The 288,358-nt window shown below is 41.0% G+C and overlaps 4 protein-coding genes across 7 annotated transcripts; 1 reads left to right on the top strand and 3 right to left on the bottom strand.

Moving 5' to 3' along the window:
* Positions 1-14,493: 14,493 nt before the first annotated feature.
* On the bottom strand, positions 14,494-40,104 carry PGAP4 (post-GPI attachment to proteins GalNAc transferase 4). Of its 4 annotated transcripts, XM_058694730.1 has the most exons (3): positions 35,888-36,105; positions 25,627-25,773; positions 14,494-18,060 (listed from the first exon to the last, which is right to left on the bottom strand). In XM_058694730.1, exon 3 carries the CDS (start codon positions 17,981-17,983, stop codon positions 16,772-16,774), a length of 1,212 nt encoding a protein of 403 aa, XP_058550713.1. In that variant the 5' UTR covers positions 17,984-18,060; positions 25,627-25,773; positions 35,888-36,105; the 3' UTR covers positions 14,494-16,771. The 4 variants fall into 4 exon arrangements, with proteins under 4 accessions (XP_058550713.1, XP_058550715.1, XP_058550714.1 ...); XM_058694732.1 differs by lacking the exons at positions 25,627-25,773; positions 35,888-36,105 and adding an exon at positions 40,082-40,104; XM_058694731.1 differs by lacking the exons at positions 25,627-25,773; positions 35,888-36,105 and adding an exon at positions 39,809-39,991.
* Positions 40,105-59,743: 19,639 nt separating this feature from the next.
* Positions 59,744-86,122, top strand: RNF20 (ring finger protein 20). The gene is made up of 19 exons (XM_058694727.1): positions 59,744-59,902; positions 64,953-65,120; positions 65,240-65,387; positions 65,538-65,720; positions 69,595-69,713; positions 73,150-73,296; positions 73,695-73,772; positions 73,966-74,085; positions 75,193-75,372; positions 76,294-76,429; positions 76,753-76,874; positions 76,993-77,363; positions 78,574-78,691; positions 79,259-79,408; positions 82,275-82,487; positions 83,339-83,464; positions 83,621-83,761; positions 84,428-84,529; positions 85,008-86,122. Exons 1-19 carry the CDS (start codon positions 59,774-59,776, stop codon positions 85,182-85,184), a joined length of 2,928 nt encoding a protein of 975 aa, XP_058550710.1. The 5' UTR covers positions 59,744-59,773; the 3' UTR covers positions 85,185-86,122.
* A 4,211-nt stretch (positions 86,123-90,333) lies between these two features.
* GRIN3A (glutamate ionotropic receptor NMDA type subunit 3A) lies at positions 90,334-262,266 on the bottom strand. Its single transcript, XM_058694726.1, has 9 exons — positions 261,137-262,266; positions 207,445-208,049; positions 189,546-190,593; positions 148,436-148,581; positions 142,786-142,901; positions 134,650-134,801; positions 100,928-101,092; positions 99,139-99,215; positions 90,334-94,460 (listed from the first exon to the last, which is right to left on the bottom strand). Exons 1-9 carry the CDS (start codon positions 261,833-261,835, stop codon positions 94,121-94,123), a joined length of 3,348 nt encoding a protein of 1,115 aa, XP_058550709.1. The 5' UTR covers positions 261,836-262,266; the 3' UTR covers positions 90,334-94,120.
* Positions 117,692-118,783, bottom strand: PPP3R2 (protein phosphatase 3 regulatory subunit B, beta). The gene is made up of 2 exons (XM_058694728.1): positions 118,134-118,783; positions 117,692-118,102 (listed from the first exon to the last, which is right to left on the bottom strand). Exon 1 carries the CDS (start codon positions 118,690-118,692, stop codon positions 118,180-118,182), a length of 513 nt encoding a protein of 170 aa, XP_058550711.1. The 5' UTR covers positions 118,693-118,783; the 3' UTR covers positions 117,692-118,102; positions 118,134-118,179.
* Positions 262,267-288,358: the final 26,092 nt, after the last annotated feature.

Genomic DNA, 288,358 nt, shown 5'->3' with positions numbered 1-288,358 from the left:
TGGACTGAAAGTTCCTTGGCTGTGCTCTATTGTCCTCTAATATTATGCTGGAATATATATATATATATATATATATATATATATATATATATACACACACACACACACACACACATACATGTCGCTATTATACGTCATTGTCAGTGAGTAAACTTACCTCCTTGCATGTATTTATCTTATGATTCTGGTTGAAATGTCTCAGAGAGACAAATCTATTCTGAGTCTGTAAACAAAATCCAGTTTCTGATCCTATAGGGGTATCGTCCAAACATACGCTGTGAGAAATTAACACTGTGAGGTCGATAGTTTTATTCCCTTGATCCCTGCAATAAACCCAGACATCACCTATGTACCTGAAAAGATGCAACTAAAATTGTATTGTATGTAAAGTTTTGCATTCTGCTTTTCTCATGTATCATTACATCCTGAGCATTTTCCTATACCATTGAATATTCTTTGAGAACACAATTGTTAATGGGTCTATAATTTTCCAGAATATAGATAAGCCTTTATTTATTTAACCAATTTCTGTTTTGGAAATCTGGGTTCTTTCTAATTTCTTTGCCATAATTACAAAAGGAGATGTCCTTAAAACTTTATACATTTCTGATTATTTCCTTAAGATAAATTCCCACAACCGGAAATATTAGGTCAAATTAATGAATAGTGTGACTAACTGCAAGTTGTTTCCCAATATCCGTTTCTCCTTCTTATATTTGTTTTAATTTTTTATTTTTTTTTATAATTTTTACTTTTGGGGGGAAAGTTCCTTTATTTTTTCTGAGAGAGAACGAGTTAGGGGCAGGGAGAGAGAGAAAGGAGAGAGAGAGAAGTAGGGCTCACCCAAAGCAGGGCTAGTGCTCACCTAAAGTGGGGCTCAAGCTCCACTTTAGATCATACTGAACAGAGACATGACCCCAGCAGATATGACTCCAAATCCCTGGTGCTTAGCCACTTCTTTTTATTCAAGCTTGATCTATGATGGCAAGATAATTCCCAAAACAATGGCCAGTTGGAGTGATTGGCAAAAGAAATCTTTTCCTTTACATTTTGCAGCAAATCAATGTCTACGATAAATCCAGAATTTTTGTATCCTATCAGATCACTCAGTCCCTTTGATTCCTGCCATTGCCAACAAACACCCTGAAAACTGGTGTCTTCAGCCAGATAGATTTTGCTCAGAGAAGCTGTGGTCTTTTATCCCCTGGTGACCTCTTGTTGGTTTGTGGACTGCCTGCTGGGGATTCCACGTCGGAGTATCCCTGGCTTGCTGCCTCCTGAGTGCTCATCCTTGGGCTACAGAGGAAAGGCCCTAGGGGAACTGCCTGTCTCTGGAACCTTCAGCTACTCACCTCATCAGTATGAATGTCAGTTTTCTCCTCTAGTAAAGGCAGGCACTGATATATGCCCCCAACAGAACTGTGAGAATGAAGTGAAATGAAATGAAATGAAATGAAATATTGCACAGGCAAGGGCTGTATAAAGTGCAGGTATAATATGTGACAGAAGAAAAAGAACAGAAAAGAAAGAGAAATAACTGAACATTGCAAGGTAGGAATGTGATCAAAGGGCTTTCGTTTTTTACGGGCGCTTCCATTCCTCCAACAAACACCATTGCCGAGGGCCAGCTGTGTTCCAGGAACTGCTGCAAAGGATGAAGGACACCTCAGCACAGGTGCTTCCCTCAAGGGGCTGCAGGGGAGGTGAACCTTGACCTCTCTGCTCATAGGATCTCCAGCTGGGACTGAGAATTGAATCAACATAAAACAGATTAACAGCAGAAAGGCATACAGACTTTTACTTGGTTATTTTTTTGTTATTTTTTTTAAGCATTCAGACTTTTACATGTCCATGAAAATGAAGACCCAAGGAAACAGAGCCAAATGTTCATACACTAAAGTGAACAAAAGTAGTAAATTGTAGAAACGTGGAAAGACAAAGGGTTAGGGAAGTTAATGGTGGAGAAGTGACTGAGATGTAAGGGTGAGTTTAACAAGGTTGGTTTATCAAGATTTCTCTCAGCCTAGTCTCCTGTCTCAGGTGGTAAGGATTTTCCTTTCCTCCTGTTGCAGGGAAGGTGTCTTTCACACAAAACTTTCATTTCCTGCTTTGAGGAATAAAAAGTAAGGTCAGAGTGTCCTTTTTCATCTGCTGTTTTTTAGGTGCCTTTGACTTGAAATAATCTTTGTGTTGGATGTGACATAGTCTGGTTTCCTTCAGGGCTCACACCTGAGGGGGAGAGATGGGCTTGTAACAGCCCACATAGTGCTATGTGGTAAGTACCGTACCGTAAGAGAGGTATGTTCAAATCAATAAGGGAGTCTCCAAAGCCTTTTCTTGAGAAGGGAAGTAAAATCCTGGGTAAGCCTGTGGGGAGAACGGAATGGGGAAGTGCGGTCTTCGTGCTCTATCCTCTAGGGGGAGCTCCTGCACTTTCTCTGAGGTCTGAGAAGACCGTATTTCTAGTAAAGATAGAGCTCCCTTCAGTAGAGCTGGGTTAAGATAAATGCTTCGGTGCCTCTTGGTCTTCTCAGATGTTTCCTATTGAATTGCTTCCCTCTTTGCTCCTCCTCGGAGCTGGTACTGTAGGAGGACTCGGAGTCCTCTTCCAACTCGAAAAATTGGCTTCCTTCCTTGGTAGACCAAACAAGAACCTGAGTGGAGTCTCCCGGGCAGGAGGGTGACTCATCTAGGCACAAGTCATACTTCCTAGCCCAACAGCTCACAAGGATAGAGGACATCAAGATTTGGGGATGATGTTCCCATAATTGTCACTTGTGCACATACTCTAGGGGGTGGCCTTTGTCAAGGTATTGAAAGGAGGTGGCAAGACAGGGTTCTGAAATTTGGGACCCAGACATACTTATCACTCACCACAACTAACAGATAAATTTAGATATTTCCATTTTATTTTTTAATTAATTTTTTCATTATCATTTCATGACTACAGGAATTTTTGATTTAAGATTCTCTTGGGAATTTTGCAAAAACTTGATTCATAAATTTGCTATAATTTATTTATTGCAGCAACTATATTTAATAGGAAGATACTTCTCTAATTCCTAGATTGAGTCCCTTCTTTTCATCATGTATATTTTTAAAATCCATCAATGTTTTCATTTGCATACTCTTACATAAGGAAGCCAAAAATAGTCTCTGATTGTCTCACATGGGAAGTTAAGATAGAGTGTCTCCAAGTTTGTATAACAGCCAAATGAAGGGAAATATGGACAAATTATTTTTCACCTAATTTAACTTTTATTTTTTGACATAGAAAAGTTGCTTATTTAATGTATATCGCTCGATGAGTTTAGAGATAAGTATACATTCATGAAATCGTCACAATACATACCACATTCATCACCTCCTAAAGTTTCCTCCCACCCTCTTTTATTATTATTTTTGTGCGTGATAACATTTAACATAAGATCTTAGCAAAGGCTTAACAGAAGATTTAACATAAGAGCTTATCAAATTGTAAAGTATATAATTGGTATAGGCTCAGTGCTAACTGAAACTTTACCATTTGATTAATACCTTTCAGTTTCCCTCTCCCCCAACCCTCAGACACTGGAAACCACCATTCTACTCCCTGTTCGAGGAGTTTGACTATTTTAGATTCCTCATATAAATGGTTTCATCTAATATTTGTTTAATGTATTTCACATCCTCTGGGTTCATCCATGCTGTCAAAACTGGCAAGACTTCCTCCTTTTCTGAGGCTAAATAATATTCCATTGTATGTGTACAACACATTATCTTTATCCATTCATCTCTCAATGGACATTTAGATTGCTTCCATGTCTTGGCTATTGTAAATAATGCTGCAATGACTATGGGAATGCAGATATTTCTTTTAGATTCTGATTCCAAATCTTTTGGATGTATACCCACATGTGAAATTGCTGCATCCTATGGCAGTTCTATTTTGAATTTTTTGAGGGACCTCCATACTGTTTTTCCACAGTGGCTGTACCAATTTACATTCCCGCCAAGAGTGCACAAGGGTTCCCTTTTCTCTACATCCTTGCCAATATTTATGATCTCTTATTTTTTTGATAATAGCCATTCAATAGGTGTGAGGTGATATCTTATTGTGGTTTTGATCTTCATTTCCCTGATGATTCCTGATCCAATTTACATAAGTGTAACCAAATTTACAATTTTAAAAGATAAGATGGATTCTGGATATAACCCTAGCATCAGGGCTTCTACAGATTCTGGGCAATGAGGAAACTTGTGCTAAGTGTGAAATTTGGGGTTTTGGTATGTTGCTTCTTCTTTAGAGACTGTGCCTGAGACTAGCCACAGTGCTACAGGCCACAACATGAGCACCTTGAACTTATAGAGGCAGGCCCTTGGCATCCCTTTTGGCAGCCTTGGGATTACTTGCTACAGGGACTATTCTCAGTCATACTTTCTAATATTTTTGAAACTGGAGTGAATCTTATAATAAGTGTACTTTTACTGCTTTTTTAAAAGCTAGAGATAGAGTGTATCTTTTATAATTGAGGGCATCTTCAAGTCAAAGGGACAGTATACATAACTGATTTATAGAACTTTAGATTCACAAACTGTTATAGCTAGTAGGCATTAAAGATGAGATGATCCAGCAAATTTTAAAGACTTTTTCCATTTTTTCCTAAATCTGGCCTTTTTTGAAATAAGTCTTTACCGAAACTCTAAAGAAACCGATAGATAAAAGCACAGTGAGGTAATAGGTAACCCAGCACACTCACCCTCCTCTCCACTGACCTACACTCTTGAAAAGAGCTTTTTGGGGTGCCAAGGTGACTCAGTTGGCTAAGCGTCCAACTTCAGCTCAGGTCATGATCTCACGGTTCGTGGGTTCGAGCCCTGCATCTGACAGACAGCTCAGAGCCTGGAGCCTGCTTCAAATTCTGTGTCTCCCTCTCTTTCTCTGCCCCTCCCCTGCTCTCTCATGCTCTCTCTCTCTCTCTCTCTCAAAAATAAACATTAAACATTTTTTTTAATTAAAAAAAAAGACAAGCGCTTTTCAAGAGCAGTTTGAAGCAATGAAAAGACGCAAGCCAGTTCTTTCATTTTTGGTACAAAAACCACTATGTGAATCTTTTTCAAATAACAGTTTTATCAAGATATAATTGACATAATAAACTGCACATTTGTAAAGTGTTGATGTTTTGACATATGTATACACCCATGAAACCATCACTGTAATCAAGATACTGAACATAACCACCCCCCCTAAAACTTTCTTCATGTACCTTCCTTTCTACCCTTCCTTTCTACCTCACTCACATCTTCAAACAACGCTGATTATGCTCTTTGTCCCTATAGGGACTCATTTTTATCTTCTAGAATTTTACATAAATGGCATCATACAATACATACTTCTGTTTGTTTGCTCTGACTTCTTTCACTCAGCATAATTATTTTGAGATTCATCCACATTCAAGTTCTGTTGCTGACTAGTATTCCACGAGATGGATGTCCCTCTGTGTTTACTCACTTGCTGCTGATGGACATTTGTGTGGTTTTCAGCTTTTAACTATTATAAAGCTCTATAGATATCCATGTACAAGTCTTCATGTGGACATTTGTTTTCATTTTTCTTGGGATAAATATCTAGGAGTGGAATGATCAGGGCTGATCAAACAGTAGGTGTATGTTTAACTTTTCAGGAAACTGCCCACTTGTATTTTGAAGTGGCTGTACCATTTTATGTTCAAAACAGCAGTTTTGAGCATCTATTTGCTCCACATCCTCACCAACACTCAGATGGTCATTGAAAATTTTTTGTGGCCATTTTAATGGGGGCGTAGGGTATCTCATTGTGGTTTTACTTTGCATTTGCCTAACGACTAATAATGTTGAGCATCTTTCCACATGCTTATTGGCCATCTTCTGTGGTGGAGTGTCTGTACATTACTTAGAAGTCTCTTAACTGCTTCCATTTTCTGTTTTTTTTTTTTCTTGTAAAGTTTCTGCAGTTATGAGAATGCTTTGAGGTGTTTTGCTATTTTTTTATTCTAAAATTTCGTTGACAGAGCTATTAGATAAACAGCACAATTCGTTGGAAACAAGGAAGATGATGTCAACTAACAGCTACCTAAATAGGTACTACCTAAATAGATACTTATGACATAGACAGAGACTCTCCACACTAATTCAGGCTGGCAGAAATGAAGGTGAATGGGGGAAATAATGGCATAAAATTGGGAGACTGGGAGAGGTTGAGAGACTGGAGCTGGCAGGGAAATACTGACTGCCCCATCCAAAGTCTCTTCTTTCACATTGCCCACATCATGGTCAAACTTCCAGTCTTTTTTCCCCCAATTGCTGTTTTTAATTATGATTACGAACTTGTTGTTATTTTACAGCAGACACGTTAAGGCAATGGGGACCCTAGCTGAGCAGCAGAAGCTAACTGCAGGCTATTTCTTATGTAAGTTTCCCAAGAACTTAGAATAGTGCACCACTTGCTCAGAAATCCATATACAGGCAAAAGAAAGTGTGTCCATATGCCAGTATTAACATGTAGTGAGTTTTGTATTTTTTTCTTAAAGGACTTTGGGCCTCCTGGGTGGCTGAGTCGGTTAAGAGTCCAACTCTTGGTTTTGGCCCAGGTCATGATCTCACGGTTTGTAAGTTTGAGCCCTACATCAGGTTCTGCACTGATGGTGTGGAGCCTGCTTGGGATTCTGTCTCCTTCTCTCTCTGCCTCTCCCTCTCTCTCTCAAAAATAATAAATATTTTTTAAGTTGCTTTCAAAAATAATAAAAAAAATAAAAAAGGACTTTGTACAAAAATGCATCAATAAGCCTACAGTTTGAACTGGTCTCTCTAACAAACTTGTTTAGTAGAGTGAGGACACTGGCCTAGATTGGTTTTCTGGAGACAGTCTGTCATGGAGTGGAATAGGTGTGACCCCATGTAAAGGACTGAAGGGTTTGGGCAAAGAGGAAAGTGAAGGTAGCATTTAAGATGAGGAAGGGTAAAGAGCTAATTATGGAAGAGGGGAAGATGAGATGGAGAATTTCCAGCCAGCTCTCCTTCCTTTTAGATATTGGGTCTATAGAGGAGGGGGCATTTTCACTGCTCTCACACCCTCAGTCCACCTTTCTTACCAGCTTCTTTCAGAGGGAGGGGGAGTTGTTCAAGCACTCAAAGCACAGGGCTAATACCAATTATATTCTACTAGGCAGTAGAGTCTCTAAGCCGATGTTCCCTCGTTTGTACACAGTCCCCTTACTGCAGTGCGCTGGGTCAGGGCCTGGCCATTCTCTCTCTTTTACCTAAGAGCTTCTGCATCAATTGCATCTGGTCTGTTCCAGACCTTTCCATCACTCTCGAGTGATAGAAGTATGCAAGCCTTCCTTAGATTCCAGGCCTAAACAGCATAATCTCATGTGGCTTAACAAAGATGTCTACACTGGCAGATAATAGGGTACTTACTGACCAGTTAATAAAAAGGTATTTTATTTTCCATTTGGTTATTGTTTTCATGTGCACATTCCTTAATTAGGAATCACTGAAGTTGAGTGGTAGAATTTCAGCCACTAAACTGAAACTCTCACTCTCCCATAGTTAATCTTAAACAGGGTCCCAATCCAAAGGGAGCCCCCCAAAAGAGCCAAAAGTGGTGTCCAAGACAGAAGGACTGAAGCTAGGGTCAAAGTGCCAGAAGTTCAGAGGGTAAATAGAAAATAGTAACAGGCTTCCCTTGAGTTCCTCTCTGGGTAGAGAGAAAACCATCATTCATCAATCCATCCACTCTTCCATCCACCCATCCATCCATCCATCCACCCATCCATCCACCCATCCATCCATCCATCGACTCATTAACACATTTCTGAGTTCCAGACACTGGGCTGTGACTTTATCCTATTGCAGTGAACAAGTCAGACACCTAGTGAAGGAGTTAGAAAAAAAAGGGGTGTATGTGGATTTGTCATGAAAAAGGAAAAAAGAGAGGGAATGAGAGAGATGATACGGCATTGTCCCCCCATTCTTGGGCTATGTTGAAGCTCCTAACAAAGAGAAATTACGACTAAACAATGGACCCTACTCATGAGAAAGTTTTGGGGATTCTGGGTATAAGCAGTACTGATTTGAGGATCAGGTGACAAAACAGAGCAAAGAACTGGAGAGGTCTTTGTTTCCATTTTTTTTTCCAGAACCCAGCACTGACCTGTAAAGTAGGTCTTACTACTATGCATCAAATACTGTTCCACTATTGTTCTTCTCCTCTTTCATATCTGTGGAAGACTTCTCTGTGCTTTTCAGCCCTCTTGCAGTTGAGTGGGGCCATAGTTCTGACCATTTGCAGTCTGATATAGAGAAGAGCTGGTGAGTAACCAGTAAGCCCTTTGTTTATCTGGCATCTCTTTAAGCCTGCTTGGTTGACCAGGGAGGTTTCCTGCTCATGATAGGACAGCTACAGGACTGTGAAACCATTCTCAGCCTAAATTGTTGACTTTCTATATGGAAAATAGTTGCCCTAAAGGGTTGTCCAGATCTTTATGTATTAGGTTTTATGACAGTGAGAAATAAACCTTTGTTATGGTAAGCCCCTGAGACAGTAGTATTTGTTCTTGGTGTGGCCAAGTCTCACCTAGCTTCCGGGACTGACAGTTGGGTTAGCATTACAGATAGAAAGCCTGGCACAGGCTAGCATAGCAGGGGAAAGAGAAAGGCCCTTTAGAGTTACTTTGCAGGCAGTATGGGGCACTGTGCAGGCAGGAGAGGAAACACAAGATGGATGCTGTGTGATAATTGTGGCTGGCAAATTGCTATGTGACACATATGTGCAAGGTACCTTTTTGGAGATTCTCAAGAAATATCTGAGTGAGACTTTTATGGGGTGGGGAAGGGTCTGTCAACAAAGGAAACTGTGCATTATTTACTATTAACATGACTTCATTTGTACTCACAGGCTGGTGAGACTAGGTGTCTTTAGGTATTTATCGATGGAGTTTTGGGTTATCTTTTGTTGAGGAGAGTTGCAATTCTAGAACTGATTGTAATTCTTCACCTTTATTCCTTTCTTAAAGAGTACACTGCCAAGCATTGCTCAAATTGCTAGAAATGTCAGGACCTCCCTAGAGTTCATGTCTAACCTCTAAAGTTCATGAGACTTACCTCTAAACTTCTAGGAATGCCATGTTTTCTTGGTGAACGTAATTTGATTTCAACTTCATAGTTGTCTCTTGAAACTGAATACAGACAGGAAAATACTTTCTAATGGAGCCATATTACGATTTGCCAGTTTTAGAAATTCACTGCACAGTTCATCCTATGTATCAAAATTCATGTGACCACTTTCCAAAATTATGAACTTGTAAAAAATTAAAAGCTCTTTGTGTGCCCCAAATCAATAATTCAGAACAGTTCAACAATAGGTAGAAAGCATGATCTTCAGTTGCCAAACGGTCAATCTCCCTTGTCCAATTTGAGTTTGACTACCTGTATTTCCTTGAAGCTGGCAACAATGATCTTATTGTTTACGTGGTGCTTCATGGTCAACCACTCAGATGTCCTGACATCATGTTGGAAAGAAAATGCAGTCTTATGGGCCTATAGGAATCTGACAAGCTAAGCCTCTCAAAGCTTTTGACACTCCAAGACAATTAGTCTTGTAGCAGCATCTTTTTTGAAAGGCTCCTATGACATAACTCTGTAACTATACAGTTAAATAAATCTTAATAAAATAAATCTCCATGTTGCTTCAACTTCTAAATATTATATAAAGGGGCAAAAGTAGGAAGAATATTAAAAGTCTTGGCCACTTCCTCCAGAAACAGGACAGTCACTGTTTACATTTTGCCTCTGAGTTATCCATATATGTCTTTCTGGGTAACAAAAGCCCTATTTTGTTTGAGTGATGGGCAGAGAGCACTTGAGGTCAAGAAAGATAAGCCACCACCCAAGCTGTGAGGGAGTGAACTGGGATTGGGCTTGTCCCATCTCCCTTTGCCTGGGATTGGTCTAAGAGCAAGCCTGGCCGGTATCTGGCCAATGCAACAAAAGGAGAGGTCTCAGGGAGACTTCCTGAAATTTTTCTTCCTGGAAAAGAAACAGAACTCCAAAGAAGGAAGTTTTTTTACCCCAGTCCTTTCCACCTTTGAATGTAGCCTCGTGAGGACTTAATATCTGAAGCTGCAGTAGCCATGAGGTGGCAAAAGATGGAGGACCAGAAGGACAGACAAGAATCTGGGTCCCCAATGAGACTATTGCACTGCTAAGCCTGCCTTCCCCAGGCTTCTTTTTAGGTGAGAAAATTAAACATCATTGCGTGAGGCCCTGGGAGACTGGATTCTGTTATTTGCAGCTAAATGCGTCCTTATGCCACAACTGTCTATGCACTGAAACCAACCTGCAAGATTTACAACACGCCTTCATGATGTATGAGATGTAATTCTGAATTTTAATGTGTGTCTGCCTTAGTGTGAGGATTCATGTGTAAGTGTGACAGTAGCAGTTAATTTAGCTGAAACGATTTTCTTCCTCTGGCGTTAACTGGTAAAATGAAAGATAATGAGATTTTAATCTCTTCAAAGCTTTTTCTGTTTCAAATATGGGAGTGTGTTTCTACAGCGTGGGGCACTTCAGCTAATACTTCATCGAGATTGAAAAAAGAAATCATCACAAAGAAAAATGTTTTTTCTTTTCTTCTTTCTTTTCTTTTTATTGTGCCTATATGACAAGATGGATGTTAGCTGAACCTAATGTGGTTATCATTTCACAATATATGTAAATCAAACCAGCATGCTGTATGCCTTAAACTTATACAGTGATTATATCAATTATTCTCAGTAAAGCTGGAAAAAAATTTTAAAGTAAGAAAACAGCTTGAGTCATTTGAATGAATATTGCTAATGTGATTTAGGCATTTATTAAGATGGAGATAAAATGCTATACTTAGATTTACATATGATTACTTTGATGTAGTTCCTTGCAGAATAACACAGGAACTATGATCTTGAATGTGACAGACACACACAATTCCTTTTTTTTTTTTTTAATAACTTTAAAACTTAGATGCTTTTTCACCTCTTCTAGTTCAAATGAGGGGGAAGCACTCCAAATGTACATTCCGGGAATCCTGCCTCCTTTGTCATAAACTTTGTTGCAGGGAGAGCTAAATGGAAGCCAACCTTCATTTGATGAACCCCAGATGGCTACGGATTCTGGATGTATTAGTGTTGGCAAGGGTATGGTTGAGAAGGACAAAAGGAATTGCCCAAACATGGTGTTAGAAAAAAATCTACACAGATTCGTTGACTTGTGTTTCAAAAGTTTGGGCTCCTGACTGTACAAGCAACCACGGTCTCAAGTCCTCAGGTCACAGCAGTGCCAGAGCTTACATCTTTTTCTGGATAAAAACAAACTGGGGTGGTGTACATTCTTTGTCTAAAATGTTGCCAGTGTATGAGTTTTGCAGAGGACTCAACTTTTACAAAGAACTCACATTTAAACAAAGCTGCACCGATACAATAAAAATACCCCAAAAGTCATGTACCAGAAAAATGATTCCTAAGTAGTCTCTTGTTCCAGACATCTAGTCTCTGGGAAGATTTACCTCTCTATTCTTGGTTTGTGTTAAATCGTGTAATGTTTTGCCAAAAGCCACTCCTATCATCCATAGCCGCTCACCCACAGAACTTGGGTTCATTGGTACAGTGAGGTGATGGTTGTGTCACTCTCTTTCCAGCCTGTTGGCCTAAAAGTCCTAGAAGAGGCTGTGGACCCACGATGGGTGGTTTTCATGTCTAGATGATTCCCAGTGGCAACACCAGGAAGATTCAGCAGTTGCAGCTTGAAGGAAAAATCCCAACCTTTGCCTAAGAGTAACACACAGGACCCCACACCACACTAGAAATAAAACCGTAACAACCAAAAAAAAGCAGCTATGTGTTAAAAAGTTCCTGTTCACACTTGCCATTCCCTCTGCTAGAATGCATGCAAAAAAGATTCTTTTCACAGGGGTCAGAATTGTACATCCTAACCAACCCTCACTACCTGGACCCCTCTTTGTTTCTCTCCTAAATTGTCTTCCCTAGTTCCTTTTCTCTTCAGCCAGTATTCCTCTTTTCCGTGGGCAGTTCCACTGTGGATCCCTCTACTCTTTCTCCCTTTCTTTTTCTTTTCTTCCCTTTCTTCCTGCCTGCCTTTCTTCTCCTCTCTCTCTCTCATTCATTCATTTCCTACTATATGTTAGGTATTGTTCTAGGATCTGGGCCTACAGCAGTAAATGAAGAAGACGACTCCTGATATTGTGAAGTTTATATCCTATGGGGGGAGGTGGGGGGGAATATCCTAAAATAAAAGGGGAATTTTGGGTCACAAGAGCTTTGAAGAGAATTAAACTGGGTAAGTGATAGATGGGCCTGGGGGCTGGAAAGCAGGGAGACTGCTTTAGATAGGATGGAGAGCCTGCTGGGAGGGATTAAAATTAGGTTGAGACCTGAATTATAGGAAAGAATTAGCCAAAGGAAAAGTGTTCCAGACAGAGGATGGCCATGCAAAGGCCTTACAATAAGAACAGTGTAGCAAGTCCAAGCAAGTGAAAGCAAGCTGGTGTGGTTAGAACCTGGAGAACAAGGATGGGAGTGGCACTAAGACATGAAGTCAGACGGTTCCATCTGGCCTGGAAATTAACATAGAAGGTTTGAATTTTATTCTAAATGCAGTAAGAAGTCAGGCCCTAGCAAAGTAATGCATTATATATCCAGAACATTGACCATTCACTGTTTAGTTCCTATGCATTCTCCACAGGCTGTTCCTATGACGATTTCATGATGGTGATGCACGCATGAAGAATTTATTACAGGGGCGCCTGGCTCAGTTGGTGCAGCAAGCAACTCTTGATCTCAGGGTTGTGAGTTCGAGCCCCATGTTGGGTGTAGAGATTACTTAAAATCTTAAAGGGGTGCCTGGGTGGCTCAGTCAGTTAAGCATCTGACTTCAGCTCAGGTCATGATCTCACAGTTCATGAATTCAAGCTCTACACACAGTATGGAGCCTGCTTGGGACTCTCTCTCTCTCTCCCTCCCTCTCTCTCTGCCCCTCCCCCACTCATTCTCTCTCTCTCTCTCTCTCTCTCTCAAAATAAATAAACTTGAACAGGTGACAAATGGGAGATCCTCTGCTCTACTCTACATCTTTGTCTTCTCCCATCTCTTGAACATCTTAAAGCTACCCCATTCCTACATACTTACACAATCTGATCCTTGTTTCTTTTTGAGAAATTCATCATTTGGCTTTGGATTTTCATCTGTTTTTACCCCAAACTATTAACAGAGATGCCTTTTTTTTTTTCTTTAAATCAGTTCACTAATCCACATTTCTGTGTAGATCATATGGGAAAAGATCAAGAAAATCTGTTAAATTCTAAGCCAAAAAATCCCCATTCATTACAGAGTGATGACTCATAACAATCCTGCAACCCAAGGACTGGAGGGACCTGGAAGCCACAGCACATTTCCACTGCAGTTCTAATACATTAAGTACTTTTTAATCACATTTCCAATCATCTTTGACATGGCCCCCAAAGGTTTTCAATATAAAATTCACCCTAAAAAGAAAAGGGCCAGTTAATGAGCATTTCTCAGCAAATTCACTGTAGTTGAGATAAAAATATCCAAATGGTTCATGTGACTTAAAACTAGCCAGTTTCATATCATGTGTTACTGTAACTCACAATGCATCATGGAGTATATAAAAATCCCACAGTAATCAACTCCAATTATAATGCCTCTCTACCGAAATTAAGTTGCCAATTAAATAAATTCTACCAAATGAGGGGTGTATCCACGGTAAATTAGATTAATCCTACCATCTTATTAATTCAGTTTGTGTTCTCCAGTAGTACTGTAGTATTTTTTATCCTTCTTTCCTTAAACAACAATAAAAAAGAATGCACAGTTCAAATGTTTCCACTCAAGAAATACAACAAAATCAGTTATCAATTTTTAAGCAAACGGCCCATAATTGTGAATGGTTACCTTGGGACTCCAAAATGGCGTGTGTGTGTGTGTGTGTGTGTGTGTGTATGTGTGTGTGTGTGTGTGTATTTTCTCTATTATTCACCACATTAGAAAATCCATCCACAGAAATGAGAGGGAATGACAAAAGTCTTCTCAGGATGCCTCAGTGGAACAGCTGCTTTTATTGGAACTGATATGTCTATGCAAATACACTCAGTCGCAATAGGGAGCTTCTTAGGCCTGATCATAATTTAAACCCTGAAAGGTGAGCAGGTTCTGTTAGAGACCTTCATCCTCCCGATGACTTATGTCCTTTGTTATGGGAAGGGGACTTTAGTTCTCCTCTAGCCCCCTTGCTTAGGATTAAATGAGACTTCAGCTTCGGTGTAAAGCTGTCAACTGTCCTAATGAAGGACAACATACAAAAAATGGACTCTAGGTATGAGGGAGAGCTAGATGTGGGTGGGGACAAAATGGCAGAACGGAGCCTGCAGACTATAGACTCTAGTTAAGATCTATGGGGGAAGGTGTCTTTGTGTAGGCAGAGAAATGAGACAAGGCAAAAATGGCTTTAGCCATCCAGGAGTCAAGGGAGGGGATGTCTGCATGCGGTAGACAACTGAATTAGAAAGAGCAGAAATATAAACCAGCAATGATTCCCTATCTTCTGCCTGGCTAGCTTAGATTGGACTCTCCTGTCGTTGGGCACAAAACATTCATGAGGAGATCCATTTGTTAATGGAACAAATGCTAATGAACTGTAGGTTGAAGGCAGTTCTGTTCCTGAACACGGGGATAAACCAGTCACTGAGAGAAGATGAATTTAGCAGTGGAGTCTGAACATCTTGATAAGTCATCTAGTAGCTCTGCTCACTTTGGACGTTCCTGAGGGACATGTAACATCTCACAATAACAACACAACACATACTTATGCCTGTTTGTTCCCCAAGACCAACGGGACAATGAGGGTCTACCATGTTAGCTTACAGAGACATTTTTTCAGTCCAGGTTACAATCAGATTCTACAAAAGAGAATTTGACTACATAGATATTTATAAAGTGAATGTGGTTAAGAAAAAAGTGCAGGAACTCAGAGGAGCTACGTTCCCATCCTGGCTCTGCTGCTGTCCAGCCGTGTGAACCCAGAGAAGTTGTTTCGTATCCCTTGGTCTCGGTTTGTCCACCTGCAAAATGTGGTGTGGAACCCCCATGTACTGCCTCTCAGTGCTCTTGAGGGGTTCTCCAAATGGAAGCTTACCGGAAATTTAAAAAGCAAAAGAAGGCCTGGCACCGAAACAAATGATCCACACAACACACTTGAAATCCAATGCAGACACACATCCTCACAAAGGGACTTGTTGGCCACTGGCTTGATAAATATCGTCCGAGGACATCTATGTGGAACTTTGGAGAAAAGTAATTTTCAGATGCTAGTCTTGGAATAAACTCAAGAGGAGTCTCAGACCATTTCCCATTTCCCATTTAAATGAACAATTATTTTTGGCTTGGTTGGAAGAGGCGCCAGATGAAAGCTGAGCTACACCTTCTTCACAAGTCACAATGCCAAGTCAGCTTTTATTCTAGTAGTTTGGTCCAGAATGACTGCTCCCCAGGTGGAAGCCCTACGCCCTACTGCACACTTTAAACACTATCACTAATATCTTTATCCAAAATACACTGGAATTTCATATGCTTATTCTAGGAAAAGAACTAGTGTTCGTCAAGTGCCTTCTATGGGATAAGCACTTGCTAGGTGTTTTACATACATTCTGTCATTTAATCCCCAAGGCAACTTTAAAAGGTAGGTATCACCATCCCCGTTTTACAGGTGAAAAAACTAAGACTCAGAGTGGTCATAACTTGCCCAGGTTCACGTCACTAGGGCATGGCAGAGATCTGAAATAAAAATTCAGGCCTTCTGACTTCACAGTCTATATTTTTTCTTTCTCTAACACCATGATATCCAGAAGAAGAAAAAAGTGAGGGTGAATGGTTAGCCAGAAAAATAAGGGAAAAGGATACGCTATTAGTGAGCTCACCCATTTTATATCATTCGGCAATGTCCAATTTTCAAAGAATCAGAATATGACAGAAATATTCAATACTGAATCACTACTGAACATAAGAAATCTGGTTTTGATGATCCAGAAGGTGCCTGTAGATCTTGCTGTGACTTAAAGTTCTCACTAGCGGTATTGACTAGCAGTACACTACAGATGTGTGGGGAAAAAAACACCAGGAAACAGAAACGTGATCACCTGTCTCCAAGTCGCCAGGCCCTGCAATGGATTTTACTGGCTTTTATTACACCAGGTCAAAGAAACAAATGGAACCTAGCAACATGGTCCTGCCTCTTTGGACACACGTCCATTCTCATGCCTGGAAAGAAAGAAATCAATTCAAAAGGATCTCACCTTTCACCAAATTCTACCCTTAAAATCCTAAAACAGTCCTATCTTTATGCACACTATTTTTGGCAGTCACCAGCTCTATCACAAATCATTGCTGAAAACAGTTGGAGAATAGAACTGGTATGTAAATGCCCCCTCGGTGGGTGGGTCAGACTGCATGAGGCAGTATGGCTGTGTGGAGGGAGAGGGGTCCCGACTCAGGGCCAACATCTGATCCTGCTGGAGTTACCAAAGCCAAGGTTCTTGATGTGTATGTTCTCAGCTGCCTCAGTGCCTAGATCCCTAACAACCTTAAACAATGAAATGACTGCAAGCAACCACGTCCAAAGAAAGAGCTCGATATCGGAATCGCCAAGAATGGCCAATTTCAGAAAGGCATTTCTTGGAACACTAGAGCAGACTGGGATGAAAGTTGTACCGGAGGCTGGAGAAGAGCCCAATGTGCTTCACGAGGTTGGGCTCCACCACGTAGGCCCGCTCCCCCTTGGCCCTCAACAGTGAGTAGAGTGCCATATCCTTGCCAAAGCCCTTGTGGCAGTACACCTGAGACAGGTAGGTGAGGGTCCGGCGGGCCGCAGGGGCAGGGAAAAGCATGGCTGGGGTGCAACACTGAGAGGCAGGGACCACGCTATACAGGGAAGGACTCAGCCGTCGCAGTTCCAGGAAATAGTGCCGGCCCACCAGCTCCACGAGACCCATGCTGTATAGGGAGAAGAAGAGCATGACAGGCCAGCTGAACCCCGGACGGCTGGCAAACCGCATGTATATCCAGGTTAGCAGGGGCCCCAGCAACATGCCCACACCGACCCACTCCAGGATCCGCATGGGCTCAGGGTTGATGTAGTGCTGGAGCCTCTCGGGGTGATAGAGCTTCAGATAGAGGGCATCTCTGAGGTGGGACTCGGAGAAGCGAGCCCGCAGAAGGTGCTCCAGGACTGGGAAGATCTGCTCTTCTGGAACAGCATCATCTTCTACCATCAGGACGTAGTCTGGGTTGTAGGTCTGCAGGGAGGACTCCAGGCAATAGACATAGTCCTGCTTCTCCTTCTCAAATGAGTTGGTTGAAGGGTCATCACCATAATCATCCTCGGTGCCCTCATAGCGGTTGGCCACGGGGACGTACTTAGACAGCAGCTTGGCATCGAAATGGCTTACACTACGCTCCACGTTGCACAGGAAGAGTTGGTGGCCCTCGCACTGGGGGCCACACTGTTGAAGAAGCCGGTGGAACTGGGACACCACCTGCAAGACGTAGTGGAAGCCAGGTTGCCTGTCGACGGTGATGATGGTGATGACTAGCCAGGGGCGGGGGGTGGCCTGCCAGACGATGGGCACTGAGCCATTGGCAGAGGGCAGCTCCTCAAAATAGTGGAGGGCAGCTTCACCCTCTTTCAAACTTTGCTGCAGGAACTCTTGACTCATTTGGTTCAGATGCCAATGGCGCAGATAGAAATAAGAGTGCAGAAGGCGGTGACAGGCCAGGGGGGCCAGCAAGCCGAACGTCACCACTGTTAAGATCAAGAGCTGGACAGCAGTGCTGCCCCAGGAGAGCCGCCTCAGCCTCCGGAGGAGCATGGCAGCTGGAGGGGCTGACGTGCTCATGAGGTCAACTTCTGGTCAGGTCTGGTCCCAAGAACAAACCATCCTGGAATGCAGGCCCACCTCAGCACAGATGACACCTAAAGAAAGAGGAAGGACAGAATGGTGAAAGAGGCCTTAAAAAGCCCAGGGACAGAACTCAGCACAAATCAAACCAGAAATTCTAATCCTAGGTTGTAGCTACTAGAGACTTAGAAGGATCTTCTCCGGGACAGTATTCTTTGGTTGTACTGGTTCCTGGTCTCTGGGATTTTTTCATTATTTCTATGAGTAAGGAAACCTTGGTGTATCTAACCAAATTGCCATGCCTACAGATGCTTAGTTAGGCTTACAGTGCACCAGAAAATCACCAGGTAGGCTAGTAAGATCATTATTTCAATTCAGCAGCTACAGAGATGTGCGTTCTTAAGACAGACAAAAAATCCAGACTTGACAAGAGAAGCAAGAAGAAATACATATTTAAAGCAAATTCTAAAGTAAGTGTGTAGTGAGTACTGGTTGACTGGGCATTGCAATTTTCTGAAAACAGTCTTTTCTGCATATCCCAAATAAGAAAAGGACTGTTTGGGATTCTCTGAAGTGTCTTTGTCAAGATCTTCCATTCTTATTTCTCTAATCTCATGCAACTATACTTAAAATTGCCTATCAATTTAGTCCTGATAGTCCTCTCATTTTATTTTTTAGAGCACTACCACAGGAACCAGTACCAGTATCTTCCAGATGCAAGCGAACTCGAGGGCCCCAGCCTTTGGGAGGGAAGGAGGTGTCTGAAGGAAGGTCTATGAGCAGCTTTTCAATGAGGGCGAGAGGGGATAGGTGGTGATGCAGATGCAAGTGGCAGGTGCCCCCAGCCTGGTGTGGAAAGGATGTTGTGTGATGTGATGGCTCAGAGCGTAGGCCTGAGGTCAGGCACACGTGTGACTCCCGACTCAGCCACTCAGCCGGTGGAAACTCACATCACCTCTCCACAGCTCGGATTCCTAACCTCTAAAATGGAGATGATAATAATACCTTATCGAGTTACTATGGAAATTAAATGTGTTACAGAGCAAAATAGTGCAGAATATAAATGCCATTAAAATGTATGCATATGTGGGGTGCCCGGCTGGCTGGGTTGGAAGAGACTGTGACTCTTGGTCTCAGACTCATGAGTTTGAACCCCATGTTGGGTGTAGAGATTCCTTAAATAAATAAAACTTTTAAAAATGTATACATACGTAGAAAGTCGAGTAATACCTTGGGAATAAGTAGGCCTAATGATCTGAGGGAAAACAGACTCATACCAAGAAACAAAATTAAAAGGATAAAGCCAATATTACAGCATCAAGGGCAATGCAAAACTAAGCAGTGCCTAAAGACTAGATGGTAAACCTAAGCCCCTTATGTCAGAAGCATAATAAAGCGTGCACACATTTCGAAGAAACTCCCCAGCTTGTGAGTTATCTTGTGTGGTACCTGACCAGGTACCACATGAGGCTGTGTTGCAGGGCTCAGTGCTGCCATATCCGTGTTCCTCCCTTCCTGGGCACACAGAAAGACCACATTCCCTAGTCCATCATCTTCCAGGTGAGGTCATGTTGACTAGGACTTGCCAGGAAAATGTGAGCCGATGATAGGTGTGGCTTCTGGGCCAAGGTAGTTGAGAGTGGATGTGCCTTCTCGACTTTCTCATTCTCCATTTGCCAACCTACTGGACGGGTTTGGTGGATCTGGAGGAGGTGGAGCCACCAGACGGCAGGAGCCTGAGCTCCTGAATGACTGCATAGAACAGAGGTCCCTCCCACTGCTCATCTCGGAGCAGCCTCCCAGTCTAAAGGGGGCTATGTGGGAGGTAAGACGTAAACCACTGTGTCTAGTCACTAATAATTTTTGGACTCGTTTATTACAGCAGTTACCTTCCAGCCCACTAGAGTTGTGTAGAATACCACACCTCTCTCTATAGGACCATGACATAGTAATTCAAGGAAGTCCCATGTCAGCATCAGAAGCAGATTATACTGTGGGATCCCAGAGGTGAGACAGACTACCCCAGTACTAGGAAGAGATCCGGATAGTACCTAAAGAGGGAAATGGCAGGGAGAGGTTTGCATTCTATGCAACCCTGCTGGTGTGTGAATGTTCCAAGTACACAAGACTGGTTGCTTCCCCCTGGAACTGCTCAGGCCAATGGAGTTAATAAATGATGTAGGTGCACGTCCATATGGCCTCACCAGTTTCATATCACTCCTAGTAGAAGCCAAGAACTGAAGTTGGATTGGGCTTACACTCCTGCTAGGGAATGGAGTCATTCCAGTGGCTTCCTGCTCACCTTGTCCTCCCTACTCTTGCTATTACCCAAGAGAGCTGTACCCACTTAGAAGAAGGAACAAAATACAAGATAAGGCATGCAGCTTGGAGAATGCCAGGCACATCATGAGTGCAAAGATGAAAATGTGATTATGATGACTGTGCAAGCTCTGTGTTTGGTGTGAAATCACTATCCATACTCCTTCAACACTCTCTTCCAGTGACAGTTTCTGGTAAAGCAAGAATGTGACACTCTAGTCCAGATAAGTCCCAGGGGAGGGATGTTTAAAGATTGTGTGTGTGTGTGTGTACATGCACACAGTTATATAAATCCGGGGGTGCCTGGGTGACTCAGCTGGTTAAGCATCCGACTTCGGCTCCGGTCATGATCTCGTGATTGTGAGTTTGAGCCCCGCATTGGGCTCCGTGCTGACAGCACTGGGCCTGCTTCTGACCCTCTGCCCGCCCCTGCCCCTCCCCTGCTCTCTCTCTCTCTCTCTCTCAAAAATAAAATAAACATTAAAATATAAATCTGATCATATCACTCTCCTGCTTAGAACCCTTCTGTAGCTTTCCATTGCTCTGTTAATAAAATCCAAATGTCTTATCATAGTCCACAAGACCCTGTATGACCTGGACTGTGCCCTACTCTGTCTTCTCTGTCATCTCGTTCTACCATCCCTTTCTCAAGTTGCTCAAAACTAGAGGTTGGCAATATTTTTCTGTAAAGGGCTAGACAGTAAATATTGCAGATATTGCGGGCCACATACTATCTCTGTTGCACAGTCTTCTTAGGCTTTTTCGTTTTGAAAACGCTTTAAAAATATAAAAACTATTTTTAGTGCTCCAGCCACATAAAAACAAGCTGTAAGCCAAATCTGGCCAGCAGCTCGTAGTTTACCAATTCCTATTCTAGACTAGCATAGTCCAATAGAAATATAATTCGAGTCACACATGTATTTAAAAATCTTCCTTGGGGCGTCTGGGTGGCTCAGTCGGTTAAGCGTCTGACTTTGACTCAGGTCATGATCGTGGGTTTGTGGGTTCAGGATCAGGTTTGTGGGTTTGAGCCCCACATTGGGCTCTGTGCTGACAGCTCAGAGCCTGGAGTCTGTTTCGGATTCTGTGTCTCCTTCTCTCTCTGCCCCTCCCCCGCTCATGCTCTGTCTCTCTCTGTTTCTCAAAAATGAATAAATGTTAAAAAAAAATTAAAAAGTACAATAAAATCTTCCAGCAGCCAGAGTAAAAAATTATAAAGAAACAGATGAAATTAATTTTAATAGTATATTTTAAACACAATACATGAAGCCAATATGAACAAATTATTAATGAGGTGTTTTATGTTATTTTTTTTTTTTTGTACTAAGTCTTTGAAATCCAGTGTATCTTTTACATTTACAGCAGATTTCAATTCAGACTGGTCACATTTCAAGTAATCAATAGCCACATGTCACCATTTAGCAGGAAAGCTCTAGATACACTGATCTTTCAGAACATTGACTATGCTATGTTTTTACCCAACTCCTGGCCTTTGCTCCCACAGCTCCCTCACCCTGGAACATTTTAGTCCACCCCCTTCCCTGCTTCCTCATACAGATTGCTTTTTCTCATCCTTTAGTACAATCTCCTTAGGGGAGCTGTCCCTGGCCCATGCAAAGGACGACCTACCAAATTGGCACTCATATATTTTGCTAATGGGAGTATAAATCAGCACGACCTCTATAGAATTAATCTGGGACTATCTAAGAAAACCACGAATGACTTAGCAATTCCATTTCTGTGTAAGTGCCGTGCACTAACCAATTGTGGTACTGGGGCACCTTCAGCAATTCCATTTCTAATGTTCCTTCCTAGGTATATATTCTCATATGTGAGAAATGACTTGCAGCATCATCTGTAATAGCAAAATAGTGCATCGGTTGAGAGTGAGTCAAATACATTATGGTACATCCAAAGAATGGAATACAAAGTACCCATTAAAAGTAAGCAAACTTGGAAGAGACCGAGATGGCAACATAGAAGGCTCCTGCACTTCTCTCCTTCCATGGATGCATTAAATGTACAGCTACACCGTGAGAAATTCCCTGTGAGAGAAATCCAGAAACTAGCTGAGCAACTCTACACATAGGGAAAGTGAGATAATACCCACGTTGAATCAGGTAGGAAAGGCTGAAACACACACCAGCGATAATGGGTAAAGGATAATCTCTTTAATAAATGGTGCTGGGGGACAATTGGGGGTTCAGTCGGTTGAGCATCTGACTCATGTTTTCAGCTCAGGTCATGATCTCACGGTTTATGAGATCAAGCCCCGTGTCTGGTTCTTCACTGCTTGGGATTCTCTCTCCCTCGCTCTCTGCCCTTCCCCTGCGAGCGTGCACACACACTCTCTCTCAGAATAAATAATAATAAATAAACATTAAATAAATAAATAAATAAATAAATAAATGGTGCTGGGAAAAGTGGATAGCCATATGCAAAAAGCTGGACCCCTATCTTAGACCACTCACAAAAATCAATTCAAAATATATTAAAGACTTGAACAGAACGCCTGAAACTGTAAACTCCTATAAGAAAACATAGGAAATAAGCTTCTTTTTTAAAATGTTTGTTTATTTTTGAGAGAGAGAGAGAGAGAGACAGAGCGCATGCATGCAAGGAAGGAAGAGAGAGGGGGACAGAGGATCTGAAGCAATCTCTTTGACAGAAGAGAGCCTGATGCAGAGCTTGAACTCACAAACTGTAAGATCATTACCTGAGCCGAAGTTGGACACTTAACCGACTGAGCCAGGCACCCCAGGAATAAGCTTCTTGACACTGGTCTTGGCAATGATTTTGGATTTATCACCAAAAGCACAGGCAACAAAAGCAAAAATAAACAAGTGAGGCTACATCAAGCTAAAAAGCCTTCACACAGCAAAGGAAACCATCGATAAAATGAAAAGGCAACTTATAAAATGGAAGAAAATATTTGTAAGCCACATATTAGACAAGGAGTTAATATTCAAAATATATAAAAATTCATACAACTCAATAGCAACAGTAATAATAATAATAACAACTCACTTATTTAAAATTGAGCAAAGGAGGACCTGAATAGACATTTTTCCAAGGAAGACATAAAAACAGTCAACAGGGTGCTCGGAAAGGTGCTCAACATCACCAATCATCATAGAAACAAATCAAAACCACAATAATATATCACCTCACACTTACTGAGATGTCTACCATCAACAAGGCAAGAGATAACAAATGCTAGCATGGATGTAAAGAAAGGGAACCCTTGTATACTGCTGGCTGGAACATTAACTGGTATGGCCACTATGTAAAACAATATGGAGGTTCCTCAAGAAATTAAAAATAAACTACCAAATGATCCAGCAATTCCATATCTGGGTATATATCCAGAGGAAAGAAAATCATTATCTTGAAGAGGTATCTGGCATTGCAGTGTTATTCACAATAGCCAAGATATGGAAACAACCCAAATGTCCACTGATGGATTAATGGATAAAGAATATGTGGTATATCTATGAAATGGAATATTATTCAGCCTTTAAAGAAAAAAAGGAAATCCTACCATTTGTGACAACATGGATGAATATGGAGGGCATTATGCTAAGTGAAATAAGACAGAGAAAGACAAGTATTGCATGGTATCATCTAATGTGGAACCTAACACAGAATAGAAAGGTGGTTATCATGGGGTGCCTGGGTGGCTCAGTCGGTTAAGCATCTGACTTCAGCTCAGGTCATGATCTCACAGTTCGTGAGTTTGAGCCCCACATCAGTCTCTTTGCTGACAGCTCAGAGCCTGGAGCCTGCTTCAGATTTGGTGTCTCCCTCTCTCTCTGCCCCTCCCCTGCTTGAGCTCTGTCTCTCCCCCTCTCTCTCTCTCTCTCAAAAATAAATAAACATTAAAAAAAAAAGAAAGAAAGATGGTTATCAGGTGCTAAGGGGTGCGGTGTGGGGATAGGGAGAAGTTGGTCAAAGGGTATAAACTTTTCCTTACAAGGTCTTTTTTTTTAAGTTTATTTATTTTGGGGGAGGGGCAGAGAGAGAGAGAGAGAATCTCGAGGAGTTCGATGTGGGGTCTGAACTCACGAACAGTGAGATCATGACCTGAGCCAAAATCAAGAGTCATATGCTCAAAAAAAAAAAAAAAAGAGTCATATGCTCAACCAACTGGGCCACCCAGCGACCCCTAAGGTGAATAAGGTCTTTAAAAAAAGTACGATAAACAAGGTCTGAGGATCTAATGCATAACTTGGTAACTACAGTTGATAATACAGTATTGTATAATTGAAATTTGCTAAAAGAGAAGAACTAAAGTGTTCTCATCAAAAAAAAAAAAGTTACAAAAAGCAAACTCTTTATGCACAGATATGGAAAAACTGTAAGATATTTTTTCAGTTACAGAAGACACAGAAAGTATGTATAGCACACTACCATTTGTGTAGAAAAGGGGGGAAATATACATAAGTGTACTTGCTTGTATATAAGTCCACAAGTATTTACTTAGTGAACAAACTGATTGACAGCACACTCTTAAATCCAAGTCCTTCCAGGCCCGTGGTTTCCTGCTTTATTTTCTAGGATCTTGCTGAGGGTCCTGGTGTGGTTGTGTGGCTGCCTTCAACACTTCTGTACAAAAGAGGCTTGTATGTGGCAGGTGGATAGAAGGGGAGAAGCCTTTCTTGAAGCTATCAAGCAAGCATGATGATTTCCCTTAGATTTTGTTATTAAAGTGGGGCCAGCGAAATTAAGGAGATGTCTGTTCTATCCAAGCCACCCTGTGCTGCTGCTCTCAGGCCGTATCCTTCCCTTGCCACCCTAGGCTCCTGATTTTCTCTCTCTCTCTTCCTTCTGGCAGTTGGGTCAGGAACTGAGGCACCTGGTGCTGACATAAAGACGACCTTTAAACCCAGGCAATTTCCCCTCTAGGGTCAATAAAATCATTAACATCTCAGAAATACCTTGCTTTAAAAATATGGTAGTGAGGAGCACCTGGGTATCTCAGTTGGTTAAGCATCCAACTTTGGCTCAGGTCATGATCCCGTGGGCCGTGAGCTCGAGCCCTATGTCGGGCTCTTTGCTGACAGCTCAGAGCCTGGAGCCTGCTTCAGATTCAGTGTCTCCCTCTCTCTCTGCCCCTCCCCACTCATGCTCTCTCTCTGTCTCTCAAAAATAAATAAACATTAAAAATTAAAAAAAATAAATTAAAAAAGTATGGTAGCGAGACTGCTCTTCTCCTGACCTTCAGGGAAGGAATAGGACTCATTTCCGAGGACACATGGTCCCCACATACATTGATAAGCTCTTAGCTGGGGTGAGGAACAGCCCAGACCTTTAGAACTTACAATAAGGACATGCATTTCTTGCTCGCGGATCTGTGCACAGCTGTGGTTCAGCTGGGTTCAGCTCTAGACTGCAGGTCGGAATCAGGTCGTTTCATGTAATTCTTGTTCCAGGTCCAGTGTCAGAAGAAACAGCCATCTGGGCATGCTCTTTTGGTGGATGGCAGATACACAAGAACCAAAACACGAAGGTTCATTTACAGCCTCACTTAAGCATGCCACACGTTAAGTCCACTCACCATGCACTAGCTGAAGCAATGGGGCAGGGAAATGTACTCCACCCACAGAGCAGAGGAAGGGAAAATGAAGGTTCAATAGAAAGCAAAAGCAGCAGGCCAATTTCTAAGCCCTCATGAAGAAAGAAAGGTTCTAGCAATTTGTTCAGAGTAGGCGACATTTCTAAAATGCTCATAAGGCATCTGGCTGCCATATCATTATACTCAGTATGAGTCAAAAGAGACTACAGTAATGACCCCTAAATCTCCGGGTTTTATAAGAAAGAGGCTTAATTCTTGCTCATGTTACTTGTCCATTACGGATCAGTTGAGACTCTGCTCCCTGTCATTTGCACTCCAGGCCCCAGGTAGATGGAACTGCCTCTTTTCTGGACATTGGTGGTTTTGTGGCAGAGGAGAAAGAAACAGTGAACCACAAGCTGGCTCTCAAAGCTACGGCTCAAAAATGACACACATCATGTCCACCTACATTTCACTGACCAGAGCAAGTTACATAACAACTCTTAAGTTCAACACAACAGTTATGTAATTTTCCTGCAAGAAGGGGTACCGAAAGACATATGGCCAAGCCTGAAACCAATGATTAGGGAAAGATATGTCTCTCCAGTAAGGGGCAGAAAATACCTTGAACAGGGTGCCTGGGTGGCTCAGTTGGTTGAGCATCGGACTCTTGATATCCTAGGGTCGTGGGATCAAGCCCCACATCAGACTCCATCCTGAGTGTACAGCTTGTTTAGAATTCTCTCTCTCTCCCTCTGTCCCTCCCTCACTTGCGCACATGCACTCTCTCCAAAAAAAAGAAAAGAAAAGAAAAGAGGAAAATATCTTGAACAATAATACATCTAGTCCACCCATCTTGGACCATGGGAGGTGGGAACAGATCCTTTAACGATCAGATGACTGGTCTGCCTAAAATCCAACCACATGGAGGTAGGCATTCAAGACTACGTTCTGTTTGCTTTTTAAAGCATCTTCTTAAAGGATTTAACCAATTGCTGCACAGTGGGATCGGGTGTCCAAGGCCACCTATAATTTATTTCACTTTACTGATTTGGTTTTAAGATAACTTACCTTAAAACAAAGGATTTTGAATTGGTAGTTCAAGGGAAGGAGCTCTCTACTCCCACCCCAATCGTGGGGGTGGGGCAGAAGGAGGACCATGTCTACATTATCACCCCGATTGTCTTCTTCCAGAATTCCATAGTCACCCACAGCATCACCGACTCAGGACCATGCTCCAGTGATGTTGTGGACTGACCTGCATCTGTGAGGTGGCCTGGAAACAATGACACCATTACAGCCCAGATACTATGGCGTAATGATTCCTGAATTCTTATCTAGGCCTTACTAGTGCACTCTGAAACACAACCATTTTGTAAATTGGACTATGCCTGTTACCATGTCTGGGATGGAGGGCTCAGAAAAGATAGTAAAAGACAAAGACACCAAGAAATGAACGTGAAATAGGGCTAGAATGAATAAATGGAGTAACAATGACAAGTTACATTTTATGGCAGCTTCTGAAAATTAAGTTGAAGGGGTCACAGGGGTATGTGAGGCAGTACACCAGGCTTAGCCTGAAGAGATAAGCAGTCAAGAGGACTGTTTCCCAAGTCAGCCTTCATGCATGAATGGCACCACCATACCCCCAGGCACCTTGGATCCAAAAGACCAGTATGTTCTGACTTCTCGCTCCTAGCCAGTCAGTTCCAAATCCCAGCAATGCTACCCATATGGCCTCTTGTACACCTCTTTTCTCTCCTCCCCTCCCATAGCCATGCCTTTCTACATTGCCTCACCCTCGCTACTCATCATCACCTCCAGGCTGGCTACCAGCAACAGCCTCCTAACTAGGCCTATGACTTCCAGAAAGACCAACAGATTCAAAGCCATAAGATCTGGGTACAGGTCTGGTCCCAACACTCGCTAATTAGGTCCATTTGTAAAGAAATCATTTGATCTCTCTGAGACTATTTTGCTGCTGTCAAATAGGAAAATTAAAAATATCTCATGTATGGAGGCACTGTGAAGACAAAATGAGACAATGGCTATGAAAGCCATTTGTCAGAAAGATAGCAGAAATGATGGTAATGTGTTACATCATCAGCATCCATCTGATGCTCTGAAGCATGGGTCTGAACATGGCACTCTTTTCTGTAGAACTGTTCTAGGATTCCCCAATGACTATAGAATGAAGTCCAAATTCTTCACCATGATTCTTCAAAATCCAGCTTCAGCTATCTCTCCAGACTCTATTCTTCTCCTCGCACAGTCTACTCAACCATCAAGAATCAGCTCAGAGGCAGCTCTTGATTTTGGCTCAGGTCATGATCTCACAGTTGTGAGATCGAGCCCCAAGTTGGGCTCCACGTTGGGTGTGGAGCCTGCTTAAGATTCTCTCACTTTCTCTCTCTCTCTGCCGCTCCCTGCTCATGCACATGTACAGACTCTCTCTGTCTCTCTCTCTCTCTCTCAAGAAAAAAAAAAAAAAAAAAGAATCAGCTCCAAAGGAACCTCTTCTGGGCTGCCTGGGTGGCTCAGTCAGTTATGGGTCCAACTCTTGATCTTGGCTCAGGTCATGATCTCACGATTCATGAGTTCAAGCTCCACATTGGGCTCTGTGCTGATGGCATGGAGCCTGCTTGGGATTCTGTCTCTCCTTCTTTCCGCCCCTCCTTGGCTTGTGCTCTTTCTCTCTCTCAAAATAAATAAACTTAACAAAAAAAGGGGGGGGGGACCTCTTCTGAAAGCCAACCCTCATCTCCCCCAACCAGAAATAATCTCTTGTTTCTCAACTGCTTGGGCCTTTTACATAAACGTTCCCCCCAGAACCTTCATTTGTCACTTTCTACTTTAGACTGTATCTATTTATAGCTACCATTTATTAAGCTCCTGCTATATATCCAAGTCCGGTAGTAGACTCTTACATCTATTTCATTTAACCAAAATAGCAACTCTCAAATAGCAGTGGAACTAATTCCATTTACATGAAAAAAAAAATGCTACCAAGTCGAAAGCAAGAAATTAAAACAGAAGAAAAATTCCAAAGCCCATATTTTGTCCCCAATGCCTGCTGCCTTCCATGGCTTTATTTATGGCCCCTGACTTATGCGTCAATTAGACTTATAAATCCTTTGTTAGTGGATTCAGTCTGATTTATCTTTGGTATCCGAACTGTATGCATGGAAGAAGCTCAATGTTTTTGAGCTAATAAATGCCCATAGTCAAGTCATTTGACCTCTGTGGGACTCAATTCCTCAGCTATAAAATTGGGAGTATCAAAAAGCCTGGCCACATAATGTGCAGAGATCAACTTATTTGTACGTGTTTGCTGAGCACTTATTACGTGCCAGACACTGTTCTAAGCATCTCAGTGATCCTCATAAGAAGCTTATGAGAGGGGTGCCTGGGTGGCTCAGTGGGTTAAACATTAGACTTCAGCTCAGGTTATGATCTCACGGTCTGTGAGTTTGAGGCCTACATCGGGCTTTGTGCTGACAGCTCAGAGCCTGGAACCTGCTTTGGATTCTGTGTCTCACTCTGTCTCTGCCCCTCCCCCTCTCACACTCTGTCTCTCAAAAATGAATGTTAAAAAAAAATTTTTTTTAAAGAAGCTTAGGAGAAGTACTATTATTCACCCTGTTTTATACCTCAAAAAACTAAGGCAGAATTAACTTGTACCCACAGTTAACAAAGCTCTTCAGTGGGTGGCAAAACTCAAATAGTCGAACACAGGCAGTCAGGTTCCAGAACCCACATCTTCAACCAATATGCACTACTGTTTCTGCACAGATTGGAAACCCAAGAAAATCAGCTGACAAATAATTAGAAATGGTAAAAGAGTTTCAAAATGCGGTTGATAACAGAATTAATATGTAAAAATATTACACACACACACACACACACACACACACACACTGCTTTCACCTAATCAGATAATAACCAAATTAATCAATGGGATAAAAGATCCCTGTCAAAATGAGGTTAAAAACCCTAAAATACCCAGGACGAAATTTTTTTAAATATGTGGAATATACACACACACTATAAAATTCTACTGAAAGATACTTAGAAAGTCTTTAGTAAGTGGAGAAAAAAATAACGTTTTCTTAGCTGGAAAGCCTCACTAATGAAAGAGGTGATAGAGTTCTCTTTTTCCGGAACTAGTCTCTACATTTAACATAAGGTCAATTCAATTTACTTCAAGAGGGAGAGGCCTAGTTCAACAAACGGGCACTTGCAAATACATTTGTGCAACCTTTGGAAGGAAAGTTGAGCCGGGTATCTATAAAAATATTATGTATGCATCCCCCTTGACCTAGAAGTTCTACTTCTAGGAATCTATCCTGCAGAAATCCCAACACATGCTATCAAAAATAGAAAAGGAAGGTTCATGCCAGTTTTGTTTGTAATAGTATGAAAGAGAAAGATAAAGAGGGGGGAAGAAGTGGGAGAGGGGAGGGTAGGAGAAAGCAGGAAAGGAAGAAGGAGGAACTGCAGGGAAAAAAAAGGCCCAGCAACAGGGAACATATTTCTAGATAATTATACAAAGGGATGATAAGGAGCCATTAAAAAGGAAGAGAAAGTTTTAAACATACTAACATTAAAAAAGTCTTGGCGAGGTCTCTGCTATGGACTGAATGTGTTCTCCCAAAATTCCTGTATTAAAACCCTAATCCTCAACGTGATGGTATTTGGATATGGGGTCTCTGGGAGGTAATTAGGTCTTTGTGGTGGAACTCTCATGCTGGGATTAGTGCCCTTATAAAAAGAGATGGGGAAGGGTGCCTGGGTGGCTCAGTCATTAAGCCTCTGACTCTTGATTTCAGCTCATTGCATGGTTTGTCAGTTTGAACCCGGAGCTGGGCTCTGAGCTGACAGTGTGGAGCCTGCGGGGATTCTCTCCCTCTCTCTCTGCCCCTCTCCCCTTTGCGTTCTTTCTCTCTCAAGAAATAAATAAACATTATAAAAATTAAAGAAAAAAAAAAAGAAATGGAGTGTGCTTGCTTCCTCTCTCTGCTCTCTGCCAGTGAGAACAGCGAGAAAGTGGCATCCATACACCAGGAAGAGGGCCCTGAGCAGCACCCAGCTATGCTGGCACCCTGATCTCAGGTTTTTAGGCTCAGAAAGAAATGTTTCTGCTGTTTACACCACCCAGTCTATGATAACTTGTTATACCAAACTGAGCAGATTTTAAGTCTCTAAAGGGAAAAGAATGCAAATTATGTCCATGCAAATTGTAAAAAAAAAAAAAAAATGTACATAGTATGGTCATTCTATTTTTAATATGGAATATAATTTGGTAGGAGATGAATGTATGGAAGACTCCTATTTTGCTTTCAACACTTCTGTAAGAGCACGTGCTACTTTTTTTTTTTTTTTTTTTTTTTTGCGTCTGTGAGTTCTTGTATGTATTCATGTCTGCAGGCACAGCGCTGAGCCTTTTTTTTAATTTTTTTTTTTCAACGTTTTTTATTTATTTTTGGGACAGAGAGAGACAGAGCATGAACGGGGGAGGGGCAGAGAGAGAGGGAGACACAGAATCGGAAACAGGCTCCAGGCTCCGAGCCATCAGCCCAGAGCCTGACGCGGGGCTCGAACTCACGGACCGCGAGATCGTGACCTGGCTGAAGTCGGACGCTCAACCGACTGCGCCACCCAGGCGCCCCAGAGCACGTGCTACTTTTATGGCAATTATTAAACGTTCATTCAACAAATACTGAGTCTGGTGCACTGACTGGGATGGTGAACATGTCTGCCAGGGCCCTTATACCCTGAGGGCCGCTGTTATCAAAAATCCAATAGAAATCCAAATAAAATTTTGTTTGCTTCTTTTGGTGTAGCAGGGAAAGGTTAGTTAACTTGATGAAAGTATTCTAAAGATTTTCTGGAATTCGTACTAATAAAAACGGCCAGGAAATGCTTACTTTGCTGGCATATATACAGAAATTGGGGGGATATATCAAAGATTAGCCCTGTGCAGTGATGACATCAATGTCATGTGATGCTTCATAATTTTTATCGTGATGGTGGTTACATTTGACAAAATTCTTCAAAATACACATTTAAATGCTGTGTTTTATTGCATGTAAACTATGCTTCAATAAAATTGATTTTTCTAAGAGCCAGGAAAATAATACAGAGTAATAAGAGAGAATCTGTCTAACCAGACCTTAAAGCCTACTATAAAACTTCAGTCATTAAAATAACATGGCACTGGCACCAAAATGTACTGATAAATAAATAGACAGATGCAGAAATCCACACAGATACAAACATGTAATAATTTAATCTGCCATACTTGAAGCAATTTAAATCAGGGGTGAAAAATGGATTTACTAGCTTTGCAGCAACTGGCTAACTATGCAGGAAAAGTAAACTAGTGCTCCACTTTATAACTTAAACTAGAATAAATTTCATATTAATACTGTCAAACAAAAGCTTAAAAGTACCTGAAGAAAAATACAGAAGTATATTTATATAAACTTGGTTTAGGAAAGGACCTTAACAGCAAAGTCCATAAGCAGAACGATTGAAAAAATATATGACTAAGTAAAAAGTTAAACTTGTATATGGTCAAAGATGAAAAGCTGACATTAGGCAGATTAGGAAACACTATGCAACATAAATGACAGAATTATTACTTTAATGTGTAATGTGCAAAGAGTGCTTAAAAGTCAGGAACAGAAAGACACTCCAATTGAAAAGCAAAAGACTGAAAACTATAGAAAGCTTATGAAAGAAACTGAACAAGACTCAAAAAGTGGAAAAACATTTCATGCTCATGGATTGGAAGAAAAAACATTGTTAAAATGTCAACACTACCGAAAGCAATCTACATATTCAATGCAATCTCTATCAAAATAACACCAGCATTCTTCACAGAGCTAGAACAAACAATCCTAAAATTTGCATGGAACCAGAAAAGACCCCGAATAGCCAAAGTAATCCTGAAAAAGAAAACCAAAGCTGGAGGCATCACAATTCCGGACTTCAAGCTGTATTACAAAGCTGTAATCTGATCAAGACAGTATGGTACTGGCACAAAAACAGACACATAGATCAATGGAACAGAACAGAGAACCCAGAAATGGACCAACTAATCTTTGACAAAGCAGGAAAGAATATCCAATGGAATAAAGACAGTCTCTTCAGCAAGTAGTGCTGGGAAAACTGGACAGTGACATGCAGAAGAATGAACCTGGACCACTTTTTTATACCATACACAAAAATAAACCCCAAATGGATGAAAGACCCAAATAAGACAGGAAGCCATCAAAATCCTCAAGGAGAAAACAGGCAAAAACCTCTTTGACATCAGCCGCAGCAACTTCTTACTTGACATGTCTCCGGAGGCAAGGGAGACAATAGCAAAAATGAACTACTGGGACCTCATCAAGATAAAAATCTTCCGCACAGTAAAGGAAGCAATCAGCAAAACTAAAAGACAACCGACAAAATGGGAGAAGATATTTGCAAATAACATATCAGATAAAGGATTAGCATCCAAAATCTATAAAGAACTTATCAAAATCAACACCCAAACAACAAATAATCCAGTGAAGAAATGGGCAAAAGACGTGAATAGACACTTCTCCCAGGAAGACATCCAGATGGCCAACTGACACATGAAAAAATGTTCAACATCACTCATCATCAGGGAAATACAAATCAAAACCACAATGAGATACCAACTCACACATGTCAGAAAGGGTAAAATTAACAACTCAGGCAACAAAAGATGTTGGTGAGGATGCAGAAAAAGAGGAACTCTTTTGCACTGCTGGTGGGAATGCAAACTGGTGCAGCCAGTCTGGAAAACAGGATGGAGGTTCCTCAAAAAATTAAAAATAGAACTACCCTACGACCCAGCAATTGCACTACTAGGTATTTATCCAAAGGATACAGGAGTGCTGATGCGAAGGGGCACATGCACCCCAATGCTGATAGCAGTACTATCGACAATAACAAAGTATGGAAAGAGCCTAAATGTCTATCGACTGATGAATGGATAAAGAAGATGTGGGTGTGTATGTATATATATATATATATATATATATATATATATATACACAATGGAATATTACTTGGCGATCAGAAAGGATGAAATCTGGACATTTGCAACATGGATGGTACTAGAGTGTATTATTCTAAGCAAAATAAGTCAAAGACAAATACAATATGATTTCACTCATATGTGGAATTTAAGATACAAAACAGATGAACATAAGGGAAAGGAAACAAAAATAAGATAAAAACAGAGAGGGAGACAACCCATAAGTGACTCTTAAATACAGGAAATAAACTGAGGGTTGCTGGCAGGGTGTTGGGTGGGGGGATGGGGGTGATGTGCATTAAGGAGGACACTTGTTGGGATGAGCACTGGGTGTTATGTGTAAATGATGAATCACTAAATTTTACTCCTGAAATCATTATTACGTTATACATTAACTAACTTAGATTTAATTTTTTTAAAAAATTAAAAAGAAAAGAAAAAGAAAGCAAAAGAGGTGTCTAGCTGGCTCAGTCAGTGGAGCCTGTGACTCCTGATCTCAGGGTTGTGAGTTCAAGCCCCACCTTGTGTGTAGAGATTACTTAAAAAAAAAGTTGGAAGGGGGCAAAAGAATTAAGACAGTTCACCTACACAGATGCAAAAGGCCAGTACACAGAGGAAAAAGGTATTTACTGCCCCGGTGGGGGGGGGGGAGGGGAGGGGGGATTCAGACATGCAAATTAAAACAAGATATTATTTTTGTCCATCTTATTGGTTTAGATGTGTGCATGCAGAGAAACCTTTAAGAAGACATCCAGAAAATCTCAACAATCTAGATGAAGTTTTGTCATCTTTATTTTCTCCTTCACATTTTTCTGTTTCCTGAATGCAATACACTTACCCTTTTTTAAAAGATTCAATATTGGTGTTAGACACACATAGTTTTCTCTTGTCGCCTCCTAAAGTACCTGGTACAGTGCACTCTAGAATGCACCCCTAAAAAAGCTATCCCCTTACCAGGTTCAGTTCTCCTGGCGAAATAAATACACGTGCACGCACACGCACACACTGAACCTGCAGGTTTTGATAATGGTCTGCATAGTGAGATCATCACTGGAGTCGCTCTGCGGTTCCCCCGGGGACAGCAAGGGACCAACAGGGGATGCCAGGGTCACACCCACCCTGCAGAAGCTCTCGCCCCTGACTACCAAGGGCGCAGTGCGGAACCGGCAACGCCCGCGCCCAGAGGCCAGGAGGATGATGCGACTACCGGGGGGTGGTCCTCTCTATTCCTCGCCGAAAGAGAATGGGAGCTGGAGACCACAGTCCCGGATCTAGTTCCTGCCGCCGACCTTGGGCAGTCCCCGCCACGTTTGGGCCTCAGTTTCCCTACTCGTCGGTCGAGGCTAACGGTTCCGATCGCGGAGGTGGCTCCCTTCAGCCGGTCTTTCCGGGAGCTGGGAGCGACGCCTTCCTCTGCCGGGTCGCCCTTCCTCGGTCCCCCACTGCGCAGAAACCCCACGCCGCAGCAGCGCGTAATCCGCGAGCCCGATTAGCCCGAGGGGCTGACGCGGGAGGAACCCTCGCCTCAAGCGCGCGGCCATTAGGCGATGCGCTCGCTCTTCGGCTGTGCGGCCCGACTAGGCTCCCAGGACCCGGGTCTTAACCTGGGTTGACACGCGCCCGGCTCGCGCCTTCCTGTCGGCCTCGCGGCGCAGCCGAGGCAGGCGAAGGGTGGAAAGATGCCCTCGCCGCGACACTCATTCATCCCTGCCCTGACACCGGCCCCGCCCGCGCGGAGGAAGCCCTTCTGGGGTCCCCGCAGTCCCCCGGCAGGAAGCGGCCGGAGCTCCGGGCCGGGCCGCGGCGAAGCTCGCCTGCTCAAAGCGCACGGCCGGGGGCGCAGGCCCTCCCGAGCTGCGCAAGCCCCCGCCGCTGCTCTCCCCGCGCCAGCGGCGGCCCCGGTAATCCTCATCCCCGCGCTCCGGCCGCGATGCCAGAGGGGCTGGGCATATCTAACGCAGTGCAAACCTACCCGGTGGAGGCGGTCAGCTCCGTCCTCCGCGTACGCCGAGGGCCGCCTCCAGTGTCGCCTAGGCTGGCTGGCTCATCGCCACTGAGGAGCCGTCGCCCGACCCTGAGGCCCGAGCGGAGCGGGTGCCGCGCGGTTCGGGTGCGCGCCGGAGCCTCGCCTCCTCCCGCCGCGCAGCTCCCGCGCCGGGTCCCCGCGCTCCGGCAGGCCATGTGACCTGCGAGCTGCGGAGCGACCAGCTTGGGGGGGAAAAAGGACGGCAAAAGGCGCCAACTGATGGGCAGAAAGGGAAAAGCAGGCTCATGGCAAAGGAAACTGAAATTCTGGAAGGATTAGGTCTCTGCGCTGTTCGCAGCCCCAGCGGGCTTGCAAGCATTTTCTCCGCTGGAGGGAACTGGTTTCACCCATAATGAAAATAAGAGCGGACACCCCACTTCCGCCCCGAATCCCCACTGCACCCAGGCGTCTTAGTGAACGTTCCTCTAGATCTCACTTCACCCTGGACGTTACAGATTATCATCCCCAATTTGCAAATGACGAAAGATTTGAGAAGAATTGCCAAGTACAACCTTTCCTAATTCCAAAAGCCAGACTGTAAACATTTATTCAAAATCAGAAAGGTTTGGCTAAACTAGATCACCTATCCAGGCATGGGATTTAGGTCTGTGGCTCTTTCCACTTAACCTGTCAGTCTTCCGGGAGTGACTTCGATGGTTCAGTACCCATCCCCAACCTTTAATTTTGGCTGATATTTATTGAAGAGCTCTTCTGACACCGTGCCAACACCGTAGATGAGAAGGAGGTAAGCCTACTTCCAGAACTTCTTTTACATGAGAAGGTTAAAAATTTTGCACAGAACATAAAAGAGAGCTGAGCAAAGGGAGAAGAGCATTATGAAAGAGATGTCTGAAAAGTGGCTATCATTACTAATGAAGGGCTTTCATGCATTAAGAGAGGTCATTTGTGAGCTTCATCTCTCAGAAATCACTTAGTTAACAGGCCACAGAGGTTTAATTAATAAAAGATCCAAAAATAACTAGGTGAGAGCTGAAGGTGATAACTTAGGGTTTACTGTGGAAGAGCCAAGTATTCACTAAGTATATAATAAATGCCCATTTAAGTGGTATTTGAAAATGTAATCTGTCATACATTGTAACTTTTATTTTATTCACCTATCATGAATGAAACTACCTAAAGTCTAAGCACTTCTTAAAAACAGCAGTGAGGCCTCAAGCCAACTCAGTCTCCAAACGAGAACTGCAGAATATTCTTTCCCCTCAGATAAGTCATCACTACTTGTTCAAGCAGAGGTATGTAAATCTGTTCCTGCCCTCAGGGCTACCCGAAGTCTCGCAAACAGGAAGCATGTTTCTTTTGGGAGAGGAATAGAAGCCAACATAATATTCCATCACGTGGGCACACAGATTTATTCACATTAAGGAAATGATGTCTCTCAGTGCTCGAAAGCCCTTCATTAGAAAGCTATTACTTTGGGTCTCAAATGTTTTTCAGTCTCCCAGTAACCTATTTTAAGCAAAACCATTCTGAATGATGTAACGCTTGTGGTATGAGAAAATGTGCACGTTGGTTGAAGACCAATTCTGAGGAAGAGGACCCGAGGAAAGGCAAGTGGAATGATCCTGGGGAAGAAAAAGGAAAGCCAAAGAAAAGTGAAAGCCAGCTCCCAGGGTTTTCACCTCATTGTTTTATTACCTTTCTTAGTGCTTCTAATTCTGGGTCAGTTTGCCTTTGTAGGCTGAGGGTTAGCAAACTACAACTCACTGCCTGTTTTTGTGCAGTCCACAAACCAAGAATGGTTTTTTATAATACTGAATGGTTAAAAAATAAACAGAAGGACATTTTGAGACATGTGAAAATTATATGAAATCCAAATTTCAGTGTTACTGGCACGTGGTCATTCATTTACATGGGTCTATGGCTGCTATCATGAGTTGAATAGTTGTGGCAGAGACCTTACGATGCAAAAGCCTGAAATACTTAGTCTGGTTTGCAGACACCTACTCTGAAACGTCTATTCAGTGGTCACAAGGTAAGGCAGTAAAGCCAATGAATGCTCATGTGATTTCTTCTTATGTCAGCAGAGTTGGTACTAGATATTAAGTTCCCATGGAATCTTGTATCCATCTATCTGAACGCCCATCTGTCCCCCTGAGCATCCAGTCAGCCTCCATTTTACAAGCAGTATTTACTGAAGTACTGTTCTGACAGTGCCAACACCATGGATGAGAATGAGATAAGAATGAGGTGTATGTCACTCTCTCATGGAGTCTGTCATTAGGAATGCCCAGGGGGTGCCTGGGTGGCTCAGTCGATTAAGTATCCAGACTTTTGGTCTCGGCTCAGGTCTCGATCTCAGGATCGTGAGTTCAAGCCCCAACTTAGGCTCCTCGCTCAGAGTGCAGGCTGACAGTTGCACCTGTCACAGACAGGAGATTGGGAAGCTATTCCCATTTACTGGACCAGTCGCAGACCTCCTACTTCCAGACTTCTTTTACATGAGAGGTTAACACATTTTTGTTGTTGTTATTTTGGTTTTTAAAAATTATATGTGATTAAACTTCATCCAATATGAAGAGAAACACACAATTGTTTGAAGTTGTTTCATACTCAATTTGTTAAAATCATATAGAAAGACTCTAATTTGCATGTTGAATGGTAGTTTAAAGGGTGTTTATTTTTATTTTATGTGATTATCATTAGGCATAGATAATAATAACTACATACAAGAGTAACAGGGAGCCATTTTTTCAGATTAAAACCCAAAGCGGAACAGCCATGAAGGTATTTTATGAAAGGTAATAAATCAAGAGATTCTAGGGAGAGGCAGGAAGAGTGGTAATCTAGGAAAGACTGGGTTTCTCTTTTCTCTTTAATTTTCTCTTTCATTTTCTTCTTGTTTTTATAAAATTTGGACTTGGGGGTCACAGAGAGAGATTAATCATAGTTCTCATTACGTGTCTATATAAGGACTTCTATCTATTAGCAACAATAATAAGAAATGCCCTTGAAATCACCACCCAACATGGAAACCAGAACCCTGACAACAGCTTCCATCTCTCACAATAGAAGATCCTTCTAAGAGATCCTTTTAAGGTTCACAGCTATGATTCTTACTCATCCATCCCTTTGGGTGTGTTAAAGAAAAAATTATTCAATGGCACTTATTGAAGATGGTAAGGCGTCAAGGGGAGCCATGATGATAGGTACAGGGACCCCCTGACATGGAGTTTTACAGAAGGGAATTAAGCTCAACTCTGAACATAGCATGGACAAATGGGAATTTATAGCCAAGAAACAGGATAGGGAATGGTGGATAGCAAATCACTAAGAGGAAGCATCATGTGCAAAGAGTGACTCTGGCTAAAGGTACTTGACAGGATCCATGCTAAAAATAGGCCACGATGATCAGATGATCAAGGGTGGGGTTTCTTGCCAAACTAATTTAGCAAGATTCTTGCTAACACTGGATTTTACAAGGAAGTGTACAGAAGGGTTTAGGAGAAGATTGAGGAGGCTGACTTAAGTTTGGTCAAGCAAAGAATCTTTGAAAAAAAAAAAAAAGCAAAGAATCTTTGTGAGCTGTGGGGTGCCTGGGTAGCTCAGTCGGTTGGGCTTCTGACTGGCTCAGGTCATGATCTCACAGTTCCTGCGTTTGAGCCCTACATCGGGCTCTCTGCTGTCAGCCCAGAGCCTGCTTTGGATCCTCTGCCCTCCTCTCTCTCTGCCCCTCCCCTCCTCTCGTGCTCTCTCTCTCTCTCAAAAAAAAAAAAAAAGCATTTAAAAAAAGAATCTTTGTGAGTTGTGAGGAAAAACCTTATTGAAACTGTTACTTTACCAAAACACCATAAACATTTCATTAAAGACTCACTGCAGACCATGTCCCAAGAAGTGCCTACAACTTACCTGAACGCTTTTGGCGTCCTTCTTCATCTGCAGCGAGAAGGATCTCCAGTTGCTCACCACCCTCGACACTGGAAATTCTGTCATGGTAACCTCTAACCATCACCTAATCTTGGATTCTTCCCATTTCACAAAAGAGAAAAAGCCCAAAAAGCAGAGACCATCCAGGGTTAAGTCCCAAAGTAGACATTCTAATCTATGTTTATTACAGCTAAACTTTGATTATCCAGAACTAACATTTGGAATCTGAATAGTCAGACCCCTTACTCTGCTCACCTGATTTTGACAGCGGAGCATAGATAAAAGTCAGCATCTCTCACCTGGTAATAGTCTCCTATTCAATTTTAGGCTTTGTAATCTTTGGACTCTAAACAAACCTCCAGAGGGCTAACCCAGTGAATTTTCTAAAAACATTGACCAGATCAGGTTTCTCTCCAGTTTAACACACTCCACCACACTGAAAGTTCAAGCTCATTTTCATGACAGTTAAAGCCATTTATGACCTAGCCTCTGACAATAGCTCCTGCCCTGGGGAGGATTACCTGTCTGGAAAATGAGTTCCCTGTGGACCTAGAGCAGTCTTGTCATACACCAGTTACTTATAATGGGTGTTTTTGGAATGAATGAATGAGGAAATGAAGGAACCGATTGTAAGTAGGTTTGGATACTACCTGTGTGTATTATCCTTTGAGGTAGCCTTGATCAGGTGGGGACTATAGTTGATCCTTGGTATCTACAAGCAATAGTTGATTAAAGAACTACAGTATGGTATTTTTGCCATGAGTCTGATTTTAAACTGTGCTTATTTTTACTGTCTGATGTCCAGTTTATTTTAGACCCAGAGTTCGTGAGTGATAATTTATTCAAATTTCTAGAGGGATGTCAGGGCGCCTGAGTGGCTCAGTTGGTTGAGTGTCCAGCCCTTGATTTCAGATCAGGTCATGATCTCGGATTCGTGAGTTCGAGCCCCACATCAGACTCTGTGCTGACTGTGTGAAGCCTGCATGGAATTCTCTCTCTCTCCCTCTTTCAGCCCCTACCCTGCTCACTTGTGTGTGTGCTCTCTCTTTCTCAAAATAAACTAAAAAAAAAAAAAAATTCTAGAGGGATGTCAAACTAAGTTTTTATGTGATTGGCATACATTTTTTAAAATTTCCGATTTAAATATAATATACATGACACCACTTTTTTGAAACCTGAGATTTCATTTTCTTCTATTGTTGCTATAAGAATTTAGTTATGATAATGAGAGTTTGTGTTTTTTTAATGTTGTGGGGGGGCTTTTCTGCCTATTAAGGAATACCTGCAGTTACATGGATTGAAAATAAGGTGAATATATTAATGTGGAAATTCTTAAAACCTATCTTTTTTTAACTCTGTAAATTTAATTTATAAATCTGTTCTGTTTATAAATCTGATAGTTTTATATGTAAATAAGCAATTTTTCTTTTTAATTAGTTGATTTTAAATTACATTTGTACATTTAAATATGTTTGATTTTCTTACATGTTTTAGTTACCTGACAGTAAACACAACACTTTCATAAGCAAAAAGCTTACAAAGTATTTAAACAACTTTTGAACATCTAATACCTTCCTGTATAGAATGCCTCTAAAGTCTTGTAACATTCAATGCAGTTTCTACATTGAATCAAATTCTTCTATGTCTTTCAACTTACAATGATGACTGACTGCCAGATTCTCTTAAACATTGTAGACACACACAGATTCTCCTGAGTTAAATGAAAGTATTAATACTATGTGTTTAATTTAATTCATTTTCTCTGTAGTTAATTATAAATCTTCCCAGGACTAAAAAGCCACTCATCTAACTGAGGAGGGTTGTTTTAGCTTCTCAGGGAAGCGGAAGATACTGGGTCAAAAATTCGGGACTAGGAATCAGATGCATATCAGGGTTTGAGGACTCGGAGGTGCTTCCATGAGGATCCACGTCACTTATGTATACGCTAAGCAGTCTGTTACAGTCATGATGCCACTCTGTGTACTGGGGATTTGCTGGTCCATGCCTCTTAGAAACAATTTTCGTTGCCTAATTTGCATTACTAACTAACTTCCATCACCTGATTGTATTAAGACTCTGCTGCAGTGCTGACAATTTATATTCCTCTCATATTTTTGTCAAACTCTTGGCTTGGTAGCAACCCCACCATGGTTCTAAAAATAGCTTGTACCTAATTGATATGTTTTCTGTTATAAAGTTGACTTATTTTATTTTATTTTATTTTATTTGTTTTTTAAATGTTTATTTATTTTTGAGAGGGAGCGTGAGCCGGGGAGGGGCAGAGAGAGAGGGAGACACAGAATCCGAAGCAGGCTCCAGGCTCTGAGCTGTCAGCACAGAGCCTGATGTGAGCTCAAACTCACGAACCATGAGATCATGACCTGAGCCAAAGTCTGACACTTAATCAACTGAGCCACCCACGCACCCCAAAGTTTACTTATTTTACAAATAATTTATGCTCATTGTGAAAAATTTACAAGTACAGTCAAGTAAAAAGAAAATCAAAATTTACTGAAAGTAAAAAGTCTAAGCCAAATTAGACAGTTATGAATATCTTTATGTGTTCCCATCTCTTTCTCTCTCAATCTGTGGGGAGTGTGTGTGTGTGTGTGTGTGTGTGTGTGTGTGTAACAGGACGTTTGACTGTTTGAGGCCAGCAGTGACCTCACTGCAATTTCCCACCATCGTGTATTTGCATCATTGCGATGCTGAGGCTTTTATTTTGGAACTAGAGGAGAACATTTGGGTCGGAGGCAGGGTGAACAAAGACAAGGGAAAACAAAAGGGAACAGGATGACATGTGTCTCATCCTACCCACTAACCTGGGAAGAGACACTCTGATCAGAGTCAGAAATAGAACAGACTGTTTGTAGTGAAGTCAGGTCTCCATCATTTTCCTCATCGCTTTTCACTAATGGGGGCATAGGAACAACCGTAGTTGGGAACTCATTCCCCAAAATAACCAGAGAACACTCAGAATGGGACTGTTTCTGCGTTGGGGAGGGGTGGCTCAGAGATACTGTATTTGGACATACATATAAAGCAATGATATTTTAATGTTTATTTATTTTTGAGACAGAGAGAGACAGAGCATGAGCAGAGGAGGGCAGAGAGAGAGAGGGAGACAGAATCTGAAGCAGGCTCCAGGCTCTGAGCTGTCAGCACAGAGCCCGATGTAGGGCTCGAACTCACAAGCTGTGAGATCATGACCTGAGCTGAAGTCGGACACTCAACCGACTGAGCCACCCAGGTACCCCTAAAGCAATGATATTTTAAATTCATTCAACCCTCCGACCCATTCTTTCTGCACTATGTTAGTTTCCTATTGCTATTGTAACACATTACCACAAATCTGAAACAAACACAAATGTAATCTCTTACAATTCTGAAGGTCAGAAGTCTGTCTTATGGACCAAAATCAAGATGTCAGCAGAGCTGGTTCTTTCTGGAGGCTTCAGGGAAGAATCTGCTTCCTGATCTTTTCCAGATTCTAGAGGCTGCCCACATTCTTGGCTCATGGCCATGCATCACATCGCCTTTTCTTCTTCCATCAGCGCATCATTTTCTTCCTCCTTTAATCTTCCTGCCTCCCTCTTGTTAAGAGCCCTTGTGATTACATTCAGAGCTCACCAGGGTATTCCAGGATACTCTCCCTGTTTTAGTCCATTGGGGCTGCTGTAACAAACTGTCATAGACTGGTGGTTTATGAATAACAAACACATTCCTTACTGTTCTGGAGTCTGGGAAGTCCAAGATCATAGTGTTGGCAAATTTGGTGTCTCGTGAGGACCAGCTTCCTCATTGATAGCCATCTTCTTACTGTAACTTCAGATGGCAGAAGGGCAAGCCAGCTCTCTGGAGTCTCTTTTGTAAGGACACTAATCCCTCTGCCCTCATGACCTAATCACCTCCCAAAGGCCTCACCTCCTAATACCATGACTTTGGGGGATTAGGGTTTCAACGTATGAATTTTGGGGGCACAGAAACATTCTTATCTCCTCATCTCAAGGTCCTTAAGTTAATTACATCTGCAAAGTCTCTTTGCCATATAAAGTAACATAGTTACAGGTTCCAGGTATTAGAATGTGGATATCTTTGGGGGCCATTATTCAGCTTACTACAAATATCTACGATTTGTCAGGCACTACCATAAGTTCCAGAGAGATAGCAGTAATTAAAATAGAAAGGTCTGGGGCCCCTTGGGTGGCTCAGTCAGTTAAAAGTCTGACTCTTGATTTTGGCTCAAGTCATGATCCCAGGAGAGGTAAATAACTGACAGCAAGGAGCCTGCTTGGGATTCTCTCTCTTCCTCTCCCTCTGCCTCTCCCCTACTTGTGTTTTCTCTCTCTCTCTCAAAATAAATAAGTAAACTTAAAAAATAAAATAAAATAGAAAGCTCTGAGCCTGGATAGAGTCGGAGCTTAATGAGTATGTGGGGAGAGTAAGCAGGCCATGCAAATCTTATAAGCCATAACCACATGATTCGATTTTATTCCAAGTGCAATGGGAAGCCAGGAGATAGCATTATTCAATTTGTGCTTTTAGGGGGAGGGTGGGTGATGCGTATGGAGGAGGGCACCTGTTGGGATGAGCACTGGGTGTTGTATGGAAACCAATTTGACAATACATTTCATATTTTAAAAAATGTGCTTTTAAAAGATCACTCTAATCACTATAAATTGAATGAAAATTACTGGCAGGCTCCCCTTCACTATCTACCTTCTATGGCCAGCTGAGTGCTCAGGGCCATCTGACAGCCGTTAGGTGGTAGTATAGAAGCAATCAAATGAGCCTGAGAAGAAGAGTCTGTGAGGCAGGAAGAAAAGTTGGATGCTGTGATGGCATCATTGAAACCAAGAGAAGGTTCTTCAAGGAGGGATTAATTAATTGTGTCAACGTGTTAAAGATGAGGACACAACATGGATTAGCAAAAAGGCTGGAGTCTACTATGATGCTGAATACAGCAGTCTCTCAGTAGAGTGTTGGGGGTAGAAGCCAGACTGGAGAAAGTTAAAGAGCAAATAGAATAAAGGCAAAGTCGGTATAAGGGATGAGTGGGTGAGGAGGTAAGAGCAACTGAATGTTGGAGAATGGAAAGCAGCTGGAGGCAGGGGACAGTGGAGATGGGCTGGCTGTAGGTTCTGCTGTGGTTCCTCACAAGACACTGAACTAGCCCCACAGCTGGCCTGTACCTCTCCCTGTGGGGACTCGGGGCTCTGGCCCAGATGTCAAGATTACACAGTGGGGCCAGAGTCTTCTGTGTGTGAGGAGGAAATAGATGGGATTGACTCCCTCTGAGCAATTACTTTCCCACCCTTCCCCTTCTAAACTCCAGGACCAGTGAGCAACAGTTTTGAAAGTATCTCTCCCAAGTGCTTTTCACCCTGGGAGGAAAAGTTGGAGCTTTGACCTGAGAAATTATTTTGAAAAGTGAATGTGATTAGCTCAGACGTATTTGGTGCCAGGGCTCTCCACTCATTTCACTGTAACCAGGAGCTGACATGAGGACTGTCCTTCTCCCTGGTATGTTGCCTGATACATACACAGGGGAAAATAAGCCCACAGGCCAAAATAACATGAGATTGGAGAAGAATAACTATTTCAATTTTTTAAATGTTTTATTTATTTTTAAGACAGAGAGAGATAGAGCATGAGTGGGGATGGGGCAGAGAGAGAGGGAGACACAGAATCCGAGCCCTGATGCGGGGTTGAACCCATGAACTGTGAGATCATGACCTGAGCTGAAGTCGGAAGCTCAGCCAACTGAGCCACCCAGGCGCCCCAGAAGAATAACTATTTCAAAAGAAAGACACGGGCTTCTGGGTGGCTCAGTTGGTTAAGTTTCTGACTTCAGCTCAGGTCATGATCTCACGGTTTGTGAGTTCAAGCCCCACATGGGGCTCTCTGCTGTCAGCGCAGATCCTCTGATCGTCTCTGTCTATTCCTCTTCTACTTGCTCACTCTCTCTAAAAAATAAACATCAAAAAAAAAAAAAACAACCAAAAGAAACCACAAGGAATATGCTGGATTATAAATTCTATCACAAGGTAACAGAGCAAATAGACCAGCAATTTTAAAGTAGTAAGCATACTACTTTTAGTAAACATACTAAAAGAGATAAGAGAAGATGTTAATATCAAACAAGAAGAAAATATAAACAAAAATGGAATTAAGGAGAAATATTAGGTATGAAAAATAGGTGAAATAGAATGGATAAAGCTGAGGAACAGCAGATTGAAGTTTCTCCAGAAAGAAATAAGAAAGGACAATACAAAAGAGAGGTATGCTAATAAACTTTTGCCTGCTGCTCATTTTGTGTCCACTACTTCATTCTTCGAAGTGGGAGCAATGAATCCTGGGTATGGTGGTAAAAAATCCTGCAACAACATTGGCTTGGGGATCACATGAGTTCTGGGGGGACACAATTCAGTCAATAGCGCTGGGTTGTTAAAAAGTGTTGGTAATAAAAATAAATAAGTAAATAAAAGGGGAGCCTGAGTGGCTCAGTCCGTTGAGCGTCTGAATCTTGATTTCAGTTCAGGTCATGATCTCACGGTTCGTGGGATTGAGCTTCTTGTCGGGCTCTGCGCTGCCTAGAATCCTGTTTGGGATTCTCTCTCTCCCTCTCTCTCTCTCTGCACCTTCCCTGCTCGTGCTCTCTTTCTCATGCTCTCAAAATAAATTAAAAAGAAAAAAAAAAAGAAAGTATTGGGTAGTGGACACTTCTTCCATCCTCCCCTCTGCAAGGGTAAAAACAGCCCATAACTTTGGAGTAAAATACAATAATCTCTTAACGAATCACCATCTGAGGGATCAAGGGAGTGCCTGTGTGCTGGGAATAGGACCACCTTTCAGCAAGACTCCACATCCATTTGCAAGAGGCAGGTGGGAGCCCAGACCTCTGTGTCTCTTAGCAAGACTCCAAAGTGACATTCTTTGAAGTCATAGTTTTGGACCTCCAGCACTGCTTATCCCTATCCTTTGGTCATCCAGTGGATGCTGTGGTGTGCTGTCGACATAATAGAGATCAAAATTATAAAAATATTAGTAATGTAAACATAGAATGTCACATGACATAGAAACGTAGAAGACCAATTATGTGGCTGTAACAGACACAACGTAGCTTTTTAGGAGAGTATAAAGTGAAGGGTGGCTTCTCTGAAAATTTGTGACTATATCAGCTCTCAAGTTTGCTGGCTCCCTGGACTAAAGCCACAAGCATGATCTGCAGAAATCGTAGAAAGAGGGCATAACATAGTAGGCTTGGTGATCTGGGGAGAAGACAGAAGTGTGGGGAAGAAGAAAGACGTGGCAATGCTGAATGTCTATGAGGGAGGGGAAAGCTGAGGACAAGAGGAGGGAACTCTTTTCTGCAGAACACTCTCAGTCAGGCAGGGCTGGATAGCCTCACTCGGGGCAGTGTTCTCAAATGTGTCCCTAAGGGGGGCATAGTTAACAAAAGTAAGAACTTGCATTTCCAAAGAATTTTCCTCTGGAGATTCTGATTCACTAAGTCTAGAGCAGGGGCCATGGAACCTATATGCTTATAGTTGACAAGTGATGTCACACTAGATAAAATACTTGACTAAAAGTAAGGATAAGTAAAGGAATTATGTTTAGCACACAAATAGCCCAATCTAGAGTTCATGAAATATTTGAATGCATAGAGATAAAATAATAATCTTCTAGCAGAGCATTTGCAGGGAGCACAGACAAATGGTAACTAAAAAATCCTAAGCATCTTAATTTTGTCCTTTAGGAGAGCATTAAGCTCACCGTAAGTAGTTGGCCAGGTTTCTGAGAGTGAAATTGAAGATGTGACCAAAGAGTAATACAGTAGGGTACTCAGCAGTGAAGCTTTAGGAAACTGGGGATGAAAACATGTCAGCTGCTGCCACCTCGTGGCAGAATTGTGTAGTTAACAAAGACAGGCCATAGGACAGAATAGCAAATGCTGGTCTACTGTTCATGAGGGCCAAACTTATTCTAGGACTATTCTTTTCCCTCTCGGTTAAGATGTTGACCAGGAGGTTGCTGGTTATAAATAGGGAATATGTTCTTTGAGAGAGGTGTCTGCCATCCTCCACTTTATCTATTGCGTATCCCCAATTCTTTATGGTGAGGCTACCTGTTTGAATCAGGACACCTACTTCAGATGTAAAGTAAAAAGTCTTATTCTCAAGGTGTCATATGGCTGACTGGGACTTTCAGAAAAAATAGAGTTTACCAGTAGCTGGAGGATATGGTTATCTACATGATTAGAACTGAAAGGTTCTACAAAGATGTGCCCTCTTCTCAGTTTTTCTCCGAAGTGTGCGTTGAAGTGAGGAGTGTCCTCACCATTTCCCTGAGATTCTCTTAGATCTTCCCACCTCTGTGTTGGGTTCATTATTAAGCTTGTTGGCAAGAAGGCTCCAGCAGTTTCAGTTCTCACACAAAAAAATTCAGAAATAAACTGCTTTGGTTGTAGTAGTGTAAGCAATTAACCCTGATTAAACTGTCCACTGTTAAGACTAGGACTTTGTTGGGGCGCCTGGGTGGCTGAATTGGTGAAGTGTCCAACTTCGGCTCAGGTCATGATCTCGTGGTTCACGAGTTCGAGCCCCGCATCGGGCTCTGTGCTGACAGCTCAGAGCCTGGAGCCTGCTTCTGATTCTGTGTCTCCCTCTCTCTCTGACCCTCCCCCCATTCATGCTCTGTCTCTCTCTGTCTCAAAAATAAATAAACATTAAAAAAATTAAAAATAATTTAAAAAAAAGACCAGGACTTTGCATGGGGAATGAGACTGTTTATATTAAGACAATCTTTGGAGATGAAAGTGAAGTTAGCTTTCTCTAAAACATAGGGAATGAAGGGGGCTAAATGGTTACTTGAATAAAATCCTGCTTGTGTTCTATTAAGAAAGTGGGGGGGGGGGATGGATTCTGGGTAGGCAACCAACAATGTTCATTTACAATCAGCGATTGATTTGTCGTAGTACGACACACAGGTGACGACACCCAAACGAAACTCAATTAGTGTGAGGGAACTGGTATTAGTGGGGATTACAGTAAACAGAAATAAAAGAGGAAGCACAACTCAGCCCTAGTCAACGTGACTACAGAGTATAAGAATATGAAGATGTTAGACTTTCAACATTTTCAAGAGAAGTTGATAATCTGCATTTTTATGTCAAATATCCTATTTTAAATGTTGGATTTTGGGGGCGCCTGGGTGGCTCAGTCGGTTAAGCGGCCGACTTCTGCCTACGTCACGATCTCGCGGTCCATGAGTTCAAGCCCTGCGTCGGGCTCTGTGCTGACAGCTCAGAGCCTGGAGCCTGCTTCCGATTCTGTGTCTCCCTCTCTCTGACCCTCCCCCCGTTCATGCTCTGTCTCTCTCTGTCTCAAAAATAAATAAACGTTAAAAAAATTTTTAAAAAAATGTTGGATTTTGTTTTTAACCACAAAGGACAGCCAATACTGCCCAAAACAAACAAAGCTTATCTGTTGACTAAATACAGCCAGTGAAACTCTAGTTTACAAGCTTTAGGCTAGAAGAACCACTGCTTGTCATTTAGTGGTTCTCTGAATGCAAGGCTTGCCAATAGAAGAGCAGCCCAAGGAGGGAGATGGGAGAATCAGTGTCATTATCTCACACAATACATTTCAGCAGGTGGGTCTGATGCCAGTAGGACCCCAGAGGGGTCCCTCAGGACCAGCCAAGAGGATCCTTGGCTTCTCGAAGGATGGAAATCAAACTCTGAGCTAGCAGGGGGTGAGAGCAGAGTTTATGAGGATATAAAGAGAGCAGAAACAGATGGAGTATCTGCATAGGAGATACCAGCAAACTCAGAAAGGAAAGGAGTATGAATCTTGTCTTTGTTTGGGGTCTGGGGGTTTTACTGGGGATTATTTATGATCTGGTGTATGTGTCCTCTTGTGGTAGAGCCCCTCCCTAAGGGATGTGGTGGAGGCCTCCTCAGAACAAAGTAAGGCAACGTGGCCCGATCAACTCCTATACACATGTACATAGCTGTGACATGACTCTGTAACTTGGACTGTGTCCTATCAGACTATATGTCACCCCATATTGGAGACAAGTAGAAATTGCATAAAAGGCTATACCCCGCTGCGCTTGGGGCTCAGTTTTTCAGGTAAGAACCCACTGAGCTCATGCTGGCATGACAAAGTTGCTTCCCGGACAGAAAAGCCTGTGTCCTGTCTCTCTGTGCGAGAATCTTGCTAAACTCTCAGGCATCCAGGAACTGGTTAGAATAAGACAAGGTCCCAGGTGTTATTCCTTGGAGCTAGGGGATCTTGGTGTTCAGATGTTTAGCTCTGGTGGTCTGGAATATGTATATCATAGCCTCTCCCAGTCATTCTCACTTGGTCCTTCCTTAGTAGTTATCTATACTAGAGAAATCCTTAACTCCTAGTCCCTTACAAGGAGTACATATGCTATTTGCATTACAAAGCATATGTAAAATGGGATGGGATGCAGGTCCTAACAAGAATAGAAGCAGAAAATAAGCAAAAAGCAGATTTTTATGGAGTCCTTCAGTTTCCTTATCTCAGGCCCCCAAACACAGTCCTTAGGCTTCTGCTTCACCTAGTAAAATCTGAATTCTATTGGAGCCAGTTACTCCTTTCCTGACCAGGCAAACTATTCTAATAACCCGAACCGCAAACTCTTGTTTACTTTCTCACTTCGTGCACAGGTAAGACCCAGTGGGTACAGGGACCAAAGTCTTCATACTACTAGAAACCCAGCATGGACTAGGTTTGACCCTTTTTTCAAAGCTGCCTAAATTCCACTGGGTCTTTTTCCCTTCCTTCCTTCCTCCCTTATTTTTTTAAAGATACTGTAAGGATAGGGCTAACCTGTAGCCTTAAGAGATAACATCTTTGTTTTAACACTATAGGTTAAGAGATAACAGCCTTATCCTATCAATCAAGGGATGGATTAGCACTTGATTGGATTGGGGCAAGGGCCTGTTTGAACTGTTTCCACCTGGGAACTATTTCTTTGTTCTGTTCCCAGGTGATAATAATACAATGTGGTCGCCTATAAAAAACGCTGTACCACCCCCCCCCCCCCCACCCCCGGCTGTTCGAGACTGCACTCTGGTCAAGAGTGTCGCTCCTGATCGATTGGTTTGCCTTGCCTCTCATTGCAATAAACTTTGTTGTGACTGTCACTGGTGCCCGTAGCATTCTGTTTCAGGAGTCGTGTGGATACAACATTTGGTGCATTGGCCAGGAAAGTTAAAGGTCTGAAAGAGGGCCCTTTCCTCAGATTGCTCCACTGACCCCTGGAAGGAGGCTCGGGATTGGGAGAGGTAAGGATTGGGGCGTGCCATTTGAATGACTCAAGAAGGGTCTGCTGGACACGGCTATAGATCCAGAGTCAGGGTTCCTACAGGGACGCCGGTGGATCCCATTTGGCTTGGTTTTTGTTAGAAAAAATCCTATTTTTATGTGGCTGCCGCGGCCCACTGGCCTCGAGATCTCGAACATGTGTTCTGTTCATGTCTTAATTATTTTCTTTCTGTTGGTTGTGCATCCTACTTAGTTTTGCCTAATTGTTTTCTTTCTGTTGATTGTCTGGGCATCCTTCTTGGTTCTGCCTATCTTTGTCATGGGTCAAAATCAGAGTACCCCCACCTCTCAGAGTCTCATACTAGCCCATTTCCAGGACTATGGAAAGCTGCCTCAATTCTCGGCTTCCATGTCAAGAAGCCAGTCCTTCGAACTCTCTGCGAGGTGGAATGGACCAGCTTTCAGGTTGAATGGCCTCCTCAGGGGTCCTTTGACCTTACTCTGCTACATAAGGTTCATGCTATTGTCTATTCTAGGCACGAAGATCAAATCCCATACATTGAGGAATGGAGAACCCTCACCGAAAACCCTCCAGAGTGGCTAAAACCTTTCCTTCCCCCTCACCTCCCTAAAGCACAGGTTTTGCCGCTTAAAGGCCGTCCACCTGATAAGAATATTGACGGGACTAAGCCGCCGCCCCCTTTACCATCTGCACCGGAGGAAGAAGAAGAAACTTGTAAATGACCCTATAGTTCTTGCCCAGAGAATACGAGGCAAGCCTGAGTCGGGACACTCCCCTGAGCCCGTCTCACACCCAGTCAGGAACCTCCTTGCATCCCCCTCCCGCTGCCTTACTCCTTCGGCCAGGGCCACCCCTGCAGGGTGATGTCTGACCCTTTATGATTTATGTATCCTTTTCCACTAGCGGCCTTTATAACTGGAAGCTTCAAAACCCCCCCGTTCTCAGAAAAACCCCAAGCATTAATTTCTCTCCTTGAAACTATATTTGTGACCCATCGGCCAACCTGGGATGACTGCCAGCTCTTGCAGGCTCTCTTCACTACCGAGGAATGGGATAAGATCTGTCGTGAGGCCTGGAAATTGGTGATGGGGCCAAACGGGCATCCCACCGAGGATCCCGCCTTACTCAAGGAAGTCTTTCTTTCCTCGCACCCTGAAGATTGGGATCCAAACACTCCTCACGGTAGGCGATCATTGACCCTATTTCGCCAGACTCTACTGGGAGGTCTCCGAGCGGCCGCCCGCCGGCCCACAAACAAGTCTAAGGTAACTGAAGTAGTTCAAGGGACCGAGGAGAGCCTCTCAGCCTTCTTAGAAAGGCTCATGGAAGTGTACCGTCCCTTTACCCCTACTGACCCTGAGGCACCTGAAAATAGAAGGGCATTAAACCTGGCCTTTGTCTCACAGGCAGCCCCAGACATTTGGAAGAAATTGCAAAGATTAGATGGGTTTGAAGGGAAAAATTTATCTGAGTTAGTTGAAATAGCCCAAAAAGTTTTTAACAATAGGGATTCTCAGGAAGAGAGACCGACAAAAAAATTGACTAGGGTGGTAGCGGCCGTCCTGGATGCCCGCGAGGGAAGGGGACCCCAAACACCCAAAGAATTCTGGTCTGGGAAAAAGAAAAAAGACACAGGGTTAGAGTGCCACTAGGAAAAAAACTGATGTGCATATTGCAAGCAAGAGGGACACTGGAAAAAGGATTGCCCCAATAGCCCAGCGTAAAACTCGGCCACCCCAGGTGTCTGTAATGGAAGCTGATTCCGACTGGGGCCGTGGCTCGGTGGCCCCTTCTGAGCTGTTGGTTATTGTTAATATAGGGGACCAGCCTAAGACCTTCTTGGTGGACACAGGGGCAAACTTTTCCCTTCTAAAACAAGATCCTGGCCCCACCAGGCGAGGAGCAATCCTAGTGCAAGGAGCGACTGGGTACCAAACTTGTAAATGGACCACTGAAGGACAAGTAGATTTAGGCCGTAAAACTGTTACACATTCTTTCCTAATCATGCCTGAATGCCCCTACCCTGGATTACTGGGTAGAGACCTATTATATAAACTAACTGCTTCTTTGAGATTCACTGAAGGGGGTATGCATGTTAAAGTTGGCCAGGATGGCCCAACAATAGTAATGGTGACTGTGCCACTTGGGGAAGAGGGCCTATTTACCCCGGTGCCCAATGAAAATGTTCACACAGTCGATCCCCTGCTTAAAAGTCTCCAGGCAGACTTTCCCCAGCTATGGGCCGAGATCAATCCACCTGGACTAGCGATTCATCAAGCCCCGATAATTGTGGAACTTAAGGCGAACGCACTTCCGGTAAGACTGAAACAATATCCTACCTCCCGGGAGGCTAGGTGGGGAATCGCTGTTCACATCAAGCGTTTGCACGACTCGGGCATTCTGACCCCATGCAAGTCGCCATGGAATACTTCACTTCTCCCTGTCTAACTCATCCGATTTTCGGCCAGTCCATGACCTGAGAGCAGTAAACTCCAGAGTAGTGGATATTCATCCCACTGTACCCAACCCGTATACTCTTAGTCTGCTTCCCCCCTTCTCAGGTGTATTCTTGTCAGGTGTATTCTTGTCAGGTGTATTCTTGTCAGGTGTATTCTTGTCAGGTGTATTCTTGTCAGGTGTATTCTTGTCAGGTGTATTCTTGTCAGGTGTATTCTTGTCAGGTGTATTCTTCTCAGGTGTATTCTTCTCAGGTGTATTCTTCTCAGGTGTATTATATAGTTCTGGACTTAAAAGACTCCTTCTTTGCCATCCTGCTGGCCCCACAGAGCCAGCCACTGTTTGCATTTGAATGGACCAATCCTGAAGAGGGAAAAGCCGGACAGCTCACCTGGAGGCGACTTCCCCAGGGATTCAAAAACTCCCCTACTCTTAAGCCCTGCAGCAGGATTTAGAACCATTTCGAATCTCCAAACTGCAGGTAACTGTTGCAGTATGTTGATATCTTGCTGGTGGCTCCCTCTAATTCAGAATGCCTGAGTGCCACCAAGGAACTCTTGAGTCTTCTGCAAGAACTGGGATACCTTGTATCAGCCAAAATGCAGATCTGTCACACTGCAGTCACTCCTTTAGGTTACAACATTAAAAAGGTAAGTGCTATCTTGGTGACTCTATTTCTCATACTAAAACTTGTAAACAATTTCGCGAGTTCCTGGGGGCAGCAGGCTACTGCAGACTATGGATACCTGGCTTTGCTGAACTGGCAGCCCCTTTGTATGCCACTCTCAAGGGGTCTCTGGAGCCCCTCACATGGGGGGAGACTCAAACTAAAGCCTTCCAAGCTTTACAAGAGGCTCTCATGACCCCACCGGCCTTGGCCTTGCCAGATCCCACTAAGCCATTCCATTTGTTTGTAGCCAAGAAAGGGCGGGTAGCCAAGGGAGTTCTGACTCAGTGCCTGGGACCTTGGCGCTGACCAGTGGCCTATTTATCCAAAAAGCTAGACCCAGTTGCCTCTGGGTGGCCCACGTGCGTTCGACAGATTGCTGCCACCGTGCTACTAGTCAAAGACGCAGATAAACTAACCCTGGGACAGACGTTGTCTGTTACGGGGCCCCATGAAGTGGAGGCCTTACTGCAGGCTCCCCCAGAACGGTGGCTATCAAATGCTCGGATTACCCAGTATCAGGCATTACTGCTTGACCAGCCCTGGATACATTTTTGTGCCCCCGCAGCCTTAAACCCAGCTACTTTGCTGCCCGAAGGACTAGGTCCCCCTCTACATTCTTGCCCAGAGACCTTAGTGACAGTTTCATCCCTCTGCTCCGATCTCACGGACGTTCCCCTACAGGATCCTGATATCAACATGTTTTCAGACGGCAGTAGTTTTGGGTTTCAAGGGCAAAGGCATGCCGGTGCTGCAGTTACCACGACCGCGAGGTTCTATGGCAACAGACCCTTCCCCTGGGAACCTCAGCCCAGCTCGCAGGGCTCATCGTGCTAACTAAAGCCCTGAAACTTGGGTAAAAACAAGTCACTTAATGACTTTGCAACTGTGCATGTACACGGTCCATCTATCAAGAGCGCGGCCTCCTCACAGCGGAGGGCAAGGACATCAAAAATAAAGCCGAAATTGTACACCTTCTAACAGCCATCTGGGAACCTGCGAGACTCCTGATCATTCAGGAAGTATGATACCGGGACGAAAGTGGGTTCAGGATCCTGAAGGTAAGATACTCTTACCTGTTGTACTTGGGCGACGCATGGTGTGTCTGCTCCACCAAGAGACTCATCTGGGAAAAACAAAGATGGCAGAATTGGTGCAGAAAAAGTTCAGGGTGCAAGGGCTGTGAAAAGAGATTGAGAAGACGATTGAAAGATGTGTAAGTTGCGCCCAAGTAAATCAGGGTGCAAATAAGGTTTCAGAAGCTAAAAGAGATACAGGAACTGAGCCAGGCTGGTTTTGGGAAGTAGATTTTACTGAAATTAAACCAGCGAAATATAGAGACAAATATCTGCTCATTTTTGTGGACACCTTTTCTGGGTGGGTTGAGGCGTTCTCCACTAAATCAGAGACGGCTCAGGTGACAGTTAAAAAATTATTAAATGAACTAATTCCTAGATTGAGGCTGCCTCTGAGCATAGGATTGGACAATGGCCCAGCCTTCAGGGCACAGGTATCACAGGGTCTAGCCAGAGCATTGGGAATAAGTTGGAAATTACATTGTGCGTTATAGACCCCAGAGCTCGGGTGAAGTCGAAAGGATGAATCAGACTCTAAAGGAGACCTTAACCAAATTGTCCCTTGAGACTGGTGAAAATTGGCAAAATGTTCTGCCTTTTGCGAGCGCGTTGTACTCCATTTCTCAAGGGATTGTCCCCTTACGAAATCTTATTTGGCAGACCTCCACCTATCTTGCTGAGGCTAGGGGACGACATAAAGGAACAGCTAGAACAGGACCACTTGTTGGCTTCACTCCTGGCCCTGCATCTTGTACAAAAGGAAATACCCAAGGAATTGAAAGAAGCCTTTGCCCATCCTCCTGTACTTCCCCACCTTTTCAACCAGGAGACTTAGTTTGGGTCAAGAGGCACGAACCTAAAACCCTGGAGCCGCGCTGGAAAGGACCGCACACAGTGATCCTGACTACACCAATGGCTGTGAAGATAGACGGTGTCCGAACCTGGATTCATCACTTTCAGGTTAAGAAAAACTGCAAGGAGGTGGAAACACCCAGGACTGATACGGGACCAGAGAACGAACAGTGATGGAAGGTCAAAAAGCACCCAGAGGATCCTTTAAAGATAAGGCTGATGCAGGAATAATTGTCTGGGTTTGTATAATAAGCTTGGGAGACTGTGCAGAACTGCACCCCTTGTCTTATTGGCCATACCTGTGACACTGTCACAGGGAAGGTGGTAACATCTAAAGCCTCACGTACTATGCTTTGTTTCTTGTTCGACCTGTGTGACCTGGTAGAAGAAGAATGGGGGTGCAAACCTGGGCAAGAGCTCTCAGGAACATTGGGGAGAACAAATGTGGATGAGGAAATAGGGCACTAGAGCGAAATTGGGCTAAGATACAGATAGAAAAAATGTGAACAAGAGGGTCAATACCACGGTGCCAAATGGGGTTGTGAGATGCTAGCCCCCTGGTTAACAGGACGGGACCTTGACACCCCAATTACTCTCCTTAGAACCCCGAACCCCCAATGTGCGGCCCAAGGAAAATGTAACCCAACACCAGCTCATCTATTTTCTCATCATTCTGAGATACTGGGCACACTTGGGGCCTCCGAACGTATGATGTCATTGTACCCTTGGGGTTCACGACCAATTTTAACCCTAGGGGGACCTCCAAGGGCAGGGTTGGTGCATAGTGTCTCATGCCAACAATTCCGGAGCAATTCGAGACACTGAGTTTAGTAAGGAACAATCTTAGAGCCAGGGAACATGCCAGGGAAGCCAGCAATAATTAGTATCACTCTTGGTCTGCCTGGCTCACATCGCTGCTCACCACCATAGCTGGGTCACTGCTATTGTTACTTCTCAGGTTAACTATCAGCCCATGCACTATCAATTGGTTAGTACGGTATGTCAAGAGGTGAGTTGGTGAAATAAAAATTATGATTAGGTCCAACTATGTTGGCTTAGTTCCTAATGATGAATCAAGGGATTGATTCACGGACAAGAAAAGGGAAATGTAAGGGTAGGGCTAACCTGTAGCCTTAAGAGATAACATCTTTGTTTTAACACTGTAGGTTAAGAAATAACAGCCTTATCCTATCAAGGGATGGATTAGCACTTGATTGGATTGGGGCAAAGGCCTGTTTGAACTGTTTCCACCTGGGAATTATTCCTTTGTTCTGTTCCCAGGTGATAATAATACGATGTGGTTGGCTATAAAAACAATGTACCCTGGCTGTTGGAGACTGCACTCTGGCCAAGAGTGTTGGTTCTGATCGATCGGTTTGCCTTGCCTCTCCTTGCAATAAACTGAATGTCGCTGGTGCCTGTAGCATTCTGTTTCAGGAGTCGTGTGGATGCAACAGATACAGTATTCGTTCTTGATCTCTGGACCCCTATCTGATGTCATTGGGTAGTTCATAGTTGTGTGAGGCATACAGCTTTTTATTGACAAGTTAGATTGATTACTTTTCCATCATTAAAAAGATAGGCATTTAGTTTAATTGAACGCAAAATAGTTTGTTATTGAATTAAAAAAATCCATGTCTAATTAGCTTAAACTAGACTAATGTTGAGATCAGAAACTACTTACTGATTTTGTGTTTATCTTTTCTCTGGTCAATGTCTTGTTCCAAAGAAGCAAAAAAGCAGTAGCTGTCAACCCTGTTGCACCTCAGAATCACGGAGGTGGAAGAGGGATAGAGGAACGCTTTAAAAATTGCCCAATGCAGGCCCTAACCTAGAGGGACCAAAGTCCCAAGTAATTCTAATGTGTAGGGAGGGCTGTCTATAATGCCCTGTAAGAAAAACTACATTCCCGAAACCCATCAAATAGTTTGGATTTTCTACAGAACGGTTTACTTCTGCATTGATAGGCGCCGAGTAACATTTTCCTGAAGTGCCTGACGCTAACGCTTTCGCGGGGAGATTGACGGGACCGTCAGCCAATCGGCAGTCTGAACGAGTCTCGACGGTGCCAGTAAGAGGCAACAGAGCAACGCACTTTTTTTTTTTTTCAGTAGAAACACTAGATCGTAGTAATAGAGGCCAACAAGCCGAAAAAGTCAGGGACACTCTCGCCAGCGACAGCGCGGAGGGCCGGGGACTGGGGAGAGTGGTGTACACCCGGAGGTCCCAGCCTCTTCGTGTTGCTACAGACGCTATTCTTACTTCCGGGCGCTCGGCGCCCTCGCGGTGCGTCACTTCCGCCCGGCCGGGTCGAAGCGACATCCTCTTTTCTTTCCCTTCTTCCTTTACCTGGCCCCGCCCCCCGGAAGCTTGTATGGGTCCTCGCCTGCGGGTCAGGGGTGAGAAGCGGTGCTGCAGAACGGATCCTGGTGAATAACTTCCCTGAGTTCCACTCCCCGGTGGCGCGAGTTGGAAGAACCTAGGTGAGATCTCGGCTAACGGCGCTGCGGGACTGTGCAGGTCTTCGGGAATCTCCGCCGTCTCTGGCTCTGGGGTTTCCCTTTCCTGGGCCTGCAATTGGGTGCGCGGGAGGCTGGGGTCCTCGTCTTGCTCCTTAGTCTCCTCTCTCTCTAGGTGAGGTCCGACTCAGGTTACTGCCACCGATACCCTTTCTCCTGGAGTGTGAATTGGAAGCAGAGTAGTGTGTACTCTTGGTGATGGCAGGGCTGCTTTCTAAAGTAGCGAAGTGTCTTAGCGTTCCTTTCTCCTCCGTTGAGCTCTGAAACCCTTGGAAGCAGTTTAGGTAGACAGAATATTTGTTCGCCTCCACTGTACATATGAGGAAACTGAAGCTCTTGGAGAATTCCTTGAGGGCAACGCAAGGCTCCCTAAGAGGTAGAATTGTGATTCACATTCAGATACAGGTTCTGTAGGGTTGCCCAAGATCACGAGGAGAACATTTGGGAATAGGGGAGAAACTAAATATAAAAAAGAGAGCTAGTATTTGAGTGAGTTCTTCGTGTCAGACATTATGGTAAGTTCTTTCTAGACTTAATGCCTTGTAAGAGGCACGGTAATTCCTGGTTTAGGAAATTGGGTCTCAGAGATGATACATGACTTATTCAATATTAATGATTTAGCAGATATTTCCCAAGTGTCTTTCAGCTCTGTGATTTTTTTTTTTCCAGCACAATAGAATTAGTTCCTGTCCTGATCAAACTATTTTTCTGATTCTGGCATTTCAGGAAGTGAAATTTCTGGCATTTTCCCCAGTCTCTTCATCCTTTGCCCATTGTCTTATTTGTTAGTATTCTGTTTAGAAATAGGTAGTTGTGTAAATTCAGCCCTGACTCTTACTCTACAATTTACTTTTTTCTTTCCAAGAGGAGTTTGGGGATTGTATTGCTTGGTATGAAATGAATGGATTTAGGTTTAAAAAGGCTGGCTGGAAAATTGCTAGGTTTTACATTATAGATAGTCTCTTTATTGTTATTCTTTTTGTATATCTTACCTAAGTTTCTGTTGGTTTGTTTGTTTTCCCCCTCTCCAGGAAAACTGTCATCTGGTGTCAAGATGTCCGGAATTGGAAATAAAAGAGCAGCTGGAGAGCCTGGCACATCCATGCCTCCGGAGAAGAAGACAGCTGTTGAAGATTCAGGGACCACAGTGGAGACAATTAAGCTCGGGGGTGTCTCTTCAACGGTATGTGGAAACAGGGCTTTGAGAGTGTGCTTCTTTTTTCTGAGTTGCAACCTGAAAGTAAGAATTTATGGAAGCCTTCTGAAAGGCTTTTTATGGAAGAGAAAACTTATGGAAGATAGATTTATGGAAGAGAAATTTATTGGAAAAGAGGGAAATAAAAGAGCCAGAAGTAGGTGACGTGATGTGGTGGTCAGTTCTGAAAAGAGATATATTAACATTTGATGTTTATTTTCAGAGGTGTGCTTCTAATCTCTGGAGAGTGTGGTGCTTGATACAAATTGATTATATGCATTTATCAGTGGGAAAACTGTACATTCATTCTTCATTCACTGAAAAGTTCAGTGCTAGTTACTAAGAGGCAGTGTAGCAAAATCACTGAAGGGTGGTGAAGGATAGGAGTCTGAGGCCAGACTACCTGGAATTGACTCAGCTTCACCACTTCCTAGCTGCATGGCCTTTTGTTATCCTCCCTGTGCCTCTTCTCCATGTCTGTAAATGTAATTCTAGTGCGCACCTATTGGGTTGTTGATAGGATAAAATGAAAGAGTCTTTGTTAAGAGTTAAAACGTTACCTCTACTTTAGTAAGTACTCTATATATGAGCTATTAATAATTATTGAGCTAGATATTATGAACATAACGGTGAATAAAGTAAGACACTGTCCTTGCTCTTAGGGAGTTGACCGTTTCATTAGATTGTTATACATCAGAAGCTTATAGTAATGTTATATGTCCATTAGACATCAGAAGCTCACTATAATAGGTTTGGATCTAGATCAGGAGTCTATTCCGGAACTCAGCGATGGGGGTATGGTGTTAAAATGCTTTGCATTTGCATAGCTTATAAAACACATCTCTTACTTTTTTGAATTCAGGCTCAGGATAGAGAGAATAATGGGAATGTTCAGAGTAAATTGTTGATGAAGTGTCATTTCTGAGTCTCTCAGCGATTCAGGTACTCCATACTGCTGCCAAGAGGTGATTTTGTCTAAGCACTGTCTCACATCATGCATCCCAAGGACATTTGTTAATTCAATAAATATAAGTATTTGTTGTGCATCTGTGATTTGCCAGACACTATGCGTTACCCTGAGGACAGCTGTCGGACTTCAGTTTGTAAAGTGGCACAGACAAGAGAACAGTGTTCTAGTATTAGTGGGATATGTGCTGTTCATAGGGATAAATAGCCACCTGCTCTAAGGGAAGCAGAGAGGATACATCCTAGTTTGGACTTTATCCACAAGGCATTGAGGAGTCATTGGAAGGTCTTAAGTGGGAGAGTAACATGCTCTGACTTAGCTTGGAGGACAGATTGTAGAGGAGCAAGGGCTAGAAGTTCAGTTAGCAGAATTGTTCCCTTGTTGCTTCTCCCTTTTCTTCCCATTTCATCTCTCTAAGTGTGGGGAACTGGGGCTTGTCTCCACTGATTCCTGCCCCAGTTGGTTGAAGGTTGCCCTTAAAGGCAATAACTCTTCCTCTGCACTTCAAGGTTGCTGTAGTGAGCCAGCTGAGATTGTGTGGAACAAAAAATGAAGACTCTAGGTGTGCTTTAAGTTGGAACACTGGTGGTGCTGATGGAGCTGTCCACCAAGGCTGTGCTGAAGTCTGGCAGGCTGACAGGACATGACATGAGACACAAAAGTGTCCACTATAGAAGGCTGTTGCAGTCATTTTGCTGAGGGATCATGGTGCCTTGGGTCACTGTAGTGTAGAGGTAGTGTTGACAGGATTTACTGATGGATTGGATGAAGTATATGAGATCCCAGAATTTTGGAAGTACAGACTGTTCACATACTGAGCTAGGAAGTAGTATGAGAGGAGCATAGTTTTTGGGAGGCTGCGGAGGATGAATTAGGAGTTTGATTTTGGACATGCAAGTTTGGGATACTTCATAGACCTCTGAGTGGGTAGGTGGTTGGATACAGTCATCTGTAGTCTAGGGAGAGGTCTGGGCTAAAGCATTTGGGAGTCATCATTTTGTAGGAGGTATGTATGTATGTATTTATTTTCATGTTTATGTATTTTTGAGAGAGAGAGACAACATAAGTGGGGAAGGGGCAGAGAGAGAGAGAGGGAGACACAGAATCCAAAGCAGGCCCCAGACTCCGAGCTGTCAGTACAGAGCCTGATGCGGGGCTCAAACTCACAAGCCATGAGATCATGACCTGAGCCAAAATCAGATGCTTAACTGACTGAGCCACCCAGGCACCCCATGTAGGAGGTATTTAAATCCGTGAGACTAGAGGCTCTAGGCTCTGAAAGCAGAGCCCTGGAACACTGATATTTTCATGTCAGGGAGATGAGAAGAGACTAACCAAAGAGACAGAAAATGAAGTAGGAGGAGAACAAGAGAGAGTGAGGGCCCAGAAGCCAAATGAAGAAAAGTATTTCAGGAAGGAGTTACTCAGGTGCTGCTGATGGCTTGAGTAAGGGGAGCACTGGGTAAAGGGAGGACTGAGTCATTAGGTTTAGCAGTAGAAGGTTCTCAGGAGCCTCAGTGAGAATCTTGTTTGTGGAGTGATGGTGCTAGAAGCCTGAATGCAGTGAGCTTAAGAGAATAGGAGAGGAAGGAGAGGAATTAAGGAAAAGGGGACAGAGCCAATGATTTGCAGGAGTATTGATGTAAAGCAAGACAAAGAAATGGGGCATTAGCTAGAAGGAAATGTGGGATTGAGGGAAGCTTGTTTTGATTTTAAAATAGGAGCTATTAGAGCATGTTGATTGAAATGATTTGGTAGAGCGGATTAAGCTGATGGGGTAGCAGAGGAGACTGTTGCTGGTGCGATTTCCACCAATAGGGGAAAGAGCATGTGATATAATGCACAACAGGAGGGCTGGCCTTAACTAGGAGCAGGGGCAGTTGATCCATAGCAACAAAGAGGAAGGCAGAGAGTTCAGATATAGGTAGGTTGGTAGCTGCAGTTGTGGGAGATAGATGTGGACATTCTCTTCTGATTGCTTCTATTTTTTTTTCAGTGAAATCAGAAGCGCCTCATCTGAGAGTGAGGATGGGGGAGGAAGTGTTGAAGGTTTGAAGAGACAGGAGAAGGTATGAAGTAGTCATCTTGAAGAGGGAACGGACTAGAAAGCTAGAGTATTGTTGCTGGGCAGCACTGAGGACTTACTTGACTCTGTGATCATGAGTTTAAAGTCAGCCCAGGCAGCATGGTGCTTTATGTCTTCTATTCATGTTCAGCTGCATGGATGTAGGCCTGGAGTAGTGGAGAGTTGGATGTTACCAGGGGTGGGGTTTTTCCTAGGCAAGGATGAAGAAGGAGAAGGTTATGGGAGACATGATATTGACTGATTGTGGAATTTAATGCCAATAAAGAAGGGAGTGAGGAAGTGAGAGGAGTGAAGGACAGGAAAGTTATGGGGCAATGGATTGTAGATCCTGGGGGAGGTGAAGAATTGTGGGAGTCAGGAAACTAGAGAGCATGAGCTGGAAAAGTAGGTGGTAATTGTGGAGAAATTGAGCTTACAGAGAGCATACACATACACATCAGGCTAAGAATAAGAATAACTGGGAGTTTGGTGGCCAAGGGAGGTAGAAGACAAGATCATTGGAGGAGAGGAGGTCAGTGACTTGATTTGAGATACAGGAAGGATCATCTATATGGGAATTGGAAATCAGTGAGGACTATGACAGGAGTAACATTGGAGAGTGATAATAAGCTAGGTGCTAAATCTTCAGGAAACGTGGGGAAGTGACCTGGGCATTTCTAGACAAGTGCAGCAAGGCAGGGTGGCAGGTGGGGCAGACCAGTGGCACGAGCTGCAGAGCTAGGAGGTTTTAGGGAGGAAGGTGGGATAATGGGCTGAAAGTGGCAGTGGAGAGCAAAGGGGTACCTACCTGCCTCTAGGCCCAGAGTGGTACTGGAGAAACTGCAGGGAAACAGTATTCTCATCCCGCTATCAGAGCAAGAAAGGGAAAGGAGTGCTCAGTGAAGAGATCGAGGATTTCATTTATTAATAGTATTAATGAACTGGTATAGTTGGGAAACTGTTGACTCTTTGGGCGTGTCAAGAATATTTTAATCAAAATACAAGAGAAAATAAAAGCAAAACAAGAAATTGGTGTTCTCATAAACAGTTCTTACTTTTTGAAATATTCATTAATTCCTAGGTAAGATAAAAATGTAATCCTCTCCAATCCTGTTTCTTTGCCTGGGGTCCTCCCCCACCCTCCACCACCCCCACCTCCAGACCCCAACTTGTCCTAGGGAAGGAGCTAGGGAGAGAAATTAAAGATCCTGAGAGGGGTGTGGAATTATTGACGGAGTTCTATTTTTGCGGAAACAGAAGAGAATGGGATCCTGAGCGCAAGTTGAGGTCAGGGTGTGGAAGATAGTGGAGATAAGGGACCAACGAGGAAAACGGAGAGAATTTAAAATTCTGGGAGATCCAGATGAAAACTGGTATATGGGTATAAGGATAGGAGGTACCTGGAAAGATAGGGTTTTATTTGAGGAATTTAAGATTTCAGTTGTGGCACAGTTCCGGATAATGACAGAAGTCCAAGATGCGGCTTTTGAAATGGGTGGCTAAAGCACAGGGAGTGAGATAATCACCAGAGTTAAGGGATTCAGAATGCAGCCTGGATGCTGGAGGATTAGATGGTTGGTCCACATGTTTACATGTCCGTGTGTGTATTGTCACTGGACATAGTGGCAGGGACTGGGACAGAGAACGACCCAGGTGCCAAGGTCTTGGATGAGTGAGGGGGCAGTGCTGAGGAGATAGATGGCAGTGTTGATCCGGGCAGAAGGTGATCTAGCTGGACAGTGGAGCCTCACAGTACTTTGTCGATATCCATGTGAAGAGAACAATGAGGTGGGTGAGGTCCAAGTTCTAGCATATTAGTGTCATTCTTCCTTCCCATCGTCATCATAGACTCTTTATTTCTTCTGTTCCTACTTCTTATCCAATTACTTGTTGTAAGATTTAAGAAATGAATAGCTTTGGTCAGAGCAAATATGACCTGGTAGAGTTTAACAGCTGGTTTGCCTAATTTCTTTGTGGAGACTAATAAGATTGGTTTCGTGGGGCAGGAGGAGCTAGACATTCGAACACTGCAAACCAAAAATCGCAAGCTGGCAGAGATGCTGGATCAACGGCAGGCCATTGAAGATGAACTCCGTGAGCACATTGAAAAACTGGAACGAAGACAGGCCACTGATGATGCCTCACTGCTGATTGTCAACCGGTACTGGAGTCAGGTAGCTACTTGTTTGTTTACTCAGATTTTCTTTTGAGCATTTTAGTTCTCCTTTGCATTCTCTTTACTTCCAAAGTTGTGCTCTTCTGTTTTCTCATGACTGTACCTCCCCTTCTTCAGTTTGATGAAAACATCCGTATCATCCTTAAACGTTACGATCTGGAGCAAGGTTTGGGAGATCTCCTCACAGAAAGAAAAGCCCTTGTCGTGCCGGAACCAGAACCAGACTCCGATAGCAATCAGGAACGGAAAGATGACCGAGAGAGAGGCGAGTGTTTGTGGTGGATTCTACCACTGCATGCTCTGGGGTTTTAAAGTAGATCTTGACTTTCAGGCTTTCCATTTGAGGAAAAAAGGATTTTGATACTTGTACTTTTATAATGCTGACAGCTGCTTTTTTTCCCCCCTGTATCCTCAGGGGAAGGGCAAGAGCCAGCTTTCTCTTTCCTCGCTACCTTGGCCAGCAGTTCCAGTGAAGAAATGGAATCTCAGCTGCAGGAGCGTGTGGAGTCCTCCCGCCGAGCCGTGTCCCAGATTGTGACTGTCTATGATAAATTACAGGAAAAAGTAGAGCTCCTGTCGCGGAAGCTAAACAGCGGAGGTGAGGCAAGAATCACGAGACTGGGAACAGGGTGGGAGGAATAAGAGCTCAACTTTGCATGCTCCTTTGTAGTTTGCAAACTTATGTATTTAATTTTAATTAAATTCCTTGGACTCTAATCTCCAGTTTTACCAGTAATACCAGTAATGCCATTGCTGCAGCAAGTTAGTATTTTACAAGTGTTTCATATTTTGAGCCGTGTGATAGTCCTGTAAGAAGCTGAGGAAAGCTTCATTCTGATACTTTCTAATAATAAAATACTTAAAAGTAGTAGAATTAATTTGATTTTTTAAGGAGTAGCTCTGTTTCTGGCTATTGATTTATAACTGATAGTAATTTAGTTTAAATATTGGTAATTTAAAAAATTTTTGTTTTAGATATTGAATTAAAACATTTTTTTTAATGTTTATTTATTTTTGAGAGAGGGAGAGAGTCAGAGTGCAAATGGGGGAGAGGCAGAGAGAGAGGGAGACACAGAATCTGAAGCAGGCTCCAGGTTCCGAGCTGTCAGCACAGAGTCTGATGTGGAGCTCGAACGCATGAACTGTGAGATCATGACCTGAGCTGAAGTCGGATGCTTAACCAACTGAGTTACCCAGGCGCCCCTAGATAGTGAACTTTCACTTCAAAGAGTCAGTTTTAATACATTCTTTTTGTTGTTTTTTTTCTGTTATCTCTAATATTTTCAAAAAGAGTTGGCTTAGGTTTTAGAGTTGTTGGATGATCTCTGTGTTTAAAAAGAAAAAAGAGAATATTATATGGTTGGAAAAGGGTCCATTTGAAATAATTATGTTACTAGTCAGTGTTAATGCAGAGACTTGTACAGTATAGTAAAGTATTTGTGTAGCTAGGTTGCATCTTAAGTGCCCTGATTTTACATTTTCAGTAATAATCTTGGTCTAGTTGTAATACCTTAATTTATCTGATTATTATTTTGCTTTATTTTATTTCCTTTTTTTAATGTTTATTTTTGAGAGAGAGAGAGCATGCAAGTGGGGGAGGGGAAGAGAGAGAGTGAGAGGGAGAATCCCAAGCATATCCCACACTGCCAGTGTGGAGCCCATCATGGGGCTCAAACCCATGAACCGTGAGATCATGACCTGAGCTGAAATTAAGAGCCCGATGCTTAACTGACTGAGACACCCAGGCACTTCTAATTCTCTATTATTAAGGTGTTTATTGTTTCATTTCTGAAAGTAATGTGTTGAATGTAGTGGATGCTGAGCGACTGGGCTGGCAAATAAGAATTTTATTACTTTGTAATTTTTAAGGACACTTGGGCTAAGTTATCAACAGAATTAAAAGAGGAGGCATGTAAAAGACTTGTGAAAATTTGGGAAAGGGTTTCTTTTACTTTACCATAAGTCTGTATGTACTATGTATTTTATTATTTGGGTAACAGTTTTAGAATACACAAATCAGAGGGGCGCCTGGGTGGCTCAGTCGGTTGGGCAGCCGACTTCGGCTCAGGTCATGATCTCGCGGTCCGTGAGTTCAAGCCCCGCGTCGGGCTCTGTGCTGACAGCTCAGAGCCTGGAGCCTGTTTTGGATTCTGTATCTCCCTCTCTCTGACCCTCCCCTGTTCATGCTTTGTCTCTCTCTGTCTCAAAAATAAAATAAACGTTAAAAAAAAAAAAAATTAGAATACACAAATCAGAAATTATAGAAGTCCTCCTATCTCCCTTCTCAAAGGTAACCATTGTAAACAATGTGGTTCATGTCCTCCCAGACTTTTGTATTCATATATTCCATCTACTTTTGGGTTCCCAGCTAGACTTTGTCTCTTGGTGCAGTGCTTTGGCTTACTCTTCTTTGTTTCTCCAGTGTCTGTCTGGCACTGTATCTGGTAATAGTTACATACCTAATGTAAACTGAGCTGGGTGCTACTTTTTTCTCCCTTGGTTGTGGTTGAGTAGTTGGATGGTACGATTGAATCCTAATAATAGGCCACACCGGTAAACCATATATATATGCATGATGGTGCATACCATATGCGTGTTACATGCAGATAATATGCCATATGGAGAGCTTATGCCAGTGTTAAACTTGACTTTGTGAATGAATGTCAAGTAAAATAATTGCTGTATTTAAAAAGGAACTAAAATGAGTAGTATATTAAGCAGTACTTTAAAATTATTTTTGTTGGCATGCATTTTAAGGTAGAGGTTAAGTTAAAAAATAAAAACATTAATTGTAAGTGGGCTGCCTGGGTGGCTCAGTTGGTTAAGCATCCAACTCCTGGTTTTGGCTCAGGTCATGATCTCGCAGTTCTTGAGTTCGAGTCTTGCATCAGGCTTCACACTGGTGGTAGAGAGCCTGCTTAGGATTCTCTCTCCCTCTCTCTCTGCCCCTCCCTTGCTCATGCTCTGTCTCTCTCAAAATAAATTTTTAAAAAACATTATAAATTACAAATTACTGAGCTATTTATAGTATAAAAAGTAATTGCCATTGATAAGCTGAACTTTCTAAGGATAAAGAGCCATAAAGTATGAATTGTAGCATGAACTGTACCTTTTTGTCAGTTCATTTCTCCCCATGTTTATTTTATCCTTGATTCAAAGGAATTGCAATTGTCAGCTTGTTAATTCATTAAGTGTTTATCTAGCTCTTACTGTATTCTAGGCCTTGTTCTAAGTATCTTAGGATATTAAGAGGAGTAAATTTTAGCCTCTAGTTCTTAACTTCGGTTATGAATCAGTTCACTTTGAGAGCTTTTGGAGCATACTTTTTTTTTTTTTTTTTTTTTTTTTGGCCCTGCCCATGGGTATTCTTATTTACTCTGTGTGAGATGGATGGGCCCTAGTGAAGTGTCTAATCTTTAAAGTTCCCAAAATCATTATGGGGTGCCTGGGTGGCTCAGTCGGGTAAGCGTCCAACTTCGGCTCAGGTCACGATCTCGCGGTCCGTGAGTTCGAGTCCCGTGTCGGGCTCTGGGCTGATGGCTCAGAGCCTGGAGCCTGCTTCCGATTCTGTGTCTCCCGCTCTCTCTGCCCCTCCCCCGTTTATGCTCTGTCTCTCTCTGTCTCAAAAATAAACGTTAAAAAACAAACAAAAAAAATTAAAGTTCCACAGGTGATTCTACAGGCAGTCTTGGTTGAAAACCACAAAAACCACCACATGACCAGCCTGTTCTGTATGGTGTTTCTGAGTGATGCCAAGGGGTAGGGAGTAGGAGAAAGCACAATTTTTCCTCCTGTTAACTGTCTCCAAACATGTTAATTGGTATAATAAGTTCTATAAATTTATCTACTTTCTTTGTAAATTGTAGTGTACTTTTGGCTTTTGAGCTTTAGGAGTGCCCCTAGCATAGTATTCTAGAACATGGTAAGTAATTCTAGGCTCTTCTCTTTATTCTTCATGATTCTATAGGTACCCATTTGAACAAGGAAATTGCTACTTTCTGTCCCCCTTCTTCCTCCCAACAGAGATGCTTCATGTTGGTGTTCACTAATAGGAATTTGTGATAGCCTTATGAGATAGAATTTTATGGCTGTTAAGTCTGACACTGATTACAGATCCCTCTATCTTTTGTACAATTCTAAAATGCAGTTTTTTAGTGATTGTGTCTTATCTGAATAGAGTTACAGAATCCCTCCATTTCTTCTCTCAATACGTTTGCCTTTACAGAAAGGATGGGAGTTAGGTGATCTTGGCTCTTTGTCATCCTCTACTGAAGCACAGCTTTGGCTCATTTCCTTAAGCAAGTCATCTAACCTCTGGGTTGTTAGTCATGTAAAGATAATAAAAACCAGCCTACTTCTTAAAGGTTTTCGGGAAAATAAAGTGAGGGAGCATGTTCATATTTTGGTGGGATGCACAGTTTTAAAATTGGACACTATAGATGCTAAACTAAAGGGCAGTTCTTTTCCCTCAGATAATCTGATAGTGGAGGAAGCGGTGCAGGAGCTGAATTCCTTCCTTGCTCAAGAGAATATGAGGCTACAGGAATTGACAGACCTCCTTCAGGAGAAGCATCGCACCATGTCTCAGGAGGTACTTGACCAGAAAGGACAGATGGTAGTTTCTAGTGGCCTGTGGCACACATTGACTCGGAATTTTGAATGCTTCAAAGGTTCATCTGACTCTAGAAAGCCTATTTTTATATTGAAGAGCATGAAGGGCAGGCCAAAGCAACCAGTTCTGAGAAATCAAGAGGAAAGATTAAGGGGAGAAAACAATTGAATACTTCTCGATTGTGCCTCTGTTAAACAGATACTACAGTGTTCGTTTTCTTTTTCTTTTTTTTCTTTTTTTTTTTTTTAATATATGAAATTTATTGTCAAATTGGTTTCCATACAACACCCAGTGCTCATCCCCAAAGGTGCCCTCCTCAATACCCATCACCCACCCTCCCCTCCCTCCCACCCCCCATCAACCCTCAGTTTGTTCTCAGTTTTTAACAGTCTCTTATGCTTTGGCTCTCTCCCACTCTAACCTTTTTTTTTTTTTTTTTTTTTCCTTCCCCTCCCCCATGGGCTTCTGTTACGTTTCTCAGGATCCACATAAGAGTGAAACCATATGGTATCTGTCTTTCTCTGTATGGCTTATTTCACTTAGCATCACACTCTCCAGTTCCATCCACGTTGCTACAAAAGGCCATATTTCATTCTTTCTCATTGCCACGTAGTATTCCATTGTGTATATAAACCACAATTTCTTTATCCATTCATCAGTTGATGGACGTTTAGGCTCTTTCCATAATTTGGCTATTGTTGAGAGTGCTGCTATAAACATTGGGGTACAAGTGCCCCTATGCATCAGTACTCCTCTATCCCTTGGATAAATTCCTAGCAGTGTACAGTGTTCGTTTTTAAGAAGAAATACCATCATATGAGGTTTTGTGAAACAATGCACCAAATTCCCAAATAACGAATTACCCCAAATAAAAAAGATCATGTGCAATGTTACTGAGGAATGGGTTGGTAGAAATTCATCTGAGAATGGACAGTACGAACTACTATATTGATGGTATCCTGGGAGCTTGAGAAATGTGGATTTTCCAGCCAAACTTGGGTACGCGTAGCGCCATGACCAAACTGTGTCAAGATTTGGGTATTTACTTATTTGTGTGTGCGTACACACACACACACACACACAGTGATTGAGGTAAAGTGCTAATAGGCCTTAAAAGATTTTTCTGCCAGTCCTGATTATCATTTTGGTTTAGTTCAAAGGATATTCTGCTGAAATTTGACCTACTTTAGTTTGACCACCCAATTCTTTCGCTTATTGGTAGGTTAGTAGTTAACATCTCCTTAGTGACTAGCACTTAAGCACTTGATGAGTATTATCTCTGATGGTCAGACAACTCCTATCTTGCTCTTAAGGAACAAATTCAAGGAGGTTGGTAACTGTTCTGAGCACACAGACAAAGTAATTGAACTGTGATTCGGATGTAGGTCTGTTTTACTTCAGAGCCCGTGTTCTTTATTATGCCCTTGTTTTGTAAACTCCATTGCCAGGGTCCATGCTGGCTGCTTGTATGAGAATCGTCTGGGAAGTTTATCGATACGTGTAGATCCTCATCAGCCTTCAAAAGGGTTAGAGTATAGCAGTGCTTATAAATTAGATTGGAGTGTAGTGGAGAAATAGAATAACTTTCTGTCATGTTTAAGGTATAAACTAGGTACAACCAAAACGAGAAGGTCCACCTCTTCTGGCCCTTTACCAATCTCGTTTAGCATTACTAAGCTGGAGAGAGACAGTGCTTTGCTCAACTGAGCTGATGTCCACAGTGGCTCTTGTGGCTGGCTGCTATTACCTGCCAGCTGGGTGGGAGCCCACCTTAGGCTCTTCACTGGAACATCTGCATGTTGCCTCTCCCACGTGGCAGTTTCAGGGTGGTGGGTCTTCTTACATGCCAGCTGTCGTCTTCCAGAGAATGAATGTCCCAAGAGCATAAAGCAGAACCTGCATGGCCTTTCAGATGTAGCCTCTGCATCATTTTCATTGGGTCACTAAAGTTGACCCAGACTCAGGGGGAGGAGACAGTGCCACCACCTCTTGATGGGAGGAATATCAAAGATTTGGGGGGACATATTTTTCAACCAGTACAAAGGTTATGTGTAGATTAACGCGAGCATGTGATCGCATTGTAATTAAAGTATTAAATAGTGTTAGCTGTGGGAATGCAAGCTGGTGCAGCCACTCTGGAAAACAGTATGAAGATTCCTCAAAAAACTAAAAATAGACCTACCCTATGACCCAGCAATTGCACTGCTAGGTATTTATCCAGGGGATACAGGTGTGCTCTTTAGAAGGGACACATGCACCCCTAATGTTTATAGCAGCACTATCAACAATAGCCAAAGTATGGAAAGAGCCCAAATGTCCATCGATGGGTGAATGGATAAAGATGTGGTGTGTGTGTGTGTATATATATATATATATATATATATACACACACACACACACACACACACACACACACACACACAATGCAGTATTGCTCAGCAATCAAAAAGAATGAAATCTTGCCATTTGCAACTACGTGGATGGAACTGGAGGGTATTATGCTAAGTGAAATTAGTGAGAGAAAGACAAATATCATATGACTTCACTCATATGAGAACTTAAAGAGACAAAACAGATGAACATAAGGGAAGGGAAACAAAAATAATATAAAAACAGGGACAGGGACAAAGCATAAGAGACTCATAAATATGGAGAACAAACAGGGTTATTGGAGGGGTTGGGGAGGGGGGATGGGCTAAATGGGTAGGGGCATTAAGGAATCTACTCCTGAAATCATTGTTGCACTATACGCTAATTTGGATGTAAATTAAAAAAATAAAATTAATAAAAAAAAAAAAATAGCATTAGCTGGTGCAAAGTGCCCAAATAAAGAAAAACAGGTTTTTGTATCTTTAGAGTGTCTGGTTTAAGATTCCCTGAGGTCAGCTTAAAAAAGAGAATGGACATTTTCCTTTCATTCCCTTTGGTTTATCATTTGTGGGAATGTGGAAAGGGAAAGTTGGGAGCAAAGATAGCTGTCTTCTGAATATGTATTTGAATTTTTATCTCTGAAAATATTTGGTAAAATCAAAGAAGTTACTATTTGCTTCTTTAAAGATAACACATTTTCTGATGGTTTGTGGTCTATAGAAGGAACTGGTGCTTCTCAGAAGTAGAAAAATTGTTGCATCCCAAGTGGTCTTTCCCTTATGAGAGTGAGAGTTCTTAGAGACCTTTACAGTTTTCATGATTGTAACTGACCCGGAACGGTTAAAGGAATCTGTGATTTCATTTTTATACTCATGCATTGGAAAGAGGGTAAAGCATCCTTCTATTTCAGTTTTGTCTATAATGATACATAAGCAGGGGTTAATTTTGTGAGATTTGGGATGTACAGTAGTGATGTAAGGCATTCCTTTCCTAACTTGGTCTTTTTTTGGCTTTATTTTTCTGAATGCCTGTCTTTGGGATGTAGTTCTCCAAGTTGCAGAGTAAAGTGGAGACAGCTGAGTCACGAGTTTCTGTCCTGGAGTCCATGATCGATGACCTGCAGTGGGATATTGACAAAATCCGAAAGAGGGAACAGCGACTCAACCGACACTTAGCAGAAGTCCTAGAACGGGCAAGTGCTCTTTCAGTCATAGTTTAGAGACTAGAATCATTTTTAAGGAGTCTACTGAGAAAGGACTGACTTCGGGGTACCTGGGTGGCTCAGTTGGCTAAGTGTCCGACTTCAGCTCAGGTCATGATCTCACATCTTGTGGGTCCGAGCCCCGCGCCGGGCTTTGTGCTGACAGCTCAGGTGCTGGAGCCTGCTTTGGCTTCTGTATCTCTGTCTCCCTCTGCCCCTCCCCTGCTTGTACTCTGTCTCTCTCAAAAATGAATGTTAAAAAAAAAAAAAAGGGGTTGATGGACTTGGGTAGTAATACCTGGGGACACAATGGACTCTTTTGAAAGTGCTTTGGTTATCAGACTAAAATCTTAGGGTCTCTCACTAAAGAATCTTTGTCCTTCCTATAGGTGAATTCGAAAGGTTATAAGGTCTATGGAGCGGGGAGCAGTCTCTATGGTGGCACAATCACTATCAATGCCCGGAAGGTAAAATCAGTGACTCACTCAGGTCACATTTCCTACCTAGTGTCAGGTGTTGTGCGAGGTACTTAGGGGTTTACAAGAGGCAATGGGGTTTTGCTAGAAGAATGGATCAGTGAAGGTGGAAGCTTAGGAATGGGAATGATTTAAAAATTCTTTCTTTTTTATGCTTATTTTGTGATTTTCCTCTTTTCTCCAGTTTGAGGAAATGAATGCAGAGCTTGAGGAGAACAAAGAGTTGGCTCAGAACCGTCACTGTGAGCTGGAGAAACTTCGGCAAGACTTCGAGGAGGTCACTACACAAAATGAAAAGCTGAAGGTAGGAGACGTGTCTCTGAAAGGCAGTACCATGAAACGTTTTGCTGATCAACTCACATATGTACTGGTGAGCTCTCATAATTTATGAGGGAAGAGGAAGATGTAAGTTTTGCTGCTGGGTCTGCTTATTTACTTACTATTTGGACCCCCCCCCCCCCCTTTGCTCTGCAAAGGATTTCAGGCAACTTCCAAAGATATATAGACTGAATCAAAGTGCTCTAACTTAGGAATTGTTGAGAAAAATGAGGAGTAGGGTAAACTAAGGTGATGATCCAAAATGGAGTTTACAAAATGGGGCTTGTATACAAGATATATGCAAGGAGCATGTACATACTGTAGTAGGGTAGGCTGCTCATGTGTTAGGAATTGCCAAATGTGGGTCACACGGTTTGCCTGTGCAATTTCTAGCCGCCAGAGCAAAGAAACGATCAGTGACCGATTCTGTTGGTTTTTGAACATGCCTGTTAAAATTTTCTCTTCCCGGGTTCTTGGGGAAAGAAAGTGAATTCTAAGAGTCTTCCCTACCCCTCTTTCAGTCAAAGCCACGTGTCTTTTACAATTTGATTTGTTTCTAGGTAAATATATGAATAAAGATGTTTGAAGTGAAAAAACAGAAAAAAAAAACAACCTGACTTAAATTAATTGAAATGTTTGGGTAATTCAAGCAAACCATTGCTTAAGAGAAGCCTAACTATTTTTGATACAATGTCAAAATATATCTCTCAGAGACTGTTAATAAAGAGAACAAGTTAATGACAGAAATCCTCAATTATGTGTTAAAAACAAACATCCTGGGTTTTCCGTGTCTCTACATCTGACAGATTTCAGAGAGCTCTTCTAGTGTCCTTGGGTGTAGGCTGACACACAGTGTAAAACACATATCAATTAAAACAATTCTTGGGTGGAGACTAGAGGTCCCTGGTGTTAACCTCCTGGACAGTTTAATTTGATGCAGATTTTACAGAACTAGAAGAGTGGAGATATAATCCAGAATCTTCATAAAGCTTGTCTCAGTCGCACAGGACATCACTATAAGGTTTTGTTTCCTGTCTAGTGTGTGGGGCACAGACGCTAGATTGTGCTTCTGACTTGTCTTCGGGCCCCTCAGGTGGAATTGCGGAGTGCGGTGGAAGAGGCGGTTAAGGAGACTCCGGAATACCGCTGTATGCAGTCACAGTTCTCCGTCCTGTACAACGAGAGCCTACAGTTGAAAGCGCACTTGGACGAGGCCCGGACTCTGCTGCATGGCACCAGGGGGACCCACCAGCGCCAAGTTGAGCTCATCGAGGTAGCAGCCCAGCTTTGTCTTTTGCGCATCAGCTTTCCTACCTCATAAATTTTATAATTTTTCCCCCTTGTAAGCAATTACTGCTCCTCCAGCAAACATGTATAGACGGGCCATAGGTCTTTACTCTGCTAGATGGTGGGCATCCTGCCGTGAGAGATCATACAGTCTGGTGGGGAGAGTATAGTCCATTAGAATGCAGGTACAACAGAGGCATGGCCAGGAGAGGCAGTGATTAAGGAGACAGAGCATCTCATTTGACTGTGGAGACTTCATGATTCCACTTGCCAAAGTGAAGTGTGAATCTTAAGTTTGCTGATAGAAAAAAATAGGAGAAGGGCATTTCCAGCAGTGAAAAGAGCAGATTTAAAAATAGTGTAGAATGGCTAGAGCCTTATGTGAATGGGAGAGAGAAGTGGGTGGAAGCTGCCTCACTTTACAAGCCCTTCTAGCATGCGAGGGCCAACGTACAAGCCGTTACGACATGCAAGGGCAAATGTGAATGCTTTTTTTTAAGGCAGCTTATTCACGTGTTCGCTTCTGTATCTTCCACAGTCGTTAAGGTAAGGTTTGTAGTAGTTGGTCTTTTACTCTATGTCTGCCAAAAGAATCGAATTTAATATGTCTTGCCTTACATGTGTTTATGTACTGTTTTATTGTTTAGTACTCCAAGTAAATGGCTACGTTCTCAGAGTGAGGAGGCATGTCCTTTATTTCTTTAATATCCTGCCAGTCTGCAAATCAGTCTTTGTAGCTGCCTGGTGCTCGTTAAATATCGACTGAATTGGAACTTTTCAGAGTAATCCCTTCTAGTAGATCCTTTTCTTCTTCTTAGATCGGTCAAAATTAAGAAACCTAGTAACAGGATATGATGTCTTCACATTTTGATAAGAATTTTTGATTGGGTCCTTTTTCTGGGTGTAGCGAGATGAGGTTAGTCTTCATAAGAAGCTGAGGACCGAAGTGATCCAGCTGGAAGATACTCTGGCCCAGGTCCGCAAGGAGTATGAAATGCTGAGGATAGAGTTTGAGCAGACCCTTGCTGCCAACGAACAAGCAGGTATAATTATTCTCGCTCCATCCTGCGGTTTGCTGCAAGCGCTTTCCTTGAAAAACACAATGTGGTTCCCTGGATTTGTTGGTATGAATGGAGCTCAGGTGTCCCAAAGAACCTTAAATCAAATCACTGTAATTCATTTTGGCTCACAGCCTGGGTGTTTGTTTTTTAAGATTGGCCAGTTTTGTTTTCCTCTTCTGAGAAGGAATCTTGCTTTTGGTAATTTTCCCAGTTTCTCAGAGGTCCCTGATGGGTACTGCGCTTTCTATCCTTGTGCCTTTTTCCTTATCAGAGTTCTTCCTAACATTGCTGTTGCTGTATCTAAGGCCCCATAAACCGGGAGATGCGCCACCTCATCAGTAGCCTCCAGAATCACAATCACCAGCTGAAAGGGGAGGTCCTAAGGTATAAGCGGAAGTTGAGAGAAGCCCAGTCTGACCTGAACAAGGTAACCAAGAAGTGCAGAATGAGTGTGATTTGCTGTTGAGTTTGGAGAGCTGGTTTTGAGTGAGGAGAGGAGTGTGGCTGCCACCGGTGATGTGCTGCTTTCTGCCCCTGTCCCCCAGACGCGCCTGCGCAGCGGCAGTGCCCTCCTGCAGTCTCAGTCTAGTACTGAGGACCCGAAGGACGAGCCCACGGAACTGAAGCAAGATCCTGAGGACTTATCTGCCCAGTCCTCTGCATCGAAGGCATCTCAGGAGGAAGTCAACGAAATTAAGTCCAAACGGGATGAGGAAGAGCGAGAACGAGAAAGGAGGGAGAAAGAGAGGGAGCGAGAAAGAGAGCGGGAGAAGGAAAAGGAGAGAGAACGAGAGAAGCAGAAACTGAAGGAGTCAGAAAAAGAAAGAGACTCTGCTAAGGACAAAGAGAAAGGGAAACATGATGATGGAAGGAAAAAGGAAGCAGAAGTTATCAAACAATTGAAGATTGAACTCAAGTAAGAACAGAATTTAAAGTATCTGTTTCTGACTCAGAAGCTAGGGTTAGGACATCATGCATGAAATGTTGGGTTGATGGCCTGGCTTACAGATCATTGTAATATTTTGGGTGTAACTAAATGCACAGTTAATTATGATCTCAGTTCTCGATCAAGTGTACAGCCCAGATGGCTTGCATGGGCTACCATGTAGTCTGGTTCAGTGGTTGGGTCTCCGTAAACGCTGCAGCTGTAGCCTCATTCTTCATGATTCCAAATTAAGGGGCAGTGTGTCATGACTTAAGTAATACTCATGAGAATTATTGAAACTAATTACTGGCAGCTTGCCGGCATGAATTTTAATTTAAATTATACTGGGTTGAGTTTGTATCACTGTAACTTGAGCAATATTGATCTGTTTGCCTGGCAGTTAGCTGGTTTGTGTATGTATCAGATCATTAAAGAGATTTCTTAGGAGGTTTACTCCTGCAGGCATTGAAATGGTAAGACGAACCTTGTGGTTAATGAAACACCCAACGTAATGTCACATACTGCCCCTTCTCTTCCTGCATAACCAATACTTTCTCTGGTAGATCTGGTTATTCCTTGCCTCCCAATGGTTGTGGTTGTGCCTTTACTGATACTTGGATTTGAAGGACAACTGTGCTCAAAACATTTGAACTTCTTCTTTGGTATATAAAAGTATAGGTAAGAGGCCTGATAATTTAGTAAGAGATGGAAGTTTCAGCCTTCAGCTGATGGCTAATCACTCCACTATCAGATCTAGTTTTCTCCCCTTTTATTTCTTCCTTCCTCTTAATTGCTTTAAGGCAAATATTTTTTTTTTAAGTGTGGTATCGGAATCACCTGGATGACTTCTTTAAAATATGTTCCTGGACCTCATCACAGACCCACTGAATCTGTTTCTAAGAGTGGGGCACCAGAATTTTGCCTATTTAATTAGGGCCATGGCATGTATTTTATAACTTTATGTTGGAGAACGTGGTGTGAAGGGAGAAATGACTCCATTATCCAGCTTGCTTTTCTGTAGTTTCTGAGTGTATCCACAAGTCTCCTGACGGTCTGTGTGAAAGTTTTATCTTTTAGATCTGTGACATAAGGTGTACATAGAACTGTTGTAAAATATTTTGCTCAATTCAAAATTCCCTTGCTCTGATGTCCTTTGTTTTCTCATTGCACCATCCCCCTCCCTCTATCACCCTCCTCATAGGAAGGCACAGGAGAGCCAAAAGGAGATGAAACTATTGCTAGATATGTACCGCTCTGCCCCAAAGGAACAGAGAGACAAAGTTCAGCTAATGGCAGCTGAGAAGAAGTCTAAGGCAGAGGTAATCTAGTCTGCCATTACCTGTCATTCTGGTTAAAATCTTCATTTGTGGGATTTTCCTTGACATTTCTGAAGGATATAGTTTTCTTTCTTCATCTTTAAAGTTAGTGTTTAAAACTCAGGATTTTCTTCCCTTTCAGGGACCATCTAAAATAAAATAGATTTCTGTACTCTCCACTAGGTGGTAAGGTATATCAGAATTTCTGGGAATAGGAGTAACCTTTTCAGACTTTTTTAGTACCTCTTTCCCATATAAATCATTGTTACGGTGAGTCTCTTTTCTGGTTATTTTTGGGAAGAGTGTCTTATTCTCTTAAAATTTGGGGGCCTTAAAAACAAATGGTGAGAGCCACCATCCCGAAGGAAGGTGCACGTGTGCTCCTCACCAGCAGTGCGTGTACAAGTGTGTGAAGTGTGATGGGTGCACTAGGATACCCTTTGTCTCTTTTCCCGGTTTGGCCAAGGTTTTCCCGGTTTGGGGCCCTCCATCTGTGCACGGGATTAACTGAACTTTGACATTGTATCATAGCCTCTTCTTTTTGTGTGTGCGATTCCTTACTTTCTCTAGTTGGAAGACCTGAGGCAAAGACTCCGGGATCTAGAGGATAAGGAGAAAAAGGAGAATAAGAAAATGGCTGATGAGGATGCCTTGAGGAAGATCCGGGCAGTGGAGGAGCAGATAGAGTACCTGCAGAAGAAGCTGGCCATGGCCAAGCAGGTGGGTGCACTCTCTTTAGTTAGTTAGGTTTTTCAGTAAATGTTGCTTGACAGCTAAGTTATTGACAGTGAAATTTGCGCTTTCATTCTAGTCTTTTCTTACTGTGAATGTCTTTTACCCTACACATATGTTTGTTTTTACATTGAAGTGTTTCATTCTTCAGTTATTTCATTTTACATATTTGTGAGGCAGGAAATTTCCTATTATTTTCAAATGGATAGCCAGTTGTTCAGACATGGTTTATTGGGGCATCTGTCCTTCCTCTGCTGATCTGGAATCAGGGATATAGTGAGTATTAATGAAAAAATAGATATATAAATTTTTATATGCATTATGATTACAAATATCTGAAACTAAGAAAAACATGCCCCCAAATAGGTTATAAATAAGTAACCAGTATGTTAACTGTGGTTGTCCTTTGGGCCCTAGAACTGGAAAGACTTTTCCCCTACTCACCATGAACGTATATTTATTTTTAAGTCTTTTTTTTTTTTTTTTTTTTTAATTTTTTTTTCAACGTTTTTTATTTATTTTTTTTGGGACAGAGAGAGACAGAGCATGAACGGGGGAGGGGCAGAGAGAGAGGGAGACACAGAATCGGAAACAGGCTCCAGGCTCCGAGCCATCAGCCCAGAGCCTGACGCGGGGCTCGAACTCACGGACCGCGAGATCGTGACCTGGCTGAAGTCGGACTGACTGCGCCACCCAGGCGCCCCTTTATAGAATACCTTATCTTAAAAATGTTAATCGTGCCTAAGTTAATGTGTAAATTTAATATCCCAAGAAAAATACTAAATTTTTGGTTTTGTTTCAGTATTTTTGGTTTTATTTTGGTACTAGACAGATTATATATATGTTTATGTTTATTATTTTTTAAACAGTGATTTAAAAGTATGGAAAAGTAAACAAGAAAGGTCAGGAAAAGCAGTGGGGTTGATGGGTGGCAGTTCCTATCTCTATCAGATGTAAAAATATGAAGTTTCAGTAGATAAAGTACCTTGAGACTAATAGACTGTTGGAACTGAATAGAAAGTCCAGAAATAGACCAGAGTAACATGGCTATTTCATAAAAATGTGCCAAAGATGCAGTTTTACGTCAGTAGGGGAAAAGAAAGACTACTAAATGTGGCAGGGCAGAAAGAAGCAAAATAATACTGGGAAAAAGTTGGATATATACTTGAACACTGTATACTGCGGTAATTTCCAGATGGATCACAGATAAAATATCAAAGAAATTAATCCATAAGAGTTAAAACAAATTCCTTTATAAATTTGGAATGGAAGAGACCTTTTTAACTATTAATAAAAGTCAAAAAATATGAAAAAAATTGATAATTTTGACTTATGAAAACCCATGAAACTTCTACGTGGCAGAAACCACTATTAACAAAGCCAACAGATATATGATAAACAGAGAAAATATATTTCTGACTCTTAGCACAAAAGAGCTTATCTTTCTACTATGTAGAAAAGTCTCCAAAAATGATAGAGAAGAAAACCCAACACCCTAGTGGAAGAATAGGCAAAAGATCTGGCTAGTTCAGAGAAAAGAATACAAATAGTTCTTCAACATCTGAAAAGATGTCCAGTCTCATTTATAATAACAAATGTAGGGGCACCTCGGTAGCTCAGTCGGTTAAGCGTCCGACTTCGGCTCAGGTCACGATCTCATGGGTTGTGAGTTTGAGCCCCGTGTCGGGCTCTGTACTGACAGCTCAGAGCCTGGAGCCTGTTTCAGATTCTGTGTCTCCCTCTCTGCCCCTACCCCACTCGTGCTCTGTCTCCCTCTGTCTCAAAAATAAACATTCAAAAAAAGTTTTATAATAACAAATGTAAGTGAAAAATATTTTTAGAGACTGTTATTCACCTGTCAGATTGTTATGTGGTACTACTGGAAAGTCTCTGTAGTTAAAATCGATACAGTGGTGGAAAACTATGAGAAAATGTGAGGTTTCATCATGAGAGAAGTTCTTGTAACTAACTGCTACTTGATCAGTTTGCTAGATTGTAGTATGTATAGTTTTTGTCTACCTTTTTTTTAAGTTTATGTATTTTGAGAGAGTGAGTGAGCATAAGCTGGGGGGGAGGGGCAGAGAGAGAGAGAGAGATGATCCTAAGCAGGCTTCATGTTGTCAACACAGAGCCCGATGCAGGGGTCGATCTCACAAACCATGAGATAAAGACCTGAGCTGAGATCAAGAGCTGGTGGCCCAACCACATGAGCCACCCAGGCACCCCTGAAGATTTTAAGTAATCTCTGCACCCGACGTGGGGCTCAGACTCACAACCCTGAGATCAAGAGTCACACACCATACCAACTGAGACAGCCAGGTGCCCCTAGGTTAATTTATTTCTTAACGAATACTGGGAAAGTTTAGTTTCCAGTGCTCATTTCTTTGGAGTTAAAAGATTGTATTAACATAAGGGTTCTTTGTGTTTTATGTATGTATGTATTTATTTATTTAGAGAGTTTATTTTTGAGTGGGGGGAGGGGCAGACAGAGGGGTGGGCAGAGGATCCGAAGTGGGCTTTGTGCTGACAGTTGAGAGCCCAATGTAGGGCTTGAACTCATGAATTGCAAGATTATGACCTCAGCTGAAGTCAGAAGCTTAACGGACTGAGCCACCCAGGTGCCCCTTATTTATTCAATTTTTTAAAGTTTTTATTTGCTTATTTTGAGAGAGTGTGAGTGGGGGAGGGACAAGGAGAGAGGGAGAGAGAATCCCAAGGAGGCTCCATGCTATCAGTGCACAGCCCAACACAGGGCTCAATCTCAGGACCCTGAGAACGTGACCTGAGCTGAAATCAAGAGTCTGATGCTTAACTGACTGAGCCACCCAGGCACCCCTCTTTCTCCATATTTTAGGAGGAAGAGGCTCTCCTCTCTGAGATGGATGTTACAGGCCAGGCCTTTGAAGACATGCAGGAACAGAATATCCGTTTAATGCAGCAGTTGCGGGAGAAGGATGATGCAAATTTCAAGCTCATGTCAGAACGTATTAAGTCCAATCAGATCCACAAGTTACTTAAAGAAGAGAAGGAGGAGCTGGCTGACCAGGTTTTGACTCTAAAGACTCAGGTAACTTGGCTTTCCTGAATTCTGTTGAAGTAGGGCACTTTCTACATGCATTAAAGAATGATTATTGTGGCATTTTTTTAATAAGAAAAAGCCCAACTTAATGTACTTTGTTAGCATCCTGGTAAATAAATTATACATCCCTGCAAAGGAGTACAGTATAGTTGTTAAAACAGATGTGGATCTGCTAATATGGAAAATGTTATTATTGATTTATTTTCCTTTCCTTTTGTGTTAAAAATGTGTATATCTTTGTATGTATGTACTGTGTATTTTATAAATTTTCTGGAAGGCTGTGTGAGGAACTATCACTGGTTACCTGACTACCTCTGGATGTTGGGATGAGGGTTCGCGGGTGTGTGATTTTACTTTTTACCCTTTGGTGTTTATTCTATTTTTGTGTGTGAATTTCAAGAGAAAGACTACTTTAGAACTTCTAGCCATTCTGAAAATGATAACACCTGGGCTTTTGTTTGAGCTGTAGTTTATGTGGTCTAATGTGAATCGCCAGGCATGGAGAATTAGTATGGCCGAAGGAGATGAATATCTAGAAATATAATTTCCTTTGTTCTTGGCAATTTGGAGAAGAATATTTTCAGTGGTTTCTTAGACTCTTGCTTGAATCATCAACAGCATTTTTTTTGTTTTTTGGTTTTTTGCATGAAAAGTGAAGCTTTTGATTATTGTAGTCTTGCATGCTTTTTGAAGGGTTCATGGGTAAAGACAGTGATGGCTTGAGATTTCTAACACTCTTTTCGTAGGCCTAACGGCACCTAGTCAGTTAATTTTTTTTTTTTCGTATTTGTTAAAAATTTGATTTTTTTTTTTTTTTTTTTTTTTTTTTTCCTTCAAAGGTTGATGCTCAGTTACAGGTAGTAAGGAAATTGGAAGAGAAGGAGCATCTGTTACAAAGCAACATTGGCACAGGGGAGAAGGAACTGGGTCTTAGGACTCAAGCCTTAGAGATGAATAAACGCAAGGTATGATTGCTTTACTCTGTAATCTAAAATGATGATTGGTCTCAGGAGCAAATAAGTAGGACACTGATGAAATTACAGGTTCACTTTCTTCCTTGGACTGGGTTAATGTTTTGCCTCACTAGCAATGAAGTGATGTGATTTGTATGTCCCGCCTAGGCGATGGAGGCAGCCCAGCTTGCAGATGACCTCAAAACACAACTGGAATTGGCTCAGAAGAAGCTACATGATTTTCAGGATGAGATTGTGGAGAACAGTGTCACCAAAGAAAAGGACATGTTCAATTTCAAACGAGCCCAGGTAAGAGTGATTATACTTTCTTTACATTTCACCTTTTTAGGTGTTTTCCTGAGCTCTGAAATGACCCATGTTATGAAGAGTCATTGGTCTAATGTGTGTCGTTTCCTACTTGATTGTTAAGTTCCTTGAGTGAAGAGACTAAGTCTGCTTTCTTCACTGTCCTATCCCCAGAGCCTGTCATGGTGGGATGAAATAAATATTTATTAAATGAATGAATTGGTGAATTTGTAAAGTAGCAGTGTATCAAATTAGAGGATTTTTAAATTCCATAATTTTTCTATATTTGACATGTCAAATGATTCTAATGATGACTTCCTATCCTTATCCATATATATGTAATGATTTTAATCCAGTCTACCTTCAGCTTGAAACTAATTACCTTAAAATTGACTTATCAAGTTATTAATTTTTTTTTAATTTTTAGACTGTATTTTTATGGAACTGAATTGATAATAGGTGCAACTCAGGTTTGCTAATAGACTATGGTTTTGGGCTCTGGAACAAGATGATGGTTTTGTGTTCTAGGTTCAGTTGTCTGCATACCTATAAGATAATTGGACAGAAAATCCTTTCTTTCCACAGCAGAAAGTTCAAGTTGAAGCAATTTTCTCTCAAAATTGGCAGGTCTTGGGGAGTGTGTCTAATGGGTATGCTGTCTTACCACAGGAGGACATCTCTAGACTTCGAAGGAAGCTGGAGACCACAAAGAAACCAGACAATGTACCCAAATGTGATGAGATCCTGATGGAGGAGATTAAGGATTACAAGGTTGGGAAAACTGCCTCAGTGATTTCTCTGTGTTTTGTCCAGGCCTGAAGTGGCCTGCTAATAGAGTGGGAGAATAAATACTGGTCTTTACATGAAGGTAACCAGAGGATGGTTTATTTTATTTATTTTAAAGTTTATTATTTTAAAGTTTATTTATTTTGAGAGAGAGATTGGGGGGGGGGGGTGCTGCAGAAAGAGGGAGAGGAAGAATCCCAAGCATGCCCTGTGCTGTAAGCACAGAGCCCAACATGGGGCTCAGTCTCATGAACAATGAGATCATGACCTGAGCTGAAATCAAGGGTTGGACACTCAACCGACTGAGCCACCCAGGCACTCCAAGGAAGGTTTACTGTACGTGTGTGGGGAAGTGGCACTCTTGGCAGTGGTTAGTGGGTTTCCTGGTTGGTTGGTTGCTTACATATGACAGCCATTTAAACTTTTATAGTTGATCAGATTCTGGCTTCTTTTTTTTTTTTAGGCACGCCTGACCTGTCCATGTTGCAACATGCGTAAAAAGGATGCCGTACTTACCAAGTGTTTTCACGTGTTTTGCTTTGAGTGTGTGAAGACACGCTATGACACCCGTCAGCGCAAATGTCCCAAGTGTAACGCTGCATTTGGTGCCAATGATTTCCATCGCATCTACATTGGTTGAGCCAAGCCAAGAGAAGAAGAGGGAATGGCTAGACAGGCACCTATTCAGTAACCATCAAACCTCTACCTCTTCTCACCTTGACTGTCACCTACGGGCAGTTTATCTGTCAACTACCTTTCCTTTGCAGACTGTACGTCCAGGTTCTCCTCCCTAATAGCTACATGACTTCAGGGAAAAGGACTGGTAAAGGCAAGTCTTGGGTTTTAGATGAATTAGAAACAAACCTCTTATTTGTCTTCCCCACCAGCTTGTTTCTTTGCTGCTTTTAGATTTTTCAGCATTTTCTTCTTCAGGCTTAACTGCATAAATAATCGTGGATTGTTCATTCCTCCTGAAGAAGCAAGTTGGTACTCTTGACATGGAGAAGGGAACAAAGAAGAGTGGAGACACATGGCTATTTTGGGGAGTGAGGGCGATCTTTTAGAAATAAGCTATCCATGGGCACAAACATTTCTTGATTTGGGTAGTAAACTTTTTGTAGACTCGGATTATAAAATGGTATAATTGTGCTTTTTCCTGGATGGTTTGAAGCCTTAATGAAATTATGTCCAGGATGATTCAGTTCATTTCCTATTCACTAACAAAGTAACTTGTTAAGGTCAGCTGGTTTCCATGTTGAAGTTATTTAAGTTTTGAATGTTCTACTCATTGAAAGGTCTTTAAATTTCTTGAGGCCAGAATAATTTCAAATGCAATCGCCCCTTTTATCTTATAATGAAATCAAGATTGGAGAGGATGGGGAACAGGACTGAGATGGTGAAGAGATCTTCTGGGTACTTTGGGAACTTGATTACAGGGAGGTCTTGGTGAGCCATGAATTACTCTCATCTGCCTCTCTACAGGGATTCTTGTGATCCCTGTTCCCCAGAAGATTCTCTGTAATGTTTCTGTAGGACTTTATACTCCATAAGCTTCAATTAAAGCAGGATTCAATTTGCTTTAGTGTTTGTGTTTTTCTTGGGCAGTAGGTGGTTTGGGTTTGGATATTGACTGTTTATGACACTTGGCTAGGAAAGCTGGCTGCCCAGGATTGGGGGACTGCGGCCTGTGGAACATTGTGGAGGAAACCACTAATCCCATGGGAAGCTGGGTTCAGGGGAAGGTCCTTTAGCTGGGAAGAGCAGGGAGTGCCTAGTCCCAACTAGTTTGAAGTCCTGGCAACATGGAGAGCTCTTATAGTCATTTTGAGATAATTATCAAAAATGGTGGTGGTTTTTGGACAGTCTGGCTTCTTTTTACAGACGAGGCCAATGAATGGACTTCAGGGATACCCATAAATTGTATACAAAATTTTGTGTTGTATGTACATTATTCATAGCTTTTTTCAGATTCTCAAAGGAATTTTGAAACTTCACAAATCCCAAAGAAGTTCAGACTTACTGCTGTAGATCCATAAGGAACTTTTTAGACAATTTCTTTAATGCCTAAATAGAATGCCAATTTCAAAGATTATTGGAGAAGTACTGGAGTCTTCTCTTTTTCTTTTTTCAGGTCTTATGGGGGATGGTCTCTTTTTTTTCTTGACTTTCCTTTGTTATCTTGGAAATTGTCTTGGTAATTTGGACCAAAGTCTGGGTTGATCTTTAAGGCATGTGTCTTTACATCTTACCCTCTAACTTCTGTAGGGATCTTTTTCAAAGGTGCTCAGCCATTTCTGCTAGTTGTGGCATTTGTACATGAATTTCAATTGGGATTCCTTATTTTCTTAATCTCAATCCAGATCCAAAGGCATATTTGTCCTTTGAGGGCCGTTCTGTGCACGTAGTACTCTATGCGTGTCACTTGAGTAATGAATGTGATTTGATATTGTGGCGATTCAGGGGGAGCTTCTGGACAATAGAGAAGTGGTCATCGGGCTTCTTTTAGACCTAACTGGGATGGTGATGCTCACTTCTTGAAGGAAGCTGTGTGCTGCTCTCATCAGTTTCATGGTCGTTTGCTGGTGTGGAATGCCTTTATGCTTTGGTTTTTAATTTTGTTGAGGACTGTCGATTGATAGATAAAGCCAAGTACCAGTGAGTCTGCAGAAAAATTTCGACTACTTGTTAACCATGAAACCTGACTTGAGACAATAAGACAGCTACATTGAGAGGATGTAGACACTGGTGGGTGGTGTGCATGTTGGATTGGTTTACACAGTAGGAAACCCCTGGTGTAGAAGTAACCTCAACATTTCCTGGATCTGTAATCGTCCCACCACAAAGAAAAATTGAGCTTTACTTTCTGGAGGTTTCTGTCCAAGTTTGGTCTCTTCCTAATGGTAGATATCAAGGTCTTATTTGTAGCATACTTCACAGATACTAAAATAAGGACATGGAAAGAACAGTGTCTTAATGTAGTTCCCAGTCCCCAGCAGAGGGCCTGGCACACAGCACTCCAGGAAGGTCCACGTGGTAGGTTAATTCAGCTCCTTGCTTCTGCTAACAGGTCCTCTGAAGTCTGCTGAATTGGACCAATGTGTAATTCAAACCCTACTCACGTTTTTTCACTGTCCAAGTGGAAACAATTTTTCCTCATATATTGAAGTTACTCTTCAAATTTGATTTTCCTAAAATATATTACTATATTTTAAATTTCCTTTTGTAGTGATAACAAAAGGAATTATTATGAATTCTAAAACTACTACCTCTGTTCAAGACAACCCATGATAGCTAGGGTGTCTTTTGTAGGTTTAGTCTTGTTTTGAGGGAAATTATAGATAAAGTTGGAAGCAGTACATTTGCATTAATAAAATAATGCTATGCTCTGAGGATTCCAGGTTACTAAACTCTAAGGAGTAGAATGATTGGAAAGATAGGATGTGGGAGCTGAAAGGAACTTTAAATAAACTATGTCCTTGTTTTAAAGAGGAGGAAACTGGTCCCAGGGCCACTCAGTTTAGTAGTAACAGCAGAATCAAAATGTGGCAATCAGACCTCTGTTTTCTTTTACCCTAAGTGGAGACCTGTACAAATAAGAGTGCATGTTATCAGGAAGATAATAAAATACTTTGAGTCTCCTTAGTCTTTTTGAAGACATACATGAACCTAGTATATTTATCTTTTTTTTTTTTTTTTTAAGTTTATTTTGAGAGAGCGAGAGTGTGTACAAGTGGAGAAAGAGCAGAGAGAGCGGGAGAGAGAATCCCACGCTCACAGCACAGAGTCCAGTGTGGGGCTTGATCCCATAAACCATGAGATCATGACCTGAACTGAAATCAAGAGTCGGACGCTTAGCTGACAACCACCCAGGTGCCCCAAGGAAGACAAAGTTTTAAAAACGCTAACATTAAAAAAGTCTTAGCTAGGTCTCTGCTGTGGACTGAATGTGTACCCCCAAAATTCATGTATTAAAACCCTAATCCTCAATGTGATGGTATCTGGATATGGGGTTTGGGGGAGGTAATTAGGTCTTAGTGTTGAACTCTCATGCTGGGATTAGTGCCCTAACAAGAAGAGATGGGAGAGTGCTTGCTTCCTCTCTGCTTTACACACACACACACACACACACACACACACACACACACACACGGTAAGTGTTTTTGTCTCCATGGTACCTGATGTGCATTTATCAGAACATACGCCACATTGTTTTGCCAGTTTGTATCTCCCCACTGGACTGAGCTCTGTGGGGTCAGAATCTGCTGTTTATCTTTCTCTTTCCAGCAGCTAGCACATCTGGCTCAAAATACGCATCCAATGAATGACTGAATGATGCAAAACAACCTTGGGTAAGCTGGTGGTTGAATTAGATTGCCAAAGATTTGTATTTGTATGATATTCAACTTGGTTATGTTCCCAAAGAATGTGTGTGAAGAATGCATCCTGCTAGCAGGTTCATGACGGCAAGGTTGCCAGCCACGAAAAGTGCGGGGTGTGTCACAAACTGCAGAGTGCCTGAGGCTGTGGGACTGCTGCCTGATTTTCAGCTGTATTTGTACCAGTTCTCGGTTGGGCCAGAAAGCCAGAGATGCCTAAAACAGCTGTTTCTGTGAGCCTCGGGGGCTACAGTGTTGAGTTCAGTGGTGCAGTTAGTGCATCGGCTTCCTTTTCTGTGGAGCTGGGGACCAGGCTGAGGCAGGGGCTGGGGGAGCTGTGGCAGACTGAAGGGGGGTTGGAGGAAGGAGAGGAGTTGTAAGGCAATGATCAGAATCCTGGCAATAGACAATGGCTGTTCTGGAATTGTACCACCTGTGTGTCAGTCTCATCCTGCCACTACTCTCACTAGCTGTGTGACCTTGGGCAACTTCCATAATGCCCTGAGTTGTAGTTTTGCCATCTGTAAAATGGAGTTTACTTTAAATTTTTTTATTTTTGGGGCGCCTGGGTGGCGCAGTCGGTTAAGCGTCCGACTTCAGCCAGGTCACGATCTCGCGGTCTGTGAGTTCGAGCCCCGGGTCAGGCTCCGGGCTGATGGCTCGGAGCCTGGAGCCTGTTTCCGATTCTGTGTCTCCCTCTCTCTCTGCCCCTCCCCCGTTCATGCTCTGTCTCTCTCTGTCCCAAAAATAAATAAAAACGTTGAAAAAAAAAAAAATAAATTTTTTTATTTTTGAGACAGAAACAGAGCATGAGTGGGGGAGGGGCAGAGAGCCCGATGCAGGGCTTGAACCCACGAACCGTGAGATCATGACCTGAGCTGAAGTTGGGCGCTTAACCAACTGAGCCACCCAGGGGCCCCATGGAGTTTATCTACTTTAGACTAGGTCTAGAGAACCTGTGCCATGGGGTTCTAACGAAGATTAAATAAAATAAGTGCTCAGTAAATGTTAGCTATGACAGTATTGTCTGTTTATAGGTAGGGAAAAGGGCAGATTATGAGAAGGTCTTCGAGCTTACAGAGCATGCCCATCTTACTCACTGCTGTGTCTCTAGCACTTGGCTGTTTAACAAGCAGAAGGCTGTTGAATTACCACATGAGGGTGGTCCGGGCAGAATTTTTTAGAGATCTCTCAATGTTGTGGAATTTCCTAGAATGTCTTTCAGACAAAGTCACTTCGATTCTACTTTGTGATGCCTGGGCTCTGAGTTTTCTCAGTATGTTTTGGGACCATGTTATCTCAACTAAGTAAATGTATAAATCACAGCATGATTGGGTCTCCTATGAGGAAGGGGCTGGTACCATGCCTGTATGTGAATCCCCAAAGATAATGCCAGCAGTACATTGGAAAATCAAGTTTCTATCTGAACATTTATTCCACAGTCATAGAAACTGAAGATGGAAAAGACCTGAGGACATCTAGTCCATCCACATGATTGTACAAGAAAAGTGGCTGGAGCAAAACAGCCTGTTCACTTCATGCTCACGAGACAGCATTTCAATTCTTCCTGGAGCGGAGCGATTGCACACACAGTACAATGAAGACACAATGCAAAAACACTCTTTACAAACCTTAAGAAAATACTTCTAAATACGTTATTTTCATAAAACGATTGGGGACTAAACTGAAAAAGTGAAGGAGTCCTGGATTAGATGGGTGTTGTTGGTGGGTGAAGAAAGGAACAACTCAACAGAGCAGGTCGTGAAGCGGTTCTTTCCGTGACTACAGGATTTTCTGGTTTGCCTATCAAAAATGAGTTGGGAGGAAGAGAGGCTCTAAAGTACTTTCTTTCCCCTTCATTCTTTATCCACACCTAGGACGTGCGTATTAGCTCCAAGACTTTGTTGGACCCAGCACCAACACTGGAAGCCCCCAGCCTGGAAGACACGGCTCAGTTTTACTTGGTGGCTGCTCTGGTTGGCACAGAAGCAGAAGCTCCCAGATAGGGCTTGTGCAACAGCAGGATCCATGAATAATGGAGAGTCCCCTCCAGGCATGTTGAATAGCTCAACTGGTTGTATCCCTGTGGCTGCCTCACTTGTCTTCCCATTCTTCCAACTCCTCTTTAATGAGTGGAAGGATCCCCTTGCCTCTCCACCTCGAGGCATCCACACTCTGGGGCCCTTATTATTATTGACAGGAACCAAAGTGTAGCCCTATCAGTTCCTGATCACCCCGTCGTACTTGACTGTGTGCTTCCTGTGCCCCAGAGGAATTTCCCCTTGGGACATGGGATGGGGTGTGTAACACAATCAGGCTGTCATGTTCCAGGTTTCACCACACAAGAGCTTGGATTGGAAAAGAACGGGCCTTCCTGATCTCATGAAACAAAAGCCCAGAAGAGGAGGCAAGGTAGCATCCCTGATCTTTTTTCCTTATTAAAATACCACCCTCCACCTGAAGATTTTGATCTTTGTGTTTTTTGAGCCTAAGGGGAGCTGAAAGAACAGAGGTGGAGAACAGAAAGGAGGGTTTTCAAAGGACCCTCCATTTCATGAACTCTATAAAACACAACACACTGTTTCACACATTGCAAAACACTGTTCAATTACTACCGATAAAAAACAATCATTGCTACTTAAGACAGCTTCATCTCACCACAAGCAATTACGCTGTTTCTTTTTATCCAGAAAATGGAAGCATTTTAAGCAATGCTGACAGCAGTAAGCCTGCTTTCAGCCCCTGCTGCTGCTTGCCGCATCCTGGCCACTGTTTTGGCCAAGTTCCTCAGAAGATATTCGAGAAGCTGTGCACTGGCCATCTACTTTGTGGATAGGCAGGGCCGTCTGGCATGTTACCACTGCTCAGAACGCCCCAGGAGAAAAGCTTAAGGTAAACCCGTTATACAAAAATCCAAACTTACAAAACAGATACGTTAGGGGATAATTAATTGCATTACAAAAGGATTTTTTACAAAAGAATTCACCTCTGGGTTCCTTTAAATAGCCAGCTTCTCAAGGACAGTCAGAATATGAGCTGAGTTATAAAAATGTCTATGTACATTAGGAGCATGGCTGTTACGTGAGTTGAGGTACACCTGTACATCAGCCTTCCAGGCCGCGCAGAGGTTTGGGGAGCGCAGAGCATGATGGCAGGAGTCTACAGCATCGTCAGCTGTTGCAGATGGGTGGCGATGGCTACCAGGCATAATTTTCCAAAGACAGTTGCAAACCTATTTCTGGGCCTGGGGCGAGAACATGGGAGGATAGGGCATTTCAAAGCAGAATTGTCCTGTTTCCAGGGCTCCCCGTTCTGTTTTATCTGTGAGGCTGAAGTCCAACTAGAACCTTCCCACCTCTCTCATCAGTATCTCTGTGCCTACATCCACCCCAGGGCTTTCTCGGACAATTAACTAAAGTGTTATCTAATTACAGCTTAAGGAATTATCTTTCCCTGGGGACTGGGTAGTGCTTGGCGGAAACACAGGAGAAATTTTGTGATTGAGGAGCCTTTCCAATGATGGGCAGCTGTTACAGAGCACAGTGCTTTGGGACAGTGCTGTGAATTCATTGTGGGCGTTCCATTTGATATGAGGGCGGAGCAAAATAACTGGTAAGTAAAGAAGTCTAGTCCTGAATGGTGCCCTGGGGTGGAAGTGGCTGTATGGAAGGTCAGTCAGCAGCTGTGTGCTGCAACATAAACTCAAAAAGGCTCTTACTTCTCCCCGGGCCTGGAGCAGCCATACTTCTTGAAGTGTTTCTTGAAAAGTAATTGTTGGATCACACCTGTCAATCACCTGGGAGAGTTCGTTAAGAAGTAGGTTTCTAAGCTCACCTCCAGACTCCCCAGCTCACCCCATCTGCTGGGGGAAGGCCCTGGCAATCATGTTCTAATGGGTTCCTAGATGCTTCCTACCTACACTAGCCCTGGGAACTGATGTTCCATAGTTGGCCAGGACTTTCCCTTCCTGCATGCATGTCCACATCATGGCAACCAGGACCTGGATGCCGGCACAGAGGGGAAGCCAGGGTACTGGTATCACTTTCTTGGGGCATTGGGTGGGGCCTGGGGGAGAAGGGAGGGACCACACCTGGTCACAGCCCCTCAGGGATGAGTGGGTGTGGGGCTGGGAGACGGACTGGGTAGTGACCAATATAGCTCTGGACAACACAGGGGACAGTCCCAAATGTTAAAGCTTGGTGTTTGCAGGGGAGGTTTGATTTTGGGATTCCTAGAGCTGAGACAAGTGCTGATTTGAAAATGGCCTGGAATGTGGTTTGCAGAGCATTTTCACTTCACCCACAGTGCCAGCTCACATGTCCCGTACAGGCAATAAGCAGGGATATTCCAGTATCATCCTAAGGCCACATCCGTGCTTTGCTTTTCTTTATAAAAGGCACACTCTAGTGGGGACGCTTAGATTGGAAGTACAGTCCTATTCATTCCTTAGCCAAAGAGCTTTTCTGGCCTGGAGCTTTTGTTCTTCAGCATGGTGTACATTTTTAATGTACTCACCTCTTCTGTCTGTCCTGTTCCCACTCACTCACCACATCCCTCTCCCCTTTCATAGTCCTACTAAATGTGGGTCAGGATGGTGTCGGAGATCCAGGACCCTCTCAAAAACATGGCTGTTGCCTGATCCAGTCAGTCCTTGGTCTGCTGTGATGCTAATGAGTTCACTTAATGTTTTACATACCCGCCTCACTGCCCTTTCTCTGGCCCTTGTCTGGCCCTACATTCAGAATGTAGGAACAAATGTAGATGGGAGACTCGTATCAAAAGCCCCAACCCTGGATAATCCTGTTCCATACTAAGATTAAAACCAGGTATGAGGAACAGTTTTATCTCCTGTTGGTGTTAGGGCAGAGAAAGGGCTAAAACCCAGAACTATGTGTGTGGCACCCGATGAAAAGGTTTTCAGGAGCTGGGGTTGCCTGGTCATTTACAGACCCTTTACCACGCAGTTTACTCCTAATTTACGATCCCTGCTCTTGAAATACCCCTACCCTGGAGAGCTAGAGAGTCAGCTTCTGAAGAGCTGTGGTTGCGTTTTAGGCTATGGGATGAGCAGACTTGACCTCTAAGAAGACTTAGACCTCACCTTCCCCACACTTGTGTCAGTAGTTACAAAAGAGCATTACAAAGTGTCTCAAGGGCTCAGAGGAATGCCAGGAACTGAGAAGGGGAGCAGCATGGTCACCTAGGACTCACAAGTCCGGTTTGTCCTTTGATACTCTTCCAGCTCCGTTTTCCTGCTCACAGCCAGCTGCAGCTCCTGCCGGATCACCTGAATCTGCTTCTCGAGCTCCGAGAGTTCCTGCATCACTGAGTTCCGAGCTCCATTTAGGGAGTCCGCCTTTCCATTGGTGGTCAGTGAGGCAGGGAGCTCTCGTCTTCTCGGAGGGAGTGGGATGTCCTGGTGGGCCTGGATGCCCAGCTGGTTTTGTCCTTCGTCACTAAAGATGTATTTCCGTCGGTTGTCATGACTCAGACTGGAAGTATTCCACACACTGGAATGCTGACGGGGTCCCACATTGGACCTAGGAAACAAAGACACATCAGATTTACCTTCCATTCTGCAGCTCTTAGAGTGCTGTCCCCCGACTGTTGGCCATTTCAAACTGCGGCCGTGGAGCTGGTTATGCATCCAGAGGTGAAGCCACAAAGCCAGGGACAGACTCCTGCTGGAGTGGCACAGGGACAAAAAGTCAATACAGTTCTTTTTCAACTGCAGTTCAAGGTCTTACCAAATCGGAATGGGTGTGTCATCTGGAGGGCTGATGGACCAGGGTCTGGCATATTTTATGAAGTAGCTTGGATGTCTTTCCAGTCCCTTCCTGCTGGTGAGGCTCAGAGAGCAGCAGTGCCTTGAAACATTCTCTGGCCATAAAGATGGTGCTTTGGGAAAAGTGAGGATCTGTTGGACTCGAAGCATCGATACTATCAAACGGCTCATCCTTAGTCCCACAGGACTACTATGATGTTTACTAGAGTTTGAGGGGAATAAAAACATACAAGCTGCAGGTTTCAGCAAAAGGTTTTCCATTAGAGGGATGACTTTACATGGGCTGAGAATGACAGCTTGGGTCTGAAGCTTAAAAAGAAACCCCAAGAAAGCCTCAAATTCTTGCTGGAATAAAGAAAGTCAATAGAAATAGATTCACAATCCTCCTTTAGGCTTCCATCAAACCAACTACCCCATCTCAGAGATGGCTGTAGACAGGAAGAGTTACTGTCGGACAGGCACAAGAGGAGGGGGGATTTGGTGCCTGAAATCCACTGACAGATGCAATGAGAAGAGTTTCTTGCTTCACGAACAGACTGGAGCCCTAAGCAGGATAGCTTCTGATTTCTTCTAGCCGGGGAGGAGGAGGGTTATGACCACTTTTGCAATCTACCACAGGGCAAACCTAAGTAGAAACACTCTATTATAAAAGTCCTTGTGTTTTTGTTCCCATCCATGTAACTGAATCAAGACTTTATTTCTGGATTCTTAATTTCCAGAAGAAGGGGAGGACCTCCAGAGGCAGGGGAACAGGGAGGGGTAATAAAGTCTTGATTCAGTTACATGGATGAGAACAGAAACACAAGGGCTTAATAGGATGATTCTGTTTCATCTTGCCCTGTGGTAGACTGCAAAAATGGTCATAATCCTTTGTTCCTCCTTTTCATCCATGTCCCTCTGAGTTTGCAGCTCCTCTTTATCAAGGGGGATTAAAGGGCAGGGGGGGAAGTCTGGCTTTTCCTCCCCCTTGAATGTAGTCTGGTTTCATGACTTGTTTTGGCAACAGAAAATAGCAGAAATGGCACGTGGCAGTTCCAAGCCTAAACTTTTAAGAAGCCTCGTGCACCTTCACTGAGGGTCCCTCTCAGACCCTGCTGCTACAGTGGGAACCAGTCCAGACTAGTCTGCTGATATAACAGATCATGTGCAGAGAGTCCCCAGTCTTCCCAGTTGACCCAGCCGAGGCCATAGACCAGCCAGCTTAGCTGCTTTTCCCCTCCCCACAAGCTGGCTGCAGACATATGAGCAAATGTAGCCAAGCTCAGCCAAGTCTGGCCCAGATCAGGAAACTGCACAGCTGACCCACAGATTACTAAGCAACTTGCTGTTGTTGTAAAAAAGTTATTGAGATAATTTTCTTACACAGGAAAAACTAAGAGATACAGGCCCCAAGCCATTCAAATACATTCCAAACTACCCTGCGGTTCCTTTACATTTCTCATCATCTAAGTCTCCTATCAATGAGCAGGTGGCACCAGAGCTTAGCTTTCATGGGTCCTGGGCTGTGAAACAGCTCCACTGGCTTTACACCTAGATCAGACGTGCAGTTACAATTTTACTTCCAGCCCTACGGTTCCCTTGAATTTTTCCTTCAAATCTTTTCCAATTGAATTTGAGAAATTCCAAGACCGTCTCATCTGGTTTACAGTTTTCGTGTATCTGGGGGTGAGGAGAAAGGGGAAATGGGGGTGTATTGGAGACCCAGTGGGGTGAAGTATAAACCAAAACTTACATGAAATCCCAGGTTCAATAAACCAAGGACTAGGTGTAGTCTCTTGCAATATCTACTTTTTTTCTCTGCTTTAAATAGAAAAGGAACATCATCTACTTTCATATCATGGCCCAGGATTTCTTTAAGCCTTTCCTCAAATCCACATGTTAGTAATTTGCTCACCTATCTTTCTTTTTTAACTCAAATCTTTATTCTCCAGCAGGTAGACACACAATCCACCATCCCCGGTCCTCGGGGCCATACTCCTCTGCATTCACCCACTAATTTATTGTTTTATTCATTCAATAAATATGGGGCACACTGGAGGGACGCCAAGGTGTAGCAGACACAGGCATTTGCATAGATATTCTTCCAAGAAAAGAGGGAAAGCGTTTTCAACCCAACAGACCTAACTCTGGGACCACAGAATGATTCCTAAGGAAAACCTAGGAGAAGGGTGTCTGCAAATTCTCCCGGTATGTCTGGGCAACCACAGAAATCAGGTAAGTAGAGATAGCCCATGTGGTTTTCTCGAGAGCTTTGTATGTATATCTGGGAGTATATATAATACAGAAGAATAAGCAAAAGCTGGCTTCCATGACAAAGTCTGTTTGCCAGCATTTACAAGTGCCCTGGTAATCGACATGTGGCTCTGGGCTCCCTATGAATAGAAGATGACAGATACTGGTGTCTAATTGGAAGCCTCTACAGGGTTTAGGTTATGTTTTGTATTGAACCTTCCTCAGCCTTAGAGTGTAATGTGACCTGTGGGTGAACTGCATCTGACACTAAAAATGAGCAAAACGAGCTTCCACAGACCAATTATGTAACACTGAAGTTCAGTACTCCATGAGACCATTCCGAGGAGACGTGACAGCTGGGGGGGACCTCAAACACTCACGGCATCTGAAAGGTTACGTACAGCCGGGTGTCGGGCTGTAGGGAGGCGGCACAGCGAGCGTGGGCCCAGGATAGGCCATGAGGGCGTGTTTTGTCTTAGCTCCTCAAAATAAGGGGCTCCAAAAGGGAATCTGCCAAGAAAAATGGATCCATTGAGTGGAAGACACATTTGGTTCTCAACTGAGGTGAGAGAGAGGTGACTAGGGATCACATCACGGTTGGAAATGGGATCACTGGGCTTCCTGTTTCTATTGTGGCTGGTCAACAAATGCTTTGTCATGAGATAATGTCTTTGCTGCTATGTCTTCTTGTGTTCCTCTGGTTAAAAAATTTGTGTTAAAAATAATTACAGAAAAAAAAGCGTATGTAACATGACATAGAACAGCTGTGACCTGATTAGTCTACAGCTTGTCGCTGACAGGGCTGCAATATGATCCAGGAATACCACAGACTGAGAGGGTGGGAGGTGCTCACTGACTGGAAAGAGGGGCTCCGAGAGATAACAGAAAGGATTCTGACAAACTAGATGCAAACTGGAGACAAGGGGATGGCAGCAGTCCCAGAGGAGGTACAAACGATGAAAAAAAATCATGCTTTTTCACCCCTTTTTCCTTCTCCGCTATTATGAGAAGCGTGAGTGGCAGATTTCAAAATTACCCAGAAAGCTGAACTTTGAGCTGAAGCTCTGCCCCAGAGCTGCCTAGAGGGGGTGCCCTGAACTGAGGCCTCTGGGCCTGAGAAAGAAGGAGGTGGGCGGCCCCAGGCAGCACGCAGCAGAGGCCAGCCAGGAGCTGGGCCAAATGCTACTGGCGTCTTCAGCCACAACAGCCATTCCCAGGCTGGATGTGGGGAAGGTGTGAAGCTTCGGTTTTCAGATGTCATCTATGCATTTAATGCTTTTTACTTCCTATTAACGAGACACTTTTTCTAGGGAGTTTGTAGGAAGAGTGCCAGGAAATGGATTAAGCAGAACACGTCTGTTGCATATTTCAAATATTCCTAGGAGTGCTGGAAAGGAGTAGGGAGCAGAAACATGCCAGAAAGGCAATACTGTGTGAAACGAATTGCCTGCAGTACTCATGAATTAAGTCTTATGTGTACTCTGTGCATGATAACAAGAGCTAAAATAGCTTTGTTTTCAGGGCTTTACGTGTATTATCTCATTTAATCCTTACAGCATCTCTAGGAAGTAGGTACTGCTTTTATCACAATCACAAATGAGGACACTGAGGCACAAAGAGGTTAAATAAGTAACTTGCTCAAGGCCACATGTATAGCAAGTGTCTGTGACAGGATTTGGATCCAGACGCTTGACTTTAGAGACCACAGCCTCATTGCTAACCATGACATATACTGCCTATACTGCATTTCAGTGTCCATGTACGTACAGATATATTTTTTATTCTCTGTTCTATTTCTGTTTGAAATCACATATACTTTTACTGAGGGTGCTATCATTAACTTGGTCCTGATTTGATCTGAATTATTTATACATTATTTCCCCTTGGAGCAGGGAGTCTCAGTTACACCTCTCCACTTTTATTATCTTTTATAAATTTTTTTAAATGTTTGAGAGAGAGAGAGAGAGCAAGCGCACAAGTGGGAGAGGGGCAGAGAGACAGGGAGGGAGATACAGAGTACGAAGCAGACTCCAAGCTCCTCACTGTCAGCACAGAGCCTGACATGGGGCTCAAGCTCACGAACCATGAGATCATGACTTGAGCCAAAGTTGGATGCTTAACCGACTGAGCCACCCAGACACCTCAACATCTCTCCACTTTTATTTTAACCAACATAAAGACACCTGGCGCTGGTCTCTTACCTTTTTTCCACACGTTTAGTCTTGAAACGCTGCTGCTTTTCCTCTACAAATGATGTGTTGAGTGCTCTATGTAATCTCTGGCAGAAAGAACAGATTCACACATTAGAAACACACAATCTGGGACAAAGTACCTCCTGAGATTCAACAGTGTATCTCGTTGTTACTAATATTTTTGCCTCTTTAAACACATTTCCAGGGATGCCCCAAAACAGATCAACAACCTTCAGCCCTAAATCTCAAAAGAACCAAATTCTAAGTTGTTATTCTACCTGGAGGGAAAAAAGTAATTTGATAGGTAGCTTAGAAACACTCTGGGTTGGGGGCACCAGGGTGGCTTAGTCGGTTGGGTATCCGACTTCAGCTCAGGTCCCGATCTCGTGGTTTGTGGGTTTGAGCCCCGCATCGGGCCCTGTGCTACCAGCTCAGAGCCTGGTGCCTGCTTCGGATTCTGTGTCTCCCTCTCTCTCTGCCCCTCCCCTGCTCATTCTCTCTCTCTCTCTCTCTCTCTCAAAAATAATAATAAAGATTTAAAAAAATTAAAAAAAACCGCTCTGGGTTGTAAAAAGGTATGTGACAGAAAGAAGAGCTGTCACAACGTGTGTGGCAAAAGGCCTTGTGAAATTGCTAAAGGTGAGTCAGAAACTTAAGTCTGAACTTCTTGCCAGCCAAAACAAAGCAGGCAAGCATTCAGAATGAATGAAGCCAGTCACGTTGGCACACAATGAAGGTAACTTGTCTGTGGAGTTCTCCTGAGGAGACCAAATACTTTCCAGGATGAAGCAGGAAGAACAGGGTTCCAAGTGAGGAAACCAATGACAGTGACTTATCAAAAAAAAGGGGGGAGGGGAGGGGATAGTTAGCACCCAATGAAGGTAACTTGTCTGTGGAGTTCTCCTGAGGAGACCAAATACTTTCCAGGATGAAGCAGGAACCCTGTTCTTCCAAGTGAGGAAACCAATGACAGTGACTTATCAGAAAAAAGGGGGGAGGGGAGGGGATGGTGTTAACACAACGGAGAGGTTGGCATCTGGGCAGCCTGACAGCCCAATGAGGCCCAGGAGTGTGGAGGGAGCCCCGAGGGAGCCCTTGGCAGGAGATCAAGATGGCACCGTGGGCCTCTGCCCCACCGGGGTCAGCTGATGCTGCTGCCAGACCTCTCCCCTTCTGATTCTCCGTACCCTTTGGATTCTTCTACTTTGGCCCTCCGTGCCAGCTGCCTTCAGGGGGCACTGTGCAAGGGAATGTGCCTGAAGGGCTGGTTGGCCTGGCGGTTTCAGTCCTTCCGTGACTGAGTGTGCTGGTGTCTGCCTTACCTGGCCGGCCTTCGATCCTGTGTGGCTCTGCCTTGGCACCAGTGGACTTGGCACTTGGGACCATTGAAAATGGGGACAGAATAGAGCTCAGTGGGTTCATCTAAAGGGAAACAGGGATTCGAAGCTCATTTAATGAGTTTCAATTTTAGCTAGAATGGAGTCTGTAGGAAATAAATCTTTCGCACCATCTCTTCAGATTGTCGCTATTAAGTGAAATCAGGTTAAAAACAATTCTGTTGCTTCCAATGTGAGCAACAGTGGAGGTTTATAGGAAAGGACAGGTTGTTGTGGGATAGGCTAATTCAAGGGGAAAGTGAATTAATGGAATAGAAGAACTCCATCTTCTACACTGTCTACACCACCCTAGGTCTCTTGGGAACTTGTCACCTGTCGTTCTGACTCGGGGCTCTGGACTCTCCCACCACTGGGAATTCTGACAGTTAAGAATACTGGAGCAGGACACCCGCAGCACTCACCTGGCTGGTGTGGAGCCAGTACTGCAGCCTAGATTTGTTCTTGATTCGTGGAAGCAGCAGCCTGTACACTATGTGCTCACCAATGGTGGTCAAGATGGACAGACCAAATCCGACGCACAGCAGCACGAAGAGTCCAGAGAAGTGTTTGATGCCCATTTGCAAAGTCTGTGGCAGAGTAGGAAAGGAAAGGCCATGAGTGTGATTCTCCTCCTGGCCCCAGGCTTGTTTAAAAAAAAATTTTTTTAAATCTTTATTTACGTATAAGATGGAGATAGACCGTGAGCAGGGGAGGGGCAGAGAGAAAGGGACAGCTGTCAGCACAGAGCCCGACGCGGGGCTCGAACTCACGAACTATGAGATCATGACCTGAGCTGAAGTCGGACGCTCAACTGACTGAGCCACCAGGCACCCCTAGGGTTGTTTTTAGATGCAGATACTTTTTCCTTGGACCCAAGCAGAGTAGGAGAGCATCCCTCCCTGCGAGCTCGGCAGCCTTCACCATACTACACGTTGTGAGAGGAACCCAGCCAGGACCAAGGGCTCCTGAGCAGCACACTTTCCAGGGAGCTGCACACACATAGTTCTATTTTATGAATGGTTCCTGCGTCTGGAAGGCCCCACAGTCACTACAGAGAGACTGAGAGAGCAGGAGACACCAAGAATTGAGACAATTTAACAAACTAAAGCACCGAACAGTTATCAAGGAAAGAACCTTTCTCAGGGACACAGAATGAGAAGGTTTAAGGGGAAGAGATGATGAATTCGATAATTTTGACATTTAGATCTGGCAGGAACATAGAGATTATCTAGTTCAATGTCCTCATTTTATTTTTTATTTTTTTAATTTATTGTTTTTAATGTTTATTTTTGAGAGAGAGAGAGAGAGAGAGAGAGAGAGAGAGCGCAGAGGGGAAGGGCAGAGAGAGGGAGACACAGAATCCAAAGCAGGCTCCAGGCTGAGCTGTCAGCACAGAGCCGATGCGGGGCTTGAACTCACAAGCTGTGAGATCATGACCTGAGCCAAAGTCGGTCACTTAAACAACTGAGCTACCCAGGCACCCCTCAGTGTCCTCATTTTACAGATGAGGGACCTGGGACCAGGGAAGTGAAGTAAAATCAGGCAGGTCACAAAATTAGACAGCCAGAGAGGAGAAAAAGGAAGGACCTAATATTTACTGATTGCTTACTTTTTTGCACTGAGATAGGCATTAAAACCACAATTGACAGTTGGACTGAAGTCCTTTCAGGTTTTAAGTGGCAGAGCTGGTCTATGATTCCATGTTTGTTTAGCTGCGAAGACTGGGCTCTTTCTGCCGTACAACCAAACAGCAGCAGTTACATAACAATAGTTACAACGACTATATGGGGCAGGCACTTTGCTAAGTGATTTACATATGAGATCTAACAGAATCCTCACAAATTCTCTATGAAATGGGTATTACTTGGTCACAGACATCAATGATGACAGTCAATCCTGCAGAAAGAAAGACTTCTGACACACCGAGTGCCTACTACATGTCAGGCACTCTTGAAGTACCATGGGATGAAGACAGGAGGGTTATGTCCCTGTTTGTCTTTTTTTATTTTATTTTTTTTAATGTTTATTTTTGAGACAGAGAGAGACACAGCATGAATGGGGGAGGGTCAGGGAGAGAGGGAGACACAGAATCTGAAACAGTCTCCAGGCTCTGAGCTGTCAGCACAGGGCCCAACGCGGGGCTCGAACTCACGGACCGTGAGATCATGACCTGAGCTGAAGTCGGACGCTTAACCAACTGAGCCACCCAGGCGCCCCACGTCCCTGCCTTTAATCAGCTTGAGTCTAGGGAGGAAGCAAACATTTATACCCCATGATACGTACGCTGATCCAGGTCTCCTCAGTTTTGTAGAGGAGGTGGCTTGTGAGATAAGATTTAAAGTAAGAGAAGTAGAACGTGGAGGCTTGGTGGGAAAGTAAGCACTCTGAAGGCGGCAGAAACAGAAGGAAAGAAGTGACCTCTGGTGCAGTGGTGGAAGAGGTTGTGAAACAGACCAATATGGCTGAGGGGGAGAGTGCAGCAGGCGTGTGTCGTGAGGGAGAAACAGGGCTCACTTAGCATGTCAGTGCTAAGGAGCCTGGTGTCATCCCTCTGCTGAGGGCTTTTGACCACCATCATTGTCATCATCAATAATTATTTAGCAGTTAATTGTGGAAGGCGTAGCTCTTAACACTTTATCACTGTAGCAGCTTGCTTACTATTCATAACAACCTATGAGGTAGGTACTTAGGAACAAAATAGCTTAGCAACTTGTCCAAGGTCACATAACTAGCAAAGGTTAGAGCTGGGGTTCAAACCCAGGCAGTCTGGCTCCAGAGCCTATACTCTTAACCATCTCACTTGACTGATGTCAGTGTCCTCCCATTTTCTCTCTCTCTCTCTTTTTTTTTTTTTTTTTTTTTTTTTTGAGACAGAGCATGTGAGTTGGGGAGGGGCAGAGGGAGAGGGAGACAGAGAATCCTAAGTAGGCTCCACGCCCAGCATGGAGCCCAATGCAGGGCTCGATCCCATGACAATGAGATCATGACCTGAGCCCAAATCAAGAGTCAGATGCTTAACCGACTGAGCCACCCAGGCACCCCTTTTTTTTCCTCCCATTCTCTTGAGGGGTTTTCCTTTCTTTCATTCTCTCCATTTCTACCTCCAATCCTGAATAAATAGCTAGCCAGATGTGATTCAGGCATGGGTCTGCCTCCTGGGTATACCAGGAAGTCCATCTGAGGGCAGCAGAGGTAGAGCTTGGGGATTTCAGACTCCAGTGGAGTCTTTTTTCTTCCATGACAGCACCTGCAGCAATGGCTCTGTATCAATGACAGCTTCTGGGATCCCTGGAGAAGTAATGGCTCTAGGTGAGCCGGGGCACAGAGCATGCCCCACGTATAGGAGCTTGAGCACAAGGCAGGACTAGGGAGACCACCTGAGATTGAGGCAGATGCCCAGCGCTAGGGAATAAAAGAATGCTGGTCTAGGAAAGGCAAGAGGTGTATCAGGTCCCGAGAGCTACACAGGTCCCATGGATTCTCCTGGGACATCTCTGTACCAGTGGTGACCACCCATATAATGCTGACCCCCAGAAAGTAGATTATGAATGTGTCTGAAAATAGTCCTTGGGCTGGACCTGTCGTAATGTGTATGGTATGTCTATTATATAAGGATTCAACGAGTTGTTACTACTACGGTAGAAGAATAAAATGGTGGAATTCATTTCCAACTTTAACACTAACATCATCAAACATTCAGCAAAACACTCAACATATTGGCACTGCTTTCTTATAAGTTGGTGCCAAGATGAGGGAGACAAATGTAACTTATGGCAAAACATCACATCTTGCCTTTGCATGTGTGGCTTCCCCCTCTTGTGCATGACAAGAACTGGTCTCATTTTCCTCTTATTGCCTCAATAACAAATAGGCTATATTCAGTTTATTTTACACATTTTTCTTTCAATTTCTGTTGTTTACACCCACATACATTTAATAGACTAACAGATAGTTACCGTCTATTGGGCGTCTAATGTGTGTGCCAGACATCATACATGCATATTATGACCTTATGATAACCCTATTAGTATTATTATCCCCATTTCACATTCAAGGAAACTGAGTCTCATAGAGATTAACTACCTTACCCAAGATCTTACAAGCTAATAAATGAAGGAGTCTGGCTATGGATCCAGGACTGTTTGATGCTAAAGCCTGTGCTGCTTTTCAAGCGAACACCATTTACAGGTATCCCTTGTGATCTGAACTCTTAATATTTATTCCCTAGAACAACTTGCAGATATTTTAATTCGAAATCCACCATCTGAATTGAAAATCCACTATAATCTTCCTGTGAGCATCACCGAATGTGTTTAAATTGGGTCTGAGTCTGAGTGATAAGATGTCTCGCGGCAGTTGTGATATTCAGCTGTTCTTCTCCCAGGATCATGTTGAATGAATGTGCTGTGCATTAGCTATGTGCATCTGCTCCACAGATCACGCGAAAAATTTCTTTCTAATAAAGTGGAACTTGCTCAACTTCACATTTAACATTGGCCAGAGGAAGAAGAAGAGAAGCAGTGGATATTCAACGTCAAATCTTGACAATAAATTTAAGCAATGCAGACAAAATGATGGCGGTTGTAAGTGACAGGAGTATGGACATCATTCAGAAGTGCAGTCAGGGCCCAGGGGTGTGTTGTCAAGAGCTGCATAAGTGACGGCAAGGCAATGCCAACAGACATGAGGTTCGTGTTTTCCTCATCCCATTGCTTCTTCTGAAGCTTCATTTGATAGCTTGCAGCCACACACATCTGGGGGCTCCAGTGCCAAAGAGAGAAGACTGTCCTAGGATTTAGCCATGGGCAAATCTCACGCATTCATGGCTTCACCTAGTCTTTCACATGCTCGGTCTAGGCCATCTGATGTCACTGAGCTACCTCTTTAATCAATAAGTAACCACTCAAAAATTTGCCTTGCTTGCTTATTTTATTTTACTAGATATTATTTGTATTTGTTATGTTTTTTTAACATTTTATTTTAGTATTTACGTTAGTATAAATTCATTGCATTGTGGAGGGAAAACATACTCCACATACTGCACCTGTGAATATCCACTAATTATGCTTTCAAGAAGCGGTATTTTAAATGCTTTATATTATGCAGAAATCGGTGATGAATTGTCATTTATAACAATCCATGCATCATGTCTAAGCTATTAAACATTTATACGTGTCTAAGACCGCTTTAGACAATTTAAAGAAATTGACTGGGGTTTTGGGTGAGGTGGGAATGCTTTGTGTCCTTTTTTGTTTTTGTTTTTCATTTTTCATTTAAAACAATGGAAAGGACTCCCACCATCTGGAAATTCACTAGCCAACATACTTCTAGGAATGGACTAGAATCAGATAAAGGGAGATGCCTGTACTGTCAAATGTCCTGAGTGGTCTCTGCCCACACCATCAGTGCTCCCAGTGATACACAGAGGCCAAGACCACCAATTTCGTTGCTGCCTAAACTGTGCTTTGCATCTTGCTCAGATGTGGACATTTGAAACATCTGACAGCTGGTTAGATAACTGACTAGTTCTGAAACCTCCAGCAGGAAATGCACTGAAAGTATTTCATGCACCATTTGCCTTAGATGTGACTAAGTCCCGAGCCCCCAGTGCACATCTCTCAACACACGACAACTACCACTTTCTGTATCCTCTAAGGAGTTGTCTATACTTGTTTTCAAGTCCTCTGTCCTCATTCTCTTTTGGATTCACTCCAATCAGGCTTTTTGTCCCAACCTATAACCTCAATGACTCCTGTGGAAGCCATCAATAACCTCCACATTGCCAAAGCCAGATCAGTTTTCACCTTATTCATGTATCAGGTTGGACACCATTGATTATTTCATCCTCTTTGACATATTTTCTTCACTGTTTCAAGGATACCTTTGTTCTACTTCAGTCTTGTTTACTGGTCCCTCCCCACCTTTCTGATCATAAACGTTGGCATGCCTTTGATTCTTTGGCTACGTTCACTTTCCTATCCAGACTCTTGGCTTTAAATACTACCTATATGTCAATGACTTGTACATTTACATCTTCCCCAACTCTCTATTCAGTCTCTCTACTTGGATATCTAATGGACATCTCAAACTTAACACGTTGAAATAAGCTAACTCCCCCCCCCCCCCCCCACACACACACACTGGAAACTGCTTCTCATAGTCTTTCTCATCAAAGAATCTCCATCCTTGAAATTGCTCAGGCCAAAATCCTTAGAGTCATCTTTGACTCCTCTCTTTCTTTAGCCTTCCATACCTAGTGTGGCTGAAAATATGGTGGACCCTACCTTCAAAGTTTACCCAGAGTCTGATGGCTTTCCACCACCTCCACCAGCCACTCTGGTCTATGCCACCATCATCTCTTACCTAGCCTAATGAAATAGGCTTCTATTTGATTCCCTGACCCCCTCAATCTGTCTTCTGCACAGGATTCAGCTTAACCTCCTCAAAATACCATGTCATTCAATGACTGGTGACAGTATTCCATCTCATATAGAGTAAACATCAGAGTCCTTACAATGGCCTACACGACCTTCCATGATTTAGGCCCACACTTCCTGACTTCATATCCTTCTCTCACTTGTTCATTCTGCTTAGCTACTTGGGCTTCCTCATGCTTCTTTAAGTCTACGGAGCAGGTGAGGGTCTTCGTTTTCTGTTCTCTCTGCCTATAACTCTTTAGCCAGCAATCAATACTGTTCCTTCCCCACATTTTCTGCAAGTCTCTGCTCAAATGTCATTTATCAGTAAAGTCTACCCTAACCGTGTGGTTAAAAAGGCAAATCTTGGGGCCTCTGGGTGGCTCCGCGGGTTAAGCATCTGACTTCGGCTCAGGTAATGATCTCGAGGTTCGTGAGTTGGAGCCTTGCGTCGGGCTCTCTGCTGACAGCTCCAAGCCTTGAGCCTGCTGCGGATTCTGTGTCTCTCTCTCCCTCTCTGCCCCTCTCCTGCTCACATTCTGTCTCTCAAAAATGAATAAACATTAAAAAATTTTATTTTTTTAAAAAGACAAACCCTGCCCTTCTCCCCTTTCTTTCCTGGATACAACCTATCCCCCTTGCTGTTCTTTTTCCCTACTGAGATAATATGTATTAGTTTTTTTTTTTTTTTTTTTTTTAATTTTTTTTTTTCAACGTTTTTTATTTATTTTTGGGACAGAGAGAGACAGAGCATGAACGGGGAAGGGGCAGAGAGAGAGGGAGACACACAGAATTGGAAACAGGCTCCAGGCTCCGAGCCATCAGCCCAGAGCCTGACGCGGGGCTCAAACTCACAGACCGTGAGATCGTGACCTGGCTGAAGTCGGACGCCCAACCGACTGCGCCACCCAGGCGCCTCTAATATGTATTAGTTTATTGCCTATTTCACTCCTCAGGTAGAATGTAAGCTCTAAGAGGCCAGGGATTTTGCCCATTTTTTTCTGAGCATACACTAATTGCCTAGAGCAGTGCCTAGCATTTGCTAGGTGTTCAATTAATATTTTTTGAATGAATGGATGAAAGTGTATGAAAGCTGGAATCTTTTTTTTTTTTTTTTTTTTTGATAATGTCAATGTACACAAAATTTTACCCCAAACACTTTCGTATATCTCAGGAGATTTTTAGAATAATTCTGTGAAGGGAAAGATAGAGATGGATATTCTCAATTGATAGATAAGAAAACAGGCCCGGAGACCTTGGAAAACTTGCCTTCCTGACTTCTAATGCCAGTGTTCATCATTCATCACTCTGGGGACCTCACTGGGGGGAAATATATTTACAATTAAAAAAGTAAAAAATTGGAGACAGAATGTAATAATTTTAGCTGGCTTGTGTATATTGTACTGATTTTATTCCCTTAATGTAGTTTTGGTGGGTCTACCAATCACAGATTCCCTGTTCTTTGGCACCCTAATGCCAAGCATGTGACCCAAGGTAAGACCAATTTGCATTTGAAGCAGAGACTTTTGGCATCGAAAGTGGGTGAGGCTGAGTCATTTCCAATGTCAGTGCCTCAAAGGCATAGGCCCCTATTTCCTGCCACTAATATCCCTTGAATCCCATGGCTCCAGAGGCATCATCAGTTACTCTCTTTCTTACTCCAAAACATCGAGTTCCCCACTATTCTTTTGATAATCTCTTCTTTTCCCCTTGCTTACGTTAATCTGTTGCTTGCAACCAAAGAATCTGAGCTGACAGACTGCTTAAAGGATTAAGCTCCTCTAGCTCTGAGGTACAAATACAACCTCTCTTGATATAGACTTTATTTCTCATGCAGAACCCTGAAATGAATGGGTGAGCCTGTTCTAGGCAGATTTCTCTGACAGGGTGAGGCTTTGCTTTTCTCTGCCTCCAAAAGCTCAGTGTGTAGTAGGTGCTCAATAAATAGCTTATTAAATACAGTATATATCTGAAAAGAAACTTAGTTATTACTCTCATGATTTCCAACACCTTGTAAATATGCTTCTCTCAGAGCAAAATAACTGCAAGAACCAGGGGAGATCATTTCATATTTCAGTGATTTAGTGCTTTAAACTTTGCATGGTCTCCTCTTTGAGTCTGCAAAATCCAATCCTGGTGTTCACAATAATTTTCGTTGTTCTTAAAAAAATTTTTTTTAACTTATTTTTTGAGAGAGAGACAGAGAGAGCAGGCAGGGGAGGGAGAGCGAGAATCCCAAGCAGGCTCCACACTGTCAGCACAGAGCTAGCCTAGATGTGGGGCTTGAATTCGCAAACCATGAGATCATGACCTAAGCTGCAACCAAGAGTCGGACGCTTAACAGACTGAGCCACTCAAGTGCCCCTTTCGATTTTCTTTCATAAGAACAGCCCCTACTCCTGTTCTTATTAAAGAAAAACAAAAGGGGTGCCTGGGTGGCTCAGTCGGTTAAATGTCTGACTTAAGCTCAGGTTATGATCTCACGGCTCGTGGATTTGAGCCCCGTGTCAGGCTCTGTGCTGACAGTGGAGCCTGCTTCAGATTCTGTGTTTCCCTCTCTCTCTGCCCCTCCCCACTCACACTCTCTCTCAAAAATAAACATTAAAAAAAAAAAAAAAAAGAACAGGAGTAGGTGGGGGGAATAATGGTTTTAGTGAGAGGTAAAGAAAAGAAAGGCTGTGGAGCTTCTGAAATATGGATGACTCCTAGATACTTGGAAGCAAGATGAGTAGGAAGCAAATGCTGTTTCTGATTTAGAAAACCTGATTTATATATATATTTTTGCCACCCACTCTTTTGACCAGAAGAACAGCAGCTCAATAAATTTGGCAGATTCGTTGTTGCGTCTATACATACTACCCTCTGAGGGTAGTCTGAGCTGTCAGCACAAAGCCTGACACGGGGCTCAAACCCACAGACCGCAAGATCATGACCTGAGCCCAACTGGGCTGCTTAACTGACTGAGCCACCCAGTAGCCCCTACCTCTACCTCTGTCTTCTTTAACCTGGAATCTGCTTAATGGCTCTGTCACCATGGCACTGCCCATGCTGCTGAAGAAATTCTCTCCCTGTTGCTTACATTTCCCAAGCCCCTGTTCTTTCTAGGCTTTGACAACCATTTTTTAGCCTTGGACCTGGTGCTCAATTTGCCACATTAGCTCCATTGTGCAGTCTTTTGAAAATCTAAATTTATTATTAAAACAACTCAGAAAAATATTTCTAAAACTTAGAGATGATTAACCATAATCCTTTTCCTATACAAATACTTTCTTGTTTAAAAAAATATTTTAGGGGCACCTGGGTGGCCCAGTTGGTTGAGTGTCTGACTTCCAGTCAGGTCATGATCTCTCAGTTAGTGAGTTCAAGCCCCACATCAGGCTCACTGCTATCAGCCTGTCAGTGAAGTGCGCTGCTTTGGACCCTCTGTCCCCCTCTCTCTATCCCTCCGCCTCTTGCACTATCCCAAAAATAAATACAAATTTTTTTTTTTTTTTTCAGTAATCTCTACACCCAACATGGGGCTTGTGAGAAATAAGCCACTGACCCAATCAAAGGAGGGACACGGATACTAGGAGCACAGTGAAGTGAGGCTTTAATCAACGTTCTTGCAAGAGTGTGTCTGATGGGCAGGCACACTTGGGGCAGTTACAGCAGACAATCTATCTCCTAGCTTGCAAGTCCCTCCCCTGGCTCCTCATTGGCTGAGTACTACAGAGGTTACAGCCTTATGCAGACATCACCTATGTCCTATGCCTACTAAGGCAAAAAGTAGTCTGATTGGAACAAATGTACATTCCCTGAGGTGATGCAGAGACTTTTGGTCCCTCTCCCCTTTGTTCTTTGGTTCATGCTTATTGCAAAGGCCATGAAAATAAGCCTAGTGAAGCAGAGAGGGGAAGAAGAACCAGGAAGTGAAGGGCTCAAGGGTCTGGGACTCCATTATGGGGGAGGGAGAGCTTCATATATATATATTTCCAATAGGTTGTAAACCTACTGTTAATTAGACAGCACAGCTTTTGTTTGCTTTTTCTGAAAATGAATCATCTCCCTTCCTTCTCACAGGGCTCAAACTCACAAACCCAAGGTCAAGAGTCTCATGCTCTACCAACTGAGCCAGCCAGACGACCCTACAAATACTTTCTTTCAATTCTTCATTTTCTCTTCTGAACTGCATATGAACCATACACATATGTATTTTCCAGAGTTATGTAACCATAACATATAACAATCATCCTTTTTAAAAAACAATACAATTTTTAAAAAATGTGAGTTTAGTCGTTTTATTAATTTTAATGACTCTATATTATCACCTATTATTTATCATAATTGACTTAACTAATCTCAAACTGTCAAGTGTTTGATTTTCTTTAATATTATTCATTATACATACACGATAAATACTGCTGCAACAAAAAATAATTTGTGTATAGCATTTAAAAATTGTTTTTGCTTCTCTGACGTACATATTGCAATAGGTGATGTTAACAGGTTAGAGAGTATAACCATTCTGATGCCTTGTAGTGTGTGAAACAGCCCTCACAAAATGTGAAGAAAATCATTCCCAGGGCTGCCACAATGCACAGATTGCTCACATTCTTGCCAAGCCTGTTTCTTTCTTTTTTTTTTTTTTAAGTTTATTTATTTTTGAGAGTGAGAGAGAGAGACAGAGTGTGAGTGGGGGAGGGGCAGAAAAAGGGAGACAGAATCCGAAGCAGGCTCCAGGCTCTGAGCTGTCAGCATAGAGCCTGATGTGGGGCTCGAGCCCACAGACTGCGAGATCAAGAGCTGAGCCGAAATTAGATGCTCAACCGACTGAGCCACCCAGGCACCCCAAGCCTGTTTCATAATTAATCATTTTTTCCTGTTTTAAATGTTCTGATTTGTATTTATTTAGTGAGGCTATTTTTTGATGTTTGTTTTTCCTATCTCCTTTTGTATGAATACTATATTTGTATCCTTTGCCAATTATAGATTTCAGACAAGGTGAGGCTTTTTACTGGAAAAAGCTATTAACCTCTTTCCAAACATGTTATTTATGTTTCTCTAATTTTTAAGTTTTACTGTTAGCTTTGTTTTGTTAGATTTTATTATACAGAAGTTTGAAATTTTATATGGTACATTTATTTTGACTATTATAAATTCTTCTATTGTTTCTGTTGTTACAAGAGTATCAGTTGGGATAAATGTTTTATGAGCAGTTGCTTTATTTCTGAAAAATAACGGGCACTTTAATCCATCCTGAGCTTTTGTACTAAAGAGTGGAACACGTTATTTTCTCTTTCTTGAGACTTTCCATTTCAGCTCCTTGCTTCAGAGGTGCCTTAGTCAATGAAAGCTCACACTCATCTTGGGGTGGCATGCATTCCTTTATGATATGGGCTTTGATTTAAAATTTTCAGATTTTAAAAATATTGGAAAATAAAAAAATTGTGAGGATGGGGACGCATGGGTGGCTCAGTCAGTTAAGTGTCCAAGTCTTGATTTTGGCTCAGGTCATGATCTCATGGCTCGTGAGATCGAGCCCCACGTCAGCCTCTGCGCTAACAATGTGGAGACTGTTTGGGATTCTCTCTTTCCCTCTTTCTCTGCCTCCCTCCTGCTCGCATGCCTGTGAGCTCTCTCTCTCTTTCTCTCTCAAAATAAATAAGCAAACATTAAAAATTTGTGAGGACAAACATCATGTAAAGCAAACAACAAAAAAATTCACTGGTGGGTCAGAGTAAGCCTCTGAACTGTCAGGTTGTATGCAGCTTTCTGGCTGCTGGTGTCCCTTCAGTGTTCTGTTTTTTCATTGTGAATCAGCTAATGCCTTTAAAGCTGACACATGATTTGCTGCTCTTCACACAGTCATCAGCCTTTGGGATAGCTACAGTAGCAAATATGAAAGGAGAGGGGTCCAGTTCTGATTCTCAGTCTAGTGGCCTGACTTTTATGATGTCACCTTGTCCTTAAAAACACCCAAACCTCTTCCTTTTTGAGGCATGCAAAATAGACAAAACACAGTAGCTGTACCAATGGCCTCCTACATGCTAACAGAGAGAATCAATAGCATAGAGAAGTGAAGAATAGAATTTGTAACTAAACAACACAAAAATTTCCTGAGCATTTTCCCTGAGAATGTGTCTAAAGCATGATAGACTTAAGAGGATAAACCAACAGTGCTAAGGCTGTATTTTCTCCTGTGTTTTAAAAAAAGAGGTGTTTAGTGGTTTGGGATTACAACATATGGTAGAGAGCAGAGACAATTCATTAATATAGGATTCCTAACAACATATTGTTACTGACCTGTACAGCTGCGGAGTATATTGGTTGCTGTTATCAGTTTAATCTAAATACTGTCACTTATTTTTCAAAATGAGATGAAGGTAGAAGATAACTTAAGACTGTCTTGCTTAAATGACATGTCAGATAAAGGGCTAGTATCCAAAATCTAGAAAGAACTTATCAAACTCAACACCCAAAAAATGAATAATCCAGTGAAGAAATGGGCAAAAGACATGAATAGACACTTCTCCAAAGAAGACATCTAGATGGCTGACACATGAAAAAATGCTCCACATCACTCATCATCAGGGAAATACAAATCAAAACCACAATGAGATACCACCTCACAGCTGTCAGAATGGCAAACATTAACAACTCAGGCAACAACAGATGTTGGTGAGGATGGGGAGAAAGAGGATCTCTTTTGCACTGCTGGTGGGAATGCAAACTGGTGCAGCCACTCTGGAAAACAGTATGGAGGTTCCTCAAAAGATTAAAAATAGAACTACCCTATGACCCAGTGATTGCACTACTAGGTATATATCCAAGGGATACAGGTGTGCTGTTTTGAAGGGGCACATGCACCCCAATGTTTATAGCAGCGCTACTGACAATAGCCAGAGTATGGAAAGAGCCCATATGTCCATCGGCAGATGAATGGATAAAGAAGATGTGGTATATGTGTATACACACACACACACACACACACACACACACACAATGGAGTATTACTTGACAATCAAAAAGAATGAAATCTTGCCATTTGCAACTATATAGATGGAACTGGAGGGTATTATGCTAAGCGAAATTAGTCAGAGAAAGACGAATATCATATGACTTCACTCATATGAGGACTTTAAGAGACAAAACAGATGAACATAAGGGAAGGGAAACAAAAATAATATAAAAACAGGGGGATAAAACCTAAAAGACTCCTAAATATAGAGAACAAACAGGGTTGCTGGAGGGGTTGTGGGAGGGGGGATGGGCTAAATGGGTAGGGGCATTAAGGAATCTACTCCTGAAATCATTGTTGCACCATATGCTAACTTGGATGTAAATTAAACAATAAATTAAAACACTTTTTTAATCTTTTCTTAAAAAAAAAAAAAAAAAGGACTGCCTTGCCTAACTCTCCCCACCCACCACCCGCAATGTGCAGAATGAAAGTGGAGGGGGCGGCTTGCTTCTTGACAGTTCATACTTTTGGTGAAAACTGAGGCTTGATTACATTAATAAGACTATCAGAGGGGCGCCTGGGTGGCTCAGTCGGTTAAGTGTCCGACTTCGGCTCAGGTCATGACCTTGTTGTTCGTGGGTTCGAGCCCTGCATCGGGCTCTGTGTTGACAGCTCAGAGCCTGGAGCCTGCTTCAGATTCTGTTTCTCCCTCTCTATGTCCCTCCCCCACTTGCTCTCTGTCTGTCTCTCAAAGATAAATAAATGTTAAAAAAAATCAAAAACAAAAAAAGACTATCAGAAATAATCTGAAGTGGGTAAATATAAGAACTATGAAAAATAGGTGGCAATGCGGTGAGGTGGAAAAGCTCAGTGTTTGGGGTCAGAAAGCCTGGTTTAGGTTCTTGCTTTGCTGTTCACCAGCTGGGAGACCTTGGAGAAGATTCTAGATCTCTCTACAGCATCATCTGTCAAACTGAATGATGGCACCTACTTCACAGTGTTGTTATGACTAAATGATATAATAAATGTAACAATACCTGGGACAGGGGTTCAATAAGTGTTAACTACCATTATCACTCCAAGAAGTTGTACAGAACTAGATTTGTTGGCAACCGACAATTAACAGAAAAATCAGAGTATTCTAACTTGGAAATGAATGTGATCTTTCTTCCCAAATATCCATACAACCAAACACCTATACAGTCAGATCTTTCCAATTGCTGAAGCTAGGAACAGGCTCTTAGTTCAAGGTCATTGCCATAAAGCCCTGACTGACTGAGCAATTAGCTTGTTAATTCTAGCCAGTCCAAAAGCTGAAATATTTTTCCTCTTCTTGTTAAATTTAAACATGTAATCCAACATGTTTCAAACCCTTGGTCATAATTTAAAATTTCTGTATTTTAATGTGCACATTGCAGAGTTCATAAATAATGTCTCCGAGAGGCCTTCTTGGCTAACACCACCATGCTCGCTTTCCTCATGCAAAGTTTCCTCCACAAAAATCAAGTAGGTTGGGCTTGAATGAGAGTCTTTTATTTTTTAAAAAACATTTTAATAGACTATTTGAAGAACAGGCTTACAGAAACGTGTAGAAAGTATAAAACGTTTGCATATATGCATATATCCCTTCTTGCCTACACAGCTTCAGTTAGTAAGTTCTTCAAGGGGTGCATTTCTTTCAAGTGATGGACCAACCTGATAGGTTTATTGTTAACTAAATTGCATCATTTACATTAGGCCCACTCTTTGTGTCGTGCCTTTTATGGACTTTTCCAAAATGGGCAATGTCATATATTCATCATTAGAGTATCATACAGAACAGTTTTGCACTCCTAAATATGCCCTGTGCTCCACCCGTCCATCTTCCTCTCCTTCGGGGCTTCTGGCAACCTCTGACCTGATGTTTTTATCAGAATGAGGGTCTTTCATTTTAACTTTCTCCAGTCAAGAAGTCTTTGTTCCTTCTGCAAATGAGAGGGTGGGAAGGACTATGACATTGCTTCCTTTCTGGATTAGGATTACACAAATGTTCAGTTAATTTTAGACTGGTGTGGCTGAGTACTAAGTAAGGGTTCAAAAAGAACCAATAGGCCTCCTGTTTCATATATATATATATATATATATATATATATATATATATATATACACACACACATATATATATGTATGTATATACATACACACACACACACACATATATATATATATATATATATATATATATATATATGAATGGAAGGGAATTAGAATGAACCCATTGTGTTCTAGGCACTTTACATGTTTTATTTATTTTTATTTATTTTTTTAGTACGCTCTACACCTACTCACAATGCCTAGATCAAGAATCGTATGGTCTACTGACCGAGACAACCATGTTTTATCTTTTCGAATCCTCTAAATAACCATAGGAGGGATCCTTGTTTTAATTAGGAGAAATGACACTGAGAGGTTAAGTAACTTGCTCATGCTCACACAGCTAATAAGTGACTGTCATAAAAACCCAGTTGTAAATGAATCCAAACCCACTTGTGTCTGAACCTTTGAATGATGTTATCCTGCAACAGGGGTATGACTCATAACACTACAGGGTTGGTACCATTTACTAATCATTAATACATTAGGACCGTACAGGAATTAAGGGGACAAAGAGTCCTATCTTTTGTGGTTCCAAGATAATCTACTAAATAAAAAGTAGGAGAGCCTTTGGCAGATGGGTGCCCTGACAGTAAAATTGTGGACTTATTTTTCTTTTGTTTTTTCAAGACGAGCTACTGTCTTCTTCAAAACATAGGAATAATATCTTTCAAATGGATCTTCCTCATCCTGAGCAACATCACCTGAGTTTTGTCCAGTGTAGGGAGAGTATGTCTCATTGTTCTGGTGTTTTGAGACCAGGGGGAGTGTCCACTCTGAGGAAGAGGATTGGTGGGAAGTGGCAGATGCTGGGACCAAGGACAGCTTGTTTTCTGAGAACTGACAGTAAGTGGGGCCTTGGAGAGCTGGTAACATCTGGGATACAGGCAGTGGTAGATTTACTGGTACGATGGTTCTCCAAACAGAACAAAACAAAAACCTTTTGCTCTTTCTGTGGTATACTAGTTCCACCACAACCAATTTCAAACTATCGACATGACATCACTGAACACAGGGGTAGGAAGAGATGCATACACACTGATCCAGTGTGAACAGGCTCTGGTACACCCTTTGGCTGCAGATTTATTAGGGTGTGAGGAATGAAAAGTCCTCCCTTCTCTCAGTTTCCCTGCCAGGCCCCAGGTCTTATGTTTAAAGCTAAGTTTTAGTCAGTGCAGACAGCACTCCCCCTGCCTGCTGCAGAGATATGTTTGCCCATCTCTTCATCTTTTGAGTACCAGGAGCAACACCACTTCAGCATCCCAGGGGAAGCCCGCTGCAGCTGAGATCTTCACTGACTCTGCCTTGTGGGAAGAACGACTCTGAATCTGTCCCCTTCCCTTTAATTGGGGGTTGGCGGGTGGTGGTGAGTTTTGGAGGTGAGAGCTTTCTAAGAAGGTCCCTGCCCTGTCTGTCTGGAGGCAACCTTAACCAAACTTAATATTGGGGGCAGGTAGCCCATCCTGAAAGACTGACCACCACTGAGGCTGATAGTAGGGCTGGGCATTCAGTCCAAGCTTAGTATTTCTTGCAAGAGCCCTGAGACCAGCCTCTGGGCAGGAGCTGGAACAATGAGACAGGAGGAGCCCTTCAGACATGCTCTGGGATTTCTGGATGAAGATGGGAAGGGGGCTGCAGCCTGGGAAAGGGAAGAATGGGCTTTCCCTGTCCAGAGAGAGCTGCCTAAAAGGTGCTCAGCCAAGAGAAATATATTTATTCCTGTTGCCACAATAGGAAGTTAACAATCTGTCAAAAAATACCTGGATACCACAGATAAATGAAAGCAGTTCACCTAACACCTGACTGAAATTGTGCAGTTTTCTCCCCTATGTACAAGCATGAGAAGTAGAGGCAAAGAAGTGTATATATTCTTATTTTTGAAGTTTTCAACTTCTTCTTGACTCTTTATAGTTTGGTTTCTGGATCAAAGCAAAGAAAAAGACGTTTATAAAAGCCATTTGTTTTTCTTTCCCCACCACGCTCCTCTGGGGTGTTACCCTGAATCACTGAGAGAAGAATTAATAACACTGAGCTGGTCATGAGGTTCACATTAGACAATGTGGCTTCACAAAGAGAAACACTTCCAAATAAGTCAAGAGAGACAGGTGCTGGGCTGCCTGGAGCTGATCTTGAAAGAGACAGGTTAAGTGAGAGTTGGTGGGTGATGCTCTTAAAAAAAGGCTCACACAATTACCACCAACTTCTTGTGGACCTCCAGGTTTCCAACCACTGCACTGAATTCCTCGAAGGATATTCTCCCGTCGCCATCCCTGTCCAGGATGATGATGGTTTTGTCCACAATCTGCTGTAACTGCCAGTCTTGCAGGTTGTTCCCCACCATCATCTTCAGCACCTGGAACAGCTCCCCGTTGGAAATGTAGCCGTCTTTATCCATGTCGTAGATGCTGAAGGCAAACCTCAACTTCTGCTCCTCGTCCCCCCTGACGCTGAACTGGGAGGTCCCCACGACGAACTCCTCAAAGTCCACCTCTCCATTGCCGTCGGTGTCGAAGATGTCGATCACTCGCTGCACCAACGGGTTCTGCCGCAGCTCGGGCAGGGACAAGAACTCGTCTACGCTCAGAGAGCCCGAACAGTCCAAGTCCAGCTTCTTAAACCTCTTGCTCAGCCTTTTAATTTCATCGTGGTTGAAGTGGGAGCACATCTCCGTCGGGTAACTAGCTTCATTTCCCATCGTGGATGCAGGCACCCGTTCGCAGGGGCGGTGGGCGCGGGCAGGTTCAGGCTGGACAGTTGCGCGGTGGGAGGGCTCGGCTGGCTTGGAGGGCTCGCGGGACACCCACGACCAGACGGAACAGGGAGGGAGCGGGGAGGGGACACGGAGTGGAGGGGGAGAAGCCAGGAGGATGGGTAGGAGAGAGTGGAGGGTGGAGCGGGGTGGGGATAGGTGTGGGGGTTGGGGGGGTGGTGGTGGATGGATGCCCAGCACAGCAAGGCTGAGAGGATGCCACGCCCTCCTTCCTTCCCTCCACCACTGGTGGTTTTCTCCCTAGCCCCCTTGCTAGTATTTTATCTTCTCACTTTCTCTCTTTTCCTTAGAAAGTAAATTCCAATGGGGCAGTATCCCCAGCACAGGGCCTGACATGCAGTATGTACTTAATAAACATACATATCAAATAAATGAGTGAGCAGCAGTCAAGGGCTCTTTATGCAAGCCTCGTGTAAGGTCTAAATGAGATGATACATCAAAGTCTTGGTGGTTATACATACTTCCTAAATTCTCTGGGGGAGAGGAAGCCACAATTGACATCCTTCCTACGGTGGTCACTGACCTATTTCAGGACATGGGGTTCAGGGTCTTTGTAAGAGACCACCCAGATGTCACACGTAATTTCTCACATGGATCACTTATAGGCAGTAACATATTCCTGAGGAGTACACACAATGCTGAACTCAGGGCATTTTTCAAGAAGACACAGTTCCCAAGAATACAGCCTTGGTCGTTCTATTACTTGGAATCCGTCATCTTGGCCTTCATCTTTGTTGAACTGGTGCCTGGTGGCTCTCCTGCTTTGGGAATGGCTGTAATGTGCCCAGAGAAGCCTTTTGCAGGTTTTGAGAGTGACAGTGGCCCTTACACTGTCTCTTTTCCCTTTGCTTAAACTGGATTTGTCCTTTGTTAAAGATTAATCTCACACGCTGCCCCTCCCTCCCCATATTCCTTTTTCCTTTAGGAGCACATCAGTTATTCCCAATGCATAAGAAATAAACATGATTCTAGAGCAAATTTGATTCAAAGGGACTAAGGGGAACCCCAGGCCACTAAATCAAACTGAAGGGGGCAAACATTCACTTAAAAAATGTTAGCACCTCCTTTGTGCTTTAAGTAAAGCCAAAATAACACTCTAGAGGCAAGCATGCTTTAACTGGCACAAACAAAGCCATGGGATGAATACCTCACCACAAGATCTAGACAGTTTAAGGAAAAGAAAGAAAAGGTCTGTAGACTAAAATATTTAACTTACTAAATTATTATCCCAACTGATTGAATTAACTACATCTGAAAGAAACATGATAGGGTGGAAAAAAAAAATCTAAGACAGAACAACCCAGCATCAGATCTGAAAACTGCCCACTTAGTAGCAGTAAATCCTTACACCTTGAAAAACATCAGTTTTCCCATCTGTAAAATGGGGCTAATAATACATTTTGTACAGCTGGATGAGGATTAAAGCTGATATTACCCAAAATGATAAAACATTATCGGTGTTGTTATTATTATTACTAATTTCAGTACTATTTAGCCTGCAGGTAGAGATGAGGTCTTAAAGAACAGCGGCGGCCTGGGCACTCATGTGTATGGATGTCATTTGATGAGCACCCTTGTGCACCTTTTACAGTATGCTACTCACTGCTCTCACACTTTATCAGCAGCAACTTTGGCTTCTCTGGTTCAGCACACTCCTTGAGGACTGCCTGCAGACCTCCTATCGCAGGCTAGAGGAACACAGCGACCGACCTCACTGGCCCATCAAGCACCCTTACAGAGCCCTCACCAACTTTCCCCTGGTGGGCATCACTTGGAAAGGAGTTATTCGTGTGGGAAACTTTTAGTAAGCATATTCCTCTATGTGTCTTATTAGGAAGTAGTGAGGGGTCGTGGAGAGAGCATAAGAATTCAATAGACCAAGTTCCAGTCTTTGTTCTGCCCCAATTAGCTGTGAGCCCTTAGAGGAGCCATTACTGTCCCAGCCTCTGTGTCCTAAACTGTACAACGGTGATAGTAACTGTAACTGCCTTCTCCATTGCATGTGGTTATTCTGAGAGGAAGACGATGGAGTGCATGTAGAAATGTTACATAAAAGAAGTATTGTCACAAGAGTTACCTAATGGTCAAACAGACGGTATCAGGAAGATGGTACCACTTCACTAAAATAATTCAGTGTGCACCCAAGAAGTGCCCTACCTGCCTTGCAGAGGATGTAACCTCATGCTGGATCTTAGGTTTTAGTCAATGTGTAGTTGAGTTCCCCACTGCTCCACTGTCCTCGAGCATTATTATGGGGCTCAGTGCCATGGTTTCAATTTTCTCTGGCTGTTATCCTCAGTCATTTTCACTGTTACTCTTTCTGTTTATTACTGTGGAGGGATCTTGACTGTCAGACATTCATTGCAGTAAGTAAATTAAAAGGGTTGACTGATTGTTTTGGAAGAAATCAGGAGCCTGATGGCACTTCCATTTCAGCAAGCCATTTTTTTCCCCCTCAAACATTCAGGTATAGAACTATGAGATGGTTGTGTGCAAAAATAACTGACATTGGGAAATAAAACCAACAGAAATGGAAGTGAGGAGTCCTGTGGCTCACTTAAACCTTCATCTTCCAAGTTAGTCAGGAGAATGGGTTTCTGAGCAGTATCACACAGCCATTCTGGGAGTTTCACAGGTGGTTGTTGACCTTGACCTGGAAGCCTTCACCTATCTGTGATGTTGCCAATCACCATACTGGCCCATCCTTACAGACTGTGGAACCACTCAGCCTGAGGTTAAAACCTTTTCTGAGCATCAGATTTCTCATCTGCAAAAAGCAGGAATAATATAATGGTGTCACAGTGTTATTTTAGGTTTAGGTGAGAGAACATCTACAATAATAAAGCCATCTAAATTAGCACACCAAAACACAGTAGGTGCTCAATACCTTTTGTACCCTATCTCCTTTCTTTTCCCTTTCTTCCTTCTTTATTTGCTTTCTTCAAAGCAGATGTTTGGCCCTGGCTATACGTGTTTATTTTTCACAAGGATGTGACAAACCTTTTTTCAAGTATATATCGAACACCTACTGTGTGCCAGGCCCTGTGCCAGCTAATGGGTCTTTAGTTGGTAAACAAGATACAGTCCCTTGAGAAATATACAGCTTTGCTATTGAGAAATCTACACTTTAATAAATAATGTGACTGCAAGGATGTAGCACTATCTGGTCAGTCTTTTATGTTTATCATGTGTATTCAAAAGGATCAAGGGTATTGTTTGATTTTCTTTTGTAATTCTGGCATGGTGTTTAATATGGGCAATGGTTTTCAATCACCGTTTTGCTATTTAACAACTCTGCGATCTTGGGCAGAATTACTTATTTGAATCACTGCCCATCTCTAAAACAAGGACAATGATTGCTAACTCATAGCGTCATTTTCAGGATTAAATGAGATACAGCACATAAAGAATTAGGTTCAAGGTCTAGCATATAATAGGTACAAAAATTATAGGTGCTATAATTATTGCCTGCATTAGGTTTGCCTAGAAAATTTTAATAGATTATTTACACAAATGTAAATGCAGCTATACTCATCATTTGTTTTCTCCATGAATGTTTATTGAACACCTACTATATGACAGGCATACAACAGTGATCTAAAGCAGATAATTTTCCAACTGTCTCTGTCCCCATAGAGCTTATAGTTTTGCAGGGAATATGGACATTAACCAAATTACCATGACCAGAAATGTTAAAGGGGTGCCTGCAGTGAGTGTTGCAGGTAAGAGGTAACACAGTAGGAATTTGTGGTGCCACAGGAGTTTACACAACGGGAATTTGATCTGGTCAGAAAGATAAACTAAACCTTTATTGGGGAAGTGATGGTCGAGCTGAAATGTCAAGGATTAGAAGAAATTAACTGGATGTTCTAGGCAGGGATGAGTGTTCCAGGAAGAAGGAACTACATGTACAAAGGCCCTGGGGCAGGAGGAGCATATCAAGTAGGAGACCTTAAAAAAGGCCACTGTGGCCAGAACAAGGAGGTCAAAAGAGAGCATGGTATTAGATGAAGTGAAGAAATGTCTGACTACTCCCTAGACACTGAAGAAAGTGCAACATTTATTCAATCATTCCTTACAGGGCATCATGTATCCAATCATGTTTCTTCAACATGTAGAGCACTGAGAGCATTCAGGGATGGTCCCTACTCAAAGCTTACTGACTGCTGAGTGAACTGAGGCATTACAGTTATACCTAATTATAACACAAGATGGAAAAGATGTCATCAGAGGTATAAGGGCCAAGAGCTATAAGAATTCAGAGAATTGAGAAATTGTTGGGAAATTCCTAGCATTCTTGCTGGGAACAAATGGAGGAAGACTTTTCTTTGTAAGAAGTATTGTTTGATTCTGATGAAGGCAAGGGGGAAAGGTACCCTAACCACACGAGTGGGAAAGGGAGGAGTGGAGTTAGTAGCAACCCACGCAGTGTGGCTGAAGTACTTGAATAAAATATCAAAGTGAAATGGACAGAACCAGATCAACAAGAGTTCTGAACGTTTGGCCAAGACATCTGGTTTCTATAGGATGCAGAAAGAGTAGCTGAAAGCACAGAAGAATGACTGAATCAGAATTTTGTTTTAGAAAGATTAATATGGCACTGTGAAGGGTGAGCTGAACAGGGGAGAGACCGGCAGCTGGGAGAGCAGCTAGCAACCAAGGACCACTACATGTGCTTGTCTGGAAAATGAGAGCTTGTGCTAGGCTCTTGGTTCAACAGCTCAACAGCTAGGCTGAAAGAGGTACTGGAGATGAAAGGCGAGGTGTATTTGTCTGCTCGGCTGTCACAGCAAAGTATCACAAACCGGGGGCTTAAGCAGAAGTTGATGGTCGCCCAGTTCTGGAGACTAAAGTCTGAAGTCAAGATGTCAGCAGGACTATGTTCCCTCTGAGAGCCATAGAGGACTCCTCCTTTGCTTATTCTGAGCATCTGCCATTTTAATGGCAATCTTTGGCATCCCTTGGTTTGCAGCTGCATAAATCCAATTCTGCCTCACGGTCATGGTGTTCTCGCTGTGTCTATCTCTACAGAGGAACCGTCTTCTTATAAGGACATGGGTCATGCTGGATTAAGGAGCCATGCTTCTACAGTATGACCACATCTCAATTTAACTAACCGTGTCTGCAGTGACCCTATTTCCAAACCAGGACTTGTTCTGAGGTACCAGGGGATTAGTTCTTTAGGACCTCAACATGTCTTTTTGGCGGACACAATTCAACCCATTATCACCAGGCCTGAAGTCTTACTAGATAGAAGGATGAAAGGAGGGAGCAGAGGCGAGGCTCCAGATGTGATTGTATGGGCTTCTCTGGCTGACTAGTCCTGTGCTAAGATGTTGCAGGAAGCCATCTATAATGTGTGATTAAGAGGGGCACATTTATGGGTCCCTCAGCTCCCCAACGATGCTGCCTTATCATCTAGCATGTCCTGAAATCCCACCAATTCCTACAGCTGTATGGGGATAAAGTGTCTTCAGAGGCATTGGATATGACAGAGGAAATGTGAAGGCAATTTGTCACATTGTTAGACTTGGGAACAAAAGTGAGGAACAAAAGATGGCTTTTCTGATAGTTGGCGACACTTCACATCATAGCCACTAGATGGCAATCTTCACACATTTCCAAGCTTTCTGTTTTTTTTCCAAGCCAGAATCTTTAGAGCGTGGAAGCAAATACTTATTAGCACAGGGAATAATTAGGGAGGAGTCTCATTTCATGTGATTCGCCTATAGATTTCAGTGTGTGGAAATCTTAAAAAGTGGAAGGAAGACTCTCTCACAGTAGTCTTAACCAGTTTGAGCACTATTCATACCTTTCGGTTGCATAGTAAGTAACTATTCATAAATATTCATGAGTCTATGGAACGTAACCAGGGGAAAAGCAAAAACTGTTAACGGTATTTGGTCCCAGCTATAATTTATGCCCAAGCATCTCTGGTATATAAAGGAGACCCTTATTCTAAGCACTCTGTTTACTTGGTCATTAGCAAGGGTGAAGAGGGCACTCGCTAGAATTAGTTTTTCCTTGTAGTAAAATTCAAAACTTTTGTCATATATTGTAAGCAGAGAGCAACAGAGAAACAGCCCTACCTTTGTGAAGATGTGGCGTGAGAGGAAAACAACACGGGAGAATGGTAGGTCTCCAGCCTGTCCGCCCAGCAACCGCACTTTGAAAAACCACTGACCACATTTAAAGAAAAAGAGTTCCTGCTGTTGGTTTAAACATCTGATTTCAGTGCATCTTAATGATCTGCATAAACTACCTTCAGCTTTCCCCACTCAAGTCTAGAAGCTGGTTTTGAAGAAAGGAATACTATGATATAATAGCTGGTTAATCCAGCACTTACAAGGTAGAAAATTCCAGAATCATGTCTTTCTCAAGTCCTCCAGTAAAACAGTCTTCAGTTTTATAACGTATGTAACTAATACATAAGAATCTTTATGTTGGGATTGTAAGATGCTTGTAATTATAAGATGCTTATACTTCCTGACACTGCTTTTTTGGAAATGGGTCCAAAAGGGAGGGTGCACCAACTGTAATTTCTTGCATGTGCTTGTTATTTACCACATATTTTTTCTTCTGCACACGTAGCTCTATACTTAGGGAAAGAGGAGCGAACATTTATTAAGCTAAGTATTCTTCTGAAAATAGCTCATTAAATATATTCCACTACTTATAAGTAGATTCTACTATTATCTATCCCCAGTTTGGGGGTAAGGATCTGAAGTTTTAGAAGTCGCATGGCTTGCATGGATACACAGTGATGGAGCAGGGCATCAAACCTCAGTATGTCTACTTTTGGAGCTGAAAGTCTTTTAGTTATTTCAGACTGCCTTCCATATGGAGATTTTAAAAGATGCCCCTGCTCTCCTGGGGGTAACAGGGGGGCTATGAAGCAGAACACAAGGAAAGGTGGCCATCTGTGATTTCAGAATCCCTGAGGAGGGCACCACTAAAAGGGCATAAAGTCGTGTCCATCCAGCATGATTGGGTGCAGTGTCTCTGGAGGATAGGGCCAAATTGCATTGCTTTCCCAGGCCTCAGTGCCTTGCTCATGCTCAGACTGGAAGGTTCCTCCCGTTACAAGGGTTACCTCCTCCAGGAAGCCTTCTCAGATTCCTTCTTCCTCTTCCATGAGTGATTCACAGGCTTGCCTGTGCTACCTCTCACTTATATCTCCTGCTGCTGCCGCCCCTGTGACGGTGTGGGGTAGGGGGTTTGTTCGCAGATCTGTCTCCCTGCCTCTGGCTTCTGTATTCATCTCTGCATCAGCTGCACCTCATGCAGGGCTGGCACACAGGAGTTCAGTACATGTTTGCTGGTGAATGGCTGGCTGGCTGGCTGGATGAATGAATCCGTTCTGGTAGCAGAGTAAAAGAAAGTGAGGCCTTTCGGAGACTGGCCTCCCTTTCTTCATGTGCAATCCCACTCCACATCATAAAAGGACACACGTAGAGCTTTGTGCTTCTTCAGGTTTCCAGAAAGCACTACCTGGATAGGTTCCATCTGACCTTATGCTTGGCTTAAATATTAAACTTAATTACTTAGGCTATTCCAAGGGAAGCGCTCAGCTGTCAAGGTGGCTCCCGACATACACGGGTTTTCAATTTAAAGCAATCTACAGTCATTAACTCTCCTTGCCTCACCATAACTTTCATCAGGTTGAATAGCAGTGACATTTTAAATTGAAAAAGGAAGGGGTAGGGATGAGAGGGGCAGGAGGCTGTTGAGATGTGACCTAGCTGTCAAGAGCAGAACAGACTGCATGGAAACTCACCCCTCCCCCACCCCCATACTATTTCCTTTGGGTTTTTAAAGATAAACTGGAAAGAAAATTGACCAGTATTAAAGCTTCTTCTTCTTCTTTTTAATGTTTATTTATTTATTTTGACAGAGAGAGAGAGACACACACACAGAGAAAGAGAGAGAGAGAGAATCCCAAGCAGGCTCTGCACTATCAGCACAGAGCCTGGTTGATGTGTGTGTGACTATGAGATCATGACCTGAGCTGAAATCAAGAGTTGGGACATTTGGGGTGCCTGGGTGGCTCAGTTGGTTAAGCATCTCTGACTCTTGGTTTCAGCTCAGGTCGTGATCTCACGGTTAGTGAGTTCAAGCCCCACATCGGGCTCCACGCTGACACTGTGGAGCCTGCTTGGGAATCTCTCTCTCCCCCTCTCTCTGCCTCTCGCCTTCTCACTTTCTCTGTCTCTCTTGAAATAAATAAATAAACATAAACAAAAAAAAAAAAAAAAAGAGTTGGGATGCTTAACCGACCGAGCCACCCAGGTACCCCGGCATTGAAGCTTCTTGATGTGACCAATGCGATTTTTTTGGGTTTCAGTGTTCTAGTTGACTAACCCTTTCCTCTTCCCCCACCCCCAAAATTAATAGAGGGAAGAATGTATCTATCATGAGAAAACTCTGTTTTCTCCGTGAACAGTATTAGAAAGTTTTACATGGGATGCACATTTTGGTGGTCTGGGGTAGTGGTCAGAGATAGAGAGCCCAGACTGGAGGCCAGTCAGTTCCCTGTCCTTCTTCCAGGACGCATCTCTTCAGCTAGTTAAGTCAGGATCCCTCTAAATGTATCAGCTTGAGAAGCACAGCATTCTCTAAGCTGCACAAGCTACGCAGCTCAATCTTAAGGTGAGGAAACAAGCTTAAGAGAACCTAAGTGATTTCCTTATTAGATGATGTTCAGGATTGGGAAGGCCATGGATGGAGAAATTTCAGGGATGTAGTGAAAGTCAAGTTGAGGATGAGCTCAGGACGGAATGGTGGCAAGTTTCTTATGGTGCACTTTCCTTGGTATTCAGAAACACCGAAAAGTACAATGATTTGCTTTTAGACTGCTCCAAAATTTACTTCTCCTTTTCCTTATACCATGTAATCAAGGCCTCTGAATTCCTGAGATGGAACTCCTTTCATGGCAATGTCCAACTTCCTGCTTAGTATGTATTTGTTTCCCACATATAACAACACAAGGAGACACCTGGATTCAGAGGCAGAAAACCTTATAACAATCCGGGAAGATAGGGCTTCGACCGACGTTGAGACACGTTAAGTAACTTTTCCAGACATAAAGCTGCTTCCTTGTAGTAATGGCAGAGCTAAGATGGTCTGGCTCCCAAGACCAGTGTTGTTCCAGTGGACCTGGTTGTACTCTCTCCTTTCTGACCAGGGCAAGGCATGAGCTGTCTGCCTGCAGGCTGGATCTCCGTATTCTGGTACAGAAGCTACACATTCTCAGATGGTCAGGCTGCAGGCACTTTCCCCTAGCTATTCCATCCCCATCTTTGTCTGCTACCAGGGGCTGTGCCGTACATTCTTTTGGCCTTCCAGAATACTCTCCACCTTTTCCCACTGGGCTTTGTGCCCTGAGGAGGTCCTCTGTGGACCACATTGACAGGCTCCCTTGACCTAAGGCAGTGGTGGAAAATGAGAAGGTGGGAGGAAACTAAGGTCAGGTATTTATTCTCTGGCCATCTTCCAGCCAGGTTACCATTGGTTGGCTATGTCCCTCACCAAAGGCTATAGATCCTGTTAGAAAACCCCCTTTGATCCCTTACTCCTGAGTTCTAGGAATGGCTCTCTCCATTTTTTTCCCTTGAACCTAGATGTGGTAATGACTCCTTCACTTCACCTGCTCTGGGACACTGCTATTTCTGTTGGTTTCCTTAACCCATACATTTGCAAATGTCTTCTTGAAAACTCTTCTCGGACTGATTGAGAGTGCTATCCATTCTCTGCCAAGATCACTATTTCCTCTTCCTTCTTTACTGTTTCCAGTTGGTTAAAAGGTAAAACCAATTATTTACTCAATCCATTATTTAAAAGAGACTTTTTTGGGGAGGGCACCTGGGTGGCTCAGTTGGTTGAGCATCCCACTTCGGCTCAGGTCATGATCTCACAGCAGCTTGTGGGTTGGAGGCCCGCGTCGGGCTCTGTGCTGACAGCTCAGGGCCTGGAGCCTGCTTTGGATTCTGTGTCTCCCTCTCTCTCTGCCCCTAACCCACTCACATTCTGTCTCTGTCTCTCTCAAAAATAAATACACATAAAAAAAATTTTTTTTTTAATAAAAGAGACTTTTTTTTTTTTTTTTTTTTTTTTTAATAAAAAGGTATCATTGGGCGCCTGAGTCTCAGGTAAGCATCTGACTTTGGCTCAGGTCATGATTTCATGGTTCATGAGTTTGAGCCCCACATCAGGTTCTGTGAGAATCCACTTTGGATCTTCTGTCTCCCTCTCTCTCTGCTCTTCCCCCGCTGAATCTCAAAAGAAAAATGGTATCATTATACACCTTAATAATTTCTTGGAGAATTTTGGGAGTTTGCTAAACTGTGATCTGCTGACTTCCTTTTCCTAGTTTGCAAATAACAGATTTTACAAAACGTTGCCCTGGAACTCTAAGTTCACTCAGTGACTTTACCAAAAAAATTACATTTTTTTCCTGAGTCAAAGGAAAACGGAGGAATTTAAAGTCTGCCATACGTTTTCCCCAGTGGAACTGATGGACAATAAGTTTACTGTGGGCGTAGGCACAACTGTGCTAGGAGCATCATGAAGAAACATCTGAGGTCATTTAAAGTTCCTTTGAGAATTGCCGGAGTCTGGTCGGCAGAATTGGACGTGCGATTTTCTAGGTGACTCTGGGGGACCAGATAAAGCCCTGAAGTTCAAAAAAAAAATGAGTTTATCCTCCAGAGAGACTGCAGCTAGACAGCTCTGGGGTTGTCAAGAGATGGGAGGTGAATACATCAAAGTCCTCACAGGGGATGAAATACTAATGTCCAATTAACCAGAGATAGGAAGAAAATGCAGCTTTCATATAGTGTTACTAGGTGACCATATCGCTTACTAGCCAAAGTAGGTTATTTTTTCGGAGTGAAAGGGTGTTTAATTACTCTGTGGCAACATATGTAGACTAGGACTGGATGTGGAAAATGGAGAGTCGGGCCAGAGATAAACGAAGGAATGTCCTCCTCAAGGGCACCTGTCGGGAGAGGTACCCTGCAGAACTCCTCCCCCTGGGTGGTGAAGGAGGTGGGACACGTTCATTAAACCGCTATTTTATTTACTCCACCCAAGAAGCCCCTGAAGAGATGAAGAAGCTAAGATTGAGCTGAGTTAGTGATTTGCCCCAAGCAAGCTGATGGTAGATGCAGGCTTCTAATCTGGCTTGTCCCATTTCAGGGCTGGTCCTGGTTTCTACACTAGCACAGCCCAGCAATGTACGGCATTTGAGGCAAAAGGTATGGGAAGCAAAGCACTTACGTAAATGCTTCCTCTTCTGACCTTTTCTGAAAGCTTGGGGAAAAAAAAAGCAGGTGGAAATTCATGGATTGAGCCAAGGGAAATCCAGCAGGCAGAGGGCCTTCACAGAGGAGCCCAAGCTCAGCCAATGAGATAAAGACTGGTTTCATTTAATTATATTCTGCCTTTGGGTTCGGTGAGGGAGACATTCTGAAATTCTGTCATAGGTTGTTCAAGACAAATGTGCCGGCTGGTGTACAAGGATACGCACTGCTGTTTAAAAATAATTTTTTTTAACGTTTATTTATTTTTGAGACAGAGAGAGACAGAGCATGAACAGGGGAGGGGCAGAGAGAGAGGGAGACACAGAATCTGAAACAGGCTCCAGGCTCTGAGCGGTCAGCACAGAGCCCGATGCGGGGCTTGAACTCACGGGCCGCGAGATCATGACCTGAGCCAAAGTCGGACGCTTAACCGACCAAGCCACCCAGGCGCCCCCGCACTGCTGTTTAAATGCACACAGGTGAGCATCATCATATGGCAGTTTGCTACTGCACAGACCAGGATGCACCATACTGCAGAGCACCGTTCCTGAGAAAGAACAGCTCCATGCGTGTTCAGAAGATTCCCCGAGGCTGGGGGTGGCCTGCTTACCTCTACACACACAGAATATTCTTTTTTTTGTCTTGTCTGAGGTTCCAACTAATGATACACTTCCCTTCCATTCTTCTCAGTCCTACCTCTCTCCTCCTTCCAAATTCAGCTGACCAGGAGAGAGGGCCCAGGGTGGTCTTAACTATAACTTGATCCTGATGTCAGTCTCTTATCCAACTGCTTCTAATTCACTACATCCAGAATTTCCCAAACAGTTCTCTCCTGAATTTGACCTGTTAAAAACCATGGCTGGAAAAAAAAATGTAGTGTATTTTGTATGCATGACTTGAACAGTTTATGGCTTCTAATGACTATTTGTTATTCAAAACTTATCTTCTTACTTGTCCACATGTAATTTGGTTTTGTTCAAAATTGCTGCTAAATTCATAAAAATCCTGGAACATTTATAGTGAAACCTCAAAATCCTTAACAACATAAGTGATCTTGTGGCTACCATATTTGGGCATAGTTCAGTATTTTACAAGCACTATCTACCTTAATTTTCACCATAATCCTATAAAGTAGATATTATCATCCCCAATTTGCAGAAGCTGAGGCTCAGAATGGCCAACTAACATGTCCTGTATCACATAGCCAATAGGGTTCAAATCCAGAACGGTCTCTGAAGCCCATGTTTTGAACCATTATGCTGTACTGTAAAGAATATTAATATTATCTCAGGATGATCCACTGGATCAAAGCTAGGAGGGCGCTTGCAGATGATAAAACCCAAACACCTCATTGTACAGATAAGAAGTGGTTGGGATGAGAGAGGAAGCAACTTTTCCATTTATGGAGTGGGTATGGAATAGGTGAGTGATTGCTTATTTGGCATCCATTCTCCCGTGTCCCTCTTCCTAAGGGAATGCTGCTTTTGTTAAGGTATTCTCTATGTGACCATGTATTTCAAGGGAAGCCGTCCCATCATCAGTCCTAGGGGATGAGTCATGGTTGGTCTAATTCATCATGATGATTTCATTCTCCCTGCACTGATTGTATATTAATATTTCCATCATTTGCTACTTGTGTCAGGTTTCTTTTTTTTTTATTTTTAGTTAGTTTATTTATTTATTTATTTTGAGAAAGAGAAGAGAGCAGGGGAAGGGGGGGGGGGAGAGAGAGAGAGAGAGAGAGAGAGAGAGAGAGAGAGAGAGAGAGAATCTTAAGCAGGTTCTGCAATGCCAGTACAGAGCCTGACATGGGGCTCGAACTCAGGAACTGTGAGATCGTGACCTGAGCTGAAATCAAGAGTTGGATGCTGAACTGACTGAGCCACCCAGGTGCCCCTGTGTCAGGTGTCTTTCCATAAATGATCTCCTCTTCTCAGAACAAAACAGCAAGGCAGGTGTTATCATATTCATTCATGGATGAGGAAACTGAGACTTAATAGCAGCTAAGTCATTCAGTTGTTAACTGGTAGAGTCAGGATACAAGTCCAGAAATATATGGCTTCAAATTTCTCATGCTTTGTGGTAGCTCTTTTCATACTGGAATAAATAGATTTATGTTAGTCTCCAGAAGGATGTTCCCCTCTATGTGCCTGGTGGAGTTAGGTTCTGAGTCTGCAGAGTCCTGTACCGCCAGTGGAGGTTTGTCCAGTGGAGTCAGATGGTCCCTCCAGCTGATATCTCAGTCTGATGGTCCTCTGAAATGGCAACAGCCTAGAGGTGTTCATGTGATCAAGCAGGTTCAGATCATTCCATATGGCTGGCTTTGGGGACATGACTGAGAGGCTCCTTTTGCCTTGTCTAATGTCTTTTTTGTCAACTTTGAATCACTTGGAAGTTTGGCATGAGTTAACCACGGTCACAGCAAATGGTAGAAAACACCAAGTGAACTGCTGCTTTGCACAATTTAAGCAACTGGTTTTTATTCTTTCTCAGCTGACTTAATTCAGCTACCAGTATCAGCCCAATTTTACTTCATTTAGAAAATGCCATGCAAACCTCTCCAAATAACGATAAAAATGCCTGCCTAACAGGGTTGTAGTGAGAACCAATGAATTAATGTCCCCAGTACAGCTTTTGTCACATAGTAAAAAAACAGAACATGCTAGTTCCCTAGTTCCCCATTTTCCTCTTTGCTTCCTTTAAGTCTTTGTTCTATGACTATCTTCTCAGTGAGATATAATATGAGGTTAAAAAGGAAGATATGACTCAGATTGGCACAGGGATTATAGGCAGGCTCTGGAGAAGCAAGATTTCAGCTGGGAATTTATAATGAGAAGGCATTAGCTGGTAAATGCCAGGCGTAAGACTTTTGGGGAAGGAGGATGTAATAGCATGTGCTGAGATGCCAAGGCACAGAAGCCACTGGTCTATCTCTATCTCAAATGGCCACTGTGGTGGGGCTGTAATGAGCCAGGGGAAAGTGGCATGAGACGAGGCTGAAGCTGTAGGCAGGATCAAGTCCCACAGGGCACTGTAGGCCATGTTCTGCATTTCAGATTGTTCCCTAATTAACACGGGAGGCCAATGCAGGCTTCTAAGTTGAAGAGTGATCTGCCACATGGAGAATAAATTGGAGAAAGGCAGACATGAAAACAGACATCAGTTAGGAGGCTTTTGCAGTGGTCCAGATGAGGGATGATGGCTTGAACTAGAGCCATGACAGCGAAGATGGCAATAAACGGGCATACTTGAGACATATTTTATAGAAGGAAAAAATATGGCTTGTTGATGGATACGGAAGGTGAGATGTGGGAGGCATTAAGGATCCTTGGCAGTTTCTGGAATGGACAGAAGCGCCATTACCCAAGATGTGAAGCACAGGAGGAAAAGCAGATTTAGGAGAGAAGATCAAGGGTTCAGTTTTTGACAAGTTAAATGTGAGATGCCTGTAGGATATCCAAGTGGGGATGTCAAACGGGAAGGTAGACATATGGTTCTGGAGCTCAGAAGAGTCTGTGTAGAAATACAAATTTGGGAGTTGTTGACAAATAGAGGCTATATGAATCCATTATTGTTGTTGGCTATAGTTTTTTTTTGGAAATGTCTGGCTGACCTTGTACTGATTTATTTGGCTTCTCTTTTAAATACCTGAACCCATGGTTCTTGTTATATCTTTTAGTCTCCTATTTTAATTATCCACTTTGATGGTTTCTTTCCCATTACATTGTAAAAGCAGAGCACTGCAATAGAAAGATGTAGATTCTGACTATTTGTTTGCCTTGGGCAAATCACTTAGGACCTTTGGGTATTAGTTTCCATCTGTAAAAGAAAGGTATTGGCTGTTTTCAGTTTAAAAAATCTATGATCCAGTATTGAAGAATTACTGGGTAAAGTATGTCTATTTTTGTAAACCCACAAAGGATTCATCTTTGGACTATCGGGAAAATAGCTTTGATTGGATCTTGAAGGATAGTCTGAAGTCCACATCGTGACCAACAATTAACACTTAAACTGAACACTGTTTTGTTTTTATGTTTATTTTTGAGAGAGAGAGAGAGAGAGAGAGAGAGAGTGAGAATGGGGGAGGGACAGAGAGAGAGGGAGACACAGAATCTGAAACAGGCTCCAGGCTCTGAGCTGTCAGCACAGAGCCTGATGCAGGGCACGAACTCATGGACCGCGAGATCATGACCTGAGCCGAAGTCGGACGCTCAACCGACTGAGCCACCCAGACGCCCCTAAACCAAACATAGTTAATGAGAATCTCAGATACTATTGCTGTAATTTGAACAGCATTTCTTCTGCACTTGAGAATATTGCATAGAGAAGAAAATGGAAATTCAGACATTTACTCATCAAAATAGCATCACATTCAAATATAAGACAAACTTGTGTTATTGCAAATTCCTATAGGAATGGGCACTCTTCAAGTGAAGGTAGGAGTCATTCAAATATCATGGTGAGTTCTAGTAGATGTAATGGCCTGGTTTGTACCACAAGACACATGTAACAGTGCATTTCGTCACATCCTTCAAAGTAAGGCTTTATGAAGCATCAACATTATCAGCACTTTTTCCCTTACCTCAGTGACAGCAAAGCTTCTCTTTCCACAGGGAACCACCTTGTACCATTTGTCATGCAGCACATCCATGAACCCATGAGACTTGTACTGACTGATTAGCTCGGATATATTGGAAGTCAGTGGAGAGTTGGGTGGAAGACCAATGCCATATCCTAGAAGAAAATATAATCTCAGATCAGCTTTTCGCCTGAGAGGTGCCTAAGAGGTTGCCACCACAATTGTGTGATGTTGCCATCAGACCTGGTAACAAGGGTAGGGTGAGCTTTCACTATCTTTCCTTCAAAGGACTCAGAGATGTCCAAGGTATGATTACCTTGGATCTGCTGCCTTTCTGAGAAGGAGAGGAGACTGGAAAGGAGAGGAATGGGCTGCACACTGTGTTCTAGTGGCACATTGTATTCCAAGGCCTTCTGCCCCTCCCTTCAAGGTAATTTTTTTTTAATGTTTATTTATTTTTGAGAGAGAGAACAGGAGAGGGGCAAAGAGAGAGGGAGACACAGAATCCAAAGCAGGATCTAGGCTCTGAGCTGTCAGAGCCTGACGTGGGGCTCGAACTCACGAACTGTGAGATCATGACCTGAGACGAAGTCAGGCGTTTAACTGACTGAGCCACCCAGGCACCCCTACCCTTCAAGGTAATTTTGAGAAGCTATCTTTGAGGCCTTTACCAGGGCTAGGATTCCCTATCCACCTCTCCTAAACCCCTCCTCTGAACCTTGAACACACAAAATTGGATTAATTACTATCTCTTGTTTATGGCATTTTCTTATCATTGGTCACTTTTGTTAGTTTATTAGTAATGAGACCATGTAAGCATAGAATATAGCATGAGCATTGAAACATCCACAAAAACATGTCAAAAAAAAAAAAAAAGAGAGAGAGAGAGAGTCTGGTAATACCAAGTGTTGGAGAAGATGTAGGTCAGTAAAATGTAGGTCACTTACATGTTGCTTCTGTAAATTCAAACTGATATAACCATTTTGGAAAATAGTTTGCTATTATTTTGTATAGTTAAACATTTACATGCTCTAACATGAGCAATTTTAAGTACATTCCTAAAGAGCTCCTCCACAACCACATGGGAATATGTACCAGAATGTTCCTAGAGGCACTGTATGTAATAGCAAAAACTGAAAACAACCCAAATGTTTTTAAAAAATATTTATTTATTTTTGAGACAGAGGCAGAGTGCTCAAGAGGGGGAGAGGAGCAGAGAGACAGAGGGAGCCAGAGGATAGATGTGGGGCTCCAACTCACAAACAGTGAGATCATGACCTGAAGGGAAGTCAGACACCTAACCAACTGAGCCACTCAGGTGCCCCCCAAATTTTCTTTGACAAGAGAATGAGTAAATAAATTGTGGAATGTTTACACAATTGTAGTATTGTACAGTGTGAAACATATAAACTAGAACTACATGGGATAATATGGATGATTTCTAGCAATACTGAATAAGAAAGATCAGTCCCAGAAGATTCCAGCATGATTCCATTGTGTAAATGTAAACACATTCACAACAAAACAGTCTATTTTAGGAATTCGTATGTATGTGGCAAAAGTATAGTTAGAAGAAAATCAAGGAAATGATAAGCCAAATATCCAGGACAGTGGTTATTTAAGGCAAGAGAGGTGGGGGGAAGACTAAGGAGGAGCAAAAAAAGGTGGATGTAACGTGTTGTCAGAGTTTTATTTATCAGTATGGACTCTGTATTTTCACTCTGTGCGGCTTTACTTCCCTTCCAAACTATTAATTCACTGTTCTTTTCTTTGATGAACCATGTGAAAAAGCTAATTAACTACATTTTGTCTTTAACTATTGGACAGCATGGTCAAAAAAAGATGTTTTGCCCTCAGGATGATTGAGGAAGATAAATTAAAGGTACAGCTAGCTCTTTTTTCACCGATAAAGACTAAAATGCTGTCAAGAATTCAAAGATGCTTCATGAAAACAAACGCTCGCTATAATTATTCCATCCTACAATTTATTTCCAAGGACATTAGCTTTTGTTGTTGTTTTTTTATTGCGGATACACAAATCCTTTTTTAAAAAAATGAGGCTTGAGATACGTTTATAACCAATAAAAGACAAAAAAAAAATAATGCAGAAAAAATTTTTGAGTTTTAAAGAGCTGTATGGTGTTTTTCCCCTGATAATTTTGTTTGTTCCCTAACAATGGCAAGTCAAGGAAATGATGACAATGTCAAGAGCATGATTAGAATTTTCCATCCAAAAAGCTATTTTGAGTGCCTACTTTGTGCCTAGTAGTTTTGGTTTGAAAAGCAAGACTGACAAGAAAAGACTTTAAATAGGCAGCCTGTTCTTCTGCTGATGTTATCATTAAATAACATTTTTTATAATAGGTAACTATAAGGAAGTAAGCAGTTTTCTTTAGAAACTTTTATTATAATGAATGCTATTGACAACTCAGTTGTACATTCACTCATTCAGCCCTTATTTACATGTCAGACACAATAACGGTCAAGTGTCTAATAACATTCAATGACTGACTGACTCATGCAATCTTTCATTCACTCATTCATTCACTGAACAAATATTTGAGTGAATAAGCACTGTGTTCAGTGGTCAGGATTCAGCAGTGAGCAAGGCAGATATAGTCCCTGCGGTCATTGAGTATGTACCTTAACAGGGAGATAGTTTTCACTGCACCATGTAATGATTATACCATTACAAGTGAGATAAACGCCATGAGAGAGAACTGGGGCATATACAACATATAGCAGGAGGAATTGGAACTGTCTGGTAGAAATGGCTTGATGGTCAGGGCAAGTAGGCCAGATTTGCCGAATATTACTGTATTTTCCCTGAGGCAGTAATTTTCCATGACAATTTCTAATGTGAATTGAGAGATGACTATATACCATGTTCTCTAATAAACTTCTTACATACCTTACCCCATTTTGCACTTCATGCACTAGATGAATACTGTAGACTATGGTATACAGTTCAGTTAAATCACTCTGGAATTTAATAACAAGAACTAGAACATATTAAGCCCTACTGTGTACCAGATAATATTCCATATGTGTCTAGCCCTTATATGAACTTACGGCACAATACGTATTACTTAGAGACTTAAAGATTGAGTAAGTAAACTGCCCGAGGTCACAGAGCTCATAGTTGTCAAAGCTAGCATTTGAAAGTAGGTCTGTTTGAGTCCAAAACCAATGCTCTTTCCATTGTGTCCAGGACAGCATGTGAGCAAGACAAGAGAATACATGGCTTATTTCCTCTTCAACACAGGCCCTATCACTATAGTCATATTGATGTCAACTCCCCAAACCAGGCAATTCAGTAAAAAAACACAATCATCTAAACTGGTGGTTTGTTTTTAGCAGACACAAGTATATATTATTCATAAGCAGATTTTGTTTATAAACTTTTCAATAAATTGTGTAAATATAGCATAAGCACAGCCCTAATAGGTATGTGATTGTACCTATATGAGGGAATTAATTAGCAAGGACACTCCCTGACTATATTGTTTCTCCTAAAAATCTTCTCAAAGCCAACAACCGCAGCCTAGGTTAGTGTAATAATGGCAGAACTGTTTTCGGTTCTCATTTGATAAGCATTTGTTGCACACCTATTCATCTGTTCATTAATTCCACAAACGTGTTGAATGCTTATTCTGTGCCGGATATTCTGCCAAGGGCTGTGGAGACTTCCAAGTTAAGTCAGACACTAATTCTATCCTCATGAAGCTCATGGTGGTAAGGGGGAGAGGAGACAGACATAAATAAGTACATAATGTGGTAGAAAGTTATAGGACTTTTCTGGAAGACAAGGTAGACGATGCATAAATTCAACAAGGTAAAATATAAAAACCAGATGCGATGAGGAGGATGGATGAAACTCTATGGAGTTCAGAGGAATGCGATCTTGCTACCAGATGAGAAGGGTAAGAGGAGGAGGCATCTTAGACTGATTCTTGATAGTGGCATTTGGGGTAGATGAAACACAATACATGATGTAAAATTTAAAAAGCTGAAATTAATACTTACGAGGAATCTACATATTTTAAGAATAGTTTTTTGGCACTACAACAGAAGTATTAAAAACGCCTTGGGGAAAAAGCTATGTTGAATTTGCAGAGAGACATTTATAAAAAATTATTACATAGGAAATAATAAATATTAAATCACCCTATTCCATCATGTCAATTTGCAATTAACTGCTAAAAATAGATTACTGTCCTTTCTAATTTTCTATTTTAATATGTATATTGAGTATTGGCATTTAAATGATTATTGGCATTAATAATAATTATGAACCAATTAAAACAAACTATGCATACAGAACAAAGGGAGAAATAGGAAAAAAGTTAGTGGTGATTAGAAGAGGTGTTTGTTAAAAGACATAAAAATCCACTTTATTCGGAAACATAAAATAGTAAAACCTTGAAGGTTTCATTTCTGTCCTTCTTTTTATCAGTTGCTTTTCAAATTTGATTGTGTTCATTGGTCAAAGAATTCTGATTTTTAAATTGCTGACTCAACCTAGCAGCCTGAGTTGCTTTCATTATCATTAGAAACGTGGCTTTGCAATAAAGACGAGGTTGACTATTTTGTGGTTGATGGATGAAGCAAAATGGAATCCTTCAACCCTAAAGATGAAGGCATCAGGCACCCTGGAAATTGGATACAGCTTAATAGCCCAAGAGAACAATTTTCAGATCTTTTCCCCATGGATAAATCAGCTTTACTCAGCTAAGAGTAGTAGAAATGTATTTTGGCTAGCAAATGTATAGTTAGAAATCCATAGACTGAAAGAATCTTCCTGAAATATAGTTGGGAAATAGGTATTTTGAAAATGAGATCTTAGATAGGGTTAAAAAGACTTCAGGAAGAAAGGTTAATTCGTTTTTGCTGTCTGTCCTTGGAATACTGTATTTAGCTACGCTGGGGCAATGGCCATTGAGAACACATTGTAATAGCCCCAGGTATAAGGAAGACTTTAAAAATAGGTTTCTCTTACCCCCAGAACATCAAAGTGGAGAGAGAAGTGTGTGGGAGAAGTTGAGATATGTGAAGGCTATCTATCCGGAATAATTTTATAGGGAATTGGTCTCAATCTATGAATTCAATATACCGGATGATAATAATTTATTGGGCACTATTTGCTTGTCCATGCTTTACCTGTATTATTTTACTTAACCTTCACAATAGCCCCACTCTAGATGTACTATTCATAAACCCATCATGCAGATGAGGAGCCTGGAGAACAGATGAAATGACCAAACCAATGGGGCACAGTTAGTAACAGCAGCTCTGTTCTAAACCAAGCGCGCAGACTCCGGCACTGTATTACGTATCAGCGGAAAGCAAGTAAAGGAACAAACTCAAAAACAGGCAAAGGTCTTTGGCAGAAAGGTCACAAATCATTACTGTGCGGTTCCATTACTCTTTCTTCTCATTTGACCTTTATTGTCAGCTAACTCCAATGCATAAATTTGGGACATGTATTCATTTATCTCAACACTTTCTTCTTTTCCAGAGCACACTATATGTCTTTGTGTCCCTGATGTGTGGTATTTAATATGACGAAAGGCTTTCCACATGCTTCTGAATTCTTAATAGTTTTGGTTTGCTGTGCTGAGTCCTCAGGAAAAGGTTTCAAAATCAAAGTGAACCCACTGGCTCACATTTGCCTCAGTTTTACCTTTTAAGCCTAAATAAATGCAGAATGGTGAAGCTGGGAGGGGGAATCAGTAGTCACAAGCAGTTGGTGTGATATCAATACTATATAAAGTGAAGGTACATTCAACATGAAGCAATCCAAGGACTGTTTTCCCTCTCAAGTTCTCAAAGCCATTTAAGCACTTGGGAAAGTAGGTGCAGACTCTCAGGATCCTTTGATGAACTACATCAGTAAGTGAATTAAGTACTTATTTCAGATTTAACCTAATGAGTTACATCATAGGTAATACATCGTCTATTACATACCTGCTATAACACAGTTGATACAGATACATATATATAAAACATTTCTGTAAGCTAAAAGGGTAAGAATTGGTCATAAATTGCTTTCATGACATTTTTATATAACTATAAGGTCTGATTAATTAATAAGTCCACATCTTTATAAGTTCAAGAAACATATATGTTCTTAAAGCATATAATATTTTTTAAAATTGCATTGAGAGAAATATTCCCTAAAAAGTTAGGAGATTAATTTTTTTTTAAAGCAGCAATCAAGACTTTTACTAGTATCTTGATCACACCATTTTTTGTAACTTAGAAGTATCCTCCCTTTGTGTTTTACCAAGTTCTGTTTGTAAGCTGTGAACTTGTTGGCAGGGGCAGTACTGAATTAAATTTTCTGATTTGCACCTCATCCAGACTAAACCAGCAATGTTTTTTTTTTTCCTTTTAAAATAAACCAACAATGATGAGAATGTTTTCTATTCAAATCTGTAGTCTTTCTGTTCTCTTGCAGAGAGAGCTCTTCATGCGCCATTTTGTCCTCATCCCCTTTGAAAACAATGTGGTATGTGGAGATGATGGGAACTGTAAGACACTAAGTCTCAGGAGCACAGATGGAAATGTAAACAGGAAACCAGTGGGGAGTTAATTGTGTGGCATCTGGCACTGGGGTCTAGCAGAGGCAAAAAGCCATCTCACCACTGTCTTTTGACAAGATAGGGTTGCACCCTGAAGACAAAGGTGGAGAATGGAGTCCCTCATTCTTATGCCCGCTACAAATGATTCATTGTGAGTAGCTGCTAAAGGCAGAAGGGACCTCAATTACCCAGTGCATCTAGGACAGAAAAAAAAATCTAACATCCCTTCCATATCCCCAGATGCCACAAAAAATGGGATTTTTTTCCATTGTTACGTCAAAATGGGTTTATATAATAAATGTTCTTTTGGTTTCTTGCTTTTCTTTTTCTTTTTTTCTTTTCTTTTTTTTTTTTTTTCAGACTTTGCTATTTCAGATTGTAGTTTTAAGAGAAGACAACTACCACTAAATCTCTCTCTTCTTGAGTTCTATCCCTGGTTCAGGTGGAGGTCATTTTGCTTGGAGAAAAGATTGATTTCTCTTAGGAGAAGCTTGAAGAAACAGCATCAGCTCTTACATTCTCATTCATCACAAAAACAAAGACTGAAGTAAAAAATTTGCTGATACGTTTAGGGAAGACAGAAACCAACTGTGGCTGGGAAATTGGAATCAGAATAGTTTTGATACACTAGTTAACATATAGGAAAGAAGAGTTTTCTGGATATAGGGCTTGTGCACCCCCATGGGACTGTTTCAAGTCAAAGTGTTTTCTGACAAGTGAGCATGGCTGTCTTGAGAGCCAGCATGTACTGTCAGAGAAGGGAAGCTGGGAATTGGGAGATGTGAAATTTGCTGGTTCAAACTATCAGCTCCATGTATCAACTGCTGTCCAGAATGAAAGGAGAGACTGACAAAGCAATCCTTCTTTGGTTCTGAAGTTTGACTGATTGGTTGATCACGTTGGGAGCCAAAATTTGCTGCCAGTGGGGAGAAAGGCAAACCTGAGGTCCCAAACAAGGTTTTGTTTAGGACTCTTAAAGGTTCCTAAGGTACAGAAGGAGATTTCTTTTTCTATTGTTTTCCCAGCTAGTAGAAAAGCATGTGTTTAGGAACCAGGAGGTTTAGACGATTATTCCAGGATAATCATCTAATTGTGTGATTATGTAAAAATGATGTAATGCCCCTGGATTTTCTTGTGGATAAAACAAGTAGATTAGAGTAAATCAACACTGAGGTCCTTCCAGTTGTAGAATGCAATCATTCTAGTTTTGTGCCGGATTCATTAAAGGATTTGGTCATAAGAAAAAACAGGTTAAATGAAAATTGTTACACTGTCAGCTTACCACCCCTCTCAGATAATCTGAAGCAACATCATTTGGGTAACAGCAATGTTTTTGTTGTTGTTTTTTTAGTAATTGGGCGAATAAATTTTTGTGGGGTAGGTGAAAAATAAATTCCTAAGTTCAGCAACTTAATAGCTAAGTGCTTATGAGCTGAAAATGAAAACAAGGGAAGATGAATAGCATTTTGCCTCTGACTTTTGTGTTTCTGACTTGCGAGGTTGGCAAACTGAGCACATCCTGTGTTAAAGGGAATCGAGAGTGACTGGCTAATACCTTCTATAGCAAATGGCTTCCCCACTGTTAGAAGTTTGCAGTCAGCATCTATTGACACTTCATAATCCAGAAGGGCTTTGTCCATGATGAAGGCGTCTAGTTTCTCTGGATCATTCCTATATTTAAGACCAAGAGAAGAAAAGAGAAAAATGATTCATTAATGGACAGAAAGGTTGACAGCTGGTTTTTGTTTAGGGGACAGAAACCTGGACACAAAGGGCAGCCCAATCTAGGTAGCTGCTGACTCAGCCTGTTGACAACTCCCTGACCCGTAGAGAACAGAGCAGGGGAAACAGATACTCTTCTAAGACAGCATGACATCTTTCCAATGGTTTATCTACCATTTCCTTTTATTACTACTAAATCCAACAACAAAGCCAGAGCGACTGTGAATTAAAGGGAAAGGTTCATTTCTCTCTCTTTTTTAAATTAATTTATTTACTTTGAGAAAGAGAGAGAGCACAAGCAGGGGAGGGGAAGAGAGAGAAAGAGGGAGAAAGAATCCCCAGCAGGCTCTGCACTGTTAGCGTGGAGCCTTACACAGGACTCGAACTCATGAACCTTGAGACCATGAGCTGAGCCCAAACTAAGAGCTGGACTCTTAACTGACTGACCACCCAGGTGCCCCACGGTTCATTTCTCTTACATTAACTGAATGACTCCTTTGTGTGAGACATGGTATTTATTATTCTCTGCACCCTATATCACTCATAATGACTCTGAAGTGGTTGGTATTATCCCATTCTAGCAGATGACAAGGCTCAGAGAGTCAAAGTCCAGGTTGCATGCAGGTTGATCCAGGTTACATAGCTAGCAAGTGTTGGAACCAGGTGGTCTCATTAATCAATATATGGAAAATTTTATTTCTTTCTGTTATGATCACTATCATATTCTTCAGAGATCAGACATCATTTCATATTTAGGAATACATATTAAGGAAATACAAATATGAGATCTGGCACTCCTAGGGAAAAGATGGTTGAGGTCTCTTTAAAGCCCATGAGCTAGCATTCAATAAATAGGGAGGGGAAGAACAGGTAATAGATCTCAGTGATCTGCTTTATTAATATATCTCCAGAGAATCATGTTTCACTCCCATCCTAGGAGGTGGTTCAGGCAAGAATCATTTAAGGTAGGTGTCCCTGGCCTGTACCAGTGAATCAGACGTGGACTGGGCTCAAGATGCCAACAGATACCTTGTGCATTCTTCATGTGTTCTCCCCATTTTTTGAATGTAGGCACAGAGATGGTGCAGAGGAAGAGGAAGATGTTTGAGCATTGGATGAGTTCCCATTTAGAAAGGAGGCAAGGAAGGAGGAGTTTCCAAAGTAACTATTTACAGTGTATGCAATGACTCTTGTTTTCAGTCACCTCAAATCCTTTTTGGAAAGTTATAGGACATACATCCATTTGAGAAAGGCTTTCCGACCCTCAGGGCTGTCCAACCATTTTGGCAAAGAGAACAACCCTTCTCTATTCCATCTGGGCTCATCATTCCTCTCTTAGAGCCAAAGATGAGTCTATTGGAATTTGGTATAGTGGAGTGGCCTCAAACTCAGCATAGAACATGGCTAGGGCCCATCAAAAATCTAAAAGCAAAAGACACCCATAGACCCCTCTAAGATTCATCAGTGGGAAGGAAGTACATATTTACATGGACACAGAGTAAACAGATCAACTTCCCTTCTTAATGCCAATGACCACTGCTTCCTCTTTTTACTCTTCCAGGAAGTGAACAGCTTATTCAAAATGCATTCCCTTTTCCAGGGGTATTGGATTTAAGTCGCAATGAGAACTGTCTTTAACGTTAACCAAAATAAAAAAACATCTCTCAGCTCCACAGCTGTGGGAAGCTTCAGGAAGGGTTGAGGATGTGAACTGTCTCCTAGGAGCTGATGATGAGGAACCTTAATGGAATCTTGGCAATAAAATAAAAATCAAGCTGAAAGATGTTTCTCCAATAAAAGTTTTACTGCCACAGAAACAGAATGTACCTTGGGAGCTACACAGCAACAAGTTACCATTTACCAACACTCTGCAAATATTTGAGGTAGCAATAACAATAGAAAAAAATTGGGGTTCAGTTTTTCTAACCAGTAATTGCTGAGGTCCAGTCTCAGTGGTATCCTTAAATAATTACTCTTGATTTTGGACTGCAAAGTGGAGTTAGTTATGACAGGTGTCTATGGCACAGGAAGGCAAGAAGCAATTAGCTCACAGACTCCCATGGGGCCCTGAATCACTGTGAGGATGTGGCTGGGTGTGATCCAGGTATAAGCAGCTTCTAGACTGGCTGAATCATCCTTACAGTTGGCAGGGCCCTTGGTTGTTTTTCCCATTATAGAATCCTGCTGTCTTTTTGAGAGTTCACTTAATAATACCCACACCACAAAATAATACATACACGACAATAATACATATACTATAGGTGACTCTAGAGGTTGTGTTCTGCAGGTCAGGGCTCTGGGATATTGGGGCGGGGGCGGTAATACAAGGACTGTGATTTCTTGGAGTCGTGGCCGAGAGCATACCCAGTGACTGGGCCAAAAGTGGAGAGAGAAGCCCAAAGATAAGGAGTCAGAGGGCATTAATGGTAAATTCTGCCTGTATAACAATTTCACCTACCTCCATCAGCGAACCACTGGGGGGGGGGGGAGCTTATTAAAATGCAGTTTCTGAGATGGGATCTGACTGTCTGCATTTCTCACAAACTCCTAAGTGCTAACTGGAACATGGATGTTGCTGGAACATGGACTATTCTTTGAATATCAAGGACCTGCTTTTCTGTTATGGTTCCTAGACTGGCCTGCAGCAGTGATTGGATTCTAGGCACCTGGTTCTAATCCAGACTCTGCCACTTGCTAGTTAGATTACCATGGACAAGTTGCTTCTTTAAGGTCTCAGTATCTTCATCTGTGCCTGCTTTTCATTTATTTATTTATTTATTTATTTATTTATTTATTTAACACTCAAATTAGTTAGCATATAGTGCAACAATGATTTGCTATATATAATCTATATATATATAGATTATATTATATATAATTATATATATTATCTATATATAATATAGATATATTATATATAGATTATTATATATATATAGCTATATATAATCTATGAGTAGATTCCTTAATGCCCCTTACCCATTTAGCCCATCCCCCACCCACCCCCTCCAGTAACCCTCTGTTTGTGCTCTATTTAACAGTCTCTTATGTTCTGTCCCCCTCCCTGTTTTTATATTATTTTTGCTTCCTTTATGTTCATCTGTTTTGTATCTTAAAGTCCTCATATAAGTGAAGTCATATGATATTTATCTTTCTCTGATTGACTAATTTCACTTAGCATAATACCCTCTAGTTCCATCCACGTAGTTGCAAATGGCAAGATTTCATTCTTTTTTTTTAAATTTTTTTAATGTCTTTTTATTTATTTTTTGAAGGAGAGAGAGACAGACCATGAGCAGGGGAGGAGCAGAGAGAGAGGGAGCCACAGAATTAGGAGCAGGCTCTAAGCTCTATGCTGTCAGCATGGAGCCCAACACGGGGCTCGAACCCACAAACTGTGAGATCATGACCTGAGCTGAAGTCGGATGCTCAACTGACTGAGCCACCCAGGTGCCCCAAGATTTCATTTTTTTTGATTGCCAAGTAATACTCCATTGTATATATATACCACATCTTCTTTATCTATTCATCCATTGATGGACATTTGGTCTCTTTCCATACTTTGGATATTGTTGACAGCGCTGCTATAAACATTGGGGTGTATGTGCCCCTTCGAAACAGGACCTGTATCCCTTGGATAAATACCTAGTAGTGCAACTGTGGGGTCGTAGGGTAGTTCTATTTTTAATTTTTTGAGAAACCTCCATACTGTTTTCCAGAGTGGCTGTACCAGCTTGCATTCCCACCAGCAGTGCAAAAGAGATCCTCTTTCTCCACATTTTTGCAACATCTGTTGTTGCCTGAGTTGTTAACGTTAGCCATTTCGACAGGTATGAGGTGGCATCTCATTGTGGTTTCGATTTGTATTTCCGTGATGATGAGTGATGTTGAGCATTTTTTCATGTGTCAGTTGTGTACCTGCTTTTCTAACGAGTTCATCTCTCCAGACTAGAGTGGAGACAACTCTGAGCACCAGGGCCTTCTCAGGTGAAGCTTCCAGAATAAATGAATAGCTTGAGTCAAGTGGACCTGGGGACTGCCACAGTAGTGGCTCATCTTGCTCTTTCACACTGCCAAAAGAGCCCAGTTTGTCAGATTACTATCTAGCTGGGGGCCACTGCCATCTCCCTGACATCTTACTCTCTCAGCCATGAATTTGCTTGAAGTACAGAAGAGTACTGAAGAAGGGCTGGAAGGCAAAGGAGCACTACACTCTGTGTTACAGATGGACTCTAACATTTTAGTGTTCTTGCAAAACTGATAGTGCCATTTCCTAGTGCTTACACACCCTACAGAATGTTATAAATCTGAGAACCCAAGGCTTCCTCTCTAGACTCTGTAAAAAGTCTGTAAGTAGTTTTAGGGGCCTGTCACCAGAGTTCTTGAGAAACATAAAGCCCTTATGTCCCATGAAGCTATTTATTTATTTCTCTTCTTTTTTTAAAAAATTAATTTATTCTGGGGGGGGGAGAGAAAGAGAGAGAATGAGCAGGGGAGGGGCAGAGGATCTGAGGTGGGCTCTGCACTGACAGCAGAAAGCCTGATGTGGGGCTTGAACTCACAAACTCTAAGATCATGACCTGAGCTAAAGTCAGATGCTTAATTGACTGAGCCACCCAGGTGCCCCTATTTCCCTTCTTCCTTAAAAGAGAATTTGAAGTGGCAAGTCCTTTCATCCATTGGGAGGATTACTGTGGTTGACCATAGATAAACCAGTTTCCTGGGCAGCACAATTTTAGGGGTTGGAGGCTTGAATGTATGTCATTGTCCTGAGACCATCAGGCACAAGGGAGATGGGACTGCTCACCCTCATGCTGTGGTGCCTATCAGGAGCCATTCATCCCCTTCTCCCAGGCAGACTACATGAGCGAATCCCTAACTGCACCATCCTCCTTTGCATTCAGCTTCGTTGAATTACAGGCTCTGATAATCTGCCATGGCAATGTGATTGCTCTTGATTGCTTCTCATAAATTCTGATGAGAAGAATGCAGGCATGGGAATCATTGCCTTTTATCTTATTTCCTTTCTACAGGAAATCTCTAAGATAAATTCCATTTCCTTATGGCCAAAGGAGACAGTCCATGGGCTTAGAGATTCACCGTGCAGGAAAGGGTTGCCTTGGGACACTTTATCCTCTGGCCACATTCCCTGACTGTTTGATCATTTCAGCACCATTGTTTCCTCGGTGATGTCAAGCCAACATTTACTTCCCCCACCATCTGCTACGCTAATGACCCCACTGGCACTTTGAGCAAAGCTACCGCCAACTGGGGACTATGCAGGTAACTAGTAATCTAGGTCACATAATTAAATGCACACTATTCCATACTGCCTTCTCAGTCTCACACAGTGTGAGGCATTACTGAACACACAGTGGGTATATTTAGCTGTCATTTTAAAAAACCAACACATACTATATATATTGGTAGCTAAGACTTCTCTTTCAGTGAGAACTTTTTGAACCCAAGAGGTTGACACTCACTTCAAAAACTCCACTCCATCAGGGGTAGCTGGGACGTTGTACCTTCTCATATACTCATGCATCTCTGGGAAGCTTTGCCTCACATAATCTTCAGCACTGCTTTCCCGGACAGTTCCAAAGCGGAAGCCTTGAGAGGGATGATGTAGCTATGAGGGAGGAAAAAAAAAAAGATATTTAATATCAATTATTCTTAGAGTTGTTTTCAAAATTTTCTTCTTCCATCATTCTTTGGGACCTAATAGTGATTTAGAATTTCCCAAACACACATCGTCATTAACATGTACATAGAAATGTGCAGATACGTACCTGCTCTTTCATATCCTAGCTTTCACATAAGTAATTGTTCCAACTTCAGAAGCAAATGTATGGAAACAACGGACATAAAACAATTTTTTACTTTATGTTGAGAACCTATCAAAATTCTTCAGACACTGTATAAACTGGCATGTGGAGTCAGCCTATTACAAATTGCATATCAGACAAAGGTATAAAGATAATAAATTAAAGGTTGTGCTCCTTGGTTAGAACTACACAAAGGCCAAGATAAAACCTTGCATCTTGAGGGGTGCCTGGGTGGCTCAGTTGGTTAAGCATCTGACTTTGGCTCAGGTCAAGATCTCACAGTTCATGGGTTCAAGCCTTGCGTTGGGCTCCGTGCTGGCAGCTCAGAGCCCAGAGGATGCTTCGGATTCTGTGTCTCCCTCTCTCTCTGGCCATCTCCTGCTCATGCTCTGTCTCTCTCTCAAAAATAAATAAATGTTAAAAAAAATTTTAACAACAACAACAACAACAACAACAACAACAACAACAACAACAAACCCTTGGATCTTGAGATTGAAATATGCCCAATCCAAAGCAGTGAATACATCTGTTTATCTGTTTTATGCTATATTTTAGGTTTGTTGAATTTATATTTAGTATAATTATGAAATTATCTCTTTCCTTTAGATAACTGTATTTTTCAGTGCTGAATCATGCTGTATACTTGCTCAAATGGAATGGGATGTGTGACAGTTAGGAGCCACAGAGGAGAAGGGGAGCAAGGGTAGACACACTATTATAGTTCTCACACTAATACAGTGCACAACCTTGCAGTGGGGAGAAGTAGCACCCCGGGAGCTCTGCAGAGGCTTTCTGTCACCAAGGATAATAAAGATACAGCACGTGCAACACTATTTTTCATGAAAGTTGTACAGAAGTATTAATGTAGCATCTAAATTTAAGATTATTTCCAATATAAGATTGAACTGGGATTGGGCCACGTTATAAAAATAGTTGAATATCCTGTAGTCAGCAGTATTTTAGAGATGATACTTCTCCACAACTGTTAAATTATAGTTCCCGTACTTTTTGTTCTGCTTCATGTAAACATATTTGATATTATTGATTCTGACATGAAGTCCTGGGACGGGAATCCATGGTTGGGCTTCATGAAGTTTATAAAACTCCTGAAATTGTAGGCAGCATTTTATTTTATTTTTTTTAATAATTTTTTTAATGTTTATTTATTTTTGAGAAACAGAGAGACAAAGCACTAGCGGGTGAGGGGTAGAGAGAGAGGGAGACACAGAATCTGAAGCAGGATCTGGGCTCTGAGCTGTCAGCACAGAGCCCAACATGGGGCTCGAACCCATGAGCCGTGAGGTCATGACCTGAGCCAGAGTTGATTGCTTTACTGACTGAACCACCCAGGTGCCCCAGGCAGCATTTTATTTAAATAGGTAATTTTCTTTGATGAAGAAAATAATACAGTTTCTTTTTTTTTTTTTAAGTTTATTTTGAGAGAGCCAGAGAAAGAGAAAGAGAGAGAACACAAGCAGGGAAGGGGTAGAGAGAGAGAATCCCAAGCAGGCTCCACATTGTCAGTACAGAGGCCCACAAGGGGCTTGAACTCATGAACCATGAGATCATGACTTGAGCCAAAATAAAGAGATGGACAGTTAACCAACTGAGCCACCCAGGCACCCCTCTTTTTTTTTTTTTTTACAGTTTTATTTATTTTTTAATAAATTAGGTTTTCAAGTTGTCAATAATGCCAAAAGGTTAAGGACTCACTAAATATGGTAACAACTTATATTTAAGATGAATTAGTTTGGTAACATGATAAAAATCTAACAATATGGCAATAAAATAAATAATAAACAAATTACATGGCCATCCTTATAGGATATTATGCAATGTATAATCATGTTTTAAAGCATATATATATATATATATATATATATATATATATATATATATGGAGAGAGAGATCATGAGCTGGGAGAGGGGCAGAGGGAGAGATAGAGATTGAGATCGAGATTAAGAAGGAAACAGAGAGAGAGAGAGAGAGAGAGAGAGAGAGAGAGAATCTTAAGCAGGCTCCATGCTCATGGAGTTTGGGATGGGGCTCAATCCAATGACCCTGGGATCATGAGCTGAGCCAAAATCAAGAGTTGGATATTCAACCGACTGAACTGCCTTTGAACCACCCAGATGCCCTTGAAGCATATTTAATAAAACAATACAAATGCTCATATGACAAATGGAGAAAAAGCTTTTGTATGGTATGATCAAATTAAATATCTATATAGTTACTTTAAATGTTGTGATCCTCAACATATATCATATATGTTACACACACACATACACACACATACTTTGGAAGAAGATGTATCAAGATACTAACAATGGTCGTCCCATTGCTGGTGAAATTACAGGGGTACTTATTTATTTATAGACTTACAGAAGTATGCCTCATGTCTATAACTAGAAAAAAGTTTATTTTATGATCAGTGAAACAAATTCCTCACTAATTTATTCAACATTTATTGACGGCCTACTTTGTATGACTTTCAAAGTTATTGGGGCCACAGAGGTAAAAACCCGCAATCATTCCCACATAGGGGAATGTGGTGGTTTATGTTATATTTTGCAGATCCCACTGTTGAGTAGGTGATAAAGCATAAGGCATGTGTTTAATGTAACTGTCCACACACTAAACAAATTCTAATGTTCTCTGCCAGCATAACCTAATGAGGCACCAACAATAATAACAGTAGCTAATATTTACTGAATATTTATTATGTGCCAAACATGTTTTACATGCATTATCTTGTTTATTCCTCATAGCAGCTTCATGAAGGGGGCACTATTATTACTTCCTTAAAATTTTTTTTTAACATTTATTCATTTTTTAGAGAGAGAGAGAGAGAGTGGAGGAGGGGCAGAGAGAGGGAGACAATAGAATCTGAAACCCAGTTCTCTGAGCTGTCAGCACAAAGCCTGACTCAGGACTCAAACTCACAAACCGTGAGATCATGACCTGTGCTGAAGTTGGATGCTTAACCAACTGAGCCACCAAAGCGCCCCTATTACTTCCTTTTTAAAGATCAGTGAAATGAAGCTTAGAGAAGCAAAGTAACTGGCATAAGATCACACAGTTACAAGCAGAAGGGACTGAGTTAGAACCCAAGCCTGTCTGATTCCGAAGCCCATGCTTAACCGACTGAGCCACCCAGGCGCCCCCCCCCCTTAAAAAAATTTTTTTTTAACATTTATTTTTGAGACAGAGAGAGAGCATGAACAGGGGAGGGTCAGAGAAAGAGGGAGACACAGAATCTGAAACAGGGTCCAGGCTCTAAGCTGTCAGCACAGAGCCCGACGTGGGGCTCGAACCCATGGACCACGAGATCATGACCTGAGCCAAAGTCGGATGCTTAACCGACTGCCGAAGCCCATGCTATTATTAACCTGCCTTGTGGCTCATGGCAACAACTGGAGAGAAGATGCTTATTACAATAAATTCACTAGTCTTTTAAAATATTTGCAGGGCACCTAAGCATCTGACTCTTGATTTCGGCTCAGGTCATAATCTCACACTTCGTGAGTTTAAACCCCGTGTCAGGCTCCTAGCTGACAGCACGGAGCCTGCTTGGTATTTTCTCTCTCCCTGCACCTCCCCCACTTGCATGCATGCTCTCTCTCTCAAAATAAATCAATACACATTTAAAATATTCTCCTTAAGCCTTAGGCCCCTCTTGGCATTCTCACAGTTGCAAACTGCAGCCCTGTAGCTTGAGCAAGGCAAAGCTAACAGCATTCTGTCTGCTCAACACCTACTCATTTTTTAAGGCCCAGACCAAGTCTTTCTATCTGAAATCTTTGGTCTTAACTAGCTTCACCATCCTATCTAGAACAAAACCATAAACAGTTTACTCTTTATCTGTGCTGGTATAGCACCTTGCATGTATATAATATGTAGTCTAGCTGTTTATTTAACCATCTTCCACTCTTCTTGTGCATTACTTCTTTTGGTTCTCCCAAGAAACTTATGAGGTATTTTTATTTTCTTCCTTTTATAGATGAAGACACTACTGATTACATAGTTTGTCATTTGCCCAAGGTCATAGAGCTAGTAAATTTCAGACATGGATTTGAACGTAGGCAGTATGATGGAAAACAGTGACTTTTTGAACAATGTGAACACTGCTTCTGATACTATGACTCTTGTGTGGCAAGAGTGTGGTCATTACAAAACTTGTGACTTAAGTGCCTGGCGGTGAGCTAAGGGCTCTAAATATTTTTAATTCTCACAATAATTCTGCAAGATTGATGTGATTTTCTTATTTTACAGATTAAGATGCTGAGGTTTGGGCAGTTAAAGTGACAATCTAATTCTCACAGCTAGCAATTAGCATGACTCAGCCCATGTTCTTTCCCCCCTGACGTGCAGACTGAGTTTCATTCATTTGCATATCACGGTGACCTATATGACACTTGGCACCCAACAGGTGTGCTATACGTTTGTCAAATTAACTTGCTCTATCACTTCTCTATTTCTCTCCACCTGCCTGACATCTCAGTTCATTCACTTCCCTAACTAGGGAAGTTCATTCACTTCCCTAACTTGCTGCATGCACCACACCCTCCTTCTGTAAGCCCTCACAGTACACAGAATTTTCTTTGCTAGAATCTATCACAGATCACTTCTTAAATTAAATTGCATGACAGTTTAGTGTCTAGATTTTCAGCTTCTTCACTGGACTGGAAGCTGTGTGTGATAAACGTGTGATTAACCACTGTATTCCAATGACTTTCATTGTATAGTTGCTCAATTAAAATGCTTGACCAATGATTGATAACTCTTCTTTGAACCCAGAGTGAAGCGAGGGCTTGGTCATCCTACTTAGCACAAGAGGGGCTAACAATCTAGCTTACAACTCCAGCTTTCAAAATGAACCCTCCTTTTAAGAGGTAAAGGGATGTTAGGTCAGTAATTCAATACTTTTGTCTTATATATGAAAAGAATCCCTTTCAGAAGTCCATTTTCGCACGTCACTCCGTGTGACAAAACTTTTATGGCCTACAAACTGTTTCTAGACAAACTGAATGCATCAGTGCTTCTTTCCTTCCCATGTTGTGGGAAAGAGTCACAAACCAGCAGATCCAAGCTCATATTCCAGCGGAGAACTAGCCCTTTGTGTTTCTTCTTTTCCATGCCTTTTGGGCTGCCTTTTGCTAATGGGCTCCCGAATCTGCCTCACGGGGCTCTAATGCCTATGAAAGGAAAGTTCCTTCAACACTAACACAAATAACCAGACTCCAATGGGAGGAAGCATTTTATTAGCCCAACAGGGGCCCTACTCTACTTTGGAGATGTTTTACAAACACTGCCACCTCTCTGGGCCAAGCCACCATCATTTCTGCCCCCTGCATACTTCCTCTCTTCCCCTGCAGTCCAGTCAGAGTAATCTTAGAGCCCAAAGCTGATCATATTACTCACTTGCTTATTAACACCTATTCAGTGGCTCTCCATTGCCCTTGGGATAAACTGGCCTCCTCATGAGAACTCCGAGATTCTGCATAACCTTTCTCTGCCTTCTCTTCTCCAGTTTCATGTCCTCACTCTCTTCCTGGTCCTCTAAGCTTTAGTCCGTTCTCTCAGTTCTTCCAACATATACTTTTTGCTTGATCAGAGCTCTTGTCCATAGTCTTCACTCTGCCCAGAATGCTCTTTCTCCTCAACCCAACCTTTCCTTTGTGTAGCTAACTCTTAAACATTGCTTCCCCACAGAAGCTTTCACTGACCCTTAGTCTAGATTAGGCCACCTGTAACACTCTCCCACTATACCCTGCCATAGTACTGATAAAACTTGGAATTATTTGTTCAATGTCTGCTTTTCCTATTAGCTTGTAAGTTCCCACAAGGGCAGGGCCCATGCCTATCTCATTTGTATGGTCACAAGTCGTCAACAAATGTTAGCTACTATTACTGTCATCATCATTATCATCATCATCATCATGGTTATGCAACAAACATAGTGCTTGGCACACAGCAGATGCCTGACAAAGATTGGTGTCATAAATCACCATTATTAATCTAACATTCCCTTAGGTTAGACACATTACAAACTTGATACTTTTGTCACATTTCATGTTGTCTTTCCCCATAAAAATTATTTTTTTTCCTTTTAATTCTTATCTTAATTCTTCTGAAACAATATATTCTTTTTAAATTTCTCCATGTGCGATTCTAATGGGAAAACACAATGGGCTATTCAGCAGTCACAGAATAATGGAATCAGAAAAGGGATCTAAGAATGGATGCAACCGATGGGCCAGCACAGTCCATCCTGTGTGTCCATGTGGTGTGTAATTCAAACAGCCAGGGATGTCAGAAAGCCCGCATCAAGGAGGGAAGATAGCTGAGCTGTGTTACAGCCATCACTGGGAAGTCCCAGAGAGAGAAAAATTTCTTTAAAGTTTCAGCTAAATATCTTGCCAGCTCTTCCAGTTCTGTTTATACTTGTTTCAACCTCTTCAGGCCTTGGGGAAATACCAAAGGTTAAACTATCCATCTGTATGTGACCTATTCAGCATTAATGGAACTCTATGCAGAGCACCTGCATGGAGAATAATCAGATAATGCGTTTTGGAGAAAGCAGAGAAGTGCTCAAAACAAAATGGAAGCGAACTCAAGGAATAATCAAGGGGCTATGTTCAAGAAGATATGATGCTTTAGATTTAAAAACAGTCTTAATGGTGGGTATTTTCATTTAAGGTCTACATTTGTATTCTTCTGAGATTGTACTTTAATAAATGGCAGGTAGTCACTAGACTTGGTTTAATGTCCTTTGGAATTGAGTGGAGAGGGGAATTCTTAACCTGCCCGGTGGGATGGAATAAACTAGTTATTGAGACCATAGCTCCCCCCCCCCCCATGCCATAATTCTATCCACTTAAAACCTGTGGCCTCTATAATATGGAGTGATCTCAGAGTTCAGAGGGGCTTTAAAAGTCACCTACTGTAATCATCCATTGATTTCTGAATCCTTTATAGCAAAGCTAAGCACACCACCTGGAATTTCTTTAAGATGTAGATTCTGATTCACTATGTCTAGGTTGGAGCATGAGAGCTTGCATTTCTTTTTCTTTTTTAATTTTTTTTAACATTTATTTATTTTTGAGAGAGGGAGAGTATAGGCGCGCGCGCGCACACACACACACACACACACACACACACACACACACACGAGCGGGGGAAGGGCAGAGAGAGAGAGAGAGAGAGGGAGACAGAATCCAAAGCAGGCTCCAGGCTCCGAGCTGTCAGCACAGAGCCTGACACGGGGCTTGAACTCACAAACTGTGAGATCATGACCTGAGCCGAAGTCAGACGCTTAACTGACTGAGCCACCTAGGTACCCCTACCCTTCAAGGTAATTTTGAGAAGTCATGAGATCATGGCCTGAGCTGTGATCAAGAGTCAGACGCTTAACAAACTGAGCCACCCAGGCACCCCAAGAGTCTGCATTTCTAACAAGATCCCAGTTGATGCTGACCCTTGGTTCATGGACCACAGTTGGAGTAGCAAGGCTTTATTTATAAAATCACTATTAAGTGCCTATTAAGTCTCTGCTTGGAAGTTTTCAGAGAAAAGGAAATCACTCCTCTTGAAGCCTATCTTCTGTATAGGCGAGATGACTCTATGCCCCACCTAATCAAACTACCCATTCGAATATAATAATAATAATAATAATAATAATAATAATAACAGTGAATATTTTCATATACTTACTGTATGCTAATACATTTAAATGTAATGAGATTGTTACTTTTATTATTTATTATTACCTCTGAAGGGTTAAGATTCAGGGAGATTGTGCATATTGTGTAAGACCAGCAGAAAGTGATAAATTAAGATTTGAATCTGACTCTGTATGACTTGCAGCTCTCACCCTGTCTAGTACTACATTCTGCTTTTATAGACTTGTGTTATTGTCCAAGTTTTAATTTTAAATAACACATGGAGTTAAAGCTTAACTTTAAATAACACATGCTACAATTTCAAAGTCCTTTTGGTTATTATAGGTGTGGCCATATAATTTATATTGCAAACTGGACACTTCTTCAAAAGAGGTCACTACTGATTGTTACAAAGGAAGAGCACACCCACCAAGACTCCTCCCAGCAAACAGGGATATGTGTTCACGGAGTTATTACTCATGCTCAGAACATCAGAATACAGAAAACTGAGGCTGGAAACAATGTTCCTGAGCCCCGCTCAGTCTCTCTCTAATGTGAATTACTGAGTACACTTTATGTTGTAATTCTTTTTTTCCATGTTAATCCTATTTTCTTCCACGAAAGCTGGGCTCTCCATTTAAATGTAAGGATTTTACTTCCTCTCTTGATTTTTAGTCCGAAGCCGTCTATGTTAGGTCAGCTAATCTCTAGTCAACATCATTCTCTGACATCATGTTTAATTTATATGAGGTTTAGTCCAGGTCCTTCTGACAACCTGAGTCATTGCATCCAAACCCTAACTAGAGGTTAGCAAACTATGCTGCATGGCCTAATTCCGGCCTGCTACTTGCTTTTGTAAATCAAGTTTTATTGGAACAAAAGCCATGCCCTTCATTTACATATTGTCTATAGCTACTCTTGTTCTACAACAGTGGCGTTGAGTAGGTGTGAAAGAGACTATGGTTTCACAAAGCCTCACATATTACTATCTGGCCCAAACAGAAAATGTTTGCCAGCCCAGGGTATAGATAATATTGATCTATTTCATTGATTCCCATACTTGAAACTTTACTCCATTCTAAAACCCCATCGATCATTTAAGGGATGCCACATTCACAGGTGAATGAACAGAAGTGGGGCTGATAAATCTCTGCAGGCTTCCTGGCGCTGCACAGATTTAGGCTTTAGTTGGACAGCACATCTCACTTCGAGCTGCTTGGAGTATCAATGTCCCAACAGCACGTTCCCGGCAACTACAAGTCCTCTGTGTCTTTTTAGGGCCAGTAATCGAAAAGCTCTGGTCACAGAATTTCAAATTGAAGCATTTGTATGATGCTGGGACTAATTCTGAATTAAATCTTAAATTCCAGGGCAGGTGCCATTAAAGCCGTCTGCACAGGCCTGAAGTTATGAGAATTGGCCAGTGACACACCCGATCACTCTCGCGGAGATGTTTCCTTCATTTCATTCTCTTCTTTGCCACGTGCCTCCAGTCCTCATCCTTTTGATGCAGACTTCATGTATCTGCTGTTTCATCAAAGCTGCAGGTATTTATGAGTTCTATATTATTCCCTTCATTATTTTAATAATGGTAACAGCTGACCCTTATTGGGTATTTCCTTCATTCCAGGCATTGTGCCAAAATCTTAAATTCATCACCTCATGTAATCCTCACAGTGTCTTTTTGTGCTACATATAACCATTATATGGTTATATGGTTGTATGGAGTGGGAGGATGGGTGGAGACTGAAACTTAAAGTGGTTTAGCAACTTGCCCCAGGCCATATAACCAGAAAATGGCAGACCAAGGAACTGAATCCAGAGAACCTGTGCTCTTCATCTCTAGTTTATACTGCCTTCAGGAAAGATTCGTCTTCTCTGAGAAGCTATAGATATGATAGGTACTCCTCAAGACTTGTTCAGTTTAATGTGAACAAGTGCCAGTTTAAAGACAAAAGACCGAGAGCCTATACGCTTTGGGTTTTTAAACAAGGTATTTATCACGGTCATAACAACAGCAGCAAAAACAGCAACATTTGAACTATGCTGTTTACAAAACTCATTCATGCATATTATTCCATTCACAAGGTGCAAGCAGTATGATGTTTCTGTGTTCTATTCATAAAAGGCAAAAAATAAGCTAGATGGTTTGGCCAAGCTCCCAAAAACAAGCACATTCATCCTGTATCCCACGGGGCCCAAATGCTTGTGCTCAGTATCTAGCAGTCTTGGGGTGGCTGTAGAAGGACCGAACCCTGATCCTTCCCCTGCTTGCCAGCATCCCCACATCTTCACACACACCTCTGCTGCCACAGCGGCCATCTTAATGCTCCTGTCACTGTAACGTGAGTTACAGGTGGGGCCTAGGGACTGAACTTGAAAAGAGATGCCAAAGTCAGGAAGGCTATAAAACTATGGAGTCCAGGCTGGAGGACATGCTACAGATCATTTAGTCCATTTACTTATTTTTATAGCTAACAATATAGGTAGCTTCTATTTATTATGCACTCTCTGTATGTCAAGCATTATGCTAAAACTTTAACATGCTTTATATATTTTAAGCCTCATAACAACCCTATGAGGTATTTATTATCATCTCCAACTTTCATACAAGAAACTAAGACTTGCATTTAAATAAATTGTCCAAGATCACTCAGCCAATAAGCATACAGGAGGATTCTGAACTTAGACTCCAGAGTCTTTGTATTTAAACATTCCTGATCTGTACCATAGGAAGATTTAGGCTCATAATGAGAAAATGAAGGTACTTGCTCCAGGTCCCACAAATAAGGTAAAGGTAAGCTTGAAAAACCCTAACTCAGGCTCAAATATAATCCTGTTAAATAAATAATCCCCTTCCCAAATGAATATGGTTGATAAAAGTAATTGTTATTTCTTCTTTTTGGTGTGTCATGTTCAGTAACACTTCCCCATCTACTATTTATGAAACTGTAAGTTCCCAGACTTTATTTCCTTCTTTAAACAATTAAATTTGTTCAGCAACACGCATGAAATGGCATTGCAGTACTCATTTACTAGGCCTCTGGAAGTCTGTGGTATATTTCTGGGTCATGTACAGTAAGACAAGGGAGGGCCTATTATCATGGCTTTTATGGTATCCAGCCTTTAAACACTAGAGAAAGTAACCCCAAGAATAATAGGATTTCTATAGGGGAATTATTGCTGTTGTGCTACAAATGTTCTACCTATGTCTTTTGTTTCCTGTTCCCTTTCCTTCATATGAGTCACACTTTGTTGGTCTTTTCTGGCCCTGGTCTCAATGTCTTATGTATTCATCTGGAACTGCCTATCCTATTTTTTTGTTTGTTTTGTGTGTGTGTTTTGTTTTGACATTAGTTGATTTATTTCATTTGTTTTCACCCCCCCCCCTTTTTTTTTATACTTTGACATTTGTATTTAAATTCCAGTTAGGGGGCGCCTCAGTGGCTTAGTCAGTTAAGCATACGACTTCTGCTCAGGTCATGATCTCGTGGTCCGTGAGTTCAAGCCCCGCATCAGGCTCTGTGCTGACAGATCAGAGCCTGGAGCTTGCTTCAGATTCTGTGTCTCCCTCTTTCTCTGCCCCTACTGTGCTTGCGCTCTGTCTCTCTCTCAAAAAAAGAATAAATAAGTAAATAAATAAATAAATAAATATTATAAACAAAATAAATTCCAATTAGTTAACATATAGTGTAATTATATTAGTTTCAGGAGCACAATTTAGCGATTCATCACTTACATATAACACCCAGTACTCATCACAAGTGCCCTCCTTAATACCCATCACCCATTTCATGCATCCCAGCCTATACTGTTCAGTTCACTGAGATCCTTCTGATTGTCTTATTCAAAATCCCCTTCAAACCCCATTTTACACTCAGTGATCTTGTGGAGCTAAGTCCATTTCTCCCTCATATGCCAGATGAATGATTTCACTACTGGTACTACCACACTAGTGGTGTTTCCAAATGAAGAAGCATGGAATAATCATAAACACGATGGCGGTGATGATGATGACAATGACAATGATGATATAGCTCACCATGTGCCGGGAATTATTTCAACGCTTTAGACATACCAACTTTTTAAATCTTTACAACAGTCCTAAGAGACTGATTCTTTCAATCTCTCCATTTTATAGAAGAGAATCCTGAAGCACAGAGCCACTGACTTGTCTGTGCTTATGGAGCCAATGAATGACGGAGGTGGGCGGTCTGTGTGGCTCCATTTATGCTCTTGACCACTGTGGTTTTACCAGCTATCCCCTTAACTGCTGTGACTCAGTTCCCTTATCTGCAAAATGGTTAATTGAAAGAGTTCAGCCATTGTACACAGAGCTCAACAGCTGATTATGGGAGCTTAATTAGCTCTTAACAATCTGCTAATACCCATTGCTATCATTTACTGTGCTGATTATATATATATATATATATATATATATATATATATGCCCACATGCATCATCCCATTTCAGCCTTCCTATACCCCTATGAGGTAGCTTCTGTTAATAACTCCGGTTCATGGATGGAGAATGAAGCTCAGAGCTATGAAATCACTTTCTTCAGCCCATAGTGCTGGAGTTGGTTGGTATGCATACTGATCAGCTGACACTAGAAGCCAACTACATGTAAGATATTGTCTTAATGGGATTTTCAAAGGTTAAATATGATCATAATGCAATAAGTCTAGAACCATAATTCCTCCAAAGATGTGATTCTACTGTAAGTGGCAGAACTGGGGCATGAACTGGGTCGGCCGAGGCCAGAACCAACGCCTCTGACGGAAAAGGGGAGGATTTCTTTAAGCCCGTGGCATCAGAATAACCCTGGCTTTTTGTTTATGTAATTGAGTGGCTATCCAGCCAACCTTCAAGGTGAAAAATGACCTTTGGACTGTGGAACTCAAATTTCTCACTTGAGTCATTGCCCATCACCAGTACTGTACCCTGCAGACTGAGCAGGCAGGCAGGTCCTTGCTGAACCTGGAGTCAGCAATTCTCGGCTGATTAAATGCAAATGAATGAAAACAGCAATGAATTTATCTCCAGGCTATGTGATGTAAGCTTTTTGGCACAACTCCACACAAATCCTTGTGCATAGGAACTTGTTTTAATGCCAGTTTTTATTTAGTTATAAAATTCAGAAGATTGAAATATTAAAGTATGTCCAATTTGGTCTTCATTCAGGGTGGGTTGGGTGTAAAACTACAGTAGGAAGTTTAGCAGAAAGGTCAGTAATCCCACAGCATGGACCCCAGGAAACCAGCCTCTTGGAGAAGCTGCCAAAGGAAAACATCAAACAAAAAGACACGCTCTGAGTAACAGTAAAAAGAGAAATCCTTTCCTTTTGCTTCATTTTTTTTTTTTTCCCTAGGCTAGTTCTCGGGGATGACTTGGGCTGTATCCAATAATTTTATTTGCCATGGTTGAATACGCAATCCGTCTTTGGTCTAGAGCTCAAGGGAGTTGGGGATTGAGCCCTTATGATGGAGGGGCCCTCAAAGATTCAAGCATCTATTCTGACTAAATGTATCCAGGAGAAGATGCCTCTCTTCCCACCAGGGTGGCTTGCCTATACCATGGCTCCCAGCTTTTCTTCCCACTTGAGACCAACTTCCAGTTTATGACTGAGCTGGTGTTTGCTTATCTTTCTTTTCTGTTCAGCACATTTGCTCCTGTTAAATGAATCACAAAGTGGCGTTTTGCTTTTTGAGCTAAGCATCAGAGGGCAGCAGTCAGCTGAGATAAAAAGGCATTTTCTTTTTCTTTCTCTGCAAATTTGAGAAAATTTTCATGTAGCAGTAAAAAAACAAACAAACAAAAAAAAAACAAACCAAAAAAAAAACAAACATGCAACGATTCATAAAGTTTGCAGTTGAGAAAAATGAGGATCAGCAAGATTAAGCAATTTGGCCAAGAGTATGAACAGCTAGGTGGAGTTATGTCATACACACATTTAACACAGTAAACTTGTGTGGTGCCTCTGGAATTGAACCTGAATGTAGGTTCTGATTCCACTACTTTAAGTAATCCTCACAGCAAACAAATTAGGAGAATGAAATGAATTTATAATTCATAGGCAGAAACTGGCTTGGTGCAAACTGGAAGAACAGATCCATGAAGTGTCTCTAGTGACTAGACAGTAGAAGTAAATGCTTAGTGAGTGTCTGATGAATTAATATACCCACAGTGCAGAGAATGAAAAAACAAAAGCTGACTCAGAATTGAAAATAAATTTATGATAATTAATCTACACTGAGTTTAAAAAACATACATTCTGGGGGCACCTGTGTGGCTCAGTCGGTTGAGCATCTGACTCTTGATTTAGGCTCAGATCACAACCTTGAGGTTCAGGAGATACGGAGGCCCACATCAGGCTCTGTGCTGACAGCGAGGAGTCCGCTTTGGATTCTCCCTCTCCTCTCTCTGCCCCTCCCCTACTCATGCTGCTCTCTCTCAAAATAAATAAACTTTTTACAGAAAATAAGCATATGGGTGTGCCTGGGTGGCTCAGTCGGTTAGGGGTCTGACTTAGGTTCAGGTCATGATATCACGGTTTGTGGGTTTGAGCCCCACATCAGGCTCTGTGCTGACAGCTCAGACCTGGAGGCTGCTTTGGATTCTGTGTCTCCCTCTCTCTCTGCTCCTCTGCTGCTCATGCTCTCTCTCTCACTCTTAAAAATAAATATTAAAAAAAATTTTAAAAAGTAAAAATAAAAGCATACATTCTAAAACAAGTTAAATATGTTTCATCAGTTTACTTTTTTTTTTTTTCAAAAAATTTTTTAACATTTATTTATTTTTGAGACAGAGAGAGACAGAGCGTGAACAGGGGAGGGTCAGAGAAAGAGGGAGACAGAATCTGAAACAGGCTCCAGGCTCTGAGCTGTCAGCACAGAGCCCGATGCGGGGCTCGAACCCATGGACCATGAGATCATGACCTGAGCGGCGCCCCTGTTTCATCAGTTTAAAAGTAATTGTAAGTGGAGGGGCGCCAGGATGGCTCAGTCGGTTAAGGAGCCGACTTTAGCTCAGGTCAAGACCTCGCGGTCCATGAGTTCGAGCCCCGCATCAGGCTCTGTGCTGACAGCTCGGAGCATGGAGCCTGCTTTGGATTCTGTGTCTGCCTCTCTCTCTAGCTCTCTGCTGTTTGTGCTCTGTCTCTGTCTTTCAGAAATGAGTAAATGTTAAAAAAAATTTTTTTAAAAAGTAATTGTAAGTGGAAGCTATTTGATTATTTTAAAATCATCATCCGTTACATCAGTATACATTAAAAAATAATGAACTATTTGTAGCTAAAAATATTGATTTAAAAAAAACTGTTTACTTATCAAACCCTGAATTAATACTTCCTCTTTTAAAAAAAAATTTTTTTTTTTGGTTCATATTCTGACTGGTAATATTCAGATGAGCGGGCTTATTTGCAAATGGACCATTTCTTTCCAGAATTATAGAATGCTAGATCTAAGGTTATATTAGAACCATTTGATTCATAATCCTTAATTTGCAGATGAAGAGACTAGAGTTAACCAAAGTTAAATGAATAATCAACAGACTTGACTATGGCAAAGTTGAGAGAAGAACCAAGTTTCCTGGACTCTTGAGAATCCATGAGTCATACAAATAAAAATAAAGTGTGCATACACAGATATTTCAGAATGAAAAGTGAACAGAAACAACCCTGGATATCTGGATTAATGTTTAAACTGTTGAAATGGATATTATGGAAATACTTAACTAGTTTCACTTTATGAAAAAATTTCAAACACATATTCATTTGTTTAATGCTAAAAGTAATACATGAATCTATTCTCACTGTAAAATGCAAACAGAACTTTCATAGCATAAAACATTATAGTATCTCTTTTTCTTCCCTGATTCTATTGCCTCCTCTAGAAGTAGCTGTTGCTGATATTTTAGTGGTTATCATGAGTATTCTTGTGCTTACCTTGAGCTCTAAGGGGCTGAATTTGGTATTTAGATGTCTTTTTTTTTTAACTTTTTAAATATTTTATTTATTTTTAATAGAGAAAGACAGAGCACAAGTGGGGGAGGGGCAGAGAGAGAAGGAGACACAGAATCCAAAGCAAGCTCCAGTCTCCGAGCTGTCAGCACAGAGCCCGACGCGGGGCTCGAACTCACAAACTGCGAGATCATGACCTGAGTGGAAGTCAGACGCTTAACTGACTGAGCCACCTAGGCGCCCCTAGATGTCTTTTTTTGATTACAGCCTAGAAAATTTATAAGCTTTGTTTGAGACCATTGTTTTGTTTAAGGAAAATGAAATAGAAATTCCAGTTTAAAGGTGTGGCTAGCTGGTATGTGAACCACAGAGAGACACGAATCTCTTAGATTTCCACAGTAACTTTGTGCATTTATTCTCAGCCAAAGAACTTCAAAAACTCCTTCTATACATATCCTCCCCCAAACCCTGGGATGTCAGGAGGGAAGAGCTGTTGTGTTCTCCATTTATTGAATAGGAAACCAAACTCTAAAGACACTACATGTGTATGGTCTATTAATTTTATTAATGGCTCCAATTCTTCCCTCTGCCACGTCACCGTGAGTGCCCTCCCTCTTTGACTTTGGTTCTGGCCAGAGAACTTAATTTTGGTCACTGAAATGTTAGCAGAAATGATGTAAGCACAGTCTTGGTAAGTGCTGGACCTTCTGCTTTGTGCTGTAGCCATCTGCTGTCACCACGAGCAGGACATACTTGGGTTAGTCTGCTGGAGGATAAGACACGTGGAGCAGAGCCAAGTAACCTACCTGAAGCAACCCCAGATCAGCCCACAGCCAGCTGACCTCTAAATACGTAAGTGAGCCCAGACTAGGTCTGCTAAACCTGGCAAACTTGAGAGCCGCATAAATGCTTTTTGTTGTATGCCACTGATGTTTTGTGGTTTATTATATGGTATTATCATAGCAATAGGTAACTGATAGAGTGGTAACAACTACAAATGAGAATCCAGAAATTTAAGATCTTCTGTCTCTACGCCTAGTGCTCATGTTATCTGGGCCAATTTTGCCTTTGTGCCTTTGCACACATTACTTCTGCCTGGAATTCCATTCCTCCTGGTCTTCCTAGAAAATCCAGATTAGGCACATCTTTTAAAAGCCTCTCTGATCTTCCTAAGAAAGAGTCAACTATCCTCGTGGGAGCCACTTCTCCCTTCGACATATTTTTATTATTTTACTAATCACAGTGTGGTACTAGTTGTTTACTTAAATGTATTTCTTTTTTTAAAAGTGTTTTATTTACTTATTTTGAGAGAGGGAGAGTGCATGTGTGCCAGAGCATGTGAGTGGGGGAGGGGCAGAGATAGAGAATCCCAAGCAGGCTCTGCACTGTCAGTGCAGAGCCCAACATGGGCTCGATGCCACAAACTGTAAGATCATGCCCTGAGCTGAATTCAAGAGTCAGATGCTGAACCGACTGAGCCCCCCAGGTGCCCTTACTTGAATGTATTTCTTAAGGGAATATGAGTTTCCTTGAACTTCTTTAGGACCACCATAGTGCCTCATTATCATTTTAGGAATTCTATTAGTTGGTAGAAAGAACATGTAAGAAGAAATGAATGATTTCTTTTTTTAAAATTTTTAATATTTTTATTTTAGAGAGGGAGATAGTGTGTCTGTGAGTGGGGGAGAGGGGCAGAGGGAAAGAGAGAGAGAGAATCTCCATGTTAATGTGATCTCACAACCCTGGCATCATGAGCAGAGCCCAAACCAAGAGTTGGACGCTCAACAGACTGAGCCACCCAGGCACCTCAAATGATTTTTTTTTTTTTAATTTTTTAAACATTTATTTTGGAGAGACAGAGAGCGTGAGAAGGAGAGGGGCAGAGAGAGAGACACACACACAGAATCTGAAGTGGGCTCCAGGCACTGAGCCATCATCACAGAGCCTAATGTGGGGCTCGAACCCATGAATCATAAGATCGTGACCTGAGCCTGAGTTGGATGCTCAATTGACTGAGCCACCCAGGCACCCCCACCCCAAATGATTTCTTACTAAAAGCTTTCAAAAATAGGGACGCCTGGGTGGCTCAGTCAGTTAAGGGTCCAATTTCAGCTCAGGTCATGATCTCATAGTTCGTGAGTTCAGAGCCCCTCATCAGGTTCTGGGCTAACAGCTCAGAGCCTGGAGCCTGCTTTGGGTTCTGTGTCTCCCTCTCTCTCTGCTTCTCTCCCACTCGCGCTCTGTGTCTCTCTCTCTTTCAAAAATAAATACTAAACACTAAAAAATAAAAAAAAAAAATTAAGGCTTTCTAGCATATTTCTGATTTAGTCTTTCCTACCATCTGAGTTAGGGCCCCTGGGTCAGGTGAACAAAGAATTCTTTGATTCAGCACATTTATATCATATATACCGTGTACCAGTTGATGATCACCATGAATAACATAGAAAATGTCTCTACTCCTATAGAAAAAAAAATAACAAAAAGCAAACCAGATAATTACAGATTAGTGATAAATTGAAGAGAACAAGAGAAAAAATGGTATAATGAGACAGAAAGTCAGGTGGGGAGGCCACTTCTCATAGGGCGGTCAGAGAAAGGGATATCCTCACTGGGTACTTGATGGTGAACACATTCCCTTCCCTAATTTAATGCAGTGTTGTTGTTTTTTTAAGTTTATTTATTTATTTTGAGAGAGAACAAGCAAGCGAGCGAGTACGGGAAGGGCAGAGCGAGAAGGACGGAGGAGAATCCCAAGCAGGCTCCACATTGTCAGTGCAGAGCCCAATGCGGGGCTTGAACTCTCCAACTGTGAGACCATGACCTGAGAAGACATCGAGCCTGACATGTAACCGACTGAGCTACCCAGGTGCCCCTTACTGCAGTGTTTTAATCTCGACTTGATTACACATTTTCTGAGGACAAAAATTATGTGCACTGTTCTTTATGTTTTATTCTAGGCATGGAGAATAACTTGCTGGCTGATTTATTAATCTGATAACGAGAGGGCACAATAAGTTCATCGTCTGCGTGCACGCGCGTGTGTGTTCCTTTCAGATTTTAAAATTTATGCTATTTGCTTGGAGGGTTATTATAAGTCTGTAAATTCTACAAATAAATTTCATATTCCTTGGTAATACTTCTGGGCTTCTTCTGAGATTTCCTATTTAAAAATGGTCACTGGCTTTGCTTTAAAGATGTATGTCAAAGCATAAATCTTGAGTGCCATGAATGTTGGCTGTAATTCTGCCTGGAGAAGTCAAGGATGCATTTGGTCTTGGCCCATTGTTAGACGTCTGAGAAAAGTACTAGAGTGGATCCTCAGCCTTTATGTTAGATATAATTTGTCCTTCATTCACCTGGTCATTTACAACTCTGGGATTATGGTCATCTATAGCTCTGGAGAATTTAGATTTAACAAATTATCACAGAACATTTTCAGAGGCCAGCATTGTGTTCAGGGATTTATATACATTATCTCATAACTGCCTAAGGACAGTGCTATGAGTAGGAATTATTTTCATTTCTATTCCTTAGGTAAGGAATTTGAGGCTTAGAGTTTAAGTACCTGGCCTAGGATCACAAAGCCCAGTTACACAGCAGAGATAAGGTTTAAACGCACATTTTCTGACTTGAAACAGAGTTTAGAGATTTTTCACTTTTTTTTTTTTTTAAGCAAACATTTATCAAGTGCCACACTCTGCACTGGAAATACATAGAGAATCAAAATGGCATGGGACAATTCTCATCAGATACTTTTATGTCACCCTATGATCCTCAGAAAAGAGAAACCAAAAGAAACAGGAATGGGTTTGAGGTATTCTCTGTAGCAGTTTGTCTATTTAGAAGAGCAACTTTTGCACTGAATTCCCTGGAGAGCCAGTAGATGCCAACGTTTCTTCTCCCACTCAAGGCACTGTCCCTTAGTGATGGAATTGACCACTGGTGCGTTGATTATGGACGCCAGGCAGTAAATGCTCTACAATGCCCAGGGACTGGAATTTTTTTTTCCTCCAACCTCCTTGGACCAGGGCACTTGGGGTTTGGGAAGAAGGTTGGTTAGCTTTCATATTTCCCTTCACTGCAAACTAGTCAAGTAAACGTGTCTTTTACTGAGGCTTGATTTTCTATCAGTATTTAGTTTTTATGTATTCAAACTTTCTTCTAATATGCATAATTGCTGAAAGAAAAAGCTGTAGAACAGCCATGAATTATGGCTTTTAGGGGAATGAACATTGCAGTTAATGTTGCAAGACAGCTTCCATTATAATCCCGTTTTCACATCCTTGTGATTTCTTAGGGGGGAGGAAGAATTTTCCTTTGAGCTAAAATTTTCCATGGTTTGACTCAGCCCAAGGTGATTTTAAAAAATGAAACATTTGTACAAACGTTTCCATTTATTCTTGAGTTATTGTATTTGGAAAATGCTGTTCATTTTTACTCCAAGTATTATAAATGCATAAAAAATTCCAAGTATGAATGGCTATTAAAACATCAGTCATTATATGACACTTGTCTTGGATGTCGGCTAGATTCTTTCTTTATAAAACTATATTATACCATTTACTGCAAAATGGTTAAAATATTTGTTTTCAGAGTTTTATTGTAATGCTTGGTTGACACACAGCTTTTCAGAGAGGAAATAAATATTTAGGTTACTTTCACTATTTTTTAATTTATGAAGAACTCTAAAGTAACAAAATACATTTAAAATAATTTTTATGCTTCTTGAATTGTATTAATCAAGCTTCCAATTTTTTAGCCCAGGTCTGTTTTAAGGGTGCTTCTTGTAAATGTCACATTGTTGAGACTTTTTCTAAAAATGTCACTTTCTTAGTGAAACCAACTTTCAGGGAGAATTACCAACAGTTACCATAAAACCCAAACCAGTTCTTCCTATATCTAAGGATATCTACTTAGAGCGTGGGGCATTTGTTTAAGTATTTTGTCCTGTTGGTTTGTGTCTTTAATTTGTGTTTTCCTTCCACCTATTATTTGATATTCTGAAACATAATCTTCATTGTGTCTACTTTTCATTTAAATGTGTATGACTTTAGATCACTTGTTTGTATTTAACTATGCTAAAACTCTACTGTCAGTGTTCCTCCTCACAAGATGAGGAAACATGTATACATAAAGTGTGATAACAAATGCAAATTATATTATCACTGAAAATAATAATAGAATTTAATTGTTTGAAATGATACTGAAATACTACTGAGAGGTGACCTGTGCAGTCAGTAAGTCTTGGGCCTTTCCCGTTTGGTGGCGATCTTTATATTCTCCAAGTGAATCACATGTGACATCTTCACTAGGTAACTGTTTCACATTAAATGACCTCTTGGTCTCTCTTAGAATCTTGTACTTATTGTTCCATTCAACACAACCTTTTATTTATTTATTTTTAAATTCCAATTCCAATGTAGTTAACATACAGTGTTATATTAGTTTCAGGCAATACAGATTTTATGATCTTATCTGATTTTGTCATCCTAATTACTTACCCATTGAATATTGTCTCCCTAGTCTTTGCATCTTATTCTTCTTTCCTTTTGTGACTGGAAATGAGGCATTTTATAAAAAATGGCCTGGTGTTGGGGCGCCTGGGTGGCTCAGTTGGTTAAGCATCTGACTTCGGCTCCGGTCATGATCTCGCTGTTCGTGAGTTTAAGCCCCACATCACGGTCTATGCTAACAGCTCAGAGCCTGGAGCCTGCTTCTGATTCTGTGTCTCCCTCTCTCTCTCTCTGCTCCTCCCCTGCTCATGATCTGTCTCTCTCTCTCTCAAAAATAAACATTAAATTTTTTTTTTTAAAGTGGCCTAGTGTTTTCTCATTGCAAATTCTGCTCTGGTGCACAAGCCTGTACATATATACATCCATACACACATATAAAATGTACATATATGCTATATTATATCTACTGTATACTTGTCATATACACATATATCACATACACATGTTATTACATTATACAGTATATCCACATAATATTTGTAATAGGTGTGTATATTCTGAGAAACGTGTATATACATTTTACTATATTGTATTCTTTTTCTTTTTTTAGCAAATATATGTGACATATAACATTGTGTAAATTTAAGGTGCACAACGTCTTACTTTGATACACTTATATATTGTAATGAGTGCTGGTTGTAGTGATTTTTATCACATTGCATAGTTATAGTACAATATTGTTATCTATACCATTATACTGTGCATTAGATCTCTATGGCTTATTTATTGCTTGTTGCAAGTTGGCATGCTTGAACAACATCAATTTTATCCCCCTAGATCCCTATCCTCTAGTAACTACCATTTTAGTCTGTTTTTTACAAGCTTGACTTTTTTAGATACCACATGTAAGTGATATCATTCAGTACTTGTCTTTCTCTCCTGACTTATCTCAATTAGCACAATGTGCTGAAGGTATTATTTTCTGATTCCATTTCACTTTTTCCTCTAGCATATCCACCTAGTTGTTCCTACCATTTGGAGGGAGGTCAGATTGCTGTATCTTACTCTCAATATTTGCTTGTTAAAGCTTCCCCATCTTCCTACCCTTTATAATTCTGACTCATCATACAGAGTTTAGTTCTGCTTACTTCCTGAAGGAGGCCTTCTCTGACAGTGTCCCTCTTACCCCAGTTGGTCAGGCTCCTGTTGATACATTGGCATAACCTTCTATTCGTCATTATAACATTAAAAATTTTTTAATGATTTATTTTTGAGAGAGACAGAGATAGAGAGAGAGGAGCGGGGAGGGGGACAGGGGATCCAAGGTGGGCTCCACGCTGACCTCAGCAAACCCGATGCAGGGCTCAAACTCACAAACCACCAGATCATGACCTGAGCCAAAGTTGGACGCTCAACCGACTGAGCCACCCAGGCGCCCCTCATTATTATAACATTTATCTCAGTTATGGTTATTTAATGTCTGATTCCCCTGCTAAAATGAAAGCGCTTTGAGGGCAGGATTAGGGATTAGACTTGTCAGTTGCTGTAACCCCAGCCCTTGTGTTAGAGTGGCAGACATATGGTGACTTATACATATTTATGGAATGGATGGATGAATGAATTGCCTGCCCAACATTCTCATTTTAAAAAATAATTTCTATATTTGAAGTCATTAGTCAATATGACTAGGCATTTAATATAGTTTTTCCTATAATTGCTATAGAGAACAGGCTAGTTATGGTACTCAATGGCTGAAAGCATTTCAACAACTCTTGCCCATGGGGAGCTATAATTTCATCTTATGATATCATAAACCACTCAAGGATTTCATGTAGTTACCAGAACCTTGGGCTAAAATTATAACCCTGAAAGCCCCTGCTGCCTATTAGTCATTTGGTACATGACACAAAGCAAAATATATTGTACATTCTTGGACTTCAGGTTGGCTCTCAGTATATTGGCTGCTTGATTTTATATTTGACCTGTAAAATATTCAGCTTCCTGAAAGTTTAAACCATCTGAAAACCTAAGGTAATTCACAAGTACTAGATCTATATCAAGCAGTAAATAAATATATTATGAATTTCTTATTTGTTCTGATAATTACTTTCCTCAAATTGCGGAGCAAACCTTTGGGAGCTGCGAGTATTCCTTCCCTTGTATGCTTAATAAGTTTTTGAATATGGCTTATATGAGGTAGCACATTGTACTGAAGTGATGACGGGTCTGAAATTAGGGGGCTTGGGTTTAGGTAGCAGCTTGAACTTTGGAAACAAGTCACTTAACTTTTCTGAGCCTTGGTCCTCTCCCTGTTTTACTTATTTACTAATTTTTTGCTTTAATGTTTATTTATTTTTGAGAGAGAGACACAGAGACAGAGAGCAAGCAGGGGAAGGGCAGAGAGAGAGAGGGAGACACAGAATCCAAAGCAGGCTCCAGGCTCCAAGCTGTCAGCACAGAGCCCGATGCAGGGCTCGAACCCACGAACCACAAGATTGTGACCTGAGCCAAAGTCGGACATTTAACCGACTGAGCCACTCAGGTCCCCTGGTCTTTTCTCCATTTAAATGTCTTTTCTGCTGCAGAGATGCAGGAGATAAACTGAGGTGCTGGACTGCAGCATCTGGGAAGCAATGGATTGCTTTACAAATGGTTCACGTCGTTCTTATCTGTCATATTAGTGAAGCAAAATGGTCATTTTCTACCAGCGTGTAAAAGTGAAAAGAAAATTGCTGGATCAGGATAAAAGCTTGAATTCCCTACATGTAATACTTCTTCTCTCAGTACTCAGTTGTAGCCAAGAACCTGTTTCCTGCCTGCAGTTAACATGATGCAAAAACAGGGCCAGCACCCTTCATTCCTCCTGATGAGCTGGAAACCATGGCTTGTCAAGTGATTCACAAGATGTGAAGTGCAGGGTGAGAAATGGTTTAATAATGGTTCAAAGAAGAAGCTGACTGACTGGTTCCTATCTCCAAAGAGGAAAGAGCAAGAGTAAAAAGGCTTAAGAAGCAACATGAAGAACTTCACACTGAGGGTAGAGTGGTGACAGAGACCAGGGATTCTTCTCTGAAATTCTTTTTTTTTTTTTTTAATTTTTTAACGTTTATTTATTTTTTGAGACAGAGAGAGACAGAGCATGAATGGGGGAGGGGCAGACAGAGAGGGAGACACAGAATTGGAAGCAGGCTCCAGGCTCTGAGCCATCAGCCCAGAGCCCGACTCCAGGCTCCAACTCACGGACCGCGAGATCGTGACCTGAGCTGAAGTCGGACGCCCAACCGACTGAGCCACCTAGGCGCCCCTTCTCTGAAATTCTTTAGGTGGTGGACTGCTGTGTTGCTGGTTTGCCTAGAAGGCACGAAGTAGTATAGATCCGTTTGATGGTGAGGCAGGTGGATAATGGACAGAACGGTATAGGTCCACTATCCAAGATGTTTACCAGCTGGGCTAAAGTTGTAGTTGGTGAGCTGGGGCTCTAAGTGAAAGCATCTCTCAGGTGTTGGGAGAGGACTGGAACTAGAAATCACTGGAACTCTGAAACTGTCAATAGGCATGATGCTAATTATAAGATGCCTGTGGAGCTTAGTCCTGGAACATGTCACTGCTGGAGGTGAAAGGTAAGAGTGGAACCACCAGCAAAGTAACCGGATGCTGGGGCAAGTGGGAACTGACTTGGCGATGCTTCTCCAATTGTCCTACAGAAATGAAACAGCCAGGGTCTCATTAATATGCAGATTCTGGTTCAGTAGGACTGGTGTAGGGCATGAGATCCAGCCTGAAATTCTGCATTTCTAACAAGTCCCTGGAGATACTAAAACAGCTGGTCCTTGGACCCCACTTCTGGGGAGAAAAGATCTAGACAGGACATCTTAAATTCTCCCTGAATGAGAACGAGATTGGTTTCTGAGCTTCAGTAAGGAAGAAGCCTGTGTCTGAACATGAGGCAAAAGTGTCCTCAACTCTGAGAAGTCGAGAGCGAGGAGGAGCTGGATCTTGGAGGCAAGCTATGCTGGCTGCCTCCTTTGGGCTCTTGCACAGATTTGATGGTTGGTGTCTTCTCCCTAAAATTCATCAAATGGTCCAATGATACATATTTTCCTTGCTGTTTATGTAAGCAGAACTATCTAGTCTAAATTAATAACCCATACAGGAAACTAACAGAAGTCTCCCTTCTTTCATGGAGCATTCGTCTTATCTTGAAATGTATGCAGTATATATAGGAGCCACCTGGAGAAAAATTTCCTAATACAAAGAAATGGCTGTTGGAAGAATTTCAGGACCTGTGCCAGGAAGAAAGAGCTGAGGCGTCCCTGATACCACTGTATTCTAGTGGCCAGCAACCCTTGTACATAGATGCCAATTCAGTAAAACTAAAAATGTTAGTAACATGTTTTTACAGATGGACTGTCTTATTTGATTTTTTAATGTTTACTTATTTTTGAGAGAGATAGAGAGCGAGCAGGGGAGGGGAAGAGAGAGAGGGAGACACAAAATCCGAAGCAGGCTCCAGGCTCTGAGCTGGCAGCACAGAGCCCGACATGGGGCCTGAATCAGCGAGCCGTGAGATCACGACCTGAGCTGAAGTCGGACGGTCAACTGACTGAACCACCCATGCATCCCAGGAGTATTTCATTTTATATGCTTGTTTTGTATAATCTACTTTTTTTTTACTTGACTATATATCTAGCTCATTTTGTTTTCTATACAGCAACATTATATTTCAGGGAAAGAATGTACCCTGCTTTAGCCAATCTCTTAATGGCTAGAAATGATTTCTAGACTTTCAATAGTATAAACAATATCCGGTTTTTTTTTTTTAAGATTTTATTTTTTTAGGGGCACCTGGGTGGTTCGGTCAGTTAATTGTCTGACTGTTGATTTTGGTTCAGCTCATATTCTTATGTTTTATGAGTTTGGGCCTGGCATTGGGCTCTGTGCTATCATTGCAAAGGCTGCTTAGGGTTCTCTCCTCTCTCTGCCTCTCTCTCCTCTCTCTCTCCTCTCTCTCATGTTCTCTCTTTCTTTCAAAATAAATAAATAAGCTTAAAAAAAAGATTTTATTTTTTTAAGTAATCTCTACGTAGACCCAATGTGGGGCTTGAACCCACGACCCCCAGATCAAGAGTCTCACGCTCCACTGACTGAGTCAGCCAGGCGCCCCTCAGTAGTATAAACAATATCTTGATGAACAGAGACTGATTTAGTCTCTCTTCTCTCTGAACAAAATTTATGTGAGTTGAGTAGTGCTCAGGGAGAGTGGAGTAACAGTTTGAGAGATTTCCCAGAGATTAATTAGCACCAGGGTTCATACCTGGACACTATAGCTTCGTTTGGAGACTCTGAACTGTAGCCAAGAGGAGAGAAGGTGCCATTTTATAGGAGTGGTGGCAGGGGAGAAGGGCGGCATCTGCGACTGTGACAGTGTGCCACAGTGGTGCTGGGGAGAAGACACTCTGCAGATAAATAACCCCTCCTTAGTCTATGAGGTGCCCGGAAGGGCATATTCCTGCTGCAACACTTCCCTGGGTAGGGTGTTAGTGATGATGATGGGGAGAGTGGGGTGGAAGTTAATCTTTCCCGGACCTGTGTCTCTCACTTCTTCATCCCATACATACTGTGCGCACAAATTCAAATGTCACAGCCTCAGCAGGGGTCTCTGCCTTTGAATCACCTTTGTGTGTGAGCAGCTTTCCCAGACTAAGTCCAGGGGTGGGGAAAGGGCTACTTCAAATACATCAGGTTGGAAAGAACATTCTTACTACACGTGTAAATGAAATACTGAGTAGGAATAATCAGTCAGATTTTGTTGGATATGAATCCTGCCTCTACCATTCATTAGCTATATGGCCTTGGACACGTTTCCTAATTTCTTTTAGCCCCATTTCCTCATCTGTATGGATGCAGTAAAATTTAAATGAGAAAAATCCATGTAAAGCAGTTAGCACAGTCCCTGGAACATGGCTGGTATCCAATAAATGTTATTATCATTATTACTTGTTGATATTGTTTTCAGTTCCTGTCCCTGAAACTGTATCAGTGGTCTTATTATGAAGCTAACATGTACATACATATGAAAGTTCATACGTATAACCCTCAGGGTTGATCATCATTTTAAATACGTAAATCATGGGAGTTAAATATATTTATATGCATACATTCACTTATATTCTTATTTGCCAGTAGATTCACCTCCATTAATTTTATATCTTCAGATCACACATGAAAAAGCCTCTAATTCAAACATAATTTAAGGAGACGTTGACAGGTCTTGTTTTGGCTGGCATGAGAATTTTCTGTCATTTGGCATTTTTTAAGCAGGAGCTTCCTAATAAAATGCCATGATAAGTGCAGTTCTTGAGTTTGAAAAATAATGGATTCTGAGAAACAAAACATCTTTCTGAACTCAAGCTATAAATAACATAATTTATGTTATATACATTATATATGATGTATACATTGCACATATACACACCTACCTAATATATACATACATACATTATATACACAGTATATGTAATATATATACAATATATTTTATATATGTGTGTGTGTGTGTGTATACACACACACACACACACACACACACACACACACATATATGTATCTGTGCATTTGGCTGGAGCAGGCTTGTACGCAGTTGCAGTTGGGAAAGTGAACCCTAACTTAGCGGAATTTCCCAGACAGAGTTCACAATGGAGCTGAGCTCACAGTTAAGCCTCCTGACATGCCACTGGATGGATACCAAGGGTGGTTAGATCATGCTAGCTCCTGATCTGATTAAGGATCAAAATGTGAAATTGATGCTAAATCATAAACATACAGGCCCTCATCTTAATTCACACTGTGAGGAGCTAAAATGTGTATTTTAGACATAAAAGAAGCCCCTCAGGGGTTGCCTGCAACTTCTTAGGACACACAGAGATATTTATTAAGCATGAAAATGAGATTCTTCACAGGGCAAACCCTCAAACCTAAGATGCATCGAACTTTTATCTATCCAACACCAGGACTTTGTCCTCTGAATCATCCTACATTATCTCCTATTGGGGCTTTCCTTTTATTCATTCCATAGCATCTAATATGAGAGTGGTTCAAGTGCTTGTAAGACCAAGATGTGGCCAAGACGTGTCCAGCAGGACAGAGGCAGAGGGTGGGAGCCCCTCTCACCTGCATTTGGAGGGTGTAGCCACAAGATGTCCACATTATGTCCAAAAATGACTTGGAGTAACTTAGCTCTCCCTAATTACAAATGTATGTGTCCATTTAACATGTGTTTAATGTAAATTTATGTGTATGAACAGAGTTGGTAGATATCTGTACTAATTGTTTATAATTAAGATGTGAATAGTCATAGATGTCCTATGATATATTTATTGGTACAGAAGTATCTATGCATACAGATAGTGCTTGCTAGACAGGCTAATAATGTAAACAAAGTTATAAGCCAATTTTCCCCTAATTTAAGAGAAACATTTGTAAAAATTTGGCACATTCTCTGTATTCAAATGAAGGAAGTGATCTTAGACATTCATGAATGCAAACCCAGCAGGGTGTCGAGTTGAAGACACTTTGCTGCTGTTAGTATGAATTACTGTATCTATTTGAAAGTAACAAAGCAGCAATTATTTTTAAAAATTCTATAAAGAGGCTTTCTCAAAAATATTTTGGAAGTAGGTGAGGAAATAAACAGATGACATGCTCATTTGTTCAGTTTTCTATTTATCAATCTGAATTAGTAAAATCTTTTTGGTGTTCCAAAGTTTTTTATATTGAAGAACAGGAAGGGAAGGGAAATAACCCAATTTTTCAACTCTGAATAGGTGTCAGGTACCGTGTGTCTGATCTTACTGGAACACTAAATGTTTCTAACCCAACTCCATAATCTGCCACCAGGGACCCAGAAACACCCAGGGGAGGGCCATGTGACCTGGCCTGGCTCATGCTCTCATTCGAGGATCCAACATCCCTGATCCTTGGCTCCAGTACAGGCATCATGATCTTAGGTTTTCTTTGCTTTGATGATCTGATTAAACCAATCTCATGGCTCAAACACTCCAGGTCACTCTTGGATACAACTTGGAGCTCACTTGGGTATACTTTCTAACTGCAAGTGAGAGGTCCTCCTACCCTCTGCCTCTCTATTCTCCTGGACACATGTTGATCACTTCTGCTTGGCCTCATAACAAGTCCATGATTTACCCAACACTTAATGAGAGATTGCTATAGACTTAGACTCTAAGGATATAGGTGCTTTATTTTATTTTATTTTATTTTATTATTTATTTATTTTGTCCAGTATATGAAGTTTATTGTCAAATTGGTTTCCATAGGTGCTTTATTTTATATAGATCTGGTCACCACTCTGATGGAGTTTATAACTTAGTGGTAGATGGAATCAGAACTTCAGCTAGATATTTCACATCCATTTTCTCTTGTAATCTTTCCAAATGAGGTCGCAGAGGCCATGGCAAGTGACTTGCCGAACTTCACGCAGCTAACCTATGATTGAGGCATACTTCAAACCTGGATCTGTCCAACACTTAGAATTTTGCCCTTTGGGTCATATGGTACATTGCCACTTACTGTGGCTTTCCTTCTATTTGTTCCATAGCATCTAGTAGGAGAATGGTTTTATTTAAAAATTTTAAATTTTATTTTAGACAGGGAGAGAGCACAAGTGGGGGAGAGAGGCAGAGAGAGGGAAGCGGGGAGGGAGGGAGAGAGAGAGAGAGAGACAGAGAGAGACAGAGAGAATCTTAAGCAGGCTCCATGCTCAGTGTGAAGTCCAATGAGGGGCTCAATCCCACGACCCTGGGACCATGACCTGAGCTGAAATCAAGAGTCAGATTGAGCCAACTGAGCCACCGAGGCAACCCAGGAGAATGGTTTTGAATGGTCTTTTTGAATGATGCTTCTCCCTACAGAAGGCTATAGCCCTATTCCAATGATGCTGACATTTTCCATTCATTTATTAATCGAACAACATTTACTGAATATATGGTGAGAATCCAGTGGTAAGCAAGACACAATAGGACAATTAACAAGTAAACAAATAGATGACATGACAGTTTCAGATTGTGCCAAGTCCTATGAATAAACTGAGTGGGAATAAAAATTTGCTTCAGAAAGTCTCTGTGGAAAGCACAGCATCTTTATAGTTTTTATGTTTATTTATTTTTTAGAGAGACAGAAAGAGCAGGGTAGGGGCAGAGAGAAAGAGAAAGAGAGAAAGAGAGAAGAGAGAGAGAGAGAGAGAGAGAGAGAGAGAGAGAGAGAGAGAGAGAGAGAGAATCCCAAGCAGGCTGTCAGTGCAGAGTCCAATGCAGGGCTCGATTTCACTAACCCAACTGTGAGATTGTGACCTATGCTGAAATCAAGAGTTGGGCACTTAACCAACTGAGCCACCCAGGTGCCCCAGCATCTTTAAAATGTAAACATTTTACTACACGAGTGCCACTGATTGAGGACCTCACTCTGCCTGGATTCAAAAGTCTGCAGACAGCAGCAGTGAATGTGAATCAAACATCGCTGCTGCAAGTATGGTCTCATGTCTAAATTATTCTCATTCTTGGCTTATTATGTACTTTCTCATTACATAAATAAGCCATGAACACTGTAGAAAATATGGAGGGAAATACTAAAATATTTCCTGTAATTACACTGCTCAGATATCAGTGCTGTTAATACTGTATTATATTCCCTTCTGGTCACTTCTCTTTATAGTTTTATGTATGCATATTAAAAAATTAGAAATATAGTATATGGTTTTATATCCCAGCTTTTCACTTACTCATATTTTTATTTTTTCACATTATTATAATTTTTTTTAGTTGAAGTATGGTTGACATATATTATTATATTAGTTTCAGGTGTACGATTGTCTAACATTCTAAAAGCTCTTCAGAATCATCTCTACCGGCTACATTTTTATAGCACAGAGGAATATTATAATGTATTCCTTGTGTTATTGTTAGACATTTACATGGTTTCCTAGTTTTTGCTATTTTGGGTAAGAGTGCAGTGAATCTTTGTAATAAATTACTGTCCATATATTAAGTTATTTCCTTTGGATGGATTCCTAGAAGTGGAAGGAAGTGAAGGGTGAAGGGGCATAAACCCTTTTAAGGCTCTTGATACAAATGGCCAAGTTGATTTATGAGCCTATTGTACCAACCTACCCTCCCAATAGCAGTATGTGCTGGTGCTGGTCTTAATGTATTTCAACCAAGACTGAAAACTATCAGTGAAAGATTCCTAATATGATAGATAAAAATATCATCTCATTACTGTTTCAGTGAGCATTTCTTCGATTATAAGTAATATTTTACTTTTTTTATATTTGTTGGTCATTGTATTTCTTTTTCGAATTGTTGTTAACATTCTTTCTTTTTTTTGTTTGTTTTTTTTTTTTTGTTTGTTTGTTTTTTGGTGGGGCCTGAACTCACGACCCTGACATCAAGACCTGAGATGAGATCAAGAGTTGGACGTGTAAACAACTGAGCCAGCCAGGCACCCCGGAATTGCTGTTAATACTCTTATTTATTATCTGGTTTTGACATTACTTAATGTATACCTTGCTCTCTTTCTGAAAAGATTTAAAGCAGCTTAAAGGTCACACAAAATACAAGACAGCATAAATTAAAATAGGATGAAGTAGGGGAAAAAAAAACAATTTGAAGCCAGGAATGATGCTTTTTAAGATGCATAACGCAATGTAAGTAAATCTGCTATTAGTGGGCAAGCAATTGCCTCCAAACCTTCCAGAAGTTAGCTCAGAAAGAGAACCTTGCCATTTACCCAGTTCACAGTGAATGAGAGAGAGAGAGACAGAGAACTAATTGTTCAAGATAAATGTAATTAATATTGGTATTAAAATCTGACAAAACTTTTAACTATTCTTATTTTGTGCCTCCTAGCTGTCAGACACAATGTGAATTGTTTTACTTAGATTATTTTAATTTTCATGACTACTCAGTGGGAGTGGGTGCTGGATTAACGTCATTTACAATAGTGCCTGGCATATCACAGTGGTCAATGAGTATTAAATTTTCTGTTATTATTACTAAGATTAAGTATTTCAATATCTAGAAGAACAAATCCCTTGAATCTTCTTTTTTTAGATTAAATTCAATATATATGAAAGAAATCTATTCAAAGTCCGGACCCCTCCACTCCTTCCAGACAAGACAAAACTCACAGGTGTCTGTACTTGGCCCTAGCTCCTTGTTTTCCTAGGTCATGGTGCCCTTCATTCTCAGAAAATAGAACCCAAATACAAAACATAATCTTCTCTAGCCTGACCACAGCCCACATCCTGGACCAGTCCCTGGATGGAGCCTTTTGAGAACCCTACCACCTCCTGCTCCACCTGGCCAGGAGCTGCCCCCCTCCCTACATGGGCAAGCTCTAACCCTCTCACAGACTTCACACCCCCTTAAAAGGCCCAGCCTGGCGGCACTCTTTTTTTTTCTTTTTAAACGATTAGTCATCTTTGAGAGAGACAGAGAGGGAGAGAGACACAGAATCCGAAGCAGGCTCCAGGCTCTGCGCTGTCAGCAAGAGCCTGATGCAGGGCTCGAACTCATGAACCACAAGATCATGACCTGAGCCGAAGTCGGACGCTTAACCGACTGAGCCACCCAGGTGCTTAAAGGGGCCGACTCTTGATTTCAGCTCAGGTAATGATCTCACGGTTGTGAGATTGAGCCCCCAGTGGGACTCCACACTGGGAGTGGAGCCTGCTTGGGATTCTCTCTCTCCCTCTTTCTCTGCCTCTCCACCACTGGCGGGTGTGCAGGAACACACTCTCTTAAAAAGAAAAAAAAAAAAAAGGCTCAGTCTCACAGAAACTTGGGGCAACATTTCTCTAGATATCTGGCTCCTCTCCTCCCTTGGAGAGGGAATAAACTCTGCCCTGCTTGTTGTTCTACTCTTTGTCATGCATGTCACTGGCCACCCTAACAATATGTATTTTAGAAGATTCAGCAACAAACAAGTCAACAAAAATGTCTTTTGGGGATTTTAATTGGATTTGCTTTACAACCTATTAACTAATCAAGCAGAAATTTACCATCTCTAAATATTCAGTCTTCCAATTCAGTAATATGGCAGTTTGCTTATTAATTTATAATTTATTAAAACGACCTTACTGAGATACATACAATTCACATACCATACAATTCACCCATTTAGAGTGTATAATTGGATAGGTTTTAGTATGTGCAAGATAGGTGCAACCATCAGCACGTTCTATTTTTTATCCAAACCATGTTGTGTTTTGTACATTAGAAAGTGTTTTAATGCAATTCTCATAGAGAACACTTCCCTGATCTATTATGGGTTTCTGCTGCCAGAGTGAATGGGATGTGTCTCTTATGTTTTCTAACTGGAAGTACATGGAACCCGTGGGAAGTGCAGCTCTTCTCAGACTATAGCGTTCTCAGAATTTTCTTCTTTTAAGAGGTTTTCTCTCTAGAAGGACCGTCCCCTCTGCCTATTTCTTGTCCTACTCTTGTCCCCCTTTTCCTGGCTTTCCAATCTCGTAGCTCATGACGGAGTAGTCACGACTGTGGTTCTCTCCCTCTGATCTTGGGGCTTCTCCACACGCTGCCATGTCACCCTGAGGTGCTCTTCTCCTAATACCCTCTCTGGCTCCTTGTTAGCTCATTTACATCCTTCAGATCTCAGCCAGACTGGAGGCTGAGATTCCCCATTCAGATCAGGTCTCCTGTGAGGCTCAGATTCTATTGCATTTTATTTTGCAGTAACTTAACACAGTTTACATCACTAGCTGATTTATGTGCTCCCTTGATTGATGTCTTTCTTTCCCACTAAACTCCATGTGGCAAAGGCAGCGTCTGTTTTCTCGCTGCTAAATTCCCAGCCACCTAGCCTGGTGCCTGGAACAGAAGTTACTGTTACTAGCTGAATTAGAGAAAGAACGAATGAATGCTTTGGTGTGGCTCAGTTTTCTTTCCCGTCGTCTCAAACTCCATTTTCAGTCTTGTTTGCCTTGGAGTTCTGGCATCCCTCCTTTGTTCAAGGCCAGCTTTTATTACATGAATTCATATGTTTTATTGGGCAGGCACATGCTGTTATATGAAGATCAATAAAGGTGGTTTTTATTATTTTGGGAAATGCTCATCATTTCCTACTAGGACTTCGAGAGTGTCCTTTAATATTTCTGGTTAAAGTTTGCTCTTGCCTTCACAGCAGGTCTATTTAATTATTAATATTTACTTGAATGTTCACCAGGCCAGGACTGTATTTCCTAAGCAGCACCATCATCTGCCTGTACAAAAATGACACTAGCCTCTTATTTCCTCTATGGAGCTGACTTTTTGTTTTTTTAAGACACACGGAGTTAAGGGGGCATTGTATGTGAGAAGCTGGAAAAGAGCTAGAAGGTCCATGAAAATCAGCAAATAGTTCATTTCGAATGCTTATGTATCCTTTCAACTGGGCCCACTCAACTCTATGAGGGGAGGCTTCATTTATTAGTGTGCTTTGTGATTTGTGAAGGGATTTTCTCATCTTGTCTGGTATCTCTGCAGATTGAATGTCAATGGCTGGAAGGTTCTAAGAACGTCTAATTCTGCACCTTAGATCACAGGCCCAGATGAAGACTTTGCTGGATAAAAATAATACTGTGGTTTCTATCCACCTGTCAATCATCTCAAAATGCTAAGAGGAAATAACTGGATGATGAGGCAATGGGTATTTGCTTCCATCTGTCTGCCTTACTCTATTTTCTGCATTGCCTATAATGAATAGTGCTAGTTTTATGTCGGAGAAATACCCATGTAAGCTCTATTAAATATATCACTCATAAATTCTAGCTTTCATGGTCCCATGCTTCAAGAACCCACCCGCTTTGAAGCATGGAGCTTGCTTCCCAGAAGAGTCGGTGGGAGGCTGGGAGAAGCTACATATATTACTTTTAGTGTAAAATAAATTATTCTGGCAAAAACAGTTAAGTGAAGATAGAACCATCCTTTTGAATTTCATTTGCACAGCAGTTCAGTCCCTCTTCCTTGGGGTTAGCTATGGGAGCAACCAGCAACAAGATGATTTCTTCCCTCCAACCCCAGTCAGAAAAAAAAAGAAGTATTCTAACCTGCCCCGGCTACTGTAACATGTAGTGAATCATAAACTGGTCTGTTCTGCCCAGCATTTTGCTTTTAATTTTTAATTGATTCAAATAGTTCGTTGAAGCCAGTGAATCTCAATTCTGAGATGGTGATAAAATACTCACGCTCTTAACAGTTTTATTAATTGTGATAAATGTATAGCCAGCATGCTAAACAATTATGACCACGAAGAAATATGGTGCCATTACATTCGCTCTAAGTTATCTAATATCATGGAAACAAATACTTATGTGGCCAGGGCTCAATTTACTGATGGGTTGTATATAAATACAGATCACAAATCTCACTTTTTAAGTCAATAGGTTTTCATCCAAACACTTTTATAAGTGGTTTTTGGATTCCAAGATGGACATTTTTTTGTTTAAAAAAAAAAAGATGTAGTCAAAATTTGGGGCGAGAAATAGAAACCACTTACAAAACACCACTATTATTATAATTTAAAACGTTATAATGCAAGGGAATGGTAAGAGGAAAAGGAAAGAAGAGATGGAACTTTGGGGAGTCCCTTTTTCAGATCTGGGGGCTTACACGGCCTCTAAGAGCTGAAGACATCTATTCCTAGGAGCATGTTTCTTCATAAGGTGCTTCTATAAGAGTCTGAGAGGTAGAATTCTCAAAGTGTTCAGGCACACAACTATAACAGGGAGGCATGGGGAGATTATCCTGAGGTAACTAAAGAAGAGTTGGAGAAGGAAAAGAGCATTCATGTGGAGGCACACTGAAATCTGTCTGAGGTGAATTAACTGAGCCAGAAGATTGCAACTGGGATGAAAATGGCAGCAAGGTATAATGTGGGCTGTCTTAACATCTAGCAAATGAGGAGCACAAAAGGAGATGAAAAGAAGTAAGATAGTGAGTTGGGGGTGGAAGAATCTTCAGAGGGTGACCAATACACCATACAGCAGACACACAAATGTCCCAAGAAAACTCAGACTTCTTTGTAAATGACATGTTTTCACTTATCTGAACTAAAAGTCACTTCTATGTGACTTTTATGTAGATGACATGTTTTCACTTATCTGGACTAAAATGCCACCAAGTGAATTGGAAAAGTGAAAATGGAGTCTGGAAAAATACCAGGAAAAAGCAAACCATATAAACCCAGTTTCATCAGACATAAAACACACCCACGCACACACTAATAATTCTCACGGTTTGGACTGGGTGCTGGTCGGCCCTTGTCCTCTCTGATAACACTAGCAAGAAGCTAGACATGGCAGGTAGGATAATATCAATCTTCACCTCAAAAAAGTAAAAATTCAAGCTACAGAAAGAGGGGTCTGTGTGACTTCATTACAGGGCACCTTATCTCCTTATTTTCTACCTTGTCTCTCCTCAAATCCTCTTCTCTAACAGCCTGGGACTCCTTTATGCCTGTTGCTTTCCTTCAAATAGCAATTTTTCTCCTTACCACCTTCCCCCTTGGGAATCTCATACTCTCTTAGGCTTTAATACACAGGATCACCTTCTGGCCAGGAGTCCCACCAGCTTTCAATCTCACTCCTGAACTCAGGCTTCCAAAGGCCTGCTGCATGTTGCCTGAGTGTCCAAAACAGATTTTAAAATGCCACGTATGAAACTGAACTGATCACTGTATTTTCTAGTCCACGACTTGCCTTTTCTGCTTCCTTGAATGGTACTGCCATGTCAGACACTCAGACCTGCAACTTTGAAGGAGACTCTGTTGCTTCTCACACTCAGTTAACTGTCAAGTCCTAGTGATTTGATCACCACCATATTTCTTGTATCTGTCTTCTATCAGTGACTATAGCTACAACTTCAACTCTATTCATTGTCTTTCTCTTCTAATCTTATTTACATGCTGCTGCCAGAGCAACCATCCTCCTAAATGGATACTGTTCCACTCTACTATTCTATTGTTCAAGAACGTCAGTGAATGGGGAGCCTGGGTGGCTCGTTCGGTTGAGCGTCCGACTTTGGCTCAGGTCATGATCTCACAGCTTGGGAGTTAGAGCCCTACGTTGGGCTCTGAGATTTGCTTCAGATTATGTCTCTCTTTCTCTGCCCCTCCCCTGCTTGCTCACTGTCTCTCTCTCTCTCAAATATAAATAAACATTAAAAAAAATTTTTTTTTTAAATGTCAGTAGATCTCTACTGTCAGGTGAAGTTCACCTGTCTTAGCTTGATGTGATGTCAGAGATCTTCTGTTATCTCAAGTGAACTTAATTTTTATTATTATTTTTTAATGTTTATTTTATTCTGAGGGGGGAGGGGAAGAAAGAGATGGGGGCAGAGGATCCGAAGTGGGCTCCACACTGACAGCAATGAGCCCAATGCAGGCAGGGCTTGAACTCATAAACCGTGAGATCACTACCTGAGCCGAAGTTGGACGCTCAACCAACTGAGCCACTCAGGCGCCACTGAACTTAACTTTTAGACGAGGACTTCACCTCCTTCGTTTCATGGAACATATGCTATGGCTAAATTGAACTCCTCAGTATATCCTGATTGTGCCTTGTACTTTGCACCTCAAAGTAGTTCATTCTGTTGCTTTGCTTGGAATGACCATTCCTATGTCCTTGGCACCATACATGTCCAACTTCCAAGCGTTTTTCAAGAATAAGCACACATTTTTATCTTGTTAATTAAGCTTTCCTTTGGTATACTAAAGTGGAAGGTGATCACCCTTTCCTTGAACTTTGACAGTACTTCATGTTTTTAAACTTCAGCATGTTTACAACTTTCTAAGTTGTTTTCTCCTATACCGGTCTTATTTACTTCTGAATTTCTTGACATCATTTAGTACAAGAAAAAGATAAGTCCCCTAAAGAGCTTAGCATCGGTAGGACGAAAAGTGCCCGTGAGTAACTGCAATACACTTAAGAATGAATGCTGATGACTGAAAGGGCATGAAAATGATTTTAATCATATCTCTCTGTGGGAGGGTGAAGACATTCTATCATTTGCATAATACCACATATCTGGATGAAAACTGAACAATTCTGTCACTAATGTCATTCTCCCAAAGTCCAGAATGTCAAGTACTGCTTAGTTAAATAACCTGGGTATCTTCATGTGACCAAAACCTATAAATGTGAGACTTTGCAACATAGAAACAACACTAGGGAAGAAACATATTACTGGGGGGAACTTTCGTGGAAATTCATTTATTATCTCAAATTGAAAGCATTTTAGATTTAGGCTTGTCTCACTGCATTAAGAACTCACTAGCTATAACACAAAGTCGGCTTTGTCTAGTTCTGCTCACTTTGTCTTGGGGGTGGGGTTAGATTTATAAAAACTTCACCTTTTATTCTGGTGGAGTTGGGGATGGAATGAGTGTCTCTTTTTGCTTAAAGAAACTGTTTTACTGCCGTGTACAGTTTATCTTCGTGTTTTTTTATTTAATCCCCTAAAATAATCATTGCTTCAGGCTTCTCGCACACAGGATCCATGACTTCATTCTGATAATCCTTGGTTTTGATTAATGAAACTTTAGTCAGTATTGTCTTCACCTTTTTACGTTAGATAATGGTCTGGAATCTTCATGACAGCCATATATTAGTTTGTTTTTTGTACTAGATTGGATTGAATGGTTCCCACTCTGAGTTTGTAATTTAAGCATCACATTGGCAAGATTCATGTAAAAAATCTAGGTAAGCCTCTAACAAGACAATGAATCTTTGGGAGATCTACAGGTCTAGTCAGGCAAAGAATAAACAGAGGCTGCTAATACCACTGCAAAGCACAAATGCTGAAGCATCATGAAAATCTCTCTTAAGGGTGACACATTTACTTATGCTACAGACTTATTGGTGTTCACTAAATTCCAGCTCCTAACCTAAAACCCTGAGTGTGAATTAAAAGGCAATGCAGTTCCTTGCCTAATCAGTAAGCCATTGTTTGTTGAACCTTCTCATGAGGTTCATGTCACTTACCAGGAGGTTTGCAGTGTATGGGTCAAGTTTCTCATGTACATTTGTTTGCAGAACAGACCATATATCTTAGTACAAACCATTTATGAGAATTCTCTAAAGCTGCCACCAGCCCTCTGGGCCACTCCATCATTTGATAAAGACAGTTACAAATGTCTTATATGTTGGTGATCTATGAAATTAATTTTAAATGTTTAATGGAGGGGCGCCTGGGTGGCTCAGTCGCTTAAGCATCTGATTTGGCTCAGGTCATGATCTCACGGTTCATGAGTTCGAGCCCTGCGTTGGGCTCTGTGCTGACAGCTTATCCTGGAGCCTGCTTTGTTTTTTTTGTTTTTTTAATTTCTCTCTGATTTTATTTTTTAAATATAATTTATTGTCAAATTGGTTTCCCTACAACACCCAGTGCTCAGCCCAACAAGTGCCCTTCTCCCTGCCCACAGCCTGCTTTGGATTCTGTGTCTCCATCTCTCTCTGCCCCTGCCCCACTCACACTCCAACTCTCCCTCAAAAATAAATAAAACACTAAAAAAACTAAAAAAAATAAATGTTTAATATAAATTTATAGTAAAGGTTCAATACCTTGAGACTTGGTGTGAAAGGAGTATCTGAAAAGGCATGAGTATTTCCCAATTTGAAATGCTCAGCTGAGCTCAAGTTGTTTTAAATACAGTGTATCCCAGGAACGCCCACTGAATTACAACTTTCTCTAATCTCTCCTAGGTGGGTCGTGTACATTGGAACACTCTTGTCCTGGCTCTGAATTCCGTTCCCTGTCAGGACTGTAGTGCTCCCTTGGGTCTTACTCCAATTTCCTTCAACCCTGACAACCACCTCCTCACTACGAGTCAGGTTGGACTAGGTTCTCCATACTCCTAGTCACTGGAAGGGGTCCTGTTTTAATCCAGAGAGAACACAAATATGGCTCTCCTTGAGTATCACCACTGCTTTACCTATTTGCCCGAACTCCATCCATCTCCTCCCTTCAACCCTTAGGGTCAGGTAGATATCTAGGATATCAAAGGCAGCCTAGAATAGATATACTTCTTTGAATGTCCTTGGACATTATAATGTGACTGCTGGCATCATTCCCTCAGCCAAGGTGGCCAGCTGTACAGCTTTCCGTATTGTGTAAAGACACCCTGTTCATAACTAATCTTGCCACTTCAGTTAGTTTAGTACTCCTTATTCTATGCCCATTGAGTTCTGTGTTAATTCTTTAATTTTAACTCTCTTTGATTCTAACTTTTCTTTACAATTTAAAACACAGATCCTACTATTTATTTTCATTAATTCCCAAGAGAAGTAATAAACCAGTTTTTGCAGTCTGCGTTGGGTAAAAATACTTTGTAAGTCTATTCTTTGATGGACATTCTGTCAGATGCACAAATAACACAAGAGAAACTTACTAATAGACGCTCTTACAAAAAGACCTTCTCTAGCACAAACACCCCAGAACCCCCTCACTTTTTTTGTCTCATTCAGTAAAACAATAAAATATTTAATTTAGTTCTTGGTCTCTATAGATGGCTGAGAGAATATTCTTGTGTTAGATGAAAGAACACAGACATACCACAGCTTAAGACACAATATATGGAGTTATAATGGGTGATAAAGAAAGCTAGAGTAAAAAGGAGTATTACCTTAGGATCGTGTATTCCAGAAAGCTCTTCATAGATCTTCTCGCCTACCATGACAGCAGCCAAGTTTGCCGTGTATGTAGAGAGGCAAAACATACAGAAAATGGCCCAAAGGTTCATTAGAAACCTGCCAGTCCAGCATTTGGGGGGTTTGATGGCTGCTGTTCTACCAAACAAGAGGGCGTAACAGACATTCAAGGCTGAAGAGAAGGAGAAGACTTTACTTCTATTTCGCCCCTTGGGAGTCATACCAAAGGGGCTCTTCCATTCATACAGAGTGAGGAAGATGGCAGTGATGTGCAGAGCCACAAAAATCCCCAGCCACATTGTCCAGTGGAGTGGCCACATGAAGGCTCCAATGGGAGCCGCTGTGTCTCGGGTCCTCACTAAGATGCCCAAGCTGGTGGAAAAGAAAGGGCTAGTAAAATCGATCACCTGGCTTCGTGCAGTATTGATGCTGAAGGAAGTGACTGCCAGGTGGGCTGACCCACTCAGAAGATCACCCACCAGCCCAGTCCAGTGCCCATTTTTCCAGGCTCCATACTTGCCATCCCCAACAATATAGAGGTCAAAGTCAAAGTTCATGTCTTCCGCTAGCTTTTCCAGCAGATCAATGCAATATCCATAGCAGCACTTCTTGAATTTGATGGGCACTGTATCATTACTGCTATGGAGGCTGCTAAAAAGGCCGTCCAATACAGAAGAGTCATTAGTCAAGGGGTTTAGACAGAGTTGGCCAGCAGGACACAAGCCTTCATCATCTACCTCCCGCGTGAAGACAAATGGATGCTCGATCAGGGTAACCACTCTCAGGTGTAGTTTACTTGGATGTTGGAAGTGGGTTTTGTGCCTCTGGGCCTGCTCTGGCCATATTCCATAGTCCATGACAATCTTCCCCCCTTGCCATCTGCCCAGGCGGGTCCACATTGGCTTTCCCATGGGGTCATGTTGCAGATTCCAGATGAAAAAGTTGTTTTCTGAGCTGATGATAGTGGAACCTTTTACTCTGATGGAACCACTGAGGCCTCTGAAAGTGGTGTTAGCTAGAAACCTGGCAGAGAGGAGCAAAGGCAAAAAGTAAGGAAGAGAGGTGAGGCCAAAGACAGGAAACAGTGCTCATCTTTGCTTCCCTATCTTAATAAAAAGAAACTCTAAATTTTTTAAAGGCATTGCCTGTAACTTCTTCTGGAATTAATAAATTGGACTCCTTCTAAGAAAAGAGTCCTATTTCACTGAGCAAATGAGATCTCACCCTCAGGTTCTAACATCTGGGTTAGGTGCTTGGCTCTTGGTCTTACTCCAGATACCTTTATTCTCAGTTAAGGGATGTGTTAATTGTTTCCCGTTGTAAACTGTTTATTCTATATTCTTACAACTTTCTAAGCTATGGAGGTTCTCAGCATCTTTAACATGTTTCATTTCTACTCTTCACTATATTCTGTTGCAATGAAATCAGCTCACCAAATTTTTTTTGGTGCAGGGAATGAGTTTTAATAAGTATGCTTATACTTTTATAATTACTTAAAAACTGCATCCGTAATTCCAGAAAACAGCCAAATTATACTTTCAATACTTCTCTTTTCAGAGTGGAACACATTTGTCCCCATGAGGCCAGTCAAAGCAGCAGGCATGTTGGATATCATCCATGGAACAAAGTGAAAGATGATAAATAGACTTGCAGATCTCAGGATAGCCTCAGGCTGCCCTCCCTCTAAGTCATTAGAGAAAAACAATTGGCTCTGGCTCTGGAGAGAGCTTCTCTGCCCAAGTCAAAGAAAGGAAAATTACCAAGTGAATGATATCCTGATTCCTAACCCTGAAACCAGACACTGTCAAGTATGTTCTGATATGGGCAAGACAGGAAAATGCTTGGTCACAGTCTGGGAAGATAAGGCACTACAAGGTAACATACAAGCTTGGGCACTTTTGTACTCTTAATTATGGCCTGTGACAGAAGAAAAGCCTAGACTTTAACGTCAGACACATAATCTCTGTTTGAATTTTGGTCCAGCCACCTTCTAGCATTGTCCTTGGAGACCAATTTACTAAACTCTTAAGATTCAGTTTTGTCTTCAGCAAAATGGGGAAAATAGTACTTCCTCCACTACAAGAGTTGGAAATAATGCATGTAAAATATATACCACACCTTTTTACACAAGGTGAATGTTTTGGATATGGTAGCTATTATTTAATGTCATTCAAGTTTTTTCAATCAAGGCTGTCCCCAGGTCACTTTTCCCTATCATCTAATAGGATTTCTCTTGTTGGAGACACAAAGTACTGCATTATGAGAAACTCATAGAGGTTACCCAAGACCTATGTTAAACTAAAAGGAATTACAATGAAACGTGGAATATAACATAGAGGTTTTTTTGAGGAATCAGAGGATACAAGTCTAGGTTCTCGACAAAACACATTCATCCATTACCTGCCACCAGCATTACTCAGTAATTGACAAATGCAAACACAAGTAGTAAGAAGTTATGCTGCCACAGAAGGGGCATAGAAAAATCAGAAAGTGTGAAGAATGTACTAATTTTCATTAGAGATATAAATGTAAATCACATTTTGAGATTGCTACTATCACTAAATGCAATGAAACTGCTCATTTTGGTAGGCTGCATGTAATGGTTAATTATTCATGTTAGCACTCCCCGGTGGGACTCTACCAGTTAGAATAAATTCTATTTTGCAACAAGTAATGAAGTCTCAGTTATCTTAGATTTTAAAATAGTTTTATGTTTCTTTAGAGAAGTAGGAACCAAATCATTAAAATATACAAATCAATCAATCGATAATTACCTAGGTACTATAAAGGGTGACTACAGTTGTGTTTTTAATGAGCAATCTACTATTAGCTGTGTTCACACACACACACACACACACACACACACGTGCGCACACACACATACATGCTGACAGCCTAGGGAACAAAATGGTTTGTAGTAAATAGGTTAATTTCATCTGGTCAATTTGTTGATCAGGAAAGTAAATCTGGAGTTGTAGGAGACGCCCTTTACTATTTTAAGAATATCTGGGGCTTAATGAGTATAGATTTTTAGCTGGATGGACCCTTGAAGGACTGCCACTGAAAAAATACATACTTAAATCATCTCCGAAAAGAAATCTTTCAGAGATTATGTAACTCTCATTGCAGTAAAAAGTATGTTTCATCAATATGTTAAGTCACATTCAATATGGCCGTAACTGAAGGGCAATGCTCAGTTGTCTCCGAGGCATTCATTTCTCACAGAAAGACTAATCAATCTGCATCTAAATGTCTTCAATTTTCCCAGGCCAGAAAACCCAGTGCCTGCTTCATTATGCAACTGACACCAAGAAATTGGGTCTCAGAGAATCCCCATTTACAGATCATCTGTCTATTTTATTTCCGTTTAATGGAGAAGGCAAATTAAAATAATCTCACTGATAGCTTTTAGTTATAGTCACCCTCACTATGTATTCTTTGTAATGTAATAAGAGTGTGTAGCAAAGTTTCAGTGCCTCCCTATACTAGTTAAAAAAATTAAAAGGGTGAAATCTTACTCTTGCTTAAATCAGTTTCTATCATGTTCCTTTTTATTCTGCCCTACATTCTTCTTGGATGAACAAGAAAAAGAAAAATCGGGAATAACTTTATTGGCAAGAGAAACTGATAAAAGCACTGTTCTTAACATTAGAGTTACAGAGATGAAAGGCACACTCATTCTCAAGGACCTTAAAGTCTACCAATGGGGAGAAAGAAAAGCAAACAGGCAATGCTCAACCAGTATAATGAGTGTCATGTTAGAGGTAAATCTGGGTGCCATTGGAACAGAGAGCAAAGGCACTTGCACATTCTACTGTAGAGATGATAGGAAATCTTAGGGGAGGAGGTGCCAGAGTTGAGTCTGTAAGAAAGAATAGTTAGCCAGGAAGAGAAGCTGGGGACTGATGCTATTCACTCAGGGAGATGTGTGTGCAAAAGCCACAGAGTGCAAGCTGCGTGATGATAAGTGGTGTGAAATAAGGCTGGAGATGAAGGTGGGAAATGAATTTCAAAAGGTCTGAGGTTATGATGAAGGTAATGGGGAGCCATTGCAGAGATTTTATCTGGGGAAGGGCATGACCATCAGATTTGATTTTAAAAAGTTTTTTTTTTTTTCCCCAGTCAGCTATATAGGCAATGATCTATAAGAAGGAGGGGGCTGAGCACACTTTCATTATGTGGGAATAATGCTCCTTCCCTCTTTCTCTTGCTTCTCTCTCTGCTAGCTTCATAAGGGGCTTAAGGTGGCAAAAGCTAAGGTAAGAGCAGTGTAAGTGGAGAAGAGATGGCAGAGGCAGGAGATATATATTCTTCAAAAAGAAAAGTAGTGATTTTAAGGCACCAAATGTATAGCGTTGCATTTAGCACACAAACCACACCAAGAATGTGTGAAACTCAGTTTGATGGAAGGTCACATATATAAGTCCTGGAGTATTTAGCTGAATAGCAACTCAGTGTAAGCCCAGATAGCAATGTGGGTATTAAAAAAGAGAAATGTGATCTTAAATTCTTTCAACAGAAATTTAGAGCCTGAGTCACAGGGACCAATAATATCACCACACTCTGTGCTGATCACACTACTGCTCTAGCCTAGAAATGAATTCTAAATAAAACTTCCGGCTTCCAGAATGTTCTGAGGAAAGGTAGGGAGGTGGAAAATATAACAACGGGTAGAAGGCGGAACAATCTAATTAGAGACCAGGGTAGAAAAATATGAGAAAATAATGTAGGAAAAGCAGACTGCAACTAGACTGTAGAGGTTTTCCATGTCCATTTTATGAGACTGGATTTTATTTAATAGGAAAAGGGGACCCGTGAAGACTTCTGAGCAGAGTAATGGATATAACCAGAGGTCTGCATTGTTAATATTGATCTAGAGACAGGTACACTGTGCATATAGAAAGGAAGAGATGGTGACCAGGAGACCACTTAGAAGAATATTACAATAGCTTTGTCATGTATGGTAAGGGCTTGGATCTCACTCTGCGTGAGAACCTAGTTTAGCACCATGCCTTTCGTGTGGGCTGTTTAACAAAGCAGTCAGGTATCCATGTTTTTTTTATCAGTACACCTCCCAAGACACCACTCTGCTTGAAAGAATGAAGCTCATTAGTGAATTTGCATTGAGGTAACTTATCACTTTAGTAAAAGCTCCCAATTATCTCACTAATTAAGAATATGTGTTGAGTTGTACAGGAACCGAGATAAAATGTGTACTTTGCAAATTATGTAAAAACTGTTTTTGAGACAGTTCACGGTGTAAGCAAGATGAGTGTCAACTACATTTAAGATACATTTTAGAAGGCACATTTGCACACAAGACTTGACATGCTAACTAAAGGATTTCTTATTCATGAAAACACATGAACAAAGATACTAAAAACAACACCTCCCCCATTCACTCATGGATTCATCAACAGTACTATGTGCCAGGCACTGTGCTAGGTGCTAGGTAGGGAATATAGTAGTGAGCAAAACAGATCTATGTAGCTTATAGTCTACTGAAAGAGACAGAATAAATGTGATAAGTAGGTACTGTGTATGGGATATTAGAGCTGCTAAGGGCAAAGGAGGAAAAATAAAGCAGAGTAAGGAGAGAAGATGTGCCTGGGGCGGCCATAGTGGGGTGAAATTTCAAATGAGAGAGGCCAACAAAGGCCTCTCAGAGAAAGAAGCATTTGAGTAAAGAAGTAAAGAGTAAAGAAAGGGAAGGAGCTAACCGGGAGGAGGAGATCCGGGTACAGCATTCCCTGTAGAGGGAGCACCAGGTGCAGCTTTCTTGAAGTGGGGTCGTATCTGATGTGTGAGGAACACAGAGGGGAGTGAGGGGGCATGAAAGTTTAAGACAAAGTCAGAGAAAATTTATGCGTAGTGAGAGCTGGGGAAAACACATGTTGTAGGTCACCGTAAGGACTTTGTTTCTTCTCTGCATGAGACGGAAAGCCAGTGGTGGGTTTTGAGCTGAGAAGCAATTTGACATGACTTCCATTTTAACAGGATCACCACAGTGCTGTGTTGACAAAGAACTGAAAAAAGACAAGAGCAGCAGCAGAAGGACCAGTTAAGGGGCTGTTTCCAACACCCATACAAAAGGTGATGATGGCTTAGCTGGAGGTGGTAGCAGTGAAGGTGTGAAGAATTAGTCAGATTTTTGAAGGGGGGGGAAGGGATGACAGGATTTGCTGATGGCTCAGATATGGTTGCTAGGAAAAGGAGAGGAAAGGATGACACCAAAGTTTTTGCCCCAAACAAGTGGAGGCCTGGAGTTTCCGCTGAGAGAAAACTGTCAGGAGAACCAGGTTTGAGGTAGGTGAGAACCACCCGTTCAGTTTGCTTAGGTTAAGTTAGAGAAAACTTACAGAAATTGAAGTGTAGATGTCAGGTAGGTGGTTAGAGATGGTGTGGAGCTCAGGAATGAGGTGGGACTGGAGCTACAAAATTGGAAGCCTTCCCTCTGGACACGATATTTTTGCAGATGAGAAGTCCGAGGAGTAAATCTGGGGCTCTCTAACACTCGAAGGTGGTGCCGTTGAGGAAGGACTAGCAAAGGGAACTGAGAAGTAACCAGAGAAATAAGAGAAGAGCAGGCTGTTTTGGGTGCTTGAAGCCAAGTAAAAAAGATGCTTCAAGGAGGGGCAGTGATCAAGTATGTCAAATGCTTCTACATTCCTTAATAATAGAATGTTAACTGCAGTGTTTATCTAATTACATTATTCACGTACTATTTTTACTTTTTAAAAAGTTGTTCTAAAATTTACCAAAGTTAAAGAAAAATCTCTCACCAAAAATAATGTCATGTTCTTATAGATTTTAAGATCTGCTGCCCCCTGACTTCTCATTCATAGCATGTAGTTTTACCAGTAATATGTTTTTATATTTATCATAAATCTGGATCTTTTCTTGCTTTTGAACTAGTCCTGGAATAACCCCATTGTTTCCAGTCTTCATTTTCACCCCATAGGAACCAAACCATTGTTTAAATACATCTTCCTCCTCCTGTGTCTTCTTCCTTGGCCCAGTTGTTTATAGGTCATATGTTTATTTCTACTTTGATCTTTTCTTCACTCAACTTACCTTTGTATATCTACTGCCCTCCTTTGTTTTGTATTTCTTTTTTAAATTTAAAAAAAGTTTATTTATTTTTGAAGGAGAGAGAGACAGAGTGTGAGTGGAGGGGGGGTGGGGGGGAAGAGAGAGGGAGACCCAGAATCTGAAGCAGGCTCCAGGCTCTGAGCTGTCAGCACAGAGCCTGACGTGGGGCTCGAACTCAGACCGCGAGATCGTGACCTGAGCTGAAGTTGGATGCTTAACCGATTGAGCCACCCAGGCACCCCTGTTTTTTATTTCTTTTTAAATTGTCCTCTTATCTTTGTTCCTCCCCCACCATTGCCACCTTCCATTAATCTTATTTGTACATGAGGAAATCTATTTTGCTCTGTAGAGCCATAAAATTTATTTTTCCCTTTGGGAACTTGCTTTGTATCATTAAAAAGATCTGTATCCTCATTCTTGTATGTCTTGAAAAATGAGCTGAATCTCTTTTTCCATGATCATCTCATCATATTTAATATTCCGCCCCTGAGGAATGAGAGATTTGTTCATCCTCCACAAAGCTTCATAACATTTTTTAGCCTGTGAGAACTTCATTTTGACTTTTTTGCCTTTGCCTGTATTACTGTTGGTGATATTCTCTCCAACACCACCTAATTCTTGTCAGGTTGACTTGTTCCTATGCAGTGAATCTAAATATTTATTTTGTGGTCACTTTTTTTTTTTTTTTTTAATTTTTTTTTTTCAACGTTTTTTATTTATTTTTGGGACAGAGAGAGACAGAGCATGAACGGGGGAGGGGCAGAGAGAGAGGGAGACACAGAATCGGAAACAGGCTCCAGGCTCCGAGCCATCAGCCCAGAGCCTGACGCGGGGCTCGAACTCACGGACCGCGAGATCGTGACCTGGCTGAAGTGGGACGCTTAACCGACTGCGCCACCCAGGCGCCCCTGTGGTCACTTTTAATTTAGCTCCAGAGCTACTGAGTACACCAGAAGCTCAATAAAGCCCTTTGAGTATGAAAGAAGGGAATACTTCTTTTTATATTTATTTATTTTTGAGAGAGAGCACGCACAAGAGCGGGGAGGAGCAGAGAAAGTGGGGGAGGACAGAGGATCCAAAGCGGGCTCCATGCTGACAGCAGAGAGCCTGATGTGGGGCTCGAACTCACAAACTGTGAGATCATGACCTGAGCTGAAGTTGGAGGCTTAACAACTGAGCCACCCAGGTGCCCCACAAATGAATATTCTTAAAGTTTCTGTTCTTCTTTTACTGGGGGTGGGGGAAAAAAGGAGAGTTGGGAAGAGATCTACTAATGTTCAGAAATCCCATCTTTTCTCCATGTGACTCATTATCTACAATCATGTTAACTGCCAATCAAAACTCACATTCTCCAAAGTTCCAGACTTTGACATTTGTCACAAATTCGTACTCACAGGTTTTTTTTCCCTGTTCTTTATCATTGAAGGGCCCCAAACTATTCTTTCTTTGGATAGTCTTATGTCTTTTAGAGAATTTACACCCAGTTCTGATCTTTTACAACCACTATAGAGATCCAGTTGTCTGAATTATTAGCTATTTATATTTGATGTTTCTATTTTAATCCATGTGTGTGATTTTTCATAATTCTTCAAGACTTTTTTCTATTCCTCCTTATTCTCTAAATTATCCTCATTTTGTGTCTCTTTCCCAGGCTCTAGATGGTTTCCCCTTCCTCCATGTTTCTTAGTTTCTGGCACGTGGGTTAATCCATGGTTATCTCATTATTTCTTTTTGTTCTTTCTATTATTTAAAAAAAATTTTTTTTTAATGTTTATTTATTTTTGAGAGAGACAGAGACAGAATGTGAGTGGGTTGGGGCAGAGAGAGAGGGATGCATAGAATCCAAAGCAGGCTCCAGGCTCCGAGCTGTCAGCACAGAGCCTGATGCGGGGCTCATACTCACGAGCTGCGAGATCATGACCTGAGCCGAAGTCGGACGCTCAACCGACTGAGCCACCCAAGTGCCCCTTTCTCTCTCTCTTTTTTTTTTTTCTGAATTTTCTCTTCTTTCTCTCTTTCCGTCTCTTCCTGTCGGTGGACTTTGTATAACAGAATTGTCAATATTGTGTCATGTTAAAAGGAGATCTTATGTTCAATCAGCTCTTGACCATCCTCAGTTAATCACTGAGTTAACAGTAATAGTTAATTACTATTTTGTTATTGCTGTTGTTGCCACTCTAGGCCCCCTCCCATTCCCTCTGAAATCCATCTATTTACTTCCCTTTATTATTTTCAATGTTTCTTTTACCATCTAGCCACCCCTCCCCCCATCCCCGTTTTTTTCAATAGCGCCGGAGACCCGTTTCCTAATTGTATGGCCAGCTATTATTAGTTCAGCTTTCACTTTGTGGCCTCTTTCATTGCAGCAGACCCTTGCCTGATGACATGAATTTGTCACCTTAGCCACAGAGTTACCCAAGTTACAATTCTATCAGAGGACATTGCTTTCATTTTGTTCTCCGTGCATGGGACAGCACTCCAAATTAAACATTAAATGTAGACAATTTCTTGAGCTGTATGTGAAAGATGCCTTAACTGTTCTTTCTAATCCTTCTTAGTGATCCTAAAGTGCAAGTATTTGGCAGATGATTACCTCCATCTTTGACTTTTCTAACCCTAAGCCTGTGAGGGTGTGGATTTTGACATTCTCCGCATTCCAGAAAGCAGTCTCTTCCACAGAGTGACTGGTAGGAATAAGTAAATCCTTTCTTCCTACTGCTCTGCTTCCTAACACTGCAGGCTGTCAAGCTGAAAGAGACTTCAGTGTTCATCTAAGCACCCAGAGTACTGTGTCATCTTTGAATCTGCCTGGCCAGAGTTACTGCTTAGTAATGTTTGTGGGGTAAATGCAATTAGACCCATGTCTTCTGCTCGGATCGGACATGAGAGCTCTTCATCACTTTGCCAAAAGAATAGGGCTCAGCCAGCCAGGAAGTATTTGTATCTGCAATTTACAAATTGTTCAAAGAATTAAAATTCTAATACATTTTCCCCCGAATGATGGACAGTATCAAAAATAGAAATTGGTTCAATGGGAAACCTCTCTGAGGATAAGGAATTTAAAAGGAATTAGAAATTGCTAAATTTCCTTTAACAGAGGGCCCCACATGTTTTAATTGATCACATCAACTTACAAAGCTCACCTTTTAAAATAAATTTCTATCAGTTAAGGGACAAGAGCAACAGGAATTTAATAACATATTAAATATACATATGTACCAACATGAATCATGTGGGTCTATGCTTTGCCAACATCAGCAAAACTCAGTTACTTACAAGTGAAACTGCAGAGTGGAAGGACAGTTCCCGTCCTTCTTGGCTTTTTTCCCAAGAGGAGGAAAATAGTAACCTATGTGATTGTGTTAATATACATTCTGGGCTGTGTTACTATTGGTGTGAATAGTACACCTCAAAAAATCAGAGACATGGATATAACTCTCCCTTTTCTTGCTTTCGTGAGCCACAAGCGACAGGCTGGCGCCTTTTGCTTTCTGTGTTTTTCTCTCACATTTGTGTTAGAGCTGTTCCACCCTCTTAAGCTGTTTTCCTTTCCTTCTGCATTTTCGTATGGACCTTGACTCTTCTCCATAATTGTGGTCTGTGCCCAGCCCTTGGACTGCTCCTGGTTGCTTTGTGTAATACCCCAAATGAATTCATTCTAGCTCTCCGGATCTGGCTCCAGCACTAACCCAGGTGCTGATATCCCTTCAGTAATAGCATAGCCCTGGCATTGGCACATCATGCAGTATTTACCAGTCATTCATCCATCCAGAGATTGAAGATTTGGAGACTGAAGTGGCCTGAGAGATAGATCTGGAATTCAGAGTGGAGCTGCAGTATTGCCCTCTATACTTTCATACCTCTTCTTGACATATTTCCAAATTTTATAGTAGATGCATACAAAGGAAAAAGTCAACAAAGAGCACAATATCCTCTTTGGCAAATAAAAGTTTGGAAGCTCTCCTCATTTGGAAAAATTCCATAGTTTAAAACTTGCTGGATGCTGGACTAAGCAAATTTGAGTTGTTTTTATCAAAATAGGGTCCTGAGGGAATACCTCTTTTCTAATGTTCCTTATTTGAGGCTTCCATGACTTAGTGAAAATTTCAGACTCAGCTCTTGGCATGATTTAAGTGACACAGAGAGAGCAGCAAGTTCAAAGGATTTCAGTGAAGTTAGTTCAGTGGCAGGGGTTCCTACTGGAAACATCTGGAAACACAGACCTTAAGCGCAGGTCCCTAAGATTCATGACACCAAGGCATGTGCTTTCTAGAAGTACTGACACCTTGGATGCTCTAGCAGACAGCGCTAACTTAGGAGTAACAGTTGGACACACTAGGTCACCACACAGCAATGGATTCTGCTTGAAGATACAAGGAACCAGAGTTACCAGCATCCAACCCCTGGCTCCTATGCTGAATGCAAATGCATCTTCTCTAAGTACAACTGAAACATATAGGCTAACTAGTTTGGCTCAGTAGGGTCCTTCGGACAAGAATGCTTATACAAGAGTAGTCATGCCTCCTGATTTATATAGCTTTTGACTGAAAGAATATGAATTACAAAGTAATGGAATCCCAATTAAGGAAGGTTTATATCAATTCTGAATTGAGGATTTGGATTTAGATGAACTGGTTTAAACCTTCCCTTATAAAGTACTAGCTGAATGACCCTAGGTATACCACTTGACTTTTCAAGGTGGGAATCCTTATTGTTATGGAAATTAAAGTTTCCAAAGATTAAATAACTTCGCTAGGGTCATGGTGCCAGCAAATTATTGTAAACATGGGTAAGAATATTCAAAATTAGAATTCTATCCTGCAGCCTCAAGTTCTTCTGGACTTGTTTTCACATCCAGGAGTAAAACGGGGCCCATCAATTTATACCTTGGGATTTTTTAATAGAGATTGTTTTAGTCTTTTTTTTCTGAAGTTTCCTAGTGCCTCACAATACCTGGCACATAGTAGGCTGTACACAATATGTGCAGAATCAATAAGTAAAGCAACATTTGTTATTAATGAAAGCCTAGTGAATCTTGGTATTGTCTTGGTATTGCTCGACTATGCAAGTATAAAGATGAACACAGCTTGGACGAGTCTCTAGCATGCTGGACAATTCTTCAAGGACAAATGAAGAGAGGGCCTAACAATGCCAGGTAATGCAAGAGAATAATCACTAGTAGAATGGGAGTTGTCTCACGAATGATAAACAGCTCAGTCAAAGAAAGTGGATTAAAAAATACATGGGGGGGGGGGGGGCACCTGGATGGCTCAGTTGATTCAGCGTCTGACTATTGATTTTGGCTCAGGTCAGGATCTCACAGTTCGTGGGATCGAGGCCTGTGTCGGGCTGTGTGCTGACAGTGCAGAGCCTGCTTGGGATGCTCTCTCCCTCTCTCTCTGTCTCTCCCCTGCTAGTGCGCTCTCTGTTTCTCTCAAAAATAAATAAACAAACTTACAAAAAATACGGATAATTAGAGGAGCATATCCTCTCTTAGTGAGAGAACAGAAGGGGGATTGTAAGCTTCCTGAGATCAAGGTCCCGGTTTTCTACTCTTTATGTCTCCAGCATTAGCCAAGGGCCTCGCCTGATATTCACAACAAATGTTTTTGAATGTACAAATGAATTAATCATGGCTACCTGACAGAGAACTGACCTGCAGAAGCTGTTCAAAGAATAAAGGCAAGATTCTATGGCCTGTTTAGAAGCTAGAGTAACTATCAGGACTATAATTAGTAAGCCAAAGGGTCAGGGACTTCTTGGGCCAAGAGAATGAGGGGTCTGTCAGTGACTAGACTCTTGGAATTCTTAAAGACCCAGTAACAGTCTTTGTTCGTGCTAAGACTAACCCAAGGGAGCTCTTTCTGTAACAACAATAGATTCATTAGCATGCAGGACCCAAAGAGAAGCACGGGCAAAAGCCTAACCCTAGGAACAGCAGGTCAAACTACTCACTTTCACTAGAGTCTGGTGTTTACAGTGCAATAAGGAGTAAAGGTGGGAAATGCTAAAACTATTTTTGAGAAATAAAAACAATTTTGCTATTGTAATGGTCTAAAAAATTGCTTTCTAGGTTTTTATGCTGTATTACTTTATTTGGTTAATTTGTTACCTGCCATTCAGGTGACATCCAGTATGCATACAAAATGCAAACTTCTTAGCTTGGTATAAAAGCCCTGTGTGGCATGCTATCAAATTAACTACTTTTGCACAACCATGTTGAATCCCTTTCATATTCAATGTATGCTCCAACAGTACCAAATTTCTCTTTTAGGTCTTGGTTCATTTACATATGCCATTTCCTATGCCTATGAATTTGTTCCAAACCAGAAAATGACTTGTTTATCGTAAGATCCGATTCCAGTGTTTCCCCCTCAGTCTTTGTCTATATGGACACATCTCTATTTTTAAGAATCACGTATCCTTTTGTTTTATAATCATTTCCCTACTTTTCAACCTCATGCACTAGGCTGTCAGCTTGAAAACGGCAGGAGGCATGTCTTCATTCTGTCTACCTCACCCTAGTTTAACAAAGAGTTATTGGCTGCACAAAAACACCGGCACATATGCACTTAGGAAGTTATTACTGAATAATATACTAGATATCATCACCTCAAATAATTAACATTTAATAAAACAACTTGCAAATAAATGTTAAAGATTACACTATGAACTTAGTCCCCAAGTGGTTTTGTCTACATTTACATATTATTATTATTATTATTTTATGAGAGAGAGAGAGAGAGAGAGAGAGAGAGAGAGAAAGCGAGCACACTGTGAGCAGGGTAGAGGGGTGGAGGGAGAGTGGGAGAATCTCAAGCAGGTTCAGGCTCCACACTCAGCAAGGAGCTTGATGCGGGGCTCGATCCCATGATCCTGGGATCCTTGACACGAGCCAAAAATCAAGAGTCAGACAATCAGCTGACTGAGCCACCAGGCGCCCCTACATTTAATTATGATGGGCATTTGCTCTGGCATGTGGGGACCCTGGAAGAATAAAATCCCTTATACCTGTAATTACATCTATGTGCTCTGTCATGAGAACTGTTTTTTCTAGTCTAAAAGCCTATGCTCAAAAGTCCATGTTTTGGGGTGATTTCATTAACATTTTAAAACGCTAACAATTCTGTCAGCCCAAACTAAAAATGGCTGTGTGAGAAATGAGAGCTTGCATAACTGACACTCGCTATTCATGGCTCATTATCCTTGGGACTTTTCATTACGCCGTGAAGAAGTGGGGTCAGCCTCACAAAATTTAGGAACAATTAAGAAAATTACTATATGCAGATGTGACTTATGGACTGAGGATAACGAACTTCCTAAAAGACTGTATTCAACAAAATAAATAAGACTGATGGAAATTCCACAGATGTTTTATGGCTTCAGGCAGCTTTTCAGTTATGCATTATAAAGACTCCTTCCAGAGATTAGCCCACTTCTCTTGAACCTTTCCTGAACACTTTGAAACTTTCTCTTTGACTGTACTCCTCAGGGAGTCTAAGAAGTCCTAGCCCTATTTCCTGAATTCTTGGAGTTCGCTCTCAAACACATCCATGGATGTGAAAATACTGCCACTGACCCTCATACATTGTGAATTGCTGCCAGGCACCAAACTTTACATTCTTCTCTTAAACTTTCAAATTTTGTGGGATAAACATGTAGAAACAGCCACAAGGGCAAAAGTTATCCAAGACCCTCACATTTCATCAAAAAGGTAAAACAAAAAACAAAAAAAAACAAAAAACAAAAACCCATGTTTTTAATTTAGACAAAATTTTATTTGTCTACCAGCACCTATTTTTCTTCTACAGCAGCAGATAATGTAGGATGTAAATATAGTAAGAAATTTCCTTTCCTTCTTTCTGTTCCAATAAATGTCTATTAAGTGGCTGCTATGTGCTAGGCATTAAACTACGCTGAATAATAGTGTCTCAACAGAATTTCTACTTTAGCTCAGAAGTCAGACACATGGACAAATAATGATGATGGAATGCGCTAAGTACCATCATCTAATTTCATGTACAAAGTACCATGGGATCCTTGTGAAAGGAGGCATATAACTTTAATATAAATTAAACCTTGAGGAGCCAGAAAGACCAGTTTGATCTTGATAAAATGAACCCCTAGGGTATATACAACCCAAGTCAACAAATATTTCTCCTTGTAGTTTGTAAACGTTTTTAAGATCCAAACAGAATCATTTTCCTTGTGCTCTCCATTGTACATGAGACAGAAAGACACTAAATAACTTAATGTAGGTTTCATAGGGTTTTTTCTTATCTGCTGTTTATGATTATCCTTCCAAAATGATGACTATTCAAAATCATAAATAAAGGTTTTGCTTATATTTTGTTATGAAGGGGAATTTTCTTTTTTTTTTTCTTTTTTTTATTTATTTTTGGGACAGAGAGAGACAGAGCATGAACGGGGGAGGGGCAGAGAGAGAGGGAGACACAGAATCGGAAACAGGCTCCAGGCTCCGAGCCATCAGCCCAGAGCCTGACGCGGGGCTCGAACTCACGGACCGCGAGATCGTGACCTGGCTGAAGTCGGACGCTCAACCGACTGCGCCACCCAGGCGCCCCTGAAGGAGAATTTTCTTATCCCAGTTAAAATCCTGGGCCTCAATTATGTGTTAGTTCAAAAATAGTAGATTAAATCTTAGTAGTGGCTGCAAAATAAAATATGCAAAGACTTTAATCTTGTGGAAATTAAAATACAACATGGGGAAAATAGAAAGTTCAGGTGATGACAGAATATCTAATTTTATCATCAGTAGATTCCTAATAAATGACTTTTGAATTATTTTATTGTTTTAACAACATTCTTTAGGGAGTGTATAGGCTGTGGGTAAACTGTCAATACATGGCATTTGGCATGTTGCCTTGTACATAATAGGTGCTCAGTCCATATATATAGGATTCAATGTAAAATGCTTACGACCTCCTCACATCTTATCACATAGTCATGTCTTCTTAAAAGGCAAGACACTAGGGGCACCTGGATGGCTCAGTCGGTTAAGCGGCCGACTTCGGCTCAGGTCACGATCTCGCAGTCCGTGGGTTCGAGCCCCGCGTCGGGCTCTGTGCTGACAGCTCAGAGCCTGGAGCCTGTTTTGGATTCTGTGTCGCCCTCTCTCTGACCCTCCCCTGTTCATGCTCTGTCTCTCCCTGTCTCAAAAATAAATAAAACGTTAAAAAAAAAAAATTAAAAAAAAAAAAAAAGGCAAGACACTATACAATGGTCTTTTGTTTCTCAATATAGTAAGATGTCCTTGTTCCAAGGTCTGCCTGCTCAGTCAGAAGAGCATGCGGCTCTTGATCTCAGCATCGTGAGTTCAAGCCCCACAATGGGTGTTGACATTGCTAAAAGTAAATAAACTTTAAAAATGGGACAAGCCTAGAGCTAAGGCCTCACCTCCAAAATAGTCAAAAATTCTCTGATTTGGTCTCTCTGATCACAGGTGGTCCTTTTCAGGAAAAAAAATCTAGGTCCCTATAAAATATCTTCTAAGGATATTCTCCTTTTCCCAAGTATCATGAAAACTAGTTCCAAATGATGGGTTATTCTTTAAATTAAATGGACTTTTTCATTCTATCTTCGAACCAGATTGAGAAACTGGAGAAGAAAGGTACCTAATTAAAAAGAATATGTGTGTGTGTGTGTGTGTGTGTGTGTGTGTGTGGTGTGCGCATGCATGTATGTATGTATTTATTTATTTATTTAATTTTTTTTTCAACGTTTTTTATTTATTTTTGGGACAGAGAGAGACAGAGCATGAACGGGGGAGGGGCAGACAGAGAGGGAGACACAGAATCGGAAACAGGCTCCAGGCTCCGAGCCATCAGCCCAGAGCCTGACGCGGGGCTCGAACTCACGGACCGCGAGATCGTGACCTGGCTGAAGTCGGACGCTTAACCGACTGCGCCACCCAGGCGCCCCGCATGTATGTATTTAAATAAAACCCTTGTGGAACCCTAGTGCTGACTATCTATCTATCTATCTATCTATCTATCTATCTATCTATATATCTATCTATCAATCACAAGGACCCCATGGATAGTAGGATCTATTGTTATGCCCATTTTACATAAATGGATATAAGACATAGGAAACTAAGCCTCAGAGAAGTTAAGTAACTCGACCAAGTCACACAAACAGTAAGTGGCAGAGCCAAATTTCAAGCTCAGAGAGTCTGGCTCCAGGGTCCATGTCTTTAGCTACTACTCTATACTGCCTTAAGCATCACAGCCTGGGAGGAAAATGAAAAATCCATTTCCTGCTTGACTAATTTTTTTCTCTATATAGATTCAGAGAGATTTGTCCAAGTCTGTTGATATGAGAAAGAGTGGGCAGGAACAGAAACATTTGTTGTGTTTCTGCTATGAGCCGAGCAAGGTTAGGTACTTTTCATATATAGTTTCATACCTTAATGATCATAGGTCAAGCTATTCAATAGAATCCTAGCTTATTAATTAGAAAACTGAGGGTCAGAGTTTTAAAATAACTTGCCAAGAACAAATAGCTAGTAAGCAACTAAGCCAGGGTTTAAAAGCAGGACTGTGTGTTCCCTATTGTACACCACTGCTTTCAAATCTACAGATCAAATTCCAGATGACAGATCATGGGATACTAGCCTATGTAACCAGAAAGCCTCTCAGAAATATTATTAGAGTTTAAAGCTACTCAAAATCAAGATTTCTACAAAGGAGATAGATAGGGAAATCCTGCTTCTTGTCAAAACCCTATGAATGGGAATATAACACAGGCCTCGCATCCTACCTTGATAAATATTGTCCTGAAGTGAGATTTGCAGTTTCCACATCCATGCAGTTCATCGTGCTGGGAATAAGAGCAAGTTCTGGCTGGATCATGGTGGCTGTGGCTACAGCTCTTGCGACCAGCTCCATGGCATCTTGTACATAGTACTCAAAGATGGACTGTGTTGTTTTTCCATGAGCAATGAGCCCTAGGGGCAGACCTTCTGTCCTCAGTTCCTCGACGTTTTGAGAATCCCCTAGCACCCAACGAAGCTCAGGGGGAATTACTCCAAACTGGGTGGTAATTTCAAAAATCCGTCGGATACTTTCCATGTCACAGCCAAACATCACCATTGTGGGCGTGGTGTTCTTAATACTCTCAAGCTGGACCTGCAGGAAGCTCAAGAGGTCCTCGGTGGAGGAGAGGTTGGTGGTGATGTTGATGATAGACCCGAGGTGGAACTTGGAATTATTCTGGGTAAGGATGAGGAAGTCGGTGATGTTCCAGTCTTCCTGGCACAGCAACAAGCTAAAATTGTACCAGTTGTTCATGGTCAGGACTGAGACAGTGACATCAGCGTCAGAACTTAATGAATTTTCTAAACTCAGCTGTAGGTGAAGGGGATTCTGTATTTAAAGATATGAAAAAGAAGAATTAGAAAGCATTGGCCAAAGATGATAACACAGGGTACGTTTGCTTTCTTAAGAGGCTTAATCCTTTATTTTTCCCTGAGATATTCAAATGCTTCTGGGATAAAATTCCCATCATCTGGAAAATTATGTTTCCTATCTAATGGAATTATTGATTCCTGACAACTGATTTCCTTGCTAAGGGTACCAGAGGGTAAATGATTTCTGATGTAAATGTCAGGGCTGATGCAACCGGTCTTACATTTTTATCAGGCTTGCCTACCTCCTTATAGTTTGTCCCCTTCATGTACTCTATTTCTAACTATGGCTGTTATTAACTTATTGGTTAAATTCTCCTCTCAAGTGAAATTTAATTATTTTAAATAATAAGAAATAAGAAATTATGTTTGCTTTCCTTTAAAACGAATAGCAGGGAAATCTCAAAACAGTGCAGGCACTTGTATAAAGGTGGTGTGGAAAATGGATACATCCATTTCCTAAACTTTTAGCCTCTGAGGATGGCATTTTTCAATATATATGGTGTTATAGTCTGAATGTTTGTGATCCCCCCAAAGTCATGTTGAAATGCTAGTGCTCAGTGTGATGGTATGAGGAGGTGAGAACATGGGGCCTATAGGAAGTGATGAAGTCATGAGGGCAGAATCATCATGAATGAGATTAATGCCCAAGATGCTTGAGAGAGCTCATTGGCCCCTTCTACGTGTGAGTACACAGTGAGAAGTTGGCAGGCTGTGACCTAGAAGAGGGCCCTTACTCGATCATACTCGCACCCTGATCTCAGACTTCCAATCTCTAGAACTGTGAGAAATCAATTTCTGTTGCTTACAAGCCACACACTCTGTGGTATTTTGTTACAGCAGCCCGGATGGATTAAGACATTTGGTATAATTAGCCATATATACATTGGATAGTTGTACTGAAGGTTTGATTACATTTGTGTCTACTGAGACTGTATTTTTGCTGTGAAATGTGAAATGTGTGCCATTTAAACACATTTATGCAACTTCCATCATGATTTCACTTACTTATGAAACTCACCAAATCAATGAAGGAAGAGTATCTTATTTGAAAAGTCACAAATTAATATTACAGGTGAAGTGGAAATAGTCCTCCACTGAATAAATTTAATTGTTCTTCCTGAGAGCAGACATTTGACTTACTTATCCTTCAACATTGGCATCCTGAGAATGTTTAGCACAATACCTTACACATATTAGGTATGCAATAAATATTGGCTGAATTGAACTCAACACGTTCCCACTGGAAACTATTAGACTACTGGACTATTTCTGAGAACTTGGCAAACATTCAGGCAAATAATATATGTAGAGAAATGAGGAGGGCTTTCTCAATAAAGCATCAAACACTGAACAAAAGGGACGTATGGCCTCCCCTTACCCACCTAAAAAACGTGTCACGAGAAATAGGATTTGAACTGAAGTTTTAATTCTATGAGGGACCGAAAGAATTTTGATATGAGTGGACTAAGGAGTGGACTATGGGAGGAATACTATGGCCAAAGGCTCTAAATGAGAACAATCATGCTGGTAGGTAGGATGAAATTTTAAAATTTAGTCTACGAATTTAACTTCTGTCCTTCAAATTAAGCTTTTAAGCAGGGTTTGTAATGATAAAAGCAGAACTCTTAGAGGATCATCTATGAGCAACACTCAACAGTGAGAGAGAAAACAAGCCCCTCAGGATCTTGGTTAGCTGCTAAGTGTTTAAACTGGAAGCCAGTGTTGGTAATGGTAAGAAGGGCATGAGAAAACGTGTTGCTTTTTTTTTTTTTAAATTAAAATTTAGTGACAAAATCAGATGTGACAGGCAAAAAAGGGAGAGGTGTTAGAAACCGGGAGACAATATCCAGTAGGTAGCTCCAGGTTTCCAGGCTTGAGATGCCATACAAGATCTTGAGATGAGAACAATGGAAGATTCCTCACTCCTACTACTGATTAAAATAAGTTCCTCCAGAGAGTTTTTCTTGTCCTCTTCTGGTTTTCTTCCTTTCTATTTCCTCCTCCATTTTAACCCTCTTCCAGAAGCAAAGAGGAATGGAAGGCAAACTCTACATTTAGCTGGCAGGAACAAATTCTTCCCAACTATCTTCTTGGCATTGGCTCCCTACTCTGTTGCCAGCTTTCTTTCTAAAACATAAATATGACCATATCATTCTTCTGCACCATAACCTCTGAGTCACCCAGAGAACAAATCTCAAAATCAGTAGTATGGCTTAGGAGCCCAATCCTAGTCTTTAACTTCACCTTCAACACTCCAAACATGCACACCAAGATGAGTCATAGTGGACAATTTATTTTTCTTGTATCAGAGTAGGCATTTTCACACCTACACAAATTGGGTATGCTGATCTTTCAACATCTCCAGGATGTTTTCGTCTGTATTCATATTCATCCTTCAAAACTCAGCTCTTCCATGCAGATTTCCAGAAACTAGTTCATGTAGCATTTACTACTGTTTCTGCTGCTGCTAAACTTCAAATTTTTTTTGTATTAAAAAAAAATTAAAAATTGAAGTATAGTCGACAAAACTGCTGATCTTTTTTTTTTTCCACAATATTTTGGCATGTTGATTTCCTGTAATGGTGAATTGAGATTTTGTTCATTTGATTGTTCCTCTAACTCCTGACCAAGCAGAAGTAATCATCTCATGTCTGTGTAATGGTCTAATTTTGGTCGTCCTTCTAATACAGAACTCTTCACACCATAACATAGTTATTTGATTAACTGTTTATCTCTCACACTAGACTGGAAGCTTCTTTAGGATAAGGAACAAATCGCAGCCATCTCTTATCACATGGCTCTTAGTTAATCAGAGATAGTATTTGTCAACCGTGGTTTTCTTTTGCTCACCTCAAGTCCTAGACTATGGTCATAATCTCTGCACTGAAAGACTAAGAAAAAGGCCATTTCTAGCAGAACTTCAAGAACTAATATTGCCCCTAGTTGGAACAAAGTCCCATCCATACACTTCCTCAGGAGGGATTCATTACATTGGTACGTTAAGGAGCAAGCTTTAATGGAGGCAGGGATGGAAGTGAAATTAACTAATCATATTGAGCATTTAGCACCAGACACAAACAAATGCACTTGGCATGAGAAGGACATGGTAATAAAATGAAGGACAACCTCCCCACCCCACCTTGGACTATTATTAATCCATATAATCACACTCATCTCTACAAACAATTCTATTAAGAAATTCCAGTTGTTGAAGTTAATCTTTTAACAGACTTGAGAAACACCATGCTTCAAACAAATATTTATGAAATAATAGTGTGGAAACATCTTGTGATATTATCTTTATCTAGCCACCTGAGATGCAGCATCTCCCAATTTCTCAACATATAATAATAAAAGCACAGGTGCATGCAAGTGTGCGCGTGCGCACGCGCGCACACACACACACACACACACACACACACACACACAGATATGAAAACTTAGGACACTAAAATTCAAGCCTAATCGTAAAACTTCCATCAAAATCCTGGACAAAATATAAAAAAGACTCATCAAACCAAATTGAGAATCAAAGTCTATGTCTTACCTATAGTTTGCTGTTTGCAAAAGAGCAAACCCATGGCCTGAAAGAAGATACACTTTTTTAATGATTTTATTTATTTTTTTAATGTTTATTTATTATTGAGAGACAGAGAAACACAGAGCGTGAGCAGGGGAGGGGTAGAGAGAGGGGGAGACACAGAATCTGAAGTAGGCTCCAGGCTCTGAGCTGTCAGCACAGAGCCCGACACGGGGCATGAACTCACAAACCATGAGATCATGACCTGAGCTGAGGCTGGTCACCCAACCAACTGAGCCACCCAGGCGCCCCAAGAAAATGTACTTAAAGAAAAATAATTTGTGCATTGCTTACCTCCTAAATCAGAGATTCAATAACAAAACAGCCTAAGAATTAGGAAGCATCTCTCAACCATGCAGACAGAGTGAAGCAGCCTCTTAAGTGCATTTAATTTATATAAATTTTTAAAATAAAGACTCAATAGGGGAAGGTAGGGAGAGAGAAAATATGTTAAATAGTACTGATAATTCTGACTCCCCTAAATGAGTGTACTCTTTATTATATATGACATTATAGATATCATTACACATTGTAATATATGTATATTATTGCCCATAGTTGTGTACACAAAACCCTATATGCCAAACTAAACAGATAATTTAAGGGGCTTTCAAATATAATTTTCCTACATGTTGAATTGAATCTTTATTTCTACCTATGATGACATGCCACTTCGCTCCATTGATTTTTAAAATTTTATTCCCATCATAATCTGTTTCTACATTACTTTGGAGGCTTAAATTCCCAAAAGTATAGGGCAAAAATGGTCATGTTGAAATGCACTCATGGAATGAAATCTCAACAAGTCAAGTGCAGAGCTGGAGGGAGAGAGGAGTTGCCAAGATGGCAATGCAGTTGCCTGTGTCAGAGGACTGCAAGAATGTCCAGGAATCATTCAATGGTGTAAGGAAAGATTGCTTCACTGGCTATGATCAGACTCGATTTAAATATTAAATATTAAAGTCATTAAATAGTAAAATAAGTAAAATATTAAAATTCCACAGAAAGTAAAATCAGGCAAGAATGGTAAGAAAATTTGGAAACAGAAAAATGATAGAGCGGTCTTGCCTTAAAAGATAATTGAAATACACCAGAAAGTACAATTTTTATAAAACAATAATTAAAACAAGGAAGTACAAACAAAAGGATTAACAGGTAAATAAGTAGAACAGATGTGTTGATGTATGTAAAGAACTACATTAATTTAATAGACTGTATTAGTATATTATAGATTGCAAATCATAAAGGAATATGTAAGAAATATATACGAGATTAGGAGTTGAGAAAATAGATCACTACTGGAAATACTTTCATTTAAATTCCTAATTCCACCATATATTAAAAATCAACTCCAGACCATTTAAAAGTACAATGAGAAATCATTAAAAGATTGGTACATAGGTTTCAGAAATCATAATGATGAAAAAATACAGTAAACTGAACATTACAATATATCTTATTTCTAGCATTAAATACCTACCATAAACAAACAAAAAAACCCAAAGGGAACATAATAAATAAGAGAATATGTGCAACAAATCTGAACAGACAAAGAGTTAATGGTTACAAAATATGAAGAACATTTACTGATCCATCAGGAAATAGAATCCTCAACTGAGCACTCATTAAATCAAGGAAAACAATTTTAAGCTTCTACTGTGAGCCATGCCCCTGCAAGAAATTTCCCATTGCCTGCATAGGGGGTGAGGGATAGACTATACATAGGTATGTAGACAAATAAACACTAGTTATAAATGATCAAAATTACTGTAAATGAAAGTAGTAGGGAGTGGCAAGAGTGGGAAAGGGGGAAGAGGGTCCGAAGAAAAGTGTACTAATCATGATTCATAGGGTAGGTGGACGCAAGTATCCATACTATACAAGCACTCTGCAATTGGGTATTTAGCAAAAATAAGGAATGTATATAAAATGACTAATCACTATATATAGGTAAACATATATAATGATTTATAAAACCACAGACATTTAACTAAAATTGTGGCCTCATTTTGACCATCCGTTCTCCTTCGACTAGGTACTATCTCTCTAGTCCCAGACAAATGGTTGGAGCCATCACAAGCTTCTGTGTTCCCTCTGATTCTTTACTCTCCTGTTTTGTAGTGTCTGCAATATTTTCCCTTAAGTCCTACATGATGAGGGAGCATGAGGCAGGCTGAGGGGCAAAAAAAGCACAAGCTAGCATCCCACCCCCACCCCAAGTGGGATCTATGTATGTCCTTGGACACTCCCAGATACTCCAGAACAAGGAAAGGGGTTTAACAGTGCTTGCCATGGTAATGTGGGTAACTAAGGCAAATGAAAAATTAAATTCCCTTACTGCCTACAGCCCATTGACAAGTCCTTGAAACTGGCAGAGTGACCTCTCTCTAGGAGCTCAGCTGCCTAGATGATGACACTTTGCTAGGGGCAAAAGAGAACCTTAGCTTAACAGTATCCCAACCTCGAGAATCCTGTAAGTCTACTTCCTTTATCTCAACTGCCCCAAGACATATGCTGGCAATCATACTCCAAGTTTATAGCTCTCTGATATACATTTAAAGGGTCTCATGACTAAGGTTTTATTAAATGGTAATAAATGGCATTTCCCCTAGCAACAGCTAGCCCCTCAAGGTCCTGGAAACCTCGCTTCCAAAATTCCTTAGAGACTTACTCCATCCCTGACCCCCTCTCAACCTGAGGGCATATAATAAGTTACCCATTTGGACCCCAGTGCAGTTCCTCCTGCCCATGCGTCCTGTCCCCATGCTTTAATAAAATCACCTTTTTGCACCAAAGACGTCTTCAAGAATTCTTTCTTGGTAGTTGGCTCTGGACCACCCGACCATCACCCCAAAACTTCATCACTAAACACTCCTTGCTGGCTTGGCTACTGCCTTCTTCAGTCAACTGAGCTTTTCTCTCCTTTTCTGAGGCAATAAGTATAACAGTTAGGGTTTAGTAATCCTGGCAAACTACTTTTGGGCTGCCTGGCTGGCTCAGTTGATAGAGCATGCACCTCTTGATCTCAGGGTTGTGAGTTCAAGCCCCATGCTGGGTATAGAGATTACATAAGGAAATTAAAAAAAAAGACAAAACAAAAGTACGGTTAAAAAAAAACCAAACTACTCTTAAATTCTGGCTCCATCATTTATGAGACGAGTGGCCTTCTGCAAGTCACTTAGTGTTTCTGAGTCATAAATTCCTCATCTCTAAAACGAAGATCATTTTACCTCTTCCCTTACAGATTCATTGGGAGAATTAAATGTGAGAAGGTGATAATGCATGCAAAGTGCCTGGCACAGAGCAAGGGCCTAGTAAGTGAGAGCTGTTAGAATTTGCTTAGAGTGAAGTCATTGTGATGGACGTGCTTTTTTTTTAAAGTGACTGCAATGTAATTTTTGTCTTTGCTATTGTTCTTTTCCCTTTCATCTACTTACACACAACAGCCCCTGCAATAGGTATCTTTTGCAAACACCAATTACACTAACTCCCTAGCAGGAAAACAGCAGCTCTGTCTCAGGCTGAAGGAGGCTATTTATTTGGGAGACATTATGTTCACAGCAGAGTACCGGCCTCCCCCCCTCCCCCAACCCTTCTTTCTTTGGTACTGGTTCTAGTGTCACTTCTACAGGTTAAGGAATTTTTTGGCACCAACTGCTGGAAATCCCCCATCAATCTTTGTTCTTCCCGAGAGCACAGATTCAGCTATTTTCTGGATCAGCAAAAGTTTCAAAAACAGCATTGGCTGCAGTAAAGAGCTTGCCAGCTGCTTTGAGACGTTCCCTGACAGAAGAAAAGAGGAAACGAAGCCAGGTTTGCTTTGAGAGTGAAGAAAAGGTGAAATTCTCTCAGCTCTTTCCTGGGCAAGCAAACCATTTAGTTTTGCCTTCTAGGCCAAAGCTCGGAAATCTCAAATGAGCATAATACTTCGACTACTTTTAACAGAGATGAAATTCCCTTCCTTTCGTAAGTCTGTTGATGACTGAAAGTGTTCAAGGGGCTCAGAACTGGCGTTCTCCCCTGCTCTCGTTTCTCTGCAGCCAAAGAGGCTGCTGGAGGTTTGTGGTTTCTCATTATCTCACACCTCATTTGGCCTATATTATACAGAAGGTTGTTTTTTTTTTTTTTCCCGAAAATTAAAGCTTATTCCTTTAGAAGCCTAGGCTTTTAAATAAATTAACTGTTTTTTTTACTGTTGCATTAGGGATTCAGGAAAACAAAAGGCATAGTTCCTGCCCAGAAATTGTAATCTAATAATAATACAAATGAAGAGCTAATCTCTACCAATGGCCATAGTGCTGTATGCAGATTGTCTCATTTTATCCTCACAACGGCCTCACGAGGTGAATACAATGATTAGCCTTTTTAAATAAACTACAAAAATGAGGCTCAGAAAGAGTAATTTTTCCAAGGTTGCGCAGTTACTAAGAAATAGAAACCTGGATCCAAAACCCAACTTTGTAGGATGGGAAAGCCTGTGCTTTTGGCTTTTCTATACTGCTTCTTCCACTTGAGAAGAATATCATATGAAGAAGAGCACTGACATTTATGGATCTAATATTTATAGTTCTGTTTGTTTGCAAGTAATCCTAAAGGCTCAAGGAATCAAGTCACTTTTAAGATGTGTCATGGCATGGGTTAGAATGACGTGTCCTGTGTGGCAGGCACTTGGAGGCCAGTGGGGGTGCTGGCCTGCTGTCCCGGACACACATGGCTTCCTAGCAGTTTTCTTCATTCGTCCTTCCATTTGTAGCAACTCTTGTGAGATGACAACACTTGTATTTCTTCATTAACAGAAATTTAACAAGCTAGTTATATAATTAGTGACATCAGTTTTCTGTTTGGTAGAATAAGAAAAGTTTGGAAAGCCTAACAAATTTTTCATTTAGAGTATACTGAATTTCAGGGTTGAAACTATAATCTATAATGGTGGTCAACTATCATGTATGGGGATGTCAGTAATGATCTTAGAACACCTCCCTCAGGATTTTTGAGTGATATATAAAACAATATATAACAAAGTAGTAAAATACAATGAATGCTTCAGAAAGCAGGATTTTGGATGTATGGTGCAGTTGGCCTAATATTTATTGCCCATCAGGCTAGGTGCGGTCTATTTCACTGCAGCAGTATGAGAAGACTAGAATTCACCTCCTGGAATAGAGAGGACACCAGTAGGCTGACCTCGTCGTAGGAGGAAGTGTTGGTATGTGTAACATTGTCTTCAAAAACAACTGGCTGATTTATTCATCCAACAATACACATTGAAAGCCTATCATATGCCAGGCCACTGACAGAGTGATACATGTCTTCAAGCAGAAGAAACACTGGAAGTATGCATGTTATACCCTTTGAACCAATTCAATCCTTCTTCATCCCACACCGTTTTCCAAAAATGGAAGTCAGGGGCATAGCAGGTTGGTTTGTGGTGGCCACTCAAATTTCCCACACTGAGCTTTTGATCACACATGTTTTTCTCATTCTAGTTCCATTTAATTATTGATACCCAATTTGTTGGTCCAGGTTCCACCCCATTTATGCCTTTTGTCCTAGATGATTATAATTTGTTTCTCTCACCTGACCCTCTGTAATCTTGAAAGCCTTTGGCTCCCACTCACTCTCTGAGCCCTGCTCTCCTAGACTGCTCACGTAAGTTTACCCTCCCCAGGTGCAACCTCTGGTGCTTAAAACTGCCATTTGGTATACTTGGGGAAGGGAGGGCTTCAATCAAAAGGATGTGGCTATGGAAGATACAGTCATATAGTGCTCAGGAATGTCCCAACACAGGAAAGGGTGAACCAAGGACAGGTAGACATTGGAAATGTGGACATCTGACATCAGGAAAGACTATCAGCAAGCAACAAGGTCCAAAGCCTTGGTCTGGGGTTCAGAAGGTCACTGCAATTCCCAGGAGAGTCCAGAGGAGAACATGGTGGCTCTATTTGGCGTAACTCAGATCTTTGAACTGTGGTTCACTTACCATTTGTGTGTGACGGACTTTGTGAAAATCATTTAGCCTCATGGAGCTTCATTTTCCTTTCTGTGTCATTAAAATGATAATACCTACCTTGCAAAGTTTGTGAGGATTAAATAACATAATATATATAAAGCATCAGCACACAGTAAATAATAAGTGATAGTTTATAATAATGCTGCTGCTGCAGCATTAGGAACATTACACTAAGAGAATCTAAGTATAAGGGCCAGCTAGACTGGTGGTAAATTTGGTTTATTTAACAAACAATTGAATACCTATTTCATGCCAGTAATTGGGTGCTGACTACTGAGACTACAGTACTGAATAAGACCAATATTGTCTTTTCTTTCACGAACTTTAAAGTCTACCAGGTACTATCATCACCACCAGGACACAAACTGATAGTTTGAAAAAAAGCAGGAGATGAGATGAGAAATAGGTCCCAAAGTTTAAGCCAGACTAAGAAGAATGGTGACTTGGGTTTTTGAGTTTTAAATTGTGAGGCAAATATCATCACGGCTTTCTTGCCTGCATTTTGGACAAGACCTGGACACTGGGGAAAGACCAAGTCTACAGATGGAGTCAAGGGACCATGGATGAATGGGAAGAGAAGAGGAGGGAGGCTAGAATGACACAGAACATGATGATTAGGGAGGCTTTACCACAAGCCTCATGTGTAGGAAATATCTGGTAAATATCAGCCTTATTATTATTAATTATTATTATTATTAGCATTGTGAATAAAATTAGCACACTTCCTTGAGCTGGCGTAGTTAATCCTTCCTTGATGACTCACACATTCTGATGTCAGCACTAGTCATTGTACCAGGCTACAGGACCATGATGTGTTTGGGGGCTATGGCATCAGTGGGTGTCCATGTTGACTGAACCACAGGAGCTGAGCTTACGGCAATGCAGGAACTCTTGAGTCTTTTCAGAAAGTGTATTTTCTCTCTTTCCTGCCACAGTGTAAGGCTATCTATTATCCCTTTTCACTGTGTCGGTGTGCCCATCTTCATCAACTTCTTGCAGCCCCCTTTCAGATACTTTGACAGAGAAAAAGAGGATAACTCTCATGTCACAATTTTATCTAAAATAAGAATATAAAATATATCAATACCATCCTATAAGCAAAATGGATCAGTTTTAGCAGTATTGAAGAGGCTGTGGACTGTTTTGACATCAAGACTGTGCTGGGGATTGTGGTTTCCATTTCTTCAAGTGTAAGAGACTAACAGTCAACCAACTACTTCAGGGCAGCAGGGGCCTCATGATGTTATGTATGTGAAGGTGCTTTTATGGAGCACTATGAAAATAGAAGACACAATGTGTTCGCATATCTGTTTCCTGGACAGTAGGAGGTGGCAGGATCTTATAACCTAGAGAGAGGTAGAGGAAGCATTTCTGGAGTAGGATATTTTTTGTTGGTTTGTTTTCATGTCTTTGACTATACAGACATTAATATAACATATTTACCATAACAGGAAGTGGGAAGCCTTCCAGAGACTGAGCTTTGAGTAATTCTGTGTGATCTCTGGAATAGGATATTAAAGCTAGATTTAATTGTCATATTCTATGCCAACTTTTTAAAGTTCATATTATAAAACGACAAGATTATTTGTTATATTTTAAGAACTTATGGAATAAAGATGTTAATTTAAGACTAATTTTAGTTACTGTTTCACCACCCAGTTTTGGTCAAATTAAGTAATATTTGAATGAATGTACACATTTATATGTATCAGCAGGCAGATGATTTATAAGATAATTAAAATTTATTGAAGTGTTCAAACTATTGTTATAGACACTCTCAGTGACAAACTCTGGCATATTTTCTTATAATGGGAACTATTGAAATGTGCACCAGATAATTAAACTGTCTAGCATGCAAGTTAAATTTCCTATGGAAATTTGATTACTTTATGTCAATGCAGCTTGAAACTATTATTAAGAGATGGCTTATGTCACATGCTAATTTGCTTCATTACAGTAAGAATGAAAACTCAGCTAAATGTTGATTATTTCTATTTTTAAATACCCTCCAGGACTGACACCACAGTTGGCATAAGCTTTTTTTCTCAGTTCCTTCAGCCAGTCTTTTTTTTTTTTTTTTTTTAACTGATACAAGTATATGTTTTACACATTTAAACTATGGTTCAGCTAATTGTGATGTAATATGGCTTTTATATATACACCGGTTTAGCATCCTGGATTAATTTCATAATTATAAAATCAGTTTACTTGCACACAACAGCTTCTCATTTCATATGGAAATTTAAAAAATTTGTATAGCCTCACATTCATTGCTGCTACCAGACTCTGACCGGTTTAACACTATAAAGAGTATTAGCAGGCCATGAAGCAGTATCTCAGTGTTCCCATTTTAGTACCTTATTTCAAAACCGGTGATCCACTAATTATGATTAAGCTTTGCTGCAATGACATTTTATTTCACTTGCATTTCTAGGCACACATTAGCATAATTAATTCTTCATACCTTTCAAATCCTGTTTCAAAGTAAGAAGGCATTGGGAATATTGATTTTAGTTCATAAAGTCCCTAGTCACAGAGGCAGTATCTTCTTATGAATTAGTGATCAAATTCAGGGGCTCTTTAAGCAGTTCTGGTGACCTCAGGTCCAGGTCAATGAATCCTGAATGAATGGGTCTATGTTCTTTCAGGATGGTCCATGTGAGCATAGTCGATGATTACGAAATGAAAAAAGACCTAGTTGGTTAGTTATCAAATTTAAGATTTGGATTGCCTCTGTCCCTGTTGTGAACTCACTTGTCAAATTATTGTCAGTATTCATTCAAGCCCATTAATAATCAGATAGGACAGGACTATTAAGTTTGAATGAAGTACCAAAAGCCAATTAGTGTACTTATGATTTTATCATCTTGTTTAGAAAGGACCTAAAGTTTACCTGACCCAAACTCCTGTACAGTTTAAAGAATGCCATGAATTAAGAGGTAAGAATGAGTTAAAGGCATTTCTCAAATTAGGAATGTTACTAGTTTGTTTAATTGAGGTGGTCTGTCTTCCTTGTGATCTTAAATGAATATGACTACATTTTAATATTTATGAATACCTGCTTGTGTTTAATTTTATTCTTGAATTTTAAAGGAAACATTTAGGCTCGGTCCAAACTTCCACACTCTAATTTCTCTCTGTAGTCCTCAACCCACAAGTAACTGCCCTTTATAAGAGAGGTATAAAGAGTGCATTGATTTATGAATTCAATAATTTTTCTTCCCCACTGTGACAAACATATATAATCACATCATATCTTGAGAGCACAGAAACATTAATTACTAATATATTTAGTGCTAAAAAGAATCAAATCAAATGCAATTAATTTTCTGGGTTTCCAACTGATTTACTATATGAGCCCTGGAATTGTGTCTTTCTGGAACTATTTACTGTCCCTATATTGTCACTCCATTAACATTTTTTTAGCCTCTATTGGCATTATTTTCTTTGAAACTCTTGCATGCCATACCAAAAGCTTTTAGGCTTTAAAATGGGAAGAACTTCAAAGCCCATCATTGTTTTCTAAGTCAGATGTGTAGCACAGACCCAAAAAGAGAACAGGGACCATGAGAGGCCCTTATTTTTTCCAGAAAAAAGGGAATTGATAACTGTGGCTTTATAATATAGACCAGAACTCAAAATGCTAAATTCACAATGTTGATGATTTTCTCTTTCTGTGTGTGTCCCGGATGATCCTGGAGAGCTCTAATATCCTATCTCTTGCCTCCCTTCCCAGATTACACAGGATCCATCAGAGCAGACAGTGACATCTCTATGTGTTCTAGCCCTCATGCTTATCTCCTCTGAAGCACAACAGTGGTGTCATCTTGTCCTGCTTATTCAATTGTCTAAACATATCAGTTTCCTTTTATCTTGGAAGCCCATTCCCGAAAACTTGGAAACCACCAAGTGCTCCAGCTGTGTTGCCTCCACATGCGTGGGTGGGTCATTCTCTCTGCCCAGAACACTCTTTACTTCTCTTTTGGCTTCACAAACTTACAGCCAGCTTTCCTGCAGTTACATTGCTAACTTGCCTCACACTCAAGTGGTATTACTTGTCTAACTTTTATATGCTTCCCTTCCACACTCTGTACATCCCCCCAATCATTTATTACATGGCATAGTTAATATTCCTTTCCTCATCTCTCTCCTTCCCTTGACTATTTGGGGGCTAGATATGTTGTCTCTTGTAGTAAAATCCTGAGCAACAGTGCCCAGAAAATAAGACATTCACAGTGAAGATGTGTTGGTTGAATGAATAAATACTGATGTGTAGTTTAGATTTAGACAGATACCTGACCTTTAGCTGAGATGTGGGTCTATTTTCTATGAGTCATTTTCCTTCCTATTTGACTAATAGGGTTTCTCTCTAGAGGCAAGAGTAATTATGATCTGCCTTCCCATAAAATCTTATCCTTCCAGATGACACAAATTTCCTCTGATGTCAATCACAAAACTGGCACCTGAATGCTGATAGGATTGACAGAATTGCTCAAGTGCTTATGTGCCCAAGGCACTGTTTAGAAATACAAGTGCATCATGACATGTGCAAACCGAATGTGTGTCACTCATATTCTTTACACCAAAGATGGTTGCAGGGACATATTTACTGTGCCTTATAAATTATTCATGATTGACTTTGTTTAAATGTTCAACACCGATGCATTTAAAACAGAGTTGAATATACAAAGGTATCAGTATGGAGGCAATTGTTCGGTTACTCATCTGTTATTTAAAGTGAAGTACCGTATGGCACAAAAACAGACAAATAGACCAATGGAATAAAATAGAAACCCCAGAACTAGACCCACAAACATATGGCCAACTAATCTTTGACAAAGCAGGAAAGAACATCCAATGGAAAAAAGACAGTCTCTTTAACGAATGGTGCTGGGAGAACTGGACAGCAACATGCAGAAGGTTGAAACTAGACCACTTTCTCACACCATTCACAAAAATAAACTCAAAATGGATAAAGGACCTGAAGGTGAGACAGGAAACCATCAAAACCCTAGAGGAGAAAGCAGGAAAAGACCTCTCTGACCTCAGCCGTAGCAATCTCTTACTCGACACATCCCCAAAGGCAAGGGAATTAAAAGAAAAAGTGAATTACTGGGACCTTATGAAGATAAAAAGCTTCTGCACAGCAAAGGAAACAACCAACAAAACTAAAAGGCAACCAACAGAATGGGAAAAGATATTTGCAAATGACATATCGGACAAAGGGCTAGTATCCAAAATCTATGAAGAGCTCACCAAACTCCACACCCGAAAAACAAATAACCCAGTGAAGAAATGGGCAGAAAACATGAATACACACTTCTCTAAAGAAGACATCCAGATGGCCAATAGGCACATGAAAAGATGCTCAACGTCGCTCCTCATCAGGGAAATACAAATCAAAACCACACTCAGATATCACCTCATGCCAGCCAGAGTGGCCAAAATGAACAAATCAGGAGACTATAGATGCTGGAGAGGATGTGGAGAAACGGGAACCCTCTTGCACTGTTGGTGGGAATGTAAATTGGTGCAGCCACTCTGGAAAACAGTGTGGAGGTTCCTCAGAAAATTAAAAATAGACCTACCCTATGACCCAGCAATAGCACTGCTAGGAATTTACCCAAGGGATACAGGAGTACTGATGCATAGGGGCACTTGTACCCCAATGTGTATAGCAGCACTCTCAACAATAGCCAAATTATGGAAAGAGCCTAAATGGCCATCAACTGATGAATGGATAAAGAAATTGTGGTTTATATACACAATGGAGTACTACATGGCAATGAGAAAGAACGAAATATGGCCCTTTGTAGCAACGTGGATGGAACTGGAGAGTGTGATGCTAAGTGAAATAAGTCATACAGAGAAAGACAGATACCATATGTTTTCACTCTTATGTGGATCCTGAGAAACTTAACAGAAACCCATGGGGGAGGGGAAGGAAAAAAAAAAAAAGGTTAGAATGGGAGAGAGCCAAAGCATAAGAGACTCTTAAAAACTGAGAACAAACTGAGGGTTGATGGGGGGTGGGAGGGAGGGGAGGGTGGGTGATGGGTATTGAGGAGGGCACCTTTTGGGATGAGCACTGGGTGTTATATGGAAACCAATTTGACAATAAATTTCATATATTGAAAAAAATAAAATAAAATAAAAAATAAAAAGGGAAAAAAAAATAAAGTGAAGTACCGTAATAGAACTGCAGAAATGACTCTGAAATCTCAGTGATCAACTGAGAATGTGACCAACTGAGAATGGTACTCTAACAAAGTAAATGGAAAGGATAGTATAAAGAAGACTAAGGAAAAGAAGAGGACAGATAAAGGAAGATGACAGAAGTTTTACCAGGATTTTGAAACTTAAAAAAAATACCTATTATTACTATGCACAACTGAAAATATCTTAGCATTTAGCACAAAAAAGCAAGTAATCAGGCTTCTATTTACTTGAATTCAGAGACACAGCTATACATGGCATAGAGGATGGAGAGAGGGGAAAGTGGACAACCAAATTACAGTACAATTCTTGCTGCTCCTTGTTTATGCAAAGTGAGAGCACTTCCCCCAGATGGCTGATTCCTTCTCAACATTCAGGCTCAAATTTCTAGGCTTTCTATTTAACATTAGCAGCCTTCCCACTGTATTGCCTACCATCAAATCCACCACCTTCGTAGAACACAACTTCCTCTTCTTGAGCACTGGTCAGTGATGGAAATTATGTTATTTGTTGATGCGTTTGTTGAACATTCACTCACCATGAAACTGAAAGTTTCTAGAGAATCCAGACACTACATCTCAGGGCGTAGAATAATGTTTAATGGCATTTGTTGGCTGACTGATGCTGACTCAAGACGTCTCCTTATCACATATTAAAATTTGTCTTTAAAAAAAATGTATTTATTTATTTTTGTTTTTTGGGTGTTTTTTTTTGTATTTATTTATTTATTTTTGAAAGAGAGTGAGAGTGAGTGTAGGGGAGGGGCAAAGAATCTGGGAGATAGAGAATCCTAAGCAGTCTCTGCACTGTCAGCAGAGAGCCCAACATGGGACTCGAACTCACCAACTGTGAGATCATGACCTGAGCCAATATCAAGAGTTGGTCGCTCAACTGACTGAGCAACCCAGGCGCCCTAAAACTTGTCTTTCTACTAAAAACCTTCAAAAGCTGATTTTTTGACTGATAAGACATATCCTAGAAATTGTCCCTGTGGAATTAATTTGGGGTGGGTGACCTATAGAAATCTGTCTTTCTTTGCTACCTCTGTCTCCATCCAAGCCCATCTGGTGCTCCCTTTGCCTCCACATCCACCTCCATCCCTGTCTCTGTTGTTGATCTTGATGTCTATCTTGTCTCTAACTTTCTTTATCTTAACATTTACCTCTTTTGTGGCTCTATCTCTAGTTTTCTCTCGTTTAACTACAGGGAAAGGCCTTTCTTTAAAAGGAGCATCCTAATGGGAAGTGACTGTATTTACTGAACATTAGAAACAATTATCATTGTATTCAAACAGTTTGCTGCTTTGGCTATTGTCCGAAAAAGATGAGACCTTTTAGATATTATTTTTAAAAACTCATTATGGCATAGCTCTTTACTGCAAAATTGGTTAACTGTGGATGAAATCATGTTTCCTAAAATATTCTCATACAGTATTTGCTGATAATATAGGGCTCATTCATTCACTACGTTAATGTAATGTTATGGAGGCAAAATTTAATCCTTTGGTATTTGAGGTCATATTCACTTCCAGAGAATCTCATATTTCTACACTGTATATGTGTGTATACATACAATATATTAAATGCAATAATGCATTTATATATATTTATATATATATTTTATATATATATATTTTTATATATATATACAATATATTAAATGCAATAATGCAATATATATATATATATATATATATATATGGGATTCTATACGTGGATTCTCTCTCTCTCTCCCTCTCTCTCTCAAAATTAAATAAATAAATAAATAGTTTAAGAATAATAAAAAATGCTAATAGGTATATTTACTAGATGAATGTTTACTGTGTGCCAGGCAGTGTTCTAAGGGTTTTACAACTTCTTTAAAATTTTTTTTTAATGTTTATTTATTTTTGAGAGAGAGAGAGAGAGACAGAGTGTGAGTTGGGAAGGGGCTATATATATATATATATATATATATATATATTCAGAGAGAGAGTGCAAGCAGGGACAAGGCAGAGAGAGCAAGAGAGAGAGAAACTTATGCAGGCTATGCACTGTCATGGTGGAGCTCTATCTGGGGATCGAACTCATGAGCTGTGAGATCATGACCTGAGCAGAAACCAAGAGTTGGATGCTTGACTGACTGAACCATCCAGGAGCCCCTTAGATACATATTTATTCAGAAAATATTTGTTGAAAATCGCTACTATGTGCCAGGCACTGTAACATAAGTTGGAAATGTAATGGGAATGAACAAAACATACATGCCCTCTGTCTTTACGGAGCTTAGAGTCTTAGAGGGAGGCAGATATTAATAAAATAAAACATGGGCACCTGGGTGACTCAGTTGGTTAAGCATCCAACTTCAGCTCAGGTCATGATCTCAGGGTTCGTGAGTTTGAGCCCCCCACCAGGTAAGCTCGAGCCCCACTTTGGGCTCTGTGCTCATAGAGCCTACGTGGGATTCTCTCTCTCTCTCTCAAAATTAAATAAATAAATAAATAGTTTAAGAATAATAAAAAATGCTAATAGGTATATTTACTAGATGAATGTTTACTGTGTGCCAGGCAGTGTTCTAAGGGTTTTACAACTTCTTTAAAATTTTTTTTTAATGTTTATTTATTTTTGAGAGAGAGAGAGAGAGACAGAGTGTGAGTTGGGAAGGGGCAGAGAGAGAGGAAGACACAGAATCTGAAGCAGGTTCCAGACTCCGAGGTGTCAGCACAGAGACCGACACAGGGCTTAAACCCACCAATGGTGAGATCATGATCTGAGCCCAAGTCAGACGCTTAACCAACTAAGCCACCCAGGTGCCCCTAAGTGTTTAACAACTATTAATTCATTCAATCCTTAAAACAATTCTACGATGTAGGAACTACTAATGTGACCATTTTAGAGAGAAAGAAACTTAGGACATACAACTGGTAAGAAGCCAAGAAGGGATTCAAAATGAGTCTCTAGAAGTCATCCTTTTAAATACATTGCACTGCCTGGTGTGACTTGTTAAAAAAAATGAGAGGTGAGATTCATTCCAAGTAAATTTATAATTATAATGATAAATTCCATGAATCTAAAGTAAAGAGTATGGAGAAATATTCTAGAGTGACCTAGTCTGGGGAATCAGGCAAGATTTTCTTAGAGAAAAGGTGTTAGAATTGAGATGGGAAGGATTTAATTAATTTATATTTAATTCCCTTCAACTCAGTTCTGCCCAACCTAATCCTACTAGAACCTCCATTTCAAAGGATTACAGAGGCTGCTCATTGACAATTTGGTAGCTACTTCATCCTTCTGACCTTTCCACTTCCTGCAAAATAATCAATCTCTGCTGTTGCTTAACATAATGCAAAGTCAGAACAAATGAATATGGGTCAGATGCACGTAAAAACTCCCTGGGTGGCCATGGTCTGTCTCAGGATGAATATGAATTCAGGATGAATGTGATACCTTCAATAATAACCCTAAGAAGTAAATAATATTAACTATGATTCTTTTGTAACCCATTCTAGCCAGTTGTAGATAAAGCTACAGTTTGGAGAGGAATTATTTAAGAACAACACAATCAGATTATGCAATAAGGGAGCTGGAAGGACTGACATTATTGCATTTAATTCATGACACATTATGTAGTAACCCATTTCAGGGAAATGGAGCCTCTCCTTTTAATGCAGGTCATTAGGAAAACACTCCTCACTGTCCATGTGGCAGAACACTAGAATGTGCTGCCAGAGGAGGTCATCACACGTTCTTTTTAAGCAACAGCTCATTTAATTCCCAGATAGGCCAGGAAGCTTCAATTTGTTCCTTGGACACAAATTTCATTCTTCAGCCCAGCACTTATCTCACACAAGGGAGACCAAGAGAAAGAACAAGAATGAATGTGTTGCCAAATGACCAAATTTTATAGTCTCTCAAGTCTGAGAGGATTGATCTCCTTTTTTTTTTTTTTCCACTTGCAGATGAAATTTACAGATTTCAGAAAAGAAATCACAGACTTGTAATGAGATGGTGAAACTAAATCAGCAAATGAGAAGCAAGAAACATCCCAACAGCAATTATTCAACAGCCACTGAAATTTGCAAAAGATGCCAGTATCTCCCAGGAGAACAAACAATCATGATGTTGAAATGTCAACTGTGGAAATAGTATGTTAAAAATGCAGTGGAAAATTTCCCAGCAGTATATTTTGTCTTATGGAGTGTAGCATCTTGCACAATAGTCCATAAGTAGCCCCAGGGTTGTAGCTACATAAGCAGAAACCTCTGTTTCTCTGTCCATGCTAATAGTTAATGAACTGAACTGGGAACACGCTTGCTAGCTTAATTTATTATCACCAATAACTGTCTACATTTAATAAGGTTAAACAACAGAACTCAATCCAAATCCCATATATACCCATCTGACCACTCCTCTTTATGGCTGGTTTACTGTGAGATCCTGCGTATCTTTGGCACAGTAGAGAGGCCTCCCTTTTGGTTGCCCTTGTGATGCCTTCTTCATATGTGTTTTAAAATATCCCAGATTGGCAGCTTCTCAGATATAAGATATAGGTATAAATGGAGTTCATATTATTTTAAAAATAGACTAATTATTAATACACTTTCCTCTCTAGGTTAAGTAAGCATTGTTTTTGTTTTTAGATTTCTACAGATGCTCCCAGCACTAACAGAGACATTTTGAACATTGCATAATATGCCTACAGTTTTAAGATAATATCAGTGCAATTGTTCTTATTCTTGACTCTAGCAGACAATCTATCCTAAGGATTTTAGATCAGTAGACAGTGAACTTTTATTCCTCTCTCGGAATGCTAGGTACGTCCAGCCAAGGGTGATGTTCTACTCTTCTCAAGTTGAATATTTCTGCAGAGGAGAGTGGAAGGGAGCATGAAGTAAGAAGTTGCTCTTTTGATAGTTCTTTGGCAAGACCTTCCCTTTAATGTCACCAATTGTATCTTGCTGAATATCTGGTGAAGAAAAGAGGCAGTTTCTCAATGCAAAAGGTTCGGGTGGGGATGGTGCTGAGAGGTACTGAATATGTAATAGATTCAGATAAAAAGAGAATGAGAACAACCCGGCCATTTGGATGAAGAGTGTAAAATGAGTTCACTAATGAGGATAAAATATTTTTCATTCTAAAGGGTCCTGAGGCCATGTCAGTGATTGAGTGCTAAGAGTAGTCAATAGATCACTAAGTGACTAATGCAATCGCATTTTAAGACTTGAATAGCTAATTGGATTTTATGATTTTCAGAGTTAACATTACTTACTATGGGCAATGGGTTGTCCAATGGTTGGGGGAGACGGGCATTATATGCCCTTTAAATATCTTTTCAAACAAGATAATATGGTTTTTGTGATGGCTTTATGGATAGAACTGATTAAAGCGTATTTTGCTCCACTGACAATGGGGATCTATGTGATAGTATTGCTGAGCCACAGTGTGGGAGTAGAATGCTCTGTATGAAAGGAGAGATGGGGTAAGGGGCGGTTAGCCCCCAATTAGCTCAAGGTCAAGATATTAATAAGGCCTAGGAATTATCTATGTGATACCTACTATGATAGGGCTCTACTTATATAATTATAGTTAATAATGAGTGAGCAATTTTGATTTAGAGATCCAGAATTTATCATCTGCTTAAAGCATAAATCTTCAGAAATAATGGGATAATGATTTGTCTTATGCACTTCTATGGCTAACCTGACATCTTTATACCAGATGAGTGAGCATCCAGCTCCAAAATTATAAGGTCTACACCAATGTCTCCCAGATGCTTATTAAAAGTCCTCAAAGTAACTCTGCAGACTCTCACATAAAATTTTGCAGTAAATCTCCAACATATGAATATGTCATAGAACGTATTTTATGAATCCCATATAATAGTAGAAAGCTCAAGATTAAAATTTTAACTTGTAAATGTTTTCATAAACCTTTGAAAAAAACTCAAAATGACCATAACACACAGGCAATTCCAAAATGCTCCACTGACCCTTGGCAACGGATCTACACTTTTAACTGTATGTTCTTATTTTCCCAGCCACAACCTGTGTTGCAACTCTTTAAGTATTTTTTTCTCTTTTGAAACTGATTTTTCCTGAGAAGATGGGTTGCTTAAGATACCTAGAAGCTGAACATGAATAAGGGAAGCTAATGATAAATATGTTAGCATGTACTCAAGGTCAAATAGGTCTCAGAAAATTCAAACAATCTTTTCCAGAAAGAAATAAGATTATTTATCCATCTCAGCAGCTTCAGGTGATAGTAAATAACATTTTAAGATGCCAAAGGGGTCATCTAAAGGCAGTTTTAAAGAATATAGCATTTATTGAAACAGAGTACACCTTTCTGCTTATAGGATCTTTGGTGGAATATCCCTGGTTTTGGTGAGAGAGCAGAGCCTGGTGATTAGTCTCAAGAGAGGAGTCAGGACTTTGGATTTTGAAGTTGGTGCCATAGTAGCTCATACACTCATTACTAAGTTCTCAGAAGCAGACTCTCTTAATCCACAGTGATTTAGAGGACAGAGGACTGGACTTAAAATCAGCAAATTTCTTTTTAATACTTGCTTTTTAAAACTACCTGAGGTTCGGTTTCTTAATAACTTTATTTGTAATTTGGGGGAGTAACTCTTTCCTCCCAGAATTGTTGTAGGCTGTTATGTGTACATGAGGTTATGTGTACTGAAATTACTTTGTAAATTGTAAAATTCTCATGAAATGAGAGTGTTTGTCTTATTATACACAAACCAAAAAAGGTCCATGCCCTGTACCCAAGACCTAAGGGGAATGAGCCACTCTACCCTAAATTCACATTGCACTTATTAAAATACTTCTTTCAGTTATGATAGAGTCTAAGAGAAAATATAGGAATGGTACTTCTATAATCTATCAATATGATGGTGTAAAGAAAGGACCTTTGAAAAAGTGTTACTTGCATATCCCAAACTTAAACTTACTCTATACACAATTTTACTATTATTCCTTTAAATTGTTTTTCATGAAAATCCTTTATTTTAGAGGATTCTGAATGAATTCCAGTAATTTGGGAGGCCAGAAGAGCTATAAAGAGATTAGATTTGAAGTATTGGCAGTATTAGTCCAGTCTTTAAAAACTGGAGAAATATTGGGGTGCCTGGTTGGCTCAGTCGGTTAGATGTTGGACTTCGGCACAGGTCATGATCTCGTGGTTCGTGAATTCAAGGCCCGCAAGAGGCTCTGTGCTGACAGCTCAGAGCCTGAAGCCTGCTTTAGATTCTGTGTCTCCCTCTTTCTCTGTCCCTCCCCAACTCATGCTCTGTCTGTCTCTCTTTCTCTCAAAAATACATAAACATTAAACAAATAAAAAAAAAAACTGGAGAAGTATTTATAGGTAAACAAAAACGGGAGTCTGGGCAGAGTAGGGGTGGGTGAGTGGAAACTAGGGAGCTAACATGGGAGCTAACATATTTAAGGATCTAAATCCCAACTGCCAAAAAATCTTGAATAACAGATAATAGTGACTTTGTATTCCTACCAAATTTCCTACGTCAGAGAATGCTTCTTATTTTTTTTGAGTCTCAAACAGAAATACAAATTAAGATAAATATTCATTTATTGTTGCATGGAGAATGCCAAAATATGTGCAAATATTAGCAATCTTTTGCAGATATTAGTGGGTATATTAAGGTTTGAAGGTGACTGATGTCCTAGGTCTATTCTCAAAAGCAGTAATTTATTATCTAAAGAGAGATCTCTACTAGTCTAGAGATCTAGAATAGGTTAATTCTTTCCAATTTCTACCCTCTTCCATAGATCCATATTATAACTCAGAGATTTCTATTTATGGCAAAAATGTATAATCAGTTTATCCAACTTGCTTTTCTAATGGAGAGGCTACTGAGGACAGTCAACCGTTGGTGATGAGGTACCCGAGAGAGGAATTTTGCCAAGTAATTACAGTGACATTACAAGGCATAAAGTCAATTGGCAACCAGGCCTTGTTCCAGGCAATCTGAAAGACAAAGTACATGGCCAAAGCAAATAATTCACATTAATATATTTTCCTAAACTTCGTATTGTCTGATTCAACTATCTGTTTAGTTCAGATGAATTGGAAAATTGCCCAGTCTCCACAGCTCTCAGCAGTTAGGCACACATGCCTAACATAACAAGTTAAATAATAAGTTAAATGTTGTGAAATAATAATTTTATTGAGAATAAAACAAAATCAAACAATGTTGAGCAAAGAGACATTAATTACTCACAAACACATCTCAGAGTTGGAAGAAATCATAGCATCAATGCCATACACAACAGAAGGCAGAGCTGCACAGAAACTTTGGAGCTACAAAGAACAAACTGACTCCTAGCTATGGCTTTTGAGTTGAGTGACCTTGAGCAAGTAAAGTCCTTAAATAAGTGACCTTAACTGAGTAACTCCTAATTTCTTCACCAATAACATGGGGGCAAAAAATATTAGCTACCTGAGAAGATTTAGTAAGGATTAAATATGAAAATGCATGATGCCTAGTACATAGTAATGGTACAATGAATGCTGGCAATCAATACTACTATTTCTTTGATACTTTGAATGGCCCACTGTGTGCATATGGCTATTGTCTCTCTAAACCCACCTCTCCCTTCTCTAAGTTGGGATGGGAGAGCTAGTACTCTCGTACACATCACACTTCTGCTTTGCCAGGAGGATCCTGGTAGGCTCTGCCATGATTAGGGACTTGCTTACTCCTGTCTGTTCTCTCTTTACTTCCTGGGGATTTTTTATCTGCTTCTGGTTCTTTTCAGCATCCCTGCAGCAGTTCCTTTTCAGGGCAGCATTAAATCTAGGGCAGCTTTTCTAACACTTGCAGAAACACCTTATCCTGCACCCTCAGAGATACCAGCACCAACAGGCCAGTTTGCGGTTTGGATTTGGGCCCCTTAGGTCCCTAGTTAGAGTTCAGAGATACCGTCACCAACTGAATAGTCCCACTTTTCTAAGATATCTGAGTTTCAGCTTCACAGGTCTTTTCCTCTAATATTTTAGTGTTAGTATCTGCAGCCTCCCCCTATTGTTTCCTCAGCTTTGGGATGGTAACGCTCCAAGATTTGCTATCTTCAGACCATGGAGTTCTCTTATTATCCTTCCAGTTACCTAACAACTTTGTGCCTACTTCATTATTCGTTATATTAAAATTTCTCTTTGAATACTTGTGGTTTCTATGTACTGAGTGGCTCTCACTGATACACTCAGTTCTATTACAATTTATTTAATCACTTGGACAGCTTTGAAAGATCTTGCTTTTGAGCTAAACTTTCCTCCTTGTGACTAGCACCCACGGGGGCCTTTTGAACCCCACAGGACAACTTTCTTCCTAAATGTCACTAGCTCATCCAGTGTTGGCATGTTTCAAACCAGGTTACTGCTCAAAAGTCACAGAACTAGAAAGAAGAAGAAATGAGGTAGACAAGGCACCAGTAGGAAATGACATGAAGGCATGGATAGAAATAAAATGATTGATTGTCTGTTCAAGCCAAAACCACAGTGATGGATAACCATTCTAGAACTTACTCATAAAATTCCAATTAAATGCACAAACTGATCTGATGCAGCATTTCTCAACTTTACACTAAAATGTCAAATAAGACATAAAAATATGAAAGCTCACAGCTCTAAAAACTTCAATTAGCAATTAACTTATTGCTAGAAAAGGATGTTGCACAAACTGCAAGCTGGTAGAACCAGAAAAAATATTAAATGGATATTATGTCTCTAAATAATAGTAGATAATATTTCTTGAACATTTAATATTACTAGGCATTTCTTAACACTTTCTATAGGTTATTTCATTTAATCTTTTTAAAACTCAGTGGGAAAGATCTTATTATCCTTATCTCAAAAATGAGGAAACTAAAGCATGGAGAGGTTAAGTGACTTGCCTAGTTGCATTTAGCTAATGTAAGCAGCAGGATGGGATTCAAATTTGGGTAATCTGGGCCCTCTAGCTCTTAACTGGTACACTGACTATAATATCTTTTCTTCTACCACATAGTTCAATTAGAAGAGTCACGATGGCCCCTCTACTGTATGTGTCTTGCGTTTTGAGGCAGTCAGAATGAAATTCAATCATTTCCTTCTTCTGATTAGTGGGTGGGCACCTGGAAATAGCTGGGATTTTTTTTTTTTTTTTTTTTTTTTACATTCACAAGCCTATGTTTCCTAAGGTTTTGAGTCAGGAGATCTAGGATGGAGCCTAAGTGTGAATTTTGAAAAGGCTGCCTAGGTTGAGGAATTGATTAAGAGCCACTGGTTCATATCATCAAAAAGCAACTCAGCAGGGGACAAGCAGATTCCAGCTGGTTCAGCAGAGTCAGACCACATGCTAATGGCTGCTAAAAACTGGGATTTGTCTTACATGTTATACACAGCAACTTCACATCCACCTGTATTTATTAGACAGAGATTCAGCCAGACCATAACTAAATTCAAAGTAAGGCAATTAGCAATTTAAGCAGCTAGTCTATTGGCAAACAGAGGGTATAGATAGATTTCTTATTGTTCTACAGTAAGAACTCTCCTACTCAACAAAAACACAAAAGCAACATGGGCCCTATGCAAATGCTATAGAATAGGCAAAGAAAAGGATGTTTATTAAAAAAAAAATGAAAAATTAGAAAAACAAACACAAAATCCAACATTTAAACATTAGCAAGATAACATGACTTTTATGAAACATGAGTAATTCACAAGAGAGGACATGTTGAGATGAATAATAGGATGGAATGAAAACGAACAGTGTTATATGTAAAGAAACAGGGAAACTAAAAGTCCAACAACAAAACCCAAGATTTCAAATATGCTTTGGAAGTATAAAAGGTAAAATAAATATTGCAAAGGATTGAATTAGTGATATGGAACACATAATATAGAAAATCAGGATACAGAAAAGGATCAAGAACTATAAAATGAAAAAAATGGCAGGGAGGCTATGTCTCAGTTCCTGATTTATCCCTATTGTCCTGTGTAATTATTAACCCCTTTCACTTTCAAAATTGTCCTGGTTTGAATATAAGCTATTTGGTCACCTAAATATGGGGGATAAACCTAAGAATTATGGTTTACCTAAGAAAGAAACCATAACCACAAGACCCGAAGGACTAATCAAAGACTTACCTGAAGAAAAATTTTCTGCTTAAAAAAAATAAATCTTGATCTGATGGACTTATTTCATTCTTGGCATAATTAATAAAAATGAATTAGACATAGCTGCCAAAGGGTTTTAATTAAAAAAACTATCAAGCACTCAGGAGGAAAGAAAAGGGAAAAAAAGTAGCCTTCCAAAGGATAATTATAAATATCATGGGTTTCTCGTTTTTGCTACAGTAAATGCTCAAAGACAATAAAAGGATATCTAACTGGATTTGTTTGGGAATTTTATGTCTTGTTACCCGGTCTTTTATGTGTAAGAGAAATAACAAAGACATGCTGAGATATATAGGTGTGTAGAAAATATGCCATTCATATACCCCAACTAAGTAGCCTTTATTTTCCTCTTCTAGGAATCGATGCTACAATATGGACAAAAAGTCTATGAACTAAGATATTTTTATTTTTTCATTTTTTTCAACATCTACTCATTTTTGAGAGACAGAAAGAAACAGAGCATGAGCGGGGGAGGGCCAGAGACAGACGAAGACACAGAATCTGAAGCAGGCTCCAGGCTCTGAGCTATCAGCACAGAGTCTGACATGGGGCTCAAATTCATGAACCACGAGATCATGACCTGAGCCGAAGTTGGAAGCTTAACTGACTGAGCCACCCAGACGCCCGTGAACTAAGATTTTTAATGTGGAAAATTTTATGACAAAAATTGTAAAAAACTTAAATGTCAAGATTCTAGACATATCCAAAAGCATAGGATAATGTGCAGTTAATGAAATAATAGTGACCATGGATTTCCCATGATATGGGGAAACACTAGGAATGTCACATCAAATGAAAGAATCTGAAAAGAAATTCTCCATGTTTAAAGCAAAAGTTTTATGTCACAAAACTAGGAGAAACATCTCAGCAAATTAAGAGTGAGTGTCTCTGGATAGCAAGATTAAGACGGTTTTTCCTAGACTTTCATATTTTCTTGATTTTATAATTAGAAGAAAATCGATAAAACAGGTAGAGAAATATGACTTGTTTGAAGTTTGTGGAGACATAAGATTCTTGACTTAATGGGAGTGAGAATACAAAATGGATTGTACATTTATCATTCAGAAGTGCATTAATTCTTTCCTTAAATAAATATTTAAGTGACTACAATGTGCAAAGGACTTCAATAGGCCCTTGGATGGTAATGGCAAGTAAAACAGAAAACACTGACCTCACAGAGATAAAAATGTACACAAGAGGATAAAAACTGGAAGGAAATAGATGTGAAGGTGATGAATTTATTAGTCTTTAAAACTGTGAATACATTTTTTTAACATTACCATTACACTGTTTTCATATTAAAATGTTCTTTATTTTTTTAAACATGTCTTTATTCTGAGAAAGAGTGAGCAGAGAAGGGGCAGAGAGAGAGGAAGAGAGAGAATCCCAGGGGATTCCACACTGTTACATTGTCACACACTGTCACACTGTGTGGAGCCTGATGTGGGACTCGAACCCACAAACCATGAGATCATGACCTGACCCAAGTCGGACAGTTAACTGACTAAGCTACCCAGGCGTCCCTCAAATTATTATTTTAAAAAATTATTATTATTATTTTTTAAAGTCAACGAATAACAGAGTGCTATAAAGTGAAAGCAATCTTCCTAGACCACAGTGTTATCAGCTCTCTCAGAATTACCCAGAATTCTTCAGGCCATTCGTTTAGTAATTTCCTTTCCACAGGATTTAGAATCACTGAACCCATGGTAGAGGGAAGAATCCCAGGGATGAGATGCAAGGGCATATCTGCATTCTGAAATGACATTTCTTATGAGGGACTGGAATCACTTTGTCATCACTACTTTGTTAATTATCTCATTACAGAAGTATTATCAGTTATCCCTAAAACAAAAACAAGAATATCAAGGGAATTTGTCAGCTTTTTGCCATGAGCTTGCTTTTCTTTAGTGTCTGTTGAATTTTAATGGGAGGGAAGAGTGGCTTAAGGAACAGGAAAATAAGAGCAGTAGCATATTCTTTTTTTTTAATTGGGTGCCTACTTTGTTTCAGATGATATTGCTAACCCACTTGATATAAACTATTCTTCCTAATCAATACCTCAGACACTATAAGTAGTTATCATTATCTCATTATCTCTATTTTATGAGTGAGGTTTCTAAGAGTTCATTTATGACCACACCTGGAATTGATTACATTCATTATCTTTTAGTGCCTTTTTTTCTCTCTTGTTCTCTTGCTTTTAAATGAGGTTAGCCACCTCTCCTTTACGATATGTATTTTATTTTAGTTCTTTCTAGCTGCACCTTAAAGCTACACTACTTACAGTGACAGGCCTATGTCACCTCCTATTGCTTAGCCAGTCACTGAAGATTTCTGGTTAATACTTGTCTATGACAAATACCTTGACATTTCCCAGTCCAGAAGTGTCAAACAGGTGACCCTCCAGCCCTAGTGGGTCTGCGGATTGTATTTTAAAATGTGAGTTACTTAATATATTTGATGGGAGGAATCCTTTCACAATGTATACATCTATCAAATCATCATGATGTATGCTTTCAATATCTTACAGTTTTACTTGTCAATTACACCTCAGTAAAGCTGAAAAAAAAGATGAGTTCCTTGTCAACATTTAAGGAAATGTTTATATTAACAAAAATTCACAGCCTGGCTTCCTTTGAAAATTCCAAGTATCTGGCAACATCCCCATGGGTGAATAGCTGGTTGCAGCTGAGTGATGGTAGCTGCCTCCTTTAGAAAGGTCACTCTGCAGTTGCCTACAGTTTTTACTATTCCCTACTGTATTATCTGGGATTATTTTTCACATTTCCATTACCTTCCTGGCCCCTATAAGGCATCTGAGCTTGAGACCTCTGCCCCAGGTCATTGATTCTCAAACTGTACTATAAATAAATGAATCACCCAGGGGGAGTTTCTTTAAAAACAAACAAACAAACAAACAAACAAACCCACAGCATATATGAGGCCATAGCATATAATTTAGTGGAGCTCAGTGAGGTCGATCTACACTTCAGATCTACACTTTAAAAATTACCTTGGGCTTGGGCAGGGGGCAAGATGGTGGAACAGCATGGAAGTTGTTTTGCATCTCTCATCCCTGAAATACATCCAGATCAACACTAAACCATCCTGCACATCTAGAAAACTGATTTGAGGATTAACACAACAATCTGCATGACCTGAACCAGAGAACTCAGCAGGTATGTGGTATGGAGAGGTGAACTGGGGGAGAAAGCCATGGAGGGCAGGGAGGGGTTTTTGCTTGAGGAGGGAAGATGGAGACAGGGGGAGAGTACAGAAAGCATCGCCCCGCCTCCCCACCTGAAAGCAGCTGGAGAGAAAATAAAGAGTACACAAGGGACTGAACAAAAAAGGGAGAAAGGAGAAAGGAGCAGGCTTAAATTCCATTAAGACTCTATACACAGGGGGAGTGCAGACTCTAAACTCCGCAGCTTGACACCTGGTGGTACCCTGGTGGGAAAGGCGAATCCCCAGGAGTAGAGAGCGAGGTCCTCAGGGTCCTCGGGCCACATGGGGAGAGGTGGTTCCCTTTTGGGAGGACATTTGGTAGAGGATGTGCGGCCACCTCGCAGGCAAAGGTCCCAGTGGACCCCAGAGAACAACCACATTCACTGGTGCTGGAACAAGGACATTAAGGGGGAAGCCTGGCGCTAGATGTGTGTTGTGATTTTCCATAATCCCTGAAACACTGCTGCTACATGATCGCATGAACTTTTTCTGGGGTGGGCTGGCACCCAGCAGCAGTCTCTGGGCATTGGCAGCAGCGTGGTCTCCCGAACATTCCTGGAGGTGGGCCAGCAACCATCCATTGCTCAGTGAGACCCTCCCCCAGAAGGTCTAAGTGGGTCAAAGCCACTCAGAAGTGAGGGGTTGGGAAACGCAGCTGCATCTGAGATAAAACTCAGGAGGGAGGTGCCGCCTGGCAACCTGATGGCTTGGTCATGGACAGTGTAAAAGCAGGGAGTGGACGGGAGCTGGAGACAAAGGAGAGGTGTGCGATTGCTGGTCAGGTAGAGCACAGAGTTCTGATACTAGACACTGGGTAGCAGGGGACGCCATTTTAACCCCTCCCGCCCATGCGCATACACACCTACAGGTGCCACAACAATCCAGGCGCTAAGTAGCACCACTGAGTGTAGAACGGTGCTGTTACACTAAGCCCTGCCCAACTGGGCCAACCTCGCTCTTCGGGAACAACACAAGTCTCTCCGCCTGCTTAGTTTACAGACTATAAAGTGCTTCATAGTTTGACTTCTAGGGGAAACCGATGTAAGTTCAATCATACTTCAGTCTGTTTACTGCTCCATTTTTTTTCTTATTATTGAATACAGAAAGAGAAAAAATTTACTTTTATTTTCCATATCTATTAAAAATATTTTTATTTTTTCTACTATATTTTTTACTTTTTTGTAAATCTTTCAAATCCTATTTTTTTACTTCCATCATTTTTTATTCCATTTCATTGTATTTATTTTTTCAAATTATCATTTGTCTTTCTTTTCTTCTCTTTTCTAACTTCTCCTTTTTTCTCTAATCTATCAAGCTACTTTCAACAACCAGACCAGAACACACCTAGGATCTAGCATCCTTTATTTGATTTTTTTGTGTGGTTTTTAATTTTTTAATTTTTTTACCTTATTAATTCCTTTTCTCCCTTCAAAATGATGAAACGAAGGAATTCACCCCAAAGAAAGAACAGGAAGAAATGACAGCCAAGATACCAACACAGATACAAGCAAGTTGCTGAACCAGAATTTAGAATCACGATAATAAGAATACTAGCTGGGGTTGAAAACAGATTAGAATCCCTTTCTGTGGAGATAAAAGATAGGATGAAATAAAAAATGTTGTAACTGAGCTGCAATCTCGAACAGATGCCACCGCAGCAAGGATGGATGAGACAGAACAACAAATCAGCGATATAGAGGACAAGCTTATGGAGAACAATGAAGCAGAAAAAAGATGGAGACTAAGGCAAAAGAGCACGATTTAAGAATTAGAGAAATCAGTGACTCATTGAAAAGGAACAACATCAGAATCATAGGGGTTCCAGAAGATGAAGACAGAGAAAAGAGGTAGAAGGGTTATGTGAGCAAATCATAGCAGAAAACTTTCCTAACCTGGGGAAAGACACAGACATCAAAATCCAGGAAGCACAGAGGACTCCCATTAGATTCAACAAAAACTGAACATCAACAAGGCATATCATAGTCAAATTCACAAATACTCAGGCAAGGAAAGAATTATGAAAGCAGCAAGGGAAAAAAAAATCCTTAACCTACAAGGGAAGACAGATCAGGTTTGCAGCAGACCTATCCACAGAAACTTGGCAGGCAAGAAAGGAGTGGCAGGATATACTCAATGTGCTGAACTGGAAAAATAGGCAGTCAAGAATTCTTTATCCAGCAAGGCTGTTATTCAAAATAGAAGGAGAGCTTAAAAGTTTCCCAGTCAAACAAAAATTAAAGGAGCTCGTGATCACTACACCAGCCCTGCAAGAAATTTTAAGGGGGACTCTCAGAGGGGAGAAAAGACAAAAAAAAAAAAAAAAAAAAAAAAAAAAAAAGACCAAAAGCAAGAAAAACTAGAGAGGACAAGAGAACACAACCAGAAACTCCAACTCTACAGGCAACATAATGGCAATAAATTCATTTCTTTCAGTACTCACTCTAAACGTCAATGGACTCAGTGGTCTAATCAAAAGACATAGGGTAACAGAATGGATAAGAAAAACAAGATCCCTCTATATGTTGTTTATAAGAAACCGATTTTAGACCTAAAGACACCTTCAGATTGAAAGTAATGGATGGAGAACCATCTAACATGTTAATGGTCACCAAAAGAAAGCCAGAGTAGCTACACTTATATTAGACAATCTAGACTTTAAAATAAAAACTGTAACAAGACAGAAAGAAGGGCATTATATCATAATTAAGGGGTCTACCCACCAAATAGATCTAACAATTGTAAACACTTAGGCTTCAAATGTGGAAACATCCAGGGGCGCCTCGGTGGCTCAGTTGGTTAAGTGGCCGACTTCAGCTCAGGTCGTGATCTCATGGTCCGTGAGTTCGGGCCCCGCGTCGGGCTCTGTGCTGACAGCTCGGAGCCTGGAGCCTGCTTCTGTTTCTGTGCCTCCCTCTCTCTCTGCCCCTCCCCAATTTGCGGTCTCTCTCTGCCTTTCAAAAATGAATAAATGTTAAAAAAATTTTTTTTAAATGTGGAAACATCCAAATATATAAATCAATTAATCACAAACATAAAAAAAACTCATTGATAATAATACCATAATAGTATGGGACTTCAACACCCCACTTACAGCAATGGACAGATGATCTAAACAGAAAATCATGGAAACAATGGCTTTGAATGACACACTGGACCCGATGGACTTAACAGATATATTCAGAACATTTCATCCTAAGGCACTGGAATACACATTCTTCTTTAGTGCACATGGAACGTTCTCCAGAATAGATCACATAATGGGACACAAATCATCCCTCAAGAAGTACAAAAAGATCGAGATCATACTGGGCATATTTTCAGACCACAACACTATGAAACTCAAATTCAACCACAAGAAAAAAAGTGGAAAGACAACAAATACTTGGAGACTAAAGAACATCCTACTAAAGAATGAATGGGCTAACCAAGAAGTTAAAAAGGAAATTAAAAAGTACATAGAAGTCAATGAAAATGATAACACTACAGCCCCAAACCTCTGGGATGCAGCAAGGGCTGTCAGAAGAGGGAAGTGTATAGTAATCCAGGCCTTCCTAAAGAAGGAAGAAAGGTCACAGATATACAACCTAACGTTACACCTTAAAGACCTGGAAAAAGAACAGCAAATAAAACCCCAAACCAGCAGAAGACAGGAAATAATAAAGATTAGAGTAGAAATCAATGCTATCGAAACCAAAAAAACAGTAGAACAGATCAAGGAAACCAGAAGCTGGTTCTTTGAAAGAATTAACAAAATTGATAAACCACTAGCCAGTTTGATCAAAAAGAAAAAGGAAAGGACCAAATAAATAAAATCAAGAATGAAACAGGAGAGACCACAACCCACACAGCAGAAATAAAAACAATAATAAGAATATTATGAGCAATTATACACCAATAAAATGGGCAATCTGGAAGAAATGGACAAATTCCTAGAAACATATAAACTACCAAAACTGAAACAGGAAGCAATATAAAATTTGAATAGACCCATAACCAGTAAAGAATTAGTAATTAGTAATCAAAAATCTCCAAAAAAACAAGAGTCTGGGGCCAGATGGCTTTCGAGGGAATTCTACCAAACATTTAAGGAAGATTTAACACCTATTCTCTTGAAGGTGTTCCAAAAAATAGAAATGGAAGGAAAACTTCCAAACTCTTTCCATGAAGCCAGCATTACCTTGATTCCAAAACCAGACAAACACCCACTAAAAAGGAGAATTATAGACAAATTTCCCTGATGAACACAGATGCAAAAATCCTCAACAAGACACTAGCCCACCGGATCCAACAATACATAAAAAAAAGTATCCACCAAGACTAAGTGGGATTTATACCTGGGAGGCAGGGACACAAAACAATCAATGTAATACATCACATCAATAAAAGGAAGGACAAGAACCATATGATCCTCTCAGTAGGTGCAGAGAAAGCATTTAACAAAATACAGCATCCTTTCTTGGTAAAAACCCTCAAGAATGTAGGGATAGAAGGATCATACCTCAAGATCATAAAAGTCATATAGGAAAGACCCACCACTAATATCATCCTCAATGGGGAAAAACTGAGAGCTTTCCCCCTAAGGTCAGGAACCAGACAGGGATGTCCACTCTTGCCACTGTTATTCAACATAGTATTGGAAGTCTTAGCCTCTGCAATCAGGCAACATAAAGAAATGAAAGGCATCCAAATTGTCCAAGAGGAGGTCAAACTTTCAGTCTTCACAGATGACATGATACTCTATATGGAAAACCCAAAAGATTCTACCAAAATACTGCTAGAACTGATCCATGAATTCAGCAAAGTTGCAGGAAATAAAAATCAATGCACAGAAATTGGTTGCATTCCTATACACCAATAATGAAGCAACAGAAAGAGAAATCAATTGCACCAAAACCCATAAAATATGTAGGAATAAATCTAACCAAAGAGGTGAAAAATCTATACACTGAAAACTATAGAAACTTTAAGAAAGAAATTGAAGGAGACACAAAAGAATGGAAAAAGAAATACATGAGCATGATTCCATGCTCCTGGATAGGAAGAACAAATATCGTTAAAATGTCGATACTACCCAAAACAATCTACATATTCAATGCAATCCCTATCAAAATAACACCAGCATTCTTCACAGAGCTAGAACAAATAATCCTAAAATTTGTATGGAACCAGAAAAGACCCCCAATAGCCAAAGCAATCTTGAAAAAGAAAACCAAACCAGGAGGCATCACAATCCCGGACTTCAAGCTATACTACAAGCTGTAATCATCAAGACAGTATGGTACTGGCACAAGAACAGACACTCAGATCAATGGAACAGAATAGAGAACCCAAAAATGGACCCACAAACTATGGCCAACTAATCTTTGATAAAGCAGGGAAGACTATCCAACAGAATAAAGACAGTCTTTCAGCAAATGGTGCTGGGAAAACTGGACAGTGACATACAGGAAAATGAACCTGGACCACTTTCTTTCACCACTCACCAAAATAAACTCAAAATGGATGAAAGACCTAAATGTAAGACAGGAAGCCATCAGAATGCTCGAGGAGAAAGCAGGCAAAAGCCTCTTCGACCCCGCCTGCAGCAACTTCTTACTCAACATGTCTCTGGAGGCAAAGGAAACCAAAGCAAAAACGAACTATTGGGACCTCATCAAAATAAAAAGCTTCTGCACAGCAAAGGAAACAATCAGCAACAGTAAAAGGCAACCAACGGAATGGGAGAAGATATTTGCAAACGAAATATCAGATAAAGGTTAGTATCCAAAATCTACAGAGAACTTATCAAACTCAACACCCAAAAAACAAATAATCCAGTGAAGAAATGGGTAAAAGAGATGAATAGACACTTCTCCAAAGACATCCAGATGGCAAACACACGAATGAAAAAATGCTCAACATCATTCATCATCAGGGAAATACAAATCAAAACCACATTGAGATACCACCTCACACCTGTCAGAATGGCTAACATTAACGATTCAGGCAACAACAGATGTTGGCGAGGATGTGGAGAAAGAGGATCTCTTTTGCACTGCTGGTGGGAACGCAAACTGGTGCAGCCACTCTGGGAAACAGTATGGAGGTTCCTCAAAAAATTAAAAATAGAACTACCCTACGACCCCACAATTGCACTACTAGGTATTTATCCAAGGGATACATAGTATGCTTATTTGAAGGGACACATGCACCCCAATGTTTATAGCAGTGCTATCAACAATAGCCAAAGTATGGAAAGAGCCCAAATGTCCATCGATGGATGAATGGATAAAGAGGATGTGGTATATATATACAATGGGGTATTACTCGGCAATCAAAAAGAATGAAATCCTGCCATTTGCAGCTACATGGGTGGAACTACAGGGTATTATGCTAAGCGAAGTTAGTCAGTGAGAGAAAGACAAATATCGTATGACTTCACTCATATGAGGACTTTAAGATACAAAACAGATGAACATAAGGGAAGGGAAGCAAAAATAATATAAAAACAGGGAGGGAAACAAAACATAAGAGACTCTTAAATATAGAGAATAAACAGAGGGTTGCCGAAGGGGTTGTGGGAAGGGGTATGGGCTAAATGGGGAAGGGGCATTAAGGAATCTACTCCTGAAATCATTGTTGGAGCATATGCTAACTAACTTGGATGTAAACTATAAAAAATAAATTATGGAAAGTAAGAAAAATTTTCCTTGGGCTTTTGTTTCAGGTGGTGCCTGGTCACAATGTGAAAATCACTTTAGTGGGGGGACTCTTAGGATAATGGTGTCCCAAAATATGATACTCTGAATCACCTGTGGACATAATCACCTGTGAAGTTGTTGGTTTTTAGACAGATTTCTGTGCTCCAAACCCAGGGGAATAAGTTGGGCTTTCATGTTTGGGAATCTACATTTTGAAAAGTTATCTGGGTATTGCTAACACACAGATGGCCACCACTCCAGAGGTCTGAAAGCCTAAGGAGTTATACTTAATGAAAGAAACTGAGCCAGGAATAGAACTGGTTAGTCTTAGTCAGAACTGAACTCTTGTCTGATTTCCTGATTATTTTGTTTGACAAGGGATGACAGGATGAAATACAATTCTAGAGTTTTCTCTTCTTAACTGGTGATTATTTCCAGTAACTTTACTTTTCATCAGCTCTGACTTTCTTTAATTTTACATGTCAAGAATCTTTGTCTATACAATATAGTGAAATTGGCTGAAGGGGGGATTAAAATTTGGGAAAGCAGTGGCTCACAGACATGAGAACAATGTCATTTTCCTGTCACTTGTGATCTCTAGGAAATTGAAAACCGATCTGGGGACAATGAAAGATATATAAAAAATTTAATAGGGCAGTAGAAACAGGTTTTCTACTTCTTACAAAATCAATTTCCCCAAGGCCTTACTCCTCCAGCTTTGTTCTACATAACAGTAAATTGTGGGTGGTCATGAACTCTATCCACTACAGTGAATGAGCATCCTTTTTCATAAGGTGGTACACTTTCTTAGGTTCACATCATCCCATCTGAACAGTCAGTGGGTTTCCCATAGGGATTACTGTACTTAGTTCTGTTACACTGGAAGGGATGGATATGTACCATTCATTCACTTTAGTCAACAGTCACTGAACATCTATTATGAGCCATGCACTATATTAGAAGCTTAGGGTTTAATTCAATGGAGGATAGAGACACATGCTAATAATTACCCTGCTGTTTGATAGATCTAGAAAAGAAGGATGTCCCACAAAAGTGGAATTGGCTAACTGTGGCAGGGAGAGGACGGGCAGTCAACAGTGCATATGTGATATTTGAGCAAAGGTTTGAAGGTTGAATAGGAGTTTCAGGCAGACACAAGGGGAAAGATCATTCCAAAGAGTGAGAGTAGCATGTGCCAAGGCTTGGAACAACATTGTGCATTTAGGCACTGTTGAGCAGAGTGCAAGGGCAAAGGGTTAGTATCAAGAAGAAATGAGAAGAGGGGCAACGGGGTGGCTCAGTTGGTTAAATATCTGACACTTGGTTTCAGCTCAGGTCATGATCTCACAGTTTGTGAGTTGGAACCCCATGTCAGGCTCTGTGATGATAGCACAGAGCCTGGAGCCTGCTTCGGACTCTGTGTCCCTCTCTCTCTCTCTGCCCCTTCCCCAGATTCTGTGTCCCTCTCTCTTTCTGCCGCCTTCCCTGCTCGCACTCTGTCTCTCTCTCAAAAATAAAGAAACATTTGAAAAAATTTTTTAAAAAAGAAGCTAATCAAGGCTCAGATAATGAAGGGTCTTGAATGCCGCACTAAGCTGCTTAGAATTCAACCTATAGGTGAGAGGCTGGCAGAGTGTAGGCGGTTCATGAGAGGATCTTGATCAGGGACTTGACATTAAGTAACACTGAATCACACAGTGAGAATGTTAATCCCTTCTCAATTAGTATTTAATCCTTCTGCTAAATCTAGGAGAAAGCCTCCATTTGGTGTCAATATGCCTTCAACACTTCCCTAACACCTGGAAATTTTCCCTTTTGAAGAAGGGCTCAGGCACAGCTACCTACCCAGCTAGAACGATTTTATTTTCATGCTGTACTTATTTCATTGTGTACTTATTTCTTAAGAATCTTTTTTTTTTAATGTTTATTTTTGAGAGAGAGAAAGAGAGAGCACAAGCTAGGGATGGGCAGAGAAAGAGGGAGACAGAGGACTGAAAGTGGGCTCTGCACTGATAGCAGAGAGCCCAATGCGGGGCTCGGATTCCTGAACTGTGAGATCATGACCTGAGTTGAAGTGGGAAGCTTAACCAACTGAGCCACCCATGTGTCCCTTTTGCGTACTTATTTCTATTTATGGAAAGGGGGACTGGTTTTTCACTAATGCGATGATAAAAAATGTTTTTTAATACACTTATTTAAGTAAAAAGAGTGATTTTAAAAATTAATGGCAACAGGTGATGCAGAGATATGGCAAAACTTATGAAGGCAGTACACAATCCCTGAAATGGGAAACTAGGCTGTAGTTTTTAGGGAGGAGCGACCAGGTTTAAGCAGGCCAGTGAACTGTTTCTTTTTCTGACAGTCGCTTGGAGAATGTAACTGAAGAGCCAAAACTGGAGGCAGAGAAGTCAGCTAGGAGGACAGTGAAATACTGTAGGCATGGATGGTGTGGCCAAGGGTAAGCCTGCTGGTTTATTCCTGATCTTTCCCAGCATTACTTTGCATAAAGAGGATCCTAAGGAGCCTGTTTCCGATTCTGTGTCTCCCTCTCTCTCTGCCCCTCCCCCGTTCATGCTCTGTCTCTCTCTGTCCCAAAAATAAATAAAAAAAAAAAACGTTGAAAAAAAAAATTTAAAGAAAGGGGCACCTGGGTGGCGCAGTCGGTTAAGCGTCTGACTTCAGCCAGGTCACGATCTCGCGGTCCGTGAGTTCGAGCCCCGCGTCAGGCTCTGGGCTGATGGCTCGGAGCCTGGAGCCTGTTTCTGATTCTGTGTCTCCCTCTCTCTCTGCCCCTCCCCCGTTCATGCTCTGTTTCTCTCTGTCCCAAAAATTTAAAAAAAAAAAAAAAAACGTTGAAAAAAAAAAAAAAGAGGATCCTAAGGGCTCTCCTGGCCTGGGGTGGGGGTGGGGCGGTGAATCCAGAACTGGTTCTGACCTAAGGAAAGGAAAAGATTTTTAAGTGGCTGCTGTCCAGCAAGTGCTAAAGGCAGACTTGGAGTGAACGCTAGAATGAGGTTTGATTATTTTCCAGGATCCCACTCCATTATGAAATATTATTTAGAAACTGATGAAATCTTAAATCTGAACTAATGTGTTTTTATGAATATTAGCAGGCAATCTGAGCTTTAATATTTGATTTCCAAAGTGTCTCTCATTCCAACCTTGTCCTGGCTGTAGCTTTCCTATCCTGTCAGATCCTCAAAGCCCTTTCTTCCCCTCAGGCCTGAGACGAGCAGCTAGGATGAGCACTTTTTTGTTTATTTATTTATTTCAAGAGGAAGAGAGAGAGAGAGAGAGAGAGAGAGAGAGAGAGAGAGAGAGAGAGACAGTGAATGAGGGAAGGTCAGAGAGAACAGGAGAGAGAGAATCCCAGCACAAGGCTCGAGCCCATGAACCGTGAGATGGTGACCTGAGCCGAAATCAGATGCTTAACTGACTGAGCCACCCAGATGCCCTGAGCACTTTTTAAAGTCTCCATTTGGAAAGTGTGAAACCACCCTGCCCTCCTTTCCTCCCTTTCCAGCTGCTGGTGACCATTGAAGTTACAGTGGGATTACTGTGGTTCAGTGTAGGAGGGCAGGACAAGGGTGGGCTATTCCCATGGCCAAATTAGCCCTGGAGAAGATATGTCCTGGCTTTCCAAAAGCGGAACTACAAGCGTCTTCGTGATGAAACAGATGCTTCAGTAAGAATGCTTCTCATCTGTTTTTTAAATTTGAATTTACAAAGTGTTTTTATGTATATTGATTTGCTGCAACCCATATCGATTCTTTAAAACAGTATAGTAAGTACACAACCAATACCTGCTTAATGAGGGACTATTTATTTATAATTTATAATATTAAAAAATTGAGACTCAGGAGACGTTTTCCAAGACTGTACAGATGACTCTGGAATGATAATTTAAAGTCAGGTCTTCTGGTTGGCCTCCTCACTCCATATCCCCTTGGTCTCAAACAAAAAGAGCCTGTAACAGATAGTGTTCAGCGTCTGCAGAAACACTATTACCAGAATTCTCTTATAGCATGGGTCAAACAGGCTTTTGTGGCCTGGCCTGAGGTCTTAACAGCCACAGATAACATTGTTTCAATGGAAAAATCAATTCTGAATAGGAGCTTAATTCATCTGCAAATCATGACAACTTGGGTATATACCTGTCTTTCTATATAGATATATAATAGAGAAATGCTTTTTAATATAATAATTTACATCTATTGATTTTTTTTTATGTCACACACACATTTCTATTCCTAGAGATTTTATGCTTTCTGGGCACCTGTATCCCAAAAGAATGTCATGAATTGGAAAGAGTTATTTGCACGTGTTTGTGAAAGGTCTTGAGGACCAGATTCTGTAAGTTTGCTCATCATTAACCTGTGTTTCTCTGGCTTCAGGGGAGGCATGTCAGAATCTTGAGAATGAGGGATGGAATACTCTTGAACTATACTCACAAAACTTGGAGAATCTGATACGTTCTCTTAAGCTCAGTGTACCCTGCTCCAATTTTGTGAATTACTCTTGTAGTGCATCATTGTGATTAAGGTGTGTGTTTCATCCCTCAGGAGTGTTGGGACATGGAAAAAGGATGATGATATTGCAATAGTAAGATGGACATTGAGCAGGGAGTTGGCATGAAGCTTAGTGTGTTATACTTGAATAAAAAATGAAGAATGAAGAGGCACCTGGGTGGCTCAGTTGGTTGAACGCCTGACTCTTAATTTTGGCTCAGGTCGTGATCTCATGGGTTGTGATTTCGAGCCCTGCAACAGGCCCATACTGACAGTGCAGAGTCTGGTTGGGATTCTCTCTCTCTCTCTGCCCCTCCCTCACTTGCTCACACACACACACACACACACACAGACACACACACTCTCTCTCTCTCAAAATTAAATAAACTTAAAAAAATTTAAAATAAAGAATGAATAAATGAATGGAAGTTGCTTTGCTTTCAGAAGATTGTAGAATGGCTTGGGGAAAAGAAACTAGAGATCTAGAGGCTACTCAAGAATATTGGTGGGAGCCGCTAATGTCTTGTGAAAAGAAGGAAGGATGAAGTTATGGAAAGTATTCAAAGGAAGGCAACAGAACTCGATGAGAAGGAGAGAGGTCCGAGATGGTATGAGAATTCTTGTTTATAGGTAAGAGGGGGCACAACCTTAGGTATCTTTAGATATTTTGAGTTTAAGGTGAGAATGAGATAGAACTGGAAATTCCAGTTAGAAATTCCTGGTATTGCCCTATGCCAGGAGACAAATTCAGGGGTCCAAACCTTGGGAAATACCCATGTATATGAGTACCCCAGATCTGGGTACTGCCTCACTAGTTATACCTTCTTTGAAACTGTGCCCACTCACAAATGTCATAAAGGATAGTACCTAAGGATAGCCCATTTTTTCATTTATTCAACAAACATTTCTTGCTCTGCTCATTCCTACCTCAGGAGCTTTGTACTTTTGTTCTCTCTGCTTACAATGCTCTTCCCTTAGAAATTTGCATGATTCACTTCTTACTTCATTCTATGTTCAGATGTCACCTCTTCAGACAGGCCTTGGTGAAGAACCATAGTCATTCTCTAATTCTTTACCCTGCTCAGATGATTAGAGCTGTAAATCCTACTGAGTTCAGGCTACATTTAATCATCATAGTAAATCAGAACCACATTCATGCAGAAGTCATGGCAGGGCAGAGGAAGAAGCTGGTATCCAGAGAGAAGGATGGAGCAGATGTGAAGAAAGGAGCCAAGAGAAGAAGAGCTTTTGGGCCCCAGAAGACAGGCAGAGAGTAGCTGCCCTACCACTTTCCAGCAGCTCCTGCAATTTTCTTCCTTGTCATTTTCCTGCAGTTTTCAGCATAAACTCCTCACTTTTGAGCTCCACAGAATGAGTTTCTGCTTCTTACAACTGCATGCCCTTTGACAGCAATAGAATGTCCAATGGAACTTTCTATGAAGACAGAAAATGTTGTGTATCTGTGCTGTCAAATACAGTAGCCACTACCCACATGTGGCCACTGAGTACTTGAAATGGGGTGAGAGCATCTGAGATAGTTCTAAATTTTATATCATTTTAATTAATTTAAATGTATTTAAATGTTTTCATACAGAGCTAGTAGCTATCATTTTAGCACAGCCTTAGGATTGTTACTACAAGTGGTCAAAGACAGCAAGTATAATCAGTGAAAGATAATGAAAGAGCCGGAAAAAAAAAGACACACACAATAAACCCCAACCATGATGATGTCCTAGAACTCAAGTAGTGGATGTTCCATAGCACCAAAAACTACAAGAAGGACCAGGCTGGTAAAGTCTCATTAAAGTGTTACTGATTTTTTGAGGGGAAATACCTGGATTCAAACAACAGGGGTCAAACAAATGAAACAATCTATTCCAAGGCAAATTACATAGCCATTAAAAATAATGAAAAAAATATTAATGACACAGGAAGATGTATATACATTTTAAAATGTATATACATTTTAAAAATCATAAAATAGCATGGATCCCAATTTTACCACACATACATATGTCTAAATCTCTGGGTTGTGGGTTTATGGGTGATTTTTATTTTATTCTTTAGTATTTTTTTATTTTTGGAATTACCCACAAAGGACATAAAATTTTTATAGTTGGACATAAAGGAGCAAATGATATGCTTAACACAATAAAATTGCTACATCTTTTCAAGTTGCTTTATAAACCAAAGTGATAGTAAATACAGTTACTACAACAATTAGTCACTGCCTTCCTAGAGTTGGTAAAAGTCATTCACATTTGCCTCCCAACCCCTTGAAACATACACTTGCAGATAGTCTTACTTTAAGGTTTATAACTGCAATTATAGGTACGGTGGCCAAAGAACAGAGATTGTTGGATCTTCTTAGAAGGCAAAAGAAGGTCCTTTCTGTGGTGGATTAACCTAGATTTCCCACAGACTTAAAAGGCTGGGACATGGACTAAAAGCTCTTTGGAATCCTTTTCCTGCCTTGTCAGGTTGGATTTCTAGGATGCTTTACCTAAAAGCTGTATTTTAGGGAACACTAGATGGCTCTCTGTGCCTGCAACCAGATGAAGGCACACTGGATTGATTCAGGCATGGATTTATCATTCATTTTCAGGTATACACTGAAGCTTTTCTTTGTGTATATAACACAGTGTGTGACGTGACTCAAATGAATTTCTTGCATAGTATCAAAACAATAACAGCTCTCCGTCTGAACCTATTAAATTCATAATATATAGAAGCAAATTCTTTGTTTAATGGAATCCCTATTTAAATACCTCCGGTTGGGACTGAACAAATGGAATTCTGCAACAGGCAGATTGTGATTCTGTTAGATGAAGACATGCTGAGCAGCTCACTTTGTTTATGAGATAAAATTTCTTTATTTTTAATCTGGAGAGTATTAACCCCACTTTTGTTTCGCTTTGGGTTGGGGCCTTCAATACAAAAAACAGCAAGAGATTGCATGTAGGTTGTGTGGCCCTGAAAGTGCTTGACACTGGAAGTTCTGCTAATGACCATCCCAAACTGAGAAGAGAGTAGTGGCAACCCATTTCCAAGTCATTCTTAGGAATGGCACTGAAAGATCCAGACCAAGCCATTGTTTGGAACCATACAGACACGGCCACTTGTAGAATGTTGAAAATATAAAGCTAGGTTGCACATACAAAGGAAAATACCACCTTTTAATATAGAAATACCATCAATTCAGAGTGCCCAAGTTTCAAAAGGCCCTATCAACTCTGACTTTTTGGAAAGTTAACAAAAAAAAATTTTTCCCCTCTCCTGTCCTTTCGTCCAGCCCATTTGGACTGACAGTAAGGCTTTCTTTAACTGTACCCAATGGTTTATAAAAATTTTAAACCATTAGCCTTGAGAGAATAAAATATATCAAAATGTTACTCAAGGTTATCTGTGGACACCCATGCGAAGCAGTGCACATGTATTCATGACTTTTATAATCAGAACAGCAGTATGCATTTAAAAAGTCCCTCAAAGTTGTGTGCATCAGTTTTGATTCGTCAGCATTCAATAAACCACAATTTGCCTTATGGGTATCTTTTTTGGGTAAGCCTTAGTATATAATAGGGCTATTGTCCCTAAACTTTTGAGCTAATATATGCCACAAATCAGTTACTTTAGTACAGATAAATCCTGTATGAAATGGGTAACTTCTGAACCTTCAATCCATGTCAAGTGAGACTCTGCCCTTTCTCACAACCTCATTTTCCTCTAGAAGTCTAAAATATCAATTGGCTCATGGTTCTACTATTTCTTAAGTTTAATTTCTGGGAGCCTCCTATGAGAAATTAGGTTAGTAGATAAAGGCAAGAGTTATGAATTCCTCACTTACACCGACTAATAGAAATAGAGCATTATTTTTTACCTCTGACATAACCAATCCAAAGATCCAGTCATTGAGAACCAATACAAAGGAGCAACTAGTTGAAACTAGACCTCAAAGTTCACCTCATTGCTGACCAACTTTACATATACCTAAGCTAAGAATGCACTTCAGTGAATTGGACCCCTAAGTGGGGTTTCAAAACAGCAGATTTCTTTGCTGTGCTTAGGGTTGGTCCACTGGAACTGGATCTCCTAAGCTTGACTATCATGTGCATATTGAAAATGCATTTGGAGGTACTCTGGAGAGCAACCCAGGATATTTGAGGACTTACTCTGATAATTTTAGTTTTTATTAAACTTGCCATGCCAACCCTTTGTATTAAGAGAACGATCACTGACATAGTAAGAACACACAGTGCTCTAGGTACCGTGCTTAGAACTTCGCATACGTGGTGTTGTCTTCGCCATAACTTTCTGAGATAGTCGTATTTCATGGATCAAGAAATTGAGGCATATTTCCCAAGGTAAAATGTCTAGAAAGTTGTAAAGCTAAGATTCAGACATAGGTCTGTGCTTCTCAGAAACCTTTTCCCTTCACTCTTACTTTGTATTTCTTTCATTTATGTTATTATTGTCTCACTTGCAAAACAAAGGTACACTATTTGTCCTGCTTGCCTTACAAAGTAATTGTGAGAATAAAATGAAAAAAAAAAAAAGATGGGAAAGGACTTTGATAAATGTAAACATGCTCTACAATTTACTTTTTCCTAAAATCTATATTTTCATATTGAAGTATTGAAAGCATTGGTGAGGAAAGGTGAAGGTAACTTGTCTTTTTTCCTCTTAATATTTTTAATCATGTAGGTAATACATACTTTAAAAAAAACTGGAGCACAGATAGGGAAGCATAGATCATCCAGTTACAATCACATTTATCATTTTTATAAATAAAATTCTAGACTTCATCGTTTATAAGATCAAGGTCACACTTTACATACATTATAAAATATTTTTCTCTATATATGTCAATATATTTTCATTTGAATGGGTATATAGAACTCCACTGTAAAACTATATCATGATTCATTTAATTCAATTCCCATTATTGGTTATTTAGTGTGAAATATGCTTTTAACAATCAAACCTGAAGTATATATTGCTCTCTTTTATCCTCTTTCTGAGGTAATTCAAAAGCAGTGATGGATCCAGTCTGTTCTTGGATTGTAGGCTAACAAATACACTGAATGTAGAAGAAGCTATTAGTCTGTTTTCTTCTTGGTGACTCCTCACTTCCTATAATGCATAGCTTTCTCTAGTACCCTGTATGTTTTCTATACATTGTTCTCTACTTCACAAGGCTGTTAGGAGGATTCTGTGAGCACATTTGTGAAGACTTGAAAAGCATAAATGCTACAAAAATATATATGATTTAGTTTGTTCCTAAATGTATGACTCAAAGACTAACAATTGGGCATAATTCAGCCTGACTAAAAATGAAGTCATCCTGCTTAATTCTTTACTACTTGAACTTCTGAAGGCTCATCTCTACCAGTAGACCATCGCTGGCTAAACCAGATACTAGCCTTTCAGTATCAGTATTTACTCCAGTTGACGCAATACCAGTCCAGGTCCGTGTGATCAACCTGCTCCCTCAATGCAGAAGATCACAGTGTCCTCTGAAAGTGACTGAATCATGCCCATTCAGAAGGAGACCTGAAAATCTGGCTGAGGTGTTAGGTTGGGTGAAGGGGAGGGAAGAAGCAAGAGTGGGGGCAGACAGCTAGCTTACTCTTTGTTCACCTTTTCCCTATTGCTCTTTTCTCCCACTACCCCATAAAGAAAAGATCTGAGAAAGACAAATCAGTGGCTTAAAAGATTTCCATTAGTTTGTTATTCATGCATTCTCTCCAAAAGCAACATGGCAGATGCTGAGATGTTCTTTCCTCCTTCTTGCCTACTTTTATAGATGTAGCGCCTCATTTCTGGTGCTCTACACTTCCTCTAATTTTCTGTGTATGTGAGTGGCAGAAGCTAGAGTAGGCAGGAGAAGAGACGATGAGGTGCTCATCTCTACATTTAGTGATGCCACCAAATTGAGCAATACTTTGCTATGAGAGCCCCCACATAATTATCTAGGGCCGTGGTACTCAAAGTAGCTGGTTTGCAAACTCTTTGTAATCTATCCATGATGAGATAAGGAGCTTGTGCCAGAATGGACCAACACACTGCTGTTCTCATCAAGAAAGACTTGCTGTGAAAATAATGTCAGATGAGCCAACCAGTGTGCTTACTGATATAGTAGGTGGAGTGGGTTAACTGTATGGCCATAGTCTCATAAACAATCTATTATTGTAAGTTTGCTCACAGGAAAAACTTATGACCAATGTGAGAGACCAACATTTCTGAAAAACCTTGAGCATCTTATTGAGGCTTCTAAGGCAATACCTAAGGCTCTAGAAACTGCGTTAGATGTGCGAAAGGTAAAAATTTGCCATCAGTATAGAAATAGTACCTATGGCGTGTCCTCTATTTTGGGGCAAGTGTGCAACATACTTAAAAGTTTTTTCTTTTCCCCCTTTTTTGGGGGAGGACTAAACCTACTTACTATTTTTTTTTCTCTAAGAGGAAGAAAATGAGGGAGTAGACAGTAAGGTGGAGAATGAAGACATGTTACACTGTGAATCACATCCCAATTTGATCAGTAACTACTAATGAGAATTAGTGAAGAATTAAGACTTGGATGATTCTTATCAGATCATAACCAACACCTCTCTCCCAGTCATTGGGCTAATACTATAAATTTTCCCAAAGTACTTCATTTTCTTATTTGATTTATAAAACAACTGTGTCAGATTGGTAAGTACCTTCTTTTGACTGATAAGCATGGAGCTCAGCAACACATTTTCATTTTCATTTGAATGGGTATATAGAACTTGGGCACTTGCCCAAGATTACATGGCCAGTAAAAGGCAGAGGTAGACTGAGAGTCTTGACTATTATTTAATATACCTTCCATTATATTGTGCCCTTTTAACCAACATTATTGGAATTTGACTGGAGGTATTCATGAAATAAGATCTAATGGCACAAAATCCATGGTGGATTGCACAACACCACAAGATAAAACATTAAGGGACATTGAAATTGGTCTTCAGATGATTCAGATACTCAGTTCAGTTGATTCATCATAAATTAACTCCAAGATGAGTCAAAGAAGGTCAAAACCAAATATTCTCTATGATTATACTGCGGAAGACACAAAGAAAAGTGGGTGAGACAGATTAATTGCCCAATGAATGTATCTGCTAGTCTGTTCTGATGTATTTATCTGAAAAAAAAAATTTAAGTACTATTAAAAAAATCCCCAAATTAAAAATAAAAACTTCCAAATTAGTCCCAAGTCTCTGTTCCTCAAGAGGAATCTGTAAAAGATCACTTCTAAGAAAAGTTTTGTATCACTTGACATTTAATTTGAAATCATTTATCTTCAAGTCAGCAACAATTAGGTGCTACTATCAGCCATTCATCATGAATTGCAGAAGCATATATTTCCCTCAGAGGACAGACAGCAGTGCTTTGCATGAAGCAAGTCAAGGAAAACCAATACAATTGAGAGAAAATCTGTTAAAAATAAACGTCCTTTACTTGTCCCCTAATAATGCACCTAAGTTATATATAGTAGTACCCCTCCCTTATCTGTGGGGCATACATTCCAAGAGCCCCAGTGAATATCTGAAACCAGGGATAGCACCTATACTATGAATACTGTGGTTTTTTTCCTGTACATACATACCTATGATAAAATTTAATTTATAAATTAGGCACATTAAGAGATTAACAATAGCTAATAATAAAACAATTATAACAGTATGCTATAATAAAAGTTATGTGAATGTGGTCTCTCTCTCAAAACATCTTATTGTACTAAATTCACTTTTTTGTGATGATGTGAAATGATAAAATGCCTATGTAATAATATGAAGTGAGGAGAAAGACATAGGCGTTGTGATGCAGTGAGGCTACTATTGACCTTTTGACACTAAGTCAGGGGAGGAGAGATCTGCTTCCAGACCATGATTGACAGTGGAAAGCAAAACCTTGGGTAAAGGGGCACTACAGGTATCTCTCACTTTCTGAAACTCTACATTATCCCACTTTGTTTTCATGAAAGTGAAAATCCTCTTCTGATTTTTTTTCCATTATGGAAAACAGGTGCTAATGTAGGTCTTTCCTTAAAGCGAAGTGACATTACATGAACTTTTGGAAAGTGGAGAATACTCTTCACTTTATGCCATTTTGGCTTACAAAAGGTTTCACAGGAATGTTTTACTTTCAGATAGTAAAGTATACTTTCAGATAGAGGGAAAACCTGCACCTTAGTGGTATCATTGTTCTGGTCCCTGTATCATACAAAAGTGGCACTATGCTAGCCAAATTCTAATAAATAAGCTTCTGTACTTAGCACTGTGTTGTCAGAGAAAGGGGAACATCTGAAATACTTGTATTTCCATGGGACTAAACAGCATATATGACTGATTACAGCATGTATGACTCATGAGACAGGCAAACTGCAGTTGGTATGTTCAACTGGAGTTGAAAATAGTGACACAGTCACTTTTTAATTGCATGAGAGTTTGGATCTAAGCAAATTATATCACTCCACTAACCCTACCTAAGGGAACCAATATGGAATTAACAGGAGATAAACATTTTAGAAAGAAATATGTATCTGTCACTACCTGAGCAGGTGAATTTCAAGAAGTTAACTTTAGAGAAACTATACAAAAACCCTAAAAGAAAAAGTAGTTTGGGGATGAAGAGGAAGAAAGAACAATTATAGGAACTTTATATATAACTTAAATGTAAATGTAACTGGATCCATATGCAACATCATTATTTGAAGGTCATGGGAACAGAATTTAGAAGAAATTATCATTTTAATATAAGGAATTAGCCTCAAGTGGAGATTTGAGTGTGTAGTAAAGTCAATTTTTTGGATGGAAACGTGCTTTGACCCTATCCTATGTGTAATGCTGTCTGAAGCTTTTATTTATGTGGTGATGATACATATGGCTTCCAAAGTGGATAGTTTATTATCTTACTCATAATGGATTTCCCACACTGAATAAAGTTGGTTCCTTACAAGCTGATGATCCAATGTGTTTCCATAAATAGTTAATTGAAATAAAACTATTATGCTTTTCTCAGGGTTTTAATCATTTTAGGGGTATCTCTTTCCATTCATGAGCTGTGGTAGAATACTATCAAAACTATTATTTATTAATTAAAGGTTTCATATGAAAGAAACTAGCAGTACAAAAGAAAGTGAGAGAAATATTGCTGCGACTGCTCCAAGCAATTTTGACTTGTCTGAATAAGAGACACAATTTTATTCTACTTGGTTGTGTAGACAATTCCACTTTCTGCTAGCATCCTTTATTCAGTCCCTGGCCCAATCAATGTATTAGGTCACTGGGCAGTAGAATTCACTGAGAATGGTGGCTAAATTAAGTCCATTTTATTTAATGCCTAAAATGACTCTGACATTGTTTTATATTTTGAAAGTTGTCTTGTGTGTGTGTGTTTAAATCACGTCAGTGTATGGGTCTACTTTTTAGGAGAAGCAAGGGAAAGAAAGATCAGTTATTTTTGCTGAAAGCAGATTATGGTCCTCTCCTAAAATTACGTATTATAGTGACTTGGCATTGAGTTGGACATTCTTAATATAGAACATTGTAGAATGACATTTAAATGATATACTAAAAACAAGACAAGTTAGATATGTTTGAATATAAAATACAAAGACAAATGAAAGAAAACGTCACTTGGGCAAACAAGATCTGAGTTAATAGAATAATCTCTCCCTTTCAAGATGTGTACCATGAAAATAACAGTGACAAATGTGATTTAAAATACATTTCTGATTTGAAATACAGAAGTAAATGTGTTTGGCAGAGTGTTCATTTTATTGTCAGCTTGTAAGGGTTGTCCCTGGAAGACTGTTCCCACAGTGGTCCTAAAGCTTTGAAGTTGTCCAATTCTAGACGCTGCTTCATGGTTTCTCTGGTCCCCTTGTACTGTGCTATATCTGCACAAACCCATCATGGAACACAATCTCCTTCCTAACTGACAACCACTAATTTGGGGAAAATTCTTGGCATTTATGATTTGCCAAACAATCTACAAATGGAAATGGAGTCTGGAGACTGAACACTATTGGCAACTTATGAAGTATTAATAAAGAAGCAATGATGAGAAGCAAGCGATGCTGACTCTCGCATTTCGTTCAATCTGATTCTGCATATATATTAATAATGATGCACCCTATGGATGCAACTTCATGTTTATAACACTTTGGCCATTGGCAGCCTGGTGCACCTGTGTTTTCCATGCCTTCCCATCTGCTGCCTATAGTCATTCAGATTCAGGTGACGGAAATGTTTTAGATAAAAGTTAATTAGCCTGCACTCTGCAGATCAAATCTCTATAGTTCAGCATTAAATAGCAATATTCTGGGCAACTGCTGAAAGTAACGGGTGCCCGGCCTTCCTAAGATTAAAAATGTAAGATCCATTTTTCTAGAAAAAGAAACCTTTAGTGCTCTCTTGATATTTTATGCATAGATTCTATCAAACTTTTCACTTGTATTTGGCCTTACTCATTTGAGCTTTTATCTCTGTATATATATATCAAAAGTGGAGGAAGAGAGATTAGAAAATTTTTTTTCAGCCAAAGGGATAGTAAAATGATATACAGTCAGAAATTCTCCAGTGTCTTAACTCTTTTATCAACACACTGACCAAAACTTTCCTTAGTTTCTCAATCTTTAACATGAGGCCAATAACAATTACCTACTTGTTTCATAAATACTTTGTGCAAGGCTAAATTTAGCTTGATATTTTCATAAAAGTAATGAGCAAAATGCAGAAAACTCCTATTGCTGAAAGGACTCTGCCCTCAGGTCCTCAATATCACTATCTTCAACAGTAAGTTCACAAATAGCTTCTTTTCTTGAAAATATATTCAATTTTTTAACCCCTAAGAAATGGAATCATTAGATTTTTTTTTTTATTATTATTATTACTAGATAATTGAGACAGAAATGGCTCAACACAGCAACTGCATACAACCAGTCTCTGAGCCCACATCACACAGAAAGAAGATAGGGGAAAACAAACAAACAAACCAAAAACCACCAATCCCAAATGCGTTCCTCCCATCCATTCAGATATTTCTAATGAATTCCAATGCCTAAGCCTAATGAACCACACAACTTTACCGGTTGCTTCCGTAGTAGTTGCAGATTTTCTACTGACTGACTCAAAGGAATTCTGAGGGATGTTTTCTTCCTTCCACCCCCGCCCAAGCCTCAGGCACACCTTCCACAGGAATCGGAGCAGATGCTGCGTTTCCCGCCATGTGCTCTCAATTCCTCTAGGGAATGAAAGGCTCTAGCTTTGCCTGAGATCTTCCATCCCCACCCCACCCCCCACCCCCGCGCTAGTCTTTAGAACCTCTATTGCTCTCCACGATCCAGAACTTTGAGTTCTAACTTCCCTCCAGCATCCACTAGGGTTGCTCAGCTGGTCAAAACAGGAGGATTTTTTTCGCTTATTCCCCCCACTTCCTTTCTTCCATCTGCTACCCCTACCTCTCATTTTCTTTCCATCCGCACTTAAACTTATTTTACTTTTACTGAGGTCCTTCTACCAACCATCTACGGATATGGTCCGACCCCTATAACATTATCAAAGTTGTAAAGCCCCAAGTCCCCCCTCCCCTCCACAAGGTCCCGGCCCCCAAGCGGCGTCCCCACTCCTCTCACCTGACTCTCCCGCGGAAACTCGTGGCGCACGATGCTGATCACTGGAATGTGCAGGACAGAGCTGACCAAGTCGAGCTCCATCATCTCGCCCTGGCTCTGGGGGAAGGCGAGCAGCGCCGACACCCCTTGCACGACCACGGTGTGGCACACGCTCTGCAGAAAGGAGAAAGGGTCACTGCTCCACGGCGAGCTTGGGGAGGAGAAGGGCAAGAGCGGCAGATCGCCCAGGCCCGCCTCGATGGCCATCACTACTTCCAAAGACAGGTTGTAGGGCAGCAGCCCTTCCACGCGGTTCAGGTTGTCCACGGCGAAGAGGAGGGCGTCCCGAGGCCACAGGGTCTCCGCCGCGGCGCCCTCCCCCGGCTTCCGGGCGCGCGGCGGGCCCCGGCCGTGCAGGGCGCTCCCCAACCAGCGTGCGCCCGGCGAGGGCGCCGGGGGTCGCCAAGTCCCTGGCTCGGGCTCATCCCGCTGGGCGCCTGCTCGGCTGCCGTCCAGAGCGCGGCTGGCGGCGCGGGGGGCCGTGGTCCAGGGCTGCAAGTGCACCGCGCCCACCCTCACCGCGTGCCCGATGCGCTTGAGGATCTGGCAGGGCTGCGGGTGCGAGGAGGATCCGGGCACCCCGGCCAGCACCAGAGCGCAGGGCGGCGGCAGCAGCAGACAGACCCTGCTCAGCAGCCACCACAAACTCAGTCTCCTCATTACTGAGACCCGCAGGGAGAAAGCGCGCCCCCTCGTGCGCCCGGCTCGCCCCCCTGCAGCCGCTGCCTCACGTCTCCGCCCCCAGGTCCCGCGGGCGGCTCACTCCTCCCGGCGAAGCGCTCCCAGGAGCCGAAGCGGTCCCGGGGCCATCCAAGTGGGAGCCTAGCACGCCCAGGTCCCTCCGCCGCGCATCCTCCGCCCGCCCGGTCCCTGCGCGGAGCCAGGCAGGCGGGCGGGCCGGCGCCGGTCACCCGCGGTTTGGACGCTCGTTCTCTGCCCGCCCCATCTGCAGGGCGGCTCGGGCACTGCGTCCGGCCACGCGGGGAGGTTGGGCTGAGAGGCGGCCCGAGTTCCTAGGGGCCAACGCGACCCAGGAGGCGATGCGCTCACTTGGATTCTTTTCTTTCCCTTTTCTGCCCGGGCAAGACCCCCTTATTTCCTTGGGGTCGCTCAGGAGAAGGCGTTCACGCCCGGGGTGCGAAAAACAAGCCAAATCGTCCTTGCTCCGCCGTCGGCCACCCTCCGGCGGGGCCCCCCAGCGCTGGCTTCATCTTTCTTCCTGTCTCGCTACTTCCTCCCTTCCTTGCTCCGCTCCCCTTTCCGCCCAGTGGCCGCCGCCGCCTGCTTCCTCGGCGGAGCGACGCGACTGGCCAGCAAAGGGTGGTTCTGCTCGGAGCGCAAAGTTCTCCCCGCCTCAGCCGGCGCCTCCCTGTTGCTGAGCCCTGGCGCCAGCCTGTCGCTTGGCTGCGCCAAACGCCCGCTGATGGGGAGATTCCCGGGTGGCGCTTCCCGCGCCCCCGGAAAGTCCGCTCCCCGCAACCGCGACGCGTCTCGGTTTGCGAAATTCCTTGCGACCCCAGAGGGCGAGGTCTCGGAGCCGCGGAGAATGCCGAATTCGGAGTTGTGCCTGAGGAATCCGAAATCCAGTGGTTCGCTGGGATAGGTTCTGAGAAGCTGCAACTTGAACGAGCTTCTTCTCTTCGATGTGTCGCTTTAAAGATTTTTCTAGTAAGGGCACGAAAGCCAGAATCATTTACACATTTAATCTCCGCTTCCTTCTCTCGGGCACGTGGGCCTTTGCGGTTTTGAAGGGTTCCCTACGTTTTGGGGTTCTCGGAATTAAAAAGTGAATTGGAAGCAATGATTTGATCCAGAAATTAAAGAGATTCAAAATACTTTTAGAGTTTCAAGCACAGTCAACAATAGTTTCTAGTTTAGACCAAGAGCCCATCCAGATCACCGTTTCTAGTAAGTTCTTTCATTTGTATGGTAATACAGTGGAGTCAGTGGGTTATGATTTGGTCTCTTCCTCCAGGATCTGAATCATCTGAAATTAGAAGCAAAAGAGAGGGGTAAGGGCAGGACTGTGGTTTCCACGCGTAGAGTAAATTTATTTTATGCCTTGATATCCTTTAGAAGGAGGGTAGGAGACACATCCTTGGGCGGGGGAGCAAGGCTGGGGACCAACAGTTCTGAATTTCAATACCACTTCAAGAGAACCATGACCTTGGCAATTTATTTCACCTCACCTTGCCCTGCTGTTTGGAGCTGCTAAATTGTTATGCAAATACAGCTAGCTTTTAGCTCTGGAGGGCTGTTTTGATTCATGAGCTAAAGTTTCCATCAGGCTTTAAATCCTTGGGATGAAGAGGCTCTAGCTAAATAAAATTCCCAACAAGGATAAAAAGTGCAAGCCGTTTCCCTCAAAACAGATTTTTAAAGGCATCTCAGTGCAAAACCTATCTGATAACCAAAATGGCTGCTCCAAGGCTGGGGTGCCAGAGAAGAAAAGAGTGAGAGTCATCATAAAGGATGAACCACAAGGGACAGGGGCCCTCCTGAGGCCCTAGAGTGCGTCCGGTGCGTGGGTCCTGGAGACTCTTTCTTGTTTCAGAAGAGTCCATCAGTTGGGATCTGAATAAGAAAAGTATAGAATTTCCTGCCCCGTGCACTGCGGGAAAACTGGGAATCTCTTAGTTGTGTGGTGAGAAGATGTGTTTGTGTATATGTGCACTGAGGAGTGTAACAGACCGTGCGCTAAAGTGGTTACCTTAGTATGTACTTCGCATTACATACATGTTTAGATGGTGATGAAGAATAGATAGGTCTGATTGTTAATTTGATCCTAAGAGTCACTGGCATTCTTTAGGCCTCTCAAGTCCATGACCACCTTGAGGGAACAGGTGAACTGCTTGTTCACAGAAGAAGGGAAGATTCCCAAGGCTCCCAGGAAAGAGCTGTACCAGCTCAGGATGAACCACAGCTACATGTTGCAAATACGGAGTGAACAGTGAAGAACAGCCCTTCCTTCCAGGGCTTTTTTGTTTCTTTCTGGGCTTTTCAATGATGACACACTGGTTCGTTCCCTTTCTATTTTCTTTTGCTGCTTGGTTCTTTTCTTATTAGTATTTTTAAAAACTTTTTTTTAAAAGTTTATTTATTTTGAGAGAGAGAGTGTGTGTGCATGCAAGCAAGGGAAGGGCCGAGAGAGAGAGAGGGAGGGAGAGAGAGAATCCCAAGCAGGCTTTGCACTGTCAGCACAAAGCCCCATGGGGGGCTCCATCTCATGAACCATGAGACCACGGCGTGTGCCAAATTAAGAGTTGGCTGCTCAACAGACTGAGCCACCCAGGCCTGCTGCTTGGTTCTTTTTATCCATATCACTGTAATCTGAACATCTATGGCAGGATTCTTTTCTCTCCTTTCCTCACATTTCCCTTTTTTCTTTTCCTTCTCTTTTTTCATGGTTCAATGGTCATAATGTTGAAAGCTCTTCTAGAGTCAATCATCAGTTCAAACAACCATTTATGAAGCTCCTACTCTGTGCCAGACATTGCTGCAGAACTCTGCCGGAAGTAGATGAATAAACTCTAGATCAGAGAAGTTGAGGGTTTTCCCCCCTCAAAGTCACATATTTAATGAGTGAACAAAATGCTGACATTGAATTTATAGTCTAGTGGGAGAGACAGTAAAACATATAAAGAAGTAAATGTGGGATATGTCATTTGATGCAAAGGAGAAAAGTAAACCAGCAAAGAGGAAGAATTAAGAGGAGAATGGGCTTTAATTTTAGATAGGGGAACCAGGGTAAACCCCTCTGAGAAGATAACTTTTGAATAAAAACTTAAAGGAGGTGAGGTTAAAGGAGGTGAGGGGATGATTCATATAAACTTTCAAGACAAGAATTTCCAAGTAGAGGAACCAGCAAGTGCAAAGACCCTGAGGAAGGAGTTATTTCTGGTATGTGTGAGGAATAGCAAGGAGCCCAGAGTTGTTGGAGCAACATGCTCCGGGGTTAAGAGTGGTGACAGGTCAGGCCAGAGAGGCAATGAGAAGGTGGCAGATAATACAAGCCAGTGAAGAATTTGGGTTTCTATTCTCAAGGGGATGAGAAGGTATGGGGGCAGGTGTTAAGCAGAAGGGTGACAGGACTTATGTTTTAACAGGACTACTCTAGCCGTTCTTTTGATAATAGATGAAACGTGGGCAAGGGTAGAAGTCAGGAGACCAGATATAAGGCTGTTGGCAATAATGCGTATGAGAGATAACATTACTGTCAAATCAGAAAACCATCTTACCAGATTAGTGTTATTATTCCCATCCTATAGAACAGGAAATTGTATTTGAGAAAAGTTGAATTATTTGCACAAAGTCATTGCATAGTTAGTGAGTGGCAGCATGGATTCAAGATTCTAAGTTCACCCCAGCTGCATTATTGGTAGCAAGAATCAGCCAAATTTCAAAATTGGCTCACCCAGAGAAGATGAAGCTCTTTTTATTACCAGATTCTAAATGAGAACTACTGATCTAAGAACCCATGTTGGAGAGTCAAATAAACAAAAACAAATCCAAATGCTCACAATTTAAAATGTGCTTTTGTGCACATCTGTGCTTTCTGGTACCAGCAACGGGTAAACTAAAAGCGGAGATATTCTGGAAGTAGCCCAGGAAAGGCTGTGGTGAAGGATGCTGTGGGAGTCAGAAACTTGGATTCTATTTTCAGCACCGTTTCCCTATGGGTGTGACATTTAACCTCCTGAAGCGTAGATTCCTCCTTTGTACTGGGGCTGTGGTGACAGCTCTTGGCGTTGTCTACATGGCAGCGTGTGGACTCCTGTGAACCCTTTGAAGTTCCATGGGAGTGGGCGGCTTTTTGTAGGGCTTTCAGTTCAGTCACATTTTTATAAAGGTTTGGAAAATGACCTTTTTTTCTTTCTTTTTGCCTATACCCTGACAAATTTTCAAGTTCTACCCATATTTAGCTTTGTTTTTGTGGGTGGAAATAATATCAAATGACATGTTCCTATCTCTGGGTCAGCCTTGTATGCAATATTAGCAATTGTAGGGGTTTTTAAAAATCAATATTCAGATGAAAAACATGCTCACCTCTAGCTAATAATACCCCTAAGCCCAAATTGTGGCCCTCTTCCACATCAACTTCTTTGTCTCTATCGCCAGGGACCCTGTTGTTATGAGCATCCTTCTGGGTAAAAACAAGCAAACAAAACAAATGAACAAACATACCCAAACCAGGGGCGCCTGGGTGGCGCAGTCGGTTAAGCGTCCGACTTCAGCCAGGTCACGATCTCACGGTCCGTGAGTTCGAGCCCCGCGTCGGGCTCTGGGCTGATGGCTCGGAGCCTGGAGCCTGTTTCCGATTCTGTGTCTCCCTCTCTCTCTGACCCTCCCCCGTTCATGCTCTGTCTCTCTCTGTCCCAAAAATAAATTTAAAAAGTTGAAAAAAAAAAAACAAACAAACATACCCAAACCAGAAACAGAATCATAAATGTAGAGAACGAAGTGGTCGTTGCCAGAAGGGAGGGGGCTGGGGGGATAGGCAAAATAAATGATGGGGATGAAGAGGCGCAAACTTCCAGTCTGTTTATAAAATAAATAAGTCACAGGGATGAAAAGTACAGCATTGGGAATATAGGCAACAACACCATAACAACATTGTGTGGTGACAGATGGTAGCTACACTTGTGGTGAGTATTGTGTAATGTACAGAATACTGTGGAATCACCATGTTGTGCACCTGAAACTAATAAAACATTGTATATCAACTATACTTAATGATAAAAATTTAAAAAATATGTGTGGGGTTCGTAGAGAAGTGATGGTAACAGAATTTGAGGAGGGAATGAATCATGAAAAAATTGGATCAAGTTCCAATTCTTAGAAGAGGCAGATCCTAACGGCTCATCTATTTAAAGCCTAATTATTCTTTTTTTTATGTCCCCCCAAATTAAAAAAAGGCTATATTCACTTGGTACCTTGTAACACTGTTCTCTATTCTACTAACTAGGCATTAATTTTGGCAATAGTCATCCTCTTCAAAAAATGTAAGTATGGGATCCCCTCATCATTATGGGATTATTAGGATAAATTATTTTACCCTGATTGTTGCAAAATGAATATCCTGTTGGGAATTTTTTTTGATGGGGGAGGAGGAGTTCATTTCACATTATAAGGGGATTTGGGGACATAAGAAAGGATGAGGTAGGATTTCACTAGTTGTTTTAGGCAACCCAAGGAACTGGAATAAGAGGGAAAAAAAGCATCAGGAGCTAGGAAAATGGGGTGAAGAAAAGGAAGCAAAAAATTAGTTTGTCTTATCTCTTTCAAGCAGTGCTCAGGCATTGCCATGACACTGGAAAATATAAAGGGGAATGTCTCCTCTCTTGTACCACAGGATCACCTACACCCAGGAAACCAAATTCAGGCCAGGACTATTACCTATCTATAAATTATGTACTTCCAATAGTTGTTTGGCTTTCAGCTATGAAAAAGAACACTGTGGTGTCTTCAGTCTAGTTATTGTCAGGGGAGTAAGTTATCAGTTGTGACAAGTGTGTGGCCTTTTCAACATCCACCAGGATTATTAGCTGAGTGTTTGGATTTTCTGATTCTTCTCCTAAAGGACACACTACAGGAAACTCAAAGAGGACTTGGAAAGGCCAATATGGCAGTCTCTCTCAGTCTCTCTCTCTCTCTCTCTCTCTTGCTCGCTCGCTCTCGGTCACTCTCTCTCTCTCTCTCTCTCTCTCTCTCTCTCTCTCTCTCTCTTTTTGTAATAATCATCCCAATTTAGTGTTTATCCAAATGAGTTTTGGAATAAAACTTGGCCCATCACAGACTGCAACATTTTTAAGGGCCTTTTTTGGTGCCCCATTGCTGCACAAATTTTACAGCTGTAGCCAAAGAATTAGGGACTTTTGTAAAGACTACTTTCTTCATATTTCTTATGCTTTGTGTCTGTAAAAGCATTTTGTTTAAGAAAAAACAGTTTTTGGGGGCGCCTGGGTGGCGCAGTCGGTTAAGCGTCCGACTTCAGCCAGGTCACGATCTCGCGGTCCTTGAGTTCGAGCCCCGCATCAGGTTCTGGGCCGATGGCTCAGAGCCTGGAGCCTGTTTCCGATTCTGTGTCTCCCTCTCTCTCTGCCCCTCCCCCGTTCATGCTCTGTCTCTCTCTGTCCCAAAAATAAATAAAAAACGTTGGAAAAAAAAAATTTAAAAAAAAAAGAAAAAACAGTTTTTGTTTCTTTAGAAAGAGGCTTTCAGGAAGGCTTTTCACAAGAAGATAAGAATTATGAAATCTTTATCATCCTAGAGCTTATTATCTTGAGTGACTTCTACATGCCAGACACGTTGATTACATGATCTCCTAAATATGTAAATAGATGGTATTATCCTTATTTTATAGATGATGAAACTTGTACTTGGTGAAGTTGAGTCATTTGCTAAGAACTGGGAAGCAAAATCAGATTTGATCTTCTGACTCTGAAGTCCATAATCTTCATTGCCATTTCCAAGTGTGAATGGAAGCATAATGATCAGGCCTGGCTGACTCTGGGACCACTATCTAGCTAATGTACAAGGATGAACCTAATCATAAAGTTACTTGACTCTCACTGTCTGAGTATATTAGTGCAAACTCTAAAAGTCTTAATACTTAAGGAGATCTTAGGAAATGGTTTCCTTACTGTTTAATACTACACATAAACAGGCATGAATCATTATGATTTTCCATTTTCTTATTGGCCACAAACTTTCCAGCAGATGTTTTTTTTTTTGTTTTGTTTTTGTCTATTTCATATGTGAAATGACTTTTACCTTGGCTACAGTTTTAAATGTCTTTGGAAATATTATCTTATAATTAATTCTCTTCCTTAGGATCTCTTTTTAGCAGCCTACACTACACTCAGGATCTCAAGGAATATGTTAATATATGAAAATCTATGTGATGTGAGATGGCGCTTCTGGAATGTCCTCATTGGGAGAAGTTCAATTCACAGGGAACCTTTATTCTCTCTAAGGCAGACGGGAGCGTCCTCTTCACATACTGTAATTGGCAAGACTTCGATCTTGCTCAAAGGATTGAAGACTTTGCATGGTATAAGGTAGATCACTCAAAAATGAGTTTGGATATACTTCATATTGTGACATGTGACCTTTTGCTAAACAGAACGGTTCTCCATGCCATTTCTAGGTGTTAGAATTGATGCAGACCGAAAAAAAAATCTCATGATTATGCTGAAGGAGAACCTTATGAGAACTGAACCTCTCTTTGAAATGAGGGCTAATCATCTAGAAATTGTTATTCTCTTCCAGAATTTGAAATCCCCTCAGTATACACTGTACCTTTTCTTTTGGGGTTCCATCACCAGATTAAAAAAAAAGCCAGTTGGCCCCTACCCCCAACAGTACTATCACTGCAGGGTACACTATGGAAAGCAGACTGAGCAAGACTGAGACAATAGCAGCAATGATTAGCTTGTGATCACATGGAACCCTACCAAGAACTCAATGGGAAAACATTACATTCATTAAGAATGCTGGTACAATGACACTGATTAGGATGAGGCAGGATAAAAATAATAACTACTGTACTCTCGAATGGGATGACACCTCTTTGTTTGAAGAGCTTAATGCTTTCTTGCAGAATTTTTCTTTTAATTCTCTCTCAAGTAGAAGAGATTAGACATATTAATATATTTATATAGTTTTAAATCAATTATGAATAGCTGATGCCTGAGGCGGAGAGTCAATAAATGATAGCCCAAGGTTCCACAACTTAAGGCAGACATAGAACTAAAACCCCATTTCTTTTGCAGTAATCAAAACGGGGAGGCAGCATATACTACTATGACCACAGATGGTGGAGCTGGTGCTGTGTAGGCTGGTGTTTGTCCTCTAATCTGCTCCTGGGCAGAAAGACCTCTGCTCGGTTCTGAGGTTCTGACGTTTGATGCCATTAAGGTGAGGGCTCAGCTTTTCTGATAATGAAAGCACTTGCAGCCCATTTGTTTATAATGGCCATATCTGCCTTAATCTTCATTCATGTTTAACTGGGAGATTTGCAGTTTCCTCCCACCTTAGTATGGCTTCTTCCTAAAGTCCTTCATCTGGCTGGTGGCACAGTCATGTTTCTGTGGAGTTTCGAAATGGTTTTCAGCAAAAGCAATCTTCTTTTCTATTGTACCAGCTATTCAATCTTCCTCTTTAAGTCTCCCTACTAGCTCCCTGCTGCTTTCTAAATCAAGCAGTGAGTTTCCTGGTTTATCAGCCTCTCCATCATGGGGTTTAAATTTGCTATTACAGATTTTTTTTTTTTTTTTTTTTTTTTTTACTGGTATCTTCCCCAGTGCCAAAATACATCATCCTCATTCCAGAAGTGGGTGGCCAGAAACCTCTTCCTGGCAGCATCCACGGTTAGTGCTGCTGGCCTCTGTATGTGTATGGGATGGCTAGCGGAGGTTGCCTATAGCTTGTTCCCTTTGGCATCCAGTTTTCAGTTGACTACAATGTCTATAGGTTGCCATGCATTATTTCATTCTGCTTCTGCTAATGCCAGCAAGTTTTTGCCTACATGGTCAAGGGATATGGCTTAAGGAAATGAAACTAGCTGATAAAATCTTTGACTATATTTAACACAAGATCAGAAAATATGATGATAGTGAGATTACACTGAATCCTATGAGTACAGCAGGAAAGGCTTTAGCAATGCATTCACATATAATATAATGTAAAATGTAACATCTGTATAATAAAAATATAATTTAGCAAGATGTACAAGTTAAGTCATTAGTCTCAATTCTGTCTTTCCCTATAGTAGTAGTATGGCCTCATTCTAAGGAGGAGTGCATTTACCTAGCCTTTGACTTAGGGCTTGGATAACTCATTGCTTTGATCAATGGATCAGTGGAAGTTTAGTGGACAGGATGCAAACGAAGGCTTGAAATGTGCTTGCCCAGCTGAACTTGTTTTCTTGGGCTCCTACCTTTTGCCCATAGAAGAACATTCTTTGGATGGCTGCTGTTCCAAAGACCATGAGAGGTTTGTAAAACAGACCCAGGCCCAGCTGCAGGTGGAAGCCAAGTCCAACTGACCTCAGCCTAGGTCAGCTGAACCCCAGTGAACAAGAGTCTGGAGAGTGACAAATACATGCTATGTTCTGCATTGCTGAGATTTTCTTGGTATCTGTTTTGTAGCAAAGTGACTGACACATATGTATAAATCTGTGGGAAACACTTTAATTAGATGCATCTTGTTTGCTTTTAAGAGAAATATCCCAAAGGTAAAGCAGAGATTTATGGGTTAAGAAGAAAAAAACCCTCAAGTGTCTCCAGAGTAGATTCTGAGGATAGTTCACATTCAGTCTAAGCACTTATATTTATTTCTACATCCTCACATGGTGAAAATTCACCTCTTTGCATGATCCAACCCAACAAAGGTCTTAAGCCATCATGAAATTGAACACACTCAGCATGTCCTTATAAAAAAGCATTCCACGTATTCATATAGTGCCTAGTATAAGTGGCATCGAGGTTAAAATGAACACATCCAGTCACAAAATAATCTTAAAATAACAAATATTTTATTTGCATTTTTTCAAATAGCATGAAGATATACATACACTGCATAATATTTTAAATTTTTCTTCATCTTTCTCATTCATTTCCTTTCTTCACTGTAAGTGCTTCCACATTTCTTTCATCCTAAATTGTCCCTAAAATCTGCCAGCCTTTCTTTATTTGAAGATTTCCTCAGTGCTAGCATGTTTCTCTGCCTCTAGCTTTCTTCCTCATTCTGCATAACAAACCCCGAAAGAACCAGGCCTAATCCAGTTGTCAGGGGACTGAAGAGTTCAAACCAGAATCTTACTCAGTAGCCAGAGTTAGTTAAAGCCTAATGCTCATAGTTTAATAACTGTTGACACATCACATGTCATGGCTCTCTCTGTGTTAGGGACATGATACTATAGAATGCAGAAACAAATGAAAAGGTCCCTGCTTTGGGATCTCACTAGTGTTGGAAAATTTTGTCATTCCAACAAAGAGTTAGAAACATTTGAGGAATAAAGCTTGAAATGGAAGATATTTCTTGAGTTGCAGTTGGGTTCTTTGTAAGGACATCAAACATAAGGAATCAACAGAAGAATGACAGATAAAAGAAAATATAATATATGCCAGAAATCATGAAGCCAAACTAATAGGATATAATAAAGCCTAAATATTAGGCTAACTGATGTATACACACATATAAATCTATATTTTGTATTTGTCACACTAACTATAGGTGTTTCCAAATTTTATTGTCTCCAAAGAGGTGGCATCTTGGGTTGTAAAAATGTCACTTTACTTCTGTATAACTAAAATTTAATTTAATTCTCAAAGTTACATTTCTACTGATGGTGAAAAACTTAAATTGGCCAATTTAAGGAAAATTAATTATCAAGAAGGAAAAATATATCAAAATATAATTCTTTTCCATAGGTGTAAAAAACTGGGCAATGCTATTATTAAGCAACTGCTTCTTGGAACCTTGCATATTAACGTTGAGAAAACTCACTCTTTACCTGATGTATGTCAGTTAAAGAGCTAAGTATAATCACATGGGAAAATTAAAATATATAGATCAAAGTACTTAAGGCCATGTTGTTGATGCTTTGAAGAAAGAGGAATACTTTTATGCTGGTTGCAACATCAGGTTGTCAATACATATGGGGGAATCACACAAATTTTCATTCTTTTTGATAAAATGATCTGCTTTATGGAAATTCAGACCAAAAAAACAAACAAGAGAAATAACACAGAAGGAAGGAAAAAAGGAAGAAAAACCAGAAGTATAAGTAGAAAGGTATTTTGCAGCACAACTGAAACATTGTGGAAACCTGGAAAGCAACATAAATATTTAACAATAGGGGAATGAATATGTTTTTTTTAAATTTTTTAACGTTTATTTATTTTTGAGACAGAGGGAGACAGAGCATGAACAGGGAAGGGTCAGAGAGAGAGGGAGACACAAAATCTGAAGCAGGCTCCAGGCTCTGAGCTGTCAGCACAGAGCCCGACGTGGGGCTCGAACTCACGGACTGCGAGATCATGACCTGAGCTGAAGTCGGACACTTAACCAACTGAGCCACCCAGGCACCCCTGAATATGTTTTTTAAGGCATGTTAATTCTATGTTATTTCATTTAGTCAGTAAAAATGATGAACATAAAAATTTTAGCATTTGGTAAATTACCTACAAATATGAAAAAAAATCAAGTAAGGATTGTACACACTTGAATTATAATTTTGTATATAGAACCTCCATTTCCACATTGGAAAGAATTATTAATAGAAAATAATGGTTATCATTTTTTAAAAATTAGCACCTCATTTACACACTTTAATGTAAAAAAGTGCTATGCAAATTAAAGTTATAACTAATTTAGCAAGTAATTACCCAGTAACCTCTCATATTTGAAACATATTTGGGAACCAGAAAATAGGCAAGTACATTTCTAAGGAGCCAAAAAACAAAAACCAAAAAATATTGGAGCGCGGATGCTCTTGAAGTTCACACATTTTATTTATAGAGAAACACTTCTAACTTTTCCTGAAAGCATTCTAATGAGCCTGATTCCTATACCAGTGCAGATTTGAAGAGATAATCAGAAGCCAGGGAACAAATCTCAGGAAGTTAATGATAATAATAAGAGCCACACAGTATTTCATGCTATTGATAAAATGCATTCACATGCAGTTCATTTGATTTATACAAAAACTTTGAAATACTATTTTTTCATTGTGTCCGTCTTACAGACGAGCACGTGTCTGTCCATGAGCACATGACTTAAGCTCAGGTGTCCTAAACTGAAATTCCTAAATCTCTTTCCTTCACTGCATCCTCTGTCCTGCAATCGTGTGAAGTGACATCTGATCATCTGCCACCTTGGAATGTCAGCATAGCAGCTTCCTCATCACTCAGATTGAAGTAAGTCTCCTGATTTATCTGCTTTGTGACAATTTTAAGCTTCAGCGTCTTCGTTTGTAAAATGGGGAAAGCATTTACAAGGTTTGTATGATGACTAAATGAGAATAGCCAGGTGAAGTGCTTGGTAGAGTGTCCAGCTAGTGGTATGGAAAATTTTAAATGCCCACAGTAAGCATGTACTTAAAGTTAGGACGCAGTACGGAATTAACTGAATTGACAGATTACTGTGTATCCATTTTGGGATTTGGCATTATTTTAAGGTGAAATATCTTCAAGGGTCATACAATTGTATAGATGTTGGTTTCTCTTCTTTTAGAACATGCCCGTGCTTCTGAATCTTCACACTTCTCTTGGCCTTCATGGTACTCATTCTAATCATGGAATTAAAAAAATTAGGAACACTGAGCTTTTTCATATACAGGTGCCAATTTTCATTCCAGAACATCTTAATGAATGGAAATATGTAGAATTCTACTTGGTGCTGCTTTATTTCATGGGTTGTAGAAAGAAGGCAAGGTCCTGAATAAATGGACATTAAAAGCTTCCACCATAAGCAAAGACTTCCGTGATCTATGGAAACCTGATTCAAATGATACTCCTTTGAAGTGAGCTTGAGGCATCATGTTATCCTTTCTCATGTTGTCTTTTGGCTTTATGAGGTACTTAATATTTTCTGAAGTCCTTTGGCCAAATGAATCGATATTTTCTAGATTCATTTGAACCCATGAAAGGACTGGTCGGGGAAACAGTTTTGGTGCTGGTAATTTTTCAACACACACACACACACACACCCCACATAGCAATGGCATTTATATTTTTAAATGCATTGCATTGCATTTTTGGCATGCCTTTGTTTTAGTAAGTGAAAATTTGCACCCAGGAAAATAGGTTTGATTGTACAAAAAGGTAATGGAATCCACACTTCCTTGGATGATATATATGAACTTAACTCTTTGGTATCTCCCCCAACTTGCTTATGATACCAAATAAATGTGCAATAACAGGTGGCAGACTTTCCTACCTCTAGTACACCAGTACTAGCTGTATTTCCCCACATTTTACTTGCTTTCTAGCGAGTATAGATGTATCACATACATGGACTGATGCATAAAAAATTGGTAGGGGTTACTAGAGGTTTTCAGCTTTGGTTCTTCACACCCTCCACCCCTGGTCTGCAAGAGGATAAAAGTGATTCATAACAAAAACAAAATAGTAGAATGACAGCAAAACAAAAATCCTCACCCACAAACAAACAAGACAAAGAAGCACCTGCTAGAAGCTGCTGGAAGCAGGACCTACAAATGTAGACAATCTCTCTAAAATGCCAATCCTGGGGCGCCTGGGTGGCTCAGTCGGTTAAGCGGCCGACTTCGGCTCAGGTCATGATCTCGCGGTCCGTGAGTTCAAGCCCCGCGTCAGGCTCTGGGCTGACAGCTCAGAGCCTGGAGCGTGTTTCAGATTCTGTGTCTCCCTCTCTCTGACCCTCCCCTGTTCATGCTCTGTCTCTCTCTGTCTCAAAAATAAATAAACGTTAAAAAAATTTTTTTTAAATAAAATGCCAATCCTAAGAAATAAATAAATAAATAAAATAAATAAAAAATAAAATGCCAATCCTTATACACATATGAGCTTATGTCTGTGGCCAAATAGACTCAGCCACAGCCGGGAACTAATCTTAGGTTGAAATGTTCTAGTACATATTTCTTTGTGTTAAGATGACATAAGTGTCCATCTTAACACAAATGGGAGGTGATGAGAAGTGTTTCTGGTGATTTTGGAAAATTCATAAAGAGAAAGTTAACCCTAGTGGTGCGCAGAGTGACGTGAATTGGTCAATCATTAGCCCCAGGACCTAACATCTGAGTAGGAAAGAAGTCTCAAATGTTGAGTGGAGTAGGGGCGCCTGGGTGGCGCAGTCGGTTAAGCATCCGACTTCAGCCAGGTCACGATCTCGCGGTCCGTGAGTTCGAGCCCCGCGTCAGGCTCTGGGCTGATGGCTCGGAGCCTGGAGCCTGTTTCCGATTCTGTGTCTCCCTCTCTTTCTGCCCCTCCCCCGTTCATGCTCTGTCTCTCTCTGTCCCAAAAATAAATAAAAAACGTTGAAAAAAAATTTTTGAGTGGAGTAACCTTTCTGAACTTCTGCATTGTATACCATAAAAACTCAGCACCACCAAAACTCTGAAAAGTGTAGGGCTTCAGTATATATGCAAACGGTTGTTACTTAACTCAAAAGTCTTTGAAAGCATCTCTGCATTGCAATTGAGTGCAATAGGGAGGCACAGATCACTTTATTCTCAATTAGATTCAATCACCACATATCTATACATTTAGATTGCGTGGGCTGTTTCCCTTTAAGAATTGCATATAATAAATTATATTTAATATTATGCACTTGTCTTTTACTTGTTACAACAAAATTTGCTAAAGCATTTGCTGGAAATAAGGTTGAAGATTTTCTCTACTATCTAATTTAGTTGTGCTTATATAAAATTACCTGTGAGTAACTCTTTTAGAAATAATTTATAGAAAAATCTTGGTTTCCCTTTAAGAACTGTCATTATTTCCCCCTTTCTAGAAATAAGAAAAATAATTGGTTCTAATTACCCCTTTCACTGTCTTTACCAGAAGGCTCAGTACTGATTTAGAGATTCAGGTAAAGCAAGCATACTGACATTATTATTATTTTCTTTTTGCCTTTTCAAAAAAATGTTTATTTTGAGAGAGAGAGACAGAGAGACAGAGACAGAGAGAGACAGAGAGACAGAGTGTGAGCAGGGTAGGGGCAGAGAGACAGGGAGACACAGAATCCTAAGCAGGCTCCAGGCTCTACGCTGTCAGCACAGAGCCCAATGTGTGGCTGGAACTGGGAGATGGTGACCTGAATCGAAGTCCGACCCATAACCAACTGAGCCATCCAGGGACCCTGCCTTTTTTGTTTTAATTTCATGATTTTGCGTTTGACATCCATTTATATCCCACTGTTGCATTTCATGGTTTTTGCTTGCCAGTTGTCTCAAATCCTTTGTGTGAAAAAATAGATAAAAATTCAATCATCCAATCAATGAATCAATGAATCAATCCCAACATGTTCTGTGTATTCTGTTTGAATTTAGAGAGAAGTGTGCAAATGACACATTATGCATTTATCTAAATTTATTACATTTGATAAGGGAAACACTCAACCCGAATGCAAACAAAGAACTTCTAGATGTTAGAATCTTATAAATGAGAGCACTTCAGAGGTCATGTATTTATAATTTCACTCTCTTAGCTTTTGCATTCTTGTTGAGGCCATATTTTCTAAAGATTTTTAATAGTGTTTTTATTTATTTATTTTTATTATGTTTTTATTTTTAAGTCCATTATAATTAACACACAGTGTTGTATTAGTTTCAGGTGTACAACATAGTGATTCAATAATCCCACACATCACCCAGTACTCGTCGCAAGTGCACTCCCTAATCCCCATCACCTATTAACCCATCCTCTCCCCCCACCCCTCTGGTCACCATCAGTTTCTTCTCTATAGTTAATAATCTGTTTCTTGGTTTGTTTCTGAAGATTTTTTAATGCTTAGTGTATAATTCTTCCATGTAAAAACTCTGTGATAACCAAACATTTTAAAAATACACTCATTTAAATTAAGGCGAAATGCTCAATACCGATAATGCACATTGCAGCACATTGGATACTTTTAACTAAAAGAGAAAGTATCTTGATCGCTTTTTATTTTTCTCATAATTTATATATTTATAAAAATATCCTAGGGGCGCCTGGGTGGCGCAGTCGGTTAAGCGTCCGACTTCAGCCAGGTCACGATCTCGCGGTCCGTGAGTTCGAGCCCCGCGTCGGGCTCTGGGCCGATGGCTCAGAGCCTGGAGCCTGCTTCCGATTCTGTGTCTCCCTCTCTCTCTGCCCCTCCCCCGTTCATGCTCTGTCTCTCTCTGTCCCAAAAATAAATTAAAAAAACGTTGAAAAAAAAATTAAAAAAAAAAATATCCTAAAGTTCATTCCAACCACCTGTTTCTAAATTACTTCTATGCATCTGAATGCTGTAAGTAAGAGTTACCTGCTATTTAAAAACAGCGTCTAATTCGTGTCTTTGTAAACTTTTCTAAGATCTGGAAAAAGAAAAGGTAAAGCAATTTATTTTATCATTATTTACATTTTGTCCTGAGCTTAAAATGTAGTATATTTTAAAAATTCAGAAACTTGGTAAATAGTTAATCCCAAACGCAGGGGCCTGTATACCTTTAGCTGTAAAGAATAACGGAAGCTGTAGAGAATACAGTCAGTTAACTACATCCCACCCCCCTAACACCCTGTCAACTTGCAGATAATATGGAAAGATTGTTTAGCAGCTCTGGACAAATTAACTGAGGAATTGGGAACATCTGAATCATAAAAGGAGCTGCCAATGAAAATAAAACCGCTAGTTCTGGCTGGTTCTGTGTAGGAATGGGCAGTCATCACAGCTGGGGTTGCTGGACTGTACTGAGAGAAGAAGCTTCTGTATGTTGCTGGGGTAGAATCCTGCCCTTGGAATCATCCACTTTCTGGATTCAGTGAGCCTCTTCCCAGGCACTGTTTTGTGGAAACACTTCCTTCTAAAGGTCATGTGTAGATGGTTGTGACATTCCCTTTCCCTGATAAGGAAAGGGAAAAAAGTTTCACTTATTTATTTTGGGTAAACTGAAAGCACTCCTTCTGTGGGGGAGAGTGTCTGTGGATACTTAGAGAAGTTATCTTTAGATGTGAGAAACTGTCTTAGTCCAATGTGCTGCTGTGACAAGATACCACAGACTGGATAGTTTGTGTACAACAGAGATTCATTTCTCATGGTTCTGGAGGCTGGAAGTTCAAGAACAGCCTGGTGGCTAGGTGAGGACCCTCTTCTGGGTGGCAGATTTCCCCTTGTATCTTTACATGGTGGAAGAGTCTAAGGAGCCCCGTGAGGTCTCTTTTATAAGGGCACCCATCCCATTCATGAGACCTCCACCCTCATGACCGAATCACCTCCCAAAAGTTCCTCTTACTAATAACATCACCTTTGGGGGTGAGGATTTCAACATATGAATCTGGGGGGTGAGGATACACAAACATTCAACCTTAGCAACCCCTCTGCAAAACGTCCTTCTGTTTCTCCATTTAAATGTATACCAGTACCAAAAATAGCCTGAGTGATACCCACATATGGAGGACCATGGGCATCAATTTCTTCATGGGCAAATGTCTGCCGCATTTCCTCCGAGGACTGTAGTCTTGGAATGACAGCTTGTGTTTGCTCTTTTCCTTCTCTTATGTTTGCGCTTTGTTAGTATCACTTCAGCACATCACATGTTCAGTTAGCCAATTAGTGTAAAATTGCCTTATTGTCATATGAGCAAGTGTTTGGATATAGATAAGATATACATACATATATAGGCTTTTTATTTTCAAAGCAACGTCAATCCGAGCTCACTCAAAAGTTAATATTCTAATCAGACTTGATCAATTGTCAGGTGAAATAATACCACTTCCTGGAGCATGGCAAGTGAACCCCATAATTCTTTTGCAAGAACTAGGAGTGAATGTTTGTATCCTTATGCTCAGGCATTGAAGAATCAGGAGCATTTCTTTTTCCCATTTTTTTCCCTGGTTAATTCCATTAACCTACACATAACTCTTTGCATAAGTTGTCGAGGTTGGAGACTGTTTGGCCCAGGTCAGAAAAGCTCAACTCACAGGGCACTTACTTGTTGGGTGAGCACTGGATGTTGTATGTAAGCCAATTTGACAATAAATTATATTCAGAAAGAAAGAAAGAAAGAAAGAAAGAAAGAAAGAAAGAAAGAAAGAAAGAAAGAAAGAAAGAAAGAAAGAAAAAGAAAATCTCAACTCAGCCAATCCAGAGCATATAAAATTGTAGCCTCACTTGGGCTCCAGCAAGGGGTGAAGTGAGATGGAGACTCTGTTTTTACAGTATGATTGAGGGAAATTGCAAGATTATTATAAACTTTGTATTAATAACTTGAGTTTTTTAAGCTACAAACATAAGAATTAATATTTCCTTGTGCATAAGCTAAATTGAGATTACTTTGAGGATGATGCTCCTATTTAGGCACTAAAATTAAGAGATGAATGTAAGGACATTTTAAATTGGATTCAAGTTTATATTTCCTTGAAAACTAGTTTTGGCATGTTTTAATGTTTTTATTATAATAGATAAATTGACTCCGTACTTGTTAAGTAATTTTATATACCTTTGTCATCAGCTTGTCAACGAGAGTTTATGACAAATTCAATATGGAAACAGGTGGGTAGAGAAAAGTATGTATCAGGAAAAGTGTTTGGGTAGGAATGTAACAAAGAAAGATGATTCCAGAAAGAGTGGGTCCATCACGGGAGAGTTCCACTCTCCTGGGTCTATAAGAGATCTGGGATACAATTCTCTGTGCGAAACCAAGCACTCATGGAGCATCCCATGGCTTCAGGAAGCTGTGAGGTACTGGGAGTCTTTTATTGTTTTAGGCTAGGTTTTCTGGAAACAGACTCTCACATGAAGATCTGAAATATTGATCTGAAAGATCTGCAAGAAATATTGGAGTATGTGCTCAGGAACTGCACCAAAGGGGATGAGGGAAGCAAGATTGTGCAGAGGGAGAAGGTGATGCAGTTGTGACAGAAGTCTCAGGAGATGCCACAGGAAGCTCTGGAGCATGGCTAGTCTTTCAGGTTTGTCCCAAATTGAGGCAAGGGGACAGGGCCTTTGTTCCCTCTCCCCCTCCCTTCCCTTATCAACCAGACATTGAAAGAGAACTGCTCCGAAAGGGTGTGAATCTCGGTGAGGTTTCTTACTTTAGACTGGGTCATGAGTTATCAGCCATCCACATTCCTCGTAGCTGGGTTCATGAGGTCTTTGTTCTGAAGGGGGATTAGGCAGCCTAAACACAGCATTCCCTGTGGTTACCATGCTCTGTTGAATGCATAGCATGCAATTGTTATGTTATTATTGATCAGACCTAGCATTTATTGAGACGTCTTTATGTATTGGACACTGTGCTTAATGCTTCATGAAGCTGGCCACTTTAAGCATGACCATGCTGTGAGGCAATATACAGCACTGGTTACAAATACAGGCTTTGCAGTATTTGCAAAGCTGCTTCCCAGCTGCACAAACCAGAACAAGATCCTTAAGTTCGTAGATGCTATCTCACAGGGTGTCTGGGAATGTTAAGCGAACTTAACTGTATAAAGCATTTAGAACGGTGCCTGTCATATAATTTATACTGAAGAAAGGTTACTTAGAACTATTGTCTTACCCATTTTACAGATGAAGAAGCTGAGGCTTGGAGAATAAATGCTCAGGCACATGAACTCAGGCAACTTGACTACTGCATCCATTCTCTTACCTTTCTTGAACATTTTGTGTAATGAAGTACTAAGCATACTTGACAGGTAGAGGTCCAGGAAATCTAATAGATTATGTTCTCCATGCCTTCTGCATGAGAGGGTCAAACCAAGTGAAGGTTAACTTCACAAAATAATATGGGTTCTCCAGACATTGCAGAAAGATTCTAACTTTAAAGAGAACATAATCATTTATTTGTTTATTCACTCATTATTCAACAATATTGTTTTGAGCTGGGCCATTGTTCCAGCTATTCTGCTGGATTCTCGGGTAAAGTCATTAGTAGGACAGTCATTGTCCCTGCCCTTGGGGACTTACAGTCAAATAAGAAAAGTGTGTTAAATATTATAAAACGTAAATATAAACTATGTGGATATGAGAGAGAGAGAGAGAGCTTCAGATTTAGTTAATATTTAAGTACTTAGTACAGTTATGGCAAAAACTGCCACTCATATCATTATACCCTACGCGAATCATTAATGACTATGCTATTTCCCCCAACCCTTGATGTAGCCTCACGGCATATAGTAGAAGCACATTACATGTGTTCAAAAGAAAAAAAAAAGTAAAAATTTAGTAGTACAGGTGAGCCATTGCATTCAATGGCTATATGCCTGGAGAGAGCATGAAATGGGAAGCATTACTTTGCTATTCAGTCAGTTGGCTTCAGTTTCCATTTACTTCTTATAATATGAACACTTTATTGAGCTGGGCATGATTCTTATGTTAAAGACACTTACTTTTCAAAAACATGGCCTCTAAACATAAACTAACTATTTCATCTGTGCTCAAATGAAGAAACAGCAATCTGTTCCAGTCCTGGAGGAAAAATTTCTGGTGTTGCATTTATGGGTCCCCATAGCAGTATAGAATACGTCCATATATGGTACTTGATCTGTGATTAAAGGAACTTTTAGTGGTAGCTTTGATTATATGCAATTTTTGCCTTATATGCTGACGTTAGAACTTAACCCCTGAATAAGATGTGACTCTGTATAGCACTGTCTTTAAGCAAATGGACTCTGGAGTCTGGTGAATTTGGATTCAAAGCATGGTTTCCACATACCTAACTGTGTGATATTGGGCAATTCAATTAACTTCTCTATGCTTCATTTTCCTCCTCTGTAAAATGGGGATAACTCTATAATATAGGACTGTTATGAGGAGTAAGTGAAAACATCTGAAACAGCACAATGTTTTATTGAGCAATAGTGGTCTATTAAGAAAAATCCTTGTCAAAGAGAGAGTTCTTGAGAGGCAGAGTTGGCACAACAGCGGAAAGTTATTTTGTGCTGATATGTTTAGCAGGAGCCAATGAAACATGGAAGAAAGTAGTGTATAAAGCAGTGATTAAGTTTAATTTTGGAGTTAGTGCTGAGCTTTAAACCCCACTTACTACACTTACAAGCATTGTAGCTTTGGGCAAGTTATTTGATTTCTCCAAGCTGTTCATCTGTAAAATGATGCAACTAATAATTCCTAACTTGCAGGGTTGTTGGAAGGATTAAATGAAATGATCCATATAATGCACTTAGCTGAGTTCTTGGCACATAGTATGCACTCCAAAGTGTTAGCTGTTATTATTACGGAAAATTTTTACACATATTAGCTTTTTAATCCCCACAGTTATTTATTGTACAAATGTAAGAAAGGAAGTTCAATGGTTTGCCTAGGTGGGAAGTGGTGATACTTGTCTCAGTCACGGAGTTTTGACTCCAGTTACAGGGCCTTTTCCACAACCTGCTTCCCTCCTCCCACTCCCCCTGCCCCCCTCACACCTCGCTCTCCCCTCCCCAACAAAATATGGGCAAGATGCTGTTACAATGTATGCTGTTGATATAATTTTATAATAGCACACACCTGATGCTCAAAATTAATACTATCACTAAAATCACTCATGGAAATCTCTGCAAGGTTTCAATAACATACATATATGTCAAACTGTGAATGGTCACCATACCAGAATGAGTCTCCAGAAATAACTCAGAGGATATGTCAAACTTAAATATTCAGACAGAATTTTAAGAAGAAAATGAAAGATACCTTTCTGCAAATACAAAGCATAGACTAAAATCTGCAGGAGAAGGGCATGGAAGCAAACTCTTCATTGCAGTTGTCTTAGTTTAGGAAGAATTCTCCATGATTTCAACTTCATGGTTTAGGAAAGCAAATATAATCTTTTGCTGTCTCATTAATGTCATTTTTTTTTGCTAGTTATAGAAGCCTCTTTACATTTTTAAAATCCATTTTAATGTTAAGATTATCAATGGGGAGTGGAGTTAATGTTGGATGTATGTTGGTTAGATACTATATAAAACTGATTTATGTCTTTGACTGCAGTTTGACGAGCAGATCCTCAGTGTGATATGCTTGCTGCATATCATGTCTATGGCACAAAGCAAAAATATACACACTCAAGATCATGGTGGTTTTAGTCTAGTTAACCTAGATCATAGTAATTGTTCATCTGGTTTCAGTGCTGAATCTTTTTGTCCTATGTGTGTGAGCCTGTCTAACATCCACTGACTCATAAAAGTGAGGCATATAGTTCAAGCAAGAGTGAAGTAATTGTCTCATTTCCTCTTTAATTCCTCCCTGTTCTCATTCCGACTCAATTCCTGTCCAGTTTCTGGGACTGGGATGAGTCCTTTCCACTCTTCACATTGTGTCAGAGGAGCTCCTAACTTTCATGTCATTCTTAAAGATTTCGACATGGATGTTTTACTAGTGCTCCCTGCTTTGAATGCCCTCCAATAGGACACCCTGTCCTAGTTGGCTTTTTGCTCCTGACACATGCACCTACCTGCACTTCAGGAAGAGAATTTTAACCAAAATAGCCAGATGGCAGCATCAGGTAGCCTTCTCAGATGCCTCTTCCTCTCTTGGAAGATTTCATAATTATTGCTTACCACCCAATTCCCCACTCACATAATGAGAAATTCTCATTATGCATAGTAAATATATATAAATATATATGTATAATGTAACTCTTGAATTGCTCTTCAAATCAGCATTTTCCACACACATTCTATTCAACTGTACATGTGCAATGAGTTATTTGCACAATCTTCTTCTTGGAGCAATTACTATAGACCAGGCACTATTCCAAGCACTTTATATACATCAAATTCACATAATCCTCAAAACAATCTATCAGGGGGGCACCTGGGTGGCTCGGTCGGTTAAGCGTCTGACTTTGGCTCAGGTCATGGTCTCACGTTCCGTGAGTTCGAGCCCCGCGTCGGGCTCTGTGCTGACAGCTCAGAGCCTGGAGCCCGTTTCAGATTCTGTGTCTCCCTCTCTCTCTGCCCCTCCCCTGTTCATGCTCTGTCTCTGTCTCAATAAATAAACATTAAAAATAAATAAATAAACATTAAATTAATTAAACATTAAATAAATAAACATTAAAAAAATTTAAAAAAACCAATCTATCAGGTAGGTAAGATTTCTCCATTTTACAGATGAGATAACTAAGCTGTAGAGAAGTTAAGTAATTTGTCAAAGGTTACCGAAATACCATTAAATAAAACTTACACAGGATTCTGAATTTTAGAATTTATGTTATTTTATGTTAGTACATTAAATCCACTCAATTAATAGTCATTAATTCTGTTTATCCACAAGCGGTTCTGGGTTAAAACATTCAGTAATAATGTGAGATATGTTTGTCCAGGGTTTCTTATTTCCCTATTAAAGTACCTTTCCCTCAAAGCTCAGCTCTTTGAATTGTCTTATCAGGAGAAAACAGTCCTAATAGAAGACGTATAGTAACAAGTAATGGGATTTCGAAGACGTGCAAATGTCCCATAAACACATGAAAGGATACTCAGCCTCACTAGGAATCAGGAAAATACAGATACAAATAATAAGATATTTTCACCTAAAACGTTGGCAAATTTTAATCACGATAATCACGGGGGTATAAGGGACTGGAAGTCCCATTTCTGCTGTGCTGCTGGGTATATAAATTGGTATATAGCCTTTTTGGATGGTAGTTTGGCAGCATCTCATAAAGATTTAAATATGTGTAATCTTCAAGGTAGCAATCCCACTTTTAGGTATGTACCTTAGACAACTATTCAGATGTGGGTATGGTAAATAGAAGTATGTTTACCACAGCATTATTGGTAAGAACAAAATCCATCAATTGGTAATTAGTTGAATACGTGGTGGTGCTCACATTCATAGAACACCATGTCTGTGGCAATTCTGAAGAATCAGGTAGATATATATGTACTGACATTTGAAAAGCTCTAGGATATATTATTAGGCCAAAAAGAAACTTTTAGGAAAATAAATAAAGTCACCAGTTAACCTAAAAAGGCAATGTAAAATTACATATCTCTACATGAACACGTGTGCCACATGCTTTGAAACCAAATAGAATAGCAGCTGTCTTGGAGAAAGCATCTGGAAAGTGGAGACACTATTCTTTGAAGTTTTTATACCTACATACACAAAAACATTCATGGCTTTTTGTGTGTGTAAATTTTAAAAATAAAATAAATGTATAGTATGTCTTTGTAGAGAGAATTTGTGTCTTTCATGCTATCCTTCCCTGTTTTATTTGCTTTTTAAATGATGGCTACAGACGAGGGCTATTCTTTGATCTTTTTCTATATTCTCAGAAGAGGCTATTCTACCATCAAGGCAGATTAACGACAAAGGCTTCCTGGTGTTTGTACATCACTTTCAAGGCAGGTGGACTTAAATTATAGTGGGGTGGTACTACAACAAACCCTGCAATCCCAGGATTTAGAATGATCAAATTCTCAGTATTAGTCAAACATTATATGGAGTTATGAAATACAGTGTAGTATATTTTGAATTTTTGGAAAAGCAATACAATAGATATTCTACCATTAATTTGGGTAGTGGCCCCTGGGCTTATTATTTAATTGACTGGACTATTACCCTAAATGCTCCTGAATAAATTCAGTAGAGTTGTTTATTCATAGCACATCTTCCCAATTGTGAAGATCCTGTTGTTGTAAAGATTTTTTTCTTTAAATTGGTATACATGCAGGTACCCAATAAAGACATTCTTTGTACTTTTCAGAAGTAGTAATTTGACAACAAATATGTAGACAATGTATTCACATTATTTATCTGTATAAGCTTTAAAATAACCCAATGTGTTCAAACCCAGGGCATTTACAGTATTTGTTTTCCTATCTATAGTCATTGAACTTTGTTTTCTTTCTCATTTAGATTGATAAGATTTGGCCCAACACCCAAGTCTCTGGGTGCACATGTTAACACGATTTGGAGGCAATAGAGTGCTTAGAAATCATGGTGATTTGTGTTGTTAATACAGATTTTTAAAGTAATAACAACTCTTGAACTTAAGTTCCACTCTGGCAAAAGCTTGATTAAAAAGAAAGCATTTGCAGCTTGAAAATCAACTTATTATTTGTGCTCTAAGGATAATGAAAAGAAGCACTCAGCATAACCAACCAATAATCTTCCAGATTTAATGGAATGCAATGAGAGTGAACAACAGTTATGAAGTGCATCACGTTCCTAGAAATTTAAACACAACTAGTCATTGTTCTCCCCAAACTATACCTTGTTTGATCATTTCCTCTATGTTATTGTTCCTATCATATATTAACAGGATCATTTTCAAAGACAATCAAGGGAATAAAAATGATTTTGAAGCCCCCACTAGGAGACACCTAATTTTAGCCCTGATTCAATTATAATGTGAGTCAAATAATTTGCTCTTTGTACATAATTTCTGTTGCAGCTTTTAAAACACAACGTGAAAAGCCTCTAAATGCTTGGCTTGGTTCTTCATTATAGTGGCATATTTTTAGCCCAGAGACAATTAAAATTAAAGAAATAATGGCAGCTAACATTTATTGAGTGCTTACTACATGCCTATTACTTTCACTGATGGAATATGTATGTATATATACTAATATAATATAATATAATATAATATAATATAATATAATATAATAATTATATGTATACATACACATAGCAACTGACTTTTTGGTACTGGCCTCTCTAACTTGACAAAGACTTTCTTCCTGAGAATTCTTCCTCTCAGTTTCAGACTAAATTATATCTTTTTCCTGGATGGGTCCCAGATCCTCCAGCAAACACTCCGGTTATCTACCGGGAGGCATGATGATAACAATTACACATGGTCACTGCCTTGTGAATACTTACTTAGATGTTGCATATTAAGTAGGACATAGAAAGCTATTGCATGCTTATCACTGCTTATAGGCATAGATTTTTAGTTGTTTGTCTTTCTTGTTAGACAATAAACTTCTTGAGTTCAGAGACCATTCTATGTTGCCCAGTGTTGCATATCAGATTCCTAGCATAGTGCTTGGCTCAAAAAATATTTATTGAATTAATGGTCTAGTGGAAGAAATAGAGATATAAACATAATAATAAATGGTACAGGAACAAGAAGGAGAGATGATGCTGAAAGATGATGTTTGAAGACCACAGTATTATCCTTCTCTCTGAAATATGATAGCAATATGGTAGAATTCTGTTATATCTTAAATTTGATGATGGTAATAGTATTTAGGGTATAATAATACCTGAATCATAATATGTGACTTCTAACTTTTTTAGGTGATTTCAGAACCCACGTCTCATATTATAATCATAATTTTTCGGAAGGAAGTAAAGGGGGCCTTGCCTTCATTTGTAAATGAGGAAATTGAGGGAGCAATGTTCTTTCATTTTTATTTTATTTTTTTCCAAGCTTTATTTAGATACACTTGACATCTATAACATTATGTAAGCTTAAGATGTACAACATGTTGATTTAATAGACATATATTGTGAAATGATTACTACAGTAGGAAGAGGTAATGCCTTTCCACCTCACATAATTACCAT

Source organism: Neofelis nebulosa, chromosome 12 (genome assembly GCF_028018385.1).
Source record: "Neofelis nebulosa isolate mNeoNeb1 chromosome 12, mNeoNeb1.pri, whole genome shotgun sequence".
Lineage (NCBI taxonomy): Eukaryota > Metazoa > Chordata > Mammalia > Carnivora > Felidae > Neofelis > Neofelis nebulosa.
Note: the sequence above shows the minus strand (reverse complement) of the source record. Positions and strands in the feature narration are given on the sequence as shown.

Coding starts and splice junctions, on each gene's coding strand:
- RNF20 (XM_058694727.1), top strand. CDS start 59,774: ATGTCCGGAATTGGAAATAAAAGAGCAGCTGGAGAGCCTGGCACATCC. Junction 65,721..69,594: donor GCGGAAGCTAAACAGCGGAG/GTGAGGCAAGAA, acceptor CTTTTCCCTCAG/ATAATCTGATAGTGGAGGAA. Junction 77,364..78,573: donor CAATTGAAGATTGAACTCAA/GTAAGAACAGAA, acceptor CCCTCCTCATAG/GAAGGCACAGGAGAGCCAAA.
- PPP3R2 (XM_058694728.1), bottom strand. CDS start 118,692: ATGGGAAATGAAGCTAGTTACCCGACGGAGATGTGCTCCCACTTCAAC.
- GRIN3A (XM_058694726.1), bottom strand. CDS start 261,835: ATGAGGAGACTGAGTTTGTGGTGGCTGCTGAGCAGGGTCTGTCTGCTG. Junction 190,594..207,444: donor TCAGGACAATATTTATCAAG/GTAGGATGCGAG, acceptor CCTCTCTGCCAG/GTTTCTAGCTAACACCACTT. Junction 94,461..99,138: donor ACTAAACGTGTGGAAAAAAG/GTAAGAGACCAG, acceptor TTTGTTTCCTAG/GTCCAATGTGGGACCCCGTC.
- PGAP4 (XM_058694732.1), bottom strand. CDS start 17,983: ATGAGCACGTCAGCCCCTCCAGCTGCCATGCTCCTCCGGAGGCTGAGG.